General features: G+C 39.9%; 3 protein-coding genes across 9 annotated transcripts; 1 reads left to right on the plus strand and 2 right to left on the minus strand.

The window, feature by feature from the left end:
- Positions 1–4,745: 4,745 nt before the first annotated feature.
- On the minus strand, positions 4,746–37,848 carry AZI2 (5-azacytidine induced 2). Of its 3 annotated transcripts, none has more exons than XM_020878333.2 (8): positions 37,411–37,848; positions 19,448–19,668; positions 17,899–18,024; positions 17,340–17,439; positions 16,070–16,218; positions 12,473–12,531; positions 7,451–7,569; positions 4,746–5,399 (listed from the first exon to the last, which is right to left on the minus strand). In XM_020878333.2, the coding sequence occupies exons 2-8, from the start codon at positions 19,661–19,663 to the stop codon at positions 4,987–4,989; spliced, it is 1,182 nt and encodes a 393-aa protein (XP_020733992.1). In that variant the 5' UTR covers positions 19,664–19,668; positions 37,411–37,848; the 3' UTR covers positions 4,746–4,986. The 3 variants fall into 3 exon arrangements, with proteins under 3 accessions (XP_020733992.1, XP_020733993.1, XP_070311376.1); XM_020878334.2 differs by lacking the exon at positions 37,411–37,848 and adding an exon at positions 22,340–22,359; XM_070455275.1 differs by having other exon boundaries at positions 5,271–5,399; positions 7,447–7,569.
- A 148-nt stretch (positions 37,849–37,996) lies between these two features.
- ZCWPW2 (zinc finger CW-type and PWWP domain containing 2) lies at positions 37,997–189,365 on the plus strand. Of its 4 annotated transcripts, none has more exons than XM_070455278.1 (9): positions 37,997–38,050; positions 98,590–98,940; positions 107,295–107,454; positions 127,572–127,683; positions 149,161–149,207; positions 173,949–174,007; positions 177,758–177,825; positions 185,507–185,631; positions 188,751–189,365. In XM_070455278.1, the coding sequence occupies exons 2-9, from the start codon at positions 98,648–98,650 to the stop codon at positions 188,910–188,912; spliced, it is 1,026 nt and encodes a 341-aa protein (XP_070311379.1). In that variant the 5' UTR covers positions 37,997–38,050; positions 98,590–98,647; the 3' UTR covers positions 188,913–189,365. The 4 variants fall into 4 exon arrangements, with proteins under 4 accessions (XP_070311379.1, XP_070311381.1, XP_070311377.1 ...); XM_070455276.1 differs by lacking the exon at positions 37,997–38,050 and adding an exon at positions 39,505–50,479; XM_070455280.1 differs by lacking the exons at positions 37,997–38,050; positions 107,295–107,454; positions 177,758–177,825 and adding an exon at positions 39,504–50,479.
- Positions 52,658–54,622, minus strand: LOC110143862 (transketolase-like protein 1). 2 transcript variants are annotated; one of them, XM_070455274.1, is made up of 2 exons: positions 53,537–54,622; positions 52,658–53,248 (listed from the first exon to the last, which is right to left on the minus strand). In XM_070455274.1, the coding sequence occupies exons 1-2, from the start codon at positions 54,566–54,568 to the stop codon at positions 53,192–53,194; spliced, it is 1,089 nt and encodes a 362-aa protein (XP_070311375.1). In that variant the 5' UTR covers positions 54,569–54,622; the 3' UTR covers positions 52,658–53,191. The 2 variants fall into 2 exon arrangements, with proteins under 2 accessions (XP_070311375.1, XP_070311374.1); XM_070455273.1 differs by having other exon boundaries at positions 52,658–54,622.
- Positions 189,366–228,047: the final 38,682 nt, after the last annotated feature.

Consider the following 228,047-nt stretch of genomic DNA (forward strand, 5'->3'; position numbering starts at 1 on the left):
TGCCACTGGAAATATTTTAATGTTTTTAAAAGTCTTCTTTATAAGGATCAATGACCATTTTGTAACATAGTAATAAGTGTAAAAATTTTCTGTCCCAATGCAGTAATTTGGTTGCAGGCTGAACTTTTATATTAAAAGTTGCTCTTTTTTCCATACAGACTGTTAGCTCTTCACCACAGCCACTGCAACTAGTTTCCAGGTACTTTATATGTATTTACATATATGTATATATATGTATTTACATCAGTTCAGTTCAGTTCAGTTGCTCAGTCGTGTCTGACTCTTTGCAACCCCCTGAATCGCAGCATGCCAGGCCTCCCTGTCCATCACCAGTGCCCGGAGTTTACTCAAACTCATGTCCATCGAGTCGGTGATGCCATTCAGCCGTCTCATCCTCTGTTGTCCCCTTCTCCTCCTGCCCCCAATCCCTCCCAGCATCAGGGTCTTTTCCAGTGAGTCAACTCTTCTCATGAGGTGGCCAAAGTATTGGACTTTCAGCTTCAGCATCAGTCCTTCCAATGAACACCCAGGACTGATCTCCTTTAGGATGGACTGGTTGGATCTCCTGCAGTCCAAGGGACTCTGAAGAGTCTTCTCCAACACCACATAGTTCAAAAGCATCAATTCTTTGGTGCTCAGCTGTCTTCACAGCTGTCTTCACAGTCCAACTCTCACATCCATACATGACCACTGGAAAGACCATAGCCTTGACTAGACGGACCTTTGTTGGCAAAGTAATGTCTCTGCTTTGTAATATGCTATCTAGGTTGGGTCATAACGTTCCTTCCAAGGAGTAAGCATCTTTTAATTTCATGGCTGCAGTCACCATCTACAGTGATTTTGGAGCCCCCAAAAATAAAGTCTGACACTGCTTCCAGTGTTTCCCCATCTTTTTCCCATGAAGTGATGGGACCAGATGCCATGATCTGTTTTCTGAATGTAGAGCTTTAAGCAACTTTTTCACTTTCCTCTTTCACTTTCATCAAGAGGCTTCTTAGTTCCTCTTCACCTTCTGCCATAAGGATGGTGTTGTCTGCGTATCTGAGGTTATTGATATTTCTTCCGGCAGTCTTGATTCCAGCTTGTGCTTCTTCCAGCCCAGCGTTTCTCATGATGTACTCTGCATAGAAGTTAAATAGGCAGGGTGACAATATACAGCCTTTTCCTATATGGAACCAGTCTGTTGTTCCATGTCCAGTTCTAACTGTTGCTTCCTGACCTGCATACAGGTTTCTCAAGAGGTGGGTCAGGTGATCTGGTATTCCTCTCTTTCAGAATTTTCCACAGTTTATTGTGATCCACACAGTCAAAGGCTTTGGCATAGTCAATAAAACAGAAATAGATGTTTTTTATTAAAATCACAAATAGAAATTCCTGCCTACTAGGACAAGATTTAACTTAGGCCCCAGTCCTATGAAACAGAATGAACTGATAGACAAGATTATAATCTTTTTGGCTTTTGGCTAAAATATCTGGTTTGCAATCTGTATTTTCCAGATATAAGGAAACTTTTCCCCTCAAGCTAATTACCACTTATAGCAACTTGGTAAATTACACTTTTGTTAAGTAGAATTGAGACATTTTCCTTTTCTACTTGGTCCCTCTAGAAATTGGAAACTCTTCGGTGCCCAGCACCAGCACCTTTATCAGGTAAGGTGCAGGAGTCTCTTAAGTGTTTTGGGGACCTCAGAAAGAAAGGAACTCACCCACACGGGTAGGTGCTGCAGCACTTGTGCACAGATCAAAAGGCGGGAGACCACGGCAGCAGACAGCACGGTGTGGGGGTAAGCAAGCCCATGCTCCCCTGGGGCCCTTTTTCTGTTGTGCAGTCTACTGACTTAAATGAAGAAAGGGAAAAATACTTTGAAAAGCTACACACAACCTGTGGCTATTTCGTAATTTTAATTACAGTCAGAGGGGCCAGCTTCATTCTTATGTGGACAGTTCATCTGTGCAGATGTCACTTCCTCACAGCTACTGGACAGAATAGCTTAGAGAGTGTAAACACGTCCCCGGTGGTTCCCATCCACTGGCGCCCCTCCCGCTGGCCCCCCCGCCTCGGCCCGCAGCGCATGCGCCCTGACTCTGGTTCTCCCGTGCCCCGCCTTCTGCCCTGTGCGAGCTGCCTTCTGCAGAAGGCGCTTCTGCTCGGTTCCCCAGGACTCAGCCCTTCAGTGGTTGAAGTCTGAACTCTCCCCCTCTGCTCCAGTTCTTGGTTTGCAGGGAGTCACATCCCTGCTCTGCTTACAAATTAGGTTCCTTTCCAGCAGAACTTCAGTTTCCTTTTAGAGAAGATGTAACTTCTGTTTTAGGTAATGAAGGGATCAAGAGCCTTTTTTGGTTATCAATGTTCTTTTCACTCTTGAATTATGGAAGTGCTAAACTGGGTTATCCTTATAAAAACCTGGAGACTAAGGACTTCCCTGGTGGTGCAAAGGTTAAGACTGCCTTCCAAGGCAGGAGCTGGGATCCAGTATGCTTCGAGGCTGAAAAAACCAAGACATAAATGATATTGTTAACAAATTAAAGACTTTAAAAATGGGAAGAAGAAAAACACCTGGAGATGAAAGAAATTCTCAAGTGAGTCTTTTGGAGCAGGGGTCCCCAGCCTCTGGGATCTAATGCCTGATGATCTGAGGTGGAGTGATGTAATAGTATAAATAAATAAAATGTACAATAAACGTGATGCACTTGAATCATCCTGACCATCCCCCAACCCTATTCATGGAAACACTGGCTTCTATGAAACCGGTCCCTGGTGCCAAAAATATTGGGGACCACTACTTTGGAGTAAGTTCCAGCTAGTGGGACATAAGTCAACAAAATTTTCCATTTCAAATAAGCTACAGATGGGCCATTCTCTCATTTCTCTTTGAATCTTACCATTAACAGAAACGATCATAAAGGGTACATTTGGGGAAATGTTGGGGGGTTAATTTTTCCTACAGTTTTACATTTGTTTAGCACTTTGAACTGTCAGGAAAATCAGCCACTGATTTTCTAGCATACCTGTTTGATTGCTACCTTAGTGTTCAGATGCAAAAGCACTGTCTCTTCGAAAGTTGATTTAACAAGATGTCTTAACTAATAATTAGCACCTGACCCTGAAATATTTAGGCAAGGACAGTATTTCACATCCACTTCAAACAAAAATAGTTTAAGTAAACAATGTCTTGGCATTGTTCAAAACATTAATCAAGCCATTATGTCATATGACTCATTTTAAGAAAAATTTCCAATCTTGTTTTTGAAAAAGGCAAACCAATAAGCTACCCTGAGAGATTAGATACAATGCACAGCCTATGCAGCCACATGAGAGTTTTTGCTGCTTTGTTATTACACAGGTAGTTGCTTCCCTCAGCTGAAGCCTCGTATTTGTTTTATGCATATTGGGTTTTGTTCTATTACTTGGCAGGAGATCATACTCCCCTGAGTCAGCTGTGTTCATTGGTCAGAATAAATTCCAGCATCTGACACCAACTCCATTAATCACAGACAAGCCTGAATAAGTGAGGAAGATAATAGAAATATCTGGTGAATGGTGAACACTGTTTATATATGGATGCTATTCAGTTAATGTATAAGAGATCTGAAATATTCTTTTTAAGTCCAAGGTGTTTGAAATTGTCAAAAAGGATAAAAGCCTTCTAACATCAAATGCTTTATCTCAGGCAAAAGATGAAGGAACTGAGACAGTTACTACTAATATTCTTAATACTGTCACCCTGAAATACAGAGGAATTTCCAGATGAAGTCATCCTTAGCATTAGGGATCGAACCCCCGTCTCCTGTGGATCCTGCCTGCGTGGGCAGGTGGATTCTTGACCACCGAGCCGCCTGGGTGGGGCCAGTGGTTCAGCCGCTAAGTCATGTCCAACTCCTCATGACCCTGTGAACTGTAGCCACGTCCGTCTTCCCACAGGGGACTTTGCTCAGACTTGCGTCCACCGAGTTGGTGTTGTCTTATCAACCCGCTCATCCTCCTGTCACCCCCTTCTGCCCTCATCACCGGGGATGCGCCATCATAACATCAACACAGCACAGAACTGGGTTTCTAGAATTAAAATTCCTCATTAGTTAAAAACCACTTTCTCAATAAGCAAATCATTAACACTTCAAAATAAAGTCTAACTGATGAATAAGCTGCTCTAAGTTAATAGCGGGTGTAGACCCTTTGGAGCAAACGGCCTTACAGTTACATACCCCGTGGAGTTTTCACTGTATGCTGAAGATCAGACAGAAGCCTTTGTGATGCTGTTCCCACTTCTACCTGGATAATGTACGTGACCAAGTTTAATCCATACCACATACAGCTTTTCAACTATTTCATCATTTTTTTCAGTTAAGAATTGAGGGAGGTATTAATACCAGGACAGAGTTGGCTGCAATGAGGTAACTTCAAGTCTTAAAATCCAGATGGCAGCTTCAAATTTTATCAATATTGTGATTAAAAAATGATTTTAATCTTATACTTTCAGACACAACAGCACATATAGATGGAGTAAACCAGATACTATTGTTCCACTCTAACAGTTTTCTTATGTGTACACATTAAAAGGTCAGCAGGAATGTAATCTATTCACATTTCCACCTACTCCTTTATTCAACTTAATATGACTCTTCTCTGATATAATGGTTTCCTTTTTTATGTTAGGCATTTCATACACTTTGTAAAACTATGTCTGAAAACTTTCAGTTCCATTCTCAATGGTAGAGGCAGAAATTTACAATTATCAAAGGTAGAATTGTGATTTTCAAATATCATAAGTTTATTAATTTATTAAGTACTAACACATATTTGATTCTTAGCCAGAATACGGAGCTGGAGAGTGTTCTTCCATACTGAAAAATCAACTAGATAATATGGTACATTATGTGCAAATGTAAATACTGAAAAACTCTCCAAAAGTTTAATCAAAATCTGCTTTGTTTGCTAATGATTTTCCCAGAAAACCACTCATGAGAACACCATGAATCTCTTCAGAATTAATGTTTATAATGGCAGTTTTGATTATGTTGATCCAAGTAATGCAGTGGTGGCAGGTTGGGTAAAGGCAAAGGTTTACTTTTCATTTCCCCAAATGTCGTCTCACTTGATTTAGGAGGGCTTGGGAATACCCAGGAATTATCTTCCAGGGAATTTCTGCTGTAAGAGTTGTTGTCCTGAAAGTTTGTGCCGTCATGAGGAATGGATCGCTCGTGATCTGTCCACGACTGGAGAGCTGCCTTCTCCGATAAAACCTTCGCATCTCCTTGTAAGGGGGAAGGCGTGGCATGGCACAGAGTTTTGCCATTTGGTGAGAGGGGGGCATGTCTTTTGTAAGTTGCAGTAAAATTCGACAAGTGCAGTTTTGTGCTGTCTTTACCTAGGTCTTCCATGCATCCTGCTGGGGCGCAAGCTGAAAAGAAAACACAGGCTAAGCATCAGCTGTCTAGCAATTACAATCATAAAATAGTAAACATCTGGTTAATCTGGTTGATTCTAGAACTGGAAATGGACATTGCCAAGTCAGTGCAATCACTGTGGCCCTGGGACTTGAGAGGGATGACAGATCCTCTCAGTTCAAATTTACCTCTTGGTAAATAGCTGATCTCTCATCTGCAAAATGGACACTGTAATCTTGCCCTGTCCGTATCACAGTGAAGTTGAAAAGATTACTATTTTAAAAAGCTGGAAGGTGGTCCAAAAGTAAATTTTTCCAGGAATGATTATATTGTGAATTGTTGAGACCTAAATGAAGTTTTTACATATATATATTACAAGGCTTTAATGAATAAAATAGTTTAAAAGCCATAAAATCATCTTTTTTCTTGTAAATGGTAAATGTAAATTCTGCTATGGTCACAATATAGTTCACGTTAAAAAAAAAATGTATTTAGCAACATGTCATGGCTTAGAATACAGACCACAGACAGCACAGAGGCAGCGAGGGCCTGATCCCCCTGCCTTCTCCTGCCTGGGGAAGCAAAGCTCACCCTGAGTCCGAGAGACACCACGTGCAGTCAACGCCTGACTCCAGTTTTAAAGAAGAAAGAAACCGAACCACATGACACTTTAAGTTCACTGCTGCCCCTTCTCATGGGAGGTGACAGTGCTCAGCTTCTGGACTGTGGTGACACGTGGCTCTAGAGGAAAGGTGACTTCAGCTCGCCTCTGTCCACTCTGCAGAACATGGAGTTCTGTGGTGGAGAGTGGTGGCCCTGGGCCTGGCACTGTTGGAAACGTGCTAGAAACTTAACAGTTCAGCTCAGAAGGGACACGACAGTGAGCCGTTTCCAAAGGAGGAGACAGCACTTCTCCTTTATTACTTTTTGAAGTTCTACTTAGAAGAGTTATAGGAAAATTCACTGAAAAATTACTCTATGAGACTCTCTCAAGAGAAGTGCTATTTCTACCATCAACTTAAAGCTGTCTCCTATGTAACCCTGGCTGCTGGAAAATCTGAAAACAGAATGAATCATAAATTAAGTTGGGGCCTGCCAAAGCACCTTATTATTTTGCTGATCCATGAGTAACTAACTTTAGAAAAGGAAAGGAATTCTCAATTTCTTTTCTGTCCCACTGTGTCCCACTGTCCCCCGCCCCCACAGTGAACAGTCCAGAGAAGGATTTATAAAATAATTCTCTTGTGCCCTCTTTAGGAACAATCTGAGGTGCAAATAATAATTTTAAAGTCATGATTTTTTAAAAAATAAAAAGTTACTCTCATGCCTTTAAAGTTTAGGACATTCAGATTTACATTACACAATGTTAACAGAAGTACAAGTATTATGTGACGAGAGGTACAAATGCACTGATTCTTCTCTGAGGTATAAAACGTAGCTTTGGCAAAGTACTCACTACTAGTTAACACAAAACTCAAAAGATTTAGTCAGCTAAGCAGTTAAATATGAAAAAGCAATGAAAATTTTTGTTTGGTTAGAAGGGCTAAATGAATAGCATCTAGTCTCCATTCAAAATTATCTTTTATGGAGAGAAAAATTAAGTTTACAAAAATGGAAATAACCAAATAACCAATTAGAGTTATCTTTCTGAAAACAGTGTAAAGAGCTAGTTCTTTGGTGTATTTTGAAGCACTGGAATGAAAATAGCTTTTGGTGTCTTGCTGTCTTTTTTTTTTTTTTTTTAATATATATAGGAGTTGTGGTAAAAGGTCAACTAGAGCAAACTTAACACCTCAGCCTCGAACACATAAGCAACACTTGGCTGAGAAAAAAGCCACAAGGGGAAAAGAATACAGTACTGAAGAAACACGCATCAGCAACACCTTTACGTGTGAAGCTGACCGGCGCGAGGCTGAAGCCAGAGCAGAGAATGGGTGGCTGCGCACAGACTACATATACTTGGGCTTCTCAGACTCATTTGATAAGATTTCGATAAGATACGATCAAGAGCTGCTCTTCGGGTAGTCTGGCTGGAATCAGGGATTTCCGGCAAACACTGACTTGCCTTTCTTGATTGCAGTTGGGGTTTTCAGCTTTCTCAGTAGCTCGGCTTGTACTTGAGTCACCAGATGCAAGTTAGACATTTCTCTCTTCAGTTCCCAGTATGCACTTTGCATATTGTCACTGAAATACAGGGTTTTATTTTTTAATGGTTATTATTCTATTTGGACAGAAGGGAAAAACTTTTAACATAGACATGAACTTACCTGCATTTCTGCTCAAATTAATTTTGAAATAACAAAATAAAACTTCCCCATTAAATATTAGCTGAAATATTAGAGCATTATATAACAAATGAAAAAATCTTATTCACGATGACCTAATTTTTATCAATTAACTGAACTGTGTTAAACAGAATGGTAATATAAAAAGTATTTTAACCGAGTTTCATAATTTTCAGTATTCAGATTTTATGATAGCCTACAAGGTGCAGTGGTGTTAATATATTTAATAGTAAGGACTGTTCTTCACTTGCAAGTCTGATCAAGAATTCAGTGATGTTCATTCATGTACAGATTTTAAATTTATTAATAAATTTATTTTTTATTTATTGTTTTGATGTTGTGAATGCTGTTACCAATTGCTGAGTGTATACCCAAGCCCACATTAAAATAAAATCGAGGTTTCACGCATTCCCTTCTCTCACGCCTGACTGGGCTGTTTCAGACTGCTGGCTCTAAACAAACCAACGTGACAGAGGGGCTGCCGACTTCCTGGTCAGAGAGAAGGAGCTGCAGAGTCACAGCGACAACAAGGACCTCACAGAGCCCCTCATTCCCGTAACCGAGAGTATTTTCTTCAGTCACGTGCGAAGTCATACATCAGTTATTTTAAAGCTCATTTTAATGAGTTTCATCTTCCACTAAGCATTTTTATTTGGATAGTCATGATTTTTTTTAGGTTCTTAGCTGCCAACTAAATAAACTGAAATCCTCAACGCATATTCTTGCTTTGCTGCACGAGAATACATAAAATATTAACTGTAAGAACTACTGATCTCATATTGTTCAAACAAGCACTACTGTCTCTTAAAAATATTCGTGTGATTTTAGTAATCAAATCAAACATGTCACTTCAGGTTCAATTTTTGTCTAGCTATAAACAAAAACCTTTGAGCAAACTTCAAGGATAACACTCTTGATATCTAAATCTAATATCCTAACTATGAAAACAACATATAATAAAAGAGTTATTTTCATTATGTAAGGCTACATACCTTTTTGGTCAAAATATTCCCATTCCATTCAGACTATAATTCTTCAATAGAAGCGGGAGAATAAACTTTACATTGCTTTTGAGGATAATCTACTTGTTTTAATCTGTTGTAAACATCATTTGTTAACCACTAGTCTATTAAAAGACACAGGTATTTTTACAGGTTTTTGACAGGTGTGAGAGAATCACAAGAGTCAGCGAGCCGCCCCTGCCTCGGCAGTCAGCGCTGAGCTGTGAGCCACTCTGCGGGTCTCACGCAGGCACTGCCTTAAGGGTGAAGAGTTGTGGGTTCCTGGCTGCCATTCTGGGCACCAGTTACTCACGTTACACAGCAGCTAAGTGTGTGTGAACACCGTACATGTGCTGATACATGCACTCATGACATGAATCATACAGCTTATAAACAGCATTTATTACTGACTTGCGATGGTAAATCAGTACCTGACCTAAAGAAAAGCAAATACAGTACTCAAGACAATGTGTGGATACTGGAGTATCAAACACCTCATCATTCAACATAGCTACTTGAATAAAGTAAAAGAGAAACAAAAATAATAGAGGTGTTAGGGCAGCTCTAACATATTTTCCAATTCAATTTAGTAAAGACTGCTTATAAATTAGGTTAAACTATAAACTAGGTCACCAAGTTTAGCATATGTTTACTAATCTTTTTCTTTTGCCTTGAATGTCAGCTGAGTTGAAAACTACAGATATAAAAATCTAATTATTACTAAGTGTAAGCTCTCCCTCTTGTGGACAGCAAAGTAATGGCAGTTACTCTTTACAGTTAATATTAAAGTCTTCTAAGTGTGTTGCAGAATCATAATGATAGAGCTGTCTATAAAGAACTCACAAAAACCACCTTAACAGTGAGATGCAACACCAAGAGTATCCCGAATGAGATCAGTAAGTAACAAAGCAGGTGTGACATGAGGGTAACGGTGGGTGGCGGTTGGGCAGGTCCCACGTGCCAGACAGGCAGCTCACCCGCCCTCACCCCAGTCTGGCGGCCTGGGGGCTCGCTCGCTGGACTCAAGAAAGCGGGGGCAGGAGGACTTCCCGACTCCGACAAGCTGCTGTGCAAAGGGCCTCTAAGTGATCCAGTCCCGTGACTGCCACCTTTTTAGAGTCACATTTTTCACACCATCCGCAGCTTCATCTTCATCACACTGACCACCAACACAACCTTCTTGGTCCCAGTATGTAATTCCACACCATAGTGAAGCCTGTCTTATCCACATCTCAAGTGGGGGCAGGCGTCCAGCTTACATGGTAAAAACTGGAAAAGCTCAATTTTCTTAACTGACACTGTCCATTCAACTCTTTAATACTGAAATGAATGTGCCTTGTACAAGAAAGATCTTTTTACTTCAGTCCTATTTTTCTTTAGCTTTTGAAAATTTACTAAGCCATCACATTCCCCAGGGGAATTAAAATGAAAGTATGGGAGTCTCAGCCAAGAGCTCAGGACTTAGTGAAGTATGTTTTGACGACCGTGATTTCCTCAAACAAGCTTTTTTCAAATATTTTTAGTTGTAAGGCACAGCAGGCAATCATTTCACCCTGCAACCCACACTCTTGTATGTTCTCTTCTGTTTTATTCTCTATTTTTAAAATGCTTAACTCACAAAATTTCACGATCATTAAGGCAACATAGCAGTGTGAAAAACACCAACATAGCCCCTATTTTGGAAACCAAGAATGTGCATCTGAAGTGACCCCACATCTAGATCTGGCTTAAGAATTGAGGGCAATAACCTACAGGTAGCTCTAGCCAGCACACTGGCAGGGCAGTGGCCAAGTTTCTGACAGGTAGGGCAATTATCGTTGAATGATGCTGTACAGAACGAGGACCATAAAAAGGCCTCCAGTAACTCAAAGGCTCACTCAGGAACAATACTGTATCTCCTCGTTCACCTGCCAACATGATGGAGGAAATGCAAAAAAAAGAAGTGTTCCAAAAGAGAGTCTTCCAAATAACTGGAAAATATCCTTAAAAATACATAAACTGGTAGTTGATGGTTTTATGGAAACATGCCATGTACTTCTCTCCTAATATAGTAGACTTAATTTATCATCTGAATTATTCCATTTAAAAGTGGATGATGTAACTTGCAAAGATTAATAAAACAGGACTGTAACCTGGACATAGGTACAAATGATAAACTGAAGGAAAAAACAAGATAAAACGCAGTTAGGAATGAGACTACATAAAATTTTATGCATGATATTGTTTACCAAAGGTAAGTCACAAATCTGGTTATTAATTTTCTAGCTGCTTAACCAGAAGACGAAACAGTGGTCAGTTCAGCAATCCACACTGCTATGGACTTGCAAAAAACACAAATGTGCCTGAGCACGGGGAGCCGTTAGGACTCGCTTTAATCACACAGTTCTTTAACACATAAAAACTCCTGGGCTGAACTTAATTCTAAAATCTGTTTCTCTCAGTTGATAGCGCCTGAACTACTACTGAGCTTTAGAAAACTCAGAACAGTTCTCTGAAGCCACCGTTAGAGAGTCCGACCGCCTCAGAAGTCAGACTCGCCTCCTGGGGCTGGCTTCCTCTTCCAAAGCCTGCAGAGAGCCTTCCGTCTTGTCAGTGCCATGCTGCCTTCATGCACACATCTTTGTGGTGGGTGGGGGGCAGCTTTTTCCGTTTTCTCAAAAGAAGTGACCCCAATTATGTAACACTGCCCATGAACGGATACAGAAGTCTATTCTATACCATGTACTTCTAAGAAACTATTTGCATAAGCCCTTTTTATTTGACCTACTCTAACCTGCCTCTTTCCAAAAAATGGTTTAAGAAAGCTTATAAAAATGACAAACACAGTAATAAGGGGAAACCTAGGTTGACAGGAAAAATGGTAAGTCTGGCGCAGAAGACATCTTTCAAAAAGAATTCACAAGGACAGTGTATACTAGTCGCATGTTTTAAAAAGGAAACACTTCCTTATGTGAGTGCAGGTAAAGGCGGAAGGCAGCAAGCGGAGGCATGGCAGGGATGAGCAGGTGCTGGCCTATGACGCCTGCATACTTACTGCCTGCCCCCACACCCGCAGAGGGGCGGCCCTGCATCTGAAGAGGGGCTGCACGGGCTTTCATTCAGTTGTTTTCCCAACTGAGCGTTTCTCTCCATTGGGTTTTTGACAGGAGGAACAGGTACGGGATCATTCAGTAAATTTTGGAAGCCAAATGATCTAACAATAAAGTCAAATGTGTGTGTTTCATTGGGTGGAAGTGTCCATGAAAAGAGGGGGTGCTAACACAGCACAAAAAAATCATCAGATAAAACAATGCACTTATGTTACTGAAATTAAAATGATATATGTGCTTAAGAAACAAAGGGCTAAAGAAACATACATACACCCTGACAGCTACCTGTAGTCTTATTCTAAGAAGACAGCTCTCTTAAAAGTCATGTCACATTAAAGACTAAGGCTGACCAAGTTTGGCCCTAAAACAAAGTGATACTGCCACATAATGGAAATGCATAATCTTCATGTGAAACTCAGAATTTATTACAGAATACTTCTACACAGCTAGCTCCCTAATATTCTATCTCAAACAGTACTGAATGTTCAAAATTTTATCTAAGGCATCATGATAATATGCACCTTTCTACTGCTCAAGTTCAAGCCCACTTTTAAGAACAGTTAAATATTTTTATAAATACATAGTGATCAGAGATTTCATGCAGTACTCCAAGAGTGTTGATCTGTTTTTCAGGTTAAATCATAAAAGAAGTACCTAACACAGTGGTTGACAGAACAAGGTGTTATTTCTGAATGCTGAAGAATGTTCTTACCTTGAAATGCTCAGTCTTTGCAGATCTCTGCAGTTCAGACTGTCTTCCTGAGATGGAGCCTGTCATTGTTTAAAAAACAGTTTAAAAGGTGTAATCATTACCTTCTATTTATTCTCAGTACTTTCCTACTCTACACATGCTTCAGCTTTTACAGAAAACATCTGTAACATAGTAGGTCTTATATTCAATGTTAATAAAGTAACTCCAAATCTGTGCCAGATATTTCTAAACCATTTCTAATTATTTAAAGTCACTAATGCTTTAATTTTCTTTAAAAAATACACTTGCTTTCACATAAAAGACCTTTAAGTTGTACAAAATATATTTCTGAAGACACTAACCTGAAATCTATACTCAAAAAATGGTAACATTTATCAAATTGCTGTTTCTTCAAGGTATAGCTGAGTGAATTCCATCAGAAAATGGAAGTTTGTTGGTATTTCACTTTTGGTATTATTACAAAAAAGTACTCATGTTTAACAGGTTACTGTTTAAAAGAACAGCATAAATGTCCTCTTTCCATAAGAAAACGATAGGGAAAGGATTTTATATAGATTGCTTATATACTTTCAAGTTTTAGTAATTCAGGTTACAGATGACAAAAAGAACCTATAAACTGTATTTAAAAGTGAATTTAATACATTTAAGATAATTCTATAACACGCTATTTGCAATGCATTTCAATTCGAGGTCTAGAACAAATAAAAATGACTAGCACAGACACCCATTCTATTAGCAGAAGTGGCCAATATAAACTAAGAACAAAACTTCATTTTACCATTTTGTGTATCATTTAATGATATTTTTTAAAGTGGAACACTAAAAAGCACAAAAGGAATTCATGAGTCCTCTAAATCTGAGAATGTAAATCATGAAAATGTACTATAGAAGTTAAAGTGTCTTTGGATCTGACTGTTCAGAAAACAACTAAATACTGCGAATGACTTAGCTGCATCTCAAGGAGCCCTGTGGAATGGGGAAACAGAACTGGTCCCTGAGTCAGAGGAAGTCTGACCGTGAATAAAGGACATAATCTTGGACCTTTTCCTTTCCTCACAAGAAATGAATCAGATCAAGTCTCTTTTAGTTTCTCTGTATAATTAATTAAAAATACACATTTTAACTACAGTGTAAATTATAGTATACTTATTTGTTGTTCAGTAGCCAAGTTGTGTCTGACTCATATATATACGCATAATGGAAACCTTGTTTTTTAAAACCAATTAAAGAAAAAAACAAACACTAAGAAGTTTGGGTTGGTAAAGTATTTCTCCAGCTATCACCTAACAATTCAGAAAAGTCTAATGTAAAGTAACAAAAAGCACAAAGGAACTGTCTCTAACATGCAAAGACCCTGTCCTGGCCAGTTACTAGCTGCCATGTTCTAAAAGCAGTGATGGATCTGTTTCTCAACTCCTGCCATCTGATGTTTGAAGCCTCGCATAAACAGGCTCAGAGCTACAAAATCCTGGGAAACACTATTCCAGTTAAACAGGTTCCTATACTTAAGGACTGCTTAGAACCTCCAATCCACACAGCAAACAGTGACTCTCTAACGGGGCTGGAACCAGCCACCACCGACGTCTATACCAACTCCATATGACCAGGGTTCCCTACACTTCGGTCCTAGTGTCTTTTTCTCCAAGGTCCCACTGTTCTGAATACAAATGTTTTGAAAACTGGAGGATAGAAAAAGTAAAAAAGGCCCATAGTGGAACTGACCCTGAAACCGTGACCTCATTAATATCAAACAACTATCTACTGAGCTCATGAAGTACTTTAAAAAAAGTAAGCCCACCAAAGCTCCACTATTCTTTCCATGTAGGATGTTATTTCATACTTCAGAGATGTTAATGTTCCACAGGAAGTACCATCTTAAAAATATTTTTAAGTACAGCTGCAGAAGATTTAAGTAAGATTATTCACATGAACATAAATTTCTCTCCTTGGCTTGCTCTGACTCCCGCGTTCCAAGAGGACTCTGACAGCAACACCTTTGAAACGACTGAATGTACACATCCCACGATATCAGGATTTAAACCTGGAACCCTTGATAAATTTCCACTCCATCTTTCCCTGGTTCATCTTTGGCTGTGAACATTTTTTACTTTAAACTTCCCTTCCCCTAGCCATTCTTACGAAGGAAGGACCACATCTTAAATTCCTTTCTCAAAAAAAAAAAAAAAAAAAAAAAAAACTCCTCCGTTATCTCACCTTCAACTCTTAAAGTTTCTTAGTCTCTGAGATTCAATTTCATCAGCAGTAGGACAAGTGATTTCTAACGTTTCTTCTATCTTTAAAAGTCCTTCTGTGATTTGTGAAAGAATTAACCTAAAAGCAAATTTAATCCCCTAGCGCCACCTACTGGAAAACATTAAGTAGTAAGAACTTAACTGTGTAACACAGGTACACAGACACACCCCTTACACAGACAGACCCCCTAAAGTGCCGCTTTTCTGGATTAACCTGACTACATTTTTTTGAAACACATTTACTTATTGAATAAACTATATGCAAGGCACCATGCTGCTTCACATACTACCTAACTTTCATAAAAAGTAGCTAGTCAGTGTCAAGTTACAACAGTTAAATGACTTTGCTAATGTCACAATTAATAAGCAATACAACAATTAAGAACCAAGTTTTTATGACTCTATAGTACTGCTTTCTACTTGATAAGGAGATATCCATTATTTATTAAAGCTACTGAATTATTTCAAGTAGAATGTATATGCTGACAATTGTAATTCAGAGCTTCAAGGTGCTGATCTTTTCTTGCAAGCACATCTTTTTTAAAAAAAGTAGCAACTGGGCTTGTGGGACAAGATGCTGGAGCTGCTGAAGGAACTGTGTATGCGGTCACAGGTGCAAAGCTAGGAAAACCAATTTCAGATGTCAAGTAGGAAAAAAAATTCTTTTGGTTCTAACAGGAGTTGAGAGTAATTTTTACAGTGGGTATTTCCCCTTTACCAGGGGTCGCTGTAATAGCAGACGAACTCTGAATGATCTGCGAGGTAACTAGTGTTTCAGTGGATGACTTCAGGTTAAACACACCGTCTCAGCTCAGCAGGGTTTTCTGTTTTGCTTTCCCTGCCTGCCCTTAATTCTTGAATTCTCAGCTATCTGCTGAAAACTAAAGTTGCTCCAAAAGTGCTTCTGAGAATAAGGGGATGCTCAAAAGTTTTGTTTTAATAATTCTAAAAATCAAGTCTCTTGTATGTCTAAATTAATCAAACTAAGTTAAATAAAATGGAAAACTTAAAACTTGAGTTTTCTTTAAACTTTACAGAGAAAAAAATGACTTAAGGAGATTGAAGGAAAGGAAGCTGAAAGAACAACTTTAATTAACTAATAAGGTTTTTAAAAAATTAGCTTTTAAACAACAAAAGCATGTAATTCAGGAATTATGATAAAAGTATACAGTTACCAAATTTTAGCAAAAATGATTAAAGGGGAAGATAAAGGTGAATTTTCACAGAATATAATTCTCTAAGTAGTAACAATTTATGTTCACTCTGTGATCTAACACCTAGTTATGAATCCTACATAGGATGCACACAGCCCGCTGGATTTCTCAATTCAGTGATTCGGTAGTACCGTTTGTTTGGCTTTCTGCAGCTCTATTTTGAGATCTCTACATTCTTTCCTCATCAGTTCCAGTTCCTGTTCCAAACCATGGATCTTCAGGTCGCAGCTTAACTTTTCCACCTCCCAGTTTGATGAAGGAGGATTTAAATTTCTTATCACTACAAAAAGGATGGACATTAAAATTGTTATTTCTGACTTCTACATGGGTTGCAGTTCAAAAAAGATTATGCTAGTAAAATGGAGGTAAAAGAAAAACCAATATAAAACATCTACAATTAGTAAGTTTTTGAAAGACAAAGTACTTTCAAGTGTCTATGCTAAGATATTAGCAATCTTATTTTATACAATACAATAGAATGTATTCATCACCCCTAGTCCTGATTTTCTGTTTAAACAGCAAATTTGTCAGCCTGAAACTTTAAAATATATAGCACGTTATCAAGCATATGCTGAAATGACAGATTAATCACATATATATGTGAAGGTTAAGACAGTGATTCAGAATGAAATGAGTAAGCTGAGGTTCACTCAGCTAATCATTCCATCCAGTCCTTGTGGAAAGGAAAAAGTTTGACCATCAGGCCTACAACATGACTTCTGAGTAATTTCATTCATAAACATTCCACTGTACAAATGCAACAACACTGGATACAGACTAACCCTTATCAGTATTAAGGGATACCCTTAATAAGGAACCCTTACCCTTATCAAGGAACTCAGGACTTAGTTCCCTAGACTCTGTCCATAGAAAAAGGCCCACTCACCTGCCATGAGAGACCCCACCTCAACCTCCCATTAAGTCTCTCAGAGGCCGAGACTTGAGCTGTTTCATCAGAGCCTGCTTGCACGGGGGCGGCTAGTACCCACCCCCCACCCCTAACTTCTCAGCACAGCATCTCGGCTGCACATTTTAACAACCTTCAGAAACTGGATTAAAACAAACAAAAAAGCAACTATAACTACTCCATTGACAGGGTATCTGATGTGGGCAAGAGGCTTTACAGAAGATGAAACTGTACTCCTTTCTTCATCTACTTCATCACAAACCAGCCCTGAATCAACCATCAAATTTTCTCTAGGAAAAGTGCAATTTACACCTAAGGAAAAGTTAAGAAGGATTTGATATTTGGTAAAAGCAGAACGCAGAAATTAACATAAGCCCCCAAATTGAAAAATAAGTCCTTAGCACACAGACACAGAAAACTGATCATGGCTATCACACATGAGTGGAAAACCCTATTGATTGTGGTAGAATATTTGTAACAAGTAAGTGGCCTACCCTGCTGAGTCTCCACCTCTGTCCTCAGCTGGAGGAGTTCTACTTCTTTAGACTGTAGCTGTTCATTCAACACTTTCAAAGATTCAGAGTTGTCTTTATTCTAGTTAAGTAGGGAAAATGCGACATTACAGTCAATAAAATCTAAAGGTTGGTATTATATTATATATTCATTTTTAGGCAGATGTGAAAAAACAGATTCCAGCCTTTTAAAAGCAAGGTGGGCAACAGAATGCAGTTTTCACCAATCTCTTTTTCTAACTTAGGACATTTTTTCACTGGCTTAAAAAAAAAAAAAAAAAACAGTGATAAACTCTACTGAGTCACAATTTTTCAAAGTAAGTTAGTGGTGTTAGATATACTTAAAGACCTAAACATCATTACAAACTGACTACTTATTTTGTATAGAAGTAACAAATACTCCTACTAAAAATTTTTCTGCTTTTGCCTTGAGCAAATTTTTTGTCTAATAAATGTAAATATCTCTCATTTCTAATTTTAAACCTCCTGAAGGAGAAAACTCCTTTGCAATATAGACACCATTCTTTACAGACCAGCTTACCATTTGATCCAGCTTGTTCTTCAGATTGTCTCTATCAATGCAGACCTCTCGGTACGCGTGATAGGCTTTGTTTACTTGCTCTCGTCCCACAGAGCTGGTGTCTTCACCCTTTCGTGCGCCTAGGAGCTGAAGGCGTAAAATTAGAGGACAAAGCTTAAGAGGGTGTTCCATATCAGCGAATGAATCAGTCTTCTGATGGCTCCACATCTCACTTTAATTACACTAATGCAGGGAATAAGGGCTGAACTAAAACTAAGTGAACATTTCACTTCTACACAATTACGCTTTAGTGATTAAGAAAGTAAAAAGCATAGAATGGATATTTTTAAAAATCTTTTATGCTTTTCCTAATCAGTAAATTATACTTTGCTGTATCTTTTATAATAATTCATCATACTAAAACAGTACATCATTCTTTAATAGCGCTTCTCTGTTTTCCAAGCTGGAACACACTATTTAATTTCCATCATCGGAAAAGTGAGTATCAATTTAGTGTGTACTTGACACTTTAAGGAATAGAAGTGTTAGTTCATTAAGTTCTATATTATTGCAGAACAAATTATTAGGATTGTTGATCACAAAGTACAGAAATATTTCCAATATTACTTACCACACTTTTCTATTGACTTTTAAAATAAATCTAACTACAAACTCCAAAATGTTATCTTTTTTCACTCTATCCCAGTATGTCACAAATTTATTTAATAGTCATTAAAGAAAATTCACATGAATACTAAGAAATCAATTATTTTTACAACTGAGTCCTCCTTTTCTTACTTCCTGCAAACGAGTCAATCTCTCCCAAACTCCATCCTCAAGCTTCTACAGTTAGATCGTCCTTCTCGTTCTGTGGGAGCTGCGGTCTGTAACACACTGCACTGAAGAGCTGAGGACCGTAACTATGATCTGAAGGAACATGAACTAAACTAAACTTTAAAAGTGAATGATGAGTGAGGAAGACTTCCCAATACACAAGCAAAGCAGGTCTGAGGATTTAGAACTGAATCAGCTACCTGGCTTATGTATTTTGCAACATTTAGGATATACAGTTTTTGCATGGGAAAGGTATAAACAGAGGACATTAATTCATCAGTTAAACACATTCTTATTAACGTGTGTTTGAGAACAAAAGAGAATGCTGAGGTAAAGATGTCAGTCCTGGTGAAATTTCAGTCCAGACGAAAAGACTATTAAACATATTGGAACAAAGTTCCAGGAACTTCTTCCTTTCTTATCATTTTTTGCATAGGTTTAAACATCCTGAATGAAATGCACACAGCTAGGAAGGTAAGGCAATCCGAAAGAGGCAAGAAACACACTTGAACTTGAATCCCTTCATGTTGCTAAATCGTCTTCTGCACCCATCCACCAAGCACTATGATAGGTGAAACACAGAAGGGCAAGTAAAATGCCCAGGGTTTTGAGATCAGCAGTGACTTATCTTTGGGAATCTGGTGCACTCATGGAAAACAGAGCAGAGAAATATTTAAAATTTCAAATACTTTGAATTATTAAGTCGTAAACACAATGAAGGTGATAGACAAATTACCTTTTCTTCCAAAATTCTGATTCTTTTTTTTAAGAAAGAGTTCTCTTTTTCTGAATCCTTAAGTCGTTTTTTGATGTCTTCATATGCAGTGACAAGGGCAAAATGTGAAGCAACAGATTCATCTCCTGAATATATTGAGACTGGAGTCACTGGGTCTCTCCTGTGGGCTTTTTCGTGATTCAGGATACAGATATCATCTTCCACCAGTGCATCCATGACAGCTGTTTAAAAATAAAAACATAAAACAGAAATGTCTCACTGAATAAATACGCAGAAAAAAGTATATTGCGAGAATAATACGAATACTGCTGAAATGTTTAAAAACTCCTATTTCTTTTTTCTTACTGAAATAGTTGATGTATATTTTAAGTTTCAGATGTTAAAGGTTATATTCCATTTACAGTTAAAAAACATTGGCTATATCTGCTGTGTTGTACAATATATCCTTTCAGATCATTTGTTTTATAGATAGTAGTCTGTATCGCCTATCCCTGTCTTGCCCATCCCCCGTTCCCTCTGCTCCCTGGTAACCACTAGCTTTCCCTCTATAACTGTAAGCTTGTTTCTTACCTGTTATATATTCACTAGTTTATTTCTTAGACTCCCCACATAAGTGACACCATACAGATTCTGTCTTTCTCTGACTTATTTCACTAAGCATAACACCCTCCAAGCTCATCCATGTTGCTGCTAACGGCAGAACCTCCTTTTCTATGGCTGAGTTGTATCCCACTGTCCATACACACAGTATCTTTTTTCTCCATTGATCAGTCAATGGACACAGGTTACTTCCATGTCTTGACTACTGTAAATAGTGCTGCTATGAACACTGGGGTGCATGTTATCTTTCTTCACTAGTGTTTTTACCTTTTTGGGATATATACTCAGGAGTGGACTTGCTGGTTCATACGGTAACTCTATTGTACTTTTTTGAGAAAGTGTCATGCTCTTTTCCACAGAGGCGGCACCAATTTACATTCCCACCAATGGTGTACAGATGATCTCTCTTCTCCACATTCTTGCCAATATTTGTCATTTGTGGTCTTTCTGATGATGGCCATTCTGACAGGTGTCAGAGCTGTAGTCTCATTAATCCCACTGTAGCCTGACTTTGCATTTCTCCAATTCACAATGCTGAGCATCTTTCCCCAGGTCTGTTGGCCACTGGATATTTTCTTTGGAAAACTGTCTATTCAGGTCTTCTGTCCATTTTTTAATAAGGTTTTTTTTTTGATGCTGAGTTGTGCTATTTTGGATGTTATCATTATTGATTCTATCTTTGCAAATATTTTCTCCCATTCAGCAGGCTGTCTTTTCATTTTGTGAATGATTTCCTTTGCTGTGAAATTAAGTCCCACTTGTTAACTTTTGCTTTTGTTTCCTTTGCTTTAGGAGACAGATCCAAAAAAAAAAAAAAAATTGCTATGATCTATGTCAAAGAGCATTCTTCCTGTTTTCTTCTTTCATCATTTCAGGTCTTACATTTAGGTCTTTAATCTATTTTAAGCTTATTTTTGGATATGATGTTCAAGAATGTTGTAACTTCACTCTTTTACATGAATTGTCCACTTTTCTTAGCACCACTTACTGAAGACACTGTCTTTTCTCCACTGTATAGTTTATTAATTTTTTTTTTTAACTGAAGTATAGTTGATTTACACATGTTCTTAGTTTCAGGTATACAATAAAGTGATTGAGTCTGTAAAGTTTGTTTTGCTTTATTTCAGACAACATGAAAATTAAGGAAAGGGTCTGTTTGTGTTTTTCTGGATTTGTTCTTTGTGTATTTCCTTTTCTGATTTTATAACCGAAAGCTTCCAATTGCTCCCAAGTAAAGTCAGAGTTTGACATGCCCAGTGATTTGTTTATACCAAGGATTATAGGAAAGTTAGGCAAAAATAAATATGTTTTACTACAAGTAGGTGAAAGCTACCATTTTAATCACTCTTCACCAAGACCAATTTAAAAACTTCTAACCATGTAGGGTGAATCCTATTCTTAAGTTAGATTCTTTCTCAGTTTATCAAAAAAGTTAAGAGGCAAGATCTGCTATATCCTCCCAAAGTGGTAGATCCTCCTGACCACAATTAACTCCCGCTGTTCCCAGTGCAAACTGGACTTTCTCCTGACGACAGATGAAGAGGTGAGGTTTTCTTCCTGTGAAGGGTTTACTTTCTCCTCTCTGGATTCAACTCTATTCCGAAATAACGGTACACATCATTCCAATCACACTGCTAGTAGCTGAAATCCTCTTATTTCCTGTCCAAAAGGAAACACGATACAGTACACCTCAAGTGTGCATGTACATTTCCATCTAAGACTCTGTCACACACACATTGTGTCTTAAAAGAGGATCAGCGGAGTAAGAGTAATGGCTAGGTAAGTGACAGGATGCAGTCTAGCATAAGGAGGGGTAAAACTGTGCTCATCTTAGATATCTGATATACATAATATCTTAATAGCCAACCAAATAGACAGCATTTATTCAACTGGAATAATTTTTCTTTCCCCCACTAAAGGAGAAAGTCAAACTGCTCCACAGAGTTGAAACAGATGGTGTCCCCCAGTCTGTGCACCTTGAGGATCCGAGCCTGTATGCCTGTGCTTTGCACGAAGTTCTAACTAGGTCAGTGGTGTGATTTCCTACTCACCCATTTTTATCATGAAATAATCCTTTACTCAGCAAGGAAAACCCAGTGTGGGAGATGGCTGTGCAGTAAAATAAGTATTACGCCATAAAGGGAAGTAATATATTTGCAATGATATAGAATGCTATAGAGACTGAGAGGTGGGGAGGAGGAGGATTTTTCAAAGGTAATAGGAAATATCAAATGATATTTGGTGATATCTGCATTCTTAGGTGAAGAGGGTTGTTATGTTTATTGTACTTACAGTACTTAAACTTTCAACAGTTTGCTGCCAGCAGTGGTAATAAGGTCAAGGGCGTGAGAGACTATGGGAAGAAGGGATGAGGAGGAGAGTAACAGGAGATGAGACTGGAAAAGCAGAACTGAGACCAATGAAGACGGTCCCTTATAATAAAGAGACTGTAGGACTTGATCCTTATTCTGTGGAATTTAAGAAAAACTTGGATATGAGTCAAGAATGTGAAGAACGCATATACAACAACTATAAAACACACCCACAATCAAATGAACTACTGAGTACTGCATGAAGTAGTTCACAAATGCTATCCCAATTAATTCTCATGATTAATGAGAAATTAATTTCCTACCTCATGATTATGAGGCAGGAAAATCTTGTTGGACCCATTTCACATCTGGGAAAACTGGGGCCCATAAAGATTATGAAATTTAACCAAGATCAGCACAAACATATGGATTTTAGAGCCTGAAATATTAGTACGTTTCCCTCCCCAATGAACCATTTATACACTAAATTCATCAAGAACTACAAAACTATGAACCCTTTGGAAGGTTTTTAAGTACCTTAATGTAATGACCTAACAATGTCACATTCGATAAAGTATGATAACTGGTCATTTTTAAGACAAAATATGTAGTCAGATAGCTTATTTTATATAGTTACATCTGTTGCCTATTTATTATTTATAAATCACCCAAAGTTGCATATGGCCTCCACAATATTATTTGCCTAAAAATGATTTTCAAGTTTTATATCATTATTCTATATACTCTAACCATGACTTAGAATCCGCTGTCCTGAAAAACTAGTTATCTGTCCTAAGAAGCATGAGAAACAGCCAAGCACAGCACAGAGGAAACTCACCAGCGCCACGCGGCAAGCTTAGTGTTCCAAGGACTGCCATTCAAATTTATTACAAATGAAAATGAAAGACTTAATTTCTATCCTTGCAAAAATAAATATAAGATCAAGCAAGTATTAGAAATATTAATGCTTTTCGTGTGACTCCATACACACCCAATTTCTAGACAGTAAAAGCTGCAGGGCCAGGGAAAAATGAGATCTCAGAAAGACACCACATAATACAAGGCAGGTAGCCCACTGTATTTATCACCATGCTGAAAGGAAAACTGCTTGCAAAGTAACAAAACAGGCCATGTGTGACCTTTGGCTTTATTGCTTATGCAAGCACCCTTCCTAGACCTCACTGCAACACAGAAGTAAAAGGGAGCTTCAGCAGTCCACTCACAGTGAGGTCAGATTCAGTTTTATGTACTTTGTGATGTAAAAAGTATCTGTGATATTCACAAATATCCAAAGTATTAGCCTGGGGAAATCTGATTGTCTGGATAAAAGGTAAAAGCCTAACTGGCTATTATAAACTTAACAAACTAGACCAAGGCAGCTTTAACATTTGTCAAATTTTACCGTATACTGTAATTTAACCTTATTTACCATAACTTAAATTACCTTAAAATAACAAACCTGTGTTTATTTTAATCTTTAAAAAGTGAGTGCCATGAGCAGGATATCATTATCAAAGATAAGAATGATCAACCAAAAAAAACTGTCTTGTATAAGAATATTCTAAAAAACTGAGCTGACCTAGAGTAGTGTTTGCAAAGTGACGAATGGACAACTACCTTAGAATCATTTGGGGTTCTCTTCAAAATTACTGATCGCTAGGCTCCAATACAGATCTATGCAAATCAGAATGCTGGAGTAAAAAACATTAAGCTGAATTGTCAGTGATCAGTCCTTGTAATTTTAAGTCCCACTCCAATTTAAGGAATATACTCTGTAGTATTAAACAATGAACCTCCCAAGAATGATTAAAAGGAGCTCTGGTCACTCAATTCCAATGCGGAGGCGGTGGCATTTCCACACCACCAACTGCCAGTGCTCTGGACACCAGCCGGGGGCCTCCACTCAGCTCAGACGCCGTCTACTGGACAGGGCGGCAGACGCCACAGGTCAAGGGCTCAGCCCCACGGCACCTGCCTCCACTGCAGAAGCCAGCGGCAAGCCCAGGTCGCTGCCTGCACTTCTGAGGGACCGGCTGCAAAATGGAGGTTCCAATGGTTCCCTCCAACTCAGGATGCCAATCACCAAGTGCAGATGGTTACCTGTGCTGACCAACTGGTTATAAAGCAGAGGTTCTCATGACCTTCTTATAATTGATTAGTCAAACCCACTTACCCATTTGATTACTATTAAAAGATATGAACCAAGAGCAGATGTAGAGATAGACAGGGTGAGGTGCTGAACAAAGGAGCCTCTGCCCTTGTGGGGTTGGCAGCCAGCACCGGGCACTGAAAATATTCTGGTTCACTCACCTGGGAGATCTCTGACCCTCTCATCTTTAGGTTTTTAATAGAGGTTTCATTACACAAGCACAACTGATTAAATCACTGGAAACTGACTCAACCTCTCTGACACTCACCTCAATAGCCCAGGTCAGTGGGACTAAAAGTGCTAATCCTCTACTCAGCTGGGGAGATCCTCTGGCAAACAGCCCCCAACCTTAGGTGTTTTCCAAAAGTCACCTCACTAACACAAATCCAGGCAAGGTGGAAGGTCTGCTCTGAGTAACGAGACCAAACATTAGGACAAAAGATGCTCCCATGAGTCAGGGAACCATGGATGAAGACCACATGTGTATGTGAAATATACTTTGGTCATCTGAGTGAGTACATGTGCATTTCTTACACATCACCACATCGCCAGTGTGAACAGAGAAAGAGGGAGACAATGCACCAGAGGAGGTGGGAGAAAGAGAACAGCAGTCTCTAAAGACCACAGGTGGGACGGCAAGAGGAAAATCCAAGCACTACTCATCAGGATTGTTTTGGGAGACCGTGAATGTCAGGCTTGGCTACAGTCAACACCAAGACGGTCCTCAGTTGAGATATGCTATATATAATGAGGTGAGAGACTAGAAAACAGAATTATTTTCTGACACCAGATTAGTCTTTTTTCCAGAAAAAAATATGATTATCCTGTCACATTTAATCATCCTAATATTTACTATTTATTGATCACTAACCATATGCCACGAACAAGTGCTTCCCCATAGTAGGAAAGCAGAATTTGCCACCAAAATATGTCTCTTTGGTCATTTCCTAAGAAACTGCAGAGGTGGGGGGAAAACTGAAAACCAAGTGGTAGTTACCCTTTTGTAAGAAACATTTCCATTTATACGGGAAATCTCCATCTGTGAGGCTGCCTGCCTCTCCGCCCTTCCTCTCTCAGGGAGGTCTTTGGTTACTCTGTCCAGTTACTCAGTTCTTCTGGGTCTCCCCCGTGTATACATGTGTTATTAAATTTTTGTTTGATTTTCTCCTGCTAAACTACCTCGTGTCAATTTAATTCTTAGATCAGCCAGAGAAACCTGCAAGGTGTTAAGGCAAGACAAGAAAAACTTAAACATGAATGTTTCTTCAGCCCCCCTGGGCTTTCTCCCCTCCCTGTGCATATGCGTGAGCCAGACCTCCTTAGGACAGAACTTCCTTGTTAAATCTTCTAAGGGGCCACCATGACCCACGACCTACTACTCACTTTGCATCTGCAGATTCAGACTGTATATAAATGGTCAATAATACATCACTTAAAGTTTAAAGTACAACCTTTTGTTTCAAAAATATGACCAGGCTCTGACCTCCAATAGGTGAAGCAGTCCTCAAAGCGTTCTGCAAGAATGTCTCCCGGTACAGACTTCAGGCTGGCTCAAATAATATTTTCCGTTTCTTTCTTATATAGACTTGCTCATCCTTTCACTGACATGCATATCTTCCCACCAGAGGACACCTGGCGTCTACCCTGAACCAGTGCCCAGAACCAGCATGGGCTCACCGAGCCCCACCAGCTCAGGCATTCTGGTGAGTTCTCCTGATATCTGGGTCTCATTACTTTTAAGTGATGATCTTAAAAATTGTATTCAAGCTGTTTTACCTTATTAAGTCTGAAGGATGACCGTGAATTTCCTAGGCAGGGGACCTACGGTTTTTGTTAGATTTAAATTTTAAAAACAAGTCAATACATGGTCTGAACCAAACTTTTGCTAGTGACATGAGAGACTGAATTAATCCCGCTGAGTCACCTGCTCCTAAGGACCTGGAGGAAGCATCTGAGGCCCAACCCTTAGGATGCTGCAGTCCTGCAACCATTAAGTGCAGCTCTTCCAAGGGTGCACACTGCAAAGGCCCAGCGTCTTGTGCTCTGACGCCACAAACTTGGCCTCTGTGAACTGGCGTCAAATCAAATCTTGGAGACAGGGTTTTGGGTGAAGGATGGGGTTAGCCAAAAAGTAAGTTTGGGTTTTTTCCACATCTTACAGAAAAATCTAAATGAACCTCTTGGCCAACCCAACAGAAGAGAATAATAGCTTTACTGCTTTGCCAGGGAAAAGGGACCCAGGAGGCTCCTACCCTGAAAACTGTGTCTCCCAACTGAGGAAGATTTAATGAGGCATTTCAGGGCAATGGTTCAAGGGCGGAGGTGCTGGTGAGATTAGGGAGTGTGCAGGGCCTGTACTCCACTAATCTGGTCTCAGATCATCTTGCCAGTAAGCTTTAATGTAGCCTTTAATGTAGCCTCAGGTGGGTTTTCTCTGGTAGGAAGAATGCTCACATCTTAAAGAACTTAAAGACACTGTTACTGCTCCATGAGGTGGAACCAGGCCCCTGCTCCAAGGCTGTTTCTTGGTTGCCCATCCCCTGTCTTTAAATCCATTCTGTTCCGGGATCACTGCATTAGCAACAGTTCAGAATCTGCCCTTTGGAACTCACAGCAGACGCTGGAATCAAGAAAGCCTTCCGGCCTGGGAGCCCCACAGAGACCTGTTTCATCCTGAGCACTCTCAGAGGACATACTGCAGGAGGGGAAAACCGAGAAATGTTAAGAGTGGAACTGATCCAAGGATAAACAGCACACGTCTCATCCACAGTCCCATCCTTATAGAGCTGTTCGGAGCATGTCTCATATCTGTACTAAACTACCAAACTGATAACGGGAAACTTTGCCTTAAAGACCAAACAGCTCCTAAACAGACTGCCATCTGTGGGAATACCAGCTGGGTTTATACACGTTTACAAGTGCTTCCTTCATTAGGAAATAAAGGAATCCTGCCCTGTAACAGCCAAGATGGGGCTCTTTTTTGGCATTCCAAACCTGATCTTTGCACGCACAGTTAGAGAGGCCAGCAAAAGGTGAATTCTTACCTTGTCAGTCTGTTGCCTGGAACCCTGCCTTCAAGGTCTACTAGAAACTAGAGTGGTAAGAGTTTCTCTCATTTCTAGAGATCAAATTAAGATGGTAGAGTAGAAGGATGTGTGATCATCTCCTCCTCCAAGAGCACCGAAATCACAGCTAGCAGCTGAACAACCATCAACAGAACGACAATGGAACCCACCAAAGAACCAAAGACAGAGGAGAAGCCACCCCGAGACAGGAGGAGGGGCACAATCCCGATAAAAGTCCAATTCCACGCTTGCCAGACGGGTGACCCACAAACTGGAGAACAGTAATACCAGACAAGTTCCCCCACTCTCGTAAAGATTTGGAGCCCCGTGTCAGGCTCCCCAGCCTGGGGACCCAGCAAAGCAATGTCCGCTACAAACTGGCACTTGCCAGGAGCATTTTCCAGTGACTGAACACCAGAGGCGTCTGTGCGGCCGCAGCTGCTGACTGCAACACCCCTTGAATTCGGGGTGGAGAGTGAGGCACTCCGCTCCAGGGAAACTGCTTTAACAGGTCTTTTGATACTTATTTTTCAGGAAATTATTTCATGATCCCGAGAGATCCTTATATCTCTTCATACCTAGAAAATCACTAAATCCCTTTGTGGTGACATCAGCTCCTTATAACTAGCAAAAAACCTTTCGTAAAGTAAGGGCTTGATTGCACTGAACTCTCCTTCCACCAAAATCTTTTATATTGACTTTCCTCCACAGCCTCTGACTTTCTCAGAGCTACCAGAGGTGCTGTCAGGGGGCCATAGTCCTCATTTTGCCCCAAATACAACCGACCTCAGAACTCTCATGGTGTGCATCTTTTTAGTCAGCAGGGACTAGCAATCTCAGGGAATCTGACTTTGAAGGCCAGCGGGATTTGATTTCATGACTTCCAAAGGACGAGTGGAAACAGACACTCCACTCCTGGAGGGCACAAACAAAATCTTGCATGCACCAGGACCCAGGGGAGAGGAGACTGAACCAGACCTCTCTGTGAAGGTGTGAGTCAGCAGTGGCCGCCACAGGGACAGGGGAACTGACAGTCAGTCCTAGGAGGTGCCCCTTGGCAAGTGAGACCTCTTGGAGGTCACCACTGAGCATTCCATCACCTCAGGCTGAACAACCAGCAAGGAGGAAGCACAGCCCTACTCTTCAGCAGATACTGGATTAAGGATTCGCTGGGCAGGACCCTGCCCAGATTTCCCAGTCAGTCCCTACCATCAGCCTCCACCAGGGGGCAGACAGAAGAAGCAAGAAGACCTGCAATCCCATAGGTTCCAGACTGAAAACTACAACCACAGGAGTTAACTGAAATGAAGAGGCAGAGGATTAACTCCCAGAAGAAAGAACAAGACAAACCTCTACAAAAAGAACTAAATGAATGGAGATAGACAATCTTCCAGAAAATGAATTCCAAATAACGATAGTGAAGACGACCCAGGATCTCAGAAAAAGAATGGAGAAGATGCAAGAAATGTTTACCAAAGACCTAGAGGAGCTAAAGAACAGAGATGAACAATACATTAGAAGGAATCAATAGCAAAATAACTGAGGCAGAAGAACAGATGAGAGACCCGGAAGACAGAATGGTGGAAAACACTGCTGTGAAACAGAATATTGAAAAAAGAATGGGGTGGGGGGGGAATGAAGACAGCCTACGACTCCTCTGGGACAACATTAAATGCACCAATATTCACATTATAGGGGTCCCAGAAGGGGAAAAGAGAAAGAAAGGACCTGAGAAAATATGTGAGGAGATAACAGCTGGAAATTTCCCTAATGTGGGAAAGGAAACAGTCAACCAAGCTCAGGAAGTGCAAAGAGTTCCAGGCAAGACAAACCCAAGGAGGACCACACTAAGACACAGAGTAACCAAACTGCCAGAAGTAAAGACTAAGATAAAATCTTAGGAGAAACAAGGGAAAAACAACAAACAGCATAAAACGGGACTCTCATAAGGTTTTCAGCTGATTTCTCAACAGAAACTCTTCAAGCCAGAAGGGAATGGCATGATATATTTAAAGTGATGAAAGTGAAGAACTTACAACAATGATTACTCTACCCAGCAAGACTCATGTTCAGATTTGACAGAGAAATCAAAAGTTTTCCACACAAGCAAAAGTTAAAGAGAATTCAGCACCACCAAACAACCTTTACAACAAATGCTAAAGGAACTTCTCCAAGCAGAAAACACAAGAGAAGGAAAAGACTTACAAAGCATAAACTCCACACAATTAAGAAAATGGTAATAGGATCATATAGTTCAATAATTACCTTAAATGTAAATGGATTAATTGTACCAAAGACAAACACTGGGCTGTGTGGATGAAAACATATGCATGTATGCACTTCCACTCTACTTAACCCCTGAGGTTGTAATTATTTTATACAGTTAGGTTAATCATGTTTCCATTATGGTTGGCAATTTTATTTTTTGTGAAAACTGATAAACATCTTTTACTATTGTGATTATATAACTATTATTCACTTTAATATCTACCACTGTATCATGATTGGTTAACAGAAAATAATAGAATTCTGTATCACTAAAGCTACCATTTAATAGAAAAACCTATAATCACTTTTTAAAATCCAGATGCATATGAGCATTACCTTGGAATTTTTTTGAAAACTACAGGTGCCTAGGTATTGTTTTTCCTCCAAAGCTCTAGGTATGATTCTAATGAGCAGCCATGTTTACAAACAACAGGACTATATGATGATCTTTACTTCTAGTTCTTTCTAGTTTGTTTCACTTTTTCTATTTCATATTCAGTGCTCCCATTTCATTTAGTTTATATTTTCCAATTTCTCCATTTTTTTTTGTTGTTGTTCCTTCTCAAGCCTTTATCAAGCGTGGCAGAAAAGCTTTTGCATACATATGTACATACCTATACATATAGTATAATACAATATATACACTTCAGAAAACATATGAATTTTTGCTTAGCTAAAAAATTTATGATATTTTGATTCCATTTGTTTGACCAAGTATGAACAGAACAACAGATTTCAAATTATATTCATTCAAAACTCCATTTATTCTGGCATCTAGTATTACTGCTAAAAGTCTAGAAAGCTTATTATTTTAGTGATTTTTAAAAAAATATTTGAATGAGGCATGAAACTTCTAATCCAATTCTGAGAATATCAAGAAATACTACATCATTAAAAAAAAACTATTATTAACTAAAGTACAGATTTTATTCAAATCTCACAAAATTTTATGCTAGTGTCCATTATTGTCTTCCTACCTTATTCAAGATTCCACATTGTATTCAGGTGCATTGAGCACCTTCATCGGCATGCCACAAATCCTGGTAAACTCTCTTTTCATTTTTATTCTGTTACAAATATTTTCTAATTTTCCTTGTTATGGCTTCTTAGATACATCCATCATTTCAAAGTGGACATCTAATTTCCAAATACATGAGGTTTTTAAAGTATCTTTCATATCAATTTCTCATTTAAGTACTTTATTCTCTGCAATCATCTGTGTTTTTTTCAGTCTTTTAACCTTCTTGAGGCTTTCAATGGCTAAGTCAAAGATCTCTCTTGGAAAATGTCACATTGTACTTGAAAACATGTGAGTTATTTTCAAATATCTTTTGATATTCATTTCTAACATAATTCCACAGTGATAAGAGAACAGACTCTGTATATTTCAATATCTTTAGACTATGACATTTCTGTACCTTGTTTTACGTCCCTGGATATGTTCCAGTGTCTCCTGGGAACTTGAACAGGATTTGTATAAAACCTGTATAAATATTAATTATGTTGAATTGGTTCACAGGGCTTTTCAGGCCTACTATATCCTTCTACTTTTCTGTCTACTCACTCTGTTAATTTTTGAGAGTTTCACATTGAAATTCCAACTAAAAACTTTAGTTTACTTAAAAAATAATTGTAATATAAAGTGGGACTATATGTAACTCTGTTTTGTATTTTCCAAGTCTCCTATACATGCGCTAACATACTTTCACAATTTAAAAACTAAAAAATTTAAATAAAAGTTTTTTTCACTTCTAAAATTGAATTATAAAAGGAGAAAATAGTTGTAGGGTGAGCTCCTTGGTTTCTTTGAATTAAAAAGATTTGAAAACTGTTAAAATTCAGGAGCATTCCCATTTCAAACTATTTTATCTTTTTTTTTTTAGTTTGTAGGCAAGATATATATATTTTTTTCATTTATTTTTATTAGTTGGAAGCTAATTACTTTACAATATTGTAGTGGTTTTTGCCATACATTGACATGAATCAGCCATGGATTTTAACTGATATGCAAAAGCCCTAAAAGGCTTCAAAATTCCAAAATAGCCTCACTGAAAGATTTGTCGTAGAGGGCTAATTAAATATTCATGCTATAGAAGGTAACTAAAATAAACAACAAAAAAACCTCTTTAAAACTGACAACCCTTGATTGGGGAACCCAGATCCCACATATGTGGCCAAAGACTGATGTGACTACTGCTCCCGTCTACCCTGCTTTGAGTGCCCACTGCGGTGTCCTCTGTCTGAACTGCGTTCCACCTGGGTGGCTCAGATGGTAAAGAATCTTCCTGCAATGCAGGAGACCCGGATTTGATCCCTGGGTTGGGGAAGAGTCCCTGGAGAAGGGAATGGCAACCCACTCCAGTATTCTTGCCTGGAGAATCCCATGGACAGAGGACCCTGGCCGGCTACAGTCCATTGAGTTGCAAAGTCAGAAATAAAATTCAACACAGTTAAGACTTATGTGTGCGACTGAGCACACATGCAACCACATCTTTTCTCTCTACCTGATCCCTCCAGGAATTGGAAACTCTTAGGTTTCCAGCACCTTTATCAGGGAAATAAAGAAGGCTACCATCTAAGAGGTGCACGAACCTCAGGTATTTTGGGGACCTCAAAGAGAGGAATTCACCCAAATCTATAAATATTGTAGGAAGAATCTGTGGCAAACTCTTGGTGTAATTTATCTGGCCTTGAGAGGCCTTTAAAAGGTTTAATCCAAGATTCCTTACGAAAAGTTCCGATACAGCCTATTTGTAAGAGGCTGTGTGTCCAGGTGGCTCGCTGGTAAAGAATCCACCTGCCATTGCAGGAGATGTGGGTTTGATCCCTGGGTCAGGAAATTCCCTGGAAAAGGAAATGGCAACTCACTCCAGTATTCTTGCCTGGGAAATCCCTGGGAAATCCCAAGGACAGAGGAGCATGACAGGCTACAGTCCAGGGGATTACAGTCAGTCAGACACCACTGAGCAACTGAGCATGTGGTCAATTAACCATACTTACTTCACAAATAAGTCTTTATTTGGCTATATTTGGTTGTTATGAAGGTAATTTCACAGAGAAAAAGATTATGCATCAGTGGATATTCAATTCTAGTTTTGTTAATTGAGTTTTTTTAATATATATTTACTGCCTAAGACTCACTTCTTAGATGGCTTCTTGTTATATTACTGTAAAATTGAATCGAATTATTAAAACACCCTATGTTTGTTTCTAAAGCCTATCACAATAATCTATTTTTGAATGAAGATCTCACCATGACTTGCAACCAGGGGATTATGCACACTGGAAAAGACATCAACAAAGACTCTTTACAGCTATGGAAGACAGGGCCCATAGCAGGCCTCCACTCCTGAATGAACTGTAACTCCTGTTTCTGACACCCAACTGACTGAGTAGGATCAGCACCACCAGACCAGGACAAAAAAACGACACCTGAAGCAGAGAGCTGACCCAAACAGCCACACCAGGCCTGCATACTATTACTTTGACAACTGCTCACACTTTTGCTTATAAACCCAATGTATTTCTTCCTTGGGCTCAATTATTTGCAAGTTTCAAAAATCAAGCCAAACAAACCATAGGTTTGTGGACCTCTGTCCAATATTCCTAGGTTTCCTTGGTGGATTTCTCCTTTCCAAGGCTCTAACTGGATGGCCTTTATTTTATTTAGAAGTAATTCTAATACTACACAACCTACCCATTACTTCTAATGCCACTACGTGGGACCTTCTTACCTGTCCAATTAATGACGCCTGTTCTGAACCCAGCCATAAACACTCTTTTTCACCACATGCTAAATACTGGGTAGCTCCTAATGAACCTAATGGACTTACAGAACAAGTTTATGGCACCAGATCTCTCCAGGTTGGTTAGAAAGCTGCACAATTGGTTTCCTCTGGCCTGAAGGTCATCTATGCATAGCCTCTGGAAACAAACCCTCCCAATTTGCCTTTAATGCTTATGTGCAGGGTTTCTATCAGTTTTCCAACAGTAAGACCATTTAGCCAAGATATTTGTTAACCCATCTTATAATATACTCGAAGAGTCATATTTTCACTCTGAATGTTCCTCTTTCCAGTTCAGAAAACATACTAGGAAAATGGTTTACTTTAGGAGGATCTTGGCTTAAACATTTACTACCGACACTGTTACTTCTATCGTCAATTTGTCCCCCCTATTTTTTGGCCATGTAGCATGGTAGGCAGGATCCTGGTTTTCTGGTCAGGAATCAAACGCTGCAGTGGAAACTAGTGTACTAACCACTGGACTGCCAGGAAAGTTCTCCTATTGTCAGTTTTGATCACCTATATAGTTTTCTATAGATTAATGAACATGCACAATGCACTTGCAAGGCAGAACTGGCAGAAGTCCTATCAGACACTGGAACTGACCATTAGTCCTTACCAGACACCTTACTGGTACACCTCCCTAAAATGAGCTATTAAGACCCAATGCCAAAGGACATGATGGACGTAGGGCATGTAAGTAATCGCCCTGGCATCAGGGAACCAAATATTTGATCACCAAATGCTATAAAAAAATTAATGATCAAAGAGGGGGGGAAACTGACGAAATAACATTCATATTTTATGACAAAACAAGAAATACTTAAACATAAAATTTTTTTCTACCCTTTTGAGCCTCCTCCCTTCCTTTAATGTGTGTTGTGCATTTGCATTAACCAGAACTCATTAGGAAATAACTTCCTTCTTAATCTTGTAAAAGGCCACAATGACCCATGACCACTTACTCACTTTGTACATTTAGATCTGGACTGTGTGAACTGTCAATATGTCATTTGACATATAATCCTCCATCTCAAAAAACTTATAGAACTATGCTTTGACCTTGAAGAGCTTTCTGAAAGACTGTCTCTTGGACTACAATCCCCAGTGGGCTCGAATAATATTAGGACAGAGGACTGTTTCTTCTGTATATGCATTTTCCTATTTCTCAGGTAGGTACTATCATTCTAATATATCAACAAATCTTAGAAAAATTAAATACCTTACTTACAACTACATAAAGAATCAGCAGCAAAGGTCAAATGTGAACCCAAATAAGCCATCTTTCAAATGTGTATTCTTAATACCACATTCTGAGAGGCAACACAAAATGGATTCTTATTTTCCCAATAAGAATCTGGACAAGGCAGAACTCAGTAGTAGGAAAAACACTGGCCTGAGATTCAGAAGCCCAGACTCTAAGATCTGACACTTTGATTATTGATTAGTTTACCTATCCATATCTACGTTTTCCCACTATTTGTGGGAAAATGCCAGGGTTGAACAACATCACTCAGATGCTGCCTTTCTATATTGTGAAAACAAAGTGCGAATGCGAACACGGTATGGCAACCTAAAGCAGAATTCAGTTTTACTATGAATTAAGTAAAAGATATACTACACATAATATGTCATCATCAAACTTGACTGGAAAGGTATTATCACACAAATGAGCAAACAGAGGCTTAAAGAAGTGAAGTAAAAGTGTCTCTAATCACGTGGCAGTATAATAGAGCTAGGGTTTGAGTCAAGGCCTATTTAATAGGCTCTTCCCTCAACTTGCATTGCCTCCTACGTGAATCTTATCTAGAATTCTCATCATCTTTCTAATCCTCAAAAGCCACACTATCCCTATTTCATAAGATCAGTTCATGAGATCAGTCAAGATACTACAGAACAAGGATTAAGTCTTACAGAGGAAAACTAATACTTACTTCTTTCTCTATTTTTAATGAAAGAATTAAGGGAAGGAATGGTCTAACAAGCTTATAAAGAAGGGATCATCGAGTGCCTTTTTTCAAGATACTATCACTCAATCTCAGAGGATGAGATGATTGGATGGCATCATCGACTCAATGGACATGAGTTTGAGCAAGCTCCGGGAGATGGTGAAGGACAGGGAAGCCTGGCAGCTGCAATCCATGGGGTCACAAAGAGTCAGATACGACTGAGCGACTAAACAACCACCACCACTTAATCTGTGTACCTCACCACTCAAAGACCCTATAATCCAGAGAAAGCCCAAAAACGTACTCGACATCAGATACACAGTAGGAAAAACCCCATTATTATTTTTACAACCCTCGGCGCTATCTCACCAACTGCTTTAGTTAAGAAATCAATTTGTATGGCCAAGGAATCATAAGATTCTTTCTGGGTTAGCATAGATGTGAAAGGCAGTCTACTTTTCTTTCCTTTCATAATGTATAATACGCAACTGAGCGTAATGCTCTCATGGTGATAAGACAACTGTATTTTAATCCAGAATACATGTACCGAAAGAAAGAAAAAACACGCAATTACACTGATTTCATTACCTCAAGGATTACGAAGTACTTCATAACATCATTTAATAATCATGACAACACTCTGTGTTGGCATGTCAGGCAGTGTGCTCTGACTTTTAGGGAGAGTGGCTCACTTGCTTTCCATAACAATTCATTAAATCTACATAATATCTACCAGATGAGTAAGAATTTCCTTATATAACAGATAGGACCATTTAAACAGTGGGAGCCAGTAATGAAAAAATGGCTAGCTGACTCTAAGGCCAGCAAACTCCAGGAAACTGCCTTGATGCCTCGGAGAGGAAGCATTATTCCCATTTCAGAGACAGGGAAAATGGAGGGATTTTGGTTTCTTACCCAGTGTCAACTGAGTAAGTAGAAAATTCAGCACTCAGATTTTGAGTTAATGTTCTCACTTAATCCAGTGCATTCGCATTTCACTATCTCTCTTTAACATTAAAACCTTACCTTTGTTTACAACTTCCCATTTTACAAACATCGCATTAAAATAACAAACCTGGGAAGGCTGCACCATTCCCCCCCAGGTTGGTGAATTAGATATGACAACTCTAGAGAACTGGAACGTAAACCATGCCTTGAGATCGTGTTCAAGCCAATTTAAAACTCCAAAGCGTAAAAAAGCAAACGTCTTTTAGGTTTAAGAGGCATGGATCAATTTCAGTCCTAGTAGGTCACTGACTTTGATCATCTCAGCCTATCTCTGACACATGGTGGACCAATCTGTTTTCATCTGTAGTTCAGTTTCTGTATTCTCTTTCACTTCCGAGTATCTGAGTTCTCTGTTGGTAGGGATGAGGGACTCAGTCCACCTGGCATGTGGCAGTCACTCAACAAATGATGGAAAACCACCCTGAGTACATAGGTTAGACACTGGAAAACCAACGACTATGGACTCTTAGTCCTGAGTAATGTAATGTCCATCGCCCAAGGCAAGCCCACCCAAGCCACACGTCCCCCTCTTTAGTTTCCAATTTAAATGCGGTCTCACTGGATGACATAAAACTGAAGGGGACCCTGTACACCACAGTACGGGCAGAAGACAAACATTAGGCAGAGGCGAGAACGAAGCGGGCCCGGGCCGCCTCACGAGAGGGGACGAGATTCGGGATGCCAGGTAGGCACCCCTGGTGGGAAGCCTAGCGGCTGGGCACCCCCGCCAAGGTTCGGAGAAACGACGCGTCTCTTCCCACCGGCGCCGACAGCGGAGAGTGGTCCCCCCGTCCGCACCCTTTGCCGGACCAAAGCGGCTCACTCACCCAGAACACAGGCTCCGCGGGGCCGCCCCCAGGGCCGCCGAGTTTCGATTCCCCAGTGGTTGGAAACGGACCGAAAACAAACCGGGTCGCCAGGGGTCACCGCGGGCTTCCGGTTTCCTCGAAGACACAGCCGCTTCCCTGGCGAACGCAGCTGCCCCGGGGACGCCGCGGAGGGACTCCCATTTCTCCTGCCTCGGCGGTGCCGGGGCCGGCACGGCCGGCTAGTGGGCTGCGGCCTCGGAGGCTCTGGAAGGAGGGCCGCGCCGAGGCCGAGGGCCGAGCCGCTGCCGAAGAAGACCGGTTACCCGGCCTCGTCAGCGCCCGCCCAGGCGGCGCGCCGCGCAGGGGAAACGCCGCAAAAGGGCCGGCGGGAGGGCGGGCGGCGCGCGCCGGAAACGCGGCCTCCGGTTGTCCGCAGCTCAGAGCCAGGTCCGAGCGGGCAAACCGGAAGTCAGGCCCGAGGGAGCACCGCGGGCGTTCGCGAAGCCGGTGCCGGGGCGGGGTCGGAGGGGGCGGTGTTCTACGTGTCCCGTGAGCGTCCGCGGCGAGGTGGGCGGGGCCGCCGCGGGACGCGCGTCCCGTGAGCCTCTGCGGCGGGGCGGGAGGGGCGAGGCGACGCGGGAAGCGGAGGCGTTGTGGGGTAAGACTAGCTACCGCGACCGCGGTCGGGCCGCTGGCCGCCTTCTGCGTAGTGTGTTTCCTTGAGTGGCCGCTTGGGGGTCCCCGAGCGTCGTGTCGTGTGTTGGCTCCGTAGGGAAACGCTCTTTGGGGTTTGGGGCGCTCGCTTCGCCCTGGCCGGGAACGAGAAACCTGTAGCTGTGCGCTCCTGTTGAGGAGCCGTTAACACCCCGCCTGGTTTCAGGGCGTTGCTCCGGATACCCTAATTGTTGGGCACGCGGCTCTTAATAACCATGAGGAAGCTGTTAACTTCGGGGTGTACCCTGCTGCGCTAGGGTTGTTTGTAGAACATGGACATACGTGCTCCGTCGCTTAGTCGTTTCCGAGTCTTTGCGACCCCATGGACGGTAGCCCACCAGACTTCTCTGTCCGTGGAATTTTCCAGGCAAGAATATTCGAGCGGGTCGCCCTTTCCTTCTGCAGGGAATCTTGATGACTTAGGGATCGAATACCCAGGAAACGCTACCTCCGAAACATTTATAAACATATACTTGTTACAAAATGGCCATTTTGGATTGAGTTTAACACTCTTGACACAAGACACTTTTTCAAAGGTCTTGTTTACAGGCTGTGGTAAATAAAAATAGATATCCGAAGAGAGTCTCCCCCAGCTTTTCCCACCTCCTCCCATTATCTCGCCAAGGTCCTGATGTTCTCCATCACGAGTTGCCCTTGAAAGTCCCGGAGTGAGGACTAGCTTCAGCGAGGTTCCGTTTGCCCTGCAGTAGGATGGATTTCAGAGCCATATCTGAGCAAAGAATAGGGTCCCTGACACAACTCCTGACTGTGGCTCAGCCTGCTTCTCTCGTTTTTAAACAATCTTGCATCTTTAGAGCGGCTTCAAATCTTTTGTTTAATTAGGCAGTGTGTTAAAACAGTAAAAAAAAATAGTACTGTTGTGTTTTGTTCTTTTAATGGGAGGTATATATTTCTAAGCTGTGAAGGGTAGATACTGTTAGAGGAAAGAAAATGTATCTTTTAAGGAAAATATATAAAGCATATTTTGGGTTAGTGATTTAAATTTTGTATTATTAAAATCATACCATCCTAGGGATCACGTTTACTGTGTCTCTGCCCTGTGTTCTGTGACTGCTGTCTATGTGTGGCTCTTCAGTGTTAGCAGAATGGAATTAAGATGTCAGAACCTGTAAGTTGAAATAGCAGTGTCTCTTCATATATCAGCTTCAGTGTCATTTCATCAGTATTGTCTTAAAACCATTTTTCTTCCCATCCCCCACATCCATCACATGTTCGCATCTAGAGCTTTAGGGTAAGGGAATGGTTTCAGTGGCAGAGGTACAGAGCAGATTCAAAAATACTACCAAAAATGAAAAATCTGTTATCTGGGCCTACATAGTCTGTTTTCCCTCTTTCTTCCCATACCTCATCGCTCACTCTGAGCCGCAAACCCCCCCCCCCCCCCCCAGACCTCCCCTCAGAATCAGTTCATGACTTCTGTTACGCTGTGTGTATCTGAGACTGTGTCTATCCCTGAAACAGCAGTCCTCAGACTGGGCATCATGTAACCCAGACCCTTAACTTTGTAAAGTACATGGCGGCTTTCCAGGGGTTATGTGCTTAGTCACTCAGCCATGTCTGACTCTTTGTGATCCCATGGACTGTAGCCCGCCAGGCTCCTCAGTCCATGGGGATTCTCCAGGCAAGAATACTGGAGTGGGTTGCCATGCCCTCCTCCAGGGGATCTTCCCAACCCAGGGATCGAACCCATGTCTCCCGCATAGCAGGCAGATTCTTTACCATCTGAGCCACCAGGGAAGCCCAAATGATAGCTTAAGGGTATTAATTTTCAGGTTGCTAAATTGTATGTTTCTTCCCGAAAATTAATCTGCCTCCGACTGTGCCTGAACTCAGACACCTCTCCCCTTCTTCGGTAACTGTCCCTCTCCTACTCTACAATTAAAGTAGTACCTTTAATCTGACCTAAATCTGTTTAGAAAATAAATGATTCTAGTAGCTGGATAGCTAATTGTTTCCTAAGAATAGTAATTTCCAGTGGTTTTCAAAAATGTTACAGAAGGACACAGTTGTCTGCTGATTAAGAATAATTTTATGGTATACTCCTATGTGATTTTTGGTACATAGCTTAGTAATTCAGAAGAGTGACTATTATATTTGGAATGGAAGAATACAAAATGTAAGACTAGGATCAGCTTGAACTCTATTTCTATTTAGCAACAAATAATATGATTCTGAAATGAATGACTTAATTGGAGGGAGGAGGAGCTATCCAATTCTAAATGAGATGCATTTCCAATAAAAGCTGACTTAGGATATTTTATAATGATCATAATTTGAACTGTTTCTCATTTGGTAAGTACTGCTCTAGTAAGTTAATATAACAATACTGATGACAGTTCTTAAATTTGTGTTCTCAAGAATTTTTAAATATACTGTTTTATGTAGGGAAATATGACTAAAGTATTGGCAAGCACTGAAATGTGTTGAGATAAGCTTATGTTGGGGAAGTGATACAAAAATATAAATTCAAGGAGAAAAGGAACAAGATCAGTTTCCTAACTGTAGAAGATCATGTTCATGTGCTTTTCAAATGAATGGGTTGATAGTAGATATCAAATTATTATGGCAATTACATTCCATTTATAAAAAAAGATATATCCTTCTGTCTCTAGCAGCTAGCCTTGTCCTAAACAGACAATGTGTACTTCATGATAACTTTTTGACCTGAAGTGCTTTATAGTCAGGAGGAATTAGCTTCTGATAGCTTTCATTTAAAAAAAAAACACATGAATGTCCTAATTATAAATGCGGTGACTTTTTCTTAGAAACATATGTAGGTGAAGAAAAATTTAATAATCTTAGGAAGTCTTTGATGTAAGGAGTAGGGAGAAGAAATATGAGAAGAGCTAACAGAAAACAGCAGCAGAGGCCCCAGGATGGGGTTGGTAGATTGTACAGAGAAGGAAAAAAGATCCAGTAGAGGGAATTCTGTACTTATTAAATGAAGTAAGAGCAGCCCTTCTCTGGAGCTTGAGACTTAGACTCTTACTATCTGAGATATGAATTCATTAGTTTATTCAGTTCTTGGTGTTAGTCGTTCAGTCATATCCGACTCTAATGAACTATAGAGTGACCCCATGGACTATAGCCCTCCAGGCTCCTCTGTCCATGGAATTCTCCAGGCAGGACTACTGGAGTGAGTAGCCATTTCCCTCTCCAGGGGGTCTTCCTGACCTAGGGATTGAACCTGGTCTTCTGCATTGCAGGCAAATTTTTGAGGCAAGTTCTTTATCACCTGAGCCACCAGGGAAGCCCATTCAATACTTAACAAATATTTATTCAGAGCATGCTGTGTGTCATTGTTTTAGGCATTGAGATGAAACAGGAAAAATAACTTTTTAATTTATCACAGAGAAATCAGTCACATAGACAAGACCTATGAGAAATTTAACATAAGAAATTCCCTCCAATTGAGTTTTGTCATGACAGTTTCTGTGTCTATGAAGAAAATAAATGTTTAAAATGGGAAGAGAGAAAGAAATAATTCTGTTTTGTGACTTGCACATATACACTATGAAAACCAGGAAGATAAAGTGAGCTTTTCAGAGGAAAAATATATTTATAAAAGTACCAAATAAACAACAGAGAAAGGAAGACGTTAAGCGTCAGTGAGATCTGTAGAAAGATAGTAAACTGGATTTTTCAAATAGATTATATAGCAAAAGAGAGGGAAAAATCTCCAAACCCATTTCACAATCCATGATATAAAAGTGAAATCACTGATTTTTTTAATAGCTTCAAAGTTAACACAGTTTCCTACTGTAGATTTTTCAATTTTCTATGAATGGTCAGTTGATTATTAAAAGTCCAAAAACAAAATGATGAGTGTTTTTTTTTTCATTCACTTATATTTTGTCATTTTCTCTTGAGAGTCATTTATGTCATTCCCTTTGACTTTTATAGCTCCTTCCCTCTCATCCTATAGTCAGTCTGTTCAACTGATTTTGTAGATTTTACCCTTTAGCTGATCTTTTGGATCTGTTTCATAGTCTCTACTGTGCCACAGTTTCCCATCTGTCTACTATAATAATTTCTTCTAATTTTTTCTTTCTTTTTAGCTTCCAGGTCATTCTTTATAGGATAGCTAAATGATCTTCTAAAAATGTAAATCTTACCATTACTTTTCTCCTCTTAAACTCCTGAAATGACTCCTTTGCATGTTTTAAAAGTCCATTTGTAATCTAGCCCAGCCTGTTTTACCACCAACTTCTATAAGCATAGCCAAGTCAGATACTGAAATGTCTTTACTCCTGGATTGGATATCTTTACTCCTTTATAAAGTTTTCTTTCAGTTGACCCTGATTATGATTTTAGAATGTTTACCTTCTTAGATCATCATTTGACATATTTTATAAATTTAAAAATTCTCAGATGGGAACTCCAGAAAAATTCAACATTAGTTTGAGAATTATGGTTCTACTTTTTACTTGTCCTGAAATGACATTTAAAAGAGGAATCTGTATCTTCAGATAATGGATATCAGCCTCAGGACATACAAAGCAAAACTGGACAGAACTAGGAGACATGCCCCCAATAATGGAAGATCCTTCCATTTAACATGCTTCCCTCACTAGCAATGAAAAAAATACATTAAGGAAATAGACAATTGGAATAAAATTATTAGCATCACACTTATTAGGATGGCTATTATTAGAAATAAAACCAAAGTGGAAAATATTCCTCTTAAAATTAATATGGAATCCCAAGGGACCTTAAATAGCCAAAACAATCTTGAGAAAGAACAAAGCTATTTGCTGACCTCAAAACATATTACAAAGCTATAGAATTAAAACGCTATGGTACTGGCATCAAGACGTACATATAGCCCTGTGAAATAGAATAAAGGGCCCAAAAAAAAATCCTCACATCTATGGCCAAATGATTTCCAACAGATATGCCAAGACCCTCCAATGAGAATAGGGCAGTCTTTTCAACAAATGTTGTTGGAAAGACTGAATATCCATATACAAAATAATGAAGTTGGACCCTATCTGACACCATAAAAATTAAATCAAAATGGATCAAAGGCCTAAATTTAACAGCTAAAACTGTAATACTCTTAGAAGAAAAATAGGGAAGAGCTTCATGATACTAGATTTGGCAGTTTCTTGGATGTGACACCAAAAACATAGGCAACAAAACAAAAAAATAGGTAAAGTTCTCTAAATCAGTCGCTAATAAAATATTTAAAAAATAATTGTCTGGTGACTCCAATGTTGAATACTGTGGTCTTTACTTTGAATTTCATTAGAATTGTCTGCATTCATAATTGAAGAGTAAGTAAAGTTTAACTTCGAAACTAAAATCATGCTTATGCTTAAATAGTGTAGACATTTAATTATTCGGGGAAAAGTTCAGAATATATTGTTAAGAAAGCAAATTGTTGAGTTCTGTTTGAGATTACAGATTGACTTATTTATATCTTTTCCTTCCATTAAGATTAGAATTAAAGAGTAAAAACTACACACATAACAGAAAGAGTTGGGGAGACATCAGAGGACAGAGACTTTCAACAAATATTCTGAGAAACTTGGTTTGAACCTGTCATAAATGGAAGTGGAGCCCAGGAAGCTTTAGCACAGAATATACTGGACAAGAGACTGCAGTGGAAATAGGAATCAGTCCTCCCTGAAAGATCGTGATGATTCTCTGAAGGCGCTAAATGAAAGAGGATAAATATGACATTTTTGGAAGTCTTTCGTGAAGCTTCTTTGCTTCCGTATCCTTCCTGTTTCATCATGCAGAAAGACAATCTGTCCAGGCTTTCCTCTCAGGACAGAGAGGGAGAGGACCCTCTCGAAAGAAATTGAAAAGAAAATTAGAGAAAGCGGGGAAAACCTTTGTCTGTTTCTTTCCAGAATGAGAATTCCAACTTATCCCTGTTCTCAGTGTCTCATGCTTGCTTTGCAGTTTCAGATGTGGTGTGTGTAGAAGCGTATTCTTAGTTTTGCATTGTGCAATTTAAATTTAACTCTACATTCTCACTTAAAAACTTTATTGATGGATTTCTTAGTATTTGCATAGTGACTTTTGAAACATTGTTTATACAGTTACTTGCTAGAACCCTGGGCTTCCCTTGTGGCTCTGCTGGTAAAGAATCCACCTGCAATGTGGGAGACCTGGGTTTGATCCCCGGGTTGGGAAGATCCCCTGGAGAAGGAAAAGGCTACCCACTCCAGTTTTCTGGCCTGGAGAATTCCAATGGAATTCCAAGTGGAATTCCTGTAAATTCCAATTTACAATGGAGAGAAGATTAAATATATTTTAAAGTCTGGTGGCAGTTTAGTCACTAAGTCATGTCTGACTTTTGCGACTCCATGGACCCTAGCCTGCTGGGCTCCTCTGTCCATGAAATTCTCCAGGCAAGAATACTGGAGTGAGTTGCCATTTCCTTCTCCAGGGGACCTTCCCGACCCAGGAATTGAACCCAGGTCTCCTACATTGCAGGCAGATTCTTTACCGACTGAGCTGTGAGGGAAGCCTGGCATTTTAAAGTCTGTATGCAAACTAGACGATCGTTTATTAAGTTGAGTGCTTGAGAAAAATCATGAATGAAAAACAAAATAGAGTGCTCTCATTCTGCGTTAGTTTCTACATATTTTAATTTTCTTATCTAACTATAAATATTAGTCATTTAAAAGCAGTCTAGAAAGAAAGTCAAGCATTTATTATATTTAATGTACTAACTTTGAAATGTGTTTTTTCATATGCTGTTTCATTTCATCATTAAAACCATCCTATGAATTCAATATTATTATTATAAGCATGTACAAATTATAAAATGATAGTCAAATTATTTAACTGACTTGTCTTAACTTAAAAATCTCATATGAAATGGAGTCAGAATTTAAATCCAGAGCTACAGATGACATTCAGCTGATACACACAGCCATCCTAGTTTTTTAATAATTTGAATTATCAGTACTGTCAAGGACAGACCTAACTCTAAAGTTCATACTATTTTCTTTATTTTATAATATAAATATTCTTTCAGTGCTCCTCTTTGGTAACTGTTCCATTAAATGCCAGGGATACAGTGGTTAACAAGATAGAATGACTTGCCACAGGATTTTCCTTGTCTTATAGAGCTCTTCATTTAATAAACTGTAATACAGCATGTTAAGTGACGTGGAGAAGGGTAGAGACTCCTAGGGGCACATAGTAGTGGCCTGACTCTACTTAATAATTTTTCAGATTGGCTTAAAATCACCTCTTTGCAGTATCCTGATACCGTCTACCTGAAAGTCTTAGGTGTGCCCTGTATGCTTCCAAATCATTCTGTATTGGTTTCATGATAGTACTTAATGTTACTTGAGGAGAAGAATCTTGTTTTTCCTTTAGCATTATGACTGGCTCATAGCAAATCCTCAAGAACTATTTTAGAAGAAAATAGAATTGAGGTCTGAAATGGCAGCAAGGAAGTAAGAGAGCAGTTTTGGATAAGCTTTTAGGTATTGAGGTGAGAAATGGCAAAAGATAATCCTTGTAAAGTAAGAGGAAAGTTCATCTTTTGAGAATGAAGAGGTCGGTCTGAGATTGAGAAAGGTTTAGAATAATCGCTAAAGAATTGCAAGAGGAAGGAAATAATACTTAAAATGGATAGCCTTAAAGGTGTACTGAGGGCTCATCTGAGACTGGAGTCTGAATTTGTAGTGTTACCAAATGCCTGACTGTAATTTCCTCCAAGAAATTACCTCCTCCAACATAATAGATATCGCTATCATATCATCCTGTGTTGCTCTTTAGCACTTATTATCTGACATTTATTTATTGGTTTGCTCCTATATACTGTCTTTGTCCCCTCTTACTGGAATGTTAACTCACATATGCTGTATCTGTTTTGATTCACTGGTGTTCCCCTAGCATCTAGAACTTTTGTGCAACATGTGACATGTACACAGTAAATATCTGGTTTAAAAAAAAATTGAATGAGTGAAGGAACAAATTAATACATAGTTTGAAATATTATCCATATTGCTATATTTAAATAAAACCAAATTTTTTTCCCCAAAGGAATTTGTTTTTGTAGGTTAAGGGGAATTTTCTTGAACTCAGAATATTGCTTGACACTTCTTACGTACATCATAATTACATTCCTAAGGATTAAAATTATTGAACTCTTTATTATCTTCATTTTCTAAGGTTACTCTAAAATTAGCTATTTGGGGAAATTCCCTGGTGGTCCAGTGTTTGGGACTCCACATATTAACTGCCAGAGGCATGGGTTTGATCCCAGATCAGGGAACTAAGATCCTGCATGACCATGGTGGAACCAAAAAAATTAGTATTTAAAATAAAATTAGCCATTTTGGGCATATTACCTGATACATCTTTACAGTTCTAAAATTTGCAAGTCTATAAAACATTTTTACAATTTACTCTTTGCAACAAGAAGTTACAACTTAGCAAAAACTAAGATTTAGGTACACAAGTATTTAAATAAAGAGACATTTAAATAAATCATTTTTATTGAAAATGTATACTGTTTAGTGGTTTATTTGGAAACTTGTTTTCATATTTTAAAAATTCAGAGTTTTCAATAACTGATTTTATTTATTTATTTATTTATTTAGTTCTACCACTTTATTGCTACCAACCCATCTCCCTCCACCCTTGTGCACACATGCTCAGTCGTGTAATCCCATGGACTTCAGCCTGCCAGACTCCTCTGTCCATGGACTTTTCCAGGCAAGAATACTGGAGTGGGTTGCCATTTCTTTCTCCATCAATAACTGATTTTAATTGAAAGTCGGTTATTATGGACAAAATATACGGAAAAATAGTATTAAACCTGATAAATTAGTATTATTCAAAATTTTCTTTAGTTACCATTTTGTTATATGTCGATCTGATACCAAGTATGTTTTTTAAAAAATGTTTATCTCAAGAATAGATACTGTTACATTGCTAAAATATCTTTGAGAAATAACTTTTAAGTGTTAATTTTGTCCTTTTACATTTATGTTAGCCCTGAATAGACCACTAAATGGATATCTGTTTACAGTATGAGAGCTGAAGCAAGAAGTCAGTGTTAAACCTTGCAAAATCCCTGCAAATACTGATATTAGAGATTACAAATGATTTATAATGAGTAGACAGAATTGCAAATATGGTATCTGCAAGTAATGAGGATTGACCTGTATAGTTATATGAAACTGTAATTTTAAAACTTCCATTAAAAATGTTTGGAAGATAGAGGAAAAAGCAGTTCATATTCTTATTACCACAAGATTTTTATTTTCTGTATTTTCTTCCAGTTTTTGTCTCTAGTGTATATATTTTCAAATATTGTATGGATACCTTTTTGTCTTCTTGTCTTTTTGTCTTCTACCCAGTTTACCTCTGCAAATCCTCTTCCTTCACTGTATTTTGTCCAGAGGGTTATCTACCCCTTGCTCCAGTGGTACATACATGACCTCTGCCTAAAAATTAGCACATGATATTCACCAGCTATGGTCACTGACACGGGGAGAGACATATGCTCACTTAGAATCAGTGTGATGCCATGAGGCTTTTGTGGACTTCTGGGGAAGACACACATGCTCTCACACTGGCCTTGAACTTGCTGCCATCTTCCTTCACATGGAACCTAATGCTTAACCTAAGGCAGAAGTAGGCAAAGTAGAGAGACTAAGGGAAAACAAATCCTGATGAAATCGGTTAATGCTGAATTTATTTATTTTTATAAGAATTGTATGTATTTAAAATGTATAACAAGATGTTTTTGATGTACATATATTAATACATTGTGAAATGATTACTACAGTCACATTTATCAACATATGCATCATCTCCCATAGTTGCTGTGTGTGGTGAGAACATTTAAGATTTACTCTCTTAAAAGACAGATATTTTATATTATCATTTATATGCAGAATCTAAAAAAAATAAAATGAATTAATATAACAAAACAGAAGCAAACTCACAGATACAGAGAACAAACTGGTGGTTACCAGTGGGGAGAAGGATCGGGGAGGAGCAAGATAGGCATATTGGATTAACAGGTACAAACTGCTATTTATAAAATAAATAAGCTGCAAGGATATATTGCATAGCACTGGGAATATAGCCAATATTTTATAATAACTCAAAGTGGAGTATATAAAAATATTAAATCGCTGTGTTGTACACTTGAAACTAATACTGTAAATCAACTGTAATTTAATAAAAGTAAAATTAAAATATAGGAGGATTAAAAAGACAAATAAAAAGAATTCTCTGTAAATTAAAAAAAAATATTTAGCTTCTATCTGGTATTTGGAGATTGTGAACAGTGGTTCTATCTTTGTTTTTTTTAGAAAAAGATTTACTGTCTTATCAGATTTCAGCAGCAGTATTATTGGCTATAGTCACCACCCTGTACTGTAGGTCTCTGAACTTAGTCATCCTGCATAACTGAAACTTTGTGCCCTTTGAGGAAGAGAACCGCGTTTCCTCTCCCCACCCCCACCTCTGGTAACCACAGTTCTCTCTGCTTCTGAGTTTGACTTTTTTCAGACTAAGCACGATCATATGGTATTTTTCTTGCTATACCTAATTTATTTCATTCAGCCCAGTGCCTTTCTAGGTTCACCTATGTTGTCACATAAGACAGGATTTCCTCTTTTTTAAGGCTGAATAATAATTTATATATACATATGTATATCACCATTTCTTTATCAATTCATCAGTCAATAGACACCTAGGTTGTTTTCTATTTCTTGGTTATTGTGAATAATGCTTCAGTGAACACGGGAGTGCAGATACCTCAATGTTTTTATTTCCTTTGGATATGTATCTAGAAGTGGGATTGTTGGATCATGTCATAATTCTGTGTTTAAGTTTTTGAAGAACCTTCATATTGTTTTCCACAATGGCTAGACCAATGTACATGTCCACTGACAGTGTACAAGGATAACCTTTTCCTCTATCCTTGTCAATGCTTGGTTTGCATTTCCCTGATGGTTAATGACATTGAGCATTTTTTCATACACTTGCTGGCTGTTTGTATGTCTTCTTTGAAAAAATGTCTATTTGGTCCTTTGCCCACTTCTTGATTGGATTATTTAGTTTTTTTCTTTTGAGTTGTAGGAATTCCTTATATATTTTGGATATTAACCCCTTATCAGATATGGTTTATGAATATTTTCTCTTCTTCAGGTTGCCTTTTCACTCTGCTGTTTCCTTTGCTATGCAGAGCTTTTTAGTTTAATGCATTTCTACTCGTCTGTTTTTGCTTTTATTGCCTGTGTTTTTGGTATCATATCCATAAAATCATCCCCAAGACCAGTGTCATGAAACTTTCCCCCTGTTCCCTTCTAGTATCAGGTGTTACATTTTAAGCCTTTAATCCATTTTGAGTTAATTTTTGTGTATTTTGTAAGATAATTTATTTTGAGTTTCCAAGCCTTGCTTACTGAAAAGATTGTCCTTTCCTCATTATCTGTTCTTGATGCCCTTGTTGAAGATTAGTTGACCATATATTTGTGGATTTATTTTTCTGTTCTGTTCAGTTCAGTCGGCCTGTATGTATTTCTTCAATCAAACAGCATAATCTTTGTGTACTGTAGCTTTGTCATGTAATGTATTTTTGAAATCAGAAACTGTGATGCCTTCAACTTGTTCTTTCTCAAGATTACTTTCTCTATTTGGTATCCTTTTTGGTTCCATAGGAATTTTATAATTTCCCCCCTGTTTTTGTGAAAATGCTATAGGGATTGATAGTGATTGCATTGAATCTGTAGCTCACTTTGCATAGTATGGACATTTTAACAGTATTCTTCCAATCCATGAACACTGAATATCTTTTCATTTACTTGTGTCATCTTCAGGTTTTTTCACCAGTGGTTTTTAAAATTTTTTCTATTCATTTATTTATTTAGCTGTTTTGGTTTTTAGTTGTGGCACTTGGGATATTTGATCTTTATTTCAACATCCAGAATCTTTTAGTTGTGTCATGTGGGATCTAGTTCCCTGACCAGGGATCATATCTGGGCCTGCTACATTGGGAGCACAGAATCTTAGCCACTGGACCACCAGGGAAGTCCCTGCATCTTTTTTTTTTTTTTGCCGGTTCTTCATTGCTTTATTAACATCAACTTTAGTATCGTCAGTAGATGAGTACAATTGAGCTAACAGTTTGGTTTGGTCACTGGGTAAATAAGACACTCCTGAGATCTCACCAGAGAGCACAGTGTGGAGGTCAGACCTAGTCGTGTCCTCTCTTCACAGAACAGTCAATTCAAACAGCACAGGACATCCTAAGAACTTTCACCGCTGCTCCACAGCCTCTGCACGGGAGAGGAGGGATGAAGGCAAACACCAGAGGAAATTCCACACCAACTGCAGTCACACAGTACCTGGAAGGCTACAGGTAGGATAGCAGCACCTGACCTCATGCACGGGCCATCAGTGGGCAGCATGGTGGTATAATGCTGCCCAACTTGGGTGACTGCAGTCTACAATTCAATTCACATTTTTTTTTAACTTATGAGGAAAATGCACACATTTAAGAAACTGTTACCTTATGTTGGTCTCTACCCCATTATCTCTAGTCTCATCAGAAAACTTGCTATTAGATGGTTGTTTTGTTAGCTATTCTGTCACTTCAAACTTTCTCTTATAATCCACTTTAATGATTCAAAGGTAAGAGTTATACATGTATATGTAGTTATGGCTTAACAAGAAAGCAGTTAACTTGCATTGTTTTTATTTTTTTTATTTTTGTAGCTAGTGTGTTTTTTTTTTTTTTCCACTTATTTTTATTAGTTGGAGGCTAATTACTTTACATCATTACAGTAGTTTTTGTCATACATTGAAATGAATTAGCCATGGATTTACATGTATTCCCCATCCCGGTCCCCCCTCCCACCTCCCTCTCCACCCGATCCCTCTGGGTCTTCCCAGTGCACCAGGCCCGAGCACTTATCTCATGCACCCAACCTGGGCTGGTGATCTGTTTCACCCTAGATAATATACATGTTTCAATGCTGTTCTCTTGAAACATCCCACCCTCGCCTTCTCCCAGAGTCCACAAGTCTGTTCTATACATCTGAGTCTCTTTTTCTGTTTTGCATATAGGGTTATCGTTACCATCTTTCTAAAGTTCATATATATGTGTTAGTATACTGTAATGGTCTTTATCTTTCTGGCTTACTTCGCTCTGTATAATGGGCTCCAGTTTCATCCATCTCATTAGAACTGATTCAAATGAATTCTTTTTAATGGCTGAGTAATATTCCATGGTGTATATGTACCACAGCTTCCTCATCCATTCGTCTGCTGATGGGCATATGGGTTGCTTCCATGTCCTGGCTATTATAAACAGTGCTGCGATGAACATTGGGGTGCACGTGTCTCTTTCAGATCTGGTTTCCTTGGTGTGTATGCCCAGAAGTGGGATTGCTGGGTCATATGGCAGTTCTATTTCCAGCTTTGTAAGAAATCTCCACACTGTTTTCCATAGTGGCTGTACTAATTTGCATTCCCACCAACAGTGTAAGAGGGTTCCCTTTTCTCCACACCCTCTCCAGCATTTATTGCTTGTAGACTTTTGGATCGCAGCCATCCTGACTGGTGTGTAATGGTACCTCATTGTGGTTTTGATTTGCATTTCTCTGATAATGAGTGATGTTGAGCATCTTTTCATGTGTTTGTTAGCCATCTGTATGTCTTCCTTGGAGAAATGTCTGTTGAGTTCTTTGGCCCATTTTTTGATTGGGTCATTTATTTTTCTGGAGTTGAGCTGGAGGAGTTACTTGTATATTTTTGAGATTAATCCTTTGTCTGTTGCTTCGTTTGCTATTATTTTCTCCCAATCTGAGGGCTGTCTTTTCACCTTGCTTATAGTTTCCTTTGTTGTGCAAAAGCTTTTAAGTTTCATTAGGTCCCATTTGTTTATTTTTGCTTTTATTTCTGAAATTCTGGGATGTGGGTCATAGAGGATCCTGCTGTGATTTATGTCAGAGAGTGTTTTGCCTATGTTCTCCTCTAGGAGTTTGATAGTCAAAGAGGACACAAACAGATGGAGAAATATACCGTGTTCATGGATTGGAAGAATCAATATTGTCAAAATGGCTATACTACCCAAAGTAATCTATAGATTCAATGCAATCCCTATCAAACTACCAACGGTATTTTTCACAGAACTAGAACAAATAATTTCACAATTTGTATGGAAATACAAAAAACCTCGAATAGCCAAAGTAATCCTGAGAAAGAAGAATGGAACTGGAGGAATCAATCTGCCTGACTTCAGACTCTACTACAAAGCCACAGTCATCAAGAGAGTATGATACTGGCACAAAGACAGAAATATAGATCAATGGAACAGAATAGAAAGCCCAGAGATAAATCCACGAACCTATGGTCACTTTATCTTCGACAAAGGAGGCAAGGATATACAATGGAAAAAAGATAACCTCTTTAACAAGTGGTGCTGGGAAAACTGGTCAACCACCTGTAAAAGAATGAAACTAGAACACTTTCTAACACCATACACAAAAATAAACTCAAAATGGATTAAAGATCTAAATGTAAGACCAGAAACTTGCATTGTTTTTAAAAAGAATAAAGCACAATAGCATAGATTTAAGTGATCATCTGGCAACAAGCATAAACATAAGGTAAGGTAAACAGGCCAGTCTGTTGGTCAAAGCCAACAGCTAAGCTATTGCATTAAAATACGTTCCACAGCCAATATGATGTGTTTGGAACTGATTCCAAACATATCCAGCAGATCACTGGGCTTCCCGCTCCGAGGGACCCCTGACACTGCCAGCTGATGGACCACGATGTCAGGCTCCACGGAGACGGCTGCACAGACGGCCTCCCCGATGCCACCTTCTGGGTAGTGATCCTCCACTGTGATAATCTGGCCACCTGTGGCTTTTGCATTGGAGATGATGGTGGCAGCATCCAGAGGTTTAATAGTAAACAGGTCAATGACACGGATAGAAATATCTTGTTTAGAAAGATCATCAGCGGCAGCTAAGGCTTCGTGCAAAGTAATTCCAGCTCCAACAACTGTAGTCTTGTCATTCACACTTTGACGGATGACCTTGCCCTGTCCAATCTCAAAGCTTTCTCATGGGGTGTAAATAATTGCAGTTTCTGGCCAACTGGTTCGAATGTAGCACATCCCCTTGGTATTGGCTGCCAGGAAAACAGCATGCTCTGTCGAGATGGCATCACTTGGATAGAAAATCATGCAGTTCGGAATGGCTCGGAACATGGCTAGGTCCTCTAGGGCCATCTGGGAGGGGCCGTCTTCACCTACGGACACCCCACATTGGGACCCAATAAGATTGATGTTGGTTTGCGAGATGGCTCCCATCCGGATCTGATCAAATGCTCGGATCCAAAAGACAGCGAAGGTGCAAGCAAAAGCCACGGTGCGACCACGGGTGACACATCCCAGTGCCATGCTCACCATGTTTTGCTCAGCAGTAAAACACTCGATGAAGCGCTCAGGGTGTTCTCTCTTGAATGTGTCAGAAAAGGTGGAGTTCTTGGTATCACCATCCAGCACAATAACTCTGTCATTTGCATGGCCCAGCTTGGCCAGAGCCAAACCACATGCTTTCCGAGTAGCTGTCATATCACTGGCTTCATAATCAGGTGGAGACGTCATTTCTATATCTGAGATGTTGACTTGAGGCGAGTCTTCAACAGGGGCTTTTGGTTCGAGACTCTTATTGGTCTCTATCCGGCTCTCAATTAGTTTGATAATTGCATCCGCTCTTTCTTTGGACATTGGCTTTCCATGCCAATTTTCTTCATCTTCAACACTTGGAACGCCCCAGCCTTTGAAGGTCTTGGCAACCACAGCGGTGGGCTTGTTCTTCATTTGAGCTGCCTGCCAGAACACCTGGCACAGTGCCTCCATGTCACGGCCATCCACCACCAAAGTGTTCCAGCCAAAGGCTTCGCAGCGCTTCTGATAGACATCTATGGAGTGCTCGAGAGGCAAAGCGGTGCTGTGGGTCAGGCGATTCACATCAAAGATGGCCACAAGATTGTCCAGACTGTAGTGGGATGCAAAGGCCAGGGCCTCCCAGACAGAGCCTCCTGAGGACTCTCCATCTCCCACGAGGCAGAACACCCGGTAGCTGGCCTTGTCAAAGTACTTGCCAGTATACGCCATCCCACATGCAGCCCCCAGTCCTTGCCCCAGCCATCCAGCTGCCACATCAACAAATGAGAGTCTCTTAGAGAGGACGAAACGGTCATTGTCTGGGTTCTCTGGGTCCCTTTTTTTATACCTCATCACGTGGAAGAACAGCACAGACACGATCTCAGCAGCACTGCTGCATGATGTGGGGTGGCCAGAAGAGCTCGAGGCGCAGGTGGCCCTGATGGAATGGATGCGCAGGCGATTGGCCATGTCCCGCAGAATCTGCAAAGTCTTCGCGTCAGGTTTGGCTTCGTCCGCCTTCGCGGCGCTCGCCTCAGCGTCGGCCATAGCTGCGAACACGCCCGCGTCTGAGGAGCAAATGCGTCCCTGCACCTTTTATAGTTTTCATTTAACCGATCTTTCACCCACTTGGTTAGATTTATCTGTAAGTATTTTATTATTTTTGGTGCTATTATAAATGAGATTGTTTTCCTGATTTCCTTTTTAGGTAGTTCATTGTTGGTGTAAAGAAATGCTGCTGATTTTGCTGTGTTGATTTAGTTCTGAATTTACCTCGTGTCAGACATACTTCTCTCTTTTGACATATGAACCTATAGTTTTTTCTTTTTTCTTTCCTTTTAATTTTGATTTTTTGGCTTAACCTGTCACTTGTAAGAAAATGAATTGTAGCTGATACAATGTAGTTTCAGTCAGCTTCTTATGCATTTATAATATTTCTTTTAACTTTGTAATGTTTTATTTGGATATATAAAATTCACACTTTAAAAAATATATATCAATCTCATTTAATTCAACAGTCATGAAAGGTATGTATGTTTTTTCTTTTCTTTTTTTTTTTTTTTTTTGGTGTTTTGCCCACACAACATGGCTTGTGGGATCTTTGTAAACTTGGGCCCACGGCAGTGAAAGCACCCAGTCCTAACCAGGACCACCAGGGATTTCCTTGTTGCCGTTCAGTCACTCAGTTGTGTCCGACTCTTTGTGACCCCATCCTTTACCATCTCCTGCAGCTTGCTCACACTCATGTCCATTGAATCAGTGATGCCATCCAACCATCTCGACCTCCATCGTTCCTTTCTCTTCCTACCTTCACTCTTTCCCAGCATCAGGGTCTTTTCTAAATGAGTCAGTTCTTCACATCAGATAGCCAAAGTATTGAAGCTTCAGCTTCAGCATCAATCCTTCCAATGAATATTCAGGATTGATTTCCTTTAGGATTGACTGGTTTGATCTCCGTGCAGTCCCAGGGACTCTCAAGAGCCTCTAGCACCACAGTTTGAAAGCATCAGTTCTTCGGCACTCAGCCTTCTTTATGGTTCAACTCTCACGTCCATACTTGACTACTGGGAAAACCATAGTTTAGACTGTACGGACCTTTGTTGTCAAAGTGATGTCTCTGCTTTTTAATATACTGTCTAGGCTGGTCATAGCTTTTCTTCCAAGGAGCAAGCATCTTTTAATTTCATGGCTGAAGTTACCATCTGCAATGATTCCCTACACACCTTAATATATTTGTTAATAATTTGCATTTTTTTAAAAAATGTAAATGTATCAACTTCAAATATATTCTAAGTATGTTCTTTTTAAAAAAATATTTACTTTTATTTGACTTCGCTGTGTCTTAGTTGTGGCATGCAGGATCTTCAATCTTTGTTGCATCATGCAAGATCTTTTTGTTGTAGCATGCACTCTTCAGTTGTGGCATGTGGGATCTAGTACCCTGACCAGGGATTGAATCCAGGTCCCCTTCATTGGGAATGTGGAGTCTTAGCCACTGGACCACCAGAGAAGTTCCTAGATCTTTTAGACTCTTACTGTAATATAAAGCTTTTTACAACTTTTCCATTTCATTTTTCAGTGTTCATTTGCCTATTAGAATGCTCAGTGTTTGAAAATACAAGAAAACTGTCTCTTTAAAATTTTTTTTCTTTGATAATATATCTAGTCAAACTACAAGTAAATGCTTTTGCTGACATGTTTGTGTCAGCAACTTTTACTTTAGTCATGTCAGGATAAAAGCTGTGAGCCTTTTTTATGTGTCACATTTTCTTTTTGACTTACCAAAAATAGTTTATATTAAAAAATTGGTTATGAATTATTGCAGTTCATGATACAATAGTAGGCTATTGCTACTATAAACTTTGAAATAATTGGTGTCTCATTTTAAGAATTTAAGAAAAAGTTATAGTTTTGAACATAGACTATTCAGTTCTTACAGAACAATATTTAAAATAATTTAAAATTTAGTAACACTAATCAATGGCCATAAGTAATTAGAATACCAATTAAATCATACCTAAAATTGTAAAGAAGTATTTTAAAACTGCATATTGTATTGTACTCTTGTATTAATCTTGTTGTATTCTTGTATTAATCTTCCTATTTCTGTTAACTTATTCACCATATCTTATGAACATATTAACAAGACATATATTCTAACAATATATTGGTTATAACATTAAGTGTTTAAAGTTAAGAGTCACAAACATTAAATAGCCACATTACTAGTAAAGTTTCAGTTCAGTTCAGTCACTCAGTCGTGTCTAACTCTTTGCAACCCCATGGACTGCAGCATGGCAGGCCTCCCTGTCCATCACCAACTAGTAAGGTTTAGTCCACTGTAATGTTTTATTAGTCAAAACTGTTTTAAAATTTGTATCTTTAATGTCAAGTTTCTATAATTGTACAAAATACTTGATAAACATATTTCAAGTATATTCTGCATATAAGAGCAGAAGACTCCATAGTAGCTTGACATTGTGATCACATTATCCAGAATATTGAAAAATATAACTTGGGAAGTATAATTTAAGGCAGATGAACAGTTCCATTTTCATCACAAGAGGCTTAAATTTGGAGACAATAGGTTTGTTCTGATATGTCTTCACATTAACCTAGCCTGTGAGCTAAGCTTAAGTCTTTGTGTATGTTTGTTTATGTACTTGTGATTGATCCTAGATTAAAACAATAATTGAATTCATGGAAATACTTCCTAATTAGGGTCATTAGCTAAGGTGGGGAGGCAAAAGAGTATGTTTTCAATAGAGAAATTGTCTAGATGAGCAGGAAAGTATACTTACAGGGAACTATGGTAGAATTATGGAGAAGTATTGAGTATCCTTTTAAGGTTTGTAATCACAGAATTTAAAATCAAATCCATCTACTCTGATACCAAAGTCAGACATGAAAAGAATAGACCATTATTTCTTACAAATGTAGAGACAAAAATCCTTCACAAAATACTAGCAAACCAAGTCCAGAAACATATAAAAATACTATACGTGATGATTAAAGAAATTTGTCTCAGGAATTTAAAGTTAGTTTAACATCTGAAAATTAATTAGTATAGTATACCATATCAGTAAAAGAAAACCACATGATTGTCTCAGTCAGTTCAGTTCAGTCGCTCAGTCGTGTCCGACTCTGCGACCCCATGAACCGCAGCACTCCAGGCCTCCCTGTCCATCACCAACTGCTGGAGTCTACCCAAACCCATGTCCATTGAGTCGGTGATGCCATCCAACCATCTCATCCAATAGATGCAGAAAAAGCATTTAACAAAATCCAACACATTTTCCTGATTTAAAAACAAGTTTCAACAAACTCAGAATAGAAAGGAACTTTCTCAATCAGAAAGGGCATCTGCACAAAACTCATAGACAACACTGTACTTTATGTTGAAAGAATGGGTGTTTCCCCTGAAATAAGGAACAAAGCAAGATGCTCACTCTTCCCAGTTCTAACATTATAGTCAAGGTTCTAACCAGGGCAGTTAGGCAAGAAAATGAAATTAAAAGCATCCAGGTTGTAAAGAGAAAGGTAGAATTTTCTATGTGTGTAGATGATTTGGTAAATAGAAAATCCTAGGGAGTCCAGTAAAAAACTATTAGAACTAATAAGCCAGTTCAACAGGGTTGTCAGATAGAGGAGCAATATATAAGCATGTATCTGTACACTAGCAATCAGCAATCCAAATGTGAAATTAAGAAAATTCTATTTATAATAGTATGAAAAGAATATAATACTTAGGAATAATTTCTATAAGAAGTGCAGAGCTTATATTCTGCAAATTATAAAACATTGTAGAGGAAGACCTAAATAAATGGAAAGATTTCTCATATTCATGGATTGGAATACTTGATATTGTTAAGATGATAATACTCCCTCAGTTGATCTATAGATACAATGCAATCCCTGTCAAACCTTCCATTGACTTCTTTGTAGAAATTGGGAAGCTTCCACACTTCATATGGAAGTTGAAGGGACTCAGAAGAACCAAACAATCTTGAAAAAGAACAAAAGTGGAGGACTCACACTTCCAGTTTCAAAACTTACTAGAAAATTATAGTAATCAAGACAGTTCTATTCCATGATGCATTCTTCCATTCATATGGTACTCTCATGGTATATTCTTATCTTAGTACCATAAAAATGTAATACATCAGTGGAATAGAATGATGTGTCCAGAAATAAACCTTTAGAGTTAGAGTTAACTGATTTTCAACAAGGATGCTAAGATAGTTTAATGGGAAAACAGTCTTCAACAAATGTTATACTGGGGCAGCTGGATAGCCACATGCAAAGAATCAAGTTGAACGTCTTTGCAATATTTTAGAAGATTAAAATGGATCATAGGGCTTAAGTATAAAAGCTAAAACTATTCAATCTTAGGAGAAAATACAGGAGTAAATTTTCCTGACTTTGACTTGGGAAAAACCTTATGTTGACTTCAAAATCATAAGTAACAAAAGAAAAAACAGAAAAATTGACTTCATCAAATTTAAAAACTCTTGTGCTGCTATCAATAATGTGAAGACAACACACAGAATGAGAGAAAATATTTTCAAATATTTTTGAAAAGATATAATGGCCTTGTATCTAAAATATATCTTAAAAATTAATAATAAAAAGCAAGTAACCCAATTTTAAACATTGGCAGAGGACATTTCTCTAAAGGTGATATAGCAATGGCCAAAAAGACACATGTAGATATTCAACATTAGCTATAAGAAAAACAAATCAAAACTGAAATGAGAAAACACTTCTCACCTTCTAGGATGGCTGTAATGAAAAAGACAGGTAGCAAGTGTTGGTGAGGATGTGAAGTGGGAACCCTCGTACAGTCGTTGCAGGAAATGTGAAATGGTGCAGCCCCTCAAGAAGACACTTGGACAGCTTAGAATGTTCAACATAGAGTCAGCCTATGACCGGGCTGTGAAAGTGCTTCACTCAATATGTTAGCAAATCTGGAAAACTAAGCAGCGGCCACAGGGCTGGAAAAGGTCAGTTTTCATTCCAATCCCTAAGAAAGGCAATGCCAAAGAATGTTCAAATTACTGTACAATTGCACTCATTTCACATGCTAGCAAGGGTATGCTCAAAATCTATCAAGCTAGACTTCAGCAGTACATGAATCAAGAATCTGCAGATGTACAAGCTGGATTTAGAAAAGGTAGAGGGACCAGAGATCAAATAGCCAACATTCACTGGATCATAGAGAAAGCAAGGAATTCCAGAAAAACATCTACTTCTGCTTCACTGATTGTGCTAAAGCCTTTGACTGTGGATCACAACAAACTGGAAAATTCTTAAAGAGATGGGAATACCCAACTGCCTTTCCTGCCTCCTGCAAAACCTGTATGCAGGTCAGGAAGCCACAGTTAGAACTGGACATGGAACAACAGACTGGTTCAAAATTGGGAATGGAGTACATCAAGGCTGTATATTGTCACCCTGCTTATTTAACTTATGTGCAGAGTACATCATGCAAAATGCTGGGCTGGATGAATCACAGGCTGGAATCAAGATTGCCAAGAGAAATATCAACAACCTCAGATATGCAAATAATACTACTTTAATGGCAGAAAGTGAAGAGGAACTAAAGAGCCTCTTGATGACAGTGAAAGGGGAGAGTGAAAAAGCTGGCTTAAAACTCGACATTCAGAAAACTAAGATCATGGCATCTGGTCCCATCACTTCATGGCAAACAGATAGGGAAAAAGTAGAAACAGTGACATATTTTGGGGGGCTCCAAAATCACCGTGGACAGTGACTGCAGCCATGAAATTAAAAGATGCTTGCTTCTTGGAAGAAAAGCTATGAAAAACGTAGACAGAGTATTAAAAAGCAGAGACATCACCGTACTGACAGAAGCCTGTATAGTCAAAGCCCTGGTTTTTCCAGTAGTCATGTATGGATGTGAGAGTTGGACCATAAGGAAGGCTGAGTGCCCAAGAATTGAGGCTTTGAATTGTGGTGCTGGAGAAGACTCTTTGAGAGTCCCTTGGGCATCAAGGAGATCAAACCAATCAATCCTAAAGGAGATCAGCCCTGAATATTCATTAGAAGGACTGACGCTGAAGCTGAAGCTCCAATCCTTTCACCACCTGATGCGAAGAGCTGATTCACTGGAAAAGACCCCGATGCCGGGAAAGAGAGAACAAGAGGAGAAGGGGGCAACAAAGGATACGATGGTTGGATGGCATCACTGACTCAGGGGACTTGAATTTGAGCAATCTCAGGGTGATAGTGAAGGACAGGGAAGCCTGGCATGCTGCAGTTCATTGGGTCCCAGAGAGTTGGATACTTCTTGGCGAATGAACAACAATGACCAAGCTATTCCACTCCAAGCACATACCCAGGAGACACAAAAACATTTATACCTTTTTTTTTTAACTTGACCAATCACTCCCTTACTTCATTCCCTCTCTTCTGTAATCTTTCAAATACAATCTTACAACACCTTCATGTTTTTTTCTCTACAAGGAGTGTTCTCAGCTCCTCCAGGTCTGCATTGTTAGCTATCTGCTAAAGTTCCCAGAAGCAGATAAAAACTCTGAGAAATAGAAACTGAGGAGGGGAAGATAAACTGTATGTTTAATCTCTGTGTCTTTACATGTATGTCCTGTCAAGTGTTTAGAATGCACTTACGTACTAAACATTCTTTAGCACCTTGCAGTGCCAGTTTACCTCCACCACAGCTACGGATTCTGCCCCTTCTTGGGCTTTTGGAGCTTTGCTGTGTGCGGCTTCTTTGTTAAAAGCAAAACCAAAAAAGTAGTCTGATGGAGAACTACGGGAGACCTTATCCTAGATAAGGCGGTTGAGGAGGGAGGGCCTGGATATGGGCCGGGGCATGGCCTAGTGTACACGTCACACCACAGGAGCGTTACTAAGGATAGGGATGGAATGGCAGCTTTTGGAAGACTATTTCTGGAAGTAAAGATGTTGAGTTTTACAATGCAGGTGTACTGCACTATAGAAGGCTGCAATATTTGCAGAGTTAGGTTCTCTGGTTCTCACTTGAGCGGAAGTAAATGCTGAAAGGACTTCTAGAGCTGTCTGCAGTTCCAGGAGACTCCTTCAGAGCAGGTTTGCAGTGGTGGAGTGCTCCTTGTGAAAAGACAGGAAAAGCTGCCAGTGGGATGAAAAACCAAAATCTAGAGTCATGTAATAGATATCAGGGCAGGCCGGTCTGAGCTCTGTGTTGAAGCCAAAGAAAGTGTAAGCCCTATCTAGAAAGGGATGAAGAAGCCACGAGATGACTATGTTATAGCCACGCTTTCCGGGAAACAAACTCAGAAGGACAATACAGATAGTGGAGTGCAGTTTATTACACCGGCGGGCCCAAGGCAGAGTCTCCTCTTTGCCAAGGACCCCGACCAGCATTTGTGAAAATCTTTTATACCCCATGGGTACGTGTCCAAACCCACCACCCCAATACCTTGATGCTTACAAAGGAAGGGTAAATACAATCACAATAACCCCATCATTCACGTGTTGTGTGTTCAAACAGTTAATAATCAATAAGCCTGCAGTTACATTCCAACTAGTTAATAACCGATAAGCCTGTGCTTACATTCTGATAGATACTGTCCAGAGGCAGGGGGTGATTAGTGTCTGTTTTCTCTTAGGTGAGGAGTAACCTGGATATGAGCTTTAAGGTTCCTCTGTCCGGAGGGGGTCTTTTCCTTCCATTGTCGTTCCCACAGGCACTAAGCAGAGAGTTCAGAGTCCACTGGAGAGGTGGCCAAGCACGATCAGCACAGACAGGCCTGAGATGGAGTCCAGGCACTATGAATTCCTTCTTCAACTAAACTACAAGAAGATTTCCAGTGTCACAATTCTGGTGCCTGCAGTCCCCTCTCAAGTACTTCTCCAGCCCAGGCTTTTGTTCAGTTACCACTCACATGATGGCCCTCGTGCAAAGATGGTTTCTGGTTTTAACCAGAGCTGTCTTTCCTTTTCAGCCTCACATGTTGGGAAGGGCAGGAAATATGTTGCAGGTTTATCTTTAAGGGCGTTTGGGAAAGTCCTCCTTAACACACATCTGTTTAAGCCTCACTGCCACAGTGAGAAAGCAGCTGCTGAGAAACTGGAGGAGCAGGGCCAGACCACCACCCTTTTCCACTGAGGAATGATGGCTGAGGCTTACAGGAAAAGGGAACAAAAAAAGGCTTCCGTTTTCGGAAGACAGGAGTGGCTGTATATGTTTCTGGGTCTGTCATGACAAAGTACTAAAGACAATGCCTTAAACAACAGAAACGTATTTTCTCACAGTTCTGGAGGCCAGAGGTCTGAAACCAAGGTGTCACAGGGTTTGCTCCTTCTGAGATCCTGGCGGTCGGGTTCTGTTCCTTGGCTTCTAGACCTTTGTCTCCTCCCTGTGTCTTCACACGGTCTCCCCTCTGTGCTTGTCTGTGTCCAGATTTCCTCTGCTGAGGGGGATACCAGTCAGACTGGATTAAGACTCACCCTGATGAATTCTTTTTAATTTAATTACCTCTTTAAGGACCTTGTCTCTAAATACAGCTTTATTCTGAGATACTGAAGTTTAGGACTTCGGCATATAAATTGGGGGGGGGGGTGCGTGTGGGCAGTGTGGGCGGCACAGTTTAGGCCCTAGTAGTGCCTATCCTGTTTTTGATTTCATTACTTGCTATTCTACCAAAAAATCATTTCTAGAATGATAATAAATGATTCTTCTTTTTTTCCATTTCCACAAACTCTGAAGCTGGCATTAAGTTTACTAAGAGGAGAAAATACATGCAGCGTTTAGGATACTGAGTGTTTCATAGGAGAGCTGAATGCACCTGTAGAGTCTCTCACAACTGTAAATCCTCTTCTAGTGGATGATACTAGGGACAGTCCAGAGGACAGAGATCATGGCTTATTATGGAGTTTTATCCTTCTATATCCAGTAGCAGTGACTGAGGCATTTTTTAAAGATGATTGCTTTCCCTCATGATAATGAATTTGTAATAATTCCTTAGTCTTATCACTAGAAATATTTGTTAACAATTTTTGAATTTGAGTTTTGCCAAGGTTCTGATCACCAAAAATTTTACCGCTGAAATATTAATCGGGCCACACTAAGCTTTCCAGTGTAAATACCTTGAAGGAGAAAGTTATTCCTACATGTACAAAGAGGTGACTTGACTGTCTGTATTGTGTCCTGTGTCACCTCCCTCTGTGTTAATATTTAATAAGATGTTTAATTTAGATGAGACTTCTAAAGCAGAACCACAGCTCCTCTTCGGGAAAAATCACATCATTTAAGATAAGAAGTGCTATATGAACAGTACCAGAGCATCATCACCTAGTAGTTAATGTATTCTGTTGAAATGTTGCACTATATAAGCAAATAAGGTATGCAGGTCCTCACCATAGCACAGCGCACAGGCTGCTGCTGCTTGGGGTGCGTTCTCAGAGGGTTACCACGTAGAGGGCTCGCCATGCATGTCTGTAGTTGACTTTTGCTGGGATTTTGTGTGACTTATGATTCCACTGAAAACTTGCACAGTTTAGGTTTAGTTCTGGATTTAGTTGACTCTAAGGTATTTATGTGTGTAGGGTGGGCATTTGGCTTGTTTTAACCTATTAAGATTTTATTTTCATTTTATATTAAAGAAAAATTCTACTACAAGAAAAGAGATATCCATTAATACCGAATGCACTGGTTTGGGAATGAATTTTAGTCAGGATTTCTAAACATTCAGATGAATCCTGAAAGTCTAGCTCTTCAATTCTAAAATCTTCATTAAAAGTCTCTCATTTGAGCTCAAACAAAAGTGTCTCACTGCTGCTTTTCTGAAAGTTCAAGGACAAAAAGTCTCTAGTTCAGACTTTCTCTAATGAGGGAAGAACATTTTGCATACCTTATAAAAATGTGACTCAGTGCTTAATTTTAAAACTGGATTTGAAAATTGGTATAAATAATTATAAACAGTGAGCCATTTTATGGGTGTACTATAATTTTGTAGTTACTAGTCTAAAAATTCGGTACTTTTTTCCATCTGGGAAAACCTACATGCTACATGTCACAGTATACACAAACTACATGGTGAGGTCGGATGGACTCTCCCGTAACCTTTGAGATACAGTGTACAAATCTTAAGATAAGTGTACAAGTCTGGTGGCTCTGACGGTGAAGAATTTCCCCGCAATGTGGGAGGCCTGTATTTGATCCCTGGGTTGGAGAGATCCTCTGGAGAGGGAAATGTCAACCTACTCCAGTATTCTTGCCTGGGGAATTCCATGAATAGAGGAGCCTGGCGGGCTGCGGCCCATCAGGCTACCGTTCATGGGGTCACACAGAGCAGGACTCGACTGAGTGACTAACACAACACTGCCATATACAAATCTTAGCCATTATTCTCTCTCCCTTGAGTCATATTTGAGTTTTATTTTTTACACTTTGGTCTTGGTCTTGGTAGAATATAATTGAATGTGGATTATCTCAAGTTTCATATTTATTATTAGATCTAATTGCAGTCTTCTTTTCTCTTTTCCCCCTCTTTGCTTGTAGAATGCTCTATATACTATATATGGTCATATAATTTGTAATCATATATCAGAAATCACAAATCTGTTTTGGGCTTTTTATGTTGTTAGATCCTGACACTCAGACTTTTCTACTAGGATATCAAATTAATTTAGTCTTATTACAAAGTTTTAAAAATAATATAAACAGAAAAGCAATCTTGAGGCTTCCCTGCTTTCACGAAGCTCTTCTACCAAGTACAGTCTGAATATTAATCCCTGTGTCTGTGTATTGAAAATATTCAACCTTGTCTTTTTCATGCTTTTCAACTTATTTTATGGTTTTTTTTTAATTTTTATTTGCACATAACATTTAATCTCTGCATTTTCAAAACTCTTTCTTTTATGACTTTTTTGTGTTCTGCATACAAATGCATTCTTATTTCAATTCTGTATATGTTTGATACTTTTTACCTTACTGTTTGGTCAGCCCAGAATTTGTTTTAGTAAATGATGCTGGGTTGGGATTAAACTTTATTTTTTGCTGTAAAAATCGTGAATGGATGTTGAATTTCTCACTTGTTTTGGGGAGGTAAATATGAAGATGATCATAATGGTTTTCCTTCTTTAATCTGTAATGTGGCGTGTCATGCAAACAATGTGAGTAGCCCAGCAGCCCACGTGTCAGACTCCTGGGTCAGTATTACTAGAGAGCCCTCACAAGGATGGAGTCAGTAACTTAATGGTGAGCCTCCCTTGCCTCATTTCACTCTGAAACAGAATATAGCACAATCTATTCAGTCCATAGGGCAGCTTATCATTATAGAGCCTTTGACCATTGAACTGGGGAGCTTCTGATGAATAATTAAAGAAACATATGATCTGCCCTGGCATGATCAGAGACCAGGATATAGTAGTAATAAAATGTGGCAGAACTTTGATTCTAGCACTGTCCTGACAGCATAGCATTGAGGGTTGTTGGGAAATCTAAGACAAGTGGTTACAGTTCTGAGATGCTGCAAGTTAGCAGTAGGATCACCATGCTTAATTCACAGTCGGCCACCCCAGTATACAGATTGGGTCAGCAGCATCCCGTTCCCTGGCATGAAGGGGTTCGAGGTGGCACTGGTGTCTGCATGTTGTGGTTGATCAGTATTGATTGTTTTGGGCTCTGGGCTATAGCCAATTTCCATGGAGATTTGTATAATGCCACGTGTGAGGGAAGTCAGGTTGGAGGGGACCAGTGTTGGACTGATTAAGTATGACTTCTCTCTGCCTATTTAGCCATGATCCCTTTTTCTCTTAATATTCTAATACATCTGACTTACTTTTCAGATCTGATATGCTTTAGCTTGGATATTTAAAATCTACTTTCCTAAATGAGATTAACATAGATTTTTCTTTTTTTACACTCTTTCTATCTGACTTTTAAACTTTTCTTTTATCTTAGATATGTACAAGATATCCTCTAGGAACTTTTATATTTTTCTACAGTTTGTAGGTATGTTTCTAATATGGTTTATTTCTGAATTTTCTCCTTTTAAAGACCCAGCTTTCGTTTTACTGATTGTTGTGGACAGAATGTTTTTGTGCTCCTAAATTCATGTGGTGAACCCCTAATCTCCAGCTTTGGAGATCAGGCCTCCAAGGATAGTAGTTAGGGTGAAATGATGTCATAAAAGGTAGGGACTTGATCTTATAGGATTGGTTGCTTTATCAGAACAGACAGCAGAAAGCTCGTTCTCTTTCTGGTCAGGGACCAGAGAAAGGCTGTGTGAGAGAAAACATAGTGAGAAGGTAGCCGATCACAAGCCAGGAGGGCTCTCACCAGAAACCGGGTCAGCTGGAACCTCGTGCTGGACTTCCAGCCACCAGAGCTGTAAGGAAGTCAGCTTGTTTTCTGTTATTTTAAGACTGTTGCTCAAGTCATCAGTCTATTCGTTTGTTTAATGGCAGCCTACATTGATCATAACCAACTCTATTGGTTATTTATGTGCTTGTTTTTCACTTGTTTGTTTCCTAGCTTATTCATTTCTCTTATACATCATTTTTAAAGTTTGGGTTGCATTCTGTGAAAAACCCTTGGCTCAATCTTGCAGTTTACTATTTTTACTTGACCATCTTAATAGTGTATTGTTTGATTTTTTTTATTTTAGTGGTCAAAATTTAAATTTCCATGATATTCTGATATTCTTTTAAATAATGATATCATTTCATATCTTTCTGAAGTTAGTGGCTATTCTAAAATGCCATCCTATTTAGTTGATTAAGCATGTGTTTTTTAAGTAATGAATTATTTGTTTTGTTGGGTTTGTATCTTCTCTTTCAGTTTTGGATTTTCTCTTTGCTGTGATTGAATGCTCAACTATATACTTGAGATTATTTATGAACTCTTGGTTTACTGTAGCTTTTCTCCAAGTGTGAAAGAGTGGCTAACACAGAGCTCCTGGATGGGGTGAGCAGCCAGTTGCAGCCAGTTGCTGCTTCTGGGTATACTCTGGTATACTCTATTTCTCCTGGGTATACTAACCTCCTAAAGCTCCTGTGTCCCCTTTCACTCCTGGGTTTCCCTGTCTCCACTCTGCATGGCAGTAAACATCTCTTGCTTAAAGCCTGACCTGAGCAGAGGTGACCCTGTGTGCTGTCCTTAGTACTCCAGCAAGTTGTTGTCCCAGGCTCACCTGCATTCATTATCTTAGCACACCCTTAAACCAGCCTGCATCTTTATGGGAGTTTTTTTTTTCTGTGGGTGTGTTGGGCTGTGGTGTCCTCCTCTGCATTCCATGTATTTTCTTTCTTGAAAGGATTTCTCATAGTTTCTGGAGACCTGAAGATACTGCTTGCTTATTACTATTATTATATCTTTAAGGGGATATGGAGATCAGTTCAGTTCAGTCACTCAATAGTGTCTGACTCATTGCAACCTCATAGACCTGCAGTAGACCAGGCTTCCCTGTCCATCACCAATTCCCAGAGCTTGCTCAAACTCATGTCCATCAAGTTGGTGATGCCATCCAACCATCTCATGCTCTGCTGTCCCCTTTTCCTCCGGCCTTTAATCTTTCCCAGCATCAGGGTCTTTCCAGTGAGTCAGTACTTTGCATCAGGTGACCAAAGTATTGGAGCTTCAGCTTCAGCATCAGTCTTTTCAATGAATATTCAGGACTGATTTCCTTTAGGGTTGGCTGGTTTGATTTCCTTGCAGTTGAAGGCATTCTCAAGAGTCTTCTCCAACACCATAGTTCAAAAGCATCAGTTCTTCAGTGCTTAGCCTTATTTATGGTCCAACTCTCGTATCCATACATGACTGTTGAAAAAACCATAGCTTTGACTAGATGGACCTTTGTAGGCAATATAATGTCTCTGCTTTTTAATAAGCTGTTCAGGTTGGTCATAGCTTTTCTTTTAAGGAGCAAGCCTCTTAATTTCGTGGCTGCAATCACCATCTGCAGTGATTTTGGAGCCAAAGAAAGTCTGTCATTGTTTCCTCATCTATTTGCCATGAAGTGATGAGTATGGATGCCATGATCTTAGTTTTCTGAATGTTGAATTTTAAGCCAGCTTTTTCACTCTCTTCTTTCACTTTCATCAAGAGGTTCTTTAGTTCCTCTTCGCTTTCTGCTATCACAGTGGTGTCATCTGCATATCTGAGGTTATTGATATTTCTCCTGGCAATTTTGATTCCAGCTTGTGCTTCATCCAGCCTCAAATTTTCATGATGTGCTCTGCATAAAAGTTAAACAAGCAGGGTGACAATCCACAGTCTTGACATACTCCTTTCCCAGTTTGGAAGGACTCTGTTGTTCCGTGTCCAATTCTAACTGTTGCTTCTTGACCTGCATACAGAGTTCTCAGGAGGCAGGTAAGGTGATCTGGACATAAAATCTTCTTTAATTTCCAGGCACTTTGGGGTGGCATGAGAAGGCTTTGGCTTGTATTCAGTTGCCCATCTTGAACCAGTCTCTAAAAAGGCTATATTTTAGAAATTGGTTTATTTTGATTTAATTTCAGACTTACAGAAAAGTTTCAGAAACAGAAGAGAGAATTTCCCATTGCTTTACTCCCAACTTCCCAAATATTCTCAATGTTAACGTTTGAAAGCAGTGATTCTGGAAAATATATAATTCAACATATATTTGAGAATCATTTAAGTAAGTTGTAGTGATATTACTGAAAATTGCAGATTAGGGAACTTTAAAAAGATCTATTCCTCCACTGAAGCAATGATTAAACTGGGGGGAAAATACTGTTAAAATTAGCTCTTTTGGATCTCTGGAGTCTAATTTTGGAATCTGATATAAACTTGGCAACACCCAGAAGATTGCTTACTAAAGAAAGCAGCTGCTATATTTCATTAAGTGAGCTACTTTCCCATGTGTTAGGGTAATTCCTGAGTAACACAATCAACAGAGTGTGTGTGCCTGTGTGTATACACAGAAACTTATTTTTAAGGAACTGGCTCATATGATTGTGGTGTCTTAATATGTCCAAAATGTGATAGGGTAGGCCAGCAGGCTAGAGACTCAGGAAAGAGTTGCATTTCAAGTCCAAAGGCAGTTAGTTCTGCTATAAAAATTCCTTCTTGCTTAGAAGAGGTCAGTTTTTTTTTTCTATATTAATCCCTTTGATTAAATGAGACCTGTCCACATTGTGAAGGGTAATCTGCTTTACTCAGAACCTATCAGTTTAAAGGTTAATCTCATCTAAAAAAAATCACCTTCACACAGCAACATCTAGAATAATACTTGACTGGATATCTAGGTACTCTGACCCAGCCAAGCTGACATAAAACTAACAATGGTTAGTTTCGACACCCACCTGCCATCACCAATTCCCAGCTCACAGGTGGCCATGGGAATGGCAGCTCACATGTGCGGTGTGTTAGTATCTTGCTGTTGACCACACACAGCAAAAATACAATCTTTACAAAATTTGTAGATGCAGTCTGTTTCAACCAGTTCATACTCAATATGCTATTTCCAAAAACAGACATATTTTTATTCTTACATGACTACAATGTAGTTACCCAAATCATCAATTTAACTTTGATGAAATACTATTACTATATGGATACATTTTAAAGGCTCTGTTATATAGTTTAAAATTTCCTTCCCAAGGCTTATACCAGTTTATACTTTTGTCAATAGTATGTGAGAATTTCAAATAATTCTTTACAATGTTAGAATTGTAGATTTACATAGTTTTAAACTTTGTAGATTGATACACAGTGTCTTCAGATTCATCCCAGTAGAACCCTATCTCTTTTTGTTACTGTAGTCCTCACCTTATCTATATTTTGGATTTTCTTCATGAAATTTTCCTAAGAATAAAAAAGAAAAAGTTTACAACTCTGGAAGTGGGGGAACTTCCAGACTTGACTGTCCCTGCCACAAAACCATTTTTATTACTATAACTGTTCTTTACTACATATACTTATTTTTTAATTTATCTTTATAACCTCTTATAAAATATAATTTTACAGATAGAATTATGAGGTTAAATGTCTTTCCCAGTTATACAACTATTAAATTGGTAGATTGTGCACTCCTCTTTGCCTGCCTGACTTCAGAGCTGATAACATTATAATTATATTGGGCTGCTTAGGTGGGAACGACAGTGAAACACTTTTGCCAAAGAGAATTCATATCTGGTATATTTAATTGTCTTGAAGACAGTGATCAAAGCATCTCTCATGAAAGATGATAGAAGATATCAGAGTTCTATCAGAAGGCTCCAGATGGGGATTGAAGGTGATGAAGAATGTTGGATGTTAAAATTGGGCAAGAAATACAGCTTTCAGACTTATATGATTGCCAAATCAAAGGCGATTATATGTGAACTGGAGACAGAATAAACACTGAAAACCAGCACATTACTACAAAGCTAATAAAGTTTAGCAAGTCTTCAGAACTGACAAGATTTAACACAGATGTGATGAAAGGGGGGGCTGGTGAAATTTGACTCTGATATATGGTTAAATACAGGAGAGGAGCTGATAATTAAGCAAGGGAGAATAGAAGACTTTTGAGGAATAACAGCCAGAATGGCTAAATTAAGAAATATGGGAGATTGGTTCACAACAGAGGAGCAGAAGGACGTGTGCTTATCTTCTGCAAGAACACGAAAATCACAACTAGCTGTTGACCAACCATTGGCAGGCGGATGCTGGAGCCCACCAAAAAGAGAAACCCCATGTCCAAAGAAAAAGGAGAAGCTGCAGCAGGACAGTAGGAGGGGTGAAATCGTGATAAAGTCAAAACCCATACCCACTGGGATTTCCTGGTGGCTCAGATGGTAAGGTATCTGCCTGCAGTGTGGGAGACTTGGGTTTGGTCTCTGGATCAGGAAGATCCCCTGGAGAAGGGAACGTTTACCCACTCCAGTATTCTTGCCTGGAGAATCCCATGGACAGAGGAGCCTGGCAGGCTACAGTCCAGGGGGTCACTAAGTGTTTGACACGACTGAGCGACTAACACTTTCACTTTTCATACCCATTAATGGGCAACCCACAAACTGGAGAACAATAATACTAAAGAAGTTCTCCCCCTGTTGTAAAGGTTCTGAGCCGCACATCAGACTTCCAAGCCTGGGGATCCAACAAAGAGATTAGGCATTCCCAGGGAATGTGACTTTGAAGACTAGTGGCATTTGATTACAGGACTTCCACAGAACTGGGGAAAACAGAGACTCTAAGAGAGCACAAATAAAATCTTGTGCACACCAGGACCCAGGAGAAAGGAGCACTGACCCCACAGTAAACTGAACCAGACCCACCTGCTAGTGTTGGAGGTCTCCTGTCGAGGTGTGGGTCGGCAGTGGCTTGCCGCAGGGATGGAGTCACTGGCAGCAGCAGTCTGGGAGGTGCCCCTCAGCATAAGCTGTCCTGGAGGTTGCCATTAGTCCTACCATAGACCTGGCAGACTCCAGGGCTGTGTTCCCTCAGGCCAAACAACTGACAGGGAGGGAGGGCAGCCCCATCCATCAGATAACGAAATTAAACTTTACTGAGCAAGGCCCTGCCCACCAGAGCAAGACCTTGGTTTTTCAACCAGAGGTCCCTCCCACCAGAAAACTTACACAGGCCTCTTTGCCTCATCCACCAGAGGGCGGACAGAAGAAGCAAGAAGAACCATGACTCCACAGCTGCTAGAATGAAAACCACATCACAGAAAGTTATTCAAAATGAACAGCCAGAAGGTTATATTCCAGATGAAGGGACAAGATAAACCCCAGAGAGACAGCTAAATGAAGTGGAGATAAACAACTTTCCGGAAAAAGAATTCAAAATAATGATGGTGAAGATGATCCAGGATCTCAGAAGAAGAATGGAGAAGATGCAAGAAATGTTTACTAAAGACCTAGAAGAACGGAAGAATAAACAGCGATGAACAATTCATTAGAAGCAATCAATAGCAGAATAACTGAGGTGGAAGAATGGATGAGTGACCTGGAAGATAGGATGGAGGAAATCACTGCCACAAAACAGAATATTGAAAAAAAAGAATGAAAAAAAAAAAAATGAAGACAGCCTAAGTGTCCTCTGGGACAACATTAAATGCACTAACATTCACATTATATGGGTCCCAGAAGAAGAGAGAGAAAGGACCTGAGAAAGTATGTGAAGAGATAGTAGCTGAAAACGTCACTAAATTGGGGAAGGAAATAATTAACCAAGTCCAGGAAGCACAGAAAGCCCTAAGCAGGATAAACTCAAGGAGGAACACAACAACACACATAGTAATCCAACTGACAAAGATAAAATATTAAAAGCAACAAGGGAAAAACATACAAGGGAACTCCTATCAGGTTATCAACTGATTTCTCAACAGAAACTCTACGAGCCAGAAGGGAATGGCACGATATATTCAAAGTGATGAAAGGGAAGAACCTACAATCATGAATACTCTACCCAGTAAGACTCTCGTTCAGATTTGATGGAGAAATCAACAGCTTTCCAGACAAGCAAAACTTAAGAGAATTCAGCACCACCAAATCAGCTTTACAACCAATGCTAAAGGAACTTCTCTAGGCAGGAAACACAGAGAAGGGAAAGATCTACAGAAAATAAACCCAAAATGATTAAGAAGATGGCAATAGAATCATACATATTGATATCTATCTTAAATGTAAAAGGATTAAATCCGTCAGCTAGAAGACACAGACTGGCTAAGTGGATGACAGCATGTGCGTGTATGTTACCACATCACTTCTACTTACCGTGTGATTCTGCCCTTCAAATTATATGTAATTATTTTATATTGTTAGATTACTCCTGTTCCCATTATGGCTTGCAGTTGTAATTATTTTTTATTTTTTGTCTGGCTATTGATTGTGAAAACGGATAAACATCTTTTGCTATTGTGATTATGTAATTATTATTCATTTGATACCATGTATCATGATTGGTCAACAGAAAATAATAGAATATCACAAAAACTACCATTTAATAGAAAAACTTGTAATCACTTCTTAAAATCCAGATGCATGTTAGAATTATCTTGGAACTTTTTGAAAAATAAAAATGCCCAGATGCTGTTTTCTTTCTCCAAAGCTTCAGGTATGATTCTTAAGAGCAGCCATGTTTACAAACAACTGGACTATATGGTGACCTTTTACCTTTATCTAGTTTGTTTCCCTTTTTCTATTCATAGTCAGTGCTCCCATTTCATTTTACAATGTACACATTTTAGAAAATGTACACATTCTAAAAATGTACACATTTTAGATAAAAAATTTGTGACATTTTGATTTCACTTGTTTAACTGAATATGACTAGAATGCTAGATTTCTAATTTATATTCACTTAAAACTTTGATATAGGTCCATTTTTTCTGGCATCTAATATTACTGCTAAAAATCTAGAAAGCTTATAAGCTTAGTGATTTTTAAAAAATTTTGATGAGCCTTGAAAGTTCTAATCCAATTCTGAGACTATAAAGAAATACTGTGTTGTAAAAAAAAGAAAAAAATAATATGTGATACAATATGATTAACTAAAGTACAGATATTGTTCAGATATCACAAAATTTTATGCTAGTGTCCATTATTTGTTTCCATACATTGTATTTAGTTGCTTTAGCTTCATGCGCCAAATTCTGATAAATTCTCTTTTCATTTTTATTCTGTTGTTAATATTTTCTAATTTTCCTTGTTATGACTTAGATTCAGCCATCATTTTAAAAGTGAACATTTAATTTCCAAATGCATGAGGTTTTTAAAGTATATTTGATAATAATTTTTCATTTAAATTCTTTCTTCTCTGAAATCACCCTCTGTATTTTTCTAGTCTTCTAACTTTATTGAAGGTTTCAGTGGCTAAGTCAAAGATCTCTCTTGGTGAATGTCACATTGCATTTGAAAATATGTGGGTTATTTTCAGATATCTTTTGATATTGATTTTTAATATAATTCTACAGTTCTGAGGATAGACTCTGTATGATTTCAATACCTCTAGACCAAGAAATATTTGCACCTTGTTTTATGTCCCTGGGTATATTCCAGAACTAACACCCCAAAAAACAATGCCCTTTTCTTTATAGGGGACTGGAATGCAAAACTAGGAAATCAAGAGATATCTGGAGTAACAGGCAAATATGGCCTTGGAGTACAGAATGAAGCAGGGCAAAGGCTAACAAGAGTTTTGCCAAGAGAACACACTGGTTGTAGTAAACACCCTCTTCCAACAACACAAGAGAAGACTAAACATGGACATTGACCCAAATGGTCAATACCAAAACCAGATTGATTATATTCTTTGCAGCCAAAGATGGAGAAGCTCTATACAGTCAGCAAAAACAAGACTGGGAGCTGACTGTGGCTCACATCATGAACACCTTATTGCCAGATTCAGACTTAAACTGAAGAAAGTAGGGAAAACCACTAGACCATTCAGGTATGACCTAAATCAAATCCCTTATGATTATACAATGGAAGTGACAAATAGATTCAAGGGATTAGATCTGATAGAATGCCTGAAGAACTATGGACAGAGGTTCGTGACATTGTACAAGAGGCGGTGATCAAGACTATCCCCAAGAAAAACAAATGCAAAAAGGCAAAATGGTTGTCTGAGGAGGCCTTACAAATAGCTGAGAAGAGAAGAGAAGGTAAAGGCAAAGGAGAAAAGGAAGGATATACCCATTTGAATGCAGAGTTCCAAAGAGCAAGGAGAAATAAGAAAGCCTTCCTCAGTGATAAATACAAAGAGATGGAGGAAAACAATAGAATGGGGAAGACTAGAGATCTCTTCAAGAATATTAGAGATACCAAGGGAACATTTCATGTAAAGATGGACACAATAAAGGACAGAAATGGTATGGACCTAACAGAAGAAGAAGATATTAAGAAGAGGTGGCAAGAATACACAGAAGAGCTATACAAAATGATCTTCATGACCCAGATAATCACAATGGTGTGATCACTCACCTACAGCCGAGCATCCTGGAATGTGAAGTCAAGTGGGCCTTAGGAGGCATCACTACAAACAAAGCTAGTGGGGGTGATGGAATTCCAGTTGAGCTATTTCAAATCCTAAAAGACGATGCTGTGAAAGTGCTGCACTCAGTATTTCAGCATATTTGGAAAACTCAGCAGTGGCCACAGTATTGGAAAAGGTCAGGTTTCATTCCAATCCCAAAGAAAGGCAATGCCAAAGAATGTTCAGACTACTGCACAATTGCACTCATCTCACATGCTAGCAAAGTAATGTTCAAAATCCTCCAAGCCGGGTTTCAACAGTACGTGAACCATGAACTTCAGATGTTCATGCTGGATTTAGAAAAGGCAGAGGAACCAGAGATCAAATTGCCAACACCTGTTGGATCATCAAAAAAGTAGGAGAGTTCCAAAAAAAATCTGCTTTATTGACTATGCCAAAGACTTCGACTGTGTGGATCACAACAAACTGTGGAAAATTCTGAAAGAAACGGGAATACCAGACCACCTTACCTGCCTCCTGAGAAATCTGTATGCAGGTCAAGAAGCAATAGTTAGAACCGGACATGGAACAACAGACTGATTCCAAATCAGGAAAGGAGGACATCAAAGCTGTATATTGTCACCCTGCTTATTTAACTTATATACAGAGTACATCATGTGAAACGCTGGGCTGGATGAAGCACAAGCTGGAATCAAGATTGCCAGGAGAAATATCAGTGACCTCAGATATGCAGATGACACCACCCTTATGGCAGAAAGCAAAGAAAAACTAAAGAGCCTCTTGATGAAAGTGAAAGAGGAGAGTGAAAAAGTTGGCTTAAAGCTCAACATTCAGAAAACTAAGATCATGGCATCTGGTCCCATTACTTCATGGCAAATGGATGAGGAAACAATGGAGACAGTGACAGACTTTATTTTTTGGAACTCCAAAATTACTGCAGATGGTGACTGCAGCCATGAAATTAGAAGACGCTTGCTCCTTAGAAGAAAAGCTATGACCAACCTAGACAGCATATTTTAAAGCAGAGACATTACTTTGCCTACAAATGTACATCTAGTCAAAGCTATGGTTTTTCCAGTAGTCATGTATGTATTTGAGAGTTGGACTATAAGGAAAGCTGAGCACCAAAGAATTGATGCTTTTGAACTGTGGTGTTGGACAAGACTCTTAAGAATCCCTTGGACTGCAAGGAGGTCAAACCAATCCATTCTAAGGGAAATCAGTCCTGAATATTCATTGGAAGGACTGATGCTGAAGCTGGAGCTCCAATACTTCGGCCACCTGATGCAAAGAACTGACTCATTTGAAAAGATCCTGATTCTGGGAAAGTTTGAAGGCAGAAGGAGAAGGGGACGACAGAGAATGAGATGGTTGGATGGCATCACCAACTCGATGGATATGAGTTTGAGCAAGCTCTGGGAATTGATGATGGACAGGGAAGCATGGCAATGCTGCAGTCCATGGGGTCACAAAGGGTCGGACATGACTGTGAACTGAACTGATGTTCCAGTGTCTTCTGGTTTACAGTCTGTGGAAACTTGAATAGAAGATGTATCCTACTGTTGTGTGAAAATTATATAAATCTTAATTATGTTGAATTGGTTCATAGTGATTTTTAATGTTTACTAAATCCTTCTATTTTTCTGTCTAGTATTTTTTGAGATTTTTATATTGAAACTCCAACTAAAAATTCTTAATTTATCTGCTTAGAAATAATTATATGGTGAAACTCTGTGTAACTTTGTTCTATATTTTCCAAATCTCCTGTAAATGTGTTGTCATACTTTCATAGTTTGAAAAATAAAGAAAAAAAAATATGAAAGCCGAACAAATTTTTAGAGATCATCCAGTCCTACTTCTTTCCCTTATAGTTGAAAACACTGAGTCCTCTTGAGATTATAAATGTAGGAAGTTGCATGGCGATAGAAACTGCATTTTTTGACTCCTAAGTTCTGATGTTTTTTAACTGTCTCTTGAATATTATGAAATTTTTATCTATAATATTTAAATTATCTTATTTTCACTTTAAAGTCTCTTTGGAAGTAAGCAGATTTGGTATTGTATTTATACAGTCATTGTTTACAAGTGAGATATCAGTACTTCCCTGGTAGTACAATATATAAGAATCGCCCTCCCAATGCTGGGGACATGGGTTTGGTCTCTGGTCTGAGAAGATTCCACACGATGCAAAGCAACTAAGCCCATGCACCACAACTACAGAAGCCCTCACACCCTAGAACCTGTATGCCGCACTAATGAGCCCACAAGCTGCAACTCCTGAAGCCCAGGTGCCTAGAGCTTGTGCTCAGCGACAAGAGACGCCACCATAGCAAGAGGTCTGCACCTCCGCCAAGAGCAGCCCCTCTCACCGCAGCTGGAGAAAGCCCCCGTGAAGCAAGGAGACCCATCGCAGCCGTTAATTAACCAGAAAGGAGATATCATCTAGAAATGCAAATGACGAAAACTGAAATTATAATGTTGAAATTCCCCAAGTGTAAAGATAATGGTACAGATACTGTTACTTTTCTCAAACTCAGAACTGAGTTGCATCATCTGGGTTAGTCTGTATTTAAAATGTATGTACTTTCTATAACAGCAGTGTTGAAGAGCAAAATAATAGTGACAACTTTTTTTGTTTTGAGGAATAATCATTTTTCTCAGTCACATACAAACAATAAAAGCAATTTCTATTGTGAGTAGCCATTTGTCTTCATTCCTATTCTGTATGTATTTATTCACACTGTCTCATTAAATTCTGAGATTATTCAGAACTCCTTGAATATATTGTAATTTTACCATCTGGGATACATCAGTCATAAAATACATATACATTGTAATAAAAACTGATGCTTCATAAGAGTTTATATTGTCTATATTCCATATCTAAGACCTTTCTTCTGTTGAACAATGGAACTGTGTAATATTTCAATTCAAAAAGTATTGATCTTGTTTTCTAATTTTTTTCAGACTCTGCTATAACACTAACGTAATTCATGGAATGTGGAAATCTTTGCAGAATTTATGTTAAATCCATGTTATTTTTCTTTAGCTCATGAATTTCACTTTAATGAATTTCACTACAAATATCTATAATAATTATACTCTATTAAGTTATTTAGAACAGTTTAGTGGGGTTCTACAGACCTTGGTGATCTTATTAAATTCTATATAACTAGTAATATGTTGTGATGTATTGTGATAAATAAGAAATTGCTCATTAGCCCCTTTCTCATCTGTTAATATATTTAACTCATTCCAGATGCTCCACAGACACAGAGAAGAAATAGAGCAAAATTAGGGAAGTGATATGAATGATTCCTGCATGTAAAATATTATTTGGGCATTGGGGGATCAACAGACTGAGAACAATGTTTGTAATATCAAATCATTTTTTACTGAAGATTCAAAATAATATCCCTGTCCTCAGAGAGGATATAGTCAAGTGGTGAGAATTAGGTAGTAAATATCATTGCAATATGTCACACAATATTATAAATACCAGAAGTTGAGAGGACTTGAATATCAAGCAGGAAGAAGTTGCAACTGGTTGAGGACTTCCGAGAAGACTTCTTGAAAGACATGGTATTTGAGGTGGGTCTTGAAAGTAGGCAATTTACAGATTCTGCTAGAGTAAGGAGGATACATGAGCAAATATAAAGAGAATACATTGGATATTTGGGGGGCATAACAAATAATGTAAATTGATGTTGTTTGGAAGATGAATAAAGTGATGCCAACTAGCTACCATTTAATGAACATCTGCATGCTGTGCTTCTTGCCACATACCCTGCATGCATGATTTTATGGAACTTTCTGAATGCTTTATGAGGTAGTGCTAGTATTATTCCCACTTTCCAGATGGAAAGATATAAAATGATTTACTGAAGGTCATACAGCTATTAAATTGATGTTTTTAGATCCTAGTCTAAATCTGACTGATGATAAAATTCATAATCTTAAGTATTTGACTATAGAGTTACATTGTGGAAAACTGAAAGTGGGGACATTATTTCCAACTATGTTAGCAGTGGCAAACTATATATTTTTTTAGCATAAGTACTAATTATTTGAGTTTCTAAGATTAATCTGTTATTGGTGAGTTGAAAGAATTAATATGGGGAGAGAGAGAGTAGACAGATTGGTTAGTAGGCTATTTAGAGCAATCTAAATGAACTGGTGAGAAACTGAGCTGTGTTAGTAGCAATAAGGTTAGAAAGGGGAAAACGCACAAACACCTTTTTAATTTTGTAAGTCATAACAAAATGACAACTATTTTAATGGAGGGGATAAGGAAGTAGGCATTTTCAAAGTTGACCCTTGCCGATATTTGAATCTAGGTAACAGATGGATGGACATGAGTTTGAGTAAACTCCGGGAGTTGGTTATGGACAGGGAGGCCTGGTGTCCTGTGATTCATGGGGTCGCAAAGAGTTGGACTCAACTGAGCGACTGAGCTGAACTGAACAGATGGATGGATGGTTGGATGGCGTCAGCGATGCAATGGACATGAGTTTGAGTAGACTCCGGGAGTTGGTGATGGACGCAGGGAAGCCTGGTGTGCTGCAGTCCGTGGGGTCGCAAAGAGTTGGACACAACTGAGTGACTGAACTGAACGGAACTGAACAGTAATGTGAAAGAGAAACTGTTTTAAAGGAAAAGAAAACTCAATGTAGCCCAAATTCAGTGTGCTTGAGTAAATCCAGGTGTCAAAACTACATAGCATGTAGGTGTGCTGGTGAGACTTGAGGTGGAGTTCAGGGAGTGAGGTGATTTGGTAACCATTTCCTTGGGAGAGAGTGGAAGTTATTTGAGAGAATTCTCCAAGGAAGAAAATACAAGTGAAGTTTGAAGACAGAGCCTTAGAAAGGCTTATTCAGGGCCTCGGGAAAGAAAGAGCAACTGGTCAAGGAATCAGTAGTGGTTAGAGGTTTAAGAGAAAGCCTTTGGATTAGGTGATTATAAAACCTTTGGTTTCCTTTAAAAGAAACTTGGCAAAAACCAGGTGGTCAAGCATTTAAGAGTTGAATAGATGTCTAGGATTTATGGTACCTAGTTTATACTCTCACTTTTTTTGTTATGTGACTCTAGAATTTTCTCTAGAGGAATAGACCCAAACTTCATATTGTATATCTAGCTGACACACAAGCATTTTAAAATCAAGACCCAAAGGACTATTATTTCTGTTCGCCAAACCTCAAGCTTGCCTCAATTTTTAAAACCTGTATGCAGGTCAGGAAGCAACAATTACAACAGGACATGGAACGACAGACTGGTTCCAAATAGGAAAAGGAGTACATCAAAGCTGTATATTGTCACCCTGATTATTTAACTTACATGCAGAGTACATCGAGTCCATCATGAGAAATGCTGGGCTGGATGAAGCAGAAGCTGGAATCAAGATTGCTGGGAGAAATATCAATAACCTCAGATATGCAGATGACACCACCCTTATGGCAGAAAGTGAAGAGGAACTAAAAAGCCTCTTGATGAAAGTGAAAGAGGAGAGTGAAAAAGTTGGCTTAAAACTCAACATTCAGAAAACTAAGATCATGGCATCTGGACCCATCACTTCATGGGAAACAGATGGGGAGACAGTGTCAGACTATTTTGGGGGGCTCCAAAATCACTGCAGATGGTGATTGCAGCCATGAAATTAAAAGACACTTACTGCTTGGAAGGAAAGTTATGACCAACCTAGATAACATATTAGAAAGTAGAGACATTACTTTGCCAACAAAGGTCCGTCTAGTCAAGGCTATGGTTTTTCCAGTGGTCATGTATGGATGTGAGTGTTGGACTGTGAAGAAAGCTGAGTGCTGAACAAAGAATTGATGTTTTTGAACTGTGGTGTTGGAGAAGACTCTTGAGAGTCCCTTGCACTGCAAGGAGATCCAGCCATTCCATCCTGAAGGAGATCAGTCCTGGGTGTTCATTGGAAGGACTGATGCTGAAGCTGAAACTCCAATGCTTTGACCACCTCATGCGAAAAGTTGACTCATTGGAAAAGACCCTGATGCTGGGAGGGATTGGGGGCAGGAGGAGAAGGGGACGACAGGATGAGATGGCTGGACGGCATCACCGACTGGATGGACATAAGTTTGAGTAAGCTCCGTGAGTTAGTGATGGACAGCGAGGCCTGGCGTGCTGCGATTCATGGGGTCGCAAGGAGTCGGACATGACTGAGCGACTGAACTGAACTGACTTGGTTATTAACTCCACTTTTCATCCATTTACCCAAAATGGATGTCTAAGATTTATGTGCCACTGTCTTCCCTTACCACTAAGACCCTTCCCCTTGCTTTCAAAATATTTTCAAAAATGTTTGACTGATTATTGCTATAGACTGAATGTTTGTGTCCCCCTGTGAAACGATGATAATAGGAAGTGTTAGGAGGGTATTGGGAAGGTGATAATGTAGTGAGGGCAGAGCTCTCATGAATGGAATTAATTCACTTATAAAAAGAGAACCCCCAAAGTACCTTGCCCATTCCTCCAAATGAGGTTACTATAGAAAGCAGCCATTTATGAACCAGCAGTGGGTACTTTCTAGATACCAGATATATCAATGCCTTGATCTTGGATTTCTCAGCCTCCAGATCTGTGAGAAATAAATTTCTGTTGTTTATAAGTCACCTGGTTTGGTATTTTTGTTATAGCAGTCCAAACAGACAAAGACAGAAATTGGTACTGAGAAGAGGGGTCGCTGCTGTAATACCTAAAAATGTGGACGTGGCTTTGAAACTGGGTAAAAGGTAGAAGCTGGAAGATTTTGAGGTTCATTCTAGAAAAAGCCTGTGCTGTGCTAAGTCACTTCAGTCATGTCTGACTCTCTGTGACCCTATGGTCATAACCCACCAGGCTCCTTTGTTCATGGAATTCTCTAGGCAAGGATACTGAAGTGAGTCGTTGTGCCCTCCTCCAGAGAGGAAAAGTCTACTTTGCCACAAATGAATGGATTGTTAAGGGCAACTGTGATGTGAGCCCAGAAAGAAAAGGTGAGAACTGTAGAGAAAGCTTCAGTCTTCTTGGAGAATACTCAAGTAATTTTGAACAGAATTTTGGCAGAAACATGGACAGTAAAGGGGGGCATTCTGATGAGGTCTCAGATGGAAATGAAGAACATGTTATTGAGCACTGGATAAAAAATGGTCCTTGTGATACAGTGGCAAAAACTTGGCTGATTTGTGTTCATGTGTAGTGTTTCATGAAAGGTAGAATTTGTGAGAAATGAAATAAATATGTGGCTGAGGAAATATCTAAGCAAGGCTTTGAAGGTACAGCTTAGCTTCTTTTGACTAAGTAAAATAGTAAGTTCCCTTATCTCCATTGCACTGTGGAGCTGTGGGCCAAGGCCACCATCATGAACCTGACCAGTAAAGCCCAGCTGAGCCACAGGCACTTAACACTAACCTGTGAGAGCTACTGTGTGGGCTGCCTCCAAAGCCATATGGGGACAAGACCAGCTATATCCCATAGGGCCCAACCCCTGCCTGGAAAAACTATGTGGTTAACCTACCTTAGTAGGTCTGGAAGGGGTCCACAGCCCCAGTGTCACTGGAGGGAGAGCATAGAGCCAAAGATTATTATCCAGAATTAATGTTTAGACTTGCTTGGAACCTGTCATTCCTTTCTTTTTTATTCTCCCTTTGGAAATGGGAATGTCTGTCCTATGCCTGTCCCACCATTGTATTTTGGAAGCAGAGAAAACATTTGATTTCACAGGTTCACAGATGGAGAGGAATTTGCCTCAAGATGAATCCTGCATTCATTCTCACCCATGTCTGATTTAGGTGATATTTAGATGAGACTTTGGACTTCAGATTCTTGAGTTGATGTTGGAAGAAGTTAAAACTTCTGGGAATGGAATAAATGTTTTTTCATGTGAGAGGAACATGAATTTGGGAGCCAGAGATGGAATGCTATAGACTGAATATTTTTGTCACCTCAAGTTCATATTGAAACCTAATCCTCAATGTGATGTTACTAGAAGGTAGATGCAATGGGTGGTGATTAAATCATAAAGACAGAGCCTTTATGAATGGGGATTAGTATCCTTATAAAAGAGGTTCCAGAGTGATAGTACTCTTGTTATCCCTAGAGTAGTGGTTAACTAATTTGCAAGTTAAAAAGTGGTAGAGTTGTCTGACTGAAAATTGAGTATAACCATTCATAACTATTGCATTAAATGAATAAATGAATAAGTAGCCCAAACGTGACTGGCTAATTTTGAATAGACATTCAATGTTTTCTGTTTTCCAAAATGTAACTTTTAAATTTTCTTTTGAATTATCTAGCATAATATGTTAGCTAAGTTATGAAATAAAAAGTTAAAAACATAAGTTAAGTAAGGCAAGTATACTTAGCACAGCTTTGCATTTGTCATCATCTCTTTAAGCTGAAGTGTGGACTACTGTCCCTATGATTTTATAGGGCATCTCACAGACTCTAGCACTCTCCTCACCACAGTTTCTTTTTTTCTTTTTTTTTTTTTTTAACCACAGTTTCTTTTTCCTCTTCATTTGTACCTTCTGTGGAGATAGTAATCATATTCTACTGTCTTTTATATTCCTTATTAGGTTGTTGAAAAAGTAATTGTAGTATTGGAACATGAATTTTAAATCATTAAAACTAGGCTCAAACACATCTTAATTAATCAAAATAGGAACCATTACATTCAACACAGTTTTGCCAATTAAAAAATAAGTTTGTTTATTCTTGTAGCATAAAAATCCATGCTTTGGGATTCCATGAACTCTTGGAAAGCATTTTCTGCCTCCTGCTGGTTATGGAAGCATTTTCCCTGCAAAAAGTTGTCAAGATGCTTGAAGAAGTGGTAGTCACTTGGTGAGAGGTGAGGTGAATATGACAGATGAGGCAAAACTTTGTAGCCCAATTTGTTCAACTTTTGAAGTGTTGGTTGTGCTATGTGTGGTTGGGTGTTGTCATGCAGAAGAATTGGCTCCATTCTACCCATCAATGCCAGCTGCAGGCATTGCAGTTTTTGGTGCATCTCACCAATTTGCTGAGCATACTTCTCAGATATAATGATTTTGCCTGGATTCAGAAAGCTGTAGTGGATCAAGTCGACAGATCACCGAACAGTGACCATGACCTTTTCTTGGTGCAAGTTTGGCTTTGAAAAGTGCTTTGGAGCTTCTTCTTGGTCCAGCCACTGAGCTAGTCATTGCTGATTTTCATATAAAATCCACTTTTCATTACATGTCACAATCCAATCAAGAAATGGTTCATTGTTGCTATCAAGAGTAAAAGAAGATGACACTTCAAAATGACTATTTTTCTTTTTGATCAGCTCACGAGACACCCACTTATCAAGCTTTTTCACCTTTCCAGTTTGCTTCAAATTCTAAATGACCATAGAATGGTTGACGTTGAGTTCTTTGGCAACTTCTTATGTGTTGTAAGAGAATCAATTTTGATGATCCTCTCAGTTGGTCATTGTCAGCTTCCAGTGGCCGGCCACTGAGCTCTTTCATCTTCAAGGCTCTCATTTGCTCTGCAGATCACCACTGTAGAGTATGTTTGTTAGCAGTTCCTAAGCCAAGTGTGTTGTTGATGTTGCAAGTTGTCTCCATAACATATTGTTTATGACCCATTTTGAACTCAATAAGAAAATCACTCAAATTTTCTTTTTGTCTAACATCCTTTCCTTTGTCTAAAATAAACAGCAAGTAATAAGTCATTAGCAAAAAAAGCAAAGCAAGAAATGAGCATTAAAATGATGTATAACATAACCACATTTATTTAAGAATATATTCTAGTATCGAACAGCAAAATTCAACAGTGCAAAACTGCAAATTACTTTTGCATCAGCCTTAATACTTTATTTGTATTATTAGTATTCTCTTCAATATGCTGTTCCTTTGTAGAAATATATTTTAATATTCATTTATTTATTTACTTTTGGTTGAGCTGGGTCTTCATTGCTTCACAGTGGCTTCTGTTGCAGAGCATGGGCTCTAGGGCACAGGGCTTCAGTAGTTGCTGCATGTGAACTAAGTTGTTGCAGCTTGCAGGCTCCAGAGCGCAGGCTTAGTGGTTGTGGCCCAAGGGCTTAGTTGCCCCATAGCATGTGGGGTATTCCCAGACCAGGGATCGAACTGGTGTCCCCTGCATTGCAAGGTGATTCTCAACCACTGGACCACTAGGAAAGCCCTGTAGAAATATTTTAAAGTGACTTCACTTTGTGAGGAGAATTCTGGATAGTTTAATCTGTATACCTGTTTTAACTAGTTAAATATAACTGATATGGCAATAATCTTGAAAACCAACCGAATGCTGGAGAAAAGGTAATAGAAATAATGAGAATCTGGTTTGGAAAGAGTAAGTATTTCATAACCTGTATTATACATTCTGTTAGCCCGGATAAACTATCAGATCTTAAATACCGAGAGGTTTAAGTTTGACACAATTGAAAATGAGTATCACTGCTTAGATAATAATGACGTTTTCTTGGTATTAATTTATCTTCTCAGTATTATCCACTGACTTCCTAAGAAAATCTGAAAACTTTATCTACCATTTAAAAGTAATCTTTTAATCCCCTTAACATTTTATAATAGGCTATCATAATGGATTTTCCCAAGCTTTCCATTGATGCAGGCAGTGAACTAAGAGTGCTTTCTCCAGTGGTTCTAGGACAGACAGAATCCTAGGCAGCTGAGTGACAGATAGTAATATCATGTTCTGCTTTCTTTTATACCTCTTAACTTTCATTATTTGTTATTAGTATTCTCTTCAGTATGCTTTTTTCTTTGTAGGACTATTTTAAAGTGACTTCACTTTGTAGACAATATAAGCTGTAGATCTGTTTAGCTAGTTAAAAATGACTGCAGTGTGGTAAAAGTCAATGGATAGTGGAAGAGCACCTGATGCTCTACATGTGGTACCTCCCATCTTTCCAGCAGGAGGCCTCACCTCCCATTTAGGACATATGACCTACTTCTATATGGTCTGAGTGAGGGTCCTAGTATCAATTTGATATTAAATACTAAGAAATCCTATTTTTCTTATTTAATAATAAATAGAAGGTTCTTGAATGAACTTGTAATGGATTATCTCACTGTTTGTAGAACTGTTTCCTGACTCCTTACCTTTAGCTTAGTTGTCCCAATACCTGCTTTAGACTTATGAGTCTCCCTCATCTCTCTTCATATTTGAGTTTGGGGTTGGTAGCCCTTTACCCAGTGAACAGCATTATCTCCTCCTACTGTTACCAAATCGCAAGTCTGTGTGCCCGATGCACAGTGAGGTCCATCAGTACTAAAACATTAAGAGTTTGGAACAGAAAGATTTATTACAGATTTATGCAAAGAGATGGGTGGCGCATGCCCTAGGAATCCCAAAGTTACTGAAAGCTTTCAGCAAACCCCTTTAAAAGCAAAAGGTGAGGGAGGGTAGTGGTTAGCTGTTGCAAACTTTTTGGTGTCAAATCGTTTGCTGTTGAGGTCAGGTCACGGTGAGGTAACAGTCAGGTAATGATATTCTTGTGAATCTCTACCAGATAACTTTTATTCTCTGTGATGACAAAAAAGGGCAGGGTCTTAAGGCACAACTTCCACCCTCCAAGGTCCCAATCCTGGCTAAAAGAAGGTGGATCGAAGTTGGCAGCTCCTTTAGGGCCAGGGTTCCTACATCCTGCCGAGCCGTCATTGCTGAGGGAGCCAGGTGCCCAACTCAACTGGTCTTCAGTTTCCTCAGGTCACCCAAATGGGGCAGACCAGGTCTCAGAGAGTGTGACTCAGGCAGTAAGTCGCAGAGACAGGAAGGGAGAGTGGTTCACTGCTGCCTCAAGGACTGGGACAAGGCTAGTGGAGGGCCTTAGTGAGGTCTCTGGAGCTCTGCAGGACGTAGTCCCCAGTCTATTCCCTGGGCCCTCCAGCTCACCTGCTGGCCCAAGGCTGGGTAAGCTGGAGGGCCTCCAGGAGAAGGCCTGAATCTGCCTCTTATTTCACTCTCCACCTCACAACGCCCCCCCACTCCTCTGTTGTCTAAATCCCCTCACTAACTGTCATTATTTTAAGAGTCGGTTGCTTGCGGGCAGGGCCCACTGCTGCACTGTCCGGTGGCCTAGTAGGACCACTAACGGTCGCTCATTGACAGTTGGTTGAGTGGATGGGGCCCACTGAGGCACTGTCCAGCGGCCGAGCAGGACCGCTAACGGTCGCTCACTGACGGTTGGTTGAATGGATGGGGCCCACTGCTGCACTGTCCGGTGGCCGAGCAGGACCACTAACGGTCGCTCACTGACGGTTGGTTGAATGGATGGGGCCCACTGCTGCACTGTCCGGTGGCCGAGCAGGACCACTAACAGTCGCTCACTGATGGTTGGTTGAGTGGATGGGGCCCACTGAGGCACTGTCTGGCGGCGGAGCAGGACCACTGACAGTCGCTCACTGACGGTTGAATGGATGGGGCCCACTGCTGCACTCTCCGGTGGCCGAGCAGGACCACTAACGGTCGCTCATTGACAGTTGGTTGAGTGGATGGGGCCCACTGAGGCACTGTCCAGCGGCCGAGCAGGACCACTAACGGTCGCTCACTGACGGTTGGTTGAATGGATGGGGCCCACTGCTGCACTGTCCGGTGGCCGAGCAGGACCACTAACGGTCGCTCATTGACAGTTGGTTGAGTGGATGGGGCCCACTGAGGCACTGTCTGGCGGCCGAGCAGGACCACTAACGGTCGCTCACTGACGGTTGGTTGAATGGATGGGGCCCACTGCTGCACTGTCCGGTGGCCGAGCAGGACCACTAACGGTCGCTCACTGACGGTTGGTTGAGTGGATGGGGCCCCACTGAGGCACTTTCCGGTGGCCGAGCAGGACCACTAACGGTCGCTCACTGACGGTTGGTTGAGTGGATGGGGCCCCACTGAGGCACTTTCTGGTGGCCGAGCAGGACCACTAACGGTCGCTCACTGACAGTTGGTTGAGTGGATGGGGCCCACTGAGGCACTGTCCGGCAGCGGAGCAGGACCACTGACTGTCACTCACTGACGGTTGGTTGAGTGGATGGGGCCCACTGAGGCACTGTCCGGTGGCCGAGCAGGACCACTAACAGTCACTCACTGATGGTTGAATGGATGGGGCCCACTGCTGCACTCTCCGGTGGCCGAGCAGGACCACTAACGGTCGCTCACTGATGGTTGGTTGAGTGGATGGGGCCCACTGAGGCACTGTCCGGTGGCAGGACCACTAACAGTCGCTCACTGACGGTTGGTTGAGTGGATGGGGCCCACTGAGGCACTGTCCGGCGGCAGAGCAGGACCACTGACGGTTGCTCACTGACGGTTGGTTGAATGGATGGGGCCCACTGCTGCACTGTCCGGTGGCCGAGCAGGACCACTAACGGTCGCTCACTGACGGTTGGTTGAGTGGATGGGGCCCACTGAGGCACTGTCCGGCGGCGGAGCAGGACCACTGACGGTCGCTCACTGATGGTTGGTTGAGTGGATGGGGCCCACTGAGGCACTGTCCGGTGGCTGAGCAGGACCACTAACAGTTGCTCACTGACAGTTGGCTGAGTGGATGGGGCCCACTGAGTTGAGGCACTGTCCGGCGGCCGAGCAGAACCACTAACGGTCGCTCACTGACGGTTGGTTGAGTGGATGGGGCCCACTGAGGCACTGACTAGTAGGTGAACAGGACACTGCCTGGTGACAGGGCACGAAGTACAGATGCACAGCAGTGGCTGCCGTGCTAAGGACTGAGGTCACTGCGCTCTGCTACAGTTAGATTACCATTGCTGCTTAACATTTTCTGCAGCTCATTAGAAGTAAAGGAAACAGAATACAAAGGACGTCACCAGGACAGCAGAGTGAAGCAAGGCGCCAGACTTTTCTTCCTCCCACAGATGCGCTGAATGAGCAGCTCCACACAGATCAGTTCCTTTGGAGAGAAATATAGAAACTAGTTTAGTTCCTCCTACACATTGAGGTGACTGAGGAAATAACCACCCTGAAATGAGTAGGAAAAGCTAAGATACATTCATGCCATAAACCTTTAGTTTAGCCACAGGGGAACCTGGCAGTTTCTCCCTGAGAAACAGAGGGTTTGGAACACACAGCTAGCTCCTCAACTTTTATGGCTGCTACCCAAGGGACCAGCACCTAGATCACCTAGCTCTGAGAGCCAATGGGAATCAGCATTTGTGCATCCACCAGGACCATGTTAAGCAAACAGATGGTTTTAAACAGAAGTGTAAACACTTAACCTTGGCTGTACCCTTGGGCTCAACACAGAGGGACCAGAATAAAACATAAAATTACCATTTTCTCTGTGGAAGGAATTTAACTGCATACTTTTCCAGTTGCTGCCCAAGAATTGGGCTTCTAACCAGCTTGCATCTGGAAACTGATTGTCCTCTTCCAGGAGCCTGAAAGGGCTTGTGAGCACTTTCCTCGCTCTCTCTCCAATGATAAAAGTGAGTGTTCAGCTTCTTTCTGAAAGGAGCTTGTCTGTGCATCTAGCACCCTAACTTTTATGACTGCCACTCAAGGGACTGGCTCCCAAATCACCTAGCTTAGAGAACCAAAAGGGCTTGGCATTCACAGTCCCCTTTCACCATAGAAAACAAGTAAGCAATTTCTAACAGATGTGTAAGCACATCCTGCCACTGTCTCCCCAGACTTATCACAGAGAGAGCAGGCAAAAACACTAATCTGTTTTCCCTAGAAGGGATTTGACTAAATACTTTTTCAGCTGTTGCCTAATGGTGCTAATTAATCTGCATCTGGGAGCTAATGGGGCACATAATTAGTAGTAGTTCTATGAGATCCTCAATGGTCATGTGGAAACTGGGGTGAGATGAGAAAAGGCAGAAGATCAAACAGAAGAAAGGATCAATGAGCTTGAAGATAGTTCACTGGAAATCATACAGTCAGAGGAGGAAAAAGAACAGAAAAAGTGAAGACAGGGAATGGAATAATATATTGAAAGTTCTAAAAGAACTTATGAAAGAAAGAAAACTGCCAATCAAGAATAGTGTTTCTGGCAAAGTTGTTCTTCAGAATTGGAGGAGATATAGAGATATTATTAAACAAAAGCTTAAGGAATTCATCACTACTAAACCTGCCTTACAAGAAATGCTAAAGGAATTCTTTAAGCTGAAATGAAAGGATGCTAATTAGGAATATGAAAACATAAAAGTATAAAACTCACTGATACAGGTAAATATAAAGTTTTATTAAAAATAATATATGATGGTATTATGTAAATCACATATAGCTCTAGTATAAAAGTAAAAAGACAAAAGTATTGAAAATCTCTGTAGCTGCAATAATTTTGGGGCTTCTGTAATGGAAAAGCAAGAGAGTTCCAGAAAAACATCTATTTCTGCTTTATTGACTATGCCAAAGCCTTTGACTGTGTGGATCAACAACAAACTGTGGAAAATTCTTCAAGAGATGGGAATACCAGACCACCTGACCTGCCTCTTGAGAAACCTGTATGCAGATCAGGAAGCAACAGTTAGAACTGAATATGGAACAACAGACTGGTTCCAAATCAGGAAAAGGAGTATGTCAAGGCTGTATATTGTCACCCTGATTATTTAACTTCTATGCAGAGTACATCATGAGAAACGCTGGGCTGGAAGAAGCACAAGCTGGAATCAAGATTGCCGGGAGAAATATCAATAACCTCAGATATGCAGATGACACCACCCTTATTGCAGAGAGTGAAGAGGAACTGAAAAGCCTCTTGATGAAAGTGAAAGAGGAGAGTGAAAAAGTTGGCTTAAAGCTTAACATTCAGAAAACTAAGATCATGGCATCTGGTCCCATCACCTCATGGGAAATAGATGGGGAAACAGTGGAAACAGTGTCAGACTTTATTTCTTTGGGCTCCAAAACCACTGCGGATGGTGACTGCAGTCATGAAATTAAAAGACACTTACTGCTTGGAAGGAAAGTTATGACCAACCTAGATAGCATATTAAAAAGCAGAGACATTACTTTGCCAACAAAGGTCCATCTGGTCAAGGCTATGGTTTTTCCAGTGGTCATGTATGGATGTGAGAGTTGGACTGTAAAGAAAGCTGAACGCCGAAAAATTGATGCTTTTGAACTATGTGGTGTTGGAGAGGACTCTTGAGAGTCCCTTGGACTGCAAGGAGATCCAACCAGTCCATCCTGAAGGAGATCAGTCCTGGGTGTTTGTTGGAAGGACTGATGCTGAAGCTGAAACTCCAATACTTTGGCCACCTCATGCAAAGAGTTGACTCATTGGAAAAGACCCTGATGCTGGGAGGGATTGGGGGCAGGAGGAGCAGGGGATGGCAGAGGATGAGATGGCTGGATGGCATCACTGACTCGATGGGCATGAATTTGAGTAAACTCCGGGAGTTTGTGATGGACAGGGAGGCCTGGCGTGCTGCAATTCATGGGGTTGCAAAGAGTCGGACACAACTGAGCAACTGAACTGAACTGAACTGAACAATACCTCAGCTGGTAAAGAATCTGCCTGCAATGACAGAGATCCCGGTTCAATTCCTGGGTCAGGAAAATCCCCTGGAGAAGGGATAGGCTACCCACTCTAGTATTCTTGGGCTTCCCTGGTGGCTCAGCTGGTAAAGAATCCTCCTACAGTGTGGGAGATCTGGGTTCAATCCCTGGGTTGGGAATGTCCCCTGGAGATGGGAACAGCTACTCACTCCAGTATTCTGGCCTGGAGATTTCCATGGACTCTGTAGTCATGGGGTTGCAAATAGTTAGACACTTAAATAATTTTTATTGGACACATAATATGGAAAGGTGTATGTGATATCAGAACATAAAATGTGGGTACAGAGAGTAAAAATGAGGAGCTTTTGTAAGTTATTGAAGTTATCAGCTTAAAATGAACTATTATAATTGTAGGATGTTTTAAGCAAGCCTCAAAGCAAAACCCTTTGGTAGATATACAAAAGATAATGTAAAAGGAATCAAAGTATACCACTACAGAAAACCACCAAATCATAAAAGATGAGAGAAAGAAGAGAAAAATCTATAAAACACTTAGAAAAAAAATTAACAAAAGGTCGTCAATAAGCTTTTACCTGTCAAAAATTACTCCAGATGTAAGTGGACTAATTCTCTAATTGTAGACTGAAAGTGAAGGGAAGGAAAAAGATATTCCACGTGCATGAAAACCAAAAGAGACCTAGCAATAGCTATTCTTATATAAAACAGAATAGAAGTAAAAAAAAACTGTAAAAAGTATCAGAGTTGCTATACAATGATAAAGAGGTCAATTCATCAAGAGAATATAATAACTGAAAATATTTATGCACCCAGTATTGGAGCATCTGAATACATAAAGCATCTGAATATATGAAATATCTGAAGGAAGAAATAGACAGCAGTACAACAATAATTAAAATTGAAATTAAAAGATGCATGCTCCTTAGAAGAACAGCTGTGACAAACCTAGACAGTATATTAAAAAGCAGAGACATCACTTTGTTGACAAAGGTCCATATAGCCAAAGCTATGGTTTTTCCAGTAGTTTTGTATAGATGTGAGAGCTGGACCATAAGGACGGCTGAGTACCGAGGAATTAATGCTTTTGAACAACAACAATAATAGGGGATTTCATTACCAACTTTGAACAATGAATAGATCATCCAGACAGAAAATCAGTAAGAAAACTTTGGACTTAAATTACGCTTTAGATGAGGATTCTGCAGATACATACAGAACATTCTATCTAACAGCAGCAGAATGCACATTCTTCTCAAATGTACATGGAGCATTTTTCAGGATATATCATATTGCAGTACTATCAGGCATCTTTTCTGAGAAAAACTGGAAAATTGACAAATATATAGAGATTAAACAACATGCTCCTGAAAAACCAGTTGGTCGAAGAAGAAATCAGAAACCTGAAAATATCATGAGACAAATGAAAATGAAATATAACATACTAAAATTACAGGATATTGCAATAGCAATTCTAAGAGGGAAGTTTATAATGATAAATGTTTACATTAAGAAGAAAGACCTCATGCAAACTAACTTTACACTAGAAGGAACTAGAAAAAAGAACTACTAAGCCCAAATTTAGTTGAAGGGGAAATAACAGAAATCAGAGCAAACATAAATGAAACATTAAAAAATAATAGAAAAAGATCAGTGAAACTAAAAGTTGGTTTCTTGATAAAAGTCACAAAACTTTAGCTAGACTAACAGGAAAAAAAAAAGACTCAAAATCATAAATAAAAGAGACTACAGCTGGTGCCACAGAAACACAAAGGATCCTAAGAGACCACAATGAACAATTAGATGCTAACAAGTTGAATAATTTAGAAGAATGGATAAATTCCTAGATGCATATAACCTACCTAGACTGAATCAGAAAGAAATAGATTTGAACAGATAACAAGTAAGGTGATTGAATCAGTAATTTAAAATTCTCCCAAGAGAAAAGTTCAGAACCAGGTGACTTTATTGGTAAGTTCTATCAAAAATTTGAGAGTAATCAGTGGGAATTCCTTCTCAATCTCTTTCAAAATATTGAAGATAACAATTCCAAATACATTTTACAAAGCCAGCATTAACTTGATACTAACATCATAAAAGAACACCACTAGAAAAGAGAACATCAGACTAGTATACCTGATGAACATATGTGCAAAAATTCTCAATTAGAATTGAGGAGCGCATAAAAAGTATCACACACTAAGATCAAGTAGAATTTATTCATAAGATGTATGGATGGTTTAACACTTTCAAATGAATAAACATGATACACCACAGTAAAGGGAAATGTAATCATATTGTCATCTCAGTAGATGGAGAGAAAGCATTTAACAAAAGTTAAGATCTTTTGATGATGAAAACTCTTGACAGAGTGGATGTAGAAGGATTATATTTCAATAAAATGATGACCATATGTAACAAGCTCACAGGTAACATCAGGCTCACTAGTGAAAACCTTAAAGCTTTCATCTAAAATCAGCAACAAGACCAGGGTGCCCACTTACACAATGTTATTCAACATGGTACTAGAGTTTCTAGCCAGGACAGTTGGGCAAGAAAGAGAAGTAAAAAGTGTCCATATCTGAAAGGAAGCAGTATAATTTTCTCTGTTTGTAGAATACATGATCTCATATATAGAAACCCTGAGGACTCCACCAAAAAATTGTTAAAACTAATACATGAACTCAAGAAAGTTGTAAGACACAAAACCAACCAACAGAAATGAATTGCATTTCTATACACTGACAACAAAGTAGCTGAAAAAAAAAATGAAAATAATCTAATTTACAGTTGTCTCCAAAAAATGCTTAGTAATAAAGTTAATCAGGTGAAAGTTTTATAAACTGAAAACTATAAAACTTAGATGAAAGAAATAGAAGGCAAAAATAAGTGGAAAGATATCCCGTATTCATAGATTGGAAGAATTTATGTTGTTAAAATGTCCATACAACCCAAAGCAATCTACAGATTCAGTTCAATCCCTATCAAAATTCCATTGGCATTTTCACAGAAATAGAAAAAAAATCTAAAATTTGTATGTAACCATATAAAACTCCAAATAGCTAAGTAATCTTGAACAAGAAGAGAAAAGTTGAAGGCATTGTACTTCCTAGTTTCAAACTATTTTACAAAGTTGTAGTAATCAAAGGGGTATGGTATCAGCATTAAAAACTGACACAAATCAGTGGAACAGAATACAGAGCCCAGAAATAAACCCAGATGTATAGAGGTCAACCAATTTTAAACAAAGGTACTGAATGGGGAAAAGATAGTCCCTTCATTAAATTGTCTTGGAAAACTGGGTGTTCATATGCAAAAGAATGAAATTGGATCCTTAAACTGTACACAAAAATAAACTTGAAATTTATTTTTGGATTAAAGACAAATGTAAGACCACCCCGTAAAACTCCTAGAAGCAAACTTAGAGGAAAAGTTTCTTGAGATTGATTTTATCAATGATTCTTTGGATCTGACACCAAAAGCACAGGCAAGAAAAGTAAAAATAAAGTAGGACTGCATTAAATTAAACTGTTTCTTTGTAGCAAGAGAGAAAATTAGTTAAATGAAAGATAGCCTACAGAATGGGAGAAATATTTATAAACATTTTAGAAGGGATTAATATCCAAAATATATAAGGAACTGATACAACCGACACAATAAAAATGTTTAAATCTTAAAATGGGCCATTTTTCTAAAGAAGCTATATGGCCATTGGGTATATGAAAAGATCCTTCACATCACTAATCATCAGGGAAATGCAAATCAAAATCACAATTAGTTATCACTTCACACCCGTTAGGATGGCTGTTATCAAAAAGTGAAAAGATAATAGAGATTGATGAGGATGTGAATACACTGGAAACGTGTACATTGTAGGTGGGAATACAAAATGCTGCTAGTGCTATGGAAAACAATAGCACTATTAGAGGTCTCCTCAAAAAATTAAAAATAGAACTACCATATGATTCAGTCACCCCACTTCTGGGTATTTATCTAAGATAACTGAAATAGGATCTCCAAGACATATTAGTACTCACATGTTTATAGCAGTACTATTTATAGTAGCCAAGATATGGAAACAGCCTAAGTGTTAATCGATGGACAAATAAAACATACAATGGAATGCTGTTCAGCCTTAAATGTGGAGAATGTTCTGCAACATGCAACAACATGGATTAACCTGGGGAACATTATGCTAAGTAAAGTAAGCCAGTCATAGAAAGACAAATACTGTGTTATTCCACTTATATGTGATATCTAAAATAATCAAATTCAGATAATCAAAGAGTGGGATGATTTCCATGAGTGAGGAAAATGGTGAAGTAGGGAGTTCTAAATTAGCAGGCATAAAGTTTTAAGTAAGAAAGATGAGTAAATGATAGAGATCTGCTATACAACATTCTACCCATAGTCAGCAATACTCTATTATGCACTTTTAAAATTATTAAAAGGGTAGATCTCATACTAAGAGTACTTATCAAAATATAATAAAATTAATAAAGTTTAAAAAAAAGACCAAAATGAGGCATCAACTCAAAAAGAGAAAGATAAACTCAACAAAGAATGCCCAAAGAAAGTAGAAGAAAGAAAAGAAGTACAGCTATTAATTAAAGGTGAAAGAGGAGAGTGAAAAAAATCTGGCTTAAAACTCAGCATTCAAAAAACTGAATCATGGCATCTGGTTCCATCATTTCATGGCAAATAGATGGGGAAACAATGGAAACAACGACAGACTTTATTTTCTTCGACTCCAGCATCACTGCAGATGGTGACTGCAACCGTGAAATTAAAAGATGCTTGCTCCTTAAAAAAGCTATGACCAACCTAGATAGCATATTAAAAAGCAGAGACATACTTTGTCCACAAAGGTCCATGTAGTCAAACTATGGTTTTTCCAGTAGTCATGTATGGATGAGAGAGTTGGACTATAAAGAAAGCTGAGTGCCAAAGAATTGATGCTTTTGAACTGTGGTATTGGAAAAGACTCTTGAGAGTCCCTTGGACTGCAAGGAGATCAAACCAGTCAATCCTATAGGAAATCAGTTCTGAATATTCATTGGAAGGACTGATGCTGAAGCTGAAACTCCAATACTTTGGCCACCTGATGTGAAGAACTGACTTACTGGAAAAGATCCTGATGCTAGGAAAGATTGAAGGCAGGAGGAGAGGTGGATGACAGAGGATAAGATGGTGGGATGGCATGACCGACTCAATGGATATGAGTTTGAGCAAACTCCGGGAGTTGGTGATGGACAGAGAAGCCTGGCGTGCTGCAGTTCATGGGGTCGCAAAGAGTCTGACACTACTGAACCACTGAACTGATACTTGGATAGTGGTGTTCTATGTGTGTGTGCTCAGTCGTGTGACTCTTTGCTACCCTGTAGACTGTAGCCTGTCAGGGTTCTCTGTGCATGGAATTTTCCAAGCAAGAATACTGGAGCAGGTTACCATTTCCTACTCCAGGGGATCTTCCCAACCCAAGGATCGATTCTCCGGCTCTTGCATCTCTTGTGTCTCCTGCATTGGCAGCAGATTCTTTACCACTGAGCCACCTAGGAAGCCCCACTAGTGTTCTACTAATTTATCAATATAGTATATGCAAGTCTTTTTCTAAAAATAGGTTTATATTTCAAAGTAAGTTACTAATAATTAGTTTTACTTATATTTTACCTCTATTAATTATTAATCATTTTAATATACACATAACTTATTATTAAAGCTTGCAGTTAGGGATTTATATAATTCTAATGTCTTGAATTAATAGTGAATAAAATCATTTGAATTAATAATAAAATAAGCAAAATATTCCTTTAATTTTTTAAAAATTTCACATTTTCTTATGGTGAAATATTTTGCTACCTTTGGTTTTCCTCAGAATTAGAAAAAGAAAGGGATTAAGTCTACACTGTATACACCATATACCCAAGAGGCGATACTACCTAGTGGATAAGATCACAGAATTAGGGAACTGCCTGAATTTAAATCCCAACTGTATCATGTACTAGCTCTGGGACCTTAAACAAATTACTTGACTTTTCTTAGCTTTCATTTTCTCTCTAAAAATGGTCACACTGAGGTTGTTGGGAAGGCTATATAAGTGGTGTGCATTGAATAGTATATGGCCCAGAGTCAGCACTGAGTAAGATTTACCTATTATAGTGGCTTAGCAGTAAAGAATCTGCCTGCGATGCAGGAGATGCGGGTTCAATCCCTAGGTCAGGAAGATCCCCTGGAGAAGGAAATAGCAACCCACTCTTGTATTCTTGCCTGGGAAATCCCATGGACAGAGGAGCCTGGCAGGCTGCAGTCCATGGGGCTGCGGAGTCAGACACGACTTAGCAGCTAAACAACAGCAACAACGGTGGCAGAAGTACTGGGCATCTATTAGATGTATACTGCATAGTAGTAGAGTAGATATTATATAATGTTAACCTGTACCCTTTTCTGCTTCATCATACTTTCCTTATTTTTAATTTGGGAGCATTTTATGACCAGAATGAGGCTTCTGTTTTCTTCCTTTGTTTCTTGGTGGGTGGAAACACGACATGTTCAATGTTTACAGGGAAAAAGGTGCACAAACAAGGTAAAAAAGAGCTACTTCTCAGATTTTGGCCTGAGCTTTCTCTCCTTATCCCCTCAAATCTTTGTTCTGTTATTTTCCTTTTATTTCTAGGTTAAAAGCACTTACGGAAAAAGGAAAATTTGATAGTAAGATAATAGAATATTGTAATATGGCAATGAATTCCTCAGTGGAAAACAGCATATGTATAAACAAAGTATGGGTTCAATGTGAGAATGAAAGTTGTTTGAAATGGAGACTGTTATCAAATGAAGATAAAGCCAAAGTCAATCACAATGAACCATGGTACTGCTTCATGAACACTGACTCAAAGTACAATAACTGCTCTGTTTCTGAAGAAGATTTTCCTGAAGAGTCTCAGCTTCATCAAAATGGATATAGGATCGTCTATTCACAGCTCCCTCTTGGAAGCCTGGTTTTGGTAAAATTAAAGAATTGGCCAAGGTAAGATTTTTGTTGGTGTTTTCTAATAAACTTTTGTGGTATAATCTTGCTAATAAGTTTATTAACTTTCAAAACTTTTCAAACAATCAACTTCTATGTTGTTGTCTAACTTATTTATTGTTTTCTGGTCTCATTGTTATTCTTTCCCTGACTTGTTTGGGTTTAATTCTTCTTTGTCTAGTTTCTTAAATTGGAAGCTTAAATAACTGATTCATATCTTTTTTTCTTCCAGATATGGGCAATTAAAGCTATAAATTTCTCTTTAAGCACTACTTTAGCTATATCCCACAAATTTTAATATGTTTTGTTTTATTACTATTCAGTTTGTGATTTTTTTCTTTGAAATGAGTTATTAGAATTGTGTTTTAAAATGACCAAATATGGGATTTAAAAAACATTTTATTGTTATTGAGTTCTAATTTAAATCTCTTGTAGTCTGTTTCATTGGATCTTGTTTTATGGCCCAATGTGGCCAATCTTGAAAAAAATTTGCATTCTTTAATTATTGCCTAGATGCTTAAAATGTCTTTTTTCTTTTGATTTTTGTACACTTACTATTTTATAGCTCAGTGTTTCCCATTCTGGGTTGATTTCTCTAGTATGCAGCATGCATTTTCAGTATATAGTTTCAAGTCTTTTCATCTCGATTATTTTTTCTTAAATTATAATCAGTTTATTGTTGCATTGCTTTGATTTTATTTTTGGATTCCTGTGGTACTGATGGTGAATCTTCTCTGGTTAGCTTTGGTATTACTTTTTCTTCAGGAGTTTTCGTCTTTAAATTTACGGATTTTCCCTTTCCATGTGTTATTTTTCTGAAGGAGTTACCAGTTCTTGTGTTCTTCTAGTTCAGTCTTTATTGACAATTTTAAAATTTCTTTCAAGAGTTTTGCCCCTTCTCTATTCAAATCTTCCTTTTGTCCCATCACCTTGTTTTCATTTATATTCAGCTATTCACCATGACAAATATTAGATGTTTGCTTTCCTGGGGAGACTGTGATGGGTTCATCTAACACACAACACAGAACACATACAAGAGGTCTTCAGGTCAATACCTAGATATGTGCTCTTGCTCTATCACTTCCTGTTACGGACTGATTTGAGGTTCCCCCCAAAGGTCATATGTTAAATCTCTAGGTTCACAATGAGACTGTATTTGATATGAGAGCCTTTAAAGAGGTGGTTAAGTTAAAACAGGCCCTCATCCAGTCTGACTGGTGTTCCTGTAAGAAGAGAAACTTTGAGCACACAGTGGACAACCAGGGCCGTGTGCAGAGGCCAGCCCATGTGAAGACAGCATCTGCAACCCCGGGAGAGGCCTCCAGGAAAACCAGCCCCGCTGATACCTTGATCTGGGACTTCTACCTATAAGACCGTGGGAGAATAAATTTCTGTTTGTAAGCTCCCCAGTCTGTGATATTTTTCTATGGTAGCCTTAGCAAACCAATATACTTAATATCTTTGCAGATATGGAAATCTCTCAAATATGTACCTTTTGTTACTGAACGTTTTTCTAGGGATCAAATGTGAAATATTGTTTAAAAATACATATATGTTAATTGATATGCACATATATTATTTGATATATATAATTTATACACATATAATTGTTGTTGTTTAGTTGCTAAGTCATGTCCAGCTCTTTGTGACCCCATGGACTGTAGCCTGCCAGGGTCCTATGTCCATGGGATTTTCCAGGCAACAATACTGGAGTGGGTTGCCATTTCATTCTCCAGGGGCTCTTCCTGACCCAGAGACTGAATCTGCATCTCTTGTATTGGCAGGCAAGTTTTTTTTACCACTAAGTCACAAGGGAAACCCATTTAATAATAGGATGGGCTTGAAGAAGAACTAGAGTAAAAACAAATGTTTTTAAAGGCGTGAGTATGAGCACTTATTTTTGAAGTTACTTATGAAGGTATTTGTAGTCCCATGCTATTTTTCATACCTCTAACGTTTTGAAAGCAGAACATTTATATTTACTAATGGAAATTCTGAAGGTTCAGTAATTCTAATTCAAGAGACGGATTTGAATCTTGTCACTATGTCTGAAATATTACATTAGAAATTTGATTAGGAATTTCTTTTGCAGTTTTGTGCTTATAACTGAGGGTTAGAGTTTGAAATACGAATGAAGCATGTTTTACTCCAGTCCCTAAATTACCTCTAATCTGTGATTAAGACCATAAAAATGCTGCAAAATACAGCTGTACTCACCTTCTTGCTTACTGGAAAGAGTAAAATACATTTTGCTATGTAGTCACATAAATTCTTCTTTATAAACTAACTACAAATGAACACAGACTTAAAGTACAGACTAAGAAACTCAAATCTATTGCTTTATTGCTTATTCAGTACCACAAATACATAGAAAGATGATAACAGGATAAATTGCAGTAGTAGAATATAAAACTGGATTAACCTACTAAAAGCAGCCAAACATCAGTCCTTAATTAGGAAATATCGATACTGAAATTTCAAATGGGAAGACCAGTCAACTGACTGCAGAGACACTTGGCAGTGTAGCTTTAACGTGTGTGAGTTACTAGCCTTTGCCCTTACTGCTAACTGAGGGCTCGGAACTCAGTCTTATCAACATCTTCTCAGAAGAGTTCACATTCTCCTATAAAGCTAAAAAAGCTAAAGAGAAATTGATACAGAATCAAGAAATGCCTGCTTAATCACTGTATAATAAAAGCAAATAATAGTTAAGAGAACATCATTTTCTTTGTGGTCAAGCTCCATGAAAAATCTAATTATAGTAGTCATATTTGTCACCACATCATAAAATAACACACACTTATAAAAATACTTACGCAGTCTCTTGCCTTTGAGTTATGCCCATTTGAGCTTGAGGATGGGGCTGTCTTCATTGCTAGGAAGAGAAAGCTATAATGTTTAAGAAGTCTTAGAAAGAGCAAGGTAAAGGTAAAAAAGAACTTCATATTTCAGTATAGGAAAATACAATGTCAAGCAGAAGCTAGCCATTTTACACAGATGTTTTGCAAAGATTCCTCATAAATATGAAAATTAAAGAAAATATATTTGCATTCTAAATACTATGGGCCAAACAGTTCAACTCTGTCTGTAAGTTAGCAAGCCAATCCAGTGTTACTTTTTAGATATAGTATATATATTTAGGGCTTCCCAGGTGGCGCTAGTGGTAAAGAGCCTTCCTGCCAGTGCAGGAGTGGTAAGAACCTGGGTCTGATCCCTGGGTCGGGAAGACCCCCTGGAGGAGGGCACAGCAACCCACTCCAGGATTCCTGCCTGGGGAATCCCATGGACAGAGGAGCCTGGCGGGCTACGGCACGCAGAGTCTGACGTGACTGAAGCAACTTAGCACACACACATGTACTCATTCACAAATGAGATCTCTACTACATCTTTTCATTAACAGTATTATAAAATATTATTTGATTACTTCTTATTTGCATACTTACATACTTTTGTATGTAAATATGTGTGTGTATGTGTAGAGATGAGAAATTTCCTTTTTCCATTGGTCCCTGCTGTTAGGTACAGCAAAGAGATTTCTTGGCAAATATAACAGTAAGTTAGTGATGATTCCAACTCATCCATTTTGTTTCCTATAGATTAAGGATGAAGCTCAAGTAAAATTTGCTATCTCCTTAAACATCCAGACTACAGTTTTAAAAATGTATTTATTTCTTCTCATTGGTTATAAATATATGGCAGCCGATATCATGCTTAAGCTTCAACTTCTGTTGCAGGCAGTAGCTATCTTAGATCATTTCCACTGGATAAAGAAAGTATAAAACATCAGTTTCTTTGTGATATATTTTCTGTTCCTTTGAAATTTCTTGCACTGCCTAAGTTTCCAACTTCCTGCTGCAAGTAGATTTCAATACCCAATGTCCGTTTGACCTTGCTGCGTTTGTACATTTTACCTTCCACCGCCCACAGGCTCTAAGATTGACTGTACATTTTTCCTTGTAATTCTGATATCCTTTCCTTGGGTTGTTGACTCTTACTTTCCCTGTCCACCTTTCAGCCCCCACACAGCACTTCAGAATTTCTTCTCAATATGAACATGAAAAATCAGGAAGTAGAAATGCACAGTGCATTATCAACATTGACAGTTTGGGAACTCAGATTGAGGTCAGAGTGAGGGTGAAACTGGACGTCAACTTCTTTCTTCAGTTACAGCAAATCAGAGCAGATGATGGATGTCGCAGCTGGAGAGAAGTAATCATGTTTTCTACATCTTTTGCCTCTGCTCAGCTTTCCCTGCAGTTCGGCACATTCTGTTTTAGCTGAGATATGCAAACTTGGAGTCAGATAATTCCTTTGCATCACCTGAAAGTGCCCAAGTTATTTGGACATTTGATAATGCTTTTCATAATTCATCTTCAAATCAGTATGCAGCATTTTCTGTAATATATTTCGAATAATGAACAGAAGCTTTTCTGTTGGCATCTAATTCTTTTTAGGACTCATCTCTTTATATTTTATAGAGTAATTAAGTTGAATACTCTTGGACCCAATAGGTTTCACTTAAAAAATAGTATCAGAATTTGTGTCAGAAAAGTAGCAGCTCATCTAACACATAAAAACTGCCAAATATTTCTTTCGTGTGTTAAATATCAGATATCCATTTTCTGAGACTGTTTTAAACTGAATGAAGTAGGTACTGCTTATAATTTGGTATTGGGTTGGTAGTAATCCTTTTTAAAATTTCAGTGAGGTGCAAATCACCTAATATTAAACATGAACCCCTTATGTTTTATAAAGAGTTTAAACAAATAGAATGTAACAATCACAGTTGGGTTGCCTTTAAAATAGTTATTAATCATGTTGAAGGACACACTTGTTCCTTGATTTCTTGTAAGTTGGGTATCTCCATTGCAGCTGCCACTCATTCTTAGTTATTTATCTACCTGTTGAAGTCTTCTTTTGAGTGGATTCCTTCAGAAATGTAGGTTTCCAAAATAGGTTTAAAATATAAATTGAACTCAAGTTTAACTCTTAAGCGCAGTCCAGTACGAGTTGCCAAATACCAGTAAGATGCTGTGATGTGAGTCTGGTGACAACCAGATGGTCCTCTTCATTTAGGTTCTGAACTCTCACTTGACTTTCCATTATCATTTCCACTTCTTCCCAAGTATTTGACTTCTTTGGATGTCAGGTTGTTGGACTCAGTTTTTCATTCTCTGTCATGTCCATGCATTCTCAGACATGTCCAACTCTTTGCAACCCTGTTAGCTGTAGCCCTCCAGGCTCCTCCTTCCATGGAATTTCCCAGGCAAGAATACTGGACTGGGTTGCCATTTCCTTCTCCAAGGGATCTTCCCAACCTGGGGATCAAACCCACATCTCCTGCATTGCAAGGCAGAAGATTCTTTACCACTTGAGCTATCCAGGCCCTTTCATTCTCTAACCCTTATTTTCTCACAATTCTAGGGGCTAAAAGTCTGAGGTCAGCGTGTCAGCAGGGTTTATGTCTTCTGAGGCTTCTCTTGGCTTGTGGGCAAGTCTCTCTTTTTGTCTTCTTGTGGTCTTTCCTCTGTATGTGTCTAGATCCTAACCTTTTTTTTTTTTCTTTTTTTTTTTTTCAATTTATTTTTATTAGTTGGAGGCTAATTACTTTACATCATTACAGTAGTTTTTGTCATACATTGAAATGAATTAGCCATGGATTTACATGTATTCCCCATCCCAGTCCCCCCCTCCCACCTCCCTCTCCACCCAATCCCTCTGGGTCTTCCCAGTGCACCAGGCCCAAGCACTTGTCTCATGTACCCAACCTGGGCTGGTGATCTGTTTCACCCTAGATAATATACATGTTTCAATGCTGTTCTCTTGAAACATCCCACCCTCGCCTTCTCCCAGAGTCCACAAGTCTGTTCTATACATCTGAGTCTCTTTTTCTATTTTGTATATAGGGTTATCGTTACCATCTTTCTAAAGTCCATATATATGTGTTAGTATACTGTAATGGTCTTTATCTTTCTGGCTTACTTCGCTCTGTATAATGGGCTCCAGTTTCATCCATCTCATTACAACTGATTCAAATGAATTCTTTTTAATGGCTGAGTAATATTCCATGGTGTATATGTACCACAGCTTCCTCATCCATTCGTCTGCTGATGGGCATCTGGGTTGCTTCCATGTCCTGGCTATTATAAACAGTGCTGCGATGAACATTGGGGTGCACGTGTCTCTTTCAGATCTGGTTTCCTTGGTGTGTATGCCCAGAAGTGGGATTGCTGGGTCATATGGCAGTTCTATTTCCAGCTTTTTAAGAAATCTCCACACTGTTTTCCCTAGTGGCTGTACTAATTTGCATTCCCACCAACAGTGTAAGAGGGTTCCCTTTTCTCCACACCCTCTCCAGCATTTATTGCTTGTAGACTTTTGGATAGCAGCCATCCTGACTGGCGTATAATGGTACCTCATTGTGTCCAGCTCAACTCCAGAAAAATAAATGACCCAATCCAAAAATGGGCCAAAGAACTCAACAGACATTTCTCCAAGGAAGACATACAGATGGCTAACAAACACATGAAAAGATGCTCAACATCACTCATTATCAGAGAAATGCAAATCAAAACCACAATGAGGTACCTAACCTTTTTTATAAGGAAACTAGTCATGTTGGATTAGGGCCTGCCTTTTAACTTGGTTACTAGACCCTATCTCTAAATAGAGTCACATTCTGAAATACTTGGAGTCAGGACTTGGACATATGAATTTGGGTTGGTGAAAGGGAAAGTCAGGTCGCACAGTTGTGTCTGACTCTTTGTGACCCCGTGGACTGCAGCCCACCAGGCTCCTTCATCAGTGGGGTTTTTCAGGCAAGAATACTGGAGTGGGTTGCCATTGGGTTGGTAGGATGACACAATTCAGCCCATAACGATGGTACTTTATAATATTTTAATTTGCCAAAACCCCAAATGTGTGAAGTGTATGTTCCTTTGAACTTTGAAACAGCACAGTGAGGACCCAGAGTGACAGTAAGTCCTCGTTACCTGCTAGCGGCCTCATGTCTTGTGCAAGGCAGAACAAGAAACTGGGCCTTCTAACTTGAACTTCACTGCCTTTCTTGCTCTGCAGTACTGCGAACTGAAGTAGAACTTGATAACTGTACAGCTTTTGCATGCTCGGGTGTGTTAGCCATGCATATTTTGAATCTTGATCTGTAAAGTTTAGTCAGATTGCTACTGTGCACCCCTTAGTCCCGGGCTTCCCCAGTGGCTCAGCAGTGAAGAATCCGCCTGCAGTTCAGCAGCCACAGGAGACGTGGGTTCGATCCCTGGGTTGGGAAGATCCCTTGAAGGGAAAGGCTACACATTCCAGTATTCTTGCCTAGAGAATTCCATGGACAGGGGAGCCTGGCGAGCTACAGTCATGGGGTCGCAAAGAATCAGACACAATTGAAGTGACTGAGCACACACACATGCATTCCTTAATCACAGCTTCCTGATCTTCATTCTTTATTCTTTGAGCAGTAGGTCAGAGTCTTCTGTGATTGGTTAAAAAAAAGGCTAAAACTTAGTGGATGTATATGCTGTTTTTGCCAAGTGGGAAACTGAAACATATCAAGGAGTTTCTGGAGGTTGTGTCATGAAAGAACACACCCCTAAAGACTTGTTTTTAGTGAAGGATAATGTTATTTGCAGTCTTTCCTGGTGGCTCAGGTGGTAAAGAACCCTCCTGCAGTGTGGGAGACCTCGGTTTGATCCCTGGGGTGGGAAGATCCCCTGGGGAAGGGAATGACTGCCCACTCTAGTATTTGCAGTACTGAGGATATTTACCATTCGGTCACTGCCAGTGGAACAGATGTGGTGAGGAGGATGAAAGCAGGACTGCTGCTTTTGTTTCTGCTTTTCCCAAAGTCACTACAGCATCCAGTGTCGGCACAGCCTGAGTTACCAGTCCCTTTCGGCATCCTGGTTCACGGATCGCCAGCTCTCTCCTACCAAATCAGTGGGTTAACATTTCAATAGTCAATCATTACAGTTGGTGAGAGTTGACTCAAGCCTGCCATGAATCCGGTGACTCTTTTTCTCTTAGCTTTCCTGTTAGCAGTGCCTAAATGTCCCTTATAGACCCTGGAAATCATTCTTTTGTCTCATGATTCTTTCTTCTCACATCTTATGAATATCTTCAGCATGTGACTGTTTCAAAACTTTCTATATTTACAGAGATACAACTGATTACTTGTATCAATTGAATATTCTACTTAAAAGACTAAAATATGAATGTCTTTAAAATTTGTAAAAAAGTTATTAAAATTCAAAGGAGGCAGTTTGACAGATGTTTGTGATAGATGTATTAATGTCTACCTTTTTTAAAACATGAAAATAATTAAAAATATTTTCTTTTGAAAGTTGGCCAGGGATACTTTGCCCTGACCCTTTTAAAGGGAAGTATGTGACCTATGATCTGGATGGAGATGTTGAACAATATCACGTAGAATTCCTGGGTGATCCCCGTTCGAGATCATGGATAGATGCAGCATTTGTTGGACATTATAGTATCACATTAAAGGTGGGTACACTAATGTCAAAACTTTGTTCTTGTTCCACTTGTTTTTAATGATGACCATTTTCTCTCATATTCTAAAAGATATATAGTTTTTTACTTTTATGTTTATATGAACAAAATAGTATGTATTATTTGTTTAAACTCAAATATTGGTATTTTTAAAACAGCCTTTTCAAAGAAAGTATGGATATAAAAATAGCCACGAGGTAGTTTTAAATTTTATTTCTCTAATGGCTATATAGTATCAATCAACAGAGCACTCTCCATAATTGCCTTTTGAAATAGTTTTAAGATTATCATTCAATAACTTTTCAGTTCTCTTGAGAAAACTCTTAAGTTATAGCCCTAGCTCACAGGAAAGATTAATTATGGAATGCAACCAGATTTTTTCAAATTTCAAACAGAATATTTCATTATACTAACTCCTCCAGTATTTTTTTATTCTTTTTAAACTTTTTAAATCACAGTCTACAATTAATGAATAGACTGAATTCTCAAGTTGATGAGAGTAAGTGAATTGAACCTATTTTCATGGGTTTGGTTTAGTTGTTATAAATTAATTCAATTATCTATATCTGTATTCTAATACTGAAACTTTTCATCTGCAAACTATGCTTTCATTAGAAATCTGATTAAAAAGTAGATATCAAAAGTGTGAATGCCTTTGACTCAATTTGGATGGTTCCTATTGTAGACTGAGAAGTATATATATATATATATTCAGATATACATATAAATGTATGTACATTTAAGACACGCCATTTAATCCACAGTAAAAGTAAATCTGTGGAAATTTGAGTTACTTGCCGATGGACTTAACTGAATCTCTGGCCATACTGTATCTTAGTTCCATTCGGCTTGAAAGCAGTGGGTAGGGAAGGCTGATTCAGTGGGATGTTTGTGTGGAATAGCATCACATGCATTCCTTTTTGGTGGCTGTGAGCCAGTCGTGTTGGTATGAGGCACCTGTCCGCTCACTTGTTGCCTGGGCACTTCTGACACCCTCAGGAGACAGGGGGAAAGTTCTCCCTCTGTGCCCCTCCCCTTTTCTAAAAGACACAGGAACCATCCAGCTTCTCGTGGAGCACACCTTAGAGTCCCAGCTGTTTGACAAGTGTGATAAAGAGCAGAGCATTCTTAAAAAATTATATTTAAACATCTGTAAAAAATCAAAGTGTAGACAGAAAACCACAAAATTCTGTAAAGCAGCTAACCTTCATTTAAAAAATTAATAAATTTAAAAAAAAATCAATGTGTATTTTTAGTTGTCTGAACTAGTGTTACTCTCAGGATTTGAGTTCTGTCAGGATCAATTTAAGTAGTCTGATTCCAGTGAGCATACTGTTGGTCCTTGGGACAAGGGAAAAATCTGCTGCAAAATAAAACTAAACTCAAGAATAAGGTCTGAAAACTCAAGAATAAGGTCTGAAAACAAAACTAAACTCAAGAATAAGATCTGAAAACATTAAAGCAAACTTGGAAACTTTTGCAAATACCAGGAATTTAGGGTGCTTAAATTAAACAGGTTCCTAAAGCAAGAATCACAACAGAAAAAATAAAGCATTTGTTTCATGTCTCTGTCCACCACTCCCGCAGTTGGCTGGCGCCTGGGTGAATAACTGCCTGCATACCCATGGACTCTGGGAAGGCTCTTGCCTCTGCTGTGATTCACAGTACCTACCTATAGGCTCTTATCTCTTACTCTCTTCTTGTTTGTGTCTTCTTTTTCCCTTCCTTTCTTGGAGCTGATAAAATGAGAATGCCTTCTTCTGTGTGTCTCTTCTTTCAAGACTGAAATCTTAGTTTCCCTTTACCTCAGTTGGCACATGCCTGGCTGTCCTGATGTGCTCAATCCCCTACTCCTGGCTACCTAAGGATCTCCACTTGCCAGGAAGGAGACTCACAGATGACTGACACCTCATTATTCCAATGAAAAATCAGGGAGCGGAAAGGGAAGAGGTCACTCAGCTCAGGAAATGCTGACAACCATGACAGGAAAATGGTCAAAAGTCATCCATATAAGAAATCATTTGAAAATGTATAACATCAAACTATGTAATACCCAGGGGTGACTGAGATATCCCTGTTCCTTGGAGATGGAGATAGTACTGATTCCAACCTGCATTTCAGTTGCCTCAACTTCCCAGGAATTTAATACATTATGTCTTCTCTTCACTGGGGCCCCTTCCTCCCCAGATACTGTCTCTGCACTGTACTACATTGATCCAGATACTAAATTCACACTCGTGCTCCCATAAAAATATCACTTACATGAAAATAACATGTATTAGACAATATAGACCTTCTTCAGGATTTTTGTAGAAGAGAAGGAGAATGGTTGCACATTACACTTACCATGTCAGCTCCTTTTCTAAAAGCAGACAAACAATGATAAGCATGTATCTCTCTCATTGCTCAAACTGACTACATCTTACTTCATATATTATTTCAATATTAATTTCTCTTTATTTGTATAAGCTTAGTTTAACAAGTGATTAAATACTATTTCAGAGTTTTCACTGACTGTGGATTGTATCTATCTTGTGTGTGTTTTATGGTGGGAGAGGAATAAACTCTTCTAGAAAGACATTATATGCATTTATGAGAAAATAAAATATTTTTTCAGTTTAGATTCTGAAAATGTTAACTATTCTCCTTTACTTCATGTTTGTCTAGGCTTTTGCATTTTTTTTTTTTTGGTAGTCACTAAAAAGTTGATATGTTTATGGGACCACTGACATTAATTTCATTGTTGAAAGCACAACAGAGCTCTGTCACTGTGAATGAATATGTATATGAATATATGGTTGATAAACTTTTCCCCATTAAATAAAATTACTCATTGATATACTGGGATACATTTTAGAAAAAAGTTGAAGGCTATATTCAGATTTTGTATTTGTAACTTATGTTAGTTTACTCATACATTTTATTTTTTCATTAACTAGAAAATCAGTAATCTAAAGATGGGTGATATTCCCTTCCCCTTTTTAAAAAAACATTGATTCCCTTATAGTATATATTCAGAATACATAATTACTCAGAGAAAATAGACATGGCATGTGCTAGATAACTATTAGAGTTAATGCATGGAGTACAATTCTTTCCCCAATTAGCACAAATGTTTTTTCTTTTATATTTAGTAGGTCCATGTCTGCCGAACCCATTATTTGCAAGTTTTTTCTTTTGCTCCATAGACTACATGACTTGGTTTAGCATTTCTTAAGCCTGGCTTTGCATTAGAAGGCTTTATAAAGTGATAACAACAACAAAAATAGCAGCAGCCAAAACACAGCAGTGCCAGCACTGTATTCTACTGGATCACTTAACTTAGAAGCTTTTGGATGAAGGCCAAGTCTCTCAGATGAGTCTGAAGTGCGTCTCAGAGGGAGACAGAGAGAGAGAGAGAGAGAAGCACTGACTATGTTTTTTCAACTTGAGACATCAGAGTTTTGTTGGTTTATTTCTGTGTACATGCTGAGTCACTCAGTCGTGTCTGACTCTTTGCGACCCCATGGACTATGGCCCTCCAGGCTCCTCTGTCCGTGGGATTTTCCAAGCAAGAATGTTGGAGTGGGTTGCCATTTCTTCCTCCAGGAGATCTTCTTGACTTAGGGATCAAACCTGCATCTCCTACTTCTCCTGCATTGGCTGGTTTCTTTACCCCTGAGCCACCTGAGAAGTCCTTGGTTTATCTCTGCTAGTGCAGTGATGTAACTGTGGTCATGGCTCACTGTCTCAGGACGCCTTTCTCCTACTTCCTTTGTTAGTCTTTCACTTTGGTTTTCCTGGAGATGATGCTGACTGCCATAGGCTCTCGTGTCTAACCCAGAAATGAGAGTTTTTCTGAACAAAGCTTTAAAGTCATACTTGTTATTCAACACTATACATAATTTATGGATATTGCTGATCAAACTGATGTATAATTTAAATGTAATATTTATAGCATGTTTTAGTTGATCATCTATCTTATAGGTTATTACTGGACATAAATAATGTACTCCAACCAATGCCTGCTTGGATTATACTTTTCTAGTTCTTTATACGGCCAAGAAAATGTAAGTATTGCACTCCTGATGCTGGGAGGCTCTTGTGGTAAAATTTAGCTTTTTTCATCCATGATGTGAGCGGATTTTTTTTGGCTATGTATTTCAACAGTCTGCTGTCTTCTCTCTGGAGGATATACCTGTAGATGTGCAAGCACTTCTTTGGGTACTAGAAGTCATTTGAGTATTTACCCGTTGTAGTGTGGAGCTGCCTGTGTTTTGCAGGGAGATATAAAAGGGAGCGATGTGGTATTGCTAAATGTGTGCTCTGCAGCTCCTAGAATTCTGCTTCCTGATTGGGGTGGTCATTAATATTGTTCACCAAAATGTTCCAGGTTTCTGCCTTCCTGTTATAAAGTAGAGATGCAGGTCTGATATTCCTGTGCAGGGTGAGGCCAAAGAGTTATGAGTGAGTGAGGAATATCTGAGCACACGACTGTGTCAGTGCAACATCCTCTCGTCTTCTCTCTTCTGGCTCCATGATCGATAATGTTTGAAATTTTGGTTTGCTGCTCTCTCAGCCTGGATCCCTGGACCACTCTTAGCAAAGGCCTCCAGTGCCAACAAATAACAGATATGCAGTGTGAAGAAGAAATAAACTGGTCTTATGTTAAGTCCCTAGGATTATTCTGACAGATAAACTAATGATAGCAGAGAGGACGTTACAGTTCTTTGTAAACTGTGTCTTTAGAAGAACCATTCCTGAAGCTTCAGTACTCTTCACAATATGGCCGGATGACTGAAGTCACATTACTCTTAATTTCTCCAGTCTATAAATAGAAATAACACAACCTATAGTAATTTAGGGGCTTCACCAATGACTCATTGGTAAAGAATCCACCTGCAATGAAGGAGCTGCAGGAAATGCGAGTTTGATCCCTGGGTTGGAAAGATCCCCAGGTGGAAACCTTGGCTACCCACTCCATTATTCTTGCCTGGAGAATCCCATGGACAGAAAAGGCTGGTGAGCTGCAGTTCATAGGGTTGCAAAGAGTCGGTCACAACCGTACCAACTTAGCACATATAGTAATTTATCAAATAATTTGGTTTCTTCTCTGTATCATGATAAACATATGGATAGAAATTACCAACAGTGATGATGCATTGAATGTAAATTTGGTCCAGTAAATATCCTCCAGTGGAGGGCTCTGATTGTCAACATGTCCTGCAATGACTCCAAAATCTAAAGGTGAAGTCGCTCAGTCGTGTCCAGCTCTTTGCGACCCCGTGAACAGTAGCCCGCCAGGCTCCCCCATCCATGGGGTTTTCAAGGCAAGAATACTGGAGTGGGCTGCCATTTCCTTCTCCAGGGGATGTTCCTGACCCAGGGATCGAACTAGGGTGTCCCACATTGCAGGCCGACTCTTTACCAGCTGAGCCAACAGGGAATCCCCAAAACTAAACAAGCCCATAAATCACAGTCATGGATTTGAACCCATACCATAGGTCAGGGATTGGGTGGATCCTTTTATAATAATATAATTCAATAATATATAATATGTATATGTACATATTATAGCATTTATTATAATAAATGTAGTATTTAAAGACTCACGGCAACCCCATGAAATAGGCATCATCACTGTTGACGTATGGAAGGAACTGAGAGTCAGGCTCCATGTCTAACCCAAGGTCAGTCAGCTACTAGGTGACAGGGCAGTGATTAGTGTCAGTATGTCTAACCCCAAAGTCCATTCTTTTGTTTTATGCCTTGCCAGTTTGCATATGCATAAGCATCAGCCTAATTTATTATTGAATGTTTTCCACATTTGCACCTAATAATAGAGGAATATTTTCACCTTTTAATCCTAATATGCATGTTGAATGATGGCAGTTTCTTGTAGACTTGTTTTTTTATTTGCTGCTTGATGTTCCTCTTTGCAGAACTAGTGGCCAAGCAGAACTCTTGCTGTTTTCAAATTACAATTGAAATAGTCATTTGACATGTCTAGATTAACATCTATTTGAGCAAGTATTTTGCTTCTAAGATTTTATTAGGATTCAAACTCTAAGAATGTAGTCTTTAAAAAGGATTAGAGAATTAGTTTATAACTAGATCATCAGGCAGCATTTTGCTCTTAGAGTAATGAAGTAAAACGATACAAATTTATTTAGCTTGTTCTCATCAAATGTGGCCACATTTGCCAGAAGAAAGTGTACGTGTGTGTGTGTTTGCACCATGTTCCTGTTGGCAAATAAGCTGTATAGCTACCAAACTCTCAGTAAATTTTTATCATTCTGATTCCATGTTTAGTATAAAATATGTTGTAATTTTAGTATTATTGGATTTAGATTTTTGTTTGTTTGCTTGTTTTCTAAGCATCCTTTAGTTTTTGACCTGAAGAAAGCTATGAATTATTTGTGAATAATCTGCCAAGAAAACTCATAGAAATGTATTAGGAGAATGAAGTTGTCATAGTGATTAAAAGGCAGGCTCTAGAACCATCCTTTGGGTTTGAAGGTAGGCTGTCTGCTTACTAGATATTTGTCCTGAAGCAAGTCATTCCTGAATCAAGTCATTTACCTTTTACCAGTCCCACACACCTCATCTTAAAATGGAAGTTATAATAGTAGATGCTTCATAGAGTTGTTACAGGGTTAACTGAGATTACATGTGCAAAGCACTTAGCATGGTGCTTATCATATAGTAGGCTTTTAATAAACATTAGTTCATACTGTCATTGGAAATACAGGTGAAATACAAGTTACATTATTTATTTCCTCTTCCTGGAAACCCACATCTATAGGAGAGAGTACCAAAAAAAAAAAAAAAAAAAAAAATTACCAAGAACAGTAAGGTGGAGAATATCTTTTCTTCTGACGAAGATTTTATGTGAAAAAATAACATGATTTTAGTGTTTTTTATCAGCCAATATGTTGCTCCCCAAAATTGAGGGAGATAGGGCTAAGTGATCATGTTATTCTTTGAGTTTTCAGCACATGACTGGAAGTGGTCATTGATGTGGTGCTTTTTACTTTAGTGTGAATAAAAGTGCTGAGACTTCTTGAGAGCAGGAGATAGGTTAGAGCCTTCTTAATCTGACTTCTTGGTGAATGAATTGTCCACAGTATCAGCAATGCCTCAAGAATAGTTTTCTTTGATGGAATTTGGAAGGAGACTAGGGAATATTATCTTTTATGTTCTTTGCAACTGAATAAAACCAGTTTTTTTTCCTATATCTCTATTCTGTCTCTTTGATTCAGTCATATTTGTATATACTGAGTTTGCTGCTCCAAATAAATTATTGAATTCACCTCTGTCATCTCTCAGCTTCATCTCTTATGAATTTAGAGAGCTGTGAACTTGTACTGAAGTTAAAAGTCCAAATCCACATAATATGACCAACTTTACTCAGTTGATAAAGGAAGGAACAGGTGGGCTACCTTTCCCATCATCAAATGCAAGAAAAATTTATTAAGCAACAGCCAGATTTCTCACATTCCTCAGCAGAACAGCAATAATCTTTCCTAAGGAATTCTCAACTTTCGAGAAGTGGTTATTTTCAGTTAAAGAAACCAGAGTCAGATTATTGTTTTTAAACCAAAATATAAGGCTCAGTAAATTGCCTTCAAGGTAATTTAATCCCTTATGAGTAATTTAATCCCTTATGAAATAAAGCTGCCTTATAATGAGATGTCTCTGTTGAGGTTGTTAAATTAGTAAACAGTTGCAGAGTAACTTTTTGATGCATTCTTCCATCAAGGAATGGTGATGTCCAAAACTCAAAACCATGTAACTGAAAGTCTACAATTTATATATTAACTTCTCTTTTCTTTAATGTGTCCACTTTTTAAAAAAGTATCTTCTGAAAAATAAATAAATATCTTCTAACCAATTACTAGGAACCCTCTGTGACTCAGGCAAAACCCTAAACAGTGCAGATTAAAGTAACTTTGAATATAAATTCCAGAATTATCACTTTCTTCCCATTTTGTTCAGCTCACAGTATATGAGCTGATTGTGTCACATATTTAACCATCCTCTTCTCCTGGCTCTCCCACCTGCTTGTGTGATTCTATTTTTAAATAGAATCTGAGCATCTGTTTGTAATAAATACAACATTTGTTTTCCCACAAACACATATTCCCTAAAAAGCAAGCAAATGTGGAGTAGAAAACAGCAGCCAAGAATGTTAACTCTTTTAGGCTCAGGTCTTGAAATCCTTTAAGCCCAGCCTGACTGTTTAGGTATCAGAGCAAATTAACACATGACTGCTTTAAGCCTTTTCTCCCTCTTCTGTTTAACATCCCAGTTGCAGCAGGCAGCCTGGACAGAACCCTAGGAGACAGTGGCCCTGGAGATTTCACGGACCTTTAAAGTTATCAGTTGACCCAGCGCTCAATCTTGTTCCTGTGCTTTATTTATCAATATATTCACTATCATTTTTATTGTTGTAATACTAGAGTGGGTTGCTCTTTCCTTCTTCAGGGGATCTTTCTGACCAAGGGATCAAACCTGCGACTCCTGCTTGGCAGGAGGATTCTTTACCACTGAGCCACTTGGGAAGTCCCGTTATCAGTTTAGCAGTAAAACGTGTGTATGCCCACTTGATATGGACTTAATGGTACATTCAGTTTTGTGAAATAAAAATTCTACAGCTTGAGATAAAAATATGTGAGATACCTTAAATTGTACACAATAAATAAAATTAAGGTTTTTATTTTTTAATTGTGATAAAATATATGTAACATAAAATTTACCATTTTAACTGTATATCTAGTGGTGATTTAAGTTTGTAACCACTAATTAATAATCCTAGAAAAAAATTTTCCTAAGCAATGTAAATATGACCTGATTCAGAAATTGCCAGATGGCAGTTTCCTATAATTTTCAACACAGTTTATTTCTTATGATAATGACCTACAAGCTCTTCATAACATCATCTTTGAGGTTTGTGCAACGATATTGCCTTCTAGTGAAATATCATCTTATAGTCATTGAGCCCATGAATTCTGGAGCCAGATTGCCCATGTGTGAATGCCAGCTCTTTCACTCACTGGCTCTATGAACTTGGGCAGTGTCTAAACTCAGTGCCTCAGTTCCCTTATGTGTAAAATGAGAAAAGTACCTACCTTGCAAGCTAGGTGGGAAGTTAAAAAAAAAAAAAAAACTGTGAAGTGCTTCAGACTGTCCCTGATACGTAGTGTACTATATAAGCACTGGATAAATTAGTGGATACAAATAACAATGGACTCATTAATAGTAGAATTGCTCTGGACATAAAGTACACAGTCAACTCCTCCCTGTTGTTGATAATAGTTTCTGTCTCGTTTTCTTGGACTGCAGACACTATATGATAAATGTTTACATTCTGATCATTTATGACATTGATACTCAATGTTTAAAAACACTTTACAATTTATAAAGTACCTTTTACACATGCTATCTCATGGGATTTTCGTTTATTGTTAAGAAACTTGGGTCTCAGGTTAGGTGACTTGCCTGAGGTCACACAAGAGTAGAACTGGGACTCAAGCCCAGGTCTTCTGACTGCAAGTTCAGGTTTTTACATTATATGACAGCCTGCTTGGTTTACATTGGACCATCTGTTTCTAATCTTTATAAGCATACCAAATTCATAATAAGCTATCATCTATAAACTGGAAAATCACAAAGCTCTTCTTATTGGTCTCCAGTTATTAATTCAGCCAATTTGATTAATTAACTTAATCTTTAGCCAGAGCTTTTCAAAGTTGGACAAAGATGTGAAGGCTCTTTTCACCTTTAGTGCACTGATTCTTAGCCATGGATATTGGGCCTCTGCATGGCTGTCATTAAAACTTAGTATATATTTCATTCCCTTGTAACCTTAAAAGTAATTGGTTATTACTAATGCAAACATTGGTATCCTGATACCAGGGTTTGTTTCTTGTTGTTGTTTGTTTGTTTTACTCTGTTTTTGTTTGCCAAACTTGCTCATCATCACATTCTCCTATAGAGTTCTTTAAAAGTATATATTCCTGATGGATTTCCTTGGTGGTCCAGTGATTAAGAATCAGCCTTCCAATGCTGAGGACACAGGTTTGATCTTCAGTCAGGGAACTAAGATCCCAAAGACTGCGGAGCAGCTAAGCCTCCGTGCTGCAGCTACTGAGCCATGCTGTCTAGATCCTCAGGCGCCTCAACAGGAGAAGCTTGAAGCTGCAGCAAAGACCCAGTGTAGTCTGTATATGTATTCCTGAACCTGCATCCTGGGGGGTGTCTGAGGAATCACTCTATAGCAGATTATCTCCCCATATACCTATGCTCTGCTTTACTACAATTAGCTAAAGAAGAGATATATAAAAACGTGTTCTTTTTATTGTGTTTACCTTGTGGAATTTAAGTCGTCTCAGGTGTAACAGTGGTAAAGAATCTGTCTGCCAATGCAGGAGATGCAAGAGACGCAGGTTCAGTCCCTGGGTCGCAGTATCCCCTGGGATAGGAAATGGCAACCCACTCCACTATTCTTTCCTGGAAAATCCTGTGGAGAGAGGAACCTGGTGTGCTTTATTAATGTGTTTATGAGTCCATGTGCTAAAGAGGCAAGGCAAATCTTTAGCAAAACTGTGATATTGGATCCCCCTGTCCCTTTAAATAATTCCTCTCTTGGTGGTGACTGATTTTTTCATTGCTGTGGTAGCTGGAGGCCTCTTTCCTTCTCTCTTCTCTCAAAATCAGGTCTACACATTAAATGACAGAAGTATTTGCTGTAGGAAAAGGGATGTCAGTCCAGATAACAGACCAGCCTGAGATGTTAGTCTGTGTGTGTGTGTGTGTGTGCTCAGTCAGTCAGTTGTGTCCAACTGTAGCCCGCCAGGCTCCTCCATCCATGGGATATTCCAGGCAGGATTACTAGGGTGGGTTGCCATTTCCTACTGCAGGGCATCTTCCTGACCTAGGGATCGAACTCACATCTCTTGTATCTCCTATACCGGCTGGTGAATTCTTTACCACTGCGCCACTGGGGAAGCCCCAAAATGTTAGACTAGGGCTCCTTTAAAAACAACACACACTGGTTGTTTATCCATCTTGTTAGGAAAAGAACTTCGATATTCAAAATACTTAGAAAACATATGTTAAAGTCTAGATGAATGAAAAGCTTAGCTGGTAGCCTGTGGTTTTTCTAATATGTCCATTGGACTGTTTTACCTAAAGTTGCTTGACTTCCTTCCCCTCCCCCTCCCCACAGTTCAGGGCCTGCTCAGGCGTGCGTCAAACCAAGTAATGGAATCGCCTTAAAGGTTTGACTGTCACATTTTCTTACTCTTTCCTTTCTGCCTAATTTCTCTCCTAGTACTCATTGCATTCTTGGCATTATCTTTGAAGTTGATGTAAGGGATCAGACTAAATAGAGCTGGAGCTTTTTTGGGGGGAAGGGAGGTCAACTGGCTCATACTTTCCAGTTTTGTTGGATGTGGGAAACCTAAGTTATTTTGATCTTAAAATCTGGCTGAGTTAGAGTAAGCAAATTCCTATTTATGATTTTGAAACCATTATTGTTTCCAGAGCTCAATACTTTGAATGAGCTATCTAAATCATCCAGAACTTGTGTTAAAGATGGCAGGTGAGAGAGGAGGCAGGCATTACGAAGCCCAGGCATGTGAGGTGCACAGAGGTGCTCTGACTATCTTCTATGGCATCAGAGGAATGAGAATGTTAAGATTGCTGGTTGCTATTGCAGAAATCCAATTTAAGGAAGACAAGATATCCTTATGATTAACTTCCTACTGAACCTTAAGTGAAAACAGTAGCTTTGGCCTGATAGGAAATAGATGTTGCATCATGCGTTGAGTCAGTGAGATACACTGGAGTTTAAATGTATAAACAGCAACAGTCAGCAGAAATCCTTAAGCAGAAGACTTTACTAGGTGGTGGTGTGGGTCCTCAAACATTAAGGAGAGATGCATTTCAAAGGAAAATTATTTCATATTTCTTTAGGTTATAAAGTCTATGACTTATCCCCCCATGCTTCTAAAGACATTTTATAACTTAAAGTAATAAAATAGTAAGATAACGGTCAATATTTAAAGCTGCTTCAATGAATTTATGAAATCCAATACAACAGTCTAGGTACTTACAATTCCAGTTTTTCAAATTTTTAATATATTCTCAACACTGTGTCTGAAGGATAAATTTTATAAATTATAAATACTTATATTTGCAGCTAACTTTGTTATTAATATCATCAAAACTTGAATGAACAGTATTGGATAGTAACTGCTATGTGGTATCTATAGGATTTCAGTGAGGCTCTGCTATCCCCTCAAATAGCTCATATTAAGAAGATTTGCTTGAGTTTAATTTTAGGTACTGTTTTTTTGCATAACACTTAAAGTACTTGAAATTAGACACACTATTTTTTTTGTAGAAAAAATGCTATTCATATCATAGAATAAATCTGTGGTCCATGAAATATTGTACAGATCTGAATTATTACAAGAAAATGAACTTTAACATCATCTTAGAAGTAATATCAGGGACTTCCCTGGTAGTTCAGTGGTTAAAACTTAGAGCTTTCAATGCAGGAGCTGCAGGTTCAATCCCGGATCAGAGAGCTAAGATCCCACATGCTGGGCAGTGCAGCCAATAAATAAATAAATAAGCTTAAAAAGAAGTAATATCACCATATTATAATGCCAGATAGTCATCATGTTTATACATTTTTCTTTTACTATTCTAGGGATAATCACATAATTCAGGATTAAAATGTAGCAACCTTTTATTTTCATCCCCAATTTTCTGTCTGGGCGCTGCTCATACCACCATAAACAAAAAATGTCTATTTATAATACTCAAAATATTTACTGAGCTCCTATTACTTGCACCGATTCTAGGCTCAGAATTTATCAAAACAGACAAAATTTAAATGTCGTCATGAGACTTAAATTAGTGGAGTGAGACATGCAGTTAAACAAATTTTTTAAAGAAGGGTACACCATGTTAACTGTAGATGAGTGCCATGGGGAGAAATTAAGGGAGAGGAGTAGACAGGCAGAATGAAGGAGCAGGGCGCCCCGCCATGGGGGAGAGGAACGACCTCCTGGAGAATCCATGCACTAGAAGATCCTTCACCACAGCCAACCAGATACCAGTGGTTGGTTGACAATAATTCTTGTTTCGATTTTTATGTTTAGTTTTTTCCAAAAAGTGGTCATATTTCTTTTATGCTCATCTCTCAGGAATGTTTTCTGTTGGGATCAAAAGCAGAGCTGACCCGTCTTCTTGACCTTAGCTCCCTGAGTCTGGGCATGGGGCAGGCAAGAGCATGCAGGCAGAGAAAATTCTTTCAGACCTGGAAGATGGCAAGGGTCCGCCATTGCCCTGGGGAATGGAGTACCTCACAAAAGAGCACACGGTGTGCTGGGAGGTTGAAGGCTCCCAGCCTCAGAAGGAGCCTTTGGTCCGGGCCTGATGAAGAAGTTGTGATTGCCTGACTTGGAGGGATTTGAGTAGAGATGTGATTCATGGAAACCTTACGGGTTGGGGAGTAATGATCTCTCCTCACTCCTCAGGCACTCTCTTTCCCTCCCGATTTACAGGAACCTAGAGAGAGTAAGGGGTGACCCCCAAATGAGCAAGGTCAAAGTTCTTGCTCTTGTTGGACAAGGACTGGTACATTCAGTTTTATTTAGCACAAATAAGGTCGTGTGGCACTGCACACACATCCAAGCTTGAGAAGTGAGATTTATCCTACTACAACTCCAAGTGATCATTGAGTTGGCCAAAAAATCCATTGAGGTTTTTCCGTAAGAGAGAGTATGGAAAAACCCAAATGAACTTTTGGCCAACACAATATCTTGATTAATTTTTATGGGGAGAAGCAATCTTAAATATACAACAACAGAAGAGATGAATTTCTGCCTGACTGCAGATTTCTCTTCACTGGCCTTATTGGGTGGACAGACACATAGATATTCTTTGCTTTGAATGTGCTGCCTCGTGTTAGTATATAATGATAGCGGGCATCTTTCTCAGAGAGTCAGAAGTTACTTGGAGCAAGATCACATGGGACAGTAGTTAGTTTCAGATATAAGAGCAGAGTGGTTTGGTTGCACATGTATCTATTCTTTTTCAAACTCTTTTCCCATTTAGGTGATTACAGAGTGTGGAGCAGAGTTCCCTGTGCCATACAGCAGGTCTTTGTTGACTGTCTGTTTTAAATACAGCACTGTGTACATGTCAGTCTCAAATTCCAGCCTGTCTTTCCCCTTTTTCCCACCCAGTAACCATAAATTCATTCCCAAATTCTTTGAGTTTGTTCCTGTGAATAAGTTCATACCTCTTTTTTAGATTCTGCATATAAGTGACATCATATATGTCTGTATCAGACTTACTTCACTTGGTATGATCATCTCTGGGTCCATCCGTGCTGCTGTCTATGGCATTCTTTTTAATAGCTGAGTAGTATTCCATTATATGTATGTACTACATCTTCTTTATCATTAAAAAGAACTTAAAAAATACCTACAGTTGACCCATGAAAAACTCGAGGGCCAGGGACATCAACCCTCTGCAGTTGAAAATCTACCTGTAACTTCACAGTGACCATTGACAGAAGTGACTTAGCACACATGCATGCACCGTGATCATCAAAGTTCACCAGTTCTGCACCCACAGATTCAACCAACCTTGAATCATGTAGCACAGCAGTACCTATTGAATGAAAACTCCACATAAAAATGTGATTGCAAAGTTAAAACCTGTGCTATTCAAGGGTCAGTTTCTAAAATTTGTAGGAAAATAAAACGTGGAAGAGGGATCAGATCTGTGTCTCCTGAGTCTCCTGCCTTGCAGGCAGATTCTTTACCACTGAGCCATAAAGAATCTAGGGTAAGCCCAGATAGGGGAGGAGTTGGGCCTATAAAATATAGACTTAACTCTCTAGCAGTTAAAGCAGTTTGATTTTAACAGTTATTTGATAGATTAATAGAACAGCATAAAGTTCAAAAGTACTTGAAAATACTTTATGGTAAGGTTGTATTCAAGTAGTTTTTTAAAGGTTGTTATTGTTTAATAAATTATATATGTACAGATGGCTAACTACTTGAGAAAAAATGAAGTAGAGGCTATATTTCACACCTTACATTTAAATTAGTTCTAGAAGGATGAAAAGTTTAAATGAACAAAAAAGAAAATACAATTATACTAATACAAACTAAAAATAGGAGAAGATATTTGTAGTACATATAGCAAAGGGCTACTTCTTAGCACATAAAAATCTCTTAAAATCTATGAGAAGGCAACCAATATAAATATTAACACAGGATTTGAACAGTTATTCCATAGAGAAGAAAATATAACTGCCTTTTAGCCTATTATACAGAATGAAGTAAGTCAGAGAAAGACAAATATCAAATATTAACGCCTGTCTATGGAATCTAGAAAGACAGTACTGATGGTCCCATTCGAGGGGCAGCAAAGGAGACACAGACATAAAGAACAGACTTTTGGACACAGTGAGGGAAGAAAAGGCTGGGACGATTCAAGAAAATAGCACTGAAATGTATACGTTACCGTATGTGAAATAGATTGCCAGTGGCAAGTTTAATGTATGATGCAGGGAACCCAAAGTCCCTGTAACAACCCCAAGGGGTGGGATGGGCAGGGAGATGGGAGGGGGGATCAAGAGGGAGGGGACATATGTATACTTATGGTTGATTCATGCTGATGTATGGCAAAAACCATCATAATATTATAAAGTTATTATCCTTCAATTAAAATTTAAAAAAAGAAAAAATACGAAAAACTGATGAATAAATTCTGGGAATCTAATGTATAGCATGGTGACTATAGTTATTAATAACATTGCTGTGTTTTTATACTTGACAGTTGCTGAGAGCAGATCTTAAGTGTTCTCACCATACACACAGATAAAGGCTATTATGTGAGTTGATATATGTTAATAAACCCTACGTGGTAATAATTTCCATATATATATATATATAAGTCAAATCATTGTGTAGTACTCCTTAAATTTATACAGTTATTTGTCAATTATATATCAATAAAACTGGAAAAATGTGAAAAATACTCAAAATTAAAGAATTTTAGAAATGAATATTCTAATAGAAAGGAAGTACCATTTTTTCCTTAAAAATATTGGCAGAGATCTGAGTTTGGTAACAAGAGTGTTCTCCAGAGTGTGACAAAGCATACTGTTCATGGCATTGTAAATTATGATTACCTCATTCAAGAGTGATTTCACAATAGCTCCAAAATGTAAAATATACTTACATTAAGTTCAATGTCTTAGGAATTTATGCTTCAGCACACTTTAACATGGGTAAGGAGACATATGGACAAAATTTTTTATTGCAGCATTGTTTCATTGCAAAATATTGGAAGAAACCTAAATGTCCATCACAAGGGCATTTGTAAAATAAATAATGGTATGTGTATACTACCTATTTAGATATACATACATCTGTTTCCTCATTCCCATGGTTGTCTATTCTAATTTCTTGGCTTTAAATATGGTGTCTGTGTGTGTTTCCTCCATTTTATCTGCAGTTCAGTTCTCTCTACTGAATCCCCTTATGAGAGTGCTCCTCAGGTATGGTGATGTGTATTCAAAATGTGTGAACTCTTGATCTCCACACCACCCCCATCTCACTTCTTTGACAGCTCCCCTATCTCAGTGGATAGCAAATTCCATCCTCTACTTACTTGGTCCCAGAGCCTTAGAGTCATCCTCTCTACCTCTCATAACCAATTCCCAGTTGGTTAAGAAGTTAATTATTTTTGGTCTACCTTCAGATTATACCTGGAATCCTATCACTTTTCACCACAGTGGCTGCTGTGGCCTGGACTGTTCCACCATCATGTCTTGCCTGGACGATTGTAGTAGCCAGTCATCCACTCTACATTTGCTTTTGTGGTCTGTTCTCATTAAAGCAAGCAGGATGATTGATTGTTTTGAAGCATTCAATCAAATCACATTTTATTTTTCTGCTCAGAAATGTGCAGTGACTTCCATTTCACTCAGAGTAAAAGCCAGGAACTCATTGAAGAGTTCCTGCAATGGCCTGCAAGGACCTCCATGACCTAGTCCTTGTTAATTCTTTGGACATCATTCCGAGGTACTCATTTTCTTTCTCATTCACTCATAACCAGCTTCCCTTCTTTGATGCCTCTTGAGTAAACTTGCATTCTCCCGTCTTAGAGCATTTTTTCTCCACCCGCGGTGCTCTTTCTCAGGATATCTCAGGTAGCTGCTCGACCTCCTTCAGATCTGTGCTTAAATGTCACTTTTTCAATGAGAGTTGCCCTGAACCACTTTATTGCCTCACCTTTTCTTTATTACAGAATACTTACAGCCTCTTAAACTAGAGCCTTTATGTATTTGTTATGCTTACTTCACTGGTTAGATTGTAAGCTTCATCTGTTTTCTTCAGTGATAGATCCTGAAGGTCTGAAATACATTGAATAAATCTATAAATGAAGAAATCTTAAAGATACAAATAGAAAAACTCAAAGTATATAGCTGTTCATAGCAGTCTGTAAAAATAGATATTTAAGTGATGTAAATGCTTGTTAAGTGGATACAGTGTCTCTGGAAGACTGTGAAATAAACTGGTAATTTTGGGTGCCTTTGGAAGAAACAGTACCGGGGTGGACAGGGAGGCACATTCTACACTTTTAGAATCGCTTCTTCAATCAAAGAACAAACTAATTGAAAATACGTTGCATATCTGAGCCTTATTCTGAAATTCAAAAATCTTTGTACAGCAAGAGTTTGAGTTCTTTAGATGTTTAATTGTAATATTACCACTAGGTGGCACATACTTACTGATAAATTCTTAAAGATTCTCAGACACAGGTTTAAAAATTGCTTTTTCATTCCCCAAACTCACCAGGGTTTAATTTTGGAATATTTTGCATTGATTTTCCTTAAGAAATTTCCTTAACTTTAGTTGTTTAGTGGTATAAGAGCTTCCCAGGTGGCTCAGTGGTAAAGAATCCTCCTGCAAGAGATGCGGGGTTCAGTCCTTGGGTCTGGAAGATCCCCTGGAGGGCGCCATGACAATCCACTCTAGTATTCTTGCCTGGAGAGTCCCATGGACAGAGAAGCCTGGCGGGCTACAGTGCATGGGGTCCGAAAGAGTTGGACACGACTGAGCAACTGAGCACACACACATAATAGCTTATAGGTGATTTTTCATTATCTATAAATTATCTATAAAATCTTTTTAAAAATTAATTAATTTATTTTTGGCTGCACTGGGTCTTCCTTGCTTTGCACAGGCTTTCTATAGTTGTGGTGAGCAAAAGCTACTCTTCGTTGAGTTGTGGGGGCTTCTCATTGAAGTGGCTTCTCTTTCTGCGGAGCACAGGCTGTAGGCACAGGCTTCAGTAGTTGCGGCTCACAGGCTCTATAGTTGCCTCACAGGCTTGGTAGTTGCCCTGTGTGGGGTTAGTTGCTCTGTGGCAAGTGGAATCCTCCCAAACCAGGGATTGAACCCGTGTCCCCTACATTGGCAGGTGGATTCTTATCCACTGCACCCCCAGAGAGTTACCATGAAAGTGAAAGTGGCCGTCATGTCCGACTCTTTGTGACCCCATGGACTATACAGTCCGTGTCTCCAGGAGAGAATACTGGAGTGGGTAGCTTTTCCCTTCTGCAGGGGATCTTCCCAACCCAAGGATTGAACCCAGGTCTCCTGCATTGCAGGCAGATTCTTTACCAGCTGAGCCACCAGGGAAGCCCAGGAATACTGGAGTGGGTAGCCTATCCCTTCTCCAGCAGATCTTCCCGACCCAGGAATTGAGCTGGGGTCTCCTGCATTGCAGGCAGATTCTTTACCAGCTGAGCTATCAGGGAAGCACCACCAGGGAAGTCCTATAAATGTTTAACTTAGCATCATTATAATATTTGAGAGGTAAAAATGTTTTAAATCTGCAAATGTTATTATAGCTTAGATATTCCTAAATTAGTTTAAATTATCTAATGTTTTTTTGAATTGTACCTGTCTTTTCTTTTTTCCTATGAAATAACTTAATAAATGAAATTTAGGTATTCTGTGTACAAAAATCTATTGTTTGATTTACAAAAATAGACTTTTATTCGATTGTATTTTTTCACGACTTTTATGCCAAATAGTGTCCAGGATCACATGCAATTTAACACCTGTGTTCTTTTTGGTGCTGAAATTGGCAAAAAGAAAATGATGGCATGCATTTTATAAATTGTAAATTTTGTAAGCATCATAAAAGCCTTTTAGAGACAAGCTCTAAAATAACATTGGCAAAATTACTAGGCCATATAATTTTTACAGTCATTTTTAACCTAAAGATTCTTTTATTCCATTTTTCTTTTCAAATTAAGTTTTCCAGCTGTCATTTTTTAAAAAAATATTTTGGCTATGCTACATGGTATGTGGGATCTTAGTTCCCAAACCATGATCTAACCCATCCCTCTTGTTTTGGCAGCATAACCACTGGACCACCAGGGAAGTCTCTCAAGTTATGTTATTAAAAAACTGAATATATATTTAGAAAAAGAACTGTATTAAAGTAGGATAACATGTATTGATTGCTTATTATGCCAGAAAATGCTCATCTATTATTTCCTTTAATACTTAATGTTTCCTTTAATACTTATGGTGAGTGCATTACCTACATTTTACAGGTGAAGAAATTGGGCACAGAAAGTTTCAAAAAATTGTATGAATATGCCAGCTATCTGCTGTAACACCAAAACTGGATGTGAATGAAATTAGTTTTACTACAGTAAGAAACTATGGCTTTCAATTTTTATCATTTCATTACCATTGCCTTGTTGCTTAAAGAAGAATCAAAATTATTCTTCTAAAATGTATTAATATTCACTACTTTGTTACACTGGTGGTCTTAACTAAGTCTGAGATAAATCATATTAAAATATCTTAGTGAATTGAGAATCTGGCCCTTTTGGCTATTAAGATACAAAATTTCCCCAACTTTGCTATATTCTAAAATATTCCAAAAAATAATAATCTAGTCTAGTGTATTGTACAGTGCTTAGTTTCAGTTCAAGCTCAACAGCTGAACCAAGCGGATGTTAAAATTATACAGTTAAAGATGAATCTTACTATTTTTCTGTCTTTCTTTAGCCAGAAAAATGTAAGAAAAATAAGTGGTATAACAGTGCCCTACGAGAAGCATATCTCCTCTATGGATTTTCTCATGAGCGAAGACTGGAAAGATGCTACCTATCAAAACAGGGTACGTGTGTTGTTTATTCTTCACCACCACAAAATAAGGATTTATTCAAGAGCATCTTTCCAAAACATGTTTGCACATTTAAAAATCTCTCTCTGTTTCATAGGAAAATAGAATATCTTTGTCCAATGAAAATTTATTCTTATATGGATTAACAGTATTTATTTTTTGCCCTCTGAAACTATTTTCCATGACTAAACATGCACTCCCATTTTTTAAATTAATTTCTGTTGGCGTTTAGCTGCTTTACAATGTTGTATTATTTTCTGCTCTGCAGCAAAGTGAATCAGTCATATGTGTACATACATTCCCCCTTTTTTAGATGTCTTTCCCATTTAAGTCACCACAGAGGACTGAGAAGGGTTCCCTGTTGCTGGTTCTCATTAGTTACCTATCTTATGCACAGTATCAGTAGTGTATGTATGTCAATCCCAACCTCCCCATTCATCCCACCCCCGGCATCTCCCCTCAGGAACTATAAATTTGTTTTCTACGTCTATAGTTTCTATTTCTACTTTGCAAATAAGTTCATCTCTACCATTTTTCTAGATTCCACATAAAGCAATGTTATATCAGTGTAATGTTTGTTTTTCTCTCTGACTGACTTCACTCTGTATTGTAGTCTCTAGGTCCATCCATGTCTCTGCAGATGTCACTTTTCATTCATCTTTGTGGCTGAGTAGTGTTCGTTTGTCTCTTCTTTATGTCTTCCTCTGTTGTGGACGTTCAGGTTGCTTCCATGTCTTAGCTATGTACATGGTGCTGCGGAGAACACTGAGGCATGCGCTTCCTTTCAGATGATAGTTTTCTCTGGATGTACGTCCAGGAGTGGGATTGCTGGATCACACAGTGCCTCTAGTTTAGTTTTTTAGGAGCCTCCATCCTGTTCTCCATAGTGGCTGCACCAATTTACATTCCCACCAGAAGTATAGGAGGGTTCCCTTTTCTCTACACCCTTTCCAACATTTATTATTTGTAGACTTTCTGATGATGGCCATTCTTACCAGTGTGAGGTGATAATTCATGGTAGTTTTGATTTGCGTTTCTCTAATAATTAGTTATGTTGCACATCTTCTTGTGTGTTGTTTGGCTATCTATATGTCCTTTTGGAATAGTGTCTATTTAGCGAGCACTCTATTTAAATGTAGGTGTTTTAATTAGTGCTTCTGTCATCTATATTCTGAACCTTTCTACATAGATTCTCTTGTGTATTTCAAAGCATTTATTTCAAAATTATAAGCTCTGACTTTAACATATATTCCTTGAGTGAAACTTTTATTTGGATAGGCTATATTATTTTAGAACAAAGTATTTTTCAAAATGTTTTATTTTTTAAAAAATTCAAGGCAGAGATAAAAAGTAATCTTTTAACTTTTTTAATTAGGTAAAAAAGTATAATATTTCAAAGCATCTTCAGAGTTCTCTTGAATCATAAATATTGTGGTTTATGGGTAGCTTTTTAAATGAATTTATAGGGTTTGTAGCAGCTATAATACATTTTTAACTCTAAAAAGAATATAATAGTTGCATGGAAATGATTTTTCAATAAATAAATATATTTAAATTTTTTTCTGCTTAGTGATCATAAGTATATATATATTTTTTTCTTACAAGGCACCTTCTGATTTTCTCCACTTAAGTTCTAAAGCAGACTTTTCTAAGAGAGGATCTGGTCTTTTGTGCTTACTGAATTTTAAAGTAAGAGTGATATTTTTTTCTCCTATAGAAAAGTTTAAAACATATAAAAACATTTTATTTGAGAAAAAGTTTGAATATTAACCTAGCCACCTAAGTTTAGATTTTAAAGCATATAAATAGAATTGAAAAGAATGGAAAGAGAATGACAAGCAAACTCCTGTGGTCAAAAGACTTTTATTACCACAAATGTGATTTTATTCCTTGAGCTAAAGATATAATGTCTCTGTTTATTAGCAATAAAGGTTGAACTCACTTTATTGTCACACATACAATTTTATGCTTTGCATGGGCTATACATTTCTCTGTGTAACCAGAATAAACTGAAATACTTAGTTTTTTAAGCATTGCTGTTTTGTAGTAATATATAGTCTGGTCTTCTGCTTCTGAAAGTTGTGTTGCAGCCATTTCAGACCGGCAGTAACCTGGCCTCAGTAACTTGTTTTGCCTTTGCTGTTGCTGTATGTGCTAGGGTGTTTATGTCTGCATCCTTTGGCATTCTTACTTGTCCAGAGACCTGGAATGGGGTTATTTCTGATTGATTTTTCAGCAAAAAACCATTTTCTTGATGAAAGTCTGATGATTTTTGCATGCAGAATTTGTATAATTCAGCCTGATTATAGAAAGCCGTGTACCTAAGGACTCTCATTTTGTGCCTGAAGTATCCCAAATTGACGGGCGTGAACAGACTTCTAGGAGTTCAGTCTTTGCGTCACAGGTTCACTCACTTCATACTCCCTCTTCACTGCCTCCAAAAGAGAATTTAGTCCTGTGCCTGCTTAACTTCTAGAGTGGATTCTAGGATGTATACAGCTTCTTACTGTATTCAAAGTAGGTTTGAGAGATAATTAACGATTATTCAAATATTTTACAGAAGGTCAATTACTTAAAAGGTTAGTTGCTTAGAGGCAAACCATTTATTTCATTCCAGCAGCTGTGAGGATTTCTCTACTCCCAATTTTATTCCATTGTTTGTGTGTACCACAGTTTATTTATCCATTCACCCATTGAAAACATCCTGGATGCTTCCAGGTTTTAGTGACTATGAGAAAAGCTGCTGTAAACATTTATGTGCAGAACTGTTTGGGCACAAGTTTTCAGTTTATTTGAGTAAATATTAGGGAGTGCAACTGCTGGGTTTCATAGTAAGAGTATGTTTAGTTTTGTAAGAAACTGTCCAAGTATCTTCCATCGTGACTGTCATTTTGCATTCCCACCAGCAGTAAGTGAGAATTCGTGTTGTTCCACATCCTTTGTGTGAGCTGTTCTAACAGGTGTGTAGTGGTATCTCATTGTTTAAGTTGCAATTCTTGAATGACGTGATGATGAACATCCTTTCATATACTAATTTGCCATCTTTGAATCTTCTTGAGTTATCTCTTTATTCCTCATTTTATAATCCAGTTGTTCATTTTTTCATTATTGAGTTTTAAGATTCTTTGGGCCCTTTGTCAGATATGTATTCTGTAAATATTTTCTGTCACTCTATGGATTGTCTTCTCATTCTGTTGAGAGTGTTCTTTGTAGAATATATGTTTTTAACTTTAATGAAGTCTAGCCTATGAATGATTTCTTTCATACATCTTACCTATGGTACTATATCTAAAAAGTTATCAGCATACCCAAAATCATCTAGATTTTCTCCTGTGTTACTCTCTAGGAATTTTACAGTTTTGTATTTTACTTAAATGTGTGGTATGTTTTGAGTTAATTTTGTGAAAAGTATAAAATCTGTGTCTAGATTTTGTGTGTGTGTGTGTGTGTGCCTGAGCCATGTATATGATTAGTGATTCCAACATCATTTGTTGAAAATGTTAGCTTTTCTCTACTATATTATCTTTGCTTCATTGTCAACGATCAGCTGACTGTATTTGTTGGCATATTTCTTTACTCTCTATTCTGTTCCATCAATCTATTTTTATTATTTTCCCAATATTATACCATCTTGATTATTATAGCTTTTTAGTAAGTCTTGGAGTCAGGTAGGATCAGTTCTCCAACTTGCCCTTCTTCAGTATTGTGTTGGCTATTCTGGGTCTTTGTTTCTCCATATAAACTTTAGAATCAGCTTGATATCCTCAAAATAACTTGTTGATATTTTGATTGATAGTGTATTGAATCTGTAGATCAAGTTTGGAAGAACTGAAATCCAGACAATATTGAGTTTTCCTATCCATGAACATGGAATAGATCTCCGTTTATACAGTTCTTCTTTGATTTCTTTCACTAGAGTTTTATAGCTTCCCTGATATAGATCTCATCCATATTTTGTTAGATTTTCAGCTAAGTATTTCATTTCGGGAAGTGTCTACATAAATGGTAATGTGTTTTCAGTTTCGGATTACACTTGTTCATTTGCTGGTAAATAGGAAAGCTATTGACTTTTGTGTTAATACTAACGTAGTATCCTGCAACTTTGCTCTAATTACTTATTTGTTCCAGGAGTATATCTCTTGATTCTTTTGGATATTCTACTTAGATGACAATGTCATCTGCAAACAAAGATAGTTTTCTTTCTTTCGTCTAAATTTATATCTTTTATTTTCCTATTGCATTAGCTAGGAGTTCTACTACATTTTTGAAAAGAATGGTCTCAGTGGGAGATCTGATCTCAGTGGGAAAGGTTTGCATCTCTCACCATTAAGGATGATGTTAGCTTGTAGGTGTTTTGTAGATTCTTCTCAAGTTGAGGAAGTTTCCCTTTACTCCCAGTTTGCTGCGAGTTTTTGTTTTTTTATTGTGAATGGGTTTTGAATTTTGTCAAGTGCTGAATCTGCTTATCTTGATAGGATCATGTGACTTTTCTTCTTTAGCCTATTGATATCATGTCAAAGTGTTAGTCACTAAGTCATGTCTGACTCTTTGTGACCCTGTGCACTGTAGCCTGCCAGGCTTCTCCATCCATGGGATTTTCCAGGCAAGAATACTGGAGTGGGTTGCCATTTCATGGATTATGTTAGTTGATATTTGAATGTTGAATCAGCCTTGTATGCCTGGAATAAATCCCACTTGATTGTGGGGTGTAATGCTTTTTTATACAGTGGTAGATTTGATTTGCTAATACTTTGTGGAGGATATTTGTATCTGTATTCATTAGAAATATTGATGGCTCTGTAGTTTTCATGTAATGTCTTTATTTGGTTTTGGTATTTCAGGTAATACTGGTTTCATTGAATGAGTCAGAAAGTATTTTCTTTGCTTTTATCTTCTGAAAGAGTTTATAGGAAATATATATAATTTCTTCCTTAAGTGTTGGTAGAATTCACCAGTGAATACATCTGGACTTGATGTTTTCTGTTTTGGAAGTTTATTATATTGATAAAATTTTAAATAGATATAGGCCTGTTCAGATTGTCTATTTATCCTGTGTGAATTTTGGCAGGTTTTGTTTTTCAAGGGCTTGGTCCTTTTCATTTAGGCTATCAAACTTGTGGGCATGGAGTTATTCATACCATTTATTGATTATCCCTTTAAAGTCCAGGGGATCTGTAGTGATGCCCTCTTTCATTTTTGATGTTAGTAATTTATGTTTTCTCTTTTTTTCCTTAGGCTTGCTAGAAACTTATTGATTTTCTCTGCTGATTTCCTCTTTCCAGTTTCATTGGTTTCTCCTTTAATTTTTATTTCTTTTTTTTTTTAATTTATTTTGTTTTGGCTGTGCTGGGTCTACACTGTGGTACAAGGGCTTCTCATTGCAGTGGCTTCTCTCGTTGCAGAGCGTGGGCTCTAGGCACACAGACTTTGGTAGTTGCACCATACAAGCTTAGGGGTTGTGGCACAAGGGCTTAGTTGTTCTGCAGCATGTGAAATCTTCCCAGACCAGGACTCAAACCCATATTCCCTGCATTGGCAGATGGGTTCTTTTTTTAAAAATTTATTTATCTATTTTGATTGGAGGCTAAATTGCTTTACAATATTGTGGTGGGTTTTGCCATACACTGACATGAATCAGCCACAGGTGTCCATGTGTCCCCATCCCGAACCCCCCTCCCCCCTCCTTCCCCATCCCATCCCTCTGGGTTGTCCCTGTGCACTGGCTTTGAGCGCCCTGTTTCATGCGTTGAACCTGGACTGGTCATCTATTTCACATATGATAATATACATGTTTTAATGCTATTCTCTCAAATCACCCCACCCTCGCCTTCTCCCACAGAGTCCAAAAGTCTGTTCTTTATATCTGTGTGGCAGATGGATTCTTAACCATTGGATCTCCAGGGAAGTCCTTGTGTTTACTTTAGATTTAACTTGCTCTTCTTTTTGCTCCCTAAGGTGGAAACTTGGCATATTAATTTTAGACCTTTGTTCTTTCATAATATATGCATTCAGTACTATAAATTCCCCTCTAAACACTGCTTTCACTTTATCTCACAAATTTTGAAAGTCTGTATTTTTTTCATTTTATTCAAAATATTTTAAAATTTCTTTTGAGAATTTCTTTTGACCAGTATGTTATTTGGAAATGTGTTGTTAAAGCTCCATGTATTTTTGGATCTTCTAGTTATCCTTCTGTTTTTTATTTCTACTTTTATTCCATTGTGGTCTGAGGGCAAGCTATTGTATGATATCTATTTTAAAAAATTTTAAGTTATATTTTATGGCCCAGAATGTAGTCTGTCGTGGTGAATGTTCTAAGTGAACTTGAGGAGAATGTGTGTCTGCTATTGCTGGATGAAGTAGTTTATAGTCTGTTATGCTTTGTTATACTGTTAATTGAGCACTTCATGTAATTCTGTTTTCTCTCCTTTCTTACTGTATCAATTATACTTCCTTCTTAATTTTTCAGTGGTTTTCCTACAGTTTGTAGTATTCATTTATAGGTTATCTAAGTACACTTTCAAATAACACTTTATAATGTCATGACTAATGCATGTACTTTATATTAACAAAATTTTCTAATTCGTTCTCTGTCCTTTATATCACTGTGGTCATTTTATAAACACACACACACACACACACACACACAAATATGTATAACATAAAATTAAATATATTGTCACTATCATTTTGGACAAACTATTTTCTGTTTAGATACATTAAGAATGAGAAAAATTAAATGTTTTTACTTTACCTTTGCTTGGTCATTTTCTGATGCTCTTCCTTGTATAGATCACAGTTTCTGATTTACATCATTTTCTATCTCTCTTTTACCATTTCTTGCAAGGTAGGACTTTTGGCTTCAGATTTCCTTGTTATTTTCTGTTGCACAATTTGTATATTCCTTTTCTTTTGAAGAATAATTTTATAGCATATAGAATTCTAATTTCATTGGGTTTTTTTCTCTCAACACTTTAAATATTTCATTCCATTCCCCTCTTGCTTGCATAGCTTCTGAGAGGAATTCAATGAAATTCTTATAGTCCCTCCTTTATAGGTAAGGAGCAGAGATAAGAATTACCCCCTCTACCTTCCTTCAAGAATTTTTCCTTATTTTTTTCATTTTCTGCAGTTCGAATAGGACATAGCTAAGTATAGTTTTGATGGCTCAGTGGTAAAGAATCTGCCTGCCAATGCAGGAGACATAGGTTCAGTCCCTGGGTTGGGAAGATCCCCTGGAGAAGGAAATGGCAACCCACTTCCAGTATTCTTGCCTGGGAAAATCTCATGAACAGAGGAAGCTTTCAGGCTACAGTCCATGGGGATCACAAGAGTCAAAGACGACTTAGCAACTAAGCAATGACAACATCTTGCTTGGTGTTCTCTGAGCTTCTTAGGGCTGTGGTTTGGTGTCTGACATTAATTTGGGGAAGTTATCAGTCATTGTTAATTCAAATGTTTCTTCTGTGCTTTTCTCTCTTTCTTTTCCTTCTGGTATTCCCATCACACATGTTACATTTTTGTAGTTGTCCCATAGATCTTGGGTAATCTGTTCAGTGTTTTTTTCCAGTCTTTTTTCTCTTTGCTCTATCAGTTTAGAAGTTTCTATTGATGTATCCTCAAGGTCAGAGTGTTTCCTCAGCTGTGTCCAATTTACAGATGAGGCCACCAAAGGCATTCTTCATTTCTGTTACAGTATTTTGATCTCTAGTGTTAAATTTTTTTAAAAATTTCTTTTTTATTATTTCTTAGAATTTCCATATCTCTGCTCACATTGCCCATCTGTTCTTGCTTGTTATCTACTTTTAACATTAGAGCCCTTGGTATATTTATTGTAGTTGCCTCAAATTCATAATCTGATAATTCCTAAATCTCTGCCCTGTTTGGGTCTGTTCCAGTGCTTGCTGTGTTACTTCAAACTGATTTACCTTTAGTAAGCCTTGTAATTGTTTGTGGAAAGGTGAACGTGATGTACTAGGTAAAAAGAACTGTGGTAAAGAGGCCTTTCCTAGCGCAGTGGTAAGGTGTGAGGGAGGGGAGGCATTTTGTGGTCCCTTGATTACGTCTGTCCTGGGCTTTGAGTTTCACGAGTGCTTCTTTTTCTTTACTGCTGAGGTGGTTCATGATGCCTCAAGGGGGCTGGAGTTGGGTATTCCCTTCCCTTACATGGAAGGCTATAGCAGAATTTGCATATTTCCCTTCCACCAGATTGATCAGGCTCTGAAGAAACCCCAGCAGGTTAGTTCTGGTAAAATAGCTTCTCTTGAAGACAGCCTTGTTAGAAAAATTCAATGTTCTGGCATATTTCAGAATGGTTACTGTTTTCTTCTCACTGCATGAAGCATGGAAAATTTTCCCCAGTCATCACTGTGAGAACCCTGATGGAGCCCCCGGAGGTAAATTCACCGAAGTGTGTGTCTCCCTCCCCCAAGACTGGGGGCTCTCAGGCTTGTTCACACTGAGCCTCATCAACAAATTTCAGTCCTCATTTCCCTCCCTTGGCATTGGCTCCTGCAGAGGTTTCTCCTCCTGTAAATTGTGGTTCTTTGTATTTGCCAGTAGGCAATTTGTCTCTCCAAATTCAGGGGCAGTTGTTTGCCTTGTGAACTCACTTCCTAAGGGATCAAGGAAGAGTTATTGATTTTCTGTCTGTTGAGCTTTTTACTTGTTGTTAGGATGGAGTGGTACTTCTCTTTCCAGACAGGGAACTGGACTATCCTTTTTGATTTTTAGAAAATACTCCCAGCTGTCATGTTTAAAGAAGAATATACCAACAGTTTTTCTGAGATCATGAATGGACAAGCTTTAGAAAAATTATTTAAAGAAGAGAAGCCACTGATTTATATTAATATTCATACTTCCCTCTTAGTTTAGTTCAGTTCAGTCACTCAGTCGTGTGCGACTCTCTGCGACCCCATGAACTGCAGCACGCCAGGCCTCCCTGTCCATCACCAACTCCCGGAGTCCACCCAAACCCATGTCCATCGAGTTGGTGATGCCATCCAACCATCTCATCCTTTGTCATCCCCTTCTCCTCCTGCCCTCAATCTTTCCTAGCATCACGGTCTTTTCAAATGAGTCAGCTCTTCACATCAGGTGGCCAAAGTATTGGAGTTTCAGCTTCAGTATCAGTCCTTCCAATGAACACCCAGGACTGATCTCCTTCAGGATAGAGTGGTGGGATCTCCTTGCAGTCCAAGGGACTCTCAAGAGCCTTCTCCAACACCACAGTTCAAAAGCATCAATTCTTTGGCGCTCAGCTTTCTTTCTAATCCTAACCTCCCTCTCATATGGTTGTAAATACAAATTTTAACATCTGTTATGATTCATGATGCATAACCACCTCTACTCATTTGGAACATTTTTATTTTCTACCTGAAGCTCCTCTTTTATACTTTAAAAATATGATGTGGATACAGTTCAGAAGAGAAGTAAAGGTCCTTTTAATTATCTAAATCTACATTTCCTGTTAACTGCTTTTCACTCTGTATGTCAGGGTTCTTACATGCAGAGATTTCTGAAGGGAGGAAATTAAACCTTTCTCACTAGGGAGAATTCAGCGCTTAGAAAATAGTTAATGCTGCTGAAGCTGAACACAGACTTACTGCTATTAACAGAGAAATCACTAGTGATTGTTATGTTTTAAAGTATTACATCAGCATTTCCCTTTGACATTTGAATTAGAGTAGTTCTATTGTATTGGGAGACAGTTCTGCAACTTTTTGAGTGTAAAAAGTTCTTGAACAACAGTTTGGATGTTTCTGTTCCCAATTCATCTCCCTGCTGGATGTTTTACTTAAGAATGACTTACGTTTTGAGAAGAACCATAAATTCTATTCTATTATCATTAACTCTCAATATATGATCAGGGTCCTTTGGATCCAATTTTAGCCTTTTTGTGCAGTTTTAGCTATTTGTACAGATTAGCATTTCATTGTGATTTTTATTATTGTCAGAGGTCTTCAAAAGAACAGGGAAATTTTTTTTTTGGTACAACAGAGCATGTTCTATGTTGTAACTACTACCAGGTCTCACTGGGCCCTTAAATCTGAAATGCATTGTGGAATTTCAACCATCTTATTTTTCCCTCTCTTGAAATATTTTGCTATTTTATCATTGCTCATCAAATATTCCCAACTGTTTGAAAGACAAATAATTATTTAAATGGAAGAATGATGAAATCACTTGAAAAGATGAGACAATTCTGAAATATATCATCGACAAACTATTTTTCCTAGTATTACAAGGGTTAAGATCTCTTCCTCACTCTTTCTAACACACACACACTCACACACACACACACATCAATTAGTTAAAATGGAAGAGAACGTTATCTAAAATCTACCAGAATTGTTTTAGGAACTTTATTTTATGTAGATTATGTTATTTAAATCACAGTATACCAATATATTACTCCTGCTTTATCAGTAAAGAAACTGAAGATCATTTTACATTGTCTAGTATAGTGACTCATGCCAAGTAAATATTCTGTGTGTTTCAGTTAATTATATTAATTTGTTTACGTACAATGTATATTTCAGATCCATATAATATTTTGAATAAAATCCATATAGATTCATCAAGTATAAAAAAATTGAGCACCTGCTGCATTTGAAAAATGATCCCTGCCTCAAGGCACATCCTAGCCTTTCAGAGTGCTTAGATATATATAGAAGAAGCTGTAAGACAAGGAAAAAGTTCTGTGACCTAAGATGACTATGATTTGCAAAAGAGGTGGGTATTTCTCCTAGCTGAAGGGTCACCTGTGGTGGTGGGTGGTCTTGTACGTTCATCAGGAGGAAACATATACTCCAAAAGAAGCGGTTATTCCAAGCACCAGCTGAGCATAGGAAAAAGGGCAGCTTACACTTGGCAGCCAGCTGTAGGTATAAATATAATAACCTACTCCTCTAGTTTTCTGTATTGTGAAAATAATTTTTTACTGCAAAATTCGCTTTTAGACGGCAAGTACTTATTTACTCTTATCCTTTTTGTTTTACATGCTTATTGTGGTTATATTCCCATATTGATACATTTCTATGAATTTTCATTTCTTCTTTAAATTTTAATTTTAATTGAAGGATAATTGCTTTTCCTCAAGTGTTATGTTGGTTTCTACCATACGGCAACATGAATCAGCTGTGTGTGTGCGCTTATTCACTCAGTCGTACTTGACTCTGCAGCTTCACGGGCTGTAGCCCGCCAGGCTCCTCCGTTCATGGTATTCTCCAGGCCAGAATACTGGAGTGGGTAGCCATTCCTTTCTCTAGGGCATCTCCCTGACCCAGGGATCAAACCCAGGTCTCCTGCATTGCAGGAGGATTCTTCACCTTCTGAGGCACCAGGGGAGCTCTAAGTATACACATATCCCCTCCCTCTTGAGCCTCCCTCTTGAGCCTCCCTCCCACCCCACCATCTCACCTTTCTAGCTCTTAACAGAGCACCAGGCTGAGCTCCGTGTGTTATATAGCAACTTCTCACTGGCTGTGTATTTATAGGTGGTAATGTATATATTTTAAAGTTACCCTTTCATCTTATCCTTGCCTTCTGCTACTGTGTCCACAAGTCTGTTCTCTACATCTCTGTCTTTATTCCTGCCCTGCAAATAGGTTGATCAGTACCATTTTTCTAGATTTCATATATATCTATTTACATATATGAATATATATATATCCTGACTTATTTCACACTGTATAACAGGCTTTAGGTTCATCCATGTCAGTTCAACTGACTCAAATTCATTCCTTTTATGGCTGAGTAATATTCCACTCTATATATGTACCACAATTTCTTTATCCATTCATCAGTTGATGGACATCTAGGTTGCTTCCATATCCTGGCTATTGTTAGTAGTGCTGCAATGAACATTGGGGTACAAGTGCCTTTTTGAATTATTATTTTCTCAGGGTATATGCCCAGTAGTGGGATTTCTGGGTCATATTATTGTTGTTACTGTTGTTGTTCAGGCACTAAGTCCTGTCTGACTCTTTGCAACCCAATGAACCACACCACACGAGGCTTCCTTGTCCTTCACTGTGTCCCACAGCTTGCTCATACTCATGTCCCTTGAGTCGGTGATGCCATCCAACCATCTCATCTTCTGTTGCCCCCTTCTCCTCCTGCCTTCAACCTTTCCGAGCATCAGGGTCTTCACATCAGTTTGCCAAAGTATTAGAGGTTCAGCTTCAACATCAGTCCTTCCAATGAAAATTCAGCGTTGATTTCTTTTAGGATTGACTGGTTTGATCTCCTTGATGTCCAAGGGATTCTCATGAGTCTTCTGTAGTACCACAGTTCAAAAGCATTAATTCTTTGATGCTCAGCTGTTTTTTATGGTCCAACTGTCACATTGATACATGACTACTGAAAGAAACATATCTTTGACTGTACGGACCTTTGTTAGCAAAGTGATGTCTCTGCTTTTAATACACTGTCTAGGTTTGTCATAGCTTTTTTTCCAAGGAGCAAGTGTCTTTTAATTTCAAAGGTCATATGGTAGCTTCATTCCTAGTTTTCTAAGGAATTTCCATACTGTTCTCCATAGTGGCTGTATCAATTTACATTCCCACCAAGAGTGCAAGAAGGTTCCCTTTTCTCCACATCCTCTCCAGCATTTATTGTTTGTTAGCCAGATATGTTGGTTTAGGTCTTCTGTCGATTTTTTGATTGGGTTGTTTGCTTTTCTGATATTGAGCTGCATGAGCTGCTTGTATATTCTGGAATTTAATCCTTTGTCAGTTGCTTCATTTGCAGTTATTTCTCCCATTCTGAGGGTTGTCTTTTCATCTTGTTTATAGCTTCTTTACTGTGCAAAAGCTTTTAAGTTTAATTAGGTCCCATTTGTTTATTTATGTTTTTATTTCCATTATTCTTGGAGGTGAGTCACAGAGGATCTTGCTGAGATTTATGTCAAAAATTGTTCTGCCTATATTTTCCTTTTAAGAGTTTTATAGTTTGGGCTTACATTAGGGTCTTTAATCCATTTTGAGTTTATTTTTGTGTATGGTGTTATGAAGCATTCTAATTTAATTCTTTTACACATAGCTGTCCAGTTTTCCCAGCATCACTTACTGAAAAGGCTATCTTTCCATTGTATATTCTTGCCTGCTTTGTGCCCATAGGTGTGCTTGTTTTATTCTAGACTTTTTATCTTGTTCCAGTGATCTATATTTCTGTTTTTGTGCCAGTATCATACTATCTTGATTACTATAGCTTTGTTGTATAGTCTGAAATCAGGAATATCAATTTCTCCAGCTCCATTTTTCTTTCTCAAGGTTGCCTTGGCTATTTGGGGTCTTTTGTGTTTTCATCCAAATTGTGAAATATTTTGTTCTAGTTCTATGAAAAATGCCATTGGTAATTTGATAGGGATATATTGAGTTTGTAGATTGCTTTGGCTAGTATAGTCATTTTCACAATGTTGATTCTTCCAGTCCTAGAATGTGATATAGCTCTCCATCTGTTTGTGTCATCTTTGATCTCTTTCATCAGTATCATTGTTTTCTGTATACAGGTCTTTTGCAGGTCTTTATTCTAGGAATAAACCTACCTAAGGAGAGATATTAAGGAAACAATCCCATTTGCCATTGCAACAAACAGAATAAAATACCTAGGAATACTTCTTTAAATTTTAAAAGTCATATGGTAACTTCATTCCAAGTTTTCTAAGGAATTTCCATACTGTTCTCCATAGTGGCTGTATCAATTTACATTCCCACCAACAGTGCAAGAAAGTTCTCCTTTCTCCACATCCTCTCCAGCATTTATTGTTTGTAGGTTTTTTGATGATTACCATTCTGACCAATGTGAGGTGATACCTCATTGTAGTTTTGATTTGCATTTCTCTCATAATGAGTGATGTAGAGCATCTTTTCGTGTGTCTTTTAGCCATCTGTGTGTCTTCTTTGGAGAAGTGTCAGTTTAGGTCTTCTGCCTGTTTTTTGATTGGGTTGTTTGCTCTTCTGATATTGAACTACTTGTGTATTCTGAAGAGTATTCCTTCATCAGTTGGAATATTCCTAGGTATTTTATTCTGTTTGTTGCAATGACAAATGGGATTATTTCCTTAATTTCTCTTTCTGATATTTAATTATTAGTGTATAGGAATACAAACAATTTCTGTGTATTAATTTTATATCCTGAGACTTTACTAAATTCATTGATTAGCTCTAGTAATTTTCTGGTGGCATCTTTAGGGTTTTCTGTGTACATACAGTATCTTGTCATCTGTAGACAGTGAGAGTTTTACTTCTTTTCCAATCTAGATTCCTTTTATTTGTTTTTCTTCTCTGATTGCCATGACTAGGACTTCCAAAACTATGTTGAATTACAGTGGTGAGAGTGGGCCCTCTTATCTTGTTCCTGATCTTAGAGGAGATCCTTTCAGTTTTTCACCATTGGAAATAATGTTTGCTGTGGGTTTGTTGTTCATGGCCCTTGTTATGTTGAGGTAGGTTCCTTCTCTGTTCATTTTCAGGAGAGTTTTTTTTTTTTAATCATAAATGGGTATTGAATTCTGTTGAAAGATTTTTCTAAATCTGTTGAGATTATCATGTGGTTTTTATCTTTTATCAGAAGCCTTTTATCTTTCAATTTGTTAATATGGTATATCACACTGATTTGCATATATTGAGGAATCCTTGCATCCCTTGGATAAACCCCACTTGATCATGGTGTATGATCCTTTTAACATGTTATTAGATTCTGTTTGCTAGTATTTTGTTGAGGATTTTTGCATCTATATTCATCAGTGATATTGGCCTGAAGTTTTCTTTTTTTGTGATTTCCTTGTCTGGTTTTGGTACCAGGGTGATGGTGGCCTTGTAAAATGAGTTCAGGAGCTTCCCTCTGCAATTTTTTGGAAGAATTTGAACAGGATAGATTTCACCTGTGAAGCCTTCTGGTGCTGGTCTTTTGTTTGTTGGAAGATTTTTGATCAATTTCATTTTCAGTGCTTGTCATAGTTTTTGCCATCTCATGTTCTTTTTTTTTTGTTGATGGGTGGGTCTATGTTCCTTTCTTACTAGTTGTTTGGCCTGAGGCTTCCAGCAGTGGAGTTTGTGGGCACTTGGGTGGAGCGGGGTCTTGGTGTTGAGATGTGGACCTCTGGAATACCTCATCCTGATTAATATTCCCCGGGGCCTGATGTTCTGTGTTAGTCTAGCAGTTTAATCTAACAGTTAGTCTATCAGTGCTTCTACCACAGGAGCTCAGGCCTGTTTCCTGGCCTGTGAGCTGGGATCCTGCAAGATGCAGGGTGCAGCAGAAAAAGAAAAAAGAAAATAAAAAAGTAAAAAATAAAGAAGCAGATCAATAACAAAGAATAAAATACAAAATAAATTTAGAATACTAACAGATATGTTAGAAAAGATATAAATCTATACGAAACAGACTCTGGAGGGTAAAACTGAACTTCAGTAGCAAAGAAGGAAAAAATAATAAAAAATAAAAATGAGCAGAACAATAACAAAGAATAAAAAATAAAATGGATTTAGAAAACTAACAGATATATCAGAAAAAGTAAGAGTACATATATGAAACAACCCCTGGAGGGTAAAACCAGACTCCAGTAGCAAAGAGAGAGAAAAAATGTATGTGTGCATGTATATATATATGTTTATATGTACCCATGGACTGTAGCCTACCAGGCTCCTCTGTCCATGGGATTTTCCAGGCAAGAATACTGGAGTGGGTTGCCATTTCCTTCTCCAATATGTATATATATATTATACTAAATAAAGATAAAAGGGAGTAGAACAATAACAAAGAATAAAAAATAGATTTAGAAAACTAACAAACAGTAGAAAAATTAAGAATATATGTAAAACAGCTTCAGGTTGTAAAACTGAGGGTAAAACTGAACTCCACTGGCCAAGAGTAAAAAACAAAAAAACCTAACAAAACAAAACAATAAGAGCAACAAAGAAAGGCAGGAAAAAACCTTGGCTTTAGGGGGACATAGGCCTTAGGTGGGTAAGGGCTTAGGTGGTTGCAGAGTTTAGGAGGAGGCAGGGTTTAGGTAGGGGGTGGGGCCTTGGTTCAGGACCCATGCCTCCATAAAAGACCCTGGATGGGGGTGGGAGGTAAGGCCTGGACTCAGCCCAGCTGAGGGGGCCTCCAGAGTGCATTAGGCTTCCAAGTACAGAGGATCAGGCTTGGCACCCCAGGAGGCTCCCCCAGGCTGAGTGGATGGTAGAACACCAGGCAGTTTCCCACTCTTCCACACCCGAGGGACATACCCCCAGCCAGCACAGTTCTTTCTCCTCTTTCTTTCCTGTGCCTGCAGGGCCTCCATGGGCAATGCCTGTGCTTGGAGGGGACTCATGAGGACAGAGGGGGCTCCAGAAGACAGAGGGAGACTTGATTTCTTGACTTCCCCTCCCCTCCTGCCCCACTGTGGTACCTGGTCACCCATGGTTGTTAGGGATCCCCCACCAGTGTCCAGTGAGCATCCTTGGCATGAGGAGACGGGGACTCTCTTTCTTCCCCCTCCACCATCTTGTTTCTGCCTCTCTGCATAAATGTGACCCTGAAACCTTACAGTCAATATCCACAGCCCTTCCCATTGTTCATTACCACTGTATTAAGGTTTCTAAAGCATATCTGTGTGCAAATATTTACATATAATCTATTCAATTATGCAATTCCAGATCGAACTTTTTTTTAAAAAAAAAGACCAGTTGTGCCAATGATTTTTACTAATACACACACATATATAATTTTGCACACATCAAAATGATCTTTAAATAATTTTCTATACAATTGACCCTTGAGCAACATGAGTTGAAACTGAGCAGGTTCACTTATACACAGATTTCAGTGAATTCACTTAATAAATACATGAAAAATTTGGGGAGATTGGTGACAATTTGAAAAAATTCACAGATGAACTGCATAGCCTAAAAAAATTGGAAGAAAGTGTATATCATGAGTGATTAAATTATATGTAGATACCAGTCTATTTTAATCATTTACTACCATGAAATACACACAAATATATTATAAAAAATTAAAACTTATTAAAATGTACGTAAACACAGATTGTATGTGGCGCCATTTGTAGTCGGGAGAAATGTAAACAAGCATAAAGATGCAGTATTAACCCATGATTGCATAAAGGTAACTGCTGTGCCATGGTAATGCTTTCCCAGCTGCCTCCTGCTGCTGTCTCAGCACAGATGCAGTGCACACCTGTGCAAGTGCTGTGACACGGGTCACCTCCACACGAGCACTTGGTCTCTCCACTGAAGTTGCATATTACAGTGGAAAGTGATCTCTTGCAGTTCTCATATATTTTCCATAATGTTCAGTGCAATAGTATTCATATGGTATTCATATCTATGGTATTCATAGAACCCATGAAGTGCCACTAATGATGCTGAAAGTGCACCCAGGAAATAAGTCATGATGTTCCAAGGAAAAACAGAATTACTTGGTATATACTATAGACTGAGGTCTGCAACTGAAGTTGCCACCATTTCAAGATGTATGAACCCAACCATTGTAAAAAAGTGAAACAAAAGGAAATTTGTGAAGCCATCACTTTGGCTATACTAGCATGCACGAAAACCTTTCACTTAAGTGCAATACCCTTTTTACCTTGCATTGAAATTACAGCCTTAATGTGAGTGCAGGTTTGCTATCAGAAAGACATACCTTAGACTCTAGTATGATTCAAGAAAAAGTGAGGTTATTATATGACAACTTAAAGCAAAAGGAAGGTGAGGGATCTGAATTGGAGAATTTACTGCCTGCAAAGGATGGTTTGATAATTTTAGAAAGAGGTTGGGCTTAAGAAATGTCAAGATAACAGCAGCTTCTGCTGACCAAAGAGCAGGAGATGAGCTCCCAGATGCCATTAAGAAAGTCACTGAGGAGAAAGGATGCCTGCCTGAACAGATTTTTAATGCAGATGAAGATGTCCTATTCTGGAGAAAAAAAATTCTGCAAAAGATATTTGTTAGTAAAAAAAAGAAATGAGTACCAGGATTTAAGGCCGGAAGGGCTAGGCTAACTGTTTGATTTTGTGCAAATGCAGCTGGATGTATGATCAGGACTGCCCTTATCCATAAAGCTGCTAACGCACAAGCTTTGAAGGGAAAAGATGAACAGCAGCTGCCAGTCTTTTGGCTGTACTATATGAAGAAGGCCTGGACAGCAAGAATTCTTTTACTGGATTGGTTTCATCAGAGCTTTGTCCTTGGAGTCAGGAAGTACCTCACCAGCAAGGGACTATCTTTTAAAGTTCTTCTGAGATTAGAAATGACCTGGCCCCCAGAATCCCACGAGTTCAGCACTGAAGGTGCCAAAGTGGTCTACTTGCCTTCCAAACGCATCTTCTCTAATTCAGTCTCTGAATTGCTTGGAGAAACATCAATAACCTCAGATATGCAGATGACACCACCCTTATGGCAGAAAGTGAAGAGGAACTAAAGAGCCTCTTGATGAAAGTGAAAGAGAAGAGTGAAAAAGCTGGCTTATAACTCAACATTCAGAAAACGAAGATCATGGCATCCGGTCCCCATCACTTCATGGCAAGTAGATGGGGATACAGTGGAAACAGTGACAGACTTTATTTTGGGGGGCTCCAAAATCACTGCAGATGGTGATTGCAGCCATGAAATTAAAAGACACTTGCTCCTTGGAAGAAAAGCTATGACCAACCTGAACAGAATATTAAAAAGCAGAGACGTTGCTTTGCTTACAAAGGTCCATCTAGTCAAAGCTATGGCTTTTCCAGTAGTCATGTCTGGATGTGAGAGCTGGACCATAAAGAAAGCTGAGCAGCATAGAATTGATGCTTCTGAACTGTGGTGTTGGAGAAGACTCTTGAGAGTCCCTTGGACTGTAGTCAATCCTAAAGGAAATCAACGCTGAATATTCATTGGAAGGACTGATGCTGAAGCTGAAGCTCCAGTCCTTTGGCCACATGATGTAAAAACCTGACTCACTACAAAAGACCCTGATGCTGGGAAAGATTGAAGGCAGGAGGAGAAGGGGACAACAGAGGATGAGATGGTTGGATGGTATCACCGACTCAATGGACATGAGTTTGAGCAAACTCTGGGAGTTGGTGATGGGCAGGGAGGCTTGGTGTGCTACAGTCCATGGGATTGCAAAGAGTCAGACATGACTGACTGAACTGAACTGAATTCAGTCTGTAGATCAGGGATCATAGGACTTTTAAGGCTCGTTACACATGGATAGGATTTTCAGCACTCTAGAAGAGAACCCTGATAGAACATTGTGAAAGTCTGGAAGGACTTATTACACCATTGAAGATGCCATTGTTGTTACAGAAAAATCTATGAAGGCCATCAAGCCTGAGATAATAAATCCCTGCTAGAGAAAACTGTGACCAGATGTGCATGACTTCACAGGACTTAAAATGGAGCCAGTCGAGGACATCATGAAAGAGATTGTGGATATGGCAAAAAGGGTAGCAGGTGATGAGCTTCCAGACCTTGGAGAAATTCAAGACAGCACACCAGAGGAGTTAACAGATGACTGCTTCTGAATCAGGACCAGATGATGAGGAAGATGTAGAAGCAGCAGTGCCAGAAAACAAACTGACATCAGACAATCTGGCAGAAGGTTTCAGATTACTCAAGCCTGGTTGTGACTTTTTACATCATGGACTCTTCTATGATGGGGCACTGAAACCGAAGCAAATGGTGGAAGAAGTGTTAGTATCATGAAGAGAAATGAGGATGCAAAAAAGTCAGGCAAAAACAAAAATGCATTTCTATAAAGCGACACCAAGTGAGCCTGCCTGTCCTGTCTCCCCTTCCACCTCCTCCACCTCCTCTGCCTCTGCCACCCATAAGAAAGTCCAACCCTTTCTCCTCCTCCTCCATAGCCAAGTCAAAGTGAAGCTAATGAGGCTGAAAACCTTGATGATGACCCACTTCTACTCAATGAATAGTAAATAATCATCATGCCATACAGTTCATAAATATATTTGTTGTGCATTATGTGGATATCCTCGTGTGAAAGTCTAATACTTGCATTAGAGTACTGTATGACACTTTATGTCCTCATCATTAGTGCCCAGGTATTAATCATGTAGAACATCATGTGCAAGACTTATATTGAAGTGAATAGACTAGCCTTACATAGGCAAAAGGGGAGTGATAGTTAACACAAGATTAATAATGTGTTAGTTTTCTTACTGTCTTATAACTTTGCTTTCAAAGAATTATATTACATACAGTGCCTCTCTCTCATAATTGGGGAAACTGCATATCAGCCTATCATCACAGGTAAGGTGTTTTAAAAAACATAACAGTGTCTCCCATTCTGTCTCATGAATGTGACCATAATATTCTATGCCATAAAAACGTTATAATGATTTATCCATTAGCGTAGAGGCTGGGCTACTGTGAGCAATCATGTCCATCACATTAGGCGGCCGTGTTACTGTTCATGAAACATGAGTTTTGTTTTCACATTATCTTTTCATATTTGATGTCTAGTGTTAGTAATACCTGTGACATCTACAGTATTTTGTATCATAGAAGATGAAATTGCTATAGGTAGTGACAGATGATTCATCTTAAAAGCAAATCACAAACTTACAGCATTGCTGTATATATACAGTACAGTACTGTAAATATTTTTTCCTTTTATGATTTGCTTAAAGACATTTTCTTTTCTCTGGCTTACTTTATTATAAAAATATAGTATATAATACATAATAACATATGTGATATGTGTTAGTCAACTGTTTACATTATCAGTAAGGCTTCCAGTTAACAGTAGGCTACAAGTCATTAAATTTTAGGGGAGTCAAAAGCTACATGTGGATTTTTGACTGCACAAGGGGTTGGCGCTCTAAACTCCCATGTTGTTCAAGGTCAGGTGTACTCTTGTTTGATTAGACTCTTCACTCTTGCTGCATCTTTCTTGGTGGCACTGTTGGCAGCCCCATTCAGGGCCCCGAATGGAGGCAGCAGGCATAAAGACCTGTGACTTGTGGTTGGATGGATTTGCTGCATTGCAAAACCTCAGGCTGTGAAGTGGAGATGGAGCATGCACCTTTAAAAACTATCAGGAGGATTAAATAAGATGTTGTCTCTTTGAAGTCTTTATTCCTTGTCTGGCATGTAGGAAGATGTGCATGTAGACGTAACTAGGATTTAATTCCAGATCCTACATACCCCAGGGCACTCGGGCTGACCAGATCCTAGAAAAGAAATGCACTGAATGCTTGCTGGAGGGACTCCAGCTAGCCAATCAGATTTAAGGGCGAAGGTTTGTCAAATAAGTATAAGAATCCCCAATGTTCTTACTTTTGGATTACTTCATTTTATAATCAACTCTGGGAGCTGAGTTTGTTAGCATTTTTATCAAAAGGACCACAGAAAACACATGTCATGATATGAAAAAGTAGAAAATTCTGTATAATGTTGCATTTATTTGAACAGAAGTGTAGGCACTTTTCTGAAGCAGCCATTCTTTATTATCTTACAGACAAATCCAAAGCAGCTGGCAGACTTACTGTGGTGGCCAAGAAAAGGGTAAGATAAGATTTTTATTAAATATACAGATTTCAAATTCAACCTGATTAATACAATTTTAAAAGAAAATTAATATTCTAAATCAAAATGACATAATTAGTTTTTTTTCTTCTGAATGTTAGGTTGACACTAGGAATTTAGTATTTATATTTAATATGAATGGCTAATATTTTAATTTTTATGGTTAATTTAATATTTATGTTACTTATATCAGTGTAATAGAATTATCAGATATTAGAATAATAGAAAATTTTAAGTTAAGAAATAAACAATTGCTTTTATTGTGCATACTCATATTTTAATATTTCTCATACTAAAATATTTTGTCATGTTATTATGTGTGTAATTTTCATAGGAAATTGAAATAATTAAAATTCACAGCTTATTGTGGACTTTACCTTAAAGTTAAGTAAATAACAGCATCAGACATTTGTTTGAATCTTTTTAAAGAAAACTTGTAAAGTTAATAGCATTTTAAAGCCATTTTTAAAATGTAATGTCATTCTGTACGTTGTGTGCAGAGAGATATTTAACTCTTCAGTTTAATTCAGTTCAGTTCAGTCGTTCAGTTGTGTCCGACTCTTTGCGATCCCATGAATCGCAGCACGCCAGGCCTCCCTGTCCATCACCAACTCCTGGAGTTTACTCAAACTCATGCCCATCGAGTCGGTGATGCCATCCAGCCGTCTCATCCTGTCGTCCCCTTCTCCTCCTGCCCTCAATCCCTCCCAGCATCAGGGTCTTTTCCAATGAGTCGACTCTTCTCATGAGGTGGCCAAAGTATTGGAGTTTCAGCTTCAGCTTCAGTCCTTCCAATGAACACCCAGGACTGATCTCCTTTAGGATGGACGGGCTGGATCTCCTTGCGATCCAAGGGACTCTCAAGAGTCTTCTCCACCACCACAGTTCAAAAACATCAATTTTTTGGCACTCAGCTTTCTTCACAGTCCAACTCTCACATCCATACATGACCACTGGAAAAATCATAGCCTTGATAAGACGGACTTTTGTTGGCAAAGTAATATCTCTGCTTTTTAATATGCTATCTAGGTTGGTCATAACTTTCCTTCCAAGGAGTAAGTTCCTTTTAATTTCATGGCTGCAATCACCATCTGCAGGGATTTTGGAGCCCCAAAAAATAAAGTCTGACACTGTTTCCACTGTCTCCCCATCTATTTGCCATGAAGTGATGGGACCAGATGCCATGATCTTAGTTTTCTGAATGTTGAGCTTTAAGCCAACTTTTTCGCTCTCCTCTTTCACTTTCATCAAGAGGCCTTTTAGTTCCTCTCCACTTTCCACCATAACGGTGGTGTCATCTGCATATCTGAGGTCATTGATATTTCTCCCGGCAATCTTGATTCCAGCTTGTGCTTCTTCCAGCCCAGCGTTTCTCATGATGTACTCTACACATAAGTTAAACAAGCAGGGTGACATTATACAGCCTTGACGGACTCCTTTTCCTAATGGGAACCAGTCTGTTGTTCCATGTCCAGTTCTAACTGTTGTTTCCTGACCTGCATATAGGTTTCTCAAGAGGCAGGTCAAGTGGTCTGGTATTCCCATCTCTTTCAGAATTTTCCACAGTTTATTGTGATCTACACAGTCAAAGGCTTTGGCATAGTCAATAAAGCAGAAATAGATGTTTTTCTGGAACTCTCTTGCTTTTTCGATGATCCAGCGGATGTTGGCAATTTGATCTCTGGTTCCTCTGCCTTTTCTAAAACCAGCTTGAACATCTGGAAGTTCATGGTTTGCATATTGCTGAAGCCTTGCTTGGGGAATTTTGAGCATTACTTTACTAACATGTGAAATGAGTGCAATTGTGCGGTAGTTTGAGCATTCTTTGGGATTGCCTTTCTTTGGAATTGGAATGAAAACTGACCTTTTTCAGTGCTGTGGCCACTGCTGAGTTTTCCAAATTTGCTGGCATATTGAGTGCAGCACTTTCACAGCATCATCTTTCAGGATTTGAAATAGCTCAACTGGAATTCCATCACCTCCACCAGCATTGTTCATAGTGATGATTTCTAAGGCCCACTTGACTTCACATTCCAGGATGTCTGGTTCTAGGTGAGTGATCACACCATCATGTTTATCTGGGTCATGAAGATCTTTTTTGTACAGTTCTTCTGTGTATTCTTGCCACCTCTTCTTAATATCTTCTGCTTCTTATAGGTCCATACCATTACTGTCCTTTATTGAACTCATCTTTGCATAAAATATTCCCTTGGTATCTCTAATTTTCTTGAAGAAATCTCTAGTCTTTCCCATTCTGTTGTTTTCTTCCATTTCTTTGCATTGATCGCTGAGGAAGGCTTTCTTATCTCTCCTTGCTATTCTTTGGAACTCTTCATTCAAATGGGAATATCTTTCCCTTTTTCCTTTGCTTTTCTCTTTTCTTTTTTTCACAGCTATTTGTAAGGCCTCCTCAGACAACCATTTTGCCCTTTTGCATTTCTTCTCCATGGGAATGGTCTTGATCCCTGTCTCCTGTACAATGTCACAAACCTCCATCCATAGTTCATCAGGCACTCTGTCTATCAGATCTAGTCCCTTAAATCTATTTCTCACTTCCACTGTATAGTCACAGGGATTTGATTTAGGTCATACATGAATGGTCTAGTGGTTTTCCCTACTTTCTTCAGTTTAAGTCTGACTTTGGCAATAAGGAGTTTATGATCTGAACCACAGTCAGGTCCCGGTCTTGTTTTTGCTGACTGTATAGAGCTTCTCCATCTTTGGCTGCAAAGAATATAATCAATATGATTTCGGTGTTGGCCATCTGGTGATGTCCATGTGTAGAGTCTTCTCTTGTGTTGTTGGAAGAGGGTGTTTGCTATGACCAGTGCGCTCTCTTGGCAAAATTCTATGAGCCTTTGCCCTGCTTCATTCCGTACTGCAAGGCCAAATTTGCCTGTTACTCCAGGTGTTTCTTGACTTCCTACTTTTGCATTCCAGTCCCCTATAATGGAAAGGGCATCTTTTTGGGATGTTAGTTCTAAAAGGTCGTGTAGGTCTTCATAGAACCGTTCAACTTCAGCTTCTTCGGTGTTACTGGTTGGGGCATAGGGTTGGATTACCGTGATATTGAATGGTTTGCCTTGGAAACAAACAGAGATCATTCTGTTGTTTTTGAGATTGCATCAAAGTACTGCATTTCGGACTCTTTTGTTGACTATGATGGCTACTCTGTTTCTTCTAAGGGATTCCTGCCCACAGTAGTAGATATAATGGTCATCTGAGTTAAATTCACCCATTCCAGTTCATTTTAGTTCGATGATTCCTAGAATGTCGACATTCACTCTTGCCATCTCCTGTTTGACCACTTCCAATTTGCCTTGATTCATGGACCTAACATTCCAGGTTCCTATGCAATATTGCTCTTTACAGCATCGGACCTTGCTTCTATCACCAGTCCCATCCACAACAGGGTATTGTTTTTGCTTTGGCTCCATCCCTTCATTCTTTCTGGAGTTATTTCTCCACTGATCTCCAGTAGCATATTGGGCACCTACCAACCTGGCAAGTTCCTCTTTCAGTATCCTGTCATTTTGCCTTTTCATACTGTTCATGGGGTTCTCAAGGCAAGAATACTGAAGTGGTTTGCCATTCCCTTCTCCAGTGGACCACATTCTGTCAGACCTCTCCACCATGACCCGTCTGTCTTGGGTGACCCCACACAGCATGGCTTAGTTTCATTGAGTTAGACAAGACTGTGGTCCTGTGATCAAGTTGGCTAGTTTTCTGTGATTATGGTTTTAGTGTGTCTGCCCTCTGATGCCCTCTGGCAATACTTACTGCCTTACTTGGGTTTCTTTTACCTTGGACGTGGGGTATCTCTTCACGGCTGCTCCAGCAAAGTGCAGCCACTGCTCCTTACGTTGGACGAGGGGTATCTCCTCATGGCCGCCCCTCCTGACCTTGAACGTGGAGTAGCTCTTCTCGGCCCTCCTACACCAGCGCAGCCGCCTTTCCTTGGAGGTGGGGTTGCTCCTTTCGGCCACAGCCCCTGACCTTGGGCGTGTGGTAGCTCATCTCGGCCATTGCCCCTGGCCTCGGACGTGGGGTAGCTCCTCTCTGCCGCTGCCCCTGACCCTGACCTAGGACACCACTGAAAAAGAAAAGGAGTCAATGCTTTAAAACAAATTCTTCTGGACAAGTAATGTATAGTGTCATAAGTCAATGGACCATGATTGAAAGCAAAGCCTATCCTTGTGATCCTTCCTGTGTTGAGTTATGGGGCGGGCACAGGGTGAACTCTCAGAAGGTCAAGTGTGACATGGGGAAACAGGAAAGGCTGATGGGTAGGAACCTCCACTTGGACAGGCAATGAGAGAAGCATCATTTTTGTGTTCCGTGTATGTATATTTTTATGAGTCCTTTTAAAGTCAAGTTTTGTTTTTATCCTTTTGCTTTTTGCTTGTAAAAGGAATCTGGACTTTTCACTATGTAAATAGTGTAGATGCACCTTTGCAAACAGAAATGCAACATCAGAAGACAAGGTTGCCCTTTAAAAAAGGAACAAGCTAGGACTTGTGCGCATGTCTGAAGATTTAGACAGGAGTATGTGAAGTAGTGCAGGGTTGTTTATGTGGATGGTATTGTTTATTTCAGTCTCTACTAGAGGATATTTAGCATAAAAATTATAAAGGTAATATTAACTACTATTCTTATGTATTCCTTTATTTTTACTAGTGATTTTCAACAGAGGTAGTACTGTCTCTAGGTCAATGCTATTCAAAATGTGGCCCACTAACCAGAACTGGTATGTGAACTATTTATTTATTGGCCTGCAATGAAATAAGAGCAAAAACTGACAGTAACCATTTAGACACTTGCATGGTAATTTTTATCTGTCAAATGCAATAAAATGGAACTTATATTCTGTATGTTTTTATTTTTTGTTTAATTTTCCCCTAGTGACTCTTTTTTTTAATAAAAGTATAGATATTGGACAGATTATGCAGTTGTGGAAGGTAACTGGCTTTTTACCGCAGGTAGTTTGAGAGACACTGCCCTAAGAGATATTTTAGGAATATGTGGAGGTGTTTGGGAATATAGTAATTGGGGGAATACAAGACATTCTTCTTCCCTTGTGGCTCAGCTGGTAAAGAATCCACCTGCAATGAGGGAGACCTGGATTCTGTCCTTGGGTTGGGAAGATGCCCTGGAGAAGGGAAAGGCTACCCACTCCAGTATACTGGCCTGGAGAATTCCATGGACTGTATAGTCCACCGGGTCACAAAGAGTTGGACAGGACTGAGCAACTTTCCCTTTCACAAGATGGCCTAGTGAACAAAGATTCAGGACAGTAGATATCTTGAAGTGCATTAAACAGGACTGTGTAAGCCTCTGGCTGCCTGAGCTGCTCGCCACGGAGGGAAAAGGCGCGCCGCATCCGGGGAGAGTGCACCCAAGCCTCTGGCTGCCTGGGCCACTCGACGCGGAGGGAAAAGGTGCGCTGCACCCGGGGAGAGTGCACCCAAGCCTCTGGCTGCCTGAACCGCTCAGGCCGGGGAAGGCACAAAACGCAGGGGCAACCGAATCTGCGCTTTTGTGGAGTACCCGAAAACTGGAACCGCACTCAACGCAGGGCCCGCTCCATATAGAGCAGCTGGGAGCCTGAGCAGTGTAGACGGAGAAAGCACAGACACCCGTGAGCGGGGCAAACCCAGTGTGACCGGAACACGGTGAGTGCTATCCACACAGAGCGGTATCTGTCTGCAGCGCCCCACCCTCCCCGTAGCAGGACTGAACTGAACTGGCGAACCTAAATAAGACATCACCTCCGCCCGCCTGTGTCAGGGCGGAAATTAGACACCCAAGAGACGGCAAACAGAAGCCAAATAAACAAAGGGAACCGCTTCAGAAAGGACCGGTGCAACAGATTAAAATCCCTGAAGGTAACACCGACTACACCAGAAGGGGCCTATAGATATCTCGAAGTGTAAGCTGGAAAGAGGAGCTATCTGAAATTGAACTGATCCTACGCTGACCGCAACAACTCCAGAGAAATTCCTAGATATATATGTTTTTTTTTTTTAATATAAAAAAAAATTTTTTTTTCTTTCCTTTTTTTAAAATTTTTTATTTTTCTCTTTTATTTTCTTTTAAAATTCCCTATTACTCCCCCATTACTCAACTTTCATTTTCATATATTTTTACGATTTTTTTAATTAGGGGAAAAATTTTTTTTTCTTTTTCTTGTTTTTCTCTCCTATTTCCTTTTAAAGTCCTCTAACACTCCTCTATTATTCCTTAATTTTCATTTTCGTTTCACTATAACATTGCCCCCCCCAAAAAAAAGAGAGAGAGAGAGAAACCCTATTTTTAAACCAAACTTCATATACATTTCTAAATTTTTTGTGTGTTTTTGTTTTTGTTTTCAAATATTGTATTTCAAAGAGTCTAACCTCTACACTAGATTTTTAATCTTTGTTTTTCAGTATATGATATAAATTTTGGACATTTAAGAATCCAATATTCAGTTCCCATTTCTATTCAGGAGTGTGGTGATTACTCTCCCACTTTTGACTCTCTGTTTTCTACCTCAGAACACCTCTATTTCCTCCTTTCCCCTTCTCTTCCCAATCCAATTCTGTGATCTTTGTGGGTGTCTGGGTTACAGAGAACACTTTGGGAACAGATAACTGTGTAGATCTGTCTCTTTCCTCTTGAGTCCCCTTTTTCTCCTCCTGCTCACCTCTATCTCCTTCCTCCCTCTCCTATTCTTCATGTAACTCTGTGAACCTCTCTGGTTGTCTCTCACGGTGGAGAATCTTTTCACCATTAACCTAGAAGTTTTATTATCAGTGCTGTATAGTTGGAGAAGTCTTGAGACTATTGGAAGAATAAAACTGAAATCCAGAGGCAGGAGACTTAAGCCCAAAACCTGAGAAAACCAGAAAACTCCTGACTACACAGAATATTAAGGAATAAGAGACCATCCAAAAGCTTCCATACCTACACCAAAACCAACCACCACCCAAGAGCCAATAAGCTCCAGTACAAGACATACCACGCAAATTCTTTAGCAACGCAGGAACATAGACCTGAGTGTCAACATACAGGCTGTCCAAAGTCACACCTAACACATAGACCCATCGCAAAACTCATTACTGGACACTCCATTGCACTCCAGAGAGAAGAAATCCAATTCCACACACCAGAACGCTGACACAAGCTTCCCTAACCAGGAAACCTTGACAAACCAATCGTCCAACCCCACCCACTGGGTGAAACCTCCACAATAAAAAGGAACCACAGACCACAAGAATACAGAAAGCCCACTCCAGACATAGCAATCTAAACAAAGGCAGAGAAATACCCAACAGCTAAAGGAACATGAAAAAAGCCCACCAAGTCAAACAAAAGAGGAGGAAATAGGGAATCTACCAGAAAAAGAATTTAGAATAATGATAATAAAAATGATCCAAAATCTTGAAAACAAAATGGAGTTACAAATAAATAGCCTGGAGACAAAGATTGAGAAGATGCAAGAAATGTTTAACAAGGACCTAGAAGAAATTTTAAAATGTCAATTAAAAATTAATAATGAAATAAATGAGATAAAAAACACTCTGGAGGGAACCATGAGTAGAATAACAGAGACAGAAGATAGGATAAGTGAGTTAGAAGATAAAATGGTGGAAATAAATGAAGCAGAGAGGAAAAAAGAAAAAAGAATCAAAAGAAATGAGGACAACCTCAGGGACCTCTGGGACAAAGTGAAACGCCCCAACATTCGAATCATAGGAGTCCCAGAAGAAGAAGACAAAAAGAAAGGCCATGAGAAGATACTCGAGGAGATAATAGCTGAAAACTTCCCTAAAATGGGGAAGGAAATAGCCACCCAAGTCCAAGAAACCCAGAGAGTCCCAAACAGGATAAACTCAAGGCGAAACACCCCAAGACACATATTAATCAAATTAACAAAGATCAAACACAAAGAACAAATATTAAAAGCATCAAGGGAGAAACAACAAATAACACACAAAGGGATTCCCATAAGGATAACAGCTGATCTATCAATAGAAACCCTTCAGGCCAGAAGGGAATGGCAGGACATACTTAAAGTAATGAAAGAGAATAACCTACAACCTAGATTACTCTACCCAGCAAGGATCTCATTCAGATATGAAGGAGAATTCAAAAGCTTTACAGACAAGCAAAAGCTGAGAGAATTCAGCACCACCAAACCAGCTCTTCAACAAATACTAAAGGATCTTCTCTAGACAGGAAACACAGAAAGGTGGTATAAACGTGAACCCCAAACAACAAAATAAATGGCAACGGGACCATACCTGTCAATAATTACCTTAAATGTAAATGGGTTGAATGCCCCAACCAAAAGACAAAGGCTGGCTGAATGGATACAAAAGCAAGACCCCTATATATGCTGTCTACAAGAGACCCACCTCAAAACAAGGGACACATACAGACTAAAAGTGAAGGGCTGGAAAAAAATATTCCACGCAAACGGAGAACAAAAGAAAGCAGGAGTCGCAATACTCATATCAGATAAAATAGACTTTCAAATAAAGGGTGTGAAAAGAGACAAAGATGGACACTACATAATGATCAAAGGATCAATCCAAGAAGAAGATATAACAATTATAAATATATATGCACCCAACATAGGAGCACCGCAATATGTAAGGCAAACGCTAACGAGTATGAAAGAGGAAATTAATAGTAACACAATAATAGTAGGAGACTTTAATACCCCACTCACAACTATGGATAGATCAACTAAACAGAAAATGAAGAAGGAAACACAAACTTTAAAGGACACAATGGACCAGCTAGACCTAATTGACATCTATAGGACGTTTCACCCCAAAACAATCAACTTCACCTTTTTCTCAAGTGCACACGGAACCTTCTCCAGAATAGATCACATCCTGGGCCATAAATCTAGTCTTGGTAAATTAAAAAAAGTTGAAATCATTCCAATCATCTTTTCTGACCACAGTGCAGTAAGATTAGATCTCAATTACAGGAAAAAAATTATTAAAAATTCAAACATATGGAGGCTAAACAACACACTTCTGAATAACCAACAAATCATAGAAGAAATCAAAAAAGAAATCAAAATATGCATAGAAATGAATGAAAATGAAAACACAACAACCCAAAACCTATGGGACACTGTAAAAGCAGTGCTAAGGGGAAGATTCATAGCATTACAGGCCTACCTCAAGAAACAAGAAAAAAGTCAAATAAATAACCTAACTCTACTCCTAAAGCAACTAGAGAAGGAAGAAATGAAGAACCCCAGGGTTAGTAGAAGGAAAGAAATCTTAAAAATTAGGGCAGAAATAAATGCAAAAGAAACTAAAGAGACCATAGCAAAAATCAATAAAGCTAAAAGCTGGTTTTTTGAAAAAATAAACAAAATTGACAAACCATTAGCAAGACTCATTAAGAAACAAAGGGAGAAGAACCAAATTAACAAAATTAGAAACGAAAATGGAGAGATCACAACAGACAACACTGAAATACAAAGGATCATAAGAGACTACTACCAGCAGCTCTATGCCAATAAAATGGACAACTTGGAAGAAATGGACAAGTTCTTAGAGAAGTATAACTTTCCAAAACTGAACCAGGAAGAAGTAGAAGATCTTAACAAACCCATCACAAGCAAGGAAATCGAAACTGTAATCAGAAATCTTCCAGCAAACAAAAGCCCAGGACCAGATGGCTTCACAGCTGAATTCTACCAAAAATTTAGAGAAGAGCTAACACCTATCTTACTCAATCTATTCCAGAAAATTGCAGAAGAAGATAAACTTCCAAACTCATTCTATGAGGCGACCATCACCCTAATTCCAAAACCAGACAAAGATGCCACAAAAAAAGAAAACTACAGACCAATATCACTGATGAACATAGATGCAAAAATCCTTAACAAAATTCTAGCAAACAGAATTCAACAACATATTAAAAAAATCATACACCGTGACCAAGTGGGCTTTATCCCAGGAATGCAAGGATTCTTTAATATCTGCAAATCAATCAATGTAATACACCACATTAACAAATTGAAAGATAAAAACCATATGATTATCTCAATAGATGCAGAAAAAGCCTTTGACAAAATTCAACATCCATTTATGATTAAAACTCTCCAGAAAGCAGGAATAGAAGGAACATACCTCAACATAATAAAAGCTATATATGACAAACCCACAGCAAGTATCACCCTCAATGGTGAAAAATTGAAAGCATTTCCCCTGAAATCAGGAACAAGACAAGGGTGCCCACTCTCACCACTACTATTCAACATAGTTTTGGAAGTGTTGGCCACAGCAATCAGGGCAGAAAAAGAAGTAAAAGGAATCCAGATAGGAAAAGAAGAAGTGAAACTCTCTCTGTTTGCAGATGACATGATCCTCTACATAGAAAACCCTAAAGACTCTACCAGAAAATTACTAGAGCTAATCAACAAATACAGTAAAGTTGCAGGATATAAAATTAACATACAGAAATCTCTTGCATTCCTATACACTAACAATGAGAAAACAGAAAGAGAAATTAAGGAAACAATACCATTCACCATTGCAACAAAAAGAATAAAATACTTAGGAGTATATCTACCTAAAGAAACAAAAGACCTATACATAGAAAACTATAAAACACTGATGAAAGAAATCAAAGAGGACACAAACAGATGGAGAAATATACCGTGTTCATGGATTGGAAGAATCAATATTGTCAAAATGGCTATACTACCCAAAGCAATCTATAGGTTCAATGCAATCCCTATCAAACTACCAACGGTATTTTTCACAGAACTAGAACAAATAATTTCACAATTTGTATGGAAATACAAAAAACCTTGAGTAGCCAAAGTAACCTTGAGAAAGAAGAATGGAACTGGAGGAATCAACCTGCCTGACTTCAGACTATACTACAAAGCCACAGTCATCAAGACAGTTTGGTACTGGCACAAAGACAGAAATATAGATCAATGGAACAGAATAGAAAGCCCAGAGATAAACCCACGAACCTATGGTCACCTTATCTTCGACAAAGGAGGCAAGGATATACAATGGAAAAAAGACAACCTCTTTAACAAGTGGTGCTGGGAAAACTGGGCAACCACCTGTAAAAGAATGAAACTAGAACACTCTCTAACACCATACACAAAAATAAACTCAAAATGGATTAAAGATCTAAATGTAAGACCAGAAACTATCAAACTCCTAGAGGAGAACATAGGCAAAACACTCTCTGACATAAATCACAGCAGCATCCTCTATGACCCACCTCCCAGAATTTTAGAAACAAAAGCAAAAATGAACAAATGGGACCTAATGAAACTTAAAAGCTTTTGCACAACAAAGGAAACTATAAGCAAGGTGAAAAGACAGCTCTCAGATTGGGAGAAAATAATAGCAAACGAAGCAACAAAGGATTAATCTCAAAAATATACAAGCAACTCCTCCAGCTCAACTCCAGAAAAATAAATGACCCAATCAAAAAATGGGCCAAAGAACTAAACAGACATTTCTCCAAGGAAGACATACAGATGGCACAAAAACACATGAAAAGATGCTCAACATCACTCATCACCAGAGAAATGCAAATCAAAACCACAATGAGGTACCATTACACGCCAGTCAGGATGGCTGCTATCCAAAAGTCTACAAGCAATAAATGCTGGAGAGGGTGTGGAGAAAAGGGAACCCTCTTACACTGTTGGTGGGAATGCAAACTAGTACAGCCACTATGGAAAACAGTGTGGAGATTTCTTAAAAAACTGGAACTAGAACTGCCATATGACCCAGCAATCCCACTTCTGGGCACACACACCGAGGAAACCAGATCTGAAAGAGACACATGCACCCCAATGTTCATCGCAGCACTGTTTATAATAGCCAGGACATGGAAGCAACCTAGATGCCCATCAGCAGACGAATGGATGAGGAAGCTGTGGTACATATACACCATGGAATATTACTCAGCCATTAAAAAGAATTCATTTGAATCAGTTGTAATGAGATGGATGAAACTGGAGCCCATTATACAGAGCGAAGTAAGCCAGAAAGATAAAGACCATTACAGTATACTAACACATATATATGGAATTTGGAAAGATGGTAAGAATAACCCTATATGCAAAACAGAAAAAGAGACTCAGATGTATAGAACAGACTTGTGGACTCTGTGGGAGGAGGCGAGGGTGGAATGTTTCAAGAGAACAGCATCAAAACATGTATATTATCTAGGGTGAAACAGATCGCCAGCCCAGGTTGGGTGCATGAGACAAGTGCTCGGACTTGGTGCACTGGGAAGACCCAGAGGGATCGGGTGGAGAGGGAGGTGGGAGGGGGGACCGGGATGGAGAATACATGTAAATCCGTGGCTAATTCATTTCAGTGTATGACAAAAACCACTGCAATGATGTAAAGTAATTAGCCTCCAACTAATAAAAATAAATGGAAAAGAAATAAACAGGACTGTGCAATGTCTGTCTGACATTTGGTATGACTTTTGAATGTCCTGAACTCAACAAACTTCCAATATAATTGCAGAGTGATTTAATATAAAATAATACTGAAATACTACAAATTAGACCAAAAGCCATGAAATTTCAAAGGCTTCTTATGGAGAGGAAAATGGAAATAAACACATTGTTCTTTAAATTACTGGATAATTTACTTATTTTCTACCCTACATACTGTAACATTTTTGACCATATATTTCCTTGTAAAGGGGATAGAGCTCCTGGTCTGTCACCTACCACTGCTATGATCTTCAATTTGGCTGCTTAACTTTCTATGCTCTCAGTTTCCTCCTGTTAAATGAGAAGAATGAAAGTCTTACAAATAAAAATTACTCTTGACAATTTATATAAAGTACATAGCACAGTGCTTGGAAAATAGGAAACATTTCATAAATGTTAGCTATTGTTGTGGGAATATGGATTTATTTTTATATGTGCTACATGGATAGAGTATAAAAAATTGCAGCAGCCTTATAGTGATAAGACTCAGGACGTGCTGCCCCAGAATACAACACCTTGGTGTATTGAGTATTCTCAGATGGGGGAATTTGTGAAACACCAGGTAGGAAGGACTTTCTGACCTCCCCCGAAGCAGGTCATAAGGGCGTCATGCGGGAGTTGTCCTCCCTGACTGGGGAGGACAGGAGCATCCTGTCTCCAATGATTGGGGACACAGAGAGTCCTCTGAAGCAGGCTCCACATGTAGCCCGTGCCCCTTCCTGTCCTGTCACACCCCTGTGACTTTCCACTCCTCATCACACCCAGAGTCACTACCCTGAGGCTGAGTTGCCTCTCTGGGTCTTCATTTCCTTATGGAGGCTCCCCAGTCACATAAAACTTATATTAGATAATTTTGCATGCTTTTCTCTTTTTCATCTGTCTTTTGTTATAGGGGCCCCAAATGAGAACTTAAAAGGATGGTGGAAAAAGACATGTTTTCCCCCTGCACTCACTGCTTATCCCAATACCATTTATACTAATAAATAATCTTCTGCTACTTTGCTGCTTTTCTTTTGTTACCTTCTCTATGATAGATAGTACGGGGCTTCCCAGGTGGCTCAGTAAAGGATCCACCTACCAATGCAGGAGACATGAGTTTGATCCCTGGGTTGGGAAGATCCCCTAGAGGGGAAGATAGCAACCCACTCCAGTATTCTTGCCTGGAGAATCCCATGGACAGAGGAGCCTGGTGGACTACAGTCCATGGAGTCGCAGAGAGTCGGATGCGACTGAGCAACTGAGCACACATGCTGTAACGTACAGCATACCTTCTCCATAATGTGACATGCAGCATTTCACATGTCAGAATGTCCGTTTCTGTATCTGTTTATGTATGTGGTCTTAAAATGAGTTCCAGATTGCTGTAATTATTCTCTATCTTTTCTTTAATATGTGGGTTAGTGATCCTTCATTACTTTACTTTTTCAAAAAAATTTTTTTCATAGTTCTTTTTCCTTTCTCAGACTCTATGTATATATGTATATCATGATGATTTGACATTTTAAAAAGCCTTTTTGTCTGGGGAGGGACTAACCCTCCCAAGGCTAGCCAGTTCTTCAGGATGCACAGGGTACCTCTTTCATATGCACTAACCAATTCCAATCCCACATCTCCCAACTGTCTTCTTGTCATATTCTAAAATACTGAGCCAGTATTGCCCCTCCCCCTAAATAATCCCCGGGCCAGGTTCCAGTCAGATAGAGACCATCCCTCTAGGCCAGAGCCTTCTAGAATTATTCAAAGTAGCCCAAGTTCTAAATTCTTTATCCTGTCTTGCCTTTCCTGTGGCAAGGGGAAACCCCAGTAAAGGCATACTTTAGATAGCTTTAACACCACACAGTGTTATATTTAGAAATATTTAGTCAACTCTCCAAAGAAAAATTCTGTTGAGGTGATGGTTAGTATTGTAGAAAATCTGTGTGCTAATCTGGAGAGAAATCCCATGTTTATTTAACATTGCTGCACACCTGTAGAAATGTAACTTGTCCCTTTATCATTGTTTCTTTAGTGTTTTTTCAGTGTGGAATTTTACATATATCTAATTAAGGTCATCCCACGTTGTTACTAATCAGAAAAGGATCTCTTTTTAAATTTTGTTTTCCAATTTTTTTAGCTTACATATAGACATATGTATGCATGGGTATCTTTTCTTCTAGCACTTTATTAATGCCAAGAGTTTAATTTATACTACCTTAAAAAACAAAATTAATGAACACTCTTGATTTATACATTTAGGTATGAGGAATTCAAGCCGTTATATTTTTTATGAAAAATATAAAAAAAAATTCTCTCCCAAATTATTGTGAAACTTCTTCATAATAAGCAAGAAAACTTCATCAGCCCAATTGCAGAAGTTGTTCATATTTTATGACTGGCTGCCTGAACATTTGTGCTAATTAATAAGCTTCTTATTAATATAGAATCCATGTGCAGCTCCTCACTCAATTCACTTAGCTTTATATGCATTTTTCCACAAAGATAAATACTGTAATTGATCTTTACTGCTGGCTTCTAGCCCCAGGCAAAGAAATACCTTAGGAAAGAATGGTAAGAGAGGAATCCCTTGGGAAGAGTCACAGTCAGGCTTCAAAACTCACTTAATTTACTTTGGAGGTTACTTCTTTTCACCTTCCCATAAGCCAATGTTTCCAAAACTTGAATCATTCAGATATTCTGTCAAAATTTTGCCATTTTCTATACTCTTAGTTTTCATAGCTTTCTTGCATTTGATTTACCTTTTTTGTAATTTAATTTTTTAAATTGATGAAAAACTTAAACACAATGAAATGCACAGATCTTAAGTGTAGAGTTTGATCAGAGTTTTTCTTAAGCATACACACCCATGTAACTACCAGTCAAGATTAAAATAGAGAACATTTTCATTGCTCTCTAAAATTTTCCTAATCAAAATTTTAAGATATAAATGATTCTTTTGATGTGAGTTGCACTTTCAAATATAAATAAAATATATATTAATATAGAAATTTGTCCATTAATCACTTTAAGTCATCAGTGGAAGCCTTCACATAGAAAGTTCTTTTTGTGCTAATTTCAGTTTCCCTGAAAAGCTCTGAGCCACTCTAAGGCAATGCTATCAAACTTCCTTCCAGGGGAGTGATTTTTAACAAGATATTCTTTACTAACTTAAAAACTAAGCCTGCCCTTTAGGTTGCAAGCTTTACCTCTTTTATCTTAAATTAAAATCTATAGGAATTCTGTAGGATAACTATTAGTAAAAAGTATTAAAATCAGACAAAATGGATTAGTCGTTGATATCCAGAACCTTTTATATATTTGTAAGAACAAGGAGAACTCTTGACTTAGAGTACCTCTTTTCTGGTGTGGATGATTCTGTTTGTTTCTTAAATAGAAAAGCTTACTTTGAACTTGTATATTTGCTTAACCCTTTTTCTGACTTGACTTTCAATTTCTGGATCTGATTTCAGCCAAACTGATCTCCTTGTAGTTTTCTTAAGATGGTTGATGGGCGTGAGAAGAGTAGGGAATAGAGGGTACACTTATAGCAGAGGTGAAAACCTCTTTCCCTGGACAGAAAGCGACCACTTCCTAGTGTGAGGTACTGTTCTCCAAACTGGCAGCTTGTCATTTAGCAGCCAGCTTACAAAGGGCAGGTTTTCTGCCACGGGGCTGTAGGGTGCCTCTTGTTGCCATTTGGGGGTTGCAGGTCCCAGGAGTACTTTGGGAGGTGGAAGTGGCAGGGTTTTCCTAAACTAGTGACTTGTCCCAGTGTACTGATTTACCTGACAAGATTTAAAATTTAGTTATGCAGTAAACAGAAATTCATCTCTATCAGTAATATCCTCTCAACTTTTAAGATCTGTTTTCATCCTACTTATTTTAAAAAGTCTCGTTTTTTAACATCATTTATAATAATAGAAGATTGCATTAATTTTTGTTTCTCTACATGTGATGCCCATTTGAAAATTCATTCAGGGTATTTATTCACTTGGAATTCAAGTTTAGTAATACTTAAAATCCAGTGTCATAGATTCCAGAAACTCAAAACTTTTCAACCATAACTTTCCACATTTTCTATTCTGTAATTTAACTTTGAGCCAGAAAGCAAAAACAAGAATTCTACAAAATGCGATTGCTCTTTTGTTAAGAAACGAAAAGCTGTTCAAGTTGAGTCCTACTAATCATACGAATAGCAGGTATTGTCCTTTGCTATTTGGGACTAAAGGTTGTTATGCAACTCTCTTCAGTTTTATTGATTATATTCATTGCCAGAATAGTTCTTTCTCTTATCCAGAGACACATCTCCAACATCAAGCTACACACACAATGAGTCTGCGTTTCTTCTCACCGTCACCTTCCTCATCCCATTCCATTAAAACCAAAAACCAGTGTTAATAATCCATATAAGCATGGTTATTGATATACAATAGGAGTTTGAATACTGAGTATATTTTATAGATTCTAGCTATTGCCCTAAATATTAAAAATTATCTTTCTATGCCTAATAGAAATAACTACTATTTTCTAATTGGCAAAGGAAAATTGTTATCACTGGAAGAAAATATGCCAGTGAAAATCAGTAAAGTTTACATGTAACTTATTAGAATTAATCTATAATTTCAAATTTATAAACATTTGACCTCTGCCCACAGATCTTCAAATTTTATATTTATTTATATTTTGTTTATAGGTCTTCAAAAACCTATAAATGACTACTTTAAAATTCTTTAAAATATTACTTATTTGGGGGTGATATTTTTGTTTTTGTTTATGTATTAATGCTTTCCACGCTAAGTCACTCAGTCGTGTCCAACTCTTTGTGACCCCATGTACTGTAGCCCGCAAGTTCCCCTGTCCATGGGGATTCTCCAGGCAAGAATACTAGAGTGGGTTGCCATGCGCCCCTCCTGGGGATCTTCCCAATCCAGGGATCAAACCCAGGTCTCCCACACTGCAGGCGGATTCTTTACTGTCTGGGCCGTCAGGGAAGCCAGTGAGTACTGGAATAGGTAGCCTGTCCCTTCTCCAGGGGATCTTCCCAACCCAGGGATCGAACCGGGGTCTCCTGCATTACAGGCGGGTTCTTTACCACCTGAGCTACCAGGGAAGCCCAAGTGGAGATGATAAAATCAATCTCAAGAAGGTACTGTATGGGTAACCATTCCCTTCTCCAGGGGATCTTCCCAACCCAGGGATCGAACCCAGGTCTCTCACATTGCAGGCGGATTCTTTACTGCCTGAGCCACCAGGGAAGCCCAAATACTTTCACTTTGCTTCAAAAATAATTTTCTCTGTTATGAAATATGTATTTCAGGTACACATCTTAAATTTGTACTCCCCTACATGCTGGAAGCATGTCACCCAGATCAAACAAAAGGAGTTGTAGCTTCTACATTCTTCTATGAATCTAGGTGCAAGAATGTCTTTCGTTTCAACCTCTGGACTCCTCAGAGAGCTGATGTAAGGACTTGGATCCAGACAAATATTTTAAAGAATAATCTTTTTTTTTAAATTATGCTATTGTGCAGAGTCTGTCTGTCCCTGTGTAGGGGAGAGATGATCTTCTTTTGCATGTTGCTGAGGATAAATGTTCAGAACATTTGACAGTGATCATGGGTCAGAGAATCAGACCACCCATCCTCACTACTCAAGTTTGGAGAGAAAAATGATAAAACCACTAACAAAGGTCTCAACATTTGTTCTTTAGTCCAGAAAAAAATGTAATATTGGTCCTATAATCATTGAATGTTCTCAGAACATCTGATTTTAAGAATTTAATTAAAATAGGTAGATTCTAGAAAGTATTCCTGAGAAACCTTATCTTTTCTCAACATGCTTCTTGCTGAAATACCTAATGACTTAGAAAAAACTGTATAGAAATAGGAATTGTTTTCAACAGACTTGGATTTTTAGTCAGTGTCCAATTGCAGGTCAAATAATCTAACTTACCAGCTTCATTCAGTCAGATTAACAGCTGACGTAAATTCTACTTTCTTCTGATTTCCATGGGACTCTTTCCTCCATGTTCCTAGTAATCCTTCATTTTCTGAAGCTCTCTATAGATATAGTGCAATTTGTGTTATTTTTAAAAAAGAAACTTCCTGAATTGCTATGTTCTACCTGTGGTATAGCTAGATGGTCAAAGATTGTTTAAAAAAAAATAGTGAAGTGCAAGACTGGAAAATGTGTCACTGAAGTCTATAATCATTGGAGTTCCCTTGAGGTGTCCAGTACTTCTGTCCTCAGCCAGGACTGGGAGGTGTTCACAGCAGGCCTTTTCTCGGCTTCTGTCTAAGGTGGTCTAGCAGTCAGCTTCTACTTAAGGGGGAATATTCTCCCATGAGGGCCGAAGAATTGATGCTTTTGAACTGTGGTGTTGGAGAAGAATCTTGAGAGTCCCTTGGACTGCAAGGAGATCCAACCAGTCCATCCTAAAGGAAATCAGTCCTGAGCATTCATTGGAAGGACTGATGCTGAAGCTGAAACTCCAATACTTTGGCTACCTGATGCTAAGAACTGACTCATCTGAAAAGATCCTGATGCTGAGAAAAATTGAAGGCAGGAGGAGAAGGGGATGACAGAGGATGAGATGGTTGGATGGCATCACTGACTCAATGGACATGAGTTTGAGTAAACTCTGGGAATTGGCAATGGACAGGGAGGCCTGGCGTGCTGCAGTCCATGGGGTCGCAAAGAGTCGGACACGACTGAGCGGCTGAACTGAACTGAACTGATCCTCCCATGCCTCAGGTCATTGCTTGAGTATACACTCCAGTGTTTTCTCTGGTAAGCTCCTCACACAGAGAAATCCACAGACCTGTAGTTTGAACTTACACATGACTGAAGAGAGTGTAAGGGACAGCTAGAGGCTGATGTCATGTTGCTGGGGACTAGTCTCTGATACTGTCCAAATCTCACAGGAATACCCCTCTGCTGAAGACTGACCTGACTGAAGCATTGGTCGTTGGCTGCCACTTATGTAAGAAACACCAGATTTGTAGATGATCTGTTGAAATCATGCTTAAAATAAGACTACAATATTGTAAAGTAATTAGCCTCCAACTAATATAAATAAATAAAAAAATAAATAAATAAAAATAAAAAGTAAAAAAAAAATAAGGCTAGAAAATGATCATTTCAACCTTCCCTTCTTTTCGAAGAAGTGTTAAAAACAAATGTTCTCTGGGCCCGAAGACTTAACTTTATTATTTGTTCTCCCAAGATACTCAGATTAAGTAATAACCATCATTTACAATGTTTCATGAAACCAGTTTTCATCCTATTCCAAGCATATATTTCCCAGCAGATTTACCAAAGGGGAATGAGAATATTGGCTTTTCCTTCTATATAATGACTTTTGACAGGAGTTTATGTACATTATTCAAGGTACAGATTCATTCTTCTGTCAAAATAGGCAGCTCTTTAGTGATTATTGACTGACAATTATTCTCAGAAGATTACAAAACATATTTATGTATTCAATGAGCATAAAATGCTGATCAGAATTTTACGCCCTCAGATTTAATATAGCTAACAAACTCGTTCCTCTCACTTAAAGAGATTTTTAATTTAGGAACTTCCCTGGCAGGCCAGTGGCTACCACTTCATGCTCCCACTGCTTGTCCAGTCGCTGATCATGGAACTAAGATCCCACATGCCAAGAGGCAAGAAAAAAAAAAAGATATTTAATTTAGATGAGGAAATGGGCAATGTCAAGTCAGTTTTGCAGATTATATAAATCTGATATAAATACAATTCTTATAGATTTTCATTCCTTTGCAATTAAAGGCAATTCTATCATTTGCCATTCTAGTTTGCAATCCTAATTATCATTATATATATATTTTTCTTTTCAGTAAATGGCACATGTTCTGTATAGATACACTTCTTTATTTTACATCCAACAAGAAAAGAGTTAATACTTGCTTTGTTTTTGTTAAAATCAACAATACTTACCTAGCAATATATTTGTTTGGATGGTGCGGGCTAGATCAGTGCCTGGAAAACTTGAGTCACCTGAAGAGCTTGTTTAAATACAGATTCTGGGCTCCACCCCCAGACTATCTGGTTTGGGGTGGGTATATTTGCATTTCTAACAAGCTCTCAGGTGTTACTGATTCTGTCATGTCATGGCTGTAGTTCTGAATAGCATTGGACTGGACAGCATAGGTCAGTCAGCTCTGAAACACAGGAAGAGAAGGAGAAGACATGGAGTAGATAAAGTAGATCTTTCATATCTACTTGTAGTGTGTTGGATGGTAGCCTCCAAAAGATATGTCCACCAGAATATGACCTTATTTGGAATAAGGATCTCTGCACATCCTTTGGGTAAGCATTTTGAGATGAACTCATCCTGGATAATGTGGGCCCTCATCCAATGACAAGTGTTCTTATAAGAGACACACACCTATCCTTCAGAACTGTAAGAAAATAAACTTTTGGTGCTTTACCACATTTGTGGTAACTTGTTATGGCAGATTTGGAAAACTGATCTATGACCAAAGTCCAGCCATATCAAAGTGCCAAGTACCCTCTGTCGTATGGTTCAAGGAAAAAGGAGAAGCCTGACCCTGACCCTGACCCTGACCAGGTGGACTAGTATAACAGTGAAATAGTGACTGCACATCACCTAATTTCTAAGCACTGTTGGATACTTTCTGACATGTTATTTAATTTAATCTTCCCTCATATGCCTTGACGTAGTTTTTTTTAAGCATTGTTTAACAAAAGAAGACCCTGAAATGCAAAAGGCTCATTTAGTTAGAAAATATTTAATAAATATTTTTATTTATTAAAAACAAAGGAAATAAAGGTCTCCTTTATGCCAGGCTCTTGCTGGATGTTAGAGAGGTCAATGACTCACTGAAGGTGACCTTGCTGGTAGGTGCCAGAGTCTAGATGAATCCTTCCAGATTCAGTGCTTATCCCCATCCACTGTACGTCAACAAAGGCTAGAGGAAGAGGCACAGTTCGGTTCAGTTCAGTTCAGTTGCTCAGTCGTGTCCGACTCTTTGCGACCCCATGGACTGCAACATGCTGGGACCCCTGTCCATCACCAACTCCTGGAGTTTACTCAAACTCATGTCCATCGAGTCAGTGATGCCATCCAACCATCTCCCCCTCTGTTGCCCCCTTCTCCTCCTGCCTTCAATCTTTTCAGCATCAGGTCTTTCCAAATGAGTCAGTTCTTCGCATCAGGTGGCCAAAGTATTGGAGTTTCAGCTTCAGCATCAGTCTTCCAGTGAATGCTTAGGGTTGATTTCCTTTAGGATGAACTGGTTGGATCTCCTTGCAGTCCAAGGGACTCTCAAGATTCTTCTCCAACACCACAGTTCAAAAGCATCAATTCTTGGGTGCTCAGCTTTCTTTATGGTCCAAATCTCACATTTGTACATGACTACTGGAAAAACCAAAGAGGCACAGAGTATCTGACGAGTGTTAAACAAAGTAGAGAGGAATTTATTATCACCAACACAACTCACCCTCATTTATGGAAGTTGTCTAACAGTATTTCTCTCTACTAATACCTATAAAACAGTTTGCACTTTGTTACCTATGGTTTTTCCAGTAGTCATGTATGGATGTGACAGTTGGATCATAAAGAAGGTTGAGCACCGAAAAACGGATACTTTTGCATTGTGGTGCTGGAGAAGACTCTTGAAAGTCCCTTTGAAAGCAAGGAGATCAAACTAGTGTATCCTAAAGGAAATTAACACTGAATATCATTGGAAGGACTGATGCTAAAGCTGAAGCTCCAATGCTTTGGCCACTTGATGCACAGAACCAGTTCATTGGAAAAGACTCTGATGCTGGGAAAGATTGAAGTCAGGAGGAGAAGGGGACAGCAGAGGATGAGATGGTTGGATGGCATCACTGACTCAATGGACATGAGTCTGAGCAAACTCTGGGAGATAGTGGAGGACAGAGGGGCCTGATGTGCTACAGTTCATGAGGTTACAAAGAGCCTGACATGATTTTGCGGCTGAACAGCAATCTTGTTACCTGAGTTTCATTTCCACTTGTGGCCACCCTTTTGCCTCATATTCAAATATGCATGTAATGTAAGCTGATCCTGAATAGCAAAATAGAAATAAAGTGTTACAATGTCTTTGTGGATGTAGATCACTGATATAAACAACAGTATTTCTGTATGCTTTTTTCTTTTTACCATATAAATATGTAAAGCAGTCTTGGAAAAGCTATATGAATATTGTGTGTAAGTCGCCCAGTGGTATTGAACTCTTTGCAACCCTGTGGGCTATATACAGTCCATGGAATTCTCTAAGCCAGAATACTGGAGTGGGTAGCCATTCCCTTCTCCAGGGGATCTTTCCAACCCAGGAATCGAATCCAGGTCCTCTGCATTGCGGGCAGATTCTTTACTGTCTGAGCCACCAGGGACCTTGAGGTTAAGATCACAAAAAGAAGACTGCTTGATGTTTAGTATCATAATAATATGAACTTCCTGAATGTTTCATACAAATCTCCTTTGAGAGATTATTAAGATATAACTTTTTAATGAGAAATAAATTTAAATTATCCCATTTTACCTGTAAATTCTTCATCAGGTTTCTACTTGTAATTCTGTTTCTCTGTGTATATTTTAAGACTAAGAGTTTGGTATATACAGGTTAAGGACTGTTATATTTTGATGGTAGATTGTTTCTTTTAGCATTAAGGAATAACCTTTTTTATCTTTGATTATGCTTTTTGCCTTAACGTCTGCTTTTTTCTAACAGTAGTATGCTACACCAGGTTCCTTTTGTTATTAATCATTAATATATTCTGTCTCCTTACTTTCAATTTTTCCAAGTCACTGCATTAAAAAAATTTTTTTACCTTCATTCTTGCCAGGAAGGTGTAACTTAATTTTAAACCGTAAAACTCAGTGGTTTTTAATATATTAACAGTTGTACAAGCAATACTGCTATCTGATTTCAGAACATTTTTTCTTACTACCAAAAGAAAACCTGATATTTGTTAGGAATCACTACTCATTTCCACATCCCCCAGTCCTTGGCTTCACTATTGTACTTCTGTGTCTGTAGATTTGCCTTTTCTGGGCATTTCAAATAAGTGAAATCATTCAACATGTGGCCTTTTGTGTCTGACTTTTTTAACTTTTTACTTTGCATAATGATCTCAGGATTCGTCCATATTGTAGTGTGTGCCAGTACTTCATTATTTATAAAAGCTAGATCATATGTCATTTTATGGATAACCAGGCTTCCCCAGTGGCTCAGTGGTAAAGAATCTGCCTGCAATTCAGGAGATGCAGGAGATGAAGGTTCAGTCTCTGTGTCAGGAAGATCCGCTGGAGGAGGGCAGGGCAGCCCACTCCTATTCTTGCCAGGATGATCTTATGGCCAGAACAGCCTGGAAGGCTATGGTCCTTGGGGTCACAAAGAGTCAGACACGACTGAAGTGACTGAGTACACATATGGTTATACCACGTATTAGCCATCCATTTATGGACATTTAGATTCTTTCTACTTTTGGACTATCATGAATAATGCTGTTATTCACATTTATAGTTTCATAGTTATGACCAGACACAATCTTTTACATGAGTATATCATTCGTTTATGTTGGGCATATACCTAGGAGTGGAATCGCTAGATCATAGGGTAACTCTACACTTAGCATATTGAGGAATTATCACACTGTATTCCACAATGGCTCCCCCATTCCACATTCCCACCAGCAGTGTATGAGGGTTCCCATTTTTCCACTTCCTCCTCCTTGTCCTTGCTGAGACATTAAAACCCCATCCCAAGCCCCTTTGACCCTTTCCTGGTACAGATTCCCTGGAGGCCTTCCACATGTCAATTCCCAACATACAGATTTACATTCTGTATGTAAATTTACATACATTCTGTATGTAAATCTGATTTACAGATTTACGTTTCTGGCATCTGAATATTTCTTTCTTTCTTTAAAGATCATAAGTGTATTAAAATTTAAAAGCTGCCTTATTTAGTGTTTCTCTATGTTCGTGAAGTGAGGAAGGGAGAGTCTATATGAGGGTAGGCATCTGTATAGGATCAGTCGACTGTTCCTGGAAGTTGAGCAGGTCAGTGCAATTGCAGCAATTGTTGACTTGGAATTATAGGTGTGTTTAGAGCTGGAAGCCAGAGTTTCTCTACTGGGCTAAATTACTCAGACTGTATAGGATCCATTATTATGCTGAGCTCATCATATCCCACGTGAACTAACACATCTTTTTGCTAACGGTTATTTTACAGGTGCAAATTTCCAAAAATAAAACTGAAAAGAAAAATCCCAAATTTGGAAAAAGGAAAAGGTATGTTTTTTTAAATGAAAAATCATGATAAAATTAAAATATATATAGGGTTTAATTTTTATATGACATTCCCCTGATTCTTTTTTGAAAATTTATTTTAGTTGGATGCTAACTGCTTTACAATATTTTAGTGGTTTCTGCTGATTTCCCATGAATCAGCCATGGGTGTACATGTGCTCCCCATCCCCCCTCCCACCTCCCTCCCCATCCCATCCTTCAGGGTCATCCCAGTGCACCAGCCCTGAGCACCCTGTCTCATGCATTGAACCTGGACTGGTGATCTGTTTCACATATGATAATATGCATGTTTCAATGCTATTCTCTCAAATCATCCCACCCTCACCTTCTCCCATAGAGTCCAACAGTCTGTTCTTTACATCTGTGTCTCTATTGTTATCTCACATATAGGGTCATTGTTACCATCTTTCTATATTCTATATATATGCGTTAATATACTCTATTGGTGTTTTTCTTTCTGACTTACTTCACTCTGTATAATAGGCTCCAGTTTCATCCACCTCATTAGAATTGATTCAAATGCATTCTTTTTAATAGCTGAGTAATATTCCATTGTGTATATGTACTACAGCTTTCTTATCTATTCATCTGCCAATGGGCATCTAGGTTGCTTCCATGTCCTGGCTATTGTAGTCAGTGCTGCAATGAACATTGAGGTACACATGTCTCTTTCAATTCTGGTTTCCTCAGTGTGTATCCCCAGCAGTGGGATTGCTGGGTCATATGGCCATTCTGTTTCCAGTTTTTTGAGGAATCTCCACACTGTTCTCCATAGTGGCTGTACTAGTTTGCATTCCCACCAACAGTGTAGAAGGGTTCCCTTTTCTCCACACTCTCTCCAGCATTTATTGTTTGTAGACTTTTGGATAGCAGCCATTCTGACTGACGTGAGATGGTACCTCATTGTGGTTTTGATTTGCATTTCTCTGATAATGAGTGATGTTGAGCATCTTTTCATGTGTTTGTTAGCCATCTGTAAGTCTTCTTTGGAGAAATGTCTGTTTAGTTCTTTGGCCCATTTTTTGATTGGGTCATTTATTTTTCTGGAATTGAGCTGCATGAGCTGCTTTTATATTTTTGAGATTAATTCTTTGTCACTTGCTTCATTTGCTATTATTTTCTCCCATTCTGAAGGCTGTCTTTTCACTTTGCTTATAGTTTCCTTTGTTGTGCAAAAGCTTTTAAGTTTCATTAGGTCCCATTTGTTTATTTTTGCTTTTATTTCCATTACTCTGGGAGGTGGGTCATAGAGGATCCTGCTGTGATTTATGTCAGAGAGTGTTTTGCGTGTGTTTTCCTCTAGGAGTTTTATAGTTTCTGGTCTTACATTTAGATCTTTAACCCATTTTGAGTTTATTTTTGTGTATGGTGTTAGAGAGTGTTCTAGTTTCATTCTTTTACAAGTGGTTGACCAGTTTTCCCAGCACCACTTGTTAAAGAGGTTGTCTTTTTTCTATTATGTATTCTTGCCTCCTTTGTCGAAGATAAGGTGTCCATAGGTTCGTGGATTTATCTCTGGGCTTTCTGTTTTGTTCCATTGATCTATATTTCTGTCTTTGTGCCAGTACCATAGTGTCTTGATGACTGAGGCTTTGTAGTAGAACCTGAAGTCAGGCAGGTTGATTCCTCCAGTTCCATTCTTCTTTCTCAAGACTGCTTTGGCTATTCGAGGTTTTTTGTATTTCCATACAAACTGTGAAATTATTTGTTCTAGTTCTGTGAAAAATACCGTTGGTAGCTTAATAGGGATTGCATTGAATCTATAGATTGCTTTGGGTAGTATAGCCATTTTGACAATATTGATTCTTCCAATCCATGAACATGGTATATTTCTCCATCTATTTGTGTCCTCTTTGATTTCTTTCATCAGTGTTTTATAGTTTGCTATATATAGGTATTTTGTTTCTTTAGGTAGATTTATCCCTAAGTATTTTATTATTTTCGTTGCAATGGTGAATGGAATTGTTTCCTTAATTTCTCTTTCTGTTTTCTCATTGTTAGTGTATAGGAATGCAAGGGATTTCTGCATGTTAATTTTATATCCTGCAACTTTACTATATTCATTGATTAGCTCTAGTAATTTTCTGGTAGAGTCTTTAGGGTTTTCTATGTAGAGGATCATGTCATCTGCAAACAGTGAGAGTTTTACTTCTTTTCCAATATGGATTCCTTGTATTTCTTTTTCTTCTCTGATTGCTGTGGCTAAACCTTCCAAAACTATGTTGAACAGTAGTGGTGAGAATGGGCACCCTTGTCCTGTTCCTGACTTTAGGGGAAATGCTTTCAATTTTTCACCATCGAGGATAATGTTTGCTATGGGTTCATCATATATGGCTTTTATTATGTTGTGGTATGTTCCTTCTATGCCTGCTTTCTGGAGGGTTTTTTATCATAAATGGATGTTGAATTTTGTCAAAGGCTTTCTCTGCATCTATTGAGATAATCATAGAGTTTTTATCTTTCAATTTGTTAATGTGGTGCATCACATTGATTTGCAAATGTTGAAGAATCCTTGCATCCCTGGGATAAAGCCCACTTGGTCATGATGTGTAATCTTTTTAATATGTTCTTGGATTCTGTTTGCTAGAATTTTGTTAAGGATTTTTGCATCTATGTTCATCACTGATACTGGCCTGTAGTTCTCTTTTTTGTGGCATCTTTGTCTGGTTTTGGTATTAGGATGATGGTGGCCTCATAGAATGAGTTTGCAAGTTTACCTTCCTCTTCCCCTGATTCTTGATTCTGTTTCTGTAGGGAAATATGTTGTAAATTTTCTAAAAAAATTAATAATATAAGTAGTAGTCTTAGAAGTATGGAGAAAGTTTTATGTTTGTACAGATGTATTGAATTGTTAGTTTCAAAGATTAATATCATGTGAGCGACCAGATGAGAAACAGGTTTTAAATTTAAACATAGGTAGTACAAACCAGAAACACGCATTTATAATAAATCATGGATAACAAGTTTTAGTGTTTATCATTGAACCAATTGTATAGGTTTTTTATTTTTTTACTGAATGGTAAGCAGTGCTATGTGAAAAGGAGTCCTGCTTAAAGACAAAGAGTGGCTTGATATGACAGTCCTTCTTTTCTTTTTTGTCCTTTTTCTGAAGATGAATAATTACATTTTATAAAGGACTTTCACTTCCTAATCTCAGTTACCCTTCACAGTAACCCTATCAAATAGATACGAAGTGTATCATAATTATCTCCTTTTAAAAGATAAAGAATTTGTGACTTAAAAAGTTACATGACTTTCTTAGGATCTTCTGGTTAGAGAAGATGTGCGTGAACAAATGTTTTCTGACTCTAAATCAGCAACACAGTATACTGGGAAAGTCATGGATTTTGCATTTTGACAGAATTCAGTTCTGTCATGTTCAACCATTTTCCTATGTTGTCAAATTTCTCAATTTCTCAGGGCCTCAGTTTCTTCATAAAATGAGAGTAACAATAATTTAGTATGTTTTTGGGGGGAGGAATATATGAAATAGGCTATGCAAAGTGATGGATAGCTTGTTAGTGGTTCTCACCTAGTGAGAGCCCAAATCAATATTATTCCCCTTTGGTTTTTCACTGCCTTCCTTACTGTGTAAATTAACCAAAAAAAAAAAAAAGATACTTCAAGGTAAGAAATATATATTCATAATTTACTGTTGCCAGTATTCATGAATGATCATTTAAATATACATGCTGTTCTTTAGAAAATAAATCTGTCAAATTCTTTTTCCAGGAAAGCTGTTTTAAAATCCTCTTTTGAAAATGTTTGTTCAGATGATGCCTTATCAAAAGAAAACATGGGTATGTGAAGGCCTGTCTTGCTTTTAGTTCTTTTACCTGTATTTAATTCCACCAAACGTAATTGTAGTCCTTTGAAGAAAACAAAATGTACGTGTATACGTATATGAGAAACATTAGTGGCATTCTGGCATTAATTTACATACTAGGGCTTTTCCATTGTCTTTAAATTTCTATCCCCTCAAATTAAATTTTGCCTGGCTTTGTCATATGTTTGATTTTTTTTAATGAAGCACCAGCAGTTATAGGAGGAAATACCCACATCAGTACATGTCGATCTAGACTTCTCTATCCCACATTTAGTCAGGGCTGCCAAAGGAGGAGGAGGAAACGCAGAGCCTGGGGCTCCCGGCTGCGCTTGCTGCTGTGGGTGCCAGCGCTCTGCAGGGAGAGGGTGGCCTGCAGGGGGGAAGGCTTTGCTTTCAGAAGCCCTTTACTCTTTCTGCATTTTCCTTGGTCTTGGAAAGAGGCACGTGCTTGTTTGCAAGGTGGAACTTTGGCAGCCACACCAAGAGGTTTCATGGCCAATTGAACCCAGAGAAGCTGTCGGGCCTCACTTCCTCTCCTGTAGCCACCCCCACACCCTGTGGGGCTAAATGCGCCATTTGTACATAGTCTCGTGGAACAGAAGGAAGGACAGGGTGTGTTGTCCTTTATTGGACTGGAACCTGGTGGTCCGGAGTTGACGATAAGAAAGTGAGAGAGAGAAAGAGGCTGATATCCCCTGGTTTAGCGGAAAGCCAGTCGAGTCCTATTAGGGCTTGCGCTGCTGCACGGAGGCACCAGGCGCCCTCTCAAGTGGGTGAAGGCACACTGTGCCGTCTCGAGAGGGTCTTAGAAGCCCGGGCAAGAAAGTGAGCTCAGCGGGCCTCCGCGCTCCAAGGAATTAGCCAGAAATAGAGAGATAGAGAGAGAGAGAAAGACACGGGGACCCAAGCTCTGGTGAAGCAAAGGTGTTTTAATCAACATGGCATGGGCATATATACTGTCTTACAAGGTGGTTATTCTCAGCAAAGATAAAGATTAAAATTCCAGAAACAGAAGACGATCCCTATCAAAGAGAGAGTTGCAAACAATCACCTTTTCATAAGAAGAAAGAGGGTGCTTATCACCCTAATGAGAAATGCCTGGATTCCTCAGCCCCGGGAAAGGCGTGCCTCTCCTCTTAGTTCCTGAATACTCAGGAATTAATAAGGGCCGGAGGGTTCCTGACAGGTCCGAAACAGAACATAGGAAGCCTCTTGTTAAATGCTTCCTGACAAGAGTGGTTATTTTATATCTCTCTTTTCTCTCCTAAACCACTACAGAGCTCTGTTGTTCTCTTCTTAAACTTGGTCTGCTGCTGCTTTCCTGCTAATTAAGGTGCCTCCTTTTTTGGTGGGGGGAGTGCAGCTTTGTTCCTTTGCCTCACATGATCAGCTCACATATTCCTGTAGAAACAGAAGTCATTTTATCCCTAGAGTGAGTTCCCACTAGGTGACCTGACACCACAGCTGGGTCCTCCTCCCCTCCAGCTGGCACGGGATCCTACAGGAGAGACCCTAGGGCAGCAGGGACCCATGGACCAGAAGTGACTGCCCGTCAGTAGTCTTGCTGCATGGCTCTGAAAGCCTCAGTAGTTCTCTGTTAGAGTGGCTTCCCTGGTCTGTGTCTCACTCCTCCAATGCCATGTGAACTGAAGAGCAGAAGCGTCTCATCTTCTGTGTTCTCTGTCCACTTCCTGAAAGAGTGGTGCTTTTTTGCATCCTCTTCAAATTCTTTATTCACTACCCATATTTCTGTGGCTTCTTTGATTCATGTCTCTGATGTCTCTCATTTCTTCTTAGCTTAAGGTAGAATCAGTCCTAGATCAAACAACAGACAAAAATGATAGCATCTGGCTCTTGAGTCTCAGCTCCACTTTGGGGTCCTCTTTCTTTACACTCTGGGTGCTCACATCTCCCCTTTTTCCGCTGCCCCAGCTGTGATGTGCCGTCTTGGCTTCATGCCCTGCAGTTGCTTCTCTCTCCCTTAGTTCAAGATCCCAAGGAGAGGCAAGTACATGTAACTGCCCTACCTTTTCAGACGTCAGTTTCTTCATCTGTAATAAAGAAAATGCAAGAGAAGCTGTCTTCTCCAAGAAAGAGAGGACTGTTTCTGGAAGACAACAGAAAAAGTTGAGGGATCATTTCATAAATGATTAAACTGTATGTTCATGGGTGTGTAAAGATTTAATCTAATGCTGGGGTGGGAGATAAATTATGAGTTTGGGGTTAACATATACACACTACTGTATATGAAATGGATAAACAAGGACCTATGTATAGCACAGGGAACTGTACTCCATATTTTGTAGTATTTTCTAATAACTTATAATGGAAAAGAATCTGAGAAAGAATATATATGTGGGTGTGTGTATAACTGAATCACTTTGCTGTACACCTGAAAAAACACATTGTAAATTTACTACAATTTTGAAAAATGGTTATAAAAAAGGATTTGATCTAAGAGATAACTGTTGGTGGAGTATGTCTGTATTTTTTGGGAAATTGCTACCAGGAATATCTCGTATTATATTTGATTGTCTCTGTAACCCATTTTTTTTTCAGTATTTAGGAACCAAAAACTCTATCTATGATGGTGAAATAATAATAGAATAATAATGATACACCTGATACACCTGTAACAGTTACTGTGTCTTCACTTTTCTAAACGTTTCATATATATTAGTTTAATCTTCACAAAATCTGTATGAGATGAATAAGGTACATTTTATTATAATTCCTATGGTATCAGTGGAGAAACAGAGACACTTAATAGGTTATATGCCTTTTCTAAGGTCACATAGCTTCTTAAAATTAATCAAAGTTTGCAATATTTCCTTGGTTGCTTTAACAGAAGCTTAAAGCTAAATTTATGGTTTTTCGGTGTGGCTCAGTGCTAAAGAATCCGCCTGCCAATGGAGGAGACACGGGTTGGATCCCTGGGTCAGGAAGATTCCCTCGAGTAGGAAATGGCAACTCACTCCTGTATTCTTGACTGGAATTTCCCATGGACAGAGGAGGATGACGGGCTGCAGTCCATGGGGTCCCAGAGTCAGACATGACTGAGCACACATGCAGTCACAGTCACATACAGCACTGCTAGTTGCTCTAGGCATCTTTTTAAAGTGTAATTATTGCCCTTCATATCCCCCTTAATGAACAGATTTTTACTTCTCTTATTTTTAGCCTTTGAGCTTTTGTCACTTGTTTTACTGTATCAGTGTTGTCTGATAGTAAATACCTCATTGCTCTTTGTGGAGTAGGCAGTCTCTAGAAGTTTTAATAAAAGATGAACATATCATCAGTATCAGTTGAGTCACTCAGTCGTGTTTGACTCTTTGCAACCCCATGGACTGCAGCACACCAGGCTTCCCTGTCCATCACCAACTCCTGGAGCTTGCTTAAACTCATGACAATTGAGTCGGTGATGCCATCCAGTCATCTCATCCTCTGTCTTCCCCTTCTCCTCCTATATTGACATATAACCCTGGATTAGTTAACAGTCTACTAACATTCATGAGTAAATTAGCAAGGGATGCGTTCATCATCCACCTGAGACAGGTGAGCATGGCAGAGAATGGCTGATACAGAAAAGGTCTGGATGATGCCTGGATGAGCCTTAGGCCTGGGTGGGGGCAGAAGGCTGACAGGGGAGAAGACTGCTATCTTGCTGTTGAAGGCAGACTTGGCCTGCCTGCTCTGGGTTGGGAGTTATCTTTATCCTCTGGGCCCTCCTGCCCCCCGTGTCTGTTCTAGGTAGGCACCTTCTTCATTCACTTGAGCCTGTAGTTCCCTCATCTCTACATTTACATCCTAAGCTGATAGAAGAAGCTTTGTGGTTACTTGAAAACGAATCAAAACCAAGTGCTTTTTCCTCCTCTTCACCCTGCTCCTCTGGAAGAATGGCTTCAAAGTTTCAACATTGAAATGGCCCTGAAAATTTATTTAAGATGCTGTTTTTCAGTGCCAAGTTTGAAGTAACTGAACCAGTGGCCTCTTTATATAAAAGAGGAAATAGCTTCTTTAAGCATTTAATAGAGAAGTAGAGAATAAAGAAAACTTCATAAATATATTATACATTGATGGCTTTTTCTAAAATAGTGACTGATTTATTGAGATAAACAGTAAGTTATTTCTTACCAGGAATGAAAAACCAGCACTAATTTATTTTATAAAAATTCGTTAAAAAAAGCCAGATTCATACTTCAGTGGGAGAGATACCTTTTTTTCTTTTTTCTTTATTTTTTTCCTCCCACTTTTTCTGAGTGATAGAGCAGCTGTAATGGTACCACTTTACTCTCAACAACAAATTGAAGCAAGTCAGGAAAACTACCGGATAATCAGGATTGATAGAAGATGATTGGTCATGCAGTCAGCACAGGCCTGCGTTCTGTCTCTATCTTTGGAGATCATTGACCAATTTTGATAACCTCGTTTGTAGATTACAGTAACTGCAATTTCTGAGAATTATTTTTGGACTCTGTGTTTACAGTATAGGAATACCTTTTAGAAAAGCAAGCCTCGTGTTGTTCTGAAAGCTGAGTTTGACATCAGTCAAGTTGGTGTTATGAACCCTACTTAGTTTATGAAGCCATCCATTACTTCTGTCTACCCTTTGATCGAAAGGCAGTATACATGTTTTTCCAGATCACTTGAAAACAGAGAGCCTGCAGTGGCACTCGGCAATGACATTCATTATCATAAATTGATTGTACTGTAGTCTAGCCTTAGAAATATAAGGGCTTCCCTGCTCTCTCAGCTGGTAAAGAATTCAGCTGCAGTGCGGGAGACCTGGGTTTGGTCCTGGGTCGGGAAGGTCCCCTGGAGGAGGGCACAGCTACCCACTCCAGTATTCCTGCCTGGAGAATCCCCCGGACAGAGGAGCCTGGAGGACGACAGTCGTGGGGTCACAGAGAGTTGGACACGACTGAGCGACTTTCGCAGACAACTTAGAAATATAAAGATGTTTGTGTACCATTTTTCCTTCCAGCAGAGCTCAAAATTCGTCTTCTCAACAGTGCATTAAGTGTCACTATCAATTTTCATAGACTCAGAATGTAAAATAGGAAAACACAACGTCCATGAGTGGGACTGGGGAATTGATGTGAAGATAGTCACACTCTTGTTGTTAAGTGACAAGTTACTAAGTAAGAAATCTGTCACAAAGAGAGGTGACTCTCAACACAACTGCTTCCATGAAAATGGACTTTCCTGTAGAAAATTCTAATTCAGAAGCCATGGTGTTGCATTCGTATTTTTTAATCATCTTCAGATGATTCTTATGCCCCAGATTTGGAATACTGTTGTTCTAGAATGTGGTAGCTTATACTCTGTGTTCTTAGGCATTAGCAGTTACCACAGAACACAGATCTGTATGCTTACAATTCACGTGTAAGTCACAGTTTTTTGTTTTTGTTGTTTTTGAACGTAGGAACTGATTCTAAGATGTAGAATGGCTTATCAGAAAACTGCTTTCAAACTGTTTTGAGAGTTTTCCACAGAGGAAATCTGAGACTGGCTGGGTGAAGATGATGCCCAGGAGGGCTCACGGGCCTGTGGCTCTTCTCTCGGGTCCTTGGCCCTTAGAAGGCACACAAGAAACATTTGTCAGTTGAATAAAAGAAAATGGTAATAAAAATGGATTCTTTTGAACTGGAATGTTTCACATTAATAATCTCTGTTTATTACCCTTATAACATGCCTAATTTATAAGGATACCTGTCTGTGTAAAACTCACACACACACAAATGGATGGATGTGTATATCATATTACACAAATTAAAATTATTATTATTGCTGGGAATACCTTGCTTCCATATTCACTGATAATATTTTAGCCCTGAAGGGTGTGCCTTGCTTGGGTTTCCATGAACTTTTAGCTGCTCTGCATCCCTGATGTGGTTTTTGGTGACCTGCCAATGAGTAGCAGATGATGGGGTGTATGTCAGATTTGTATAACCAGAGTGGAAGATGATGGGGCGTGTTTCTTTCTCTCTGAGTCATGCTGCCCTTGAAAGACTTTTCAGGGCCCCATCTGTCTGCTGTGCAGGAGCAGGTCACTAGTCTCCTCCCTTGATCTTTACTTCAGAAAGATTCGGTATCAATTGAAAATATTTGTTTTATTTAAATAGGGAACTCATTTGATATTGTTAATCAGCAATCGACTCTATAGAGTTATATTATATATTTATATCTTTGTTGGGAATATTATATCAGCAAGTTTGATGAATTACCGGATATTTTGCTTACTTACATATTTCTGTCACAGTAGCAGAAAAATCGCACAGCCATTATAAGTGTATGAATTTTTTTAAAAATTAGATTAGGCAGTTGAGATGCATTGATATTTTGATTAAGAATAGACTAGGGCTTCCCTGGCAGCTCAGATGGTAAAGAATCTGCCTGCAATGCAGGAGAACTGGATTCGATCTCCTGGAGAAGGGAATGGATACCCACTCCAGTATTCATGCCTGGAGAATTCCATGGACAGAGGAGGCTCGCGAGCTACAGTCCCTGGGGTCGCAAAGAGTCGGACATGACTGAACAACTAACACTTTCACTTTCCATTTTCAGCCTGGATTTAGCCTTGACACTTAATTATGTGGCTTCCCCTTTTAAACAGTAGTTTTAATAGTTTATTGCAGGGCTTAACAAATTGTGGCTCACGATTATCAGCTGCTGCTTGTTCTTGTAAATAAAGTTTTATTGGGACACAGCCACTTTCATTTGGTTGAAGGTGGCACTGTGGTAAAGAATCCCCCTACCAATATAGGAGGCACAAGAGACACAGGTTCAATCCCTGGGTTGGGAAGTTTCCCTGAAGGAGGAAATGGCAGTCCACTCCAGTAGCCTTCCTTGGAAAATTCCATGGATAGAAGAGCATGGTGGGCTACAGTCTGTGGGGTTGTAAAGAGTTGGAAATAACTGAGATGCACTCACATATGGTTTGCTTTCCAGCAGCAGAATTGAGTAGTTGTGATGGAGACCATCTGGCTCACAAAGCCTGAAATATTTACTCTCTCGTCCTTCACAGAAAAAAAGTTGCTGATTCCTGGTCTATAAGTAACAATTTAATTTGGTGCCCTTGGCTTCTTATTTTAAAAATACATGTGTACACCCATGGCTGATTCATGTGAATGTATGGCAAAAACCACTACAATATTGTAAAGTAATTAGCCTCCAATTAAAATAAATAAATTAATTTTTAAAAATAAAAATAAAAAATAATTTAGTGTCAGGGATACTTATAGTCTACATATAGTAAAAATATCACTTACATTTGCCAAGGAATAATTATAAAAGATTCACCTGGAAATCCACAATAATTTTGCATCAGGGAGAGGCTATAACTGAAAGTTATGCAAAATACTTTTTATCTTGGTCAGTTCAGTTCAGTCACTCAGTTGTGTCCGACTCTTTGTGACCCCATGAACTGCAGCACGCCAGGCTTCCCTGTCCATCACCAACTCCTGGAGCTTGCTCAAACTCATGTCCACTGAGTTGGTGATGCCATCCAACCATCTCATCCTCTGTCATCCCCTTCTCCTCCTGCCTCGTAACATTTAGAAAATGTCCTCTTTGAGGGTGGTTAAGGTTATGAATTAGATAGAATTAATTAAGGTGTAGGGTTTTTTTTCACTATATTAACAACGTTTCTTTAGTTGTCTCTGAGACAGAATTTTTACTGAAAGAGCTGGAGCAAATGCTAGAGCAAGCTCTGGAGCACACAACCACCCACAAGAAGTCTGAAGAGGAGCACGGAGAGGAAGCGAATATAGGAGAAAAGGTAGGATCCATAATGACCATCGGGCCTAAAGAGCAACGTCAGATCCTTAAATGGCAGAAATTGTTCCCGGATATTCATTTCCATTATATGGGAAATTCCTTTCACTTCTGAAACTTGAGCCCTTGGTTATCATGAGGTGAACAAGAAACTAGTAGCCTATGGAGAAATTAGAATGCATCTATCAGTCTTTAAAAAAAACTACACTTGAGCCAAGGAGCTGTTTTATTTTGGGTCTTTGGGGCTGGAATGAAGTCACTGACGCCAAGGAGGTGCTGATCTTTGCCTTCAGGAGAAGCCCCAGGACAAGGGGGCCCCTGGAAACCTGCCCTGCCAGTCATGCACAGGGCTGACCTGCATGGGGCATTTTTCACCAGACTCTATTTCACCATTCTTAACTGGTTGTCTTTTTTTTTTCTTTTGGCCAGCCATGTTGGGCTGAGAAAGGCTCTGTGCTTACTGCACTCAATACTTACCAGTGACAGCAGAAATTTTAAGTTGGTTGACACATTGCTCAGCACTACAGCAAGCCCAGTCACTCACACAGAGCAGCAGGGTAGCAGGTGTGAAAGGAGTCAGCCATGAGGCAGATGCTTACACAAGGTGGTCCAGCTGTCCCCTGTGTAGGTAGGAGGGGAGTGGCAGTGAGCAGCCCTGGATCCTTCTGATTTCATTCCTTTCCTCATTCCCTTATTTGGCTATCCACTGTGCCTGGAGTCAAGAGGCAGGTGATGGGAGACGGGCTCAGGATACTGTCCTTGCATCCCCTTCCTGGTCCAGGCAGTGAGGACTCAGGCCTGGGCAAGGCTGCCTGTCACTTGCCTCAGAGGACTGTTAAATGAGGCAAACCAGAAAAAGTGCTTTGCAGAGTAATTGACTCCTAAGACTGGCTATTATTACAGATGAGAATTGGCAGTGGCAGCCTCTGGAGGGAATAGGAGCTAAGAATTCTTCACCTGATCTCTGTTATCACATCTTCACTTTGCAAAACTACCCATCCCCGAGTCTTCTGTTCTGAGGTGCAGAAAAAGTGGCTTTGTAAATGGACAAGATTGTTCATCCACTTTGGGTAATTTCATTCAGAACTTCAGCAAGAACAAAGATGATTCTTAAACACTTCTTGACTAAGTTACAAATCATGAAAATACACAAAATTTGCAGTTGGGATCAAACTGTAAAGGAAAATAAAATTTAAATAAATGAAATTATTGGTAAAAACACTGAGTTGAAAAACATAATTGTTTTCTTGGTCAGCGATCTCAACTTGTTCTTGAATTGCCATGGATTGCGAATACTATTTCTCTGATCAGAGTCCCTTAAAAAAAAAAAAAAAATCTTGTTCTCTCTGTAGATCTTACCCTCGTAGAACAAGAGCTATAGATTGGTGACATTTATTGTATACATGTAGTTAATATATAAATTATTCTTTTCTGGCAAATGTGTATTTTGTTTGAGCACCATATGGTTTTGTGCAGTGATTTTTTTTTTTCAGTCTTAGCAGTTTGTCTATTCAAAAATACAGGCAGGTTGATTTTTATAGAAATGTCCTGGAGCTTTTACAGCCACAAAATTGGCTCCTATTTTGCCATTATAACTAGTAACTTGATAGAACAGAAAATTACTTCTGATTTTTATGTCTTAAGGTAAAATACATAGTTTTAATACATCACCAGGCAGGAGCTTGCTCTTTGTTTTAGATTCTTGTAATGTTTTATGCTTTCAAAAGGCATTTAGGAATTATAAAAATTAACTGTTTTAACTTGCTGGCAGGCAGGTGAGTGCTGCCTGCTGACTGGTTCGTAAGCCTCTCTCCACATAGAGCTTTAGAAGCCTGGAATTCATGCCAGGTTGGGGTACTTAAGGCCTTGTTCACTTTTAAATGAGGAGAATAGCAATGAGACCAGCTGTCAGAGCTGGAGCAATTTCCAGCTTAAAGGTAAAGAAATGATCACCTAAGGGATTTCTTTTCTCCTTTCTTTTCTTCCTTCCATTTTTTTGGTGTGTGTTAGTAGGAAAAATTAATATGACTTCCAAAGGTATTTAACACTGAAGATATGTTTTGTTTTTAGAAAGTGGTTAAGTGTTTTCTTAAAGAAAGTGGTCTTTTATAAGCTAACACACCAGAAGGAGATACCTGATAATTTTGATGTTCTGAGCATGTTTATTCTCTGTGCAGATATTGTTTGAGCTGTTTTCAAAGTTGTGAATTTGATGTTTTCATCATGCATTTCATGTGTGAGGTTTCAAGTTCATTACTCTCAAGCACTTATACCAATGAATTGAGAAGAGCAACATGAACAAAAGCATACACACATGGATAATCAAAATCCATTTTTGTTTGTCATTGAAGTACTCAGAGATTGTTTTCTTCAGTAGACTCACCTTTCTAATTATGTTCTTAGCTAACATTAACACTGGTTGACATGCCCTGACTTGGAAAAAAATGGAAGGGAATTAATTTCAGACTGTTATAAAATCCACCTAAATAATTTACAAACTAGATAATCCATATACAAATAAGACAGAGTTTACTGAATACCTCTTTGTATTAAAAGGTACATTTTTGATATGTGAAAGTAGAAAGTACTTGTTTAAACTACATGAGGTGTTTTTTTTTTTTTTCACATTGTGTGGGAAGTTACCTCTGCCTTTAATGAACCCTGAAGTTGTAAATCTCGTGTGTACATGTGTATGTTTGCCTTCTTTTTACCTGTGTCCTTTCAAACTAAACCAGCGCACACACTATTCACAAAGAATGCAGGTGCTTGGGAGAAGATGGTCATCATAAGTGTGACTAAAACAGTTGTCATATGTATTCTCTGTAATGGTTAGTTTTTAAATAAAAAAACAGAAAAGTTGCAGAATTTTAATTTTGATGACCACATTTTTCCAATTCAAAAAGTTAAAGCTAAAAATATATGATATCGAGGAGTAGAGATAGGACTAAATATTCAGTTACTTTTATACTGACACTGTACATTATATTTTATGTAGGGATCATTATTTGACCACCAACATAACAGAACACCTTGTTAAGGAGTTACTGATGGTTTTATGTTTTGTTCAGATAATTAAGCCTGGTCTTCAAGTAAATTTGATGACTTCTGTGGTTATTTTTACAGTTACCTAAATGTGGCCCTGAAGTTCCTGTAGGCAGCTCTCTTGAAAACCACTGTGAAGAGGACTGTCTTATAATTGATGGGCGAAGGTTAAAAGCTGGAGAATGTATTGAAAATATAACTAAGAAGTTTAAAGAAATAGATGCTTTGATGTCTGAATTTTAAGGCAGTATAGATATTTTCAAAAGTTAATTATAAAAACATTTGCATCTTTACATTTTCCCAAAGTTAAAACTTAAAAATGTTTTGTGAAACATTTTACCAAAGTTGTTATTTATAACTTTGTACTTCGTATTTTTGAGAATATCCATTGTTTTGAGAGATAATCAGATGGTATTTAAGTTAATGTTGTAATTTTAGAATCTGAGAACCCTGGTATTTATATTTGTAGATTTTTTCTTATTTGCCTTAATTTTAGAATAGTTTATGAAACTTACTTCACAAATACATGCTTTATAATGATTTAATTTAGACCCTTTGTTCAAGTGTGGTTAACTGTTAAAATGACTGCCAATGCTATTATAATTCTTACAAATAATTCAGATCTAATATTCTTAAGAGAATGTATATTTGTAGTAGAAATAAGCTACTGCAAAATAAAAGGAAATAATAAGAAATGATTGTGTAATAGAGTTGGAGCTTTTCTTAAAAACAAAAATGTTAATTGCCTTATTATTTTGGAAACAATCGTTTCAACCACAGTTCCCAAACTGACTGTTTTTTTTTTTTTTTCCAAACTGACTGTTTAGTTGAGTCTGTGAAGGGTCTTTGGAAGATCAGAATCCTGGACCCTTCCTCCCTGAGTCAGAATCTCTGGAGGCAAGGATGGGAAATGTAATTTAAAATATAGAGATAAGTTAAACACCTTCACTGTGGAAAAATGTAAGCAGTATAGAGAAGTAAAAGGTACATCCTGCAGTACCACTCCCCTAACAGCTCCCTGGGAGCCCCGTTCCTTAGGGGTCCCTGTGAACGGTCTGGTGGCTGTGCTTCTCAATTGGGTCCTTTGCTCATCAGATTGTGTGTGTGCACAACCACCTCCAACTCTACACTCTAGCTTTGGCTCCTTTTCTAGACTGCTCCCTCTCCCTGGGGGCAGGGGTGGGAGAAAGGGCATTCCAAGCACTTGAAAACCTGGAAACAAAGACCAAAGCTTGAGGAGAGAGGAAGAGGGAGCATCCAGGACTTGCTGGTGATTGAAGTGGCTGGAGTGCCGTGTGATGGGGGAAGGTGAGCATCAGAGCTGAGCCAGGCCTCTCCCCATCAACAGAGTGGAGGCTGCTGTGAAAGGAAAGGTAATAATCTACAGAAAGTGTAGGAAACAGTCTGAAGATGTGGAAAATACGCAGCTTATAATGGTGACTGTCACTGGCTCAGAGCTGTTCTCTTCTGACCACCCTGCCATGCTTCTCCAATGCCTCATAGACCAGCATGTTCCTTTCAGCAGAACCAGTGGTGATACACTTGCTTCTGCGGGCCCTGGGACCAGGGGTTCTGTGTGATTAGCTGCCTCCTGGGCAGGCCTAGAGGTCAGCAGTACCCCACATTTAGAGCTAGAGCTTCTTGCTGGGCCCGAAGGAAAGCGTTGTAAGGAAAGTGTGTCTGCCTACCAGGGGAAGTTAAACCCTAAGTACACTAGTTACACTACACCAAGTTTAATATATGAGGTGTAAAGCAATATGTCACGGCCTTCTGCTCAAGCATTTGGATTGGACTAAGAGCCCGTCTTTGTCCAGTTTGAGGAGGCTTCCTGCTTTCCTTTTTGGAATGAGTTGCGCCACACCATCCTAGTCTACAGCCTCTGTGAACTTATGGAGAGTCTGCATCCACTGGAAGTGTAGTCCCCAGTTAGATCTGCAGACCCTGGAGAGCTGAGCACCAAAGCCAGCTTGTTGCCTGTGTTCCAGGAAGACCTGGTCCATTTGCCCCAAGAAGCTGAATTTATGCAGTGATTTCCATTGGTAAGAGACTTACTGCTATTTAGTTCCTAAGCTAAGTCCTACTCTTTGAGGCTGCATGGACTATAGCCCGCCAGGCTTCTCTGTCCATGGAATTTTCCAGACAAGAATACTGGAGTGGTTTGCCATTTCCTTCTCCAGGGGATCTTCCCAACACAGGAATTGAACCCAAGGCACCTGCTTGGCAGGCAGATTCTTTACTGTCTGAACCACCTGGGAAGCCCGGTAAGAGGCTTAGCTCTATCTTTATTGGAGACAAACTGTGTACTTTTAATGGATTCATCTCTTTTGCCTCCAGTGCATGTATGTATTTGCAGACATCTGTAATGTCTATAGCCTTGGCCTTACTGACTTTGCAGTGGCAGGCAATGGCCCACAGACAGTTAATGCATCCACTGTAGACCTGGGTGCTATCATAAACTTTCTAAATCAGTCTAGTTTTTGTAGAAAGAATTGGCAGTTCACTCTTTCTAGAGGAAACTTGCATACAGGTACCTGAGGTGACCTATGTAAAGTGTACCTCTATCAAATAGCTGGTAATCCCTGTCTCCACCATATACTGCAGCTGACAGATGGTAGACTTCTGTTCCAGATACTCCCAGACCAGTAGAATCTGCACCTGTGGCCCTGCCAAGGAACAGTGGTAAGATTTTGAAAATTCTCAAAATAATGAAGTCCTGCTCTGTCATTTCTCTCTGTTGGGTCCCAACATGAGACACAGTACAACTTAAGAATTCTCATATTTCTTTAGGGCTGAACCAATTCTTGATGCCTCTCCATAGAGTTCTAGAAGAGTTGGCCAGTACAGATAAACTTGATCTTAAGGTCCAAGTGGGGCATTTGCCCAAGTGGGCAAATCTGAATATTAGAATTTTCCATCTTGTGATTTGTTGCATGGTAAAAACACTCAAAGTGGTGAGCAACATAATCAAAGAGAAAAATTTTGAAAAAATGAGTTGTTTGCTTTTAAATTCATATAGCAAATTACAAGGAAGAGACATGCTCAAAACAAAAACCAAACAAAACAGAGAAAACCAAATACTGTATACTGATGCATACATGTGGAAGGGATCTGAAAAAAATTGATATACATAACCTTATTTACAAAGTAGAAATAGAGACACAGACATAGAGAACAAACATAGAAAACAAGGGGAGATGAATTGGGAGACTGGGTTTGACATATCTATACTATTGATACTATTAATGTGTATAAAGCAGATCACTAATGAGAAGCTACTATATAGCACAGGGGACTCTGTTCACTGCTCTGTGGCGACCTAAATGGGGAGGAAATCCAGAAAAGGGGGTATGTATGTACATGTATGGCTGCTTCACTTTGCTGCACAGCATAAACTAACACAACATTGTAAATAACTACACCCCAATTAAAAAAACACTGCAAGCAGCCCAGAAGTTGCTACTTAAAAATAAAACTGTTATCTTCAGCCAATAAAGGCAGGAAAAGATTTTTTAATTAAGATATACTGTGGGGAGAAAGGTTAAATCCCCTTGCTATAAATCTTGAATTGTATAGCAAGAGAGACAAAGACCAAATTCAGGTGACTTGCAGGAAAACATGGCTTCAGGGCAAAGACCCAAACAGGGGTGTGGCTGTAACACTGCAAAATATGACAGGATGACATTTAGTAGATCTCCCAGTTGGACAGAGGCCTGGGTTCACTGCCACAGGATGTACTCAAAGTGCTAGTAATTCAATCTGGAGAGAAGCATATCTTGAAAAAAAAAATGTGATTTTTACACATGGGATGAACTGCAATCAAATACATAGAAAATCCACTAAGTTGTAGAGAAAGTGACACTATCAAAGTCCTACCAGCCTGAACTAAGAGAAACTGAAATGTTTACGAGGCAACAAAGACCTCTGAGCCCCCGATTTTCTTCAGGTGGGAAGCAAGCTGGGAAAACTTAGCTACCCAAAACAGGTGTAAGTTTCCGTGTCCTCTTAGGCAGCCACAAGAAACATGAAGACAAGGTGTCTCAGAGGACAGAGCATGGACTGGGGGTCTCACCCCTCCCCTTGACCCCACTGTCCCTCCCTTTCCTTGAAACAGAACTAAGAATCAAGAAACACTGCCTTTAATGGCGTATATAGGAAAACAGTCTAAAAGGAGTGGCTATATGTATAACTGATTCCTTTTCCCGTACACCTGAAACTAATACAGCATTGTAAATCAACTATATTTCAATAAAAAATATATACGTATATAAAAATTTAAAAAGCCACTTCCGACTTCCATGGCAGGGAAATTGGTCTACTTTGCCTAGAAGGATTTCAGATTTGCTGAAGATCAAGTTTCTGCTCTCTGAATGGGAGTGGCTATTGTGATTATCTGTCCCCATTGCACTGTTGCTTGTTGCATAGGTGTGGGAGGGGGTGACCAGTAACTTGTACTTTCAGTTCTCAGATCCAGTTCATCTCTGTACCATGTGTTCTTCATGGAGTCCTAAATGCTGCGCCTGATGCCATGACTGGGTGAGACTTCTGTGTGCCCTTGGGTGGAGGTGGGGATGTTTTTCACATTGGAGGGATATGAATAACGTGGTCATGGAGGTGGGCAGAAGTTGACTGGATCATTGGCCCAATTCTTTGTGCCTTCTTGCATCATGGCCTCGTTACGGGAGCCTGTACTTCCCTGCCTTGTGACATTGGGCTTGGCCTTTTGCTTTTGCTCCATGAAATAGGGCTGAAGGGATGGTGCCAGTTTTTAGCAAGGCCTTTTGAAGCTTTGCATGTTTCTTCTTTTCCTCTGTGCTTCTGCCATTACCCTGAGAGAAACAGGTCCCAGTAAGCCCTCTGGGAGGGGAGAGACCAAAGTGAGGACTCAGACCCAGTGATCTACAGAAGGAAGCAAAGTTGCCCCGGGGATCTTGAGAGCCATAGGATAAAGGGTTACTGCTCTCGGCCACTGAGTTTGGGTGGATTGCCACACAGCATTATCGTGGCCATAGTTCTCTGACACACTTGGCTTCTTGGTCCCAGCAACAATCTCACAGACCAGCTGTGGTGTCTGCCTCCTAACTGTACCCACAGCACTTTCTTCTTAGGCTGGAACTACTGTCAAAATAGTCCTGCCTCCTGGGTGGACCCGGAGTGCTGGCCTGAGGTCTCCTGCCCGTGAACTTCTGGCTACGCCCAGACCTGGCCCAGACTGGTCCCTCAACTGGGAGGGCTCAGCCTGCCCCTGCCCTGCCCACAATGCTTGTCATAGCCACGTGTTCTGGGAAACAACTCACTCAGAAGGACAAAGCAGATAGTGGAGTGCAGTTTATTACACCATGGGCCCAAGGCAGAGTCTCCTCTTAGCCAAGGACCCGAACCAGTTTTTGTAAAAACCTTATATACCCTAAGTGTATGTGCCCAAACCCACCTCCCCAAATTCCCTGAAACTAGTCTGAACAAAGGAAAGATACAATCAAAGTTAACCTGTGATTCATATGCCTTAAGCCTAGGTAGTTAACAGTGGACAATTATCAATAGGCCTGTGGACATACCCCAATAAGCATAATATTCTTTTAGGCTACGGAGAGTCTAGGTACGAGTCCTGGGCCTCCTCCATCCGGAGGGTCTCGTTTTCCAGTTGGTATGTCTTTTCCATAGATACTGGGCATAGAGCTCAAAGTCCACAGGCCAACCCAAGATGGAGTCCTGCTTTCAAGATGGAGACTGTTCTGTCTGTTTCCTCCTTCATGCTGAGTTGTATTGGTTTATTAAGGAGGCAGCATAAATATATAGATATTATCAATAAATAGGATACTATCACCACCAACATATCACTGAGGGCTATAAGAGTGAGTCACTTATCCCATGTAGGTAGTTTTAGACGCTGCAATAATCCCATAGAGTGGAGATATGCCCATATTGTTGCAATGTCTCATTTGACAAACATTTGTGTGCTTTTTCCTCCCCCTTGCTGTCGCCCCTATCTTCCTTCACTTTGGCATTGTGTCACAAGATTGTGAGTAGCAAAATCTGTTTGGGTCCAGATTTTACCTACTAACTTGTCTAAGTCATATAGCCAGTAAGTGGAAAGGGCAGAATTTGAGTACATTCCTCTCCGGTTCCAGATCCCTTGCCCTAAATTACTGTTTATGTTATTTAATAGTCTGTTTATTAGCTAGGTAGTCAAATGATCATCTAGTGTCCTCTTATGTAAAAAGGGGTGGAGCTTTCTAAAGCAAAGCAGTATTGTGAGGAATAAGTGAAAAATTTTATGTGAAAGTGCTCTGTAAATCAATTTTGTTTTCTCTTCTTCTGAAGGAAACCAAGTATGTGTTTAAGGACATTGCAGTTATAATTATTGAGATTAAGCATAACTATACATTTGAAATGATCACTTGTCTTGGTTTTGAATTACTCCATCTGCTAGTCATCAATATCAGATTTCCTGGTTTCTCTATTTTAAATTAATCTTTAGCAGCACTGCAATCTTCTCTCTGATGGGTATGTGAACAGCAGCGTCTGTCTTATAAGAGACATCTTAACTGTTGAACTTTAGCATTGGGTTTAAATCACCTTGCCTTCCTCACAGACGTTCGGTTGAAGAAAGAAAGGAGGTGGGAGTGGATGTTAACACGGATGGGTGGTGGCAGGATTCTGTGTGACCTCGGATGCCTTCATGCCTTCCACACAGAGCCCGTGTGTGCTTTATCACGTCCCAGCAAGGTGGAGTTTGGACTCTGCCTCCAAAATCCTTTTGAAAGCCAGGAGGCTAGCCAAAGTGTTTGATCAGAATTAGTCTATTTTAGCAGTGACACTTGCTTATTGTGACAGGCAATTAATATACATACATTTAAATTTTGTAAAACAACCCTCTTGCAATTTGCAGAGGAAAGGGAACCAGCAGGAGAGAAATGTGTGGCTGCGCCCCTCCAGTCTGGAGTTTTCCACCTGGGATGGGGAAGTGGAGACAAACAGAGGGGGTCCTTGGAGCAGAAAGTATATGTGAAAACTGAACATCTCAAAGCAGAAAGGCGTTCTCTTCTCAGATAGCTACAAAACCCCTTCATGTAACTCCTTCCTCCTTCCGTGTGTCCCTGAGAAGCTGCACCTCACCGACCCTGAGGTCAGCAGACAGCTTTGGACCTGGGCTGTCAGTAGCTGTTCCTGGAGGGAGTTTAGCCAAAACTAGGCTGCCCTCTTAAACTCCCTTACAAAAAGTGATAAGTTTTAGTCGCTCAGTCATGTCTGACTCTTTCCAACCCCATGGACTGTAGCCTGTCAGGCTCCTCTGTCCATAGGATTCTCCAGGCAAGAATACTAGAGTGGGTTGCCATTTCCTTCTCCAGGGGATCTTCCCGACCCAGGGATTGAACCCAGGTCTCCCACATTGCAGGCAGATTCTCTACCATCTGAGCCACCAGGGAAGTCCTTATACCCCATTATAGTTCCCATTGAATTGCAGAGAAGACCAGTGACAGTGACACCTGATATTTACACCCACTAGGTCTTGTCCTGAGGGGACTCAGTGCTTCCACCACACAACCGGCTCAGACTCTAGGCGCCCCAGAAGACTACTGTGTCCTCTCTCCATTTCATGCCCAGCTGCCTGCCTGCACCCCATAATCCCATTTCCACATATCCTCTGCAGCCTCACTTCCCACTGTGGTTGAAGCTGAGATGGGCGAGGCACAGGACGGGAGGCTGGCGGGGGACCCTATCTTGGACAGTGGTTCTAAGTGAGCCGGTGAGCTCTTGGAGCCCTTCACCTGGGGGGCAAGGCTGTGCTTCTTCACGGTGGGGGCTGCCCACACCCTCCTGCCCCCCTTGCCCATGGACTCCCAGGCCTGTCCAGCAGCCGCTGCTGTCGGCTGTGCCAGAGTTGGAGGACACCTGGTCTGTGCAAGCCTGACCTTGTCCCGGCGAAGGAGCGCTAGACGGTGAAGGCACAGCAGTGCCCAACAGTGCAGGTTATATGGAAATCGAGCTCCAGTGTTATGAGGTGGAACATGTTAAGGTGGAGACTTGAAAGCAAAGGAGGGTGTGATTAATTCTCCCTGCAGGAACAGTCTCCTGGAGAGGTTTCACTCATTCCTCCATTCAGTGCCACAGGCGTCGGTAATATACTAGAACACGTGACCCACCTGCTGGTGCTCCGGACACGTTGCCGCAGCCTCTCTGAGCCTCACTGTCCTTCCCTGAAAACTGGCATACACAATCATGCTAATGATACCAATAGTAATGAGGCTAATCTAGATTGTAGAACAGGATAAGATGAGACAAGACAGGCAGAGCACCCAACAAAGTGTCTGGCTTGTTGCGTATTATCTAATGATCATTTTTACAGTCTGTTTGGGGAGCGAATCCTAGGAAGTGAAGCCCAATTCGGAAGGTCGAAGGGGGAGAGCTGGAGAGAATGAGAGCCACAGAGGAGGAGAAGAGAGAAGAAGCAGAGAGCTGAGAAACGCAGGTACAGCAGATACTTAACCTGAGCGAGCAGAGTGCAGGGGCAGACGGGAGAATACTGGGAGTTGAGGCTGGCCAGGCAGGCTGGCGTCTGTCACACCAAGGGCAGCACTGTTCTACAGGACAACCAGGCTTGGCAGCACCCCCAGCATCTTCAGGATGAACACACAAGGGTGCTGGCTGCTGGGTGGGCTGGGGAGGTAGACCATTCTGTGATGTGCAGGCATCAGGGTGAGGAAGGTACCCGTGGGCAGACATCACTGCACCAGACTGTGCCCCGTGTCTGAGCATCTCCATGCCCTGACATTCACTCAGGTTGTCAGCTTCCAAAGTGAGCACCTTGGGACTGACAGCAGGTGGCCTGGGACCGGAAGATTCCGTCTCTACTACCTCTTATTAAACTCTCGGCTGCCTGGGAATGACGCTCCCCAGCTGTGCAGTATTCAGTGGCAGTGTGTGTCTGGCTGTCAGAAAGGTTACAGGCAGATACAGTTCATTTATCCTCCATGAAAACTTAAGATTGTTTGGTCCCCAACTGTAGTGTGTGTTCCAGGAGGGGGATGGTGTGTGTCCTTGGTGACCTTCCCAGACCATGGCACAATGTCTTGCAGAAGTTAGAACATTGGTTCCATTTTTATACTGATGTTAAACTTTCTGCCAACCTAACCTATTCAGAAGTATTTCCTGGCAAGTTCTATACTATACCTTTGGTTTGAACCTGAGCTGGTTGTTGATTTTTCTTCCAACTGCCCTGATGCTCTCCCAGTTGCCTATGGCTACATGAACTCAAGCAGCCAACGACCTCGACATGCCAGGAGCAGACTGCAAAGCACGTGGCTGAGTTAGGAAGCCCGAAAAGCTAGGGGCATGTCTGCTTCCCGTTGGTGTCACTGCTGGCCAAAGGTTGGCAGATCTGCCTGTGCCAGACTCTGCTGGTCTCTCTGGGCTCGCTCAGGATCGGGGGACTGGCTGACCCTCAGGGGAGCTCGGGCAATCTTGGGGGAAAATTGGGCATCTCAACTCTGCTTCATGCACCAACTTTCATTTGCCAATGGGCATGGGCTCATGGAGGCAGCAGAGGGGCGAGAGCAAGAGTAAGTTGGTCATGCCAGAGCTTCCAAACCTCTGTGAGCACCACGCCTGCTAACATCCTACTGGCCAACCTAGAGCCAGTCAGTGAGTTTAGGGAGGATGCATCTGCTACAGGGGCTCGTGGACAAAGGAGAAAACCTCAGTAAGAAAACGCAAATCGGGAACTCCCTGGCAGTCCAGCGGTTAGGACTCTGCACCTCCACTGCCGTGGCCCCTGGGCAGGGTACTAAGATCCCGCAAGCCTCACAGCATGGGCAACAAAAGAAGAAAAAGCAAATGTAGATTATCTACAATCCTACCAGTTACAGCTAAATCATTGCTGACACCTAAAAAGTCCTTCCAAGCTCATTTCCAAGTAAGCATGTACTTTTAAAAGCACATATGTAATATTGATCACACAATTGTTTCCATTGCTCTTTTATGCTTTTTATGCACTTAGGTATTTACATGCACACAATGAAATGCTCTCTTGATGGGCATTGAATTTGTTTCCATTTTCACAAATATAAATCATTCTGCCATGAACATCCTTATCCTTCCATTTTTGGGTCCTTTCACATGTTTATCCTTCCTAGAATAAGAAGAGGTAAGTCACAGTGTCTGCACTGTCATCATGCTCTTATGTCTGTGCCTGACTCCACCAAAGGTGTGTGAGAGAGACTTTTGCTATGCTGGGGTTTGGTTTTCTTTTTTTTTTTCCATGTTTTAAAATGTATTTATTTATTTATTTTTGAGCCTTCAATCCTGTAACTGTTTGGGGTTTGGTTTCTGCTTGAATTCTATATTACTGGTAACAGTATATTGGGTTCATCTCTATCTTAAAGAACATTGACCAAATGACTGTGAGATGGTAGTTTCTCCCTAATTCCTTAGAGAGTGAGGAAAATTAGTATTCACCTGGGCCTGAAAGGGAGATAAGAATAACAATTCAAGCAATAGACAGGGAGAAGAGAAAACATTAAAAGAATCAGTGGTCACTTGATTTAGATGCTAAATGTCCTTTTGGTCAGTTGCTGCTGTGACAAATACCAGTGGAGAATCATTGGAATATGGTTTAACGGCCTAAGAAGTTCAACCCATAAAAACAGGTTACTTTCCCACCTGGGCAGGGCAAGGGAAGTAGAGGTGCTCTAGAGAATAGGATCAGTTTCTACCGATTGCTTCTGTTAAGGCAGTCTTGGGGCTCCCCTTCACATTTTGTAGTCATGTTTGGTGATTTTATTTATTTTTTTATGTTCGGTTACTTAACTGATTATTTCAAAAATCCACCTTTCTTCTGTTAAATTGAAATTGCTTATAATGGGAGGAAGATGACTATTTTACTCACATGTGAATAAGAAACAGAGCAGGACCCTATGCTTCTTCCCTGCCGTGTCCTCAGCCTACCTTTTGTCTGCGGAAAAGCTTTAGCCAAAGAATAAGTTTAATCAGAGAAGCAAGAAAATGCAGAAACAAAGGAAAACAGTCTAAAAAGATTAAATAATAATAACTCAGTCATTAAGTCAAGGACTTTTAGTTCCTTCTCAAGGACTATAGAAAATATTCTGAACCATATCCTGGGAGCTGTCTCACAGATCCTGAAACCCTCACCAGGTGGAAGAAGTTAACCACAGGATGACTAGACTCTAGCCATGACGTAAGCTGCCACAATTCTGAGAAATGGCCTCAAAAGAAATGCAACAAATTGAGCCTGGAACTAAAATTAACTGTACTTAAAACAGTTAAGATAACACTGGTCAGAGGACTAATGACCAATTTCAAGATGACTGTCAGCTGACTGCTGTTTCTGCATGTGGCTTGCTCCCTCACCCTATAAAAACTCTTGCCCACTGATTGATAGCTGGGAGTGGGCCTTTGGACAGGAGTCTGTCCTCCCACCTAGTTTGCCGGCCTTTGAAATAAAGCAAACTTTCTTTTCCATCAACCTTGCCTCTTGACTGGCGTTTGAGACTGCTAGCCGATTCGGGTGCCCACGTGAGGCTGAGCTCTCGCGATATCCGGCTGCGGGGTGGAGCAGAGCCGCCACCATGAAGACTCGCAGGGAAGGCTGTGAGGAGCCGCTGCTGGCGGCTTGCTGGTCCCAGGAGAGGTTTGAGGGGATAGTCCTAGCTGCTGCTGAAACCATTTGTTTCGGGGATCCTGCCTGTTTTTTTCCCCTGCTCGGCACTGACTGCCAACCTGTGCTTTTCCTTGGTGGAACGGAAAGACACCTCTGGACAAGCTGAGCACCGCCAAGACCCAGTAAGTCCGACGGGCGTTGGTGCGCCCGGCTGACTTCCCTTTCTAGCACTAAGTGCTGGCTGAGCGTTCTTGCCAGTGGGTTCTGGTGTGTATTTGCCGTCAAGGCCCATTTGTGTTGGAAAATGTTGGTTTGGGACTCTGCATCCTCTGGAGGGTTTTGTGACAGTTCCGTCTTCTGGTGTGCGCGTGTGTGTGTTTCATTTGTATGATTGGTATTCTTGCTGCCTTTCGTAAAGTGGGGAATTCAGGGTTAGTTCATTAGAAAAACTTAAGCTGTGACACTGCGACCATGAAAAAAGAAAGATGGTTTTTTTTTCAAGCACTGTGTGGCCACCAGCATTATTCTTCAGGGCTTCCCTGGTGGCTCACTGGTTAAGAATCTGCCTGCCAGCGTAGGAGACATGGGTTCAATCCCTGGTCCGGGAAGATCCCATATAGTGTGGGGCAACTCGGCCCGAGCACCACAGCTACTGAGCGCTTGCTATCTAGAGTCCCTGCTCCACAACAAGAGAAACCCCTGCAGTGAGGAGTCCATGGCCCACAAGAGAAACCCCTGCAGTGAGGAGTCCATGTTCCACAACCAGAAAGCAGCTTCTGCTCACCGCAGCTAGAGAAGAGCCCAGGCACCAGTGAAGAACCAGCACAGCCACTAATAAATAAGGTGAAAGCATAATTTAAAAAATGTTAGTCTTCAAGCTCTGGAGAAAACTGGTTAAAGGGAAACTCTTGAAACTCGCAAACTGGTTCTTTTTGCATATGTAGTTAGAGAAAACTAGCTTGATGACATAATACTTCCTTCAAAATTCTCTTCACAGAACAAAAATATACTTAGGAGAAAGTCTGAAGTTAACTTTTACCATGTCCTTGAAACAAACACAGCCCACTTTGCCTGACACTTCAACCTTAGTTAGTAAAACTTCAAGCCAAGGCAGGGAGGAGGGAGAAAAGATTTGAGTTTATTAATGAACACCCATCTTGTTCCACATTAAAGAGAAATTGTGTTATGAGAAAAGTGTAGGTTTTCAGAAGTTATGGAATATGTTCTCAAGTTTACCAGTCAGAAAATGATGATATAACAAATAGTTCAATTACTTGTTTCTTGTTTTAAGATATTCAAGGGTTAAAAATTGTAATATTAAAAAATGATGAAGGAAGCATTTTAGTGTGTAAAGCAAGTAGGATATGCATTGCTGGTGAGAGAAAAAATAAAGACTGGAGATATTTTTGCTGAAAAAAGAATACTTTTGTCTTCGGCTGATTGCTTATGTATGGGGGAAAATAAGAGACAAATTAATATGGATCCAGAAAATGATTTGTGAAAAAAAAAAAAGAAACTCTTATTAAAAGCATTTTGTATATTGTCAGAATTAAAATGGGTTTTTTAAAAAATTTTTTAATTTTAATTAAAATTAAAAATAAATTAGGTAAGTGAATTTTGTTGTTAACAGTAAACTGATGCAAGACTGATTTTGGTTTTCTGTCTCTTAAGAAAACAGTTTTCCTGGAATATTGAGTTGCTTTTGATAATGGATTGTAGGTTTCTTTCTCTAACTAGGAGTATTCCAGAGGGTCTGTGAGGCATTTCAGAGAAAAATATTAGTAAAAAGTTTTAAAAAGCTCTAATGAAAACCTGTTGTTTTACTTCTAACCATACTTCTGATTCCAAGGTTCGGAATTTAAAAAATTGATAAATCAACTTATAGTGAAGTTGTCATAGAGTGTAATCATTTATGATGTGTATCACTGCCGGCTGTAAGTTTACTACTTGAAGCACATGTCGGAGCTGACCATGCTGTCTCTGCATGTAGCTCTCTCCCTCCATCTGTAAAAGCTCTTGCCCACATCACACATCATCAGTGTGATGGCATGGCATCAATGCATGTTGTTAGATTAACATGCTAAGATCTCACATGCCATGGGGCCAAAAGGTTTGTGGGAATTAGCCTTTCGACATGAGTCTATGCACCCACCGCCCTGACCCTCCCCACCCTGGTTGCTGGCATCCAAAATAAAGCAAGCTTTCCCTTTTTATTATCTTTTGAGCACTGAACAGCCAGACCCCACCTTCAGCAAAAAACATGTATTTTGTGTATTTGTAATTTCTGTGTTTAGTGTCCAGAGAAAAACTGGCTTTCCATGATGGTCCTTGCCCACCTGCCTGAAGAATTTCAATTCACTTAAAACCATATGGCTCCAAAGTTTGGACCTTTACACTATGGAGTTTCAGTTCCCTCTTCTCAGAGTCTGGGCTTTAGTCATAATCCTGGACCTAGCACAGCCAGCAAGGGCTTAATAAATATTATTTATAAATATTTGATGAACCATTATTTAATAAGTACTTAATACGTAAATGGGGTTTATGTTATGAAAATATCTGGACCCTTTGCCCAGATGAGGATTAAACTTGTCATTCAACTAAGCCTTTCCAACTACTAAGTCCAAGCCTGCAAAACAGATTGACTGGATTGTTTTCAAGTTCGGTACTTAGTTATGTGTGGGCATAGATGTCTCGTTGTTTGTTCCATATGTGTCGTTGCTGGTCTCCAAGGTGGCTCTCCCGTCCTGGGATTTGCGTGCTCATGTGGATAGGGCTCACCTGTGTGATCATCAGGCAGTCACAGACATGGGGGGAGGTGGCCTCCAAGGTGGGTCAGAAAAGACCCTGAGGCTTCCACTTGGCTCTCTTCTGGGTCACTCGTCTGGGAGAATCCCACCCCCGGCCGTGAGGACACTCAAGCAGCTTCCTGGAGAGGTCCACATGGTGAGCAACTGAAGCCTCCTGCCAACAACCAGTGCTGACTTTACAGCGAGTGACTGAGAGCACTTGGAAGTGGCCCTTTAGCCCTAGGCAACCTTCAGATGCCCAGTGCTGGTCAGTGCCTTGGCTGTGACCCCATGAGCCAGGACCAAGTCACTCCTAGATTCGGATCCACAGAAACACTGTATGATAATAAATGTTCATTGTTCTAAATTACTGATTTTTGATGTGTGACAGGCTTGTCTCACTAAATAGATTGATTATAAGCATCACGAAGAAAAGAGTAATGGGACTTCCCTGGAGGTACAGTGGTTAACACTTCAGCTTCCAATGCAGGGGGTACAAGTTTGATTTCCTGGTCAGGGCACTAAGATCTCACATGCCATGGGGCCAAAAAAAAAAAAACAAAACATAATATGGAAGCAATATCGTAACAAATTTAATACAGACTTAAAAATGGTCCTCATAAAAAAAAAAAAAAGAAAAGATCCATGTCTTTCATTTGTCACAGTGACTTGAGATATTAGGATGATACTAGACAAGGTAAACGATATTAATGCTTCACAATTACCTTCTAGTCAAGTCAACAAATATTTAATACCCACCAGACACTCTTCTAGGAGCTAAGAAACTCAGTAAACAAAAAGGCATAAATTCTAGTGGATAAAACGTATGTAATAAAACTGAAGTTATGACCAGGGCAATGAAGATAGGAAGCTAAGAAGAAAAATAGAATGAAGATGAAGGATGCTATTTTGTATATTTGACTTAGGGTGTCAGGAAGGCTTTCTCCAGAGACTCGTGTGTGCATCTGGGAACCACAGGCTCAGATCATCGAGATGGATAGTGGGGCACAGCAAGCATGGATGAGGCCAAGGTCACTGTTGCAGACTTCACTAGTCAGTTGCTTGAGTGTCTGATGGCCCAGCTTCACATTTAAATCTCTCTCAGAGGCTTGGACCCCTCTTTTCTTGCTTCTTGAATTTTAACAGGACACTGGATAGTGGTCTGTTTTACACAGACCAGCTTATGTAATTGAATCACTATGTAAGCCTATCAATATGGCTAATGAGTCAAAATAGGCTAACATTTTTGGTCAGAAGAATTAAAGAGTTCACAGATTACAGACTGCCTTTCATGACTTCTGTGACTTGAAGCTTTCCAACTTCATTGAAGCCGTCAGCACCCTCAAATAAATTATATAGGTAGTAACACAAATATGTCTGTGTGTTTCTGACCCAGCTGGAAATGATCTACTCAATCATATATGTTTATCAAGACATAAGTTTGCAAATTGACAAGTAATTAGCTCTCCCAACAGAAGAACAAAATTGTTTCTGAAATGCTCTGTCATTCTCTGCTGTAGATTTCACCCCTTCTTCCTCTTGCTGGAAGAAGCATAGTGACTGGAAGGATCACTGGGTGATGAGCCCTGCCCAGGTCGCAGGGTGATGGCGGTGTCTGTCGTTCAGAGCCAGCTGAGTCAGTCACTCGCATCTCAGCTATCTCACTGCACAGAGACAAGCGTGTCCTTATTTAATGTGCGGCCACTCCTCAGAGAGGCATGATGCCAAACTGCAACTCACATCTGACATTAAAATGTTCAGTCATGGAGCTCCTGTCCTGTTCAGCGGCAGCAGCTGGCGTTCTTCTTTATAAAACTGATTGATTTGCTTGCTTTTTATCATTTGCCATCATTACTTATTATCTGCTCCCTTTTAGCAACATATTCTTGCAAATTAATTTATTTGTGCTTTAAATTCCTAAATGCTCTTAGAATACTGGAGTGGGTAGCCATTTCTGTCTCTCGAGGATCTTTCTGACCCAGGGATCAAGCCTGGGTGTCCTGCATTGTGGGTAGATTCTTTACCATCTGAGCTACCAGGAAAGCCCTCAATTTTTGTTTAATTCTGCAGAGCAAGTTTCCCTGAGAGGTTCACATAAAGGAAGTGAGAAGTAGGGTAGAGAGGAAGAAGGGAGGACAGGAAGCCAGAAAGAGAGACACAGAGACAGAGAATCCTCAGGTGTGTATGTGTGGGGTGTGTGGTGTGGTATTTGGTGTGTGGGGGCATGTGTGCAGTGTGATGTGTGTGGGTGTGGTATGTGGAATGGTATCTGTCTTTATGCGCGGGGTCTGTAGGGGCAAGACACTGGAGAGGTCACCATTGAAATGTAACCAGAAGGAAAAAAGACAACTCTTTATAGACTAGGACTTGTTTGTGAAAAGGAAGAAGAATACTTTTTAAAAATACATGTGTATATATATTAAGAAAGTAATTACTATATGTGTTTTTTCTTCTTAAAAATAATAGAGCATTCAAATTACAAGAGGCAAAATATTAAGAGGAAATGCTCTTAGTGAATACGTTACCCAGATATATACTACAGTAGTATATATACTACTATATATCTTTATCAAAGCAAGTTAATTTAAAATATTTGAGGACCAGGCGTGAGTTGTGTCATGTATAATTAATTTTTCTCATCTCTATCTGCATCTACTATATATCGCATGTTATAAAAACAATGAGTTTTTTTAAGAATCTCTACAGAATTTTGTATTAGCCTAGTCATACCTAGACAAAAGTATTTTTAAAAAATCTTTCTTTGGTGCATATTTAATTATGATGAAGTGTTTAAAACATGGAGACATTTGGATATGATAATAATTTACAAAAAAAATTCTTTTTAACTTTGATGGTAAGCAAGAAAATGAATTTGGAAATGTAAAGAAATTTTGATCTTTCTTAAAAATTGTTTTTCATGAGCTATAATACTGATACTTTATGAATTTGGCATAAATGTAAACATATGCTGAAGTCTGTTCATGTTAGATTGCTCAATCCTAAAAAATATTTCACTTTAGGACATTAAAACAATATTCTTTTGGATTGACAGAAGCTTTAGAATTTTGTTCTTTAAGTAATAAGAAATTTAAATAGTTATTGCCCATTGAAATGATTGTCTCTTAACAGCAATTTTAAGAGGATTCAGGCGTACTTTGAAGAAAAAAATTTCAAAAGTCCTTCAAATGTTTAACAAAATGATACAACAAACAAACAAAACAAATCTGTAAATCCTTTTAAGTATTTTCTCCCAAGGATTCCTTTCTTTTGAAAACTCTCTATTTCAAAGGAAACTTAATCTGTGTGTTCATGATTCATTTATACACCTCAGAGTCATTTCAAACACCAGTGCATCTTATGAACCTTTTTATAAACCTTTTCAAAGATATATTTATTTGAACTAGAAAGTCAAGCTTTGTTGGCACTAAATGGAGCTTGGGGTACGGGAGAGAAAGTTAGCTCGGAGCCCAAGGGTTCAGGCGACTCTAAACAAGGTCAAAGTCACTCTTCCACAAATGAGATCGAAGTAAAGAATAGAATGTTCACTGTGTAGAGCATTTGTGAGTCAAAGATTTTTAAAAAGAAGCAAAGTTCTCTTGAAGCCTTTAAACATCTAAAGCTCCAAACAAATTCTTCACAAAGTGGAAAATAAGTTGGAGTTGAATTCGATTGGCGTGTGTCTTAGTAATTTTTAAATTTGGAGACAAAGAGGTTTAAAGCCCATTTTTTTTTTTTTTTAGTTTGTGTATTTATGTTGCTGACTGTCTGAGCTGGGGTTTTCCCCAGAATCAGACCAGGTTTGTGCCCGAGTAGTTTATTTGGATGGTGATTCTGACAGCACGCTCAGGTGGCTGTGGGAGCAGGCACTGGGTGTTGTCAGCGGGTCTCCACAGAGGGCGGCTGGAGCTCGGTTTTGCTGGGGGACTCTGGGTGCCACTGTGCCCCCCAAGGATGACAAGGCTGGGGCTTTCTGCACCAGGTGTCCTGGTCATTGGTTGAGGGCCTCTCTGGAGCTGGTGTCCCCAAGCCCACCTGGCACCAGAGTGGAGTGGATGGTGTGGACCATGGAGATGTGGGCGTGCAGATAGTATCTTCCTCTGACACACCTTCTGTTCGTTTCAGCGTAAGTTCACCGTGGGAAATCAAGAAAAACTCTATCTAGGTCATTTTTCTTTCTTTCTTTTTTTAAATTTTATTTGGCCATGCAGGAATCAGACCCAGGCCCCCTGAATTGGGAGCACAGAGTCTCAACGACTGAACAATCAGGGAAGCCCCTAAGCCATTTTTCAAGCAGAAGGCAGTTTGTGATTGATGGAAGTCGTTTGAGGGCCTTAATTACGTAGAATTTAAAAACAAAACTCAATGTGTATTTACTTTGACTCCACTTCCCTTTACATGAGTAATGATGGCTAACGTTTGTTATACTCTTAGTATGCGCTTGGCACCCTGCTAGGTGTCTAAGCTCATAACAGGAAGTCCTCATGGCACTCAGTGGGGTGCCTCCTTAAAGGTTGTGATGAGGCTTTCCCAGGACCCTGTGAACGGTGCAGAGCCCCTGAGATGAGGCTCGAACCCAAGGGAACAGTGGCTGCCTTTCCAGGCAGAAGGGTCAGGTCCCAGCTTATCCCTGGAAGATACCTTTTATAAGAGGATAGAAGTGTTGCGTGATCAGTGGGTGGTAAACATCTGTGCTAAGGTGAAAAAGTGGTTAATAAGAAGTCCCAGGAATGGCTCAGTGGGCACCAGAGATGACAACAGATTTTGGCCTCGTCATCATTTACCTTTCTTGATGCTGACAGTGTATCTGGAACTGAGCGGGTGTTGACTGATCAGCAGTGCAAGGAGGTGGGCTTCTCACGTGGTACAGTGGCAGAGAAGCTGCCTGCCAACGCAGGAGACGCAGGAGACGCGGGTCCAGTCTGAGTTGGGAAGATCCCCTGGAAAAGGATATAGCAACCCACTCCATGGATAGAGGAGCTTGGCAGGGTACTGTCCATGGGGTCAAAAAAGAGTTGGACATGAGCTAATGACTTAAGCAACAACAAGTACTCAGAGGTCCAGGCTGAAGGGAGATCTCTCATTGTGTGCCCCCAAGGCTCTGCTGCCTGCCCCTGGCTGTTTGTTCCTGGTTAGGACCGGCTTTATCCGCCCAGAGGAATGGGACTTTCTCTAATTCACACACAGGTGTCTCTGAAGTTAACAATAGCCCTGACTTTCTTAATTCTCCTCTGGCCATAATCCTAATGCCGAGTGCTTTTCTTCAAAATCAGGACAAAATCGGAGATGCCTTTGTGGTTCAAATTATTCAAAGAAACAACTTTACCTTCTAGGATAGCTTGTAGTCCCCAGTTGTTCTTACACTTACCTTTTTTTTTTTTCCCTTCTGACTCTCCTAGTGTTTTGGTGCAACCCTGTTTTCCCTCAAAATGTTACCTCTACTTATTCCTCAGGTACTTGAGAAACACACTTGAACTTGAGGATACTCATGTATGTTGCCTTCAGTTTTACTGTCTATCTCTCTCTGTGACCAACTCTGGTTGCTTACAGCAAAAGGACCTTAACTAATCCATTAGCCTAAGATGTTGTGCAAACAAACACCAGGATCTCTTAATCATCATGGCAGCTCCAGCTGTAGAAGTTTTTTTTTTGAGAAAAAAACACCAAAGTAGTCTTGGCGGTATTAGCAGCATCAGGCAATTACAGAATCCGCTGCAATAAATGGCCAAGGTTATGGCACCCATAAAGTTTAATTTGCATTCTGAATATTATGATGTGTTCACCGAGAATGCAAAGCAGGCTCTGCAGGACGTGAGCAGCTAAATTACAGAGCATTTCAGGATGTCTGTGATTCACTCGAAGGAATGAGGGGGGCTTGGTGGTGCGAGGTTGGCCTCAACCTTCAGCTCCTTCAGCAGGACACAAGGAGCAGATGGCCCTGTGGGCTGCTCTTGGGGGACACCCGCCACCAGATGGTCGGGTGTAAACTGGGACTGGGCCGCACCACAGCCAAGTGGATTATCTGGGTCACTTGGGGGGTTTACGTAGAGGGCCAGGAGATTGATCAGGTTGCCGTGCCCGGAATCTGCTGGCAAGAGGATGAAAATGATTTAGCCAACTGCACCAAGTATGTGTTATTCCAAGTCACCCTGTGAGAAAGCGAGTGGGTGTCATGAAGAGACTCTGAAATTGGATGAGGGCCTCACTGGCAGAGAAAACATAGGATACTGCATTCCCAGATCAACAAGATGTACCAAACTCACGCTCTTACACCGGGGAGGGGGGGGTCTAAGCTCATCGCAATTCCATACGCCTCCCAGAGCTTCCCTGGCACATTTGCACTGTTGGGGGCCGTGGAGGGGTGGAGGCCAGGGCCTGACTGATGAGAAACTCCTCTCCCTGACTGCGTGGTGGGTTCCTGCTCTTGCCTGCCCACTCCTGAGCACTCTCAACATGTCAGGAGCCACAGACAGCACCCTTGAGGGGTGTCCTTTCAAGATTTCTGGCTTAGTTCCATGTCTCTTGGCTCTATAATGGCCACAAGCATAGTGGGTGTCAGGTTGAGAAGATCAGCCAGAATTATTTTTTAGTGAAATGGGGTGGAGTTTTAGGACTTTAGGGGAGAACAAGAGTGATAGTGGCTAGAAGTATTGCAGCCTCCTTTCCTCCCTGGAGACATGAACCAAGGGCAGGTGAGGCTCCCCAGTTGACTAAGGATTCCCAAGAGTGGTGCCCTCATCCCTGCATGTAAGTGGGGGCAGGAGAGGGTGGAGAGCAGGGCTCCTCACCTGAGTCTGCAGCTCTGAGCAGCGTGACTGGCCATTCACTCCAGAGGGACTGTCCTGGAGCCTTCTGCTGATTGCATCACTGAAGGTGAGACCAGGGCACCAGCTTCAGTTTCCTAGCAGTTCCTCCATCTCACTGAGATTAAAAATGTCCCCTCACATCTGTAACAAGTGCATTGGCATAACATTATTTTGAAAGAGGACTTTTAACAGAAAAGAGCCAGACTCAACAGATGCAGAGAACAGACTAGTGGTTACCAGTGGGGAGAGGGAAGTGGGGAGGGGCAGATGTGGTGGGGACTAGGAGGTGCAAACTAGCATGTGTGGAACCCGCTCCAGGGCCGTGTCCCGCTGTGGGGGAACACAGCCAGTCTAGGGGTTGCAGCGGCTGTGGGTAGAGGGTTAGCTTTGGGAACTGTGGATCCCTGTGCTGCGCACCTGTAACTTGGATGGGATTGTGTGGCGCCAATACATCAATAATAAATACATACATGAATTGATTCTTTTAAAAAGAGGATTTGGGGGGCAGGAATTTTAATTGTAGGTGACTTCTATGATAAGGCAGAACACACTGCCCTCAATTCTGTGTCAACTAGTTGTTCAGCCTGTGCTTGAACAAACTATTGCATCATCCCCATTATCTTAGGAAAAGGTCTTAATTATAACTTAATTTTCACTCCTCACTGAAGTAGTCACAGGTGGTTCCTTGTTGATTTCTTTCTACCCCTGATACAGGGCGAGGTATCCATGTAGGTTAGGACTGCGGTGGGCTGCACGTAACAGAAGGCTGAGTGAAGCTGACCGAAACAAACAGGGCTCTCCCATCTGTCATGGGAGGAGAGGCTCTGAGATGGGCTGCTGCTCTTTCTGGTTCCGGGGTCAGGGATGGGGCAGTGCGTGCTTTGCTCTGAAGCTCTTTGTTGCAGCACCTGTTACAACTACCAAGGTTACTTTAGAGGCAGGAATAGGGCAGTTACATCTACAACATTTTATCAGGAAAATAGAGGCTTTTCCAGAAGGTTTCCATCTGCTTTTCAGGTTTTTTGTTTGTTTGTTTTTTATGATGGTGTTCCATGCATGCTCAGTCACTTCCGTTGTGTCTGACTCTTTTGTGACCCTTTGGACTGTAGCCCAACAGGCTCCTCTGCCCGTGGGATTTTCCAGGCAAGAATACTGGAGTGGATTGCTATGCCGTCCTCCAGGGGATCTTCCCGACCCAGGAACTGAACTTGTATCCCCTGAGTCTTCTGCATTGCAAGTAGATCCTTTACCTCTGAGCCACCGGGGAAGCCCTTCCATCTGCTTTACACTTATGTCTCATTGGCTAAGGTGATCACCCTGTCCTCTTGTGGTTCAAGATTGGCTGGAAAATCTGAAAATGTGACTATCTTGTTTGGCATATTCCACTAACAATCCACGTTCTGGGGCTAGGCTTACTCTCCCTCCCCCAAGTATTAGGGTTCTGATTTTTCAGGAAGAAAGAAAAAAAAAAAAAAGAGTGTTAGGAGGGCTGTGTCACAGGCTATGTTCCTCCAGAAGCTTATCATGAGATAAAGTCACCAGAGCAAAGAGCTTACTTGGGAGGTGATCTCAGGAAGCGCTGACAGGAGATGGGCAGGTGAGAAAGTGAAGGCAAGGATGCCAAGTGTGCATTAGTGAGCAGGTCAGTGCCACAGGCAGCTGGGGTCAGGCCAACTGAGGATGGCTGTGGACCTGGAGCTGCCCGCCCGCCAGGCGGGGGCCACAGAAGCTGGGGCACTTCTCCCTGAGCCCACACATCACTGGTGGGGGCTGCTGACAGGGACAGGGGCCACCTGGCACCTCCAGCCACCACACGTGCAGACCAGGTACTGTCCTGAGCACTCAGGTACTCATAATCCAAGGAGCCAGGCTCAAGAACAGTGGGTGCCCAGGGGCAGGGCCAGGGTCTGCCAAACGGCCGCCAGCACCCCTCACCATGCTCATGAGATACTCAGTAACACTTTAATTTGATGAGCATTTATTGAGGCCAAGTATGCCGCAAGCTGCTGCCGCTAAGTCACTTCAGTCGTGTCCGACTCTGTGCGATCCCGTAGACGGCAGCCCACCAGGCTCTGCCGTCCCTCGGATTCTCCAGGCAAGAACACTGGAGTGGGTCGCCATTTCCTTCTCCAGCAAATGAAAGCGAAAAGTGAAAGTGAAGTCGCCCAGTTGTGTCTGACTCTTAGCAACCCCGTGGGCTGCAGCCTACCAGGTTCCTCCGTCCATGGGATTTCCCAGGCAAGAGTACTGGAGTGGGTTGCCATTGCCTTCTCCAACTCTGCAAGATATTTACTAATTGATTTGTTCTTGGACAGACTTCCTTGACACTAACAAAACAAGTGGTATCTACACTCAGTTCTTTTGTATTTATTTGATATTGGAGTATAGCTGATCAAAAACATTGTGTTAGTTTCAGGTGGACAGCAAAGGGATTCAGGTATTGCTTATATGAAGAATCTAAAAAAAAAATGATGCAAATGAACTTATTTACAAAACATTGGAAGGACTGATGTTGAAGCTGAAACTCCAATACTTTGGCCACCTGATGCGAAGAGCTGATTCATTGGAAAAGACCCTAATGCTGGGAAAGATTGAGGGCGAGAGGAGAAGGGATGACAGAGGATGAGATGGCTGGATGGCATCACTGACTCGATGGACATGGGTTTGGGTGGACTCCGGGAGTTGGTGATGGATAGGGAGGCCTGGCGTGCTGCGGTTCATGGGGTCACAAAGAGCTGGACATGACTAAGCGACTGAACTGAACTGAACTGATTTGCAAAACAGAAACAGACTCATAGACTCAGAGAATGAATTCATGGTTACCAGGGGAGGTGTGGCAAGAGGGACAGGTTGGGAGATTGGGATGGACAAGCACACACTGCTGTAGATAGAATAGATGACCACACCTGCTAACAGGACCAAACCTGCCAAATAGGGCCTACTGTCCAGCCCAGGGAACCCTGCTCCCTGCTCGGTCCTCAGATCTCGACCCCCTGTATCGTGCATCTTCCTGGTGGCTGTGACTCTGACCTTCCTTGACTCAACACTGTGTGTACTCCTGTTCCCGTGGTGAAGGATCGGTCTTGGAACACTGTCCACGTACATTGTGCAGCTCTTAGGAAACAAGCTGTTTTATTTAATGAAACGTTCAGTGTTTCAGAGTTCTGCTTTGTCCTGAAGAGCAGACATTTACTAAATAGTCCATTAGATGCTTGCAAGGATGAATGCCTCTCTTTCTTATTCTAGAGCAGTGATTTACTGCAGCGAGCTCTCTGGCATTATGACCGTCATTGTTCTTTTCTTAATAATTAAAATCGGGAAGTGACTATGGTGAATAGAGGTCCTAGCGGCAATCCTCCCTACAGTGTTGTCCTCGGGCACCCGTCAGCAGGGAGGATGCGGTCAGCACACCGTCCCTGTCGGTTTTGCTGGGAATGAGGGTCTCTGGTGGGCTGATTCTGATGCTGGCACATCGACTGTTGTGCTTTCAGGTCGCTTTGCTCCCCTCCTCCTGGGGGTCACCTCCTGCTCTTGCTCTCAGTGATGGCGGATTCCTGCCCAGCATTCAGCCCACCCCTCTTCTGTTGTGGCAGGCGTGTGGTTGGGTGGAATGGACCCATGCCCAGATCCAGGGCAGGACGTGATTGGCTTACATCACTCAGATGTTCATACTTTGTTGGCTGTGGTGATTCATGCCTGGGAGGGTGTGTGACATAATGGAGTCTAATCATTGTGGAGCCAGGATGAGGACAAAGACAGATAAGATGGATCCAAGGGATCAGAAATAAAATAAGCAGTGCCCACCTGAGTCTATGCCAGGAAATTATATTAGTTCCAGACATTCTAGTTCCATGGACCAATAAATGCCCTTTGTGTTAAGATAGTGGAGTTGGTTTTTTGTTACTTGCAGCCCAAAACATTGTTACTGAAACTGATAATTCATATTCCTCTCTGGCTTCAGCCCTGAACTGGCTCCACTTTCCCCTCCTAACCTCCTTTGTTGTTTCGCTGGGTTCCAGCTCCAGATCTCCGTCACCTGGTACCCACAGCACAGCCTGCCAAATGTCTTCTCAAAGCGTGGCCTATGCTTGGCCATGGAAAGGGCTACTCATCCACTCCTTAAGACCTCTTTAGACTCAGCAGATTAAGACATGATAATTGTGTCCTGTAATAGTGCCTTTCAGTCATGTAGTGCAAAATGGCTGCCTTATCCTGATTCTATATACAAGCTGTAAGGCCAGAGAATGGTGAAGATAAGTCTTCTGGAATTGGTGTTCAGGGTCATTATTTCTCCCACAGCAAACCAAAGTTCATTTATTAATTTATGAATGGCAGATGATTAGACTTGGAACCTGGGAAGCATAATCTTTAGCAAATCGTATTTAGTGTATTTCACCGTGCTTTGACCTCTGAGAGAGAAGTTGTCTCCAGCCATCCAGGCCAGTGTCCAGGGCATGTCCATGCCTTTGGTACAAGAGCTGTTCTGCCATGCTCACCACATAACATGAGTGGGGGGCTCCCCGGTCACAGGAGTGAGTCACCGTGATTATGAGCATGGTGTGCATTACGGGAAGGGTTTTAAGAACTGGTGTGGGTTATTCTAGGAGGTTAGGGAACATTTCACTTTGCAATACTGAAAAATAAAACCAATGAATGCTATTGGTTGGACATGGTTAAGTGCAGAGTTGCTTAAAGACAGTGGAAAACAGAGTCTTGGATGTTTGAGGTTTGACACAGAAAACTGTACTTAGTTTCATGACAAGGACTCTAGAGAAGCTTCAGAACGAGCAATACTGTAGATGCAGAAGCAAAAATGCACCCCGTGTTGAAAGTTGGGGCACTTTAGTTGCTCAGTCGTGTTCAACCCTTTGTGACCCCGTGAACTATATATAGCCCACCCGGCTCCTCTGTGGATTTCTCCAGGCAAGAATACTGGAGTGGGTTGCCAGGGCATCTCCTCCAGGGGATCTCCCCAACCCAGGGATCAAACCCAGGTCTCCTGCCTTGCAGGCAGATTTTTAACCATCTGAGCCACCAGGGAAGCCCCATGTTGAAGGTATGGGTTTTTCTCTTTCCTCCTCAACAGTGTATTTATTGGTCTCTGATATTCTAATGCATAGCTGATGGTGCAGCAAGTCAGCTTTGGTTGAAATCTGACAATGGGCACATAGATTTTCTTGACCAGCTTTTGAAATCTTGCCTGGTGTGTTCACATATGCCCAAGCATATTTGTAATTTGCTCAGCGACCTTGGAACTCTTAATTTAGAAGAAACAAGTACATCTAATGATTTACCCAGTCCTGTTGGTCATATTTTCTAATTCTGATTCATGACCCAATGCTTTTCCTTTATTTATGTGGCCACTTGACTGACTTAGAATCTTCTTTCTTGTTTCTGTAACTGCTGTGGTGTGTTAGTTGGTTTCTCTGCCTTTTGGTCTTCCCTTCTCTACAGAGTGGTCATAGAATCTCCTGACTCTTCTGGGTTCCAGCTGAAAACACCACCATGTACCCCCACCCCAGCAAGCATGGCGTAATGCCTGGACTCATTACCTGGCACGGGCGTGCCTTCATGATATAGACGCAGCTGAACTTGGTGTCCGCCTCCTGTTCCTCCTGCACACGTGTGGGTACCTGCAATGTGCCCTGTCACTCTCACCATCCGTACCCTCTGTCCTCTTGGAAAGCACATGTTATTCCTCCTTGTTAAGGCCTTCTCAGCCTTCCTGTGTTGGCCCAGCCAGCACTTCCTCACTGACCCCCAGGTGCCCCCCACGTCTTGGGCTGGTGGTCAGCCTCCCAAGCTCCTGGAGGGCTAGAGCTGTGCCTTGCGTTTCTGTATCTCTGGTATCTTTATTTACTGCCTGGACCGGCCTCAGAAGGCTTTGCAGGATGAAAGAATGAAGCCATAAGGTAGATATTGTGCTTTGGTCTCTCTCTCAGAGAAGCAGTGAGTGAGGCAGGGAGCCTGCCTGTGCGCTCCTGGGGGTTTGGGACTGTGACTGGGCAGAAGCGCTGCCCTTGGGAGAAGACTGCTGTTGGCCCTGTTCTGGGTTGTTAGTCAGTCTAGACTTCTGACCACATGAAAGGCAGCACAGCGTGCAGCCCCACCAGTCGGGCAGAGCAGCTGCAGCTGGCCCAGCCCAACCAGGCTGGCCACCCAACCTGCCACCACGCTACGTGCACCCTGGACTTCGGCAAGGGCAGGTGGGAGTGGCAGATTGGGGCAGAAGCATCATTTATCGATGGGTCTTAAGACCCCTGCACCAGAGTCCTCTTTATGGGATGAAGTTTCAAGGGCTCTTTCAAGAATGGGTTCATTAAGATTTTAAATTTTCAATTAAAATGGAGCCTAATTATTCCTAATGTACATTTATCAATGTGAAAAGTAAAAGCTTGAGGTAATTTTTTTCATTTCATCGCCACAACAACCCAAAGGTATAGGAACTGTTTTTATGCCCATGTTACAGATAGGGAAATTGAGGCCCAGAGAAATGTAATAACTTATGTAACTTTCCAAAGGCACACATTTACTGGTGGTGGAGTTAAGATTTGAAATTATATTGTCAGGCGTCAGGGACTTGTATTCTTAATTAATCACCTCTCTGAAGCTCTGCCACCAGGGAAAGCCATGTGCACATTTTCAGTTCTTTTTATTGATACTGTGTCAACAAAAGCATATGAAGTTTTACCTATATAAACAAGCTACCAAGATATGAAGCATCAAATATTTAAAACTAAGAACATGGAGTAAAAGTAAATATGTAGGGAAAATACAATTCTTGGAGCTGTGCAAAGGCAGGGATTATGATTCACAGAGCAATGGTGACGAAACTGAGATCAGAGAGAAACCAGGCTGAGTTGTCCAAGGTCAGAGTGGCCGACGGGGAATTGGAGAAGAGCCGTCTCACGATGAAACCCTCCCAGGGCTTCAACTGCTGGACTCTGGCAAGTCTCTTACTTAAACGTGTGATGAAAACTAGAGGATCAGTAGGCTTAATGCAGAAATCCTACTTATTACTCCGTATAGGATTAGAAGACAAGGTTGACTCAATGATTTCTGCCACTGAAAGCCAATTGCTCTGATATTCAGAGGAGCCGCAGAGCACCATGAGGTAACATTGCACACCCGTTATGAGGCTACTCTCAGAAAGACAGACGACGTTAATACCAACTGTTGGTGAGGACGTGGAGAAACTGGGACACTTGTGTGCTGTCCGTGAGAATGCAGCATGGTGTAGCCACCGTGGAAAACAATCTGGTGGTTCTTCAAAAAAATAAGGATTACTGTATGACCCAGCAATTCTGCTCCTGGGTATAGGCCCAGGAGAACTGAAATCAGGGACTCAGATATTTCTGTATGTGTGTTCTGAGCAGCATTAGCCAAGTTTCCGTTTGCAGATGAGTGGAGAAACAAAATGTCTGCACAAGCAGCAGAACAGTATTTATTCTTAAAAAGGCAGGAAATTCAGCACCTGCTACAACATGGGTGAAACTTTAGGACACCCATGTCCTAAAGAGAAATACAGCATGTTAAGAGAAATACACCATTTGCAGAAGGACAAACATTGTGCAGTTCCGCTTACCTGAGGGACCCAGAGTGGTCCGGTTCATACAGAGTAGACTGTCAGGGCTGGGGGAGAGGGAAGGAGAGGTCAGTGTTTAGTGGGGCCAGAGCTTCAGCTTTGCAAATAAGAGTTCTGGAGATGGATGGGATAAATGTTGGACAACCACGTGAACATACTCAGTGTCAGCTGAACTGTGCACTTAAATATGATTCAGGCAGTCAGTTCTGTGATACGTGCATTGTGCCACAATGGAAAAGGAGGTTTTGAAATTAGCTGGCTGGGTTCCTCAGTCAGGGTCCAGTCGGGAAAGCTGACACTGCCCCCGCCTTTCAGATATGAGGGGCTGGGGTAGGAGGTTCAGCCATGGGGTGGTGACCAGCGTTGCTGTGGCCAGCGGAGGTTGGCAAGGGCAGGAGCAGGTGCGGCCCAGGGCTGCAGGTCCTCGGGGGAGGATGTGTTACCTACTCCAGAACTGGGCTACACTGAGGCAGTCAAAGCCCCTGGGAGGAGGTGTGCCCCAGTGGATGGCCGGGGGCTGGGGAGGAGGAGAGGCAGAAAGCCCAGAGCCCACCTCTTGCACCGTTTGCTCTCTGCAGCCTACCACAGCTTACGCTAAGACAGTGTGTGGGGAATCCAGACACGTCACCTCCTGTGACCCGTGTAGAGCAGGGGTGCGGCAGTCGTGGTGAGGAGAGCATGTGAGTGGGAGCCGGCAAAGCTTGAGCACATACCCCATGTGAAGTGTCTTTCCCCATCACTGAAACAACTCTTCAAATTTCCATAAAAAAAAGGTTTAAAATCTTCCTACACTGATTTTCCAACATGACAATGCTCAGGGATGCTGGTTAATCTCAGTTACATTAATTCACCTTTTACAGGTTGGACACATTCAAGTAGAGTCCATAGATATATTTGATCAGAGGGTTGACTTTGGGTGTCATTCACGGCTTCAGAGATTGTCTCTTGGTGATCAGCTTAAGTCATCCTGAGCTGAATGGCAGTCTGTTTCATCTCGTTTTGATTTCTGTTTGTAATTGTGAGCTCACATGGACCACAACTCCTACGATTCCTTCAAACTATTCCTCAAAATTCCTACTATTCTTTCAGAACTTGATCCCTTCTCCTTTCACTCACCCGAGTCTAGGTCAGTGTGCATTTTCTTTGCAGCCTCAGCCTCCAAATTTACTTGGTATCTAATGCTTACAGTAACTGTGATTTGTTGATTTGTCTATTTTTTCTGCATAAGCCTCTAAACTATTTGAGAGCAAAGACAGTATACTGTATATGTATATGAAAGTGAAAGTCACTCAGTCGTGTCCAACTCTTTGTTGACCCCATGGACTATGTAGTCCATGGGATTCTCCAGGCCCGAATACTGGAGTGGGCAGACTTTCCCTTCTCCAGGGCATCTTCCCAACCCTTCAGTCCCTGGGTTGGGAAGATGCCCTGGAGAAGGGAATGGCAGCCCACTCTGTGTGTGTACACTATTGGATCTCTACCACTGACCAACAGTAACCACGGCAAGGCCAGTTCCATGTTGCTGTTGAATCTGATCTGACTGTCTGCGACCCCGTGGACCACCAGATTCCTCTGTCCATGGACTTCCCAGGCAAGAATATTGGAGCAGACTGCCATTTTCTTAATGAAAAGCTGTTTGATGAGCAGGAGAAATAGGACCAAGCACCTGCCTGTCAGGAGCCAGAAAGAGGAGGTAGAGCTTCAGGTGAGCTGGTCAGTGCTGCTGATGGGGAAGAGCAGAGCTGGTCAGCGCTGGTGATGGGGAAGAGCAGAGCTGGTCAGCGCTGGTGATGGGGAAGAGCAGAGCTGGTCAGCGCTGGTGATGGGGAAGAGCAGAGCTGGTCAGCGCTGGTGATGGGGAAGAGCAGAGCTGGTCAGCGCTGCTGATGGGGAAGAGCAGAGCTGGTCAGCGCTGGTGATGGGGAAGAGCAGAGCTGGTCAGCGCTGCTGATGGGGAAGAGCAGAGCTGGTCAGCGCTGGTGATGGGGAAGAGCAGAGCTGGTCAGCGCTGCTGATGGGGAAGAGCAGAGCTGGTCAGCGCTGCTGATGGGGAAGAGCAGAGCTGGTCAGCGCTGCTGATGGGGAAGAGCAGAGCTGGTCAGCGCTGCTGATGGGGAAGAGCAGAGCTGGTCAGCGCTGGTGATGGGGAAGAGCAGAGCTGGTCAGCGCTGGTGATGGGGAAGAGCAGAGCTGGTCAGCGCTGGTGATGGGGAAGAGCAGAGCTGGTCAGCGCTGCTGATGGGGAAGAGCAGAGCTGGTCAGCGCTGCTGATGGGGAAGAGCAGAGCTGGTCAGCGCTGGTGATGGGGAAGAGCAGAGCTGGTCAGTGCTGGTGATGGGGAAGAGCAGAGCTGGTCAGCGCTGGTGATGGGGAAGAGCAGAGCTGCTCGTGCAAATCACGAAGAACAGGTAAGAGTCGGCTTTAACAAAGTGCTTTCTGAATTTTTATTTTGAAAAACTCCAATAGACAATCAGAACTCTGGAACTGGCTCCAGCAGAGATGTCGGGGCTTGGAGATAAAGCTTAATTTAATAGGTGGGCTTTGTACAGGAATCCTGATGCAGCAGCTTGATTTTCCCACTGACAGCTGCCACAGGGTCTCCACCTGTCTTATAGTCTCTTCTCACACCTTGGTTCTCACTTCCTCATTGACAGGTGGTGTCTAGGCAGCCTCCCCTTGAAGCTCAGTGGGGCTTTGTGTTTGCCTGATCAGCAGAACACAGCAGGAATGACACTGTGACCCACTCATAAAGATGCCCTGTGCCCCCCTCCTTCCAGGAGGCGCTTTGCTCTTGGAACCCAGCCTCCATGCTGTGAGGAAGCCCAAGCAGTTCCTAGTGAGGTCCCAGTCGTGGCCACTGCCCCAGCGAGCCCAGCCAAGCCACATGACTCATGGTCCATGGAGTGTCACTGCCGCCCACTCTGTGTGACACAAACGACTGTTCTTCTACGGAGCATGGAGCTCACTGATCATGGATACGCATAGATATGCGGAAGGACCATGACACGGGTCAGGCAGGCCTGGGTTCCAGCTCTTATTCTCCCCACCTTGCTGGCGCTTTAGTCCTGCTACCACACTGTCAGAAGCCGAGTTCCCCTGTGCACAACAGGAGGCTCATAACAGCTCTGCAGAGAGACGTCATGATCATTCAAAGAGATGCTGCCTATTGATGCCTGATGCTCTGCTGGGTCTTTCTGGTGATGCCGTTCACCGAGATGAGGACGTTTTGTGAGCTCTCTGAAGAAAGGTCACATGCACAACAGGTCTCTTGATGATGGGGAGGAAAAGAAGAGTGAAAAGGATAGTTGTGATGGGACAGTCAGAAGACAAGGAGGCAATGAAGACCGAGGAGCTTCCTGGGACGTCTGGCGTGAAATACAGGGCAGCTCAGATCAGAAGCCAGAAAGGCATTGAGTGAGGTGGGGGCTGGAGCGGGGCAGCGGCCCGTGACATGTAACACAACTGTGCCCGCAGAGCAGAGGGCTGGCAGCCTGCATCCTGAAAGAGGAGCTGGAAGAAGCAGTTTGTGTTCACTTAAGGCCTTGATTTCTAAGCTATAGGATATTCTTAAGAGATGTGTGCACTGCCGTAAAGGTGCACATCACCCAGTGAGATTTCAATTTCCTCACTGTGAGTGGTCCTTCTCTTTTCTCTGGAGATACATTAAGCTGAATGTTGCTGGTCATCACCCACACAACACTGGTTCTCCCTGTGAACGTGCTCATTCTGTTTATTGCTGTCTCTGTGGATTGTTTCCTGTGTATCACATTCACATTTAAATTCCTGATTCCCCAAATGTCTTACCTGATTATTACTGTAGTTTCACATGTTACTTATACTCTGGTTCAGAGACCAACTGCCATGTCTAGAAATAAGGGAAGAGATTTGCTATTTTAAAAAACTTTATTTTATGTTGGAATAGAGTTGATTTACACTGTTACGTTAGTTTCAGATGTACAGCAAAGTGACTTAGTTATCCGAGCCTGGCTACTTAATAGATGAAAATGGTCATGTACCATTACAAACTTCAGAGGGTTTCCCCATCCCTGGGCTTGTGGATCCACTCAATGTGCAATTAACTGGTCAGAAAATATCTACTGCTGTTATCTCAGAGTCTTTTGGATGAAAGGGATTTCTAGTTTCTCAATTCATAAAAAATGGAGATGGAGACTCAGACAAGGTCCCTGTGCAAAGTTACAGTTCCTTACCCGCTTGCAGTGGTTCAGTGACACTGACACAAGCATGATCATGGGAAGTCCACGGTGAAAGCACAGTTTCCAGATGTCTCTTCTTGTCTTACTTTTCTGAAGACTAAATTTTCCAAGATGAGATGCAAAGTCATTTTTAAGCCTTCACATACAAGGTTTTTAATATTCGCTGTCAAACATTTATTTAGTCCTCACCATGCGCAGGGCACTGCATTAGGTGCGTCTTCTAAAGTAAGCCATGTGAGGGAATGGAAGATAATTTCTGATTTAAAAAGCCAAATTACGAAAATGTAATATTTATTAGGCACTTGTAAGATAAAAGGCACTTGCTAGAGCATCACCTCTGCCAGCTTTACACGTCCGTGAAATTTCTGGTTTGCTCAAGTTGATATGGGTCTGATGCTAATGGGGACGAGGGCTGGAGTGTAATTCCTGAGAGCTTGGTGTGACGAATGTTAATTCTGACCAATCATGTCTAACACTCGGTAAATGAGTTCTGCAGTTGAGGGGAGTGGGGCTGGCAGAGCTAATGGTGGTCTGGGGACCCCCAGGACCAGTGAGGGATGTAAGAGGCGGGAAGAGGAGCTGTGCAGAGTGGGCTCCCAGAGCTTTCCCACCTGGGCACCAGGCAGCGAGGGGGCCTGGGACACAGGACCTGGAGCCGAGAGTGAGGCAGAGTTCATTTGGGGGAATTAACACTTCTCTTCTTCTGAGGGTTCTTTCCAGGCATAGGAGTTTATAATGCACTCCTGCGGCCTCAACTCTCCTCCTCTCTCTGCTCCAGGAAAGGTGTCTGATTGGGTGGATGTGTCCTGTCTGGTCCAGATATCCAGAAATACTATCAGTTCAGTTCAGTCACTCAGTCGTGTCTGACTCTTTGCGACCCCATGGACTGTAGCACACCAGGCCTCCCTGTCCATCACCAACCCCCAGAGCTTGCTCAGACTCATGCCCATTGAGTCGGTGATGCCATCCAACCACCTCATCCTCTGTCATCTCCTTCTCCTCCTGCCTTCAATCTTTCCCAGCATCAGGGTCTTTTCCAATGAGTCAGTTCTTCGCATCAGGTGGCCATAGTATTGGAGCTTCAGCTTCTGCATCAGTCCTTCCAATGAACACCCAGGACTGATCTCCTTTAGGATGGACTGGTTGGATCTCCTTGCAGTCCAAGGGACTCTCAAGAGTCTTCTCCAACACCACAGTTCAAAAGCATCAATGTGATCACCTGCCTACAAACACCAGCTCCCTCCTCCCACCCAGACGTCATTGTAGTAAAGGGGTGTTCTGGTGCTGGTCAAGTTTAGAACCAACTCAGCAAAGCTGTCATTCTGTACAAGGGACAGGAAGACATACAGACCCTCTTCTCAGCAGAATTGGCTCCATATTGCTGGGCCTTTGCTGTTAGTTACACTTTTCTCTTCTTTTTGTCTGCATGGGTCTTTGTTGCAGCATTCAGGCTTTCTCTAGCTGTGCTGCGTGGGCTGTTGTGGTCCATGGCCTCAGTAGTTACAGCACCTGGGTTTCTCTAGTTGCTGTGTGGAGGCTTAGTTGCTCTGAAGCATGTGGCATCTCAGTTCCCCAATCAGGGTTCAAACCTGCGTCCCCTGCATCTGAAGGTGGATTCTTAACCACTGCACCGACAGGGAAGCCGCTGGGCCTCTGCTCTTAATACTGCCATCTCCTGCAATATTTTCAGGTCAAAGTCCCAAATCCCTGGGATTCCTTATGTTCATAAACTAAACCTGTAAATTTAGCCAAGAAAAATGTGTGTGTTTGGGCCAGTGAAGGACATAGAATCCTCCAAACATTGCCTAAAACCACCACTGGGGCTTGTGACTTAATTTTAATTCACTATGTTGTTAGGCAGGGTCTCTGTGAAGCTATGTCAACACAGGACTTTAGGCCACCAGTGAGGGGAGTGAATATTTTCTTCTTCTTTCATTGTCACTCTTGCCACTCTCTTCTGAGCTGGATTGATGTGGATCGTGAAGAAACTCACCCTCAGTTTGTGAAGGCAGGCAGAGCCTGGGGGGTGGGGGTGGGGGGTGCTTAGGTGCCTGAATGAGAGTCAGGGCAAGCGCTGAATGGCCTCTGAGCCAAACTTCTGAAAGCCTGTTGTCTGGAGTCCCCTGGAGTTTTTCTATTTATTGGTTTCAGTTGCTAAGAAGTGACCATCCTCAGCACTGAGGCTGTTGCCCTTGGCTACACGTTTCTTTGTGGCCATAATCTTACATCACATGATACCAAACCGGCAGCTGGCAAGGCAGAGATCTTAATGAAATGTCTTCCTGGTGTTGGCCTCCTGGTATGAGGCAGGTTGTGTTAACTCACCTTTTCAATCAAAGGGAAGAGCTGACTTTAGTTTAACAATGTCCTCCTCCCTGTTAAATAGGGATTTGCTGTTTGTTCTCTGAGATGTGTCAGTTAAAATCATGTCCCCTGAATTATCACTTTCTTGATCATTGCCCCTTCATGGGGTTCCTGGGAGTCTGTCTGAAGGTGGTGCTGTTATGGATGAGGGTGGTGGTGCTGATTTTCTCAGGCTGAGAAAGGCTCCGTGGAGCTGGTGCCTGTTTCAAACCATGCGTATTTTGTCCCCTCACCGCCCCTCCCGTCTCCCTGCCCATTGATTCCACAGATTAGACATTCACATTCAAGGTAACTGTTGAGTGCATTTGTTTTCCTTTTGTAAAAAAAATATTTTAATGAATTTATACATTATTGCTTCTGTTTTATGTCTTGGTTTTTCTGCATGTGGGATCTTAGTTTCCTGACTAGGGATCAAACCTGCAGTCCTTGCATTGGAAGGTGAAGTCTTGCCCACTGGGCCACCAGGGACGTCCCTGAGTGCATTTCTAGTTTGGGTTTCATTTGCCATCCTCTGGCTTCCTGACTCTCGTCGTCCATTTTGGGAGGAATCTTCAGGTTCTGGTATTTATTTTCAACGCAGACACCCTCTGAATGTAAGGAATTTCTATAGTGCACCAATAAAATGCTGGGGGGTGGGGTGTCTTTCTGTGTCTTATACCCTGAATCCATTTGCAACTTTTTGTCTCTTTTTCTCAAGGCAGTTCTAAAGGCGCCCCATGTCTGCTGCTGTTTGAAAAGGCTGTAAAATTCAAGCTACGTGATTATGAATACTATGAAAAAGGTTTTGACAACTTTTGATGGCATTTAATTCAAGTTAAACTCCTCTCATTCAAAATAATAAGCATAATGTTACTTATTATGCAGATGAGGCAGCGAGGCAGATGTTTGTCATCTCAGCGCATTCACTGGGGATTAATAAGTACACAAGCTGCTGGGGTGGTGGGGGGGGGGCCCCTGGGTTCAACCTGGGAATTTGAAAAAGGGCTGAGGAAGGGTGATTACTCTGGACTGCTCTGTCCAGTAAAGGGGGGGGACGCGGGGGGCAGCAACCACAGGAGGCCACTTACATTTAGTGAACTCCAGTGAAAATGGACAGTTTCACAATGTGCTACCCTGGAGCCACAGTGACCAGTGGCAGCCTGTCGAGGAGCACAGACACGGCACAGTTCTGTCGTTGGTGGAAGTCCTGCTGGACAGCACTGCCAACCACGGGGGTGTTAGAACAGCCAGGGATGCTTGCGGATTTCTCTCATCAACGGGAACTTCGCCTGAAAGCTTCTGGGAACATGAAGATCTGTGAAGAGCCAAGTGGAAAGGAACTGCCATCAGCGTGTAGCTGTTGGAGGGCCATCCCCCCGTCCCACGGGCTGCACTGGAGCCGCGCTTCTCAAACCCGAGGCGTGCGGACACACCGCCGGGGAGCTTAGAGTGCAGAGACGGGCCCTGTCGGTCTGCAGTGGCGCCTGAGAGCCACATCCACCCCCTGGGGATGCTGCCGCCTTGGTCTTGGAAGGGACAATTGAAGAAGCACAGATCCACAGCACTGGTTCCCAGTCCTGGCTGCATGTCATAATCAGCTGGGATCCAAACACCCCTGAGACCTAGAACTCAACCCCAGAGGTTCTATTTTAACTTGTCTGGTGTGCAATCTAGGCACTGGACTTTAAAAAGCTGATTAAAATTTGAGAACCATTGATGGAAGTAAGGCAAGTCTATTAGGTCTGAGGACCAGAAACACTGGCTTCATCTGGAAGTTTGTCAGAGATGCAGATTCTTAGGCTCCCATCCTGCTGAGTTCTAATCTGCCTTCTAGGGAAATTTGCCTGGTAATTTCATGTACATTACAGGTGAGAACACTGTTCAGGTAGCCTTTATAAGTAATCATTTATTGATCTGTGTACATGTCTTTAAAAAAGTGTTTTTAAAGCAACAAGCTCTGCTAATTTCTAAAAATATCGTGGCGTATAATTTAGTTCATTCGCATGCCTAATTACTGTAGCTTTGACTGTCACGGCACAGGCACTAATGGTGGTTTCTGCTTGCATTGTAACAGAAGGCATCAATCAATAATGCCAGCTGAGTGGACACTGGACTTCCACATCTGAAGTCAAGAATTAACCAAGTTTTTAAGGGGTAAGTTCCACACGTTGGCATGTAAAGTTTATTCCAGGTAAAGTATAAGTCCCCTTTCAGGTTAGTTCATTGTGTGATTTTAGGAAAGTATACACTTCAACATTACTAGAGATATTCAACATAGGTTCATTTTTATTTGATGTAATTTTTCATCATGAAACATTCAGGTCTCAGATCCTCAGTGGTGAGGGGAGAGTAGGAAGGGACTGTACTGTCTTGACCAAAACAAAAATGTGTCTCACATTGTGTTTTTCTTTCCAAGTGGTATTTTAGAGGAACAGTGCCAAAGAATTATAAAGGAGAAAGGCCAACTCTGCTGTGTTTTAGATCAGCATTCTCAGACTTGATTGGCAGGGACCGTGGTAGGGATCCTTGAAGAAGTTATGTTAAAATGTAGACCCTGATGCTGTCAGCCTAGGACTGTACCTGAGACCTAGTATTTCAAACAGTATAGGTGGTGGGACGCTGCTTGTCTGTTGATGATATTTTGAGTAACAAGAGACTAGATGACTCTTCAGGACGCCTTCTTATAAATCTCATTTCAGTGATTCAAAAAATAAAGTGGTCTGGTATAAACAATAATAATGGTGATTTTGTTGAAAATGCTGATTTGCTCACTTGAATCATCCAAAAGAAAGATACCAAAAGGTCAGAATTATTCATAGCCCCATCATTAATGTAAAACTTATGGGCAAGTGAAGTCATTTAAGGCAAAAGCAAAATAGTAACATAAATACCTCAGATGACTACCAGGGCAAAATTTTCAAAATGTTGCAAGCTGTCTGCAAGCTTGAAGTAGCAATTTACATGCATAATTAGGTGCAATCAACAGTTTTGAAATGTAATATATTTTCTGAGCCCGTATTTACTTATGACAGACGCAAAAAAAAAAAAAAAATCTGTGTCCCCCAAAAAACAGAAGGGCAGAGAAAGGAAAAATATTTGCTTTTAACAATGGGAGCCTGTACAAGCACTTGCCTAAATCTAGAACAAATTCAGTCGAAGTATTGTATCTTTGTTTTGATTTGCTCTTCACTGAAGTTCACAAACACATTTTGGAAGTAACAAGCATGGAAGAATAATAACCTTCCAGCCAGTTATTCCAGCTCCTGTTGGAACTGACATATAAATTTTTATTTCTACAAGGTAAAAGGAAAATCTGTCAAATTTAGAACTTTGTTGCACAGAACACCATTGACTTTCTTCCTGCCTTCAGAAGGGGCTTCATTCTTTGAAGATCCCAAATATCTTTTAGAATAATTTATAGAAAAAAGATTAATTAAACTGGCAGTTTCTTCTTCCTAAATCAAGGTCCTCCGAGGATCGCTCATGGTGAATTTCTATCATCTTACTATTTTCAGTAAAACAGGCACTGAGTGTTCCCTATGCCCTAAGGCGCTCTGCTAAGCACTTTACACAGATCATCTAATTTAGCATTATAAAAATACTATAAGGATTGATTGATTATAATGTACTGGAGAGGAAAGGGAGAGTAAGTGACTTCTTTAAAGGCAGAAGTTCTATATTTTCTTGGGCTGGCACATTATCACATGAGAGGTCATAATGTCACTTAAAAAATGTATCGAATGTCAGACTAAAGCAAGCTCCTGTTATTTTGAACAAAGTCCCAATTTAGAAGATGAGCTTGAAATTCAAATTTTTCATAATTCTGAAGAAAAAGAATAATTTCACCCCTAAACTTTTCTTTTCCCAAAAGCATGTTCACATTGCATTATTCAGATTGACTGTGTGTACTGATTAAAGGGGCAATTAACTTCTATCATAGAATCAGAGATGAAGTTCGCACTGAGGGATAAGGCGTGATATGTCCTTGTGTAACTGCCACTATTTGGACAGTGTATCTTGAAACTGTTAAAGC

This window comes from Odocoileus virginianus, chromosome 26 (genome assembly GCF_023699985.2).
Source record: "Odocoileus virginianus isolate 20LAN1187 ecotype Illinois chromosome 26, Ovbor_1.2, whole genome shotgun sequence".
Classification (NCBI taxonomy): domain Eukaryota; kingdom Metazoa; phylum Chordata; class Mammalia; order Artiodactyla; family Cervidae; genus Odocoileus; species Odocoileus virginianus.

Bases quoted from the DNA above. Each gene is read 5' to 3' on its own strand.
- LOC110143862 (XM_070455273.1), bottom strand. From the start codon at position 54,568: ATGGCCGACGCTGAGGCGAGCGCCGCGAAGGCGGACGAAGCCAAACCT.
- AZI2 (XM_020878333.2), bottom strand. From the start codon at position 19,663: ATGGATGCACTGGTGGAAGATGATATCTGTATCCTGAATCACGAAAAA. The intron at 18,025-19,447 runs GTAATTTGTCTA...TTACGCCTTCAG, and splicing joins TCAGAATTTTGGAAGAAAAG to CTCCTAGGCGCACGAAAGGG. The intron at 16,219-17,339 runs GTAGGCCACTTA...TCCTTTTTGTAG, and splicing joins AGAGGTGGAGACTCAGCAGG to TGATAAGAAATTTAAATCCT.
- ZCWPW2 (XM_070455276.1), top strand. From the start codon at position 50,415: ATGAAGGCAAACACCAGAGGAAATTCCACACCAACTGCAGTCACACAG. The intron at 107,455-127,571 runs GTGGGTACACTA...GTCTTTCTTTAG, and splicing joins ATTATAGTATCACATTAAAG to CCAGAAAAATGTAAGAAAAA. The intron at 127,684-149,160 runs GTACGTGTGTTG...ATTATCTTACAG, and splicing joins ATGCTACCTATCAAAACAGG to ACAAATCCAAAGCAGCTGGC.